Genomic DNA, 243,754 nt, shown 5'->3' on the forward strand with positions numbered 1-243,754 from the left:
TAATGTAGAGCAAATTGCAGTTTTAATCTTTCATGCTATTACCAGCATGCGCCAAGTATCAGGACACTCTAGGAATTATGATGAAGTGTACCAGCTTTGGAAGCTGCCATAAGGATTAAGAATTTTAGTGTATGCTCTCATTTAATTTTCTGCTTTATTCAAGACACTTGCTGTGTAGCAGGCATTTTTTATGTGTATAAAAGTTGGGGCAATGTATAATAAGGTGAGGCTGCTGTGATGCACATAATTTCGTTTTGTACCATGGAAGTATTTAGAAATCCTAGTGACATTTTCTGAATTGTATCATCTGCACCGTTTGCTAAATGTAAACAACTTTATCAAACTGTATATAGTGCCTTTTTGTTCCACTATTTTTAATCTGTTTTCATATTTCTATTCTTTCGCATGCAGTTGACTGCCTACTACTTGCACAGCATTTTTTTTTTTTTTTTTTTTCCTTAAGGAATCAACTGTGCAGAAACCACAGGCACTAGCACCACTTACTGTCATGATTACCTTGGCCTGTTCCTGCAGTTGTGGCCTTTTGAGAAATTGTTGAGATATGAAAAAGAAAAAAACCTAAATACATCCAATATGCTTTGAGTCTGGGTCAAACCTTATCAAGACCATCTTTAGGCTGCACTTGTCCCACTGTTTTTGGTATTTTTAAACCTGTTTTTAAGTCAGTGTCACTGCAAAGTTGAAACTGATGGCCTGATTTTTATTACCTCATACACTGGTATCAGTCAACAATGAGCTATATTGATGTAAGTGAAATTGAGGTGTGTAAAAGCAGTATGAAAGGAGAATTTCATCCAGTCTGTCTTATACCACTGTTGTCTAAAGGTGGCTTGCACTGGCATTTCCACCTGATCCATTTGTGGGTGGCTATATAGAGTCAGAGCAAAGACTCAGCTGGCTCATATACTGGTTTTGGACTGTCTAATGTTGGAAACGTCAGGAAAGGGGTTAAGAAACAGGGCAGTTATGGAGTGATCTTTTCCTTCATATACCTTCCCAGCTACTGATGGTTGGTCAGGCTTTCTGAGCTAGCAATTTTCCTCCTAAGAGAAAGAGTATAGCTGCTCGGGCAGCTGTAGTAGCCAAATGCGCCTTGTTATGTCTGACCTCTGACATATTACCTGTGACAGCTTTTCCTAGCCGTGTTAATTTTCCAGGGCCGCCTTGGCGGCCGGCACGGGTGCTCCGGCAGGCATCGGTGCCTTTTGGGGTGCAGAGCGTGGAGATCCCCAGCAGAGGGCTCACCCGCCGCGGCAGTGAGCAATATCCAGTGCTGCATCCTGTGTGCAGGCGGGGAGGCAACGGCTCGGGTCGAATAGCTGATTTCGGGGTTTATAAAGCACCCCTGACTGCTATGGATAAAACTGAGTAAGACCCATTCTGAGGATTTTCCTAGAGTGGGATGGTATTGGGTGTAGCCAGTGTTTTTTCTTCTGCTGCTTGTAACTCTTCTTTAGGAGGGATTTTTACAGCTGTTTGGTCATTAAGCCAAAAATATTTCAGCTTTGGAGAGTGTTTGAACAACAGTCGTGGGATGATCAGAGTTGCAACAGAAAGGAAAGGAGAGAGAGGAAAATTTAGGTATGTTTGCAGATTTTTGCCAGGTGGTTTCAGAAGGGGTGGGTGATTTGCTCATCAGACAAATTTGTGGCTACTTTAGGTAGACCTACTTAGAAGAACAGAAATATAAATTCAAGATGCAGATATAAAGCCAAGTTGTTGCATGTCATCTGAGCCCTCGTAACCATACAGATGTTAGCCTGCCACAAATACACAGTACTTCAGTGAAATAGACTGTTCCTCTATTTGGTTTACCCACATGATAATGAGTTAAGGTCATACAAGGAGTCTTACAAACATCAGGTGAGGCATGACAACCTGTAATTAGTCAATAGTGTTTTTGAGTCCATAGGCTTTTGGAAAACCCTGCTCCTTTTGTATTGATACTGTGTGTTGTACAGTTGTGCCACTATGGAGAAAGGAAGCTATTTACATCTGACCTCCCAGAATGAATTTAAGATCAAATTATAGACAAAATGAATATATAAAAATATTTTCATGCAGGGATTATAATACAAATTTTCACAGAGACTGTTTAGAATGTGATTAACTTATGAAGTCTTGCCACCAAGTTCACTAGCAATTAATTCTTCTTCACAGGGGAAAGTCAGAGTGCTAAATAAGAAGGATGAATCTAAGTAAATGTTTCAGAATTCCATAATCTATTCTCTTTCTCTTAATTTTACTTAATTGATTGAAACACTATGATCTATTAGATTCCATCAGACATCAGTTACCCTCCATTCTATAGCTATCATATGAACTATATGCCAAAGCACTTGACGCAAATTATGATATGTGGTGTTAAGATGACCAGAGTCAAAAGGGTACCAGTTGGATACTTGTAGTGCCTTAAAAACACTTTTTTATTTGCCTGTGTTTCTTGTGTTTTCTTCTTCATGGTAATTGATTATCTACATTTCTTGTTAAACAGGCTGATTTTGCTTTCAATTTGTTTTCAGAGCTCATTTTGTCTTCTTCCCCCAGACTTTCCCCTTCTCATTCATCATCCCATTTGCAGCATTTTTAGTGCAGTCCATCAAGGGTAGGCATTTTCAAAAAGCTTTTTCTTCTTCTAAGCTTTAGTGCCTAAATAAAGAGATGGTTGCTAAGAGATTTTGGAAAGCATCATTAAGAGGATATGATTTGCTATTTTCCTTACCTTCCATGCACAGGTTTCAAATCAGAATTTGAATTCAAATCAGTAAGTGGGATAGCAGCATCCCAAAATATTCCTGTGTTGAGATTGTGACCATGAACAGAATACAAGGAGACCATGCCAGTCCTGTGCCACCAGGACAAGACCCAGGACTAACTGTGTTGGGAAAAGCACATGAGTTCTTTCAGATTTGTGATCTGGAAGGCAAAGGCTTCATCACTTGTTGAGACATGCAGGTAAAACAGAACTGGCTATGTGAAATGCAGAATAAGAGAAGCTCCTAATGCTTTTATTTAGTTGAGACTAGTTAATTTAGAGTTGAAAATTGTAACACCCTCCTGATATGTAGCATTTAATACAATCTCTTTGAAGTTTTACATAATGCTTGCCCTTGTTTCCACAGTCAAAGCAACAAAAAAGTGGAAAATCAAAGTGATCGAAATTTTAAAAAAATGCCCCAGGAACTTAATTCCATTCTCAATGAAAAAGTTGAAACTCCAGTAAATTTATTACTTCGAGATTTGCCACAGCATCATGAATGTGTTCAGTTCACAAAATTCATCCTTCTGTTTTTTTCAGCTAAATTGTGTAAATAAAGTCTTTCACTTTGGTTTCACCTGCTAGACAATGTGCAAACCAGACTCTCAGCTTTATCAAATATATGTATATGTAGGAAATATAGAAGAATGTTATTTTAACATTATTCAGTGTTCACAATAATCTTACAAAGTTGTTCTTAAATTGTCTGAGAGCTAAAATTAGAGTTGCTGAAAATGTTGATAGAAAAGCAACTATATAATAAATCTTTTGAAAATGGGATTGGGTGCTTATTGCAGAAATTATAAGATGATTTGAACCAGTATGTGGCAGAAAACAAGAATATGCTCATGCTTGACATGCAAAGCATAATTTCATTGTGTTAATCCATTTCTACTTCAGTACTTCTGGATAAAATAGAGATGTGGTAGCAAAATAAATTCCATACCTGACAGTGTTCAAGGCCAGGTTGGATGGGGCTTTGAGCAACCTGGTCTAGTGGAAGGTGTCCTTGCCTAGGGGGGGTTGGAACTAGATGATCTTTAAGGTCCCTTCCACCCCAAACCATTCTATGGTTGTATGAAAATGATTATGTTTTATACTGAGCAATTGTACATTAGACATATACTATTAGTTATTCGTTATGCTTGATTAGAATGACTAGAATTAGAATTAAAATCCCTGTATTGCGAACCTGAGTTTGAAATCAGTATAGTTGATTTTCATTGCACTTTTCATGATGTTCACTTCCTATAGCAAAAACATAAATCAACAAAGTAAATCAGCTTTTTCCATAAAAGGTACAAAGTGTTGATCACTTTTGCATCCTGCTGTTTGTTGGTTTAGTGCTACTTAACATTAATGAAGCATTGCTTCAAATCCAATATGTTCACATTATGCTTTTTAATCTTTAGTCATGTGATAGGAGGTATTTCAACAGACAGTGCTGAGTATCTAAAAAGCCAATTAAGTTCAGTGGAACAGATTTTGCATTGTTTTCTGATGTGTCTCTAATATAGTAATTATATTAGAAATTTACTCTTCCCTGATTATACCATGCTGTTTATTTTGAGATTATGTTAACACTGGTTGTTTGGAACTTTTTATTCTATTTCAAAATATCAAATGTGTTCAACCTTCAAACAAACAAGAGGTTTTCTGAAATTGCAAGAAAGCAAATTCTACCAGAGACTTGAAACCACATCTTTGCACTTTGGGCTTTGAGGTTATCAAGAATAATGAGGATGAGTGTTGCAAAATGTTTTAATGATTATAGCAGAATTGGGTTCAGATCTTGCTCTTAGCTATTTGACCTCTTTTTATTTAGCAGAGTAAAAGCTTGGTATTTTCAGATAAGTTAAAATAGAAGTCATGAAAGCATAAAGCACACTGTGTGGCAATGTAGATAATTTGTATTTAAGCTGCAGTAGTATCTTTGGATATATTTTATTTCTTTTTAATTTTTAAGAGACTTATATTGGAAATATCTATGTGTTTTTACAGTAAGGCCAAAATGAACAAATAAACAAAAACACACCTATGAGACCAACGATATCATTTTGTTTTCCTAAAAATAAACCCCAAACAAACAAACTCAAATTCTTGAAGAATAAAAACAAGAGGTTGGGAAAACATTGACTTATTAACAGTGGTAAGCATGGCCACAGTTCACCAAAGTCCTTAAATTATCCACAGGGAATTTAATGGGGCAAAATGTTTGCACATTCTTAAAAATCTCCCATTTTCATATTTTTTCAAGAAAATGTAAAAAATTATGGTGTTTTCTACTGTTAAATTAGTATAATTCAGTTCTGAATTTGAACCCTGAACTAGAGCACTCTGGCTGTAGCTGCAGAAGCATGTATTTATCAGTCAGATTTGCAGCAAGACCCACAAGCAGTTGTACTGGAATAGCAGCTGGGTCTGTGTTTATGACATGGTTAGAAGAGGTCAGCCAGCTCTTAAGAAGCATTCCTTCTCAGGTCCCAGAGATCTGGAAGAAGGAATACAGTTTCTGTTTTAATTAGTGTAGAAAGAGTAATTTGCCTGAAAACACCTCCTCCCTCATCAGTACCTTGTAGCATGTAAGAATTTTAAAAGAGAAGTGATTTTTTAAAAGTTTTTAGATCCAAGAGATTAAAATCTAAAGCTTTGGGAAGATGGGTGTGTTTAAGTGAGAAACTAATAGTAAGTCAGTCAGGTGTATCGCTAATGAAGCAACTTATTTAGACTGAATACAGATCAAGTTCTCTTAGGGTTTTTTTTTTGAAGTAGGTAGCAATGCACAATCCTGCTCAGAAATCCCTTTGGGACTATTCCAGATAGTTCTGTGCTTTAAAAGCTCTGTTGCTTTCCCTTCTCAAGATTACCTTGGAATTCCTTTTACTGCTCCTCCATTCAACTCATATAGGTTTATAATGTATGCCCTAAACCCTTTGTTGCAGCCAGGGAAGTTCTGGTTAATGCACTCTGCCAATTTTTACCTTGGCTATATATGGCTTGGTACATTGAATAGTGGTTCCTATTGTTCTTGGATCGCAGCATAAACTTTCTTTGGTCCTAAATCCATTCCCACAGCAGAACAGATGAACACTTTTGTTCTGATTAACTGTATCAACCTATGTTTGCAATTTTAATATGTTGTATATACCGTAGGCATTCAGGGGAAGTATTAAAATATTAGCTAATAAAGCAGAGGACTTCACCAGTGTGTATTTATATTGCTTCCCAAGCTGAAGAAAGGTTTTACTCTTCCTAGTACTTGTCTCCCAGTGGAAGTTCTTGCTATTGTAGTTGTTTGCCACTCCAGTTTCCATATTTCTGGGAATCTGTCTGTACTGTTAAAAGAATTGTAGTAAAACAACTAGGGCCAGATTTAAAGAAAATGGGGGTGGGAGGGGGTAGGGTGGGATGTTCTTTTATGCCTGTTTTTAGATTCTCAGGAAAAAATAAGTGATTTTGTGGAGCTGGTTTCATGAAGTTTTGCCTTTTTTGGTGTAAGCATGATGAATTTCAGATGTAGGCAGTCATGAACTACATTTAACTTGTTACAGGAGCAGCAGGTTTGCTCCTGTCCAAGGTTTGCCTTGGAACATGCAGCTTTCTTAGCTTTTATTTATTTACTTACATATTTTAAAGCAGCTTGAATTAGGACAGTATACCCTCTTTAATATTCTTGTTGCGAGAGTCTCTTGCTTGACCTCATGACCAGGATGCTGAGACTCCACCTAAAGGTCTACCTCTTCCCTGTGTGGTTAGAATCTGTGTTACAAGGAGATTGTTCTCACTGCTCTGTTGTAAAGGATGCAAAAAGGCAAATAGTGAAGTCATAGAATCATAGAGGCAACTAGGTTAGAAAAGACCTTTAGGATCATCAAACCAAACCATTCGCCCAGGACTGCCAAGTCCACCATTAACCATATCACTAAGGTCCTTATCTATATGGGTTTCAAAACACTTCCAGGGATGGCAATTCCACCACTTCCCCAGGCAGCCTGTTCCAATGCCTGACTACCCTTTCAATGAAGAAATTTTTCCTAATACCCAGTCTAAACCTCCCCTGGTGCAGCTTGAGGCTGTTACCTCTTGTCCTATTGCTTGTTACTGGAGAGAAGAGACCAACCACCTTCTCTCCATCCTCCCATCAGGTAGTTGAAGAGAGTGATAAGGTCTCCTCTGAACCTTTTCTTCTCCAGACTAAACAACCCCAGTTCCCTCAGCTGTTCCTCATAACGCTTGTGCTCCAGACCCTTCACCAGCTTTGTTGCCCTTCTCTCGACCTGCTCCAGCACCTCAATGTCTCTCATGTAGTAAGGGTCTCAGAAGTGAACACAGTTTTTGAGGTGCAGCCTCACCAGTGCCGAGTACAGGGGAATCACTTCCCTATTCCTGCTGGCCATATTATTTCTGATAGCAGGCCAGGATGCTGTTGGCCTTCTTGGCTGCCTGGGCACACTGCTGGCTCATGTTCAGCTGACCATCAGTCAGCACCCCCAGATCCTTTTCCACTTATTAGTTTTCCAGCCACTCTTCCCCAAGCCTGGAGCTTTGCAAAAAAAAATCATTGCACAAAAGCAAATCTTGCTCAGTTGGTGTTGTTTTACTCTGTGGTGTATTTGAATTTGTACTCTGGGAAACAAAAGGACTTATCCTTTTGTATTATGCATGTTCTGCAGTATCTAGTCTTCCTCTCATCCTATAGTACTGGGTTAAGCTGCTGCATGTTTTGTCATCCTAGAGACTGCATTGTGAGTTACCTCTTAGCCTGGAAGAGCTTGAAAAAGTTTTTTGTTACGTTGGATGCTGATGGCAATGGCTCACCCCGAAGGAATTCACCACAGGATTCAGTGAGTTTTGAAAGCATGCCTCCTGTATAGAGCTTTATTCATACTCTATACTCTCCACATCAATAATGTATCATTTTACCTTAATAGTACACTTAACAATGCACACAGTGACCCAGACTATTCCCTAGATATAGTAGATATATGTAGCAGATGAAGAAGTGGTCAAATTATGTGAATAAAAGGCTCTGGGGTCTCTCTCGCATGTGTAAGATGGCAAGCCATGGCACAATTTGAGACGTATAGTGTAACCATCTGAATTAAATCTGTTTTAAGCCATGGAGTAGATCTAGGAACAAATTTTGAAAAATTTCCGGGTAGGGGGATCTTGCATTTTATTTTATATCGCATCATAAGTCCTGAGAGATAATTAGGATTAATGTAAGACAGTGTTGAAAATGTGTTGATACCACTGTTGTTACAACTGTGGGAATGCTTTCTACAACAAATTAATTCTTCAAGTGATGTTACTTTATTTCAAAACAAAACAGGACGAGGCAATTATTATTACTGCATTATGGGAGCTGTTAAGTTCTTTGCAACTGCCTACTTTGCAATAGCACTCTTACTGTCATGTTCTCTGTGTTTGTGAAAGGGTTGTTTTCTCCTCAGCTGTGAGGCTCCAGAAAATATGGCAATGTTAGTTAGTGAGACTGTTAGGTTTTTGTGCAGAATCAATTTTGTACTTAAATTTTATCTCTGCTAACTATAAGCATCAGTTTTAAGCATTTTCTCCAGAAAACTGAGTCTCTTAGATGTGTGAATTGTAACATTAAATTTCTATTTAAATACTATGTATAGGCCCAGCAAACAGGACCTTCATTTTTGTTTGCAAATCATCAATTATTTGAAAAGTTAATTCTTTCATGTCCCACCTCTCCCATGTTAGAGCTAGATCAAGTATCTTAATAAAGAATGTGCTTTAACCTGCAAATTGTCATTATTTAAAAATGAAACAATGTATTACTGCTTTACTTTTCATAAGGAAGTTTTACATATTTCTTAGTTAAATGAAGACTATTTTTAGAAGTTAGTCCCTGCAATACCGAAGTTTTCTGTCAAGGGAAGATGTAAACGGCTGCCATCTCCAGCAGCTCCAGAGCCTGGTGATTCCTCCTGCCCAGCTGCTGGAGCCCAGTCCAGAGACCCAGATGGATGTGGTCACTGCTTTCTTGTTTGCAGGTTCAACAGGTAGTGAAGTTAAACATGTATCCCACATATGCACACACACAGACATGCAAAGGACATGGACACATTAGCCTACACAAACTGCCACACACAACGTACTGCCTTCAACAGTACCTGCCTTTAACACCTGAGTATAGGATTCTCATAAAACATAAGGCTAGACATTGTAAAGCATGCTTCATTTTAACCTGCTACACAGGATTGACATGTATTGGCTAGGGATCCAGACTAGGTAGTCAAGCATTTGGCTAGGTGATGATGTTGGTGTTCCTAGTAGAAACAGAAGCTTACTGGATAAAGGCTGCTTTAGAAAACTAGAGAGTGGAGAAAGCAGAGTAGTGTCTGAATAAAACTTGTACTGCACCAATTAGTATGGGAGAATCCCGTTCATTCCTACACAAGCTTCACCTGTTTGTTAATTTACTTGAACTCTTCAGGCCAGTTGACTTCGGTAATATCTATTCTTGCTTAGCCTCATGTTTAATTGAAACTGAATCAACTCATTTGTTAGTCCATAGTTATTTCTTATAATTAATTTTTCTATAGTGTTCTCAACACTTATGAGAGCAAACACAAGGTAACATCATGGCTAGTGAAAACTTGCTGAGACTGCCATGAAAGTCTCTCAGGACTATAAGTGCCACAGACATAAGCACAGCTACAGATGCAGATGCTTTGAGATGTACCTGATTTGGACTTATCCATGGCCACAGATGCTTCAGGGTGTCCTGCTCCCATGTGGACTCATCCACAGGTCACAGTCCCTTTGACTCAAGTTCATACTGGATTTCCAGTTTGTCCAGTACAGCAGCACAGAAATAGCAGCAGGATGGAGCTCTGTTGAGCTTGGAGGAGGTGATCCTTTAACATTAACCAGCATTCTTGGGCTCCTCTTCTCTCTAGGGCCTTACCCCAAGGGACTTTTCCAAGCAGATACGTGAAGAGGCCAAAGTCTGCTCTCCTGACGTCCAGGGTTATGAGCTTGCTTTTCACTCCCTACCTGCCTGCCAGATTCTGAACTTCGCCATCTCGTGGTCACTGCAGCCAAGGCTTTCATATCGTCAGCAAGACCCTCCTCGTTGGTGGGTATAAAGTCCAGCAGAACACCTCTCCTCAGGAGGAAGTTACCATCAGTACACTCCAAGAACATCTTGGTTTGCTTATGTCCTGTTGCATTGTCCATCCAAAAAATATCAGGGTGGTTGAAGTCCTGCATGAGGACCAGGGCCTGCAAACGTGAGGCTGTTCCTATCAGTCTGTTGAAGACTCATCCGCTTGTTCTTCCTGGTCAGGTGTTCTTCCTATTCCCCTTTGCCTGTCCTCTCTTTAATCCTAACATAGAAGTTTTCTGTCAGCTCCTCTTCTATCCCCACACAGAGCTCCATGCATTCCAGCTGCTTGCGCACATAAAGAACAATTCCTCTTCCTTGTCTTCTTTTCTTGTCCTTCCTAAAGAGCCTGTATCCTTCCATTGCAATGTTCCATTCATCCTACCATATCTCCATGATCCAGTCTTTTTGTTATTAATAGAAATATCCAAAATAGATTGAAGAAACTGCTCTAGACTTAAAATGCATGTGAGTCACATGGAGGGAAATAAGTGTTAATAAAATGAAGCTTTCTATATGAAGTTTATATGGGAATTTGAGGTGTGCCTTTGGTCATGCAGTAAAAGGAATATTAAAATAGAAGGTACATTTTATCAGTACCAGAGCTGTGATTATTTTAGATTCCTCACTTCTACTTAAGCATATCAAGAAATAAGGCCACGACCTTTATAAAGTGCTTGTTGCTGCAATTTATGTCTTTTGTTTATGGAGGACTGTAGTTTTTCAGTATTTTTGTGAATGTTGAGTTGTGTAAGTTATTGAAGGTTAGACATTAAACTGGGGAGAAAGTCAGGCATAGAACTCAGAAATCCTCTTGCCATGCTTCATCCTTTTGTTGTTTCACTATAATCCCTTTTCTTATAAACAGATGTAGGCTTTTCCCTCACAAATTATACTTATTGTAAAATACGATCTTTAGTATTTTGCTCTTAAATGACATTGTTTATTATCAGAAGTTCTGAAAATGCTAATGTGTATGATTCCTAATTCTCAGGCCAGTTTCTTATGGAGCAGATTGCTTTGAATAATGAGATGATGCAGCAGTCGGAAGGTGAAACAGTCTGCCCACAAAGAGACCGTGAGTGATGATGAGGATGAAGAATTCCAGTTCTCAAATCTGATGGATCGACTTGGAGCTAAGAAGGTTTTTGATGAGTGAGTCTTCCCAGCAATAGTAATAGATTGTATGACCTTTTATGATTCAGCTCTGGATTTGATTTTAATAGACTCCAAGGTAAATGATGAGAACAAAGGCTGCTCAGTAACACAGTGATTCCTTAAAAATTAATTTTCTTGGTTGTCAGAAACTATAGAACACCTTTCAACCAAAATTTCCAAGAGCAAAGCTACTGTACTCCATGCATACGAAATGTGTGTTTATGCCATATAAAAGCTACGCTATTAATCCACTGATGTACCATGGGTTTTGAATGTGGATAATTACCAGCATGTAATCCACAGATGTCACTGATTTTCAATCAAACAATGCATGGTGACTGGTTTTTTTTGGCAAAGGCTGTGTTTGAACTGCACCAGTTAGCCATAAGAAAGAATGTTTTCTCACCTTTTTCTGCTTTTTCTCCCCTTGATGCATAATTGCATTTTGTGACTGCTGTGATAACACTACCTCTTCCAGGACCAGGATGACTCACTCTGAAACACAGAACACTAAAAATAGCTCTAAGAGCTTCTTGTGTGTTGGCCCGACATTCACTAGTCAACCACAATGAATGTCTAGAGCAAAAAAGCATGGGACAAAAGTGGGAGAGAATCTGGACAGATAGTAAGAATGTTTAAAAAAATACATCAGTAATCCTTACTGTGAAATAGAAATGCTTACCAGTGCTTCTTTTCACCCAACTGCCTGAAACAGGAAAGAGTTGATTGGCAGTCATCCTGGAAGGTTTTCATTATGACAAGAGTTTTGATGCATTTTTTAGAATAAATGCTATTTACATAATTTCCCACCCACCTCATTTTTTTAAAATCTGTTACTGCAAAGTAGCCCGTGTTTTTAATAAGCTTTGTGTTCTGACTAGTGATGCCCTGAAACCTCCATCCTCCTAGGATGATGTGAACATTCATTGAAGCCTGAGAAATGTTCTCTCTTAATGAATCCTGTATGATCTGTTTCCAGTGAGAATGATGTGAAACAACTTTGGTTGCAGCTGAGAAAAGGTGAACCTTGTTTACTTTCCAGTTTTGAAGAGTTCCTGGTCAGAATTTTTTCTCAGCTCCAAGAAGCTGATAATGAAAAGAAAAAGTTGGAATGCGCTCTAAAAAAGTTAGTACTTCTCTTTGTTGGACTTTTTGTGTAGTTTTGCAACTATCTTACCTGCTATTTGAACCCTTGAAATAAACAAGGTATTATTTGAAGACTATAGAGAACATAGAACTATAGAGAGCTATTTGAGGACAAAGAACTGAGGACTATAATAACAAGAGTTCCTGTAATGTGAAATTTTAGTAGTCATGAAGAGTACCAGTAAAATTGTTCATAAGGCAGAACTGGCTGAAATTACCTTTTCTCTTCCAGTTAACAGATTTTGTTGAGTGAAATAATTTTGCAGATGTCTATTATTGCATTGCAGTTTTTAGACAATGTTAGCAATTCACTTCTGGTTAATAAGTTTGATTTCAGAAGACAGTCAGATTTACCAGCAAATCTGGTAACTTGTCTGTGTGCTTTGCAAACATTGTGTGCAGAAAAGGTATAAATCTGGATTAACTCACCAGAGAAATGAAAGGTTTAAGATGTTAAAGCAGCAACAAAGCACTGATACCAATGAAAATGTAAGCAAATGAATATATATATAACAAACATGAAATATAGTAAACAATATATATTGGTTTTATATATAAAAGCATCTATAATGTGTGTATAAATAAACAAATATATAAAACACATGTAAAAACAAATATATAAGAACTAAAAAGTAATAGATCATTCTTTAATATGTAGCTATTTAGAAAGGAAAAAAATGTGCTACTAAGTCTAAATACAATGCAAAATTATGCTTACAGTTGAAGTTTCCCTGAATTATTATTATAAAGTGTCATTTCTGAATTTCAGGTTCTTACATACTGAGTAATAAAGGCAAATATATTGCAGAACATTTACTTCATTTGTTCAGCACTCTCCTGGCTATTCTGAGATTGTGACAAGGCTTCTGAAGAAAGAAAAAACCTAAAAATGTATGGTCATTAAAGACAATTGGTTTATATTGATATTTTTTTCATCTAAGTCAGCAACTGTGGTTTTAGCCTTCAGACAGCTATTCAGTTGGAAAAGTATGAGGTAGTTGAGCTGTCTGTTTTAGACTAGAGATTATTAACAACCATGTGTGGTGAAGCGTTTGTTTTGTGATTTTGGTTTGTTGGGGTTTTTTGGTCAAACTCTTGTCAGTGTGTTTTGAGAACTGAATGAATGAATGTGTCTGTTTAATAGCTGTGATAAGCACAGAGATGCACCAAGTATACCATCAGCATTACCTGGCTTTTCTGACTGACCAGAAATTGTGACCTTAAAAATGCAGTGAAGTTTTATGCCTTTGTAGTAAAAAAAAGATTTTAGCTAATTTCTTCTTTCTGTTGCTCCTAATAACACTTCTAATCTCAGCACATAGGTCATTGTTGTGTTTGTAATCAATAGCTGGAAGGAGTCGGAACTGTCAGAGACTAATATTGTTTTGGGTAACAGTGGGGATGAATAGCCTTGTTTATTTTCAAGAATGTCCAAATAGCAGTAAAGTTCAAGACAAGACCATAAATAGGGGAAAAAGTTATTTTTTATATTCCCAGGCTTTTTATACCTACTAAGATGCATGTGTCTGCATAGACTGGCCAGGATTTACTGTAAGGTCACAGAAGATGCTGGTTATTGAGGTCTTAACATGTCTCCTAGGTTCTTGCTTGGTTACAACAGTACTTTTTGGAAGCTGAGAATGAATGTGATCTTTCATCTTTCCTTCCTGACTCACCCCTGTGAGTCTATATTGTCTATGTTTAGGCAATAATGCAGTCTACTCTCAGCCTTTTGTCTCCTTTCCTGGATGTAGGCTATGATTTTGTCTTAAGTCATTCCTTTTTTTCTGGATGCCCTGAGAAGCTTCTTGTGCATGTGCACATCTTTATGCCCTGCCAATCTGTGCTGTCAACTTCTGCTATTCTTCTATACCTGTTTTTGGTCTTTTCTTCTGGAGCTTTCACACGTGTATTTTTCATTCATGAACTTGAATCCTGTGGTCTAAGTGACCAGGGGTTTCTTCCTGTCTGGTTCAATAGAAACAGTATGCTGCTGTACCCATTTGTAGGTCCAGCCAACAGTAAGGCTGAACGTATATCCTCAATATATACATGTGCAGATACACCACATATGGGGGACTGTGTAGACTTAATACTCATTAGAAAGCAGTACCTCTACTGACACCCACCTAAACACAAGCAGCATTTGCACAAACACGAAGGACGGCAGCCTGATACTGCTTCTCTCATCCAGTTTATAAGGAGTGAATTTTATTAGTAAAAACATACACACATGCAGCCCTCCCCCACACTTACCTTATTCAGAAACAAACCTGCATTCACAGATCTCTTGAATATTAGTGTGGTCTTTAGTCTACTTGTCCCTGCCTGCCACTTGGGCCCCTCACTCATTCTTTGACTCAGACCTTGGGTCTTTCCAGGTGTGAGTTTCCTGCACACTGGTTGTTTCAGCTGGATTGAAGTTTGTTGCCAGAATGTATTCTTTTGGTAACTCATTAACCATGGGCATGTTTCTCCTTTTAAGTGATGTGTAATTCTGGTTTGGTAGAACAACAGCCCAAATACTGCTGATAAGTTTTTGCATAGAACTTAATACACTTTAAGGAAAACAAAGCAAACAGCCACATTCTTACCTCAGAATTGGTGTTTTTCTCACTGGTGTTTATCATCATAAAAGAATTGATGATGAGCTGTTGTGTATATTTGTAGATTTTAAGGCAAGATGAAAATATGGGGTTTAAACCTTTTCCTTTTAGAAATACTAATTTCCTTCTAGTTTTCTTTTCATTTAAACAAAAGTGAGAGACTTTTACTACAGTAATGTATCAAGCCAAATACTGTACATATATGTGGTGGTGTGCTGGAATCAGGAATAGCTAAGCTGTGCACTGAAAGTGTGGAATACTAGCTCCATGCATTCATCCATCTTGCTTTTGTCATCTACACAGTGGATATAATTTTTGTTTGCCATTAGCTCTGTCTGCTTCTGTGCTTTGCATTTGAAAGACAATACCTAGTAAAAAGATGGACTGTGTTTCAAACAACAGAGTTCTAATTAGAGAAGACAAAAGTAAGGGTAAACAGGATAGGAAGGATGAACTGGCTTCTCATTGGGTTTAGCATGAGGCCGTGTCAGACTCCACTTTTGGTAGAAGAGTAGAATCAGCATCTCAGAAGATTAGTGTGCAAAGTGTGCAAATCAGTGTATTTTTTCAAAGGGAAAGAAGAACCATTACAACAAACTGCGTGAACAGCAGTTGTAAAACCCAAACAGTTCACGTTGCAGCTACATGTTTGGGCAGAAATTAAACCCTTGTGATAGTGTTGATTCTGAACTCATAATGTGAACTTAGTGTGCTCACGTTGCATTCTGTTTTGGTTAATGTGCTCAACAACAGCACCATCTCCCTTTTGTCTCCATCTCTGTTTATTCCACAGCCTTACTGGAAAGGGAAAGATCACATTATCAAATATCGACTAAATCATATAATTATGTAAGTAAAACTGTATGGTATGATCCTGATGAATAGAGATTTTAATCAAAGCATTTGCATTTTTTCACATAACAATTATATGCCCTTATAGCTTTAACTATTTTCTCTGAGTGCCTGTGGGGAATATTTGCCAGCTAATGTACTGGATTATTTTTTGTGATGCTTCTTAGTTAGGTTACTTATAATTGTGTTACACTTTTGGTTATAACAGGATATTATTTTATATTTCTGTTTAATTTGAACAGAATTAAGAATGTAAACCATTAATGAAATGCTAGAGGAGTATCCAGCCTGCAGAAATGACATGTGCTTATGTGCCAGACCAACTGAGAATATTCCTACATCCAGAGGTACCTCATAGAATCATAGAATAGCTAGGGTTGGAAAGGACCTTAAGATCATCTAGTTCCGAGGGCAGGGACACCTTCCGCTAGACCAAGTTGCTCAAAGCCCTGTGCAACCTGGCCTTGAACACTGCCAGGGATGGAGCATTTACCACTTCCTTGGGCAATCCATTCCAATGCCTCACCACCCTCACAGTAAAGAACTTCTTCCTTATATCTAACCTGAACTTCCCCTATTTAAGTTTGAACTCACTACGTCTTGTTCTATCACTACAGTCCCTCATGAAGAGTCCCTCTCTGGCATTCTTGTAGGGCCCTTTCAGATATTGGAAGGCTGCTATGAGGTCTGCACGCAGCCTTCTGCAGGCTGAACAGCCCCAACTTCCTCAGCTTGTCTTTGTTCAGGAGGTGCTCCAGCCCTCTGATCATCCTTGTGGCCGTCCTCTAGACTTGCTGCAACAGCTCCGTGACCTTCTTATATTGAGGACACCAGAATTGTACACAATACTCCAAGTGGGGTCTCACAAGAGCAGAGTAGAGGGGCAGGATAGCCTCCTTCGACTGCTGGTCATGCTGCTTTTGATGCAGCCCAGTATATGGTTGTCTTTCTGGGCTGCGAATGCACACTGCCAGCTCATGTTCAGTTTCCCATTGACCAACACCTCCAAGTCCTTCTCTGCAGGGCTGCTCTGAATCACTTCTCTGCCCAGCCCCTGAGGGACACCACTCATTACTGGTCTCCAACTGGACATTGAGCCGTTGATCACAACTCTTTGCGTACAGCCATCCAGCCGATTTTTTATCCAGCAAGTGGTCCATCCACCAAATTGATATCTCTCCAGTTTAGGCACAAGGATGTCGGGCGGGACAGCATCAAACGCTTTGCACAAGTCCAGGTAGATGATGTCAACTGCTCTGCCCCTGTCCATCAGTTCTGTAGCCCCATCATAGAAGGCCACCAAATTGGTCAGGCAGGATTTCCCCTTAGTGAAGCCATGTTGGCTGTCACCAACCACCTCATTGTTTTTCATGTGCCTTAGCATGCTTTCCAGGAGAATGTGCTCCAAGATTTTGCCAGACACAGAGGTGAGACTGACTGGTCTATAGTTCCCTGGGTCTTCCATTTTCCCCTTCTTGAAAATGGGGGTTATATTCTTATTTTTCCAGTTGTCAGGAACTTCACCTGACTGCCATGATTTTTCAAATGTGATGGACAGTGGCTTAGCAACTTCATTTGCCAGCTCCTTCAGGACCTGCAGATGGACTTCACCAGGTCCCATGGACTTCACCAGGTCCCATGGACTTCACCAGGTCCCATGGACTTGTGCACATTCAGATTCTCAAGATGGTCTCGAACCTGATCATCTCTTACAGTGGGCCTAAGGTCTTCATTCTCACAGTCCCTGAATCTGCCTTCCAAGTCTTGGGCAGTATGGTCAGAGCACTTGCCAGTGAAGACTGAGGCAAAGAAGTCATTCTGAACCTCAGCCTTCTCCAAATCCAGGGTAGCCAGTTCTCATAATAGCTTCTGGAGAGGGCCCACATTATCTCTAGTCTGTCTTTTGTTTGCAACATACCTATAGAAGCCTTTCATGTTATCTTTTACATCCCTGGCCGGACTTAATTCTAACTGGGCCTCCTGAATATAGTCTTGATGGTGCTGTCATTTTTTGCTTCCAAACACACAAGAGGAAAGAAATATCTATATCAGCATTTTAATAATATGGGATTAATATTATTCTCCGTCATGTGGAAGCAAAGATAATCTTTATGATTTCCATGGAAACACTGACTACAGTGTGTGTTCTGCCCATGCAAAGTTACAGAGTTTTTCAGTACATGGTCAATCTAGCCCTGATCAAAAGAGCATGACATTGATACATATGACATCTCTGCCATACCTTCCTACATAAATGTTAATTCTTTCTGAATTTGCGTAATTTTATTCCATTGACTAGTGCTAATTTCTTTTGAATCATTTTCTTAGTTTTAAGAAAATAAAATTTTAAATTAGAACATGACCTGACTTTACACTAGAAGAGGAATAAGGCAGCAAAAAGGGCTTCTGGATTTTCTGGTGCACTGTATTTGAAGCAGTGCAGCCACGTGAAGATGCCCTTGTCTGGGCTGCTTTTCTCACCTAATCTAAGCCACAGCAATCATTTTCCTCAAATTGGTGTAACTTGATATTTGTTTATTGATGTTGTAAATCCTGAGAAAATGCCCCCTTATTTTTTACCTGTGACTGAAAATGCAAGTTGACAATGTCAAGTGTTCTGATGTTTGAAAGTGGGAGAGAAAGACTTGTTTCTGGTTTTTCTCACTCAGCTTAGGTAAATTTTTCGAAATTTCTTTCAGATTTGCTTGGCTTTAACCGAGAAGAGAATCAGACCTTTAATAAGTGAAAACATAGAATATGTAGAGCAATAGATACAAAAAAAAAAAAAAAAAGAAACAAAGCCCAAAAGTAGATACCCAGATTACAAAGTTAATGGCTTTTTTTTCCCCTAGTGTATATTCCTTGTCTTGCTTTTACTGATGTGAATGCCCTACAAAATTATGTATTTTATTTTTAACAGATGCATTCTGCAGATTGCTCAAGGAATTGCTCTAGCAAGAAGAATGTGGGAGAATATACAGTAGAGTCATATAAAGGCCCTATTAATCTATTAAAAATCTTTCTAGAGTGTTTCCTGAGTTTGATGCAAAGTAATTTTTGATTTTCATTTTCTGGATTAGTGTGAATAGAATAGAACTGAACAGAACAGAACAGAACAGAACAAAACAGTAAAAAGCAGCTCTCTTGTTCCCTCTCAACAGTTAATTTTTTTTCTGCCCAAACCAATGCACCTGCTCAATGCAATCCTTTATGTGGTAAATTGCAGTGTTATTAATTGTAATATTGTATTGTAAAAAGTGAGCTTTGTAGGTCCTTCTTTTTTTCTATAGTCAGATACAGTCATGCACAGTACATTTATTTCTGTTATTCAGTCGGGCTTTTCAAATTTGTTCCATCAAAGCTGTTACAGAGTCAGTAAGGCAGCTTTCCAGATGGACTTTCAAGAACTCTGTTCTAGCTAAACCATCTTAGACATGATAGAAATACCCCATTCAATGCTATTCGATGGTGATGCATGCAGTTCCAGAGTTGCGGTAAAAATCCTCTTAACTGGCAAACTTAGGCTTTGGTATTATTAGTATTGTCACAAGGAAGCTCTGTTCCTTAAACCTAAGACTTAGTAGTCATTAAAACTGCATAATGACCAGCTGCTTTATATGGAAACATCAGGTGTGTAGCTTTATTAGCCTTTGAGTTGTTGAAATTTTTCTTTTATAATTTAAAAATAAATAAATAAGTAAATAGATCTGTGACCTTTCTTGCACAAAAATTCCTGTTTTCTTCACATTATGTGCTGTCTTGTGTAAAGACAGAAAGGTGGGGCTTACCTCACAGGGTGAGCCAGGACTTGAAGTAGTGTTATGAAGACACACTCAGTATACTTTTCTCTCTTATTAGAAAAGTTGCTGCTTATGATGAAGAAATTCAACATCTCTATGAGGAAATGGAGCAGCAAATCAAAAAGGAAAAAGAGGTTCTCTGAAGGTGAGTGTCTCTGTTATTATGGGTATGGATTCTGCTCACACTTCCACTAGTTATACTCATTTGGGTGTGAAATGAAAGTTCACAAAATACGTTTCACAACAGAATAAGAAAAAACAGCATTTACCTCACTGCTACTTTTCTACCTATCCAGGCACTGCATCTTCAAACTAAGCAACTTGTTGGATGAGAGGAGCATCAATGTCCTGTGCTTAGTGGTTGGCATACAGTAGCAGCTGGCATTCTTTTGAAAGTCAATAGAACTACAGCCTTATTGTATTATATTAATGGTGCTATAGGTCCAACTTCTGATCACTATTAGGAAAAATGCTCTTGGAGGTTATTCAGAGCAGCACTAATTCTATTGAGTTTTGCAGTCTCTGCTTTTCACAGAATCATAGAATAGCTTAAGTTGGAAAGGACCTTAAAGATCACCTAGTTCCAACCCCCTGCCATGGGCCTGGATACCTTCTACTAGACCAAGTTGCTCCAAGCCCCATCCAGCCTGGCCTTGAACACTGCCAGGGATGGAGCAGCCACAGCTTCTCTGGGTAACTCGTTCCAGTTCACCATCCTCACAGTAAAGAACTTCTTCTTCATATATAATCTAAATCTACCCTCCTTCTGTTCAAAGACATTCCCCCCTGTCCTATCACTACATGCCCTGCTAAAAAGTCCCTCTCCAGCTTTCATGTAGTCCTCCTTTATTTATTGGAAGGCTTCTATAACCAGAACCTTCTCTTCTGCAGGCTGAACAAGCCCAACTCTCTCAGTATGTCTTCTTAAGAGAGGTGCTCCAGTCCTCTGATCATCTTTGCGGTTCTCCTCTGGACTTGCTCAAGCAGGTCCACATCCCTCTTGTGTTGGAGGCGCCAGAGCTGGATGCAATACTCTAGATGGGGTTTCGTAAGGGCAGAGTAGAGGGGGATAATCCCCTCCCTGGACCTGCTGTTCATGCTGCTTCGGATGCAGACTGGGATATGGTTGGGCAGGATGTGGTCTGGACTGTGAGTGCAAGCTTCTCATCAACCAACACCCCCAAGTCCTTTTCCTCAGGGCTGCTTTCAATCCATTCTCCATCCAGCCTGTAGTTGTGCTTGGGATTGCACCAACCCAGGTGCAGGACCTTTCATTTGGCCTTGTTGAACTTCATGAGATTTGCCTTGGCCCAGCTCTGAAGCCTGTCAAGGTCCCTCTGGATGTCATCCCTTTCCTTCAGTGTGTCGACCACACCACACAGCTTGGTGTTGTTGGCAAAATTGCTGAGGGTGAACTCAATCCCACTGTCCATGTCACTGACGAGGGAAGGGATAAATTCTCATTGAAGAGCAAGAAGAGATAAATCTCACTGTAGAGCAAGAAGAGACAAATCAAGTGATGGTAATTTCTGAAACCATCACAGATATTTGCAAAACAAACATAGGTCAGATTCTTTTGTTATTGCCATGGTGGTTCCAGAACACCTGATAATGAATTCCCTTTTCTTACAAAATCTCCTTTAAATGTCATCTACTGCTTTCACAGGCTCTTCTTTGGATTTTTCTGTCTTGTTTTTTCTCCGAAAAGAACGAAAGTTTTCCTTTTATATGATACAATGAAAAAAAAAAAGAAACCAGCTTCAAGTGTTCTCCCCAGGTAGTAGGTTAATTTTATGAAAATGTAGCAGAATTCCACTGCCTTCAATGTACTAGGAACTGGCTTAATCCCCAGACGGCTTGAGAGCAGCAAACAATGATTTGGGTCTTACAGCGTACACCTTTGCTCAAAGCTGTACCAACTACTCATTTACTTGTTTTGGACAATACAGCACTATGAACTTGAAATACTACTCCCTGAATAATATTCTCCTGATAAATCTCTCTGTGATAACAGTTTTATAGCAGTGCATGGTTCTCTTGCATGGTAACTGCTTGTCAAGTTCCCATATTAAAAAGCCTGATGTGTTTTACTTGTTAAAATGCATGGCCTCTGTGGCGAAGCAGAGTGTTTCTGCATGTGTGAACTCGCCATAAAGTGGCTCCAAGGCCAGTGTATGAAGGACTAATGATAGGGAAAGGGGGTAGCACTGGAATTTAAAGGGCTGAAATGGAATACTGTGAAACCAACTTCCTCTGTAGAATATGAATAAAAATACATGTAATTTCTTTTTTCCTGGCAGCAGTGGTTGGGAGTGCCAGTCCTGGGAAGTAGGAGAGAAGTAAGATAGGAAGGAAAGGAAGAGGAAAAAGAAATTTGTGAACCATTTCCTAGCTCTGTGTAATTTTTAGATCCTCCTCTGAGGAATGAATCCAGGTGCTGATGAAGCTGATGGGAATTCTAGGATTGTACTGGAGGAAGAGACAAATCTCTAGCTTACAAATTTATGCAATTTTAGCTGATGAGAATATAGAACTGAACTAAAAGGCCATTATATAATTGAAAACAACTGTAAGATGTTAGTTCAAAGTTACCTTTGTTCAGTACTGCTGTAAATCAGAATAGATGTGGGTTTATCAGGCTGTTTGCCACATTGCAGCATTATAGTAAAATAATCTATACTTTGAAGATATTTGTGAGGGCACACAAATCAGGTATTTTTAGTCTAACTGCAAAAATATTATAACAATTTTTAATTACTATATTTTAATATTCTCTCTTTTTTCTTTAAAGCTATGTTTAAAACTTATTTATCAACCAGTAGTTCTGTAAAACCCTTTTCCTGTGGTTCTCTAAAATACATGTGTTCTAAATTTGGTATAAAACCCACAGAAGTTATTCAAAGCCTTACACTCAATTTTAAGCCTTGTATAATCAAGTAACACAGGCAGCAGTATCAGGCAGTTTTATCTTATGTTTATTGTCTACTCTTGCTCATCTTGGACAACATAAAATGTGTGTCTTATTTTTATTAGTGTTATTTTTTATATAATTTTATGTTTTCCTTCTCTGTTCATTGCATTATAATTAATATGTTTATATGTAAATATAAATATTACCATGTTTTCTATTTTATTTATGATTTCTGTTATTTCTAATTTCCTCTCTCCCTTAAGAATTTTCCATGAGGTTCAAAAAGGGTGGTTTTGAAGAGCAGCATCTTTGTAGTACCAAAAAAATTAAACTATCCCATTTTATTTTTATGGAAAGGAAGCTTTGTAGGATAAATGGAATTCACTGCTTCTAATGATGTGATGAGTGAGAAAGATAATTTTATTCAGATAATTGATGGCATTTGAAACTTTTGTCATTCAACCAGCTGATTAGCAGCCAGTGTCAATCTTCTTATACACAACATTTGATTTTTGGTTTTGGGTATAGCAACCTAATCTGTTTATTGGAATGCTTAACTCAGTGTAGTTAGAGACAGTGTTTTGTACATACATTTTCCTAATTCCTAATGGTAATCTCTGAGAGTGACTCTCATCTTTCCTCAGATCTGTTTTTATAATAATATAACCCCACTCATTTTCTGGTATTAGTCATCATTCACCTAGATATTAATGCGTGTTAGGTTAGCTTCCACCTGACTAATCTTTGCCTTATCCAGAGCACTGTTGCTTTCACCTCCTCCTCTTGCATGGAAATATACTTCAATAGTTAAATCTATTCTTGCACACAGTAATGGTAGCTTAGTTTAATTACAACTTATGTGCTTGATTATATAAGAGAACTTCTTAGGAATAACAGAAACACTTTTTTCCAAACTTTATAATACATTCTTTCCTTTCACGTCTCTTCCCTTTTCAATGTAATTATTCCTGTGTTGGAAATTACGGCAAAAAATGTGAAAGAGGACTTCCAGGAAAGATGAGTTCGGTGTTGTTTCTGCTGTCCTAGCCAGCAGTCTCACTTACAAGGGTCTTCTGCTTGGCATATCCACAGTACTGATCTGAATCCATGCTGACTGGGCTTCTGTAGACCGAGATTCCTCTGGCTAGGCCTTTTTGCTGGCTACCATGATCTTGAATTGTCATCTTGCTCTAAATGGCTTAGGTAAAGCACAAGTTATTTTCAGTAGTGTTCCTTAAGGGACATGTGATGACATGTCTCAGAAGGAAGCACTGAGGACAGAGGATGTCCAGCATAACATGTAGGGCACAGAATCTTGCATAAGGGAAGGAAAATAGGTATGGACCGGGTAAAATGCAGGAGAGTTACTGGGCTTCTCACATAAAATGATGGGTTCTGTGCTGATGATGAGTTCTGTGCTGATGACAGCCACTGAAGAGCATGATCTTGGGATTCTGAGCAAGAGATCCATGAGAACATGGATCAGAAGCACGCAAAAAAAATGCAAATCAAGTGGTAGGATTGTTCAGAAAGGCAATCTAAAATAAAGATTTACTTAGAAACAAAGAACAAAATAATCTCCAGCCTTATAACACTGTATAAATGTTTCATCTTTCATGCACACCTGAAATAAATATGAAAAGAAAAAAAAATATATAGAAGGGATGCTGAGCTAAGAACAAGGGAATGCATAGAGAGGCTTTATGTATGTCTTTGAGGGACAGCAATAGCTGTTGTCAAGAACAGTTTGCTTGTACTGTATAATCCCAGTTCTTTACTCAGTTTTAAACTTGTGAGTTTTTCTTCCCATTTTTGGAAATTGTTTCTCTCACAAGAGTAAGCACCAGAATTTGTAGCAAGTATTCATAACATCAATACCTATGATTCCGGGAGCTGATGATGGCCATCATCACAGTTACATTTCCAGGCCAGTCTCTGTGTGAGTTTTCAAATGACCATAGTATTCTGTAAGTGAGATTTCTGCCTGTAATTTGTTGCTCTGAAACTTCTTGAAAGTTTATCTTTGTGTGATCACTTTTTCCTTCTCCCAGAATCACTCGTCTGGATAAGGAAGTCTTGTCCTCTAGTACTTGAAGCATCTGGTATTTTACTTGGAATATATAACTTTATTCTGTCAGGGAATGGAAGCAATACGCAGTAACTGAAGTGATCTAGAAGTGTAAACCGACATTGTTCAGCAGTAATTTCATGCCCAGCTAGTCAGTTTTCCATATGAACTGTGAGCTTGCTGAGGCTACAGTTCAGCAAATATGTTAAGCTGCTGTTGAGAGAAGTATTCCCACTCTACTCATTCCTCACATTTCACAATCCCAGCTAGAAAGTATTTTCTGCTTTTGATTTTAACCTGGGCCTTAAGGTTGCTTTTAAAACCAAGGCTAGAACAACAGCACCGTTGTGTAACATGATCAGACTAGCAGAGCTGGGTAAGGGCAGATTTCGGGTTGGGTGAGCTCTAATTGTTGGGATGCGCAAAATGAGAGTTCTGGTAGAATCCTCCATTCTATCTCAGATCTGGAAGACTGAACAGGTATCACTGTAATGCTCCTAGTACATTTTACATCCCTTAAAAGGCATACTGAAAAAACCCCAACCAAACAAAAAAGCTTCCATATCTTCAGGTCAGCAATGCCTTCCCTAATATGAAGTGGACTAATTTTAGCCTACTTAACTTTTGCTCAATTAGCCAAGGAGAATCAAGTGGAATTTCTTTACATACCAGAAACCACTGTCATCTGCTGTTATCTGTTTCACAGGGAAGGTGTATATTTCCTTTGTATGTACTTTGGAAGGTGAATAAAAAAGCTCTAAGTCACGGTTCTTGGCAGATTTAGCGGAGGTAGCAGAAAGGTTACTGCTAGTTGATATTACTGGGGATGGGAAGGTTTAGCAGCTACCAGATTTAGATAAAACAGTTTTTAGGCAGAACTCTGAATTGCTCTGTGTAGGCCTTGTCATTGTGGGCAACTGTTTAAAATAGCAGTTGTGAATATCAACTAAATACTGCTAATCTACTCTGTAAACTTTTTTTGTGTGTGTGTGTGTGGTTTGTCCTGTTGCATTTTTTAACTAAATGAAATTCAGTTGTAGAGTGTAATGGCTTTGGTTTTGTGTAACATAATTATGCCTGTACATAGAGCAGTGGAAGAACGCCATATGTGTTTTATTCACATATTGGCTTTGATAGAAATAGCTTCCCCATTCAACTGACCTCTAAGACTTGAATTGAAAGCCTCAAAATCAAGATGCATCAGTTAGTTATAATACTTTCTTCTCTTTTCAATCCCAGTTAGAGCAGCAATGTACAGAACTTCTCAGTAGCAAAGAAGAAACCAAAGCAGTGAATACCAAGCTGAAGCTGACTAAGCAGGAGCTGCAGAGAGACCTGAAGAGAAAGTCTCATGAACTAAGCCAGGCTCAAAAACAGCTACAGGTGCTTCAGGAGAAGGCATCAAGACTAAATGAGGAGAAGGAAATGTAAGTTTTAGCTGCAGAGGTTCAACTCCCTTTGCTTATCATGCCAACGAGCCTCCTTCTCTGGGTATTAAGTGCTGCGATTTAAGTTTGTGTCATAAGCAGAAACCAATATCAAAGCCAAGTGCAGTTCTAGTAACTTTTCCCCAAGTAATTCAGCACATTTTTTGTAGCGCGTCTGGCTTCTGTAGAATCTTTTGCTACTTCTTCAAAATGTCATTGTTCTCTACCCTCCCCACCATTTGTTGAGGGTGTTTGGAAATAAAAATCAGTTTAATTGTTTAAAAAGTATGTCTTAGTTTTGAAATCCTACTGGGATTCCTTACAGAAATTACAGTTGTGGCACATGATGCTCCATCCTACTCAAAGCTAAGACTATCTGGAACTTGCTCTTCAGAATGTACTCTGGGTATGAGACAGCTTCTTCATCAAATTCATAATTTCTGGCCAAGGAGCCTGGCCAGCAAGATAAAACATAGCTTATGCAGCTAAACACACTTCATTTATAGTGATCCAGAAACATCATTTTGGGGTTTCCATTTCAAATGGTTTGAATTTCAGATTCTGACTCAAAAAATATTTTTCAAGAAGAAATACTTACAATTCGTATTTTGAGGGATAGAAATGGCCTTTAAGTGGCAGATCAACCTACCTGTCTTGCTCCAGTCTTCTGCACAAAGCAAAAGTTGCATTACCCTGAAGCTGTAATTGGCAGAAATGTTCACTGAAGACAATTTAATGGAAGATGATTGATTGTTAAAAACAAAATGCTCAGGGATCTGTAAAACCCTCTTGTTGCCAATGGAGAGCACATGGATGCCAGACTGTGATGCGGATCTTGCCAGACTATACGTTTCAGTAATAAACTACATAACTCAGACTTGTGGCTATTTGACATGTTTCAGGATAAAGCAGAATATTAGGTCAAATATCACATGCTTTTTCTGTTAAGCTTTGTGCCAAACTCTACTTAGTTATTTACTAATTTAATTTTTCTTAATGGCAGGAGCTTTGTTGAGAAATGATTGTAAGAGAACCACGACTATGTTTAGAACACCATTTTTAGGTCTGCATGTTTGATGTGTGATTTGGAAGTAGACAGTAGAATTATTCCTCCTCAAGGTGGTTTGTTTCTTCTTTGAGGCCTCTCTTTTTGGATCCAGAGTGAAGCCTGTGGAATGGTCAGGTTTTAAAGCTACAGAAGAAATCTGCCCAGTGGTCAGATTGCTGAATAATAATACTGAATTTACAAAGCACTTTGGATTCAATAGCAGTTTATGGAATTAGAGCTCAGCCCTACTCTGCATTGTGGCTTTAAACATCTGTATCAGTCTGGTAAGACCTGAGCTGTTGAAGCAGGTGTAATTTTCAGACTGCATAGGAAGAACTTGAGGCTTCACTGAAAGGCAAAAAAACATTTTAAGGGCAGACACCAAGTTGTGTTAAGTCAAAGTAAATGGTGTAAGTCTAGTGTAAAAATCTGAGATGCTGTGTTCAATGTTTAAGGCTGCATAATTGTCAAAGTCAGAAACTGAAAAGAAATTGTAGGGATTGTAAATGTGTGAGCCTGACATATGGTTCCAGCAGCAAGACAAATTCTAATTTTGGATAAAATCTTACATGGTGGCCATGAATGGCGTCTTCTCTGAATGATGCAGGTGCCAGTATCAGCATATATTAAGCTCTCTGCATGAAGAAATTGTAAAGCTTTTTTTTTTTTTTTTTTTATTAGAGAACCTCTATTCCTTCCTTGGCTTTTTTTTTTTTTTTCTTTTTTAAATTAGTAACTATCTGTGCAGGATAAAGGCCACAGGTTTGGAGAAGCTGAAGTCTCAAGTGCGGATACTCCTAGGGGGAAACATTTTAGCAGTATTGTTACCATGGTTAGAACAAAGTTTAAATTTATTTTCGTTACAGGGAGGTACACCCAGTGGCAGAAACTTTACAGAGGCAAAAGTCACGCCTTCCAAAGCAGCTGGATTTTTTAAGGTAACACAGACCTTATTAATTAAGGTAATTCAATAACTTATTGCATCACTCTAAAAAGGTACATTAAAGGATGAAATTATGCTGGGATATGTACCAGGTGTAGGTGTCCAGGTGTTGGCAGCGGAGTGCTGCAGGGACAGCCTCTGTGTGAAGGAGGAGTGGCAGAGGCTGCCCCAGGCCAGACACACAGCCAGTTCCAGCTGGCTCCAATGGACCCAGTGCAGGGCACAGCTGAGCCCTGCAGCAGCAGTGGTGGTGCATCTGGGAAAGTGTGTTTAAGAAAGGGTAGAAAACACTGTGCAGCAGTTGAGAAAGAATTAAAAATATGTGAGAAACAGTGCTGCAGACACCCGGGTCAATGAAGAATGAAGGGGAGGAGGTGATCCAAGCACTGGAGCAGATATCTCCCTGCAGCATGTGCAGAGCCTGCACAGAGCCCAAGCAGAGGCAGGCTCCTGGCAGGAGCTATTGCCCATGGAGAGAAGTCTGTGCAGGAGCAGGTTTTCTGGCAGGAACTGCAGCCCATGGTGGACCCACACTGGAGCAATCTCTTTCTGAATGCATGTGGCTCACAGGATCCATGCTGGAGCAAGTTGTGAAGGACTGTAATCTGTGAGAGGGAACCCACAATAGAGCAAGGGAAAAGTCTAGGGAGGAAAGAGCAGCAGAGAGGAGCTGCTATGGAATGATAACAACCCCCCACCATTTCCCATCCACCTGAGCTGCGTGGGATTGGGAATCACAGAAGGAGGTAAAAGAGTTGAGAGTGCATGAGTGAAGTTGAGGCTGGGAAGGACAAGAGGTGTGGAGAAAGATTTTATCATAGAATATGGAACACTTAGGATTGGAAGGGAGCTTAAAGATCATCTACTTCCAACTCCACTGCTATGGGAAAGAAAACCTTCCAATAGACCAGGGTGCTCAAAGCCTCATCCAACATGGCCTTGAACACTTCCAGAGATAGAATGGGGACAGATTCTCCAGGCAACCTGTCCCACTGCCACACCAACCTCACAGTACAGAACTACTTCTTCATATATAATCTAAATCTACCGTCATTCAGTTTAAAGCCATTACCCCTTCTCCAAACCCTAACCCTAACCCTAACCATAAACCCTAACCCTGATCCTAACCCCAACACTAAACTTAACCCAAAGCCTAACCCTAATTCACCACAAACCTAACACCAACTCTAAACATAAGCCTAACCATAACCCAAACCCCAACCCTAACGCAGCCTAACCCTAACACTAAACCTAAGCTTAACCATAACAATCACTCTAACCAAAAAAACTAAAACTTACTCTAAACCCTAACCCGAACCCTAACACTAGCCATAACAGTAACTCTAACAATAACTCTAAACACAACCCCAAACACTCACCATAATCATAACCCTAAACCTTAAACCTAGGCCCTAAAAATAAACCCAACCCAAACCATAAACCAAACCCTCACTATAAACCTAAACCTTAACCCTAAACCTAAACCTAAACCCTAACCCTAACCCTAAAACTAAACCTAAACCTAAACCTAACCCTAAACCCAAACCCTAACACTAGCCCTAGCCCTAAACCTAACCCTAAACCATAACCCCAGGCCTAACCACTAACCCTAAACCAAACCCTAAACCTAACTGTAACCCCTAACCCTAACACTAGCCCTAACTCTAATCCTAACACCTAACCCTAACCCTAAACTTAGCCTTGACCCTAACCAGTCAAATGTAAGGGGGCAAAGAGAACCTCATCTTGAGTATTTTGTGCAGTTCTGGGCCCTAAGATTTAAGAAGTATGTTAAGGTCCCTGAATGCATCCAGAGGAGGACAACAAAACTGGTGGTCCCATGAGGAGCAGCTATGGATTCTAGGTTTGTCTAGTTTGGAGAACAGGAGGCTGAGGGGTGACCTCCTTGACCTCTACAGCTTTCTGAGGAGGGGGAGAGGGAGGTGCTGGTCTCTTCTCCCTAGTATCCAATGACAGGATGCCTGGGAATGGTTCAAAACTGTGCCAGGGAAGGCTAAGACTTGACGTTAGGGAGAATGTCTTTATCTTGTAAAACAGGAAACAGTGTTGAAGGGTAATGCATTAGTCTCAGAATCTAAAGTTACTTAGTTTTCAGTTTTTTAATTAAATCATGACAAATTAAGCCAGGAAGAGATAGATGGAAATATACTGCAGATAAATGCTGAAGGTGCAATAGAAGGAAAACTCAACCTAAATAAGTAGTAACTGCAGACGGTGTGTGCATAGGCTTGTGTCTGAAGAACTGTTGAGGAAAAGTGAAGTTAAGCTGAAGTTAAGCGTTGTAATATATGACACAAGAAGATCCACTGAAAGGTAGCAATTGTTTAAAAAAAAAAAAACACCTCTCTTTTTGAAAAGTTGGTAGAGGTTTGTTTGTCAAAAAGTGACATTTCTCATATTTTGATATTTTTTGAGTCAGCTTTGGTAGCTGTTACACTATCTGAAAAATAACGAGATCAAATATCTCTAAAATTATGTTTGAGAAGAATTTTAATTAGCAAATTGAAACCTCTAGCTCTAACTTTCATGTGCATGCCAACAATGAATTCGCCATGAAGTAATAATCTTTAAAACAACATGCTGGAAGTTGCATTTCTTTGGAATCTAAACTTCTTGCACTGCTATTGCTTCAAAGCTAGCCGTGCTTATTTTCTAATTTTAGTATCATTGTTAAGTATTACTCATTTTTATATTCTTGAAGCACATATTTAAAAAGATTAAAGTATAGGGAGAATAGGTATGCTTGGTCATAATTATATAGTTCTTTTAGAAGAAGCAAGCATATCATAAAAATTATGATAGGATTATGCCATGGTTACATAATAACTTCTAAGTGGTACATTTTAATAAAAAGTTCAGGGCACTGAACAGAGCTTCATCTTTTGAAATGATTTAATACAATGCATACTTTTTGTTTGCTGTATGACTTATTTTGTATCACATTTTCAAAGTATGGCATCATTGGACTTTCAGACAACATAAGCCAGGTAAGTCATCAGGTCCAGCTGGGACTAACCTGTGCTGCCTGCTCTGTTTCGACATTCATGCTCCTTGAAAGCACATTGTCTCAGCTGGGCGGGAACTGAGCATTCCTTCAGATCTTGTTTCTTACAATACTTTTTTTTTTTCCCCAAAACAGTTGAGAGAAAGCAGGGAGGGGGGAGAAGAAATCGTAAAATACCTCCTGCCTGGTTGTTGAAAACATTTTGGTTTAGTTTCTAAAGAAATGTTGTAAGGGTAAAAAAGAAGTTAATTTCCAAAGGTCACTTAGAAATGGGAATTATTTTTTTTTTTCTAGGAAATGTCAGTGCCTTAGCCCAGCCCTTAGTTTGGGTTGGTGGCTTGGTTTTTTTCTTTTTTTGTTTTTTTTTTTTTTTTTGCTTGTTTTGTTTTGTTTAATTTAGTTTAAAGAAAACACAGCAGAATACTCCTTTCTGATAAATCTCTGTCCATGTGGCGCAGAAATATGTGCATAAGTCCTGCATGGTCCTCCCAGCCTGCTGACTAGGCCTGCCAATTCAATTCAATTAGATTCAATGAATTCTATTCAATTCAATTCAATTCAATTCAATTCAATTCATGGCATTACATTGCTTAGGGCAGTCTTTAGGCTGCGTGTCTAGTCACTGCCACTTTGTGTGAATAGTGCTTCATCTCCTTCCATACACCAGCTATAGTCTGATGACTACACCTACAACTTTTTTTTTCCTAAATGATGGCTCTTAGGATCCCCACTTTTTGACCATGAGATTTAAACATCAGAAGTGATCTTGTTCCATGCATTGTTTGCACACTGATTCCCTGTCCTGACAGCATGCCTGGGCTAGGAGGGATGGTATTCAATTAGTGTTTTCAGGGCAGCTCTGCATATAATCCTCAACTGGAGCTGAAGAAAACTTCAAAAAAAGATAACTCCCAGCTTGCTGTATTATAAGCTATGAATTCTGCAGTCTCTGCTTTTCATAGAATCATAGTATAGTTTAGGTCGGAAAAGACCTTAAAGATCATCTAGATCCAACCCCCAGCCACTGTCAGGGACACCTTCCACTAGGCTGGTTCGCTAAGTACCCCATCTCACCTGTCCTTGAACACTTTCAGGGATAGGACATCTACAGCTTCTCTGGGCAACTTGTTCCAATGTCGCATCACCCTCACAGTGAAGAGTTTTTGCCTAATATCTAGTCTAAATCTACCCATCTAATCTACACTACCTGACTTCTGAAAGCGTCTAAGAATTTGCAGTGGTACATGAGACCAGGAACTGCTCTTTTATCTGGAAGTTAATCAGAGAACATTTTTCTGAGAGGCTATGGAGGTGAAGCTGCATAAGCAGAAATGTGACTGGGAAAACTCCTGAAGGAACCATAATGGAAATTAAAGCAAGATTTTCTCTTCAAAACCTCTGCCTGAGATGCAATCTTGCCTCTCGCCTCTGTTTTTCCAATTGAGAATAGGTATTACTATGTTTATACCTGCCATCTTCCACTCTGTGTTAAATTGCACAAAAGCTAGGCATGTTACTTGACCTGGCTTCTGCTTATATGAAGGCCACTCAAAAGACACATCTAGGGAAGACTTTTTCAGGCTTCATTGTAAACTAAAGTAAATTTACATCCCATTGATACTCCATTTTCTGATCAGCACTTTGTTGAAGCAGACTATAAAGTAGCTTATCCCTTAGTATAGTGTTCAGATGCAGTTTTAGAATCAAGTTTGACTATTAAGATTATTTTTATAAGTGGACTTGATACATCTCGATATAAAATTACTGCCTATTATGTTGGGACTTGAGCTGAAGGCCTCTGTTGTCTTCGAGTCTTAGTGCTACTGAGGTGTGTATGACTACCAGAGACAAAGTATTTTAGCTTGCGTAGTCCATATTATTGTTCTCAGAAGCTGTGTGAAATGTTTTCGCTGTGAAAATGGTGCCAAGCTGGTAATTGTATATTTACTTATTTCCCAGAGACTAATAAGCTGGGAATGTTTTTCAGCAGAACTGAAAATGTGCTTTATATAGATGTATGTGTATTACTAGCAGCCTATAGTTGCAGTGGAGTTTTAGATTTTAATAGAAAAGGAGAAGTGAAAAAATCTTTGGCATATTAGTCCTGCTCATGAGAGAGACACGTATTTTTGTTCCCAAAATTTACAGCAGTGAATTTTTTTTCATACTGAGGGAGACATTAGCTCAAGTTTTTATTTACTTTTTCTCCCATCAAGTGCAGCTCTGTACTCTTTCTGCTTCTTTCTGTAAGGCTTCTGTGAGAGACTGATCTGAAATCGGACTCCACTGTCCATTGTCTCAAAGATTGGTGTGAGAAGCTGAGATGGAATTCCACTATGAGAAGCTGAGATGAAATTCCACCAGTCCATTGTCTAGAGATTGGTATGAGAAACTGAGATGGAATTCCACCAATCCATTGTCTCAGAGATTGGTATGAGAAGCTGAGACGGAATTCCACCAATCCATTGTCTCAGAGATGGATGGGAGGAGTTGAGATAAGATGCATCGTATATTTGCTTTTTAACTACACACGCGCGTCCCTGCTGGGTGGTGTCTTGAGGGGTGGTCATCGATAGTCTTGGCCTCTTTTGCACTATCTCTTTTCTAAAACCACCTGGATCCAGAACAGTCTTCGAGACACAGGGTGGTGTGAGGGACTGATCTGAAATCGGACTCCACTGTCCATTGTCTCAAAGATTGATATGAGAAGCTGAGATGGAATTCCACCAATCCATTGTCTCAGACATGGCTTGGAGGAGTTGAGATAAGACTTTTCTGTCCATTATCTCGAGGATTGGTGTGAGGAATTGCTGCCCATTACCTCAAGAATTGCTGCAGACATGTGCAGTTGAAGAGCTGGCTACGAGACCAGGGAAACTGGTCCACCAGGATTGTGACATTAAGAACATAGGTACTCCCTCCAGCTCATTATAAAAGGGGGAAAAAGACATCACCAAGATGGATACCTTCAAGGGGATAACTCCAGAGGGACACCTCTATGAGGACACCCACCTCCGATGGCTGCTACTGACATCTTGGGGGACACTCTGCTCCGATACTGATTACAAACCCTGAAGGACTCCCACCACTTCTGACAATGGATCCCTGTGGACTGCTGGATCTACAGTGGTGATGCTCTCTCTCTCTCTCTGCACCACGAATCCTTGCTTCATTTCCATCCTTTTTCCAATCTGTCCTATTGCTACCCCCTTTATTACGATAATTTCCCTTTTTCATAATAACTGTCTTTTTGTAATAAACCGATTGATTATGGTACTTGACCTCTTTTGCATCTTAATTTCACTCTTGGGATCACGAATGAAACAGTCCAACAGCTTCATAGAATTATAGAATCATAGAATAGTTAGGGTTGGAACGGACCTTAAAATCATCTAGTTCCAAGCCCCCTGCCATGGGCAGGGACACCACACACTAAACCATGTCACCCAAGACTCTGCATTACTCCAGATGTTTAATTTAGCCTGTTTACTGCAAGCTAAATTAAGTGGATGCTGTAGACAATATTTATTCCTCTGTCAATCGAGTAGGTCATTGTTTCCAAGATGTGTGTGTAGATCAGGAGTTGCTTAGGAAAAAATACAGTAGCATCAGTTGGTTTGCAGGGGGTGCCCTAGCTGGCCTCTTCTCCTATTTTGTGCAAAGGTGAAGGAGAGAGATAGCAAGTTTGCTTTTAATGCTGCAGAAGGGGAGCAATATCATGGATGCTTCTGGCATTGGTTTGTTAGAGCAGGGGTTATGGGAAGTGTAGAGGAGGGGAGGGAAAGAAAGGGGAGGAAAGGCAAGGCACGGTGAGGCAAGGTGAGGCCCTCTTGCCAGGAATTTGAGGTACAGAATCCATGAGACTGCTGACTTCAAGAAAATACCAGAACTGAAATCACTGCCTGACAGTCCTTTGAACGAGACATTGAAGTCTATCCTTGCAAATGTTTTCTACACTAGGGACTGTAGCGATAGGACAAGGGGTAACAGGTTCAAACTTAAACAGGGGAAGTTCAGGTTAGATATAGGGAAGAAGTTATTTACTGTGAGGGTGGTGAGGCACTGGAACAGGCTGCCCAAAGAAGTGGTAAATTCTCCGTCCCTGGCAATGTTCAAGGCCAGGTTGGACAGAGCCTTGTGCGACATGGTCTAGTGTGACATGTAGGGGGCAGGGACATGGCAGGGTGGCTGGAACTAGATGATCTTAAGGTCCTTTCCAACCCTAACTATTCAATGATTCTATGAGAAGTGCAAAAAATATAGGAGTTCTCTCTCATTGCATGTCCTCTCTCTCTCCCTTCTTTCTTTTTCCTTTTTTTTTCTCCCTTTCTCTCTATTTTTTACTCCCTTTTTTCCTCTTTTTTTCTCTATTTTCTCTGTGAATGTATTCTTAACAGAGAGATAATTTGGGGACCTTTTCTCCCTCCTACCTTCTGAAAAACCACAGCAGACCATCTGTTACTCCTATGGTGGGAGTAGAAAATATGTTTACTTTTAGTAACTTTCCATCAAGGAGATAAAATGAGTTAACAGTGTGCATCTACCAGAGCACTGGTGATCTATGGGCTGTAATCTAAGCATAAAGGGACTGAAAATAACAGATATTTCTTTATATTCTTGTGTGCCATGCCCATCAATACTTATGTGAATCTCTCTGTACAATGCACATAGTTTGAACACCAGTGCCTCCAAAATATTAATTTATTTAGAAATAAGTCTCCTCAATTTTCCTGAGAAATTAACTGAGTTGGTAGAAATTTGCCTAAATTAAAAAATATGCTGGATTTCACATATGTACTTGTTTCTCCTTTGAAAATAGATTTACAGTTCTGCTTGCTGGTACCCCAAAAAGGGTATTTTGAAAATTTGAAATGCAGCTGGATTGTTCTTGGTTTATAGAAAAGATTGCTGCTAGGCACCTCTATATAACTGTAAGAGTTAGGGCCAGATCTCTTTTTATCTTATTTTGATAATTCATACAGCCTTTTACAAGCATACTTTTGTGTCCATTAATTTGTTTTTATAGGGGAGCAGTATCAGCCTTGAACTTCACCCCTCAAAGGTTCTTCCTTTAGAAAATCTGTTTTAGTTTCTTGCATGCATGGAAAGACATAGTTTGAAGACCCTGGGTGCTAGGAGGGACTCCATCCAGGGTGTAACACTGAAGTCCTCTGTGAAAAAACAAATGACATAAATGGACTGAGTAGGTGTCTCACGTGTCATTTAGCTCTCTTAAAAAATTCTATTAGTAAAACAAAGATGAATCATTCTAATACAGAGAACTCACAGCCCACCAGGCCATTAACTCTAGCATGTCATGCAAGAAAATAATACGTTTTGCATAAGTAAAACAAAGAAAGTTGTCAAATTAAAGATGGTTGTAATCAAATGAATGGATCTGAATGACTCATTTGAATGTTTGAATGTGCTGCCTGAGGTAGCTAAGGGAAGGAATGATTAATGACAATGGATTAGTTGAAAAGCAGCATATATATAATGAAATTATAACAATTTGCTTGCTGAGCTAATAATAACCATGAATATTAATGAATTATTAATTCTTGCTAAATAGCCATGTAATTCCTGTGAAACCATATACCACCATCTCTATTAGTGGATGAAATTTAGTTATTTTGTGAATAACCTCATGAATTACTTACAAATGATCCAAAATACATGGCACTAGATGCTGAACTGATACAAATATATATAGCCATATTTGGTGAAAATGACCCTGAACCTGTTCTCATGCAAAGAACCAGATGAGCTTATTGAGCTTGAAGTCCAACAATTTTTAGAAACTCTCAGAGTCAATTTGGACTTTTTGAAAGCAGGCGTTCTTTATTTTGCAGCACTGGGCACACACGCAAAATCATTTCGCAAAGGTGAGCGCACCTGAAGTCTACAAGCAGCATCCATTATCCAAGAAACTTGCGCATATTTACGACCTTTCCAGGAAATGTTTTACATTAGATTTCATGGAACTACTTGTAATATTTGCATTTTAATTATGCATGTGCTTTTCTTGCCGTGGTCTTGAGGTGTCTCTGACAGTCATCCATAGTCTTCAACCGATTGATCTCTGTGCTTGCACGTGTGAAAAGACTCTTGTGAATTACTTAACAATTGTGTGTGTGTTTTAGGTTAGTTCTGATTTGTTCCTCATCTTGAAGAACTGGCCCCATCTGTCTTGGTCATTCCTTTCTTATCTTCACAGGCTACCCTAGTTTTATATGTACCCCAAGACCCCACCGGCCCATATTTCTCTCAACAAAGCGGTCCCAATTTACAACTCAGCATTTTAGCTTACAACAGGATGGGATCTTTTTTACCTATTTTTTCCTATAGTCAGAGAGGAATGTATACTTCCATGTGGGCATTGCATCCCAGCTGTATTAACTTTTGGTTTGCTTTAGTCCCACATCTTAGAAGTTAGTGTTCTACAAAATCGATCAGAAAGGGCTCCCATTATAATGCATGTGTCACTTCTTTGCAAGGCAGGAAGCACAGTTCATTATTAAAAGGAAGAATAGCAGCCTGAAGGGAGTCCTTTCAATTCCTTGTCATTTGAGAAGACTGGTAGTTGCAGTGTGTGTGTGTGATACTCCAGGAAAGGGGGAATAGAATGATAGGGATCCTGGAAAGCATCATAGTGAAAAACAAGGCTATGATGAAGCTGATCTCTAGTCGAATGAATTAAAGAGCAAACATCATGATAGTAAGAAGAATTTTGTAGTATTGACTTTGCAGGGAGAAAAAACAAACACAAAGCAAAATGTTCACATGCAGTACAAGAATATTGTGAGCATATTGTGAGCATCCAGGAACAGCCAATGTTCTATCATCTGAGTGACAGCTGGCAACTATTTAAATAAAATGGCTTATGATATAGGTGCTGCTCAGGCATGCTCCTGTTTAGCATGATTTCATTTTGGCCCTGCACAGACTTACTGAATGAACTTAAATAAGTTAATAAAGCCTTCTCTCTCTCTGTTCATCAACTACAAAATAAGACAATAATAGAATCATAGAATGGTTAGGGTTGGAAGGGACCTTAAAGATCATCTAGTTCTAACCCCCCTGCCATCAGCAGGGATACCTTCCGCTAGATCAGGTAGCTCAAAGCCCCATCCAACCTGTCCTTGAACACTGCCAGGGATGAGGCATCCACAACTTCTTTGAGCAACCTGCTCCAGTGTCTCAATACCCTCATAGTAAAGAATATTTTCGCAATGTCTAATCTAAATCTAACCTCTTTCATTTTAAAACCATTCCCCCTTGTCCTGTCACTCTGTACCCTTGTAGAAAGTCCCTTTCCAGCTTTCTTGGAAAACAACAGTCTTCCAATACCTGAAGGAGGTCTACAAGAAATGTTTTGTCTGCTTTGAGTTTGCAGACTATGTACACTTAATGGGTTGAGGACCCATTCCTTCTTCAACTTCTTTTGCCATAGCAGCTGCCAGGTCAGGCTTTTGTGTAGGTGATCTCTCACATTTGCATTGATTGTGATAAGGCTTCAGCTGAAGTGCTGAGGATGTGTTCAGGGCTTGATCCATTGTTCTTCATTACAAAGCACCGAGGGGCTACAAAGGTTCTGGCTGACTGAGAAAGAAGGTGCAGAAAAATTTCACAAGTACAAAAAATGAAATAGAATTAATTTGTTGATATGTTTTGCTGAGATTTTTAACTGGTCATTTGCTGGAATACATTGGTCTCAAACTGTAGTTTTGTGTACTCGTATTGTGTGTACACAACCACTGCTGCTGAAACATTCCAAGAATTTTAATTTTTTTTTTTTTAAAAGGTCACTAGAATTATTTTCACCTGCTTTGTCAAACACACTGATATACTAATTGCCTCATCATCACAAGCAAAGTTCACAGGACCTCAGCACCTTACCAGGCATATTTGTGTTTTAGCCTTTGAGAGATAAAGCGAAAGCTACTATATAGAACAAACGTCTGCTAAAGAAGTGCATATAGTTGTTGTTTGGGAGGCAGGCATGGGCTTCTTTTCTTTTGCTGCTCTTCACTGTTAACTCTGGAATTAAATCCTAATTTTTCCTAAGATGATCTATTTCTGTTTCTTTATTTGCATATTTCAGTATATCTGTGTTCCTTTTTTAAATCTGGAGTGGGATATTGTGCAAAATTGATTGAAGTGACCTTTCTGTTTGATTCTAGGATTACAATTTAATTTTCTACAAATGTAGTGCATATTCTGGGTGCAATACCAAGAAGTCTGTGCTTCACTTAGCTAGGTGAGAAGAAAACACAGTCCATGAATCTTATATGTGCCTGGCATGTCACTGGTGACAGAGTGAACTGTTTATTAAAGTAGTTTGATAGGAAATTATGGTAATAAAATATTTGTTCCTTTTAAACTGGTCTGTAACCTGACCCTGTTGCTTCAATTGAGCAGTTGTTCAGGTTCATAAAAAGGCCCATGTAAACTAGTGAAGCCCTGGATAGACCCAGAAACACCCAACCTGCTGCTACGAAAACTGAGGGCCTGGAATGTTGCGATAGTTCTTGAATGAAGTTCTTGGAGATTTGCAGAAACGGTCTTGGAAATAGACGCTGCTGAGCCCTTGCAGCAGAACATTGGATGTTCTTCCCCTGCTCGTTACAGCTCAAATTCTGCTGTCTGCCTCGGGGCAAGGAGAGAGTGAGATGTAGATTTTTTTAAGTTATATAAAGGCTAAGAGTAAAAGTACAGGTAAATCTGTCCCCTCTGTACTACTTACAGAGATGAAAACACTGGTAATTAGCTGGCAAATATTTTTTCTGAAGTTAGTGATACTTTGTGAATGTGTCAGGTGATTGATATACATCTAGGTAGCCAAATGTGTTTTTCTTTTTGCTCCAGCCTCAAAAATAACAAGTAAAAGTCATTGTTTTGAATCTCTGTAATATACAGTAAGTGCTAACAATCAGCACCAGCTATATTTTTCTAACTAAATGAACAAAAGTGTTTTTGTGATGGAGTCATATTAATCGTACTTTTTTGATTGTTCACAAAATTCTGTCATTTTCTGTTGATGTCTGGATAATTTTATAGGCTTTAGGGAAAATGGATTTTGCTTTGATCTGTTATGGGTATTATTGACTTTTTTTCTCAAAAGTATTGTTTCTTTCCCCTAGGATTTTAAAGAAACATGAAGATAAAGTGAAAGAGAAAACCATTGAACTTCAAGCTGATATGAATAAAAAGTCTTGCTGTATCAGGCCATAAAATGCTGGGGCGTGTTTAGACAAGTCAGACATTTATATCACACTACATGGCACCATCAGATTTGCTTTATCTGCCAAATATTTCTTCTGCTGTGTTGTAAGTGTAGGTGTAAGTGAAACTTAGAATCCTTGTATGCTCTAATCTTCACTTTTACAAATATTGTCTTTAGTTAATTGACAATGTACTTGGGACAGTAAGTCTTTGATTCTGTTTGGTGCCTAACACCACTGAATCCTGATATGTGATCAGGCTTGTAGAAGCTGTCACATTATCAATAATAAGAAATAATTTTATAGGAAGAAAACTACTTGGAATGTGAAGGAAATTCTTGGTGGTGTGGATGACCTATCTTCTGAATACTTCTGTTTATTTCAGTGCTCTTCAGATCCTGATTTTGTGCTCACCTTTGTTACAGTTTTTTAAAAATTCACATATTAGCTGCTTGGTTGTTCAAAAGCAACACACCAGCAATTTCAAAGTGTAAGGTGATATTTTCAACCTTAGTGTGAAATATACATGAACAAAGGATTGAAGAACTAAGAAGATTTTCATAAATAACATTAATTCATTTATACTACACATTGTTGCATATAGGTCCTTGATAAGAAAACCTTTCCTCCCACTTAGGTGTGATGAATTAAGTATGTTTAGATAGGTCACTGAGATATCATAAAGGCTTGCCTGAGTTGTTGTCGAATAAGCTGGCATGTTTTGATTGTGAGGTGATGCTATGCAAATATCTCCCTTAGTTTCCAGAAATAGTAAAATTTCTCCTTGCTTCCAGGGGTTGCTTAGGAATCCCTAAAACCCAAAAGGAGCAAAATGAGTGTCCACTAATGAAAATCAGTAGGCTTTCTGTTCATTTCCTAGGGTTGCTTCTTGAAGTCCATTACTAGTTGTAGAGGAATGAGTCACCTTATTGACTGTTACATGCTATCCACCATGGTAATATTCTCAGAATTTAATTGTCTTTGTTCAATCCTGGCTAGAGTTGGACTAATGCAAACCCCTAATTTAAACCTCAAAGAAAACAACTGTTTGTCCCAATTTCAATGAGGGAAGAAGTTTTATCAGTTTAAATATTGGCTTTGCTAATTGATTTTGAATGATGTGTTCCACTGTCATAGGGTGTTTCCTACCTCATCAATATCAGAACTTGCAATATTTCTTCCGACCTCTGACAGCCTCAGGAATTCAGTTTGAAGGCTTGATTTCAGCTTTACTGACTCTAGCCCCACAAAACTCCTAATTCAGATCCTTAATTTTTTGTTCCCTCAAGCTTATCTTGATTTTGGAAGAAAGTGACACATAAGGTGGATCTTCTTTGTGTGACTTCTATGGGATCATTTTTATTTGGACATCTACTACCGTACACCGAGACCCTCCTAGCAGGGTACACAATGCTAAGGAGCTGCTGAACCCTGGGATGGAGATTTCTTTTTCTTTATCTACTACAGCCAAATCTGGTGTGGTCTAAGACCCAGGAGGTATCTCCCATCTCAGACTGATAGCTGTGGCTGCTGCTGTTCTTTTTTACAAGTCCAGCCAAAACCCAAGCTGAGTACGCACTGCAAAGATGCAGATAAACAACATTAATGTCATCAGCCGCACAAACAACACAGAGAGAAGTCTCCTCACTGCTTGTCACCCATATACACACAAAGAGCATTCCCATAAATATGAATACAGATGGTCCAATCGTTCTTTTCCTTTCCAACTGGCCATGATTGAAGCTTACTGATGAAAACATACACATACACATACATTCCTCCACACACCACTTCAGTGCTCTTTCTCCACCACTGCCATCCCTCTATCCCCAGGATCCTAGTCATAGTCATCTTTCTGCGCACCTTTACAAACAGCAACTATTTGTTATTCGCTCACAGAAGATAGGCATGACTAATGTGCTACAAGGCTCTACTTCTGGACAAATTCTACTGGCCAGATGGTCATCAAACAGGTGTGGGGATTGTCAGCTTCCAGGGTTCCTTGATGCTAATGGATCCTTTGTGTTGCTGAAAGCTTTTTGGTAAAGAGAAGCAGAGATCATGGTGCAGCTGTGCATCATGAAACTGGACACTGGGTCATAGCTAATCTAGACCACCCTCTTTCAGTTTACAGCCATTCCCCTTTGTCCTTTCGCTATGTACCCTTGTCAAAAGTCCCTCTCCAGCTTTCTTGTAGGCCCTCTTTAGGTACTGTAAGTCTATAAGGTCTCCCTGGAGCCTTCTCTTCTCCAGGCTGAACAAACTCAAATCTCTCAGCCTGTCTTCATAGGAGAAATGCTCCAGCCCTCTGATATTTTCATGGCCCTCCTCTGGACTCATTCAAACAGGTCCACATCCCTCTTGTGCTGAGATCCCCAGAGCTGAACACAGTACTCCAGGTGAGGTCTCACGAGAGCAGAGTAGAGAGAGAGAACGACCTCCCTCAACCTGTTGGTCACACTCCTTTTGATGCAGCCCACGACACAGTTGGTTTCTGAGCTGCAAGCGCACACTGCCAACTCATATTGGGTTTCTCGTCAACTAACACCCGCAAGTTCTTCTCCTCAGGTCTGCTCACAATCCAGTTTCCACCCAGACTGTAATTGTGCTTGGGATTGCCCTGACCCAGGTGCAGGACCTTACACACCATTGCAAGTCTTTTCTCATTCCCAGAAGAACCCAGGGCTTTCTCACTGGAAGTCGCCAATTTTCGTAGCCTGAACAGGAAGGGAGTAGGAAAGCAAGTGGAATTGAGACATTCAGATAGAATATTATGTCACTCATAATACTTGAGCTGTTGTTTGTGTGTATGTGGGTGATGAGCATTGAAGGCATTGCTCTCCATGTTGTCTGTGTGAGTGATGATGTTAGTGTTATGTGTGTATCTGCATCTTTGCAATATGTGCTCAGCTTGGGTTTTGGTTGGACTTGCAAAAAGAAACAGTAGCAGCCACAGCTATCATCCTTCTATTACATTTTGTATTGTGCCCTGTGTTTCCACAATTTATCTTGTGCCAGCTTTATCTCATGCGTTGTGATATTTGTGTTCTTTTGCTCTGAGCATACATAATAGAAGTATTTTCCAGATCTTCTAACACTGTATTCAGCCTCCTCTTTTTCCTTTTTCTGTCTTGTCAATGACCACATTGCAAAATGAGCATTATCAGCTTTGGAAAACCACAGTCTGCCTATTCACAAGATTCAGTGCTCCTGCAGCACTAAACTTAAATCTTGCCTTTGCAGAGCAATCAAGAATGTGAATATTGCTGTATCTGTATAGCTGTTATAAATGCTCACATGTTATCTTTTTCAGGGAGGAGAGTACAGGGTGGGTTTGTGACTCACTGTCCCTGCCAGTCATTACTCCTCTGTTTTACCTTTTACAAGTCAGTAGAACTCTGCAATAAACCAGTTTATGTTACTGCCTTGTCAAAATCTCAAGAAAAAAGGGAGGAGAAAAAGACGACACTTCTCTACTGCATTAGTGAGCTGAACTAGCCAAGTAAAATCTGATAAAAACTGGAGCTAGTGAGATGGTATGGGTGGAAAAAAACCAGCTGAGATTCAGTTGTGAGAAAAGAAGTCTAGAGGGCTGGGCAGTCCATTTTCAGTGGCAGCAAGGTGTTTAGTTGTCTCATCTGTTTGTAACTTCATCTTTAAATACAGATAAATGGAATTAGATATGAACTAATTTGCTATGCTTTTCAGGTGGCTTTGGAGGCCAGTGGTGAGCTCGGTGTTGCTGCAGCCAAACACCAGTTTGGATACCTCTGCTAGGGGCTGAAAAGCCTCAAGACTACCATTGCTTAGCTCAGAGACATAGCACTCAGCTGCAAAGCTTAGTGTGGTTCCCCTGTGAGCGTGAGCTGTTTCTGCATGGTCTTGCTCCCAGGTGCAAATGACTGAACTATGTTATACTGCACTACAAGACAGATTTGTTCAAGGTCATTTGAATCTAGACTATTAAGGCTTACCAGCTGACATAGCAACCCTGTCTTGTATGGATCTATATTATGAAGCTGTAATAAGACCATTGTTCATCCCTTTGAAACAAGTATTATTCTAACAAACAGCAACTGATTTGCATTAAATGATGTGTCTGTCAGCAGAGAAAGACAAACAATTGATGAGTGAAACCTTTTACATGTATGCTATAGACATTTTTGTCTGTAACCACACTGTAAAGTCACTTTCTACATTGAAATGTATTGGTGTCATTAAAAGCCCCAGGGCAGGTTGTGCAAGGAGTTCCTAAACTGAGATGCCTGAAGCTCTTGCCTTTGTCTTGTCCATGCCCAATGTAGGGTATGCTGTACAAAAGTTGGGTGCTACTCACATCAAGGCAAGTGGAGAACATACACACAAATGATTAAATAGTGGAAATTTTGTTTAATATTTGTTTCTTGTTAACATGATTCTTAGGGTTATGAACAGCAGCTAAAGCATCTTTCTGTCATTGCTATGGAGATGACGTAGCTGTGCAAACATAGACTTCTGAAGGGTGCTCACGGTCAAGAAACTGTAGTCATACAAAATCAGCACTACAGACATCAAATGATTAAAAATTATCTGCTGGCAGGTCTCAAAATATCATGCTAGGTAAGCAAGGCATGGTCTATTGTGAAGGGGAGTGTATTTTATCAGATCTGCTGATAGCTTATAAAATCTCTGTCCTTGGAAGTTTTCAAGACAGGTTTTACACTAAGCCGCAGGGATTTGGCATAGCTTTGGAGAAAGCTCTGCTTGGAGTAGTAAATTGGGCTTGAAAAGTCCAAGGTTTCCTTACAACCTTTCTGCGGTACAAATGGAAAAAACTAAATAATCTTTTAGTCAAGCAAACCTTTCTGCATGTCTGCTTTGTATACCAACATTAAAGCTTAACAGTTTGTCTGAGACTGCTGCAACACCCTGCAACATAGCATCCAAGGGTGCTATGAAAGCACTCTATGGTGCAAGACATTCGCAAGAATGCAGATATCAATCCTGTCTTCCAGAAGAGCAAAAAAGGAGGGTCCAGACAACTGCAAGGTGTGAAACCTTATCACAATTCCTGGGAAAGTGATAGGGCAACTAATCCTGGAAATCATTTCCAGACACATGAAGGACAAGATGGTGATCAGGACTAGTTAGCATTGAATTACAAAGGGGAAATTATGCTTAACTAAACTGGTAGTTTCTACAATGAGATAGCTAGCTTGGTGGATGAGGGGAGAGTCCTCAGTGTTGTTTACCTCAACCTTAGTAAGGCTTTTGACACTGTCTCCCATAACATCCTGTTTGACAAGATCGCAAAATATAGGTTAGATAATTGGACAGAAAAGTGCTTTGAAAACTGGCGGAATGACTGGGCCCAGAGGGTCTAAAGCAGAGAATGCTCAAGAGGGATCTTATCAGTGTGGGTAAATACATGATATGGGTGGAGAACAAAGAGGAGGGATCCAGACTCTTTACAGAAGTGCCCAGTGACAGGACAAGAGGCTACAGGCACAAACTGAAACACATGAAATTCCATCTGAACACAAGAAAATACGTTGTTTGTTTTGTTGGGTTTTTTTAAATGTGGAGGTGGTCAAACACTGGAATGGTTTTCCCAGAGAGGTTGTGGAGTTTCCATCCTTGGAGGTATTCAAAACCCAGCTGTAAATGGTCCTGGGCAATCTGCTCCAGATTGTCCAGCTTCAGCATGGAGGTTGCAATAAGATATTCTCAAGAGATTGGTAGATCACAGTGGTACTTTCTGGGTTCTGAAGTTCTGACTCTATATGTTCAAAGCCCCATGGGACTAGCAGGATCTCCAAGATGACTAGATACATCCTTACCACCACAGGCAATTACGTGAGTGTGGACCATAATAAAAGTAACACGATGCACAGGCAAATAAAAGATAAGGACAGATTAGAAGAAAAGTTTGATTTAGGTTTGGTTTTGATTTATATGCGGATTCTGGGTTTCTGTGTATCACTGAAGTACAAGCTAGAAACAGTTTGAGCTGAAGGAAAAGAAACAGCATATTGTGTCAGTACTGTTTAAAGCACAAGGATGGGAAGAACATAATATAGTGTCAATATTCTAGCAAGCAGAAGTGAATTTTGCATTTTGACTTATGAATATTAGATTGGAAGGGTCTAGGCATTTGCCCAGATTGAGACCAGATGTTCCTCTGCTTAACAGAACTCTGTATCATTTAGCAGTAGAACTCAAATGGAAAGTTCTCCCAGAAAATGTTACGTCTCTGCTACGTTTGTTAGTGGGAGGTGTCAGACCAATTTACCTGGTTGTCTGAATATTTTCTGAATATTTTCAGAAGTTCTTGTCTCAGTTATCTCCATATCTTTATTGGTAAAGGATACCTTCCGTTTCTGAACTCTTCCATTTCCATATCCTCAATTCATAGCTCAAAATTTGATGTCAACATGTGCTTTGTTGTTGTCTGCGTGATCTACAAATGCTATCCATCACATGCTGCTGTTTCAGCTTCACACAACACTTAAGCTGCTTGCCTGCCAACACTCATCCCATGGGAAAACAAGCAAAATATTGAGCTATTTTTTCTGAGATGCTCTGTCAGTGGTAATAATAGCAATTATAGGATAATCAGACAATTATGGAAGTAAATAGTTGTTGCTTTAATCAGGTCTCATTAGCTAACAACATTGATTTGTCATGCCAATAAATGTAAAAAACATGCCACTATCATGATAAAGTACTTCTGCTAACTGCTCAGCATTACAAGTTACTGTTAATGAGTTATGTATGTCTTTTTGGACTGCCATTTCATATTTCTGCATCAAAATGGTAGGATATGTATTATTTCTGGTTAAATTCTGTTGTGATCTTAACACAGGGGTCCATTTGTAGTTCTAGGGCTGTGTTGTGCTGGAAATGCTGATGGTTCATTTGAGTAAACGGAAATGGCTAGCCATGAAAACAGAGAACTGTACTGCAAAAGAGAATGTTCTATTTTCCGCTTGAGGATTCAGGTGTCAGATCAGGCTTGATTTCGGTGACTGATGTGGTTCTGAAAGACCATGTTTGATGATTCAGAGGAATGGCTTAGAGTGTAGCCCAACCCTTTATGTTTTGTGAAGAAGTAAGACTGACTTTTAGTTGTAGTTGTCATCTCAAAGCTAACATGGTTTATTTCTGTTTCACAATCACACCATAGCTCTCTCCAAGCTTTCTTAAAAAATGTTCTCTTCGTTTGCATTATTCACTGAAAAATGAGAAAAATATCAAACATAGTAAGAAAATGGAAAGGGAAGGGAGTCAAGGAAATGGTATCAGTACCTGCAGAGACTGGAAAAATGGGCAAAGAGAACAGCAGATTGTGAAAATTTTGAGATAATAAAACCTCTTTTCTTTTCCCTTCAGCAGTATCTGGGCCCTGGAAAAATTGTTTTTGCCTAAAGGACAGGTACTCTACTGTAGTGGTCTGCCTCTTCCTCTGTCCCAACTCTGTATAGCATGTCTTTTTTAGCCTTTTAGTGGAACAGCTGCCCAAGAGAGGCCGGCGAATCTGTTCTCCAAAATGTTCAGGACTTGCCTGGACAATGCCCCGAGCAACATGAGTTAGCTCTGAAGTTAGCCCTACTCTGAGCAGGTGATTATAACTTTCCATTACAAATGTGCAAAAAGATTCTATGAGATTCTATAGCAAACCAACTCCAGCTACTCTGTTTTGCTCTCCCCTTTGCATTCTGACTACCTTCTTTTTTAACCCTCACCTTTCTTCTCCACATAACTGAAGGAGTCATTGCCTGTAGCTAAAGTAATCTACTCTTATTCAGCTGAGATAGGAGTTCTGAAGCCCTGACTCCACCTGAACAAGGGAACAGACAGACTGATAAGATTTAGGTCACCCTGGTGCCTTCCTGCGCTACCTCCCTCTCCCACTACTCCTGCCTGCACAGAAAAGCATGCTTAACAATGAAAGTCACTTCTAAAAGCAAATTTCCAATTTTTATAACACTCACGGGGTTTTGTAGTTTGAAAGTCATTATAATACTGTGTTGTTTTGTCTATTATACTAGTGACGTTGGGACATGGTTTTGCTACTAAATCTTTCTTAAGTGTTATTTACACTAAAAAAAAAAAGGTTTGCAGTACATTCTGATCACAGAGAATACGTTACATCTACCAGTATGCACAGTACTTGAAGTTACTGATTATAGAACACAGACAGATTGTCCTCTAATTAGGCTGAGTTCAATCCATACGAATTGGCCAACTTACAATGTTATTGACAATATGTTGAAATGACAGCATATATATATTTTTTTTATGTAAGTAGTATGTGTGGAATACTTTACAGGCAAAGGAGAGTGACTGATGAATTATTTTCTTAAGGCTGGTATTTATTCCTCATTATGAACATAGAATCATAGAATCACAGACTGGTTTGGGTCGGAAAGGACCTTAAGATCATCTAGTTCCAACCCCCTGCCATGGGCAGCGATGCCTCACACTAGACCATTTGCCGAAGGCTCTGCCCAGCCTGGTCTTGAACACTGCCAGGGATGGAGCATTCACCACTTCTGTGGGCAACCCGTTCCAGTGCCTCACCAGCCTCACAGTAAAGTGAAGAAAGTTTCTCTTGATTATTTACAATAAAATCTGCATGTGGCAAATTAGTTTATGAATTAATATTAAATTTAAAATAAATTCTGTAAGAAATTGTTTTGGACAAGGTTCTTCAAACTAGCTCTTGGGTAGACATGCTGTCTTGGGTAGTATTCTTGTCTACATATTGGAACATTTCGACCCCTATTAAAAGTCTAAGATGGTTTAAAAAGGCTCTAAACCTCCTAATTCTGTCCATTGGAAGGCCCTCAAAACAAGCCCTGCAAAACCCAACCTTAACCAAAATCGTGAAACTTTAACAATATCTGAAAAGGGATAGTTAGTACTGGGAACAAGAAATACATGTGAGAATAGAGTCATACTGCTCTGTAGAGGACCTTGGGAACACAAAGTGGCTCTCTTAAGACTACATCCCTAATTCTACAAGCACTGCAAGTGTGAAATGCACACTATGCCTTTTAGAGGCATGTTCAGTATTTAGGTTTTTTTGGATGCTCCTTTGTGTTTCAAGTGACAGGAGAATCCCTGAGAAGGCTTTTAATACTTTTGCCTTAAGATTAGAATCAAGGCAGAAGTGACCTGCTTTCTCTTTCTGCAGTGCTTTATTTGTTGCTCATCCAAGATAGTCTTTTGTTTAAATACTGCATTTCAGTTTCTTTCTCATGCTCCGTCCTCAGCTCATGATCATCTTTCTTTTCCTGTCAGTGGGAAGGAAAAGCTTTAAGCATACATCTGTTTCAGATGTCAACCATCGTTTTGTCATTACTATTTTAATGCAAAGCTTTGAAGATCAGTGGCTTGTGTTCAGCCCTGGAGACCATGATAGACATTCTTATTCCAGCCTTGAGAAGTTTAGGCTCAGACTCTGTGGTAGTTACCCAGACTTGCTGGATTGCTGAGGAAAACCAATTGCACCTGGCCTGCAAGTTCTTTGCATATCTTTTTCACTAGTGCTGACCTAATAGACCTTATACATGATGAACATATTGGTGCTTTCAAAACCTTAGAGGTAGGAAACACCTTTGAAGCCTAAATTTTCTTTTTGATCAGTGTGATTTGAAGATGCTCAGCAGTGCAGTAGTCACTCTCAGTTCTTCATGTGATGGAGAAATACGCAATATGCTTTTGATGTAAAGAAAAGCACAAGACAGTTTCCTGGGGCTAAATCTGACTGAAGTCCGGTCACCACTCCAGAACTGTGCCATTAACAGTAATAGCAAGGACTTAATTTTGCAACACTGAAGTGAATGGGCACTTGTAGTAAGAAGGCAAGGTGGCCACTGTTGAAGTGAGACTTACATTTCACTGTCATTAGGTGAAAGATGAGGCAAAAAGGGCAGTACTTTCAGTACAGCAGTGCTTAAAATACCTTTCAAACTCATTAATGAGCTGTTCTCATCAAGTTTTCTTCGCTGCTTTTTGTCTAATGCTTTCTATGAGGCAAAAAATGACACATTCTCAGTAAAGGCAGGCAAACCCTTGTGAATTCTTTTGTGTTTGTGTGATTTGTCTTTTTTTAAACAAGGTGTTTAGTTTTTTCCCCTTTATTATTATTTTAATATTAAAGTTATTAAAGACTCATGCAGTGAGCAGAGAAGTGGATGGTTTGAGGTGCTGTCAAAGTGTGAGACAAACAAAGCAATAGTCTTTCCTCTTTCTGTTAGAGTCAGGTCAGTGATTATAGTCAGCAAAGGAGAAGATGAAAACATAATTCGACTATATCTTCATATAAATGTAGGGGACTGAGGAAAAATTCTGGTAGAATTCCTCACCTTAAAGTCCTAGAATCACAGAAGTGTTAGTAGAAACAGACTTCTAGAGGTTTTTCTAGTCCAAGCATTAATGAATGAGTAGATGATCTAGCTATGAACTGATCCCTTGAAAATTACAGCAATATTTGACAGATAAAATTCTAGTTGTTTGTTTTGTGAGGAAAGAAGTTGTTCATCCTCATTCCAAGAAAATGAAAGTGCTTTAAAACAACAGTGATGAACTACACTGCAAGCAATATATTTACTGCTGAATTACAGTTTAATTTTCTACATAGATACCGTATGATACAATCCCTAGACCATTATAAGAAAATGAAAGCACTGTACAGTTTTTGTGAAGTGAAAAACAATAGAAATAGGTGCCTAAAACTTAAAAGTTGACAAATACTCGCAAAATACATCTTCAAGTATGCTTTATTTGCAGGTGATTAAAAAGATTTTTAGGAAAAAAACTAGTCAATCTCATCCAATACATGATGGAACATGATTTGATGCCTAATGTCAGACTGGAAAATGGGTAGATAGGACCGATGATGCAGTTTTTCTCGAAATACATGTGATTAAATGGTCAACATTCTTATAGTAAAAAGACTTGATGTGTATGAAGAATTATAATCAGTTAATATCTTAACAATAAGCAGGAGATATTGTAAGAAGAACAAGTGGTGTAAGGGGATGGGGAAGCTACAGACATCTTAGTAATATCAGAAGCCATTGACTTTTTTCTTTTATAGACATTAGCTTGTTCCTGCAATTCACTGCACTCTTGAGAACAGTTTTTGCAATTTAAAACATACCTAAAACATCACCAAAAGGAAACACTAATTCCTATTTTTTTTTTTAATTATTTTGTATTAAGAGTCTTGCAAAGAACTTAAGTATGGCATGGCCAAGAAACATGTATTAGCCACCATTTCAGAGACTCTGCATTCATCACATTTAAATACTAGGTGTCTGATTTCAGAATATCTCATGCAAAATCCACCTATAAAAACTCACCACGGAATATTTTCAAGGATAAAAAGCTAATTTTTTTAAAGCTCTGATAGACATCCATTTGTGAAGATGAATTTTAAAACTAATGGTCCACATTTTCCAGAGGACATTCAAAAAGATAGCTTTTGAACTTTCTGTAAATGCCCAGCTCTTATGTACACTTTGCATGGAATATTTACCAAAGCTATAACTTTGGACAGTTAATGGACTGTATCACTGCCTAGAGTAGTGCCAGAGGCAACAGCATTACCTTTCCATAACTGCATAATGAAAATTAAATAATCACAAAACAAATCCCTATTATGAAATATCTTTTTCTCATATACAATATATATATTCATTTATATTGAATATAAGTCCAGTAATAGTATCACAGTAATGTGCTGTAGTGGTCTTCCATAGTGAGAAAACTGCCCTAATCACCTTTAACATGCAAAGCTTGGAAGAACCAGAAATTCACAGTAAGTAGTACAATTTGTATACGCATCTTCTGCCATCCTAAAGTTAACCAGAACAGTCAAGACTGTTGCTTATTTTCCTACGTGTTTGACAAAAGCTACAGTTCTGTATACTGTACATTCACAGTGGGATCCCAGCCCCCTGTACTTTCTGCAAGAAGAATCAGGTTACCACTTTCCGTCTAGGTAAACATTCTAGTATTTAGTACAACAATCTTGTAAAAAGTTGTTCCTAGCTTGAAGTTCAGCAGTTCAGGACTTGATAAAATTCTCCTTTTCATCTCTGAAAGGTTTCTTGCTAGCGCATTTTGTAGTCATTAGATACTGACATTTCACATAGCTGTCCTTTAAAATCCAAGTCTACTGTGAAATCCAGGTCACGCTGCAAAAAGATTTAAATGTAACACGAAGTAAGACCATAAGTTTAGTATATGAATTCAGTTATCATTGCTTGAGTTGAAAAGACCTTCAGATTCAAGAGATATCTACTGTGGTTTCCAACTTCTTTTGTTTTTAAATGTTTCTAACACTGAAAAAGCAGGATATAGGATGTGTAATGGCGTTCACCATACAATCATGTATAGAGCATATTTGCATATTTTTCTTAAGGCTGATTTAGTGTCCTGGTTACAACTAGGAAGCTTCTGAAATGCTGTGCTATCAATCATATGTATTCTACAACAATTTTTAAAGGGTATCCCCCATTGAGATGCTCTTAATCTAGGGTAAAGGGCTTTCACACTAGGAATTATTCCAGAATAGATCTAGTAAACTTCCCATTATAGAGAAGCCCTCATTCATTCTTTACTTACAATGACATATTTTTTGGAAAGAGGCACTACATAGCCCTACAAAACAAAGCTGTCTCTCTACAAGCTTTTGAAAGGCTTGTGTTTCAGAAGAACAAAGCACTAACAAATCCTTTTGAACCAAGGTGGTCCCTCTGTCTTATGATAACAATCAAGAACACATTAATTTCAGCACCTAGATCTGCATTCAGGTGCTTACTGCTGTGCAAACAAATTTAAAATATTCTTTTAATTTTTCCCTCAAAAGAAAATTGATACATTCAACCTGAAAGAAAATGTTCCAGTCCCCCAAGAACAACGTAAAGGTGGGAAACAGACTATTTTCCTCTACTTTCACAACAAGCAGTAGCTTCAGGAGTAAATGTGTTTGGTTTAATGCCAGGTTTATTTTGTTACTTATTTATTTCTTCCCCTGTATCAACACTACTATGAAAGCCATATCCAGTCTGTATTTGGTACAAAAAAGTTAAATCAATGCAAAAAAGGAAGGCAATGAAATGTTAAGATTTGATGCAGTCAATCAATGCAATATTTAAACAATTACAACAACTGCATGGACAGATTTTAACCAGGTTATTTTAATGGCTGTATGTTGTAATAGAAAATTAAGAGATTCTGCTCAAGGCAGAATCTCTTAATTTTTGGCAGAAAATGGGGCCATTGCTTCTTGAAGAAGTCATATTTCTCATGTCTTGCTCTTCTATATAGGCATGGGTTGTCCATCAGATCATGTCTCATAGTTCCCTTACAAGTTAAAAGCACTGAATAACTGTCATGGTGAGAGATTCAGTTCAGCCCATGGCAGAGAAATTTAGGAAGTTATGACCGGTCATGATAGTGTGACATCCATCTCACTTCAGCTTTAGTCTTAAAACATATGTATTTTCTGTGGAAAGCCACAATTTTGAAATTACCATGTCACTTGATTAGTGAGTTCAAGTACATTTGATCGGTGAGTTCATAGAGATGTTCAGCTGAAATCTGCTACTTAATTTCCTAAAGGAGTGTTCTTGGGCATCAAGTGGGAAATATGGCTATAGATGTGTAACTGAAGTACTAACTCTTGATCATCCTGTGTCGGCAGAAGGGATCTTACCATTGATTTTAATGGCAGTATTGAAGGGACCTTTGCCTACTTGTGTCATAAAATGTGAGTCATACTGATTGCAGAGGGCAGTCGACTTGGTGATGTTCTTCCTTCCCATGCTAGCTTGTTTGCAGGCTGAGTTCTGTTAACATTAGCACTGCATTATCATTGCTGTCACCAGCTTTGGTGAAGCTGTGACTAGAGCTCCTACTAATAATATGAATTTAGAGCCTTCAGAATGCTTATTGTTTTAGTGCTATGCATTTCATTTACTGCTGATAGTAGCTTGTGATCAGCAGAGTTGGAATTAGAATCAGTGATGCTTACTCACCACATTTTTTGCATTTGGTTTCATGGATATAGTCCCATAGATTTCTTCTCCTCGTCTCACAGTTAAATAGTCCTCTAAGTAGAAGACAGTTTGCTTCCAGTGAGTATAGGGAGCATCAGGTGCTGGAAAACATATATGGTTATTATTTACAGAAGTTTCATGTGTCTTACAAATTAAATTAAGATGTGAGAAAATTTTTTAAAAAGCCTTTCTTCTTATAGAATGCTTTAACTTCTATACTATATTAGGAAACATGCTTTACAACACCACAGTTCTATTGACTACCAGTGGGTTATCTTCCGATTTTTATTGAAATATGTCAGATATAAATCACACCCAGAAAGGATTCCACAAAGGGGGCTACTGGGCATGATATACACTTTTTTGATGCTTTCCTTTAAACCCACACAGATTCAAATTGGGGAAATCTCTACCACTAAGTGTTTTGAAAGGCAGAAGTCTAAATCAGTTCAGAAAACAACTACACAAAACCATGAAAGAAAGGTTCACCAAAAATTATTAATCACAATGACACAGATGAAAGCGTTGACTCAGGATCCCTAAACAGCAGACTTTATAGTTTCCAGGACAACAGAGCTAGGAAAAGGACACTTGCACTTCGACCTATTTTTGGACTTTTTAAAGGCATATGCTATGGACAGCTTGCCAGAGATAGATACTGATCTCAATTAATTTCTAGTCTTGCTTAGCAAAACCACTTTGATGATATTCTGCTTGTTCAGGTTTTCATTTTACTTGTTTGTTTTTATTTCTGACTTAAATTCAAAAGTTTGAGCTGTGCCTAATAAACTTGTATTGGTTACTTCTTTTTCCTAGCATTCTTGCAGTTAAGAGCATCTAGGAACCTAAGAACTGTACAAATTCAGAGACTTCCTGACCTGGCAAAAAAGAGTCTGATAAATTCCATTTTCTTCCATTTGTTTCTTCAATTGCTTTTTTGATGTAGACATGGACCCCCCCTTACTGAATCATGCTAATAATGTTTTAACACTGTTTAATAAAACAGTGATCTCATTTAATGTTAACATCAGTGTTTAAAAAATATATTTGGCCTTAGAAATTGTATGTGACTGGGGAAATCATGAAACTTTTTTTTTTTAAACTGTCAGGACAGGAATTTTTTACAGTGCTTTTTTTTCCAAAATTCTAGAATCTGAAGACTGATATAAAACTGTTGCAAGAAACTGTTGGCAAACTGGTCTTTTCCAAAGGAAAAGTATTTACCAGTTAATTTCTAGCTGTGTCTAGACAGTTTTAAGTTTTTATGTTTTTTTAATTGCTGAATGGAGAGATCTTCTTTCAGGACTTCAGATCCAGAATCTGTTTCCCATTTGCACATGCCTCTGTAAAATTTCTAAAACTTGTTAAATCAAAATTAAATTGAATTTATATTTTAAATTGTAACTGCTGTCTTGTGTACACACATGCACATGTGCACATGGCCTTATGCAGAGCTATCTTCCTTAGAAAAGCCTGACATATCTGGAAATTTGTGCTCCATAAACAGTGTGAGTGCACTGCAGGCACTCCAAATCACACATTTATTTTCTTCATAATTAAAAAATGACCTATCAGTGAAGTGGCACTTCCTCATGTCCTACAAACTTAGATATTTTACTGAATTCAGTAAAGCTTTGCCAACAGCTCAGAATCCAGACCAGTCTTCTAGACAGTGGTGTCTATTCCTTCAGGTACAGAAGGCCAAATGTCCTTTTTATGGAGAAACTTGTTCTGCACCTACCTTATGATGTGCTGAATAGAGGCCTCCTGTCTACACTCATGCTAACACAAGTCAGGATGACTGGCCAGATTTGCTGCAAAGGCATACTTCTGACTCATGTTCAGCTTGTTGCTTACAAGAATCCAAGAGTCTTGTCCAACAAAGCTTACTTCTATCCAGTCAGCCCAAGCAGTAGCATGGAATAGTTAGGTTCCATCTGCAGGACTTTGCATTTGGCTTTGCTGAACTTCGTAAGGTTCTCAACAGCCCATGCTGAACCTGCAATGGTCTCTCTAAATAGCACTCTTTCTTTCCAGCCTATGCTTCTCCCAATTTAGGAATATCAACAAATTTGCTGAGAGAGCACTCTATCCCATCATCCAGCTCATTAATAAAGATGTGGAACAACACTGACCTCACTGCTGGTCACCTGTGGGTGCTACTCACAATTGGCCTCTGTTTTGACTTTGCTAGTTGACATTTTGAGCCAATTTTTCACCAATATTATTGTTCACTTATCCAGTCCATATGTCACCAGTAGAACTGTAAGGATGCTATGCAAGGTTGAATAAAAGGCCTTACTAAAGTCAAGGTATTACAACAGCCACTGATCTTTCCTAATCCACACAGCTAGTTGTCCAGAAGGCAATCAGGTTTGTAAGGTATAATTGGCTTTGGTAAATCCATACTAGTTGTTCTCAATCACTTTCTTGTCCTTCATACAGCTGGAAATAGTTGCCAGGTGGATTTGTGTCATAGTCTTCCCAGGGATTGAGGTGAGTTGACTGGCCTGTAGTTCCGCTGATCCTGCTTACTGCACTCTTTAAAGATGAGTGTGATAGCTGCCTTTTTCTAATCATAAAGACCCTGCCCCCATCACCATGACCTTTTAAAGATATTAGAGAGGGTAGCTTTACAATGACATTGACCAGCACCCTCAGCATGCTTGGATTCCTCCTGTCTGGTCCTATGGAGTTGTGCAAGGTTCTGTAGTCCTGATGTTGTTGTGCCTGGAGCACAACTGTCGTGCTTTAAGCCCAACCAGTAACTCAGACCCGTGCAGCCGCTCGCTCAGTCTCCACCAGCTCCCAGAGGGATGGGGAGGAGAATTGAAAGAATGTAAATCCCACGAGTTGAGATAAGAGCAGTCCAGTAACTAAGGTATAATACAAAACCACTACTGCTACCACAAATAATAATAATGATAAGGGAAATAACAAGGGGAGAGAATATAAAACTAAAGGGAGAAAAGGAAAAGAAACCAATAAACACAAGTGATGCACAATACAGTTGCTCACCACCCACCGACTGATACCCAGCCCGACCCGAGCAGCGATCTAGCCCTTCCGGGTAACTCCCCTCAGTTTCTATACTGGGCATGATGTGCTGTGGTATGGAATACCCTTTGGCTAGTTTGGGTCAGGTGTCCTGCCTCTGCTTCCTCCGGCTTCTTGTGCCCCTCCTCCCTGGCAGAGCATGAGACTGAAAAGTCCTTGATCAGAGTAAACATCACTTAGCAACAACCAAAACATCGGTGTGTTATCAGCACTGTTCTCAGGCTAAAGTTGAAAACACAGCACTGCACCAGCTACTAAGGAGAAAAATAACTGTTACAGCTGATCCCAGGACAGTATCCACCCCTTATTCCATACCATTCACATCATGCTCAGATCTCATATTTTTCAATATACCATCGCTTTCTGTCATGTATATATACACACACACACACACACACACAGAGAAAGAAAGATATCATTCCTTAGTCCATGGACCATCCCTATAAAGTTTGCTGAGTTCATTCAGTCCATGATGTCTGGCTCCATCTCTTTTAACAGTCTTTCAGGGCAGGAGAGACGGTGTGTAGCGCTGGATTGTTGCCTGCTGACAACACTGCTGAACTCGTCTGGTCACTGCTGAGCTCGTCTGGTTTCATCAAAGTTCATTCTTTGTTAGGGTGATGATCAGAGGGAAGTCAGGGTCAGCCGATGGTGACCTGAGGACAGTTCTGCTGCTGCTGGCTTTTCCCATGACTTTATTCTCTGCTAATGATCATGACAGCACATACCTATTTTTCAAAGCCCAGAATGGCAGAGATGGGCATCTAGCTGATGGGCTATAGAAGTGTTATCTAGCAGGCAACAGCATATAATTGAGTTCATTGGCTGTTTTCCCCCAAAATTGAATCCCCTTGAGGTACACACCAGATTTCCCCATGTTCCCACATTACCCACCAAGTATATCCAGGTCCCCCACCAAGTATATCCAGGTCCCTGAGCAAAAGCAATCCCATGAGTGGGTTTGCCTTTACCTGAAGCAGGAATAACCCAGACTGTCTTCTCCAGCAAATTCTTTATGTGCACCACAGGAACTTTATCCCGCTCTACAGTATGTAAAAGTTCTGATTGGGCTGGGCCAGCCCTGTTGGCAGATCTCCTAGTGTTGACCGAGCAGGTGGCTTTCGGTAAATGTGCATCCCAGTGTTCGAAAGTCCCACCACCCATTGCTCTCAGTGTAGTTTTTAGCAGTCCGATGTCATATACCCACTCAATGCTGTGCTCTTTGGCCCAAGTGTCTATAAGGTTGTTCCGGAAATGAGTCCCATTTTCTGACCCAATTCTCTCTGGGGTGCCGTGTCACCACAAGACTTGTTTCTCAAGGCCCAGGATAGTGTTCCGGGCAGTGGTGTGGGGCACAGTGTATGTTTCCAGCCATCCGGTGGTTGCTTCCACCATGGTAAGCACATGGCGCTTGCCTTGGCGGGTTGGTGGGAGTGTAATATAGTCAATCTGCCAGGCCTCCCCATACTTGTACTTCAGCTGTCACCCTTCATACCAGAGAGGCTTTAACTGCTTGGCTTGCTTAATTGCAGCAAATGTTTCACGTTCATGAATAACCTGGGCAATAGTGTCCATTGCTAAGTCCACCTCTCGATCACGAGCCCATCTATATGTTGCATCTCTGCCTTGATGGCCTGAGGTGTCACAGGCCCACCAGGCTAAAAATAATTCACCCTTATGTTGCCAATCTAAGTCCATCTGAGCCACTTCAATCTTAGCAGCTTCATCCACCTGTTGGTTGTTCTGGTGTTCCTCAGTGGCCTGACTCTTGGGTATATGAGCATGTACATGGCGTACCTTCACCACCAGGTTCTGCACCCGGGCAGCAGTATCTTGCCACAGTGCAGCAGCCCAGATGGGCTTACCTCTGTGCTGGTAGTTGCTCTGCTTCCATTGCTGCAACCACCCCCACAGGGCATTTGCCACCATCCACGAGTCAGTATAGAGATAAAGTACTGGCCATTTTTCTCGTTCAGCAATGTCTAAGGCCAGCTGGATGGCTTTCACCTCTGCAAACTGACTCGATTCACCCTCTCCCTCAGCAGTTTCTGCAATTGGTCATAGGGGACTCCATACAGCTGCCTTCCATCTCCGATGCTTTCCGACAATACGGCAGGACCCATCAGTAAACAAGGCATATTGCTTTTCACTTTCTGACCGTTCATTCAGCACGTGGGGTGGGGCATCTTCAGCACGTGTTGTCTCCTCCTCTGGTGACATTCCAAAATCTTTGCTCCCTGGCCAGTCCACGATGACTTCTAGAATTCCTGGATGACTGGGGTTTCCTATTCGAGCTCGTTGTGTAATTACTGTGGCCTACTTACTCCGTGTAGCATCGGTTGCATGACGTGTAGAGGAGACCCTGCCTTTGAACATCCAGCCCAACACGGGCAACCAGAGTGCCAGGAGGAGCTGCGCTTCAGTTCCAATCACTTCTGAAGCAGCTCGAACCCCTTCACAGGCTGCCAGTATCTCTTTTCCGTTGGAGTGTAGCTGGCCTCGGATCCTCTGTATCCCTGACTCCAAAAGCCGAGGGGTCGACCTCGAGTCTCCCCTGGAGCTTCTGCCAGAGGCTCCAGGTAGGACCGTTCTCCCTAGCTGCGGTGTAAAGCAAAATTTTCACATCTTGCCTGGTCCGGACTGGTCCAAGAGCTACAGCATGAACTGTCTCTTGTTTAATTTGTTCAAAGGCTTGTCATTGCTCAGGGCCCCATTCAAAATCATTCTTCTTCCAGGTAATGTGATAGAGAGGGCTTACAATCAGACTGTAATTTGGGATGTGTATAATCCAGAACCCCACAACACATAAGAAACCTTGTGTTTCTTTATTATTAGTTGGTGGAGACATTGCTGTTATCTTGTTGATCACATCTGTGGGCATCTGGCGCTATCCATCTTGCCATTTTATTCCCAAAAATCGAATCTTCTGTGCAGGTCCCTTGACCTTACTCCGTTTTATGGCAAAACCGGCCTTCAGCAGGATTTGGATTATCTTCCTGCCTTTCTCAAAAAATTCTCCCATTGTATAGCCCCATATGATCATGTCATCAATGTATTGCAGGTGTTCCAGAGCTTGCTCCTGTTCCATTGCAGTCTGGATCAGTCCATGGCAGATGGTAGGGCTGTGTTTCCACCCCTGGGGCAGTCAATTCCAAGTGTACTGGATGCCCCTCCAAGTAAAAGCGAACTGTGGCCTGCACTCTGCTGCCAAAGGAATTGAGAAAAATGCATTGGCAATATCAATTGTGGCATACCACTTGGCTGCCTTTGACTCCAGTTCATATTGAAGTTCTAGCATGTCCGGTATGGCAGCACTCAATGGTGGTGTGACTTCATTTAGGCCACGATAGTCTACTGTTAGTCTCCACTCTCCGTTAGACTTTTGCACTGGACATATGGGGCTATTAAAGGGTGAGCTCTCCAGTCAACGGATCAGCTTGTGGATAGGAATCAGGGAGTCTCGGTTGGTGCAATATTGCCGCCGGTGCACTGTTATGGTTGCAATTGGCACTTGTTGTTCTTTGACCTTCAGAAACCCCACAACAGAAGGATCCTCTGAGAGACCAGGCAAGATGGACAGCTGCTTAATTTCCTCCATCTCCAAGGCAGCTATACCAAAAGCCCATTGGTATCCTTTTGGGTCTTTGAAGTACCCTCTCCTGAGTTAGTCTATGTCAAGGATGCATGGAGCCCCTGGACCAGTCACAAAAGTGTGCTTTTGCCACTCCTTCCCAGTTAGGCTGATTTCAGCCTCCAGTACAGTCAATTCTTGGAATCCTCCTGTCACTCCAGAAATACAAATGAGTTCCATCCCTTGACAGCTTGATGGCATCAGAGTACACTGTGTACCGGTATCTACTAGAGCCTTATACTGCTGTGGGACTGATGTGCCAGGCCATCTGATCCACACAGTCCAGTAAACCTGATTGTCCCTCTCCTCCACCTGGCTGGAGGTAGGGCCCCTCTAACAGTGATCATAAGATTCTCCACTTATGTCTTGTAGAAAGGGATTAGAATTCCTTATCACAGGAGTTGGAGTAAAATCAGCTCTTCCACTCCATATGAGAAGCTGCTCACCAAAGACTGGAGCAGCAACTTTCTTGGGAGGATCACCCTTCACCGTTGTTTTCAATTCACGCACCAGATCCTCCAGAACTGAACTGAGGTAGGTTTTCCACCCCACTTTCTCATGTCTTCTCCATGATCCTGCAGATAAAACCATAGGGTGGCCCGTGGCGCATACCTCCTATATCTTCTCTCTCAGGCAACAGGGCGCTTTCTGTTAATAGCTGAGACGCAGGTTGGTACACATGGGGAGTTGGATAGATCATCTTTCAATTGTTTGACCTCCTGGGACAGTTTTTCCACAGCTGAAATGATGGAAGGGATGAGACTGTCTTCAAACTCTCAGAGTTGATGACTCATTTCATCCACTGTTGGTGCTGCTGCCTCACTCCAGGTCATTGATGCCAATGAGTGGGCATATGATGACGGTGCACTCCGTATAAGTTTCTGTCACATGAGTCATGTACATTTGACTTCATCTGGATCTATGGGTGCATTCCCAGCATCTGGCCTACAATAGATCATCTCTAGAATGGCCGATTCCCTCAGGGACTGGATACCTCTCTCTATTGTGGTCCACTTGGCTGAACAACGCAGGACATCATCCTTATAGGGATACCTTTCCTTCACAGCTGCCAAAAGCCTCCTCCAAAGGCTGAGAGCTTGTTTCTCTTTCACAATTGCTTTGTCAATTCCTCCTTCTCTAGCAAGTGATCCCAGCTGCTTGGCTTCCCTATCTTCTAGTTCATGACCGTTGGCCCCACTGCCCCAGCATTGGAGCAACCAGGTAATGATGTTTTCACCTGGAAGACCGTTGAAATCTTTTCGCATATTCCACAGCTCAGTCGAGGTCCAGGATTGCGAAGTCACCTCTTCTTCCTCTTCCTTTTCTTCTGATTCCTCTATTAATAACTCTTGTTCAGATGCCATCCCCTGTAGTATGCACATTGGGTCCTCATCTTTCTTTACTGCACAAATTGCTCTTTGTGGCTCTCGTTTGCTTTTCCCCTTGCTTACAGAGGCAACTGATATTGGCATGGATTGGTCCTTTGGTTTAGCTGCAGTGTCCATCACTGTGGTTGGAGTGGTTGCAGTGTCTGCCACTAGGGTTGGAGCAGCTGCAGTGTTTTTCACTGGGGTTAGAGTGGCTGCAGTGTCTCTCACTGTGGTTGTAGTGGCTGCAGCGTCTTTCACTGCGGTTGGGGAGGCTGCAGTTGTCAGGGTCAGCCTAACTCCTTTCCCCTCTTTTTTATGACAAGTAGGCATAAAATATCTTGTACATATATTTGCAAGTTTAGGTGGGCCTGCAAAAAACTCCTTGTAAAACAACGCTATGCCAAACTTGGTATCTGTCCTAGGCTCTTACCCAAACGTAGCCTCTTCTCCCTAATACTATTTAACCTCTCTCCTTCCGCAAGTTCTCACTTCTTATGTGCTAAGGGAAGCTAAGTCCACCTACAGTGGTCTTGCAGAACATTTTCTTTCTAAGTGCCTGAGTAAGCCTTCTTTATCCCATACACCCAAGAGACGATAAAAGTCAAGGAAGTCCTTATCCAGCCATCTTTTGCTCTACTGATACTGGAGCAAGTCTATGTCTACTCTGCAGACAAGCAACTCCTTGCAATAATATAACGAATCCTTTCCCTTGCCAATTTTGATGCCTATTTACTGGGATGTCTAAGAGCCAAGCAAAGACTGCCTGGGTTTGAGGATCAGATTTGCTGGTGGGACACATTTGACTGGAAAACATTAATCAAATACCCTAATCTAGTCAAGGACGTTTCTTAAAACATGCATGTTCATAAGCACACGTGGAACAGAAACACTTTCCATTATTCCTTTGCAGATGAAGCCACATTCTCAATGATATAAAAGACCTTTCGTGTAGTTCTGGCAATATAAGCAGACCTCTTTTACTAAGGTAGGTTTCAGTTAACATCACAATACGATAACTACATCCTTTATTCAAAATCATTCTTTACAGAAAAGTGGAGGTTTGTCTATATTACCTTTTAGAAAAGATTAATAAGCTACATTCTCCTGAAAAAAAAAAAATAAAAATCAGCCTTCTGTAGAAAAAACAAATGCCTAAAACTTAAAGTGTTTTCCACCTTAGATAATTTTGTTTCAAACAAACTCAGAAATATTACCACTTCAGGGTACCACTGCAGATCCTCATCAACTTTCATGTCTCCCTAGCTGCACTTTGTTTAGTAGCACATATTGATGCCTATCATGGTGTGGGAAATACTATAGTATAACACTTTTACAGAATGACCAGGGAAACACATTTACTGAAAAACATAAGAATGTGAGAATCCAAATAACATCATCCATATGGTTACACTTCTAGAATCAAATACAAATAAGTATTTTAACCAAGTACTTTGAGATTTGAATCTCGTGTAAAGGGTTAAGAGCTCTTGTAAAAGAGGAGATTCTAATCATATTTATCTTACATCAAGTCCCATTTACACCTGTTTGAGTTGTGCAGTGTTGCTAATTGCAACCAGCACCAATGGTAATTTGTCGTTCTTGTCATTAAAGCATCATAAGGGTTTTACATTTCTTGCAACACTGGCTGGTTTATTTACTCTGGTAAATAACGCCTAATTGGAATGGAGTTATTTATTTAAATATCTGCTCACCAAGGTAAGTTAGAGTTTCACATTTGGGTTGTTAGAGCCAATTTACAGAAGTAGTACGTGTGTGGTTGTATCTTCAAAAAAAAAAAACCAAAATCCCAATGATTTTGTTCTACACTCTGAGACAAGTAAGAGCTTTTGTCGAGTTTTGGATTTGGAGGAAACTGAGATGCAAATCTGCTATCTCTCACTGAGCCAACAATTCCCTATCTAATCTGAAAAACTTGACACAGGATTTAGATATAACTGGTGAGAGGCATAAACTTTCGGGTAAATTCCTGCTGAGCTCTAAGCTTGATAGCCATTGTGAAATCCTGCCTCTTCAGAATTCCTACAAGCAATTATCCTTTCCCCATCCTGCTCACCTCCCCCAAAGTGAGAATAATTTTTACTGCTAAATTCAAACCTGGTGGTATAGTAAACCTTCCTGTATCATCTGGCCAGTAGCACTGAAACACTGATAGCAATAGAAACAAAATTAAAAGAAATAGAGATTACCTGTAGAAAATCCCATCTTCTTGTGGCACTTCGTAAATTCGATATTAAAATAGGTGACCAAGGCATGAATGTAATCATTACGCTGAATTTGTAGGCAGAATGCAGAAGTAAATGCCAATTCTTCAGTCTTCACTGTATAAATATCAACTTCCTGTTTTGAGGAGAAAGAAAAAGACATTTATAGGCAGATGTCTGTGATGCTGAGGTTAAGCCTTACATGATGTACTTAAGCATTTTATTTAATGATCAGCAACAAAGACAACTGGCAGCCCTTTAACACTGTAAGAAATTAATTGTACATTTGAATACATCAAATAATCAGCAAACGATTCATTTATCCAAGTTGACAGAGTGTGATAAGAAAGGTCACTCACAGAAGAGTGTATGTCCTTGGGAATGGCAGGGAGGGGCTACAGGAGCTAAAGGAAATCAAGGTAGAGATGTGCTTTGACAAACACAGGCATGTTGCAAATACTCTAGCAACAAAAGCCAGGGGTCATATCACTGACCTCCCAGCATTACTTCAGACACACTGCAAAAATGGACAGCATAGTCTAGAATGTCCATTAGAAGGCTCTTTTAGGGCATAATAGAGGGCTTTCTTAGCAATTGCATTCTTTAATCTAAGAGAAGTCTGCAAAAACATCAGAAAGATTCAGCCATATTTCAGTTACTGACGTCTTTGCACAGAACACATATCACGTGTTTCTGAAACTTAGAAAACTTATGGTGAGATGATTTAACCAAGCTATAGTTTGGGCCTGTCTGATTAGCAATATTTTTCAAGAATAACTTAATTGTAACAAAAATTATTCTATTACATTGCAATGGCACTATGAGTCACCAGTGTTTCTAAGTGACCCATGATCATAAGTGGTCATTTAAAGCCTTAAAATGTGTTTTTTGTTTTGGTGTTTTGGTTTTGGGTCCCTCTCCCCTCCCTTTTTTTTCTTTGGTGTGTTTTTTTGTTTGTTTGCTTTGTTGTTTTGGAGGTTTTTTGAGTGGTGGTTTTTTTGGTGGGTTTTTTTTGAGGGAGGGGAGGTGGTGTTTTTTTTTAAAGAAAGATAAAAAGAAAAAAGCATACTAGGAATAAGAATTTCAAAAGTCTCCTGGCAGACTTCCATAGCAGCCTGCAAAATTTGCTTTGACAAGCTAGACTGGACTGGTAGGGGACAGCTGCAGATTTCTGTAATTTTTGTGGCTTTTTAGTGGTATCACTGTGGGGAAATTGTGAATTATGTCAGATAATGAGGCACATAAAAGGGATCTAGCTCCCTCTCTCTGAGCTGTATTGGCTTTGCAGGGTAAAGTGGAATCAAAAGCAGTAGGAAATATTTTTATTAGAGAAGTTAATGGAAATGTCTCAGAAATACTGAATAGATGTGCTGGATAAAACGGTCATTTTTTACAGTTATTTTTTTTAAGGACCGAAACACGGTTTTTTTAACTGTGCAAGACATGAGACAAATGTGGGGATTTTTTAATTAGCTAATTAATATAGTTTTGAAACTGGCCTGGTCCTGTTTTGGTGATCTCTTTGAATTGTACTCTGGCTACTATGCATTCTTACATTAAATATCACTGCTTATTGAATGTTAATTACAGCTAACAGCAAAGGGGACTAATGCTGTATCTGCATAATATAAGTGGAAAAGTAATGATTTACCAGATTTCATTCAGATTTCAAAAACAACAAAATGGGCATAGTTAAAAAGGGATCTAATAAAAATTCAGCTCTTAATTATACTAAAAAATTAAAATGTGTTAAGTTGAGCAACATAAAAGTGTCAGAATTATCAGCTAAGTAAGGAGGTCCAGACTGTAGCTGACACTCTAAGAATGACCATGAAACATCCCATACTACATGTCCCTGTTGCAGCGAGACAGATAGAGGTCAAGATTTTACATTCAGTGCATAAAGAATGGTTCTTGAGCTGTCCATGGCACAAATTGCTTTAGGACTGAGCAAATTATGTATAGAAGATCATTTAGAATCACAGGAATGATGACAGTGAGGCTGAGATGTGGTGTTGCCAGCTGCTATGTATTTCTTGTTTGAGTGGTATCACCCTAGCTGACAGAAACACAGCTAATCAGAGAAACAGCTTTGAATTAGGTTTGCTGATGGGAAAAATGCTGACTTGCTGCTGATCTGTTTCCTCATACAAATCATAATTAAGGTTGCTTTTAGAGTGCCAATGTATGTCCTTTTGGATCCCCTTTCCAGCCAGTCATCTTACTCAGCTAGGATTGTGTGAGCACAGAGATAAATCAAAGACTAAAATCTCAGCGAACGTCTGGTTTTGGTGAGGTATTTTTTGTTTTGTTTCTTGGGTCCCTTACCCCCCCCCCCCATTTGTTTTGTTTGTTTGTCTGTCTATTTGTTTGGATTTGGATTTGGGGTTGCGGTTTTCCCCTCCTCCTTTCTCCCACTGCACCAGCTGTCTTGGTTTGGACAAAGGGAAATGGGTCACTCCAACATAGGATGTGACAGTGAAGGCAGTGCAGGTAAAGGTGCTGAACTGATGCAGAAGCTGGAGGACCAGTAGCACTGATACAAACAGGTATTGCCAGCTTCAGGAAAAGGATTGCTCTGAAGGCTGAGAAGTAAAATTAATTGCTAGGGAAAGGAGAAAGGGCTAAACCTTCTTTTGTGACAAACACTGAGAAAATTGCACACATGCATATAGGTATGTGGGGAGCACTGAACGCAGGAGTCACCCCCACAAACCACATTCACTTTTCCAAAAGAAAATGCTTTTGCTTTTTGTTTTATCTTATTTTTCTTTTTTAAAGAGTACGGAGAACTAACAGAATGTGGGCAGAAACAACATTAAATTCTGGGGTTTTCAGGGGAGCAGTGAAAGAAGAATGGAGTATCTGAGATTGACTAGATAGCATATGGTATTTTCCTATTAGATGAAATAATAGGGATGCAAGTGTTATCTATGGCTTCAACATAGAAGATACCTTAGCCTGCTGCCAGGGCCCATTTTCTGCCATCTTTTCCTGTTTGCAGAGAAGGAAATGCCTGAAAACTACTAGGGTGTTGTTTGGTTTGGGTTTTTTGGGGGGGAGAAGAGATAAAGGGGAGGATGCTGTAAGGAAAGACTGAGGAAAACTGTTGGAAAGGAAAAAGTGATAGGAAAAGTCATTTAGAAAAGAGAAGTGAGATTTTCATGTAGAGAAAAAAATAGAGAGCAAAAATGAGAAAAGAGTGAAGAGAGATGGAAAATAAGTGGCATAAGTGCCTCTTGATTCACTTTAGGAGAAGCTGGGAGAAAGGAATGTGATTAAGGAGTTCACTGAAGTCACTGTGGAGCAAGAGAAGAGTCTCATGAGGAGACTCATGGGTGAAGATTACTATGGGAGAAGAACATGGGACTCATGAGAGCTCACAGTCAAGCACCTCGCATGTGTGGCTGGATCTCTCTGAGCAACAGTACCATTTTGCAGAAAACACTGCAGATCTTCCGAAATAAGGCTTCATACAAGTGAATCACAATATTTCCAAAACAGTGGAAATTTCTCAAAGAACTGGGTATTAGAGCATACATTTCCCCCCCCCACTCCTCCCCCCGGGTTTTTTTTGTCCAGGAAGGGCAGTTTGTGGCTTAACTAGCATTAAACTGTGTAATCTTAAAGTGGTGTGTGACCTGTAGGAGCTTTAAACTCTTCCTGGAAAGTGTGGGAGTATAAGCATAAAAGTAGGTTTCTTTCTTTCCTTTTTGTTTTTGTTTGCTGTTTTTTCTCTGTAGCTAGATAGGGGAGAATATTCAGGGAAGTCCAACAATATTTATTATTATAAACTGGATGTGGCATGTTCTTCATTCTTGTTTGGTTTTGTAATTCTTGGCAACTCTCTCATCGCAGGTGTTTCTACAGGTATGTGAACAATATGTTGTTCACATTGTAGCCTCTGGTGCTGACACCAAATCAAATTAACATGGGGAAAACGTCTCCGGTCACCTCAAACCTATTTGTATTTCTCTGGTATGCAAGGGGATCAGAGAAGAAAACATAGGTATTTTACTGAGTTTGAAGCAAACTTTTCCAGTTTCTCAAATGTTAGTGAATGCAGTAGGCCCTCAGGGTGATTGTATAATTTTCCTGAGATCAGTTATTGACTCTGGCGGTTTGAAGGTCAATACCCTCCCTGGCAATTGGAATTTAAACAGATGACTTCTACTTGCCAGAAAAATTCCTATGCCTCCAGGATATATTTAAGAGATCATTCAAAGAGGAGTTGCTTCCACAACAAGAAGATGCTGTACTCCCTGCAGTCACCAATCCCCAGCGCACCTGTGGCTTAGTGGCTAGAGTTTCTTGAAGGGTTAAAGAGTTGGGTTACATCCAATTCCTGAAGAGTACAAATGAGGATATTTTACTCAGGTCTCCAGCATTCTAGGTAAGTGTCATGGTTACGTAGCATGCAGGGGTTGATGTTTTAGTTTACTGATTTTGTGGAATAATTCTGAGCACCTAATCTGGGAATTTAAATCAATGCAGAAGCACAAGGCTCTGGTCTATTAGAAATGCGTCTAGTGACTAGTTTATCACTGACAGGGAACTCAGTGCAGGGAACTCAGACGCACCTGGTTTTGGGTTGAATACCCACCTAAAAAGTCCTTTTGTGAATCTAATATGAATAAGCTGTGCTGTCTTGAAATGCTGTAATAAAACATTTGAATAATTAAACATGATTGCTTTGTTTATTCTCAAATGTTCTTTTACATTAATATTACTCTCCGAATTCACAAATATTTTCAGGATCAAAGAAATGTACTTCATATGAATAAAACCATGTGCAAAAGTAAATTATATTAAAAAAAAGAATTGCAACCTCAGTTTTTCTTGCTTCCATATTGCCAGCTTGAACAAAAGCCTTCCTCCTTCCTGCCTTTCCTTGACAATTTTATTTTTTTTACTGATCAGTTTATGAGAATGGGGAGTGGTTTCTGCTTGTGTAGTTATTACCTGCTTTACTCCTATAGTGCCATTACATAGTAAAGCACCATTCAGTGTACGGATAAAAGATGTCAGGCCATGTAGAATTAAATATAAAAGCTGAATAGAAACAGTTTGAAAAAGCTTGTCTGTCTTCTTAAACCAAATTACTTTTAAAGACCTTCTAAAGAAAATATTAGATTTGCACTGCATTTAAGGGTATGCAGCTTTTATAACTTTTTATTCTGAAGAAACCAATCCATTTTGCCACCTGATATCTCACTCTCCAGACATATTTTGTGAAGTCTAAATAGCTGTTTATTTTGTGTGTGTTGCAATTTCAAATTGCTCTGGCTCAGGCTGTTTTCGGACACAACCATCCTGTGTTCCCCTCAGTGCAGATGGACTGTGTGTGCATACATACTCACATAGAGTTTTTACTTCTGTTCCTTTTTGCTGCTTTCAGTAAAGTTTCTGTAGATTAATGGTATGTCTTTCCTTTTGGCATATGGGAATACTTAATGCTGTATTTGTTACTGGCAAAAAGCGAAAGGGAAAAGTTAGAACTGAGTCTTTGGAATAAACGAGCACACTCTTGGATTCATAGACCTGATTGCTGTGAGATTATTCATGAGAGCAGTCCTCACACATGAGGCGCATTCCTGCACATGGAAGGAATTCTAGAGCTTTCATTGTGTTCCTGCAGGCTGTGGATTCTCTCGTGAAGAGCTATGGATTCTTAATGTGGTCTTGTGAGCAGGAGTAGCGACCATTCTGTTTTATACGTAGAACAGGGTACAAAGTAACCTTTGGCTGCAGATGTTGGGGCTGGGAGAACGCAGTAAAATTCTGGATAGGGCCAAGAATTAGGAAGTTATACAAGTAAGTTAGGTTTCAATTCTGATCTCATGCTCTGGAGTAAATTAGAGTTGTTTCTCAGAGCTGTCCGATTCAGAAACTGATGCTTCAATCTTTCTTACTGCAAACAGAATTAATATAGCCCTTCTCCTCAGCAACATTCCATCAGTAATTTCCGACCTCTATTTACAAGAAGGTAGGGCAATTAAAGTTCATATCTAAATCCACCATATCTCTATTATCCAGTATTTGCACACGTATAATTCGTGTAAGAGTCTTAAATTACAGTTAGCAGCAGCCAGATGAGTACAGAGTCACAAGGAGCATCTTGCTTTTGTGTATTCCGTAAGTGATCAAGGTAATGTTCATGCTTAGTTCAGGTGACAGTATTGGGCATGTGCAATATACTAATACTAATTTAAAACTGCACTATTTTCCTTCTTCGTGTGATATCATTCTATCATGATGGCTTCTGCAGCTAGTTAGAAGCATACAAAGATAGCAGTAAAACACAAGCAGCAGATCTCCAACGAATCCTACAGTTAGATGTAAACATTCATAATTAGGTATATTTGGAATTACCAAACCTTTATTAAACAGGCATTGGTCACCACTTGCTTTGGATCTACTATGTCCACCAAAGGCTCCTTCATGGCAACATCCCTAATACAGGTCATGTCAAAGCCGTACACATTCTCCCACCCTGTCAATGCAAATGAATGTGTCAAAGATTAGCAGTAATAATAAAAATATTTGTTTCTCAACGCATCTTTCATTTGAAAGAATTTCTACCATTCCCTTACTCTCAGCTCTCCTCTTTTGCCCTTTGCTTCCTGCCTCAGTTGTCTATGTCATCATTGCTATTTTACAGATAATGCACTTACGACAAAATAACCCCTCAATATACATCTTAATATACATCTTGAAAAAGTGGGCCTTTTTTTTGGTGTCTCCAAAACTGTGTTATATGAGATTTGTCGATGATTTTCTGTCTTTAGACATTTGAGAGTGTTGCCCAAAATCATATAATATGTCATATTGAGACTGGAGAATAGCTGCTAAGGTTATTCTATCCTTTCCTATCCATTTTTGTTAATATTTCTTTTTTTTTATAGATTGCTATTCAATCGGCAGATTGCATGCTCTTTTAATTATTTAAGTAGTCTTAGTTTCAACAAGTGCATTACTAACAGGAGTAGAATTACAGGTGTTTTTCAATATTTGGGGCATCCAAGTTTTAATATGCATGTACATCATGACAAAAAAGCAAAATGTCCACTTTCTAAAAGATACAAAAGCAATGATGATCTTATTTGAATTGTTCTTCTCATTGTTTCAATAAATGCTTCTTATCTTGGTTTCATTTTATGTGTATTTTTTCTTGAACAAAATGAAAATGTTGAAAAGTACACTGGCTTTGCTTTTAAGATTGCTTAACAAAATGAAAACAAAAACCTCCAAAAAAGTGAAATCTTGGTCTTATGGACCATATGATTCAGTGCTCCATCTGCAAGTCTAAACTGAATACTGTGAACTTTTTAAAAAACTTTCGGAACCCAAGCAAGGTAAACTGATAAACAGCAATAGTGAGCATGTTTGAAATGTCTTATTTTTTAAGAGCATAGCATTTGAGCTACTGCCATTCCCAGAGGACTGTAATTAAAAATGTAGTATGAGCAAAATATCTGCATACTTATAAACTGGAACAAATCTGGACATGGATATGTTGATATGTTCTCTCTTTATTGGGCTGTGAGTTTCTCAATATTTCAGGGGAGCTGATGATCGAAACTTACATTTCAAGCATCATGAGCATGTGGGAACTTCAATTTATATTTATAGAAGCTGTATGTTTTTATGTGGTTACTCAGAAAAGATCAACTAGGAAACCCCAAAGGAACAATTTACTAAACAAGAGTTGTTGGGGCCTCCATCACTTGATGTACTTCAGCTTACACAGGATGCTTTTGAAATGTATGCCACAATCTGTATTAGACAGACACCTGTCACAGGAGTTAAAATTCTGTTTTACGTTTTTCAGGCAATCAGACTAGACTATAGTAGTACTCTGCGGCATTAATAAAGTTTGAGAAATCAGAAGTCAGACTTTTTTAGAAACCTCACACTGAATTCTTTCTCAATCGATACGATAGTTCTTGAGCGCCCTTTAAAATGCTTATCCCTGAATCTCATATGAAGACAAGACTCTATCCAACTTAAGAGAGAAAAAAGAAAGATGAAAAATTGAAATGTAAGGAGACAGTGTCAAGGATTTACAAGCTGAAAAGAGAGACAAGATGGTGATGCACATAGCTAGTGAGATGGAAATAACTGAAAAAGACACAGAGCTACTAAAAGGGAGGGAGGAAGAGAAATCAGAGATGAAATCAGAAAAGAAAGTGCCTTAAATGAAAACAACACTTCAGAAAATAAAAAGAATCTGAAACTTTTCCTTTTCTTTAATGATGAAAAAGTAAGTTGAAAGCAGGTGTATTGTCCGTGAGAAAAGGAAAAGGTTCAAGGCCTAGAAAGAAAAGGGTTCAAAGGCAAAGTAAATAAGGCATAAGGGAATTTTTTGGGCCAAACCAGCTTTGATTCCTTTAGAGAATGGATGTCTCACACATACTTTTGAATTTGTAAATTCAAAAGAAGAAGGAGAAAAATCTAGGCTGTGCTTGAGGAGTAGATATAATTGCCTCTGACATCTACACGGACTTCTTGTCACTCTCCCACTGCACTGGGCTTGTTTTTGACTCAAAATGGCAGTTCTGACCCGTTGGCAGTTCTGTGTATTGGCACTGAATTTGACTACAGAAACACCAAACCTTCTTTTCTGAGAGGAGCTGAAACGGAAGGAATAAGGAGTTAGGCATTTTCATTTAAAGGTTGACTGAACCCACCAATTATACCCAAGCTTTTGCATGTATCCTTAATTTATAAAACTGCTTAGGAATTTTGTGATTTTTTTTCTTCCCCTGATTGAAAATGCCTTTAAGTGAAATTGGCCAGCTTTAAAAAATAAATGAAAGCAAAAAAAGAATAAAATAAAAAAGAGAGTGAAATAATGTAGAACTTATTTCATCAAAACTATTTTGATCAAATAAATTCAAATTTAGGTGACTTGGGGGACAACCAGTTGAATGTGAATCATGAGTATGACCTTGAGGTGATGAAAGTGAACCACATGCTAAGGCATGAGAAGTGTCCAAGAAAACTGGGTTTGCTTAGCCTGGGACAGCAAACACTAAATTAAATGGTGGGATTTAATTGCTATCTGCTGGTACAGCAACAAAGATAAAGTCAGATTCTCTTCAGGTGACAAGAGACAAGGAAGGCAAGTTTCAGCAAGGAAAATTCTGACTGGATATTCAGAAACATGTTTACTCCTGAGGGTGCTTCAGCATGTGAACAAAGGAATAGCCATCTCCTGACTGCAGGCCAGGGCACTGAGTGCCCTGCTTAACTGTGAAATCTGGCCTGCTTTGAGCAAGAGGCTGGACTAGGTGACCTGCAGAGGTCACTAACAGCACCAGTTATTGAATGAAACTTCAAAGAAAAAAAAAAAATTAAATGTAAAGTCAATTTTATGCATCTATGAAGTAAACGAAAAAAGTTTAGAACTTTTTTCTTCTTGACAAGCTAATTTTCCTAGGCTTATTTCTTAACATTTACAATTCATTTGCATATTATTAATTCTTCTGTTCTTGTTTTCTAAAAACAAAAACTAGCACCTGGATATTACCAAATTTAATGGCAGTTATGCGGGATGATGTATTGATCAAAACAACAAAACTAAATCTACTAAAATACACATTGTAAAATAGAGGTAGAAGTATCAATATAACTCTAAGCAAGGTCTACATCAGTTTATTCACGTATCTTTCCTTTGTGCACTTTACATCATACAAGTTTCCCCAATTTCTCACCAAACTAGAGTTTTCTCAGTATTTATATTGGAATTCTGGCCTGGTCAGGATGATTTCTTGGCTTTTTTAAAACTTTACCAGCAAAGAGATTACAGCAGGCCAGAGTAAATCAAATATTTTAGGGAAATAAACATAGAAGAGTGTTACTGTTAGGCATTTACTCACAGTGAATTTTGAAGTCCTTGTACTGTCTGTCTTCAATTGCTACCACGTACAAAGCAGCTCGGTCTGGAAACATTAGCCCTCCAGGTTTCTGTTGATGAATTGTGGGGAAATGGATCTCGTAATCTATTCACCTGACAAAGACATTACATTTTGAACTGCACATACAAAAACCAGACAAGCACCCCTTGCATGCCTTTATTGTTTTCCTGCAGATTGTCACATCAGCTTTAACCTCAGCAACTCTTGCAGCCTGTAGCAATGTCATTAGATAGTGCCTATACAAATTTCACCAGCAGTTTATCAAAAGCAAAGCTCTTTCACTGAGATTCCCTTGTTAATTTTTTCATTAAAACCTAAGAAATGGCACTTGGAGATGTAACTGTGTCTTCTTGTGGTGACAGTAGGAGAGGGAAGTCTTGCAGTCAGAAAATTAATTAATGACTGCTCCAGCAAGGAGTATGACATGCAGACCACCTACCAGCCACTTGTCTCGTGCGAAGATGACTGTGTTTAACATTGACTCATAGAACAGACAGTAACCCATCCACTCGCTGATGATGATGTCTACTTTGTCCACAGGTAATTCAACTTCTTCCACTTTACCTTTAAATATTGTGATTACTGAAAAAAGAATCCAAACAAATATGTTTCACATAATAAAACACCTGATTAAGTTCCTTACTGGTGAATGTCAGGCTGACCTTTTCAATATGATTCTGTTCTTCAATGCCTGTAGATAAGGGGTAACTCCATGTGACTCAATGGATCTTACACTATTTTAAAACTACTTGCGTTTTAGTATCAGTATAAAAGAAAAAAACCTCAAACCAAACCAAACCAAAAAAACCCAACAAAAATTAAAAAAAAACCAAATAAAACCAAATAAAAAAACCCCAACCAACCAAAAAAACCCCAATGCAAACAAAACCAAAACTCAAACAAAATAACAGCCATATATAAAAAACAACAGAAAAACAGGCCTTACCTGGATACCTGCCTGATCTCATTTTACATACCCTTTGGAATTTGGAAGATGTCTATATCATTGACAAAGTAATGCAAAGAATCCACCTAGAATCCTTTAAACATCCCTGTAGGGTAACACATACATGATCTCATCACTGCGATATTAGACATTTATGGATGTAGGATCTAATTCTCACCTGCTTTTCAAACATATTATGCTAGCTTCGCAATGAAGAAACTAAGGCCTATTTCTTCCATGAATTCTGGGGAGCTGACCTAACTGAGTAAGGTAGATCTAGCCTGACAATACACAAACAAGAAAGTGTGTACAAACACATTTCTGTCATGAAAAGTCATTTTTCATTCCCTTCTGCTTCATTATAGAATCTTCTATAACATACTGCCATTCTCACTCTGAGTCTTCTACCTAGTTTAGACTTGCATGACTTTCCACAGTTATCTAAAGTGACTGCTGGAAAATATTGCTGTCAGATATTTTGTCACCAAATTAGTTTCAAGGAAATTAAAAAGCTTGCTAGAATTTTGATGTAGTAAACCACCAGATCCTCAGAGACACTATAACACAGTGCACTGAATTACTGGCAATACTGTATACCACTTATGGCAGACTGGGTATGCACTGCAAAAGCAAATCAACAAGCAGTAATACAACTGCTTGATACTAAAATGGGTATTTTGCTTAGAGAAAAAAAATTAAATGCTGGTCCATATTTAGTTCAGTGGTAACAAATATTTTTGTTTTAGGATCCCTATGCAATTCACTAATCATTCTTGCATTTTAAACAAATTCTTCCTACTTACAAACGTATTATAAATTATTTGAACAAATAATTTGCAGCTTGTTTTGTCTGCTATTTATATTGTTTGTTGCAGTGGGTAAAGTCTCATGGTTCTGTATTCTTCCTTAACAAGGTAATGGATGCACTTGAAATTCAGGAACAAAATGAGCAGGGAATATTTTACATTTCATTACTAACTAATAAGATTTAGATTATTACATAACTTTTAATAAATGACAATTTTTAATTATGGCAATTTTTACTGATGAAAATTCTCAACATTCAGTTTGAGGAAGATGAAGGTACTTTCATTTAGCTAGAACTGGGTTAGCTATTTAAGAGTGTAAGTGTGGGCTGAGTGATTTTTAGAACTCAACCCAGGGAAAATGAGGTTTCAACTTTCCAACATTCATGCAGTACTAGTATTATTCTAACCAGTTGTGGTCACTTTATCTGCATAGCAAACTTTTAACCCAAATTAGCCCTCTAAGAAGTTTGGAACATGCCAATTCAAACTGGCAACACAAAGTATTAAGAGCAACCTGATTGGAAAAGAGCAGATTTCTCTTACCCTTCCCACTCTTTAAAGTCCTTCCTTTCACACTTAGTAGCTCAATAGTTCATCTGCTGTTATACTAAAGACTCTTCATGTCTATAAGATCCATCCATGAGATCTCTTTTCTCCAGAGAACTTTCACTGCCACTATTTATTTTTTTTTAACTGATTTTTAGCACTGTTGACAGCTGCCAGAGTGACACACCTGCAGACTTTGAAGCCCTCTGTTTCTACCTAGAACAGTCACAGTGTAAGCAGCAGCAGCACAGGTTTCTTGCACCTCCCTTCATTTTGATGAAATATCTTCATCAGGCATCATGTGGGAACAGATAGTGCTGTCCCAGCTGTACTGTATCTGTTCTGAAAATAGTGGCTTTTCTCTCGGTATAGCCCCTTTTGCTGACTCTGCATTTCTCTAAACAATTAGGGGGAAAGAAAAGAAAAAATTTCCATAAGCAACAAGATCGTTTGGCTCAGCACCTGGTTGCATTAAAATAAAAGTGAATGTAGATCAGTGTAAATGTTCGCTCAGTTGTGTAATTCGTCTATATTGGAGACCAAACTGCAGTTAGATAGGCTGCTGAACCTGTCTGGGCAAGTTCTTTTTTTGCCAAAGGGAAGAAGTCTCTGCTTCTTCCTCCACAGTTTTTCCAAGGACTTGCTCCTTGGAGAAACAGGAGGAAGAAGCAGAAGTAAACACCCTCTGCAACCTCTGGAGCATACTGAATTATTCTTATTTTTCTGACAATGGTCCCTTCACACACAATTCCTGTTGCTGGAAATACAAACATGAATTCATTTACGGTGTGCTGTTTGTGTAGCTATTTCATGAAAGGCCACTCTGGGCTCTGCACCAAAGGTACAGGACAACCAAGTTGAGGTCAACACCTCATTGTTTTAGTGCCCTATCCCTCCTGCGGAGGAGAGTATTCTCTGGCCCTTTGCTTCCTTTTTTTTCTGAACCAAAAGTTGCACACACCGTCTGGCCTCTTGCATCCCACGTCACTGCTGTTTCTTTCACACTGCACACTTTAATGCACATTCTCTACAATCAATTCTCCTCCCAAACATCTCTGTGTTAGTCAGAAGCTGCAAGTGACAGCAATAAAAATTAGAACAGATCTAAATCAGAACAGAAATTTATCCCTGTGGATGCGCTAGCACAGCACTAGCACAGACACAGGTAAAAGTGGGGGCAAATTATACAGTCTAGCCAGCTATGACCAGCACTGCTCTGCAGCAAAGGCAAGCCCTTCACAGAAACACTTTTAAACAAGAACTGTCTCACAGCTTCAGTTAAAAAAACCCTGATTTTTTAGATTGTTACAAACATATCTTGTGTACAGTGATTTGGAAGAGGACTGAAGATATGAAATGGAGCTTGTTGGAGATTATTTTTTTTAAGAGTTTTCAGTAGGTTTGGAGTATTTCTAGTATTTTTTTTTTTTTTTAATTGAAGTGTTTCCACATCCCCAGAAATGTCAACAGTTTTCAAGAAAAAAATAGAAGTTTTCTCTGATACTATTATTCTGAGAATTGAACATTTTAATTTGTATGAGTGTGTTTATTTCAATATGCTTTTTCAAAAAGTATTTTTTTAAAGTTTGAAGTCAGAAGAAATTCTTAGTGAAAAATGTGTATAGAAACAAAATACTTTTTGCTTTGAACCTTATTTCAATTTGAATGTGTGTGTGTCAATTCTATTTAAGAAATAAGGTGGAATTTAAATGGCAGAATTAATTCGAAAAGTTCAGCTCTAATATGGGGCCACCTGCCTGCTTTGCTGAATCAAACTGCCCACTGACAAATCCTATTTGATTTTATAGTCTGTGAGCCTAGAAGTAAATGTAGAAGTAACTTCTCCCCTGAGGAACTGTTGTAGTGCCTAGAATGAGGTGTTTAGTTTTGCATTTACATGAGTAAATTATGCAAAATTACCATTTACATATAAACAACACAACATAAATTAATCAGAAAAAGCGAAACAGTTATCTTCTCTTTCTCCTGAAGAAAATATTTTTATATATGCCTTACTGTGGTCCAAGTGGTTCGACTTGATAATTTTTTCTGAATAGTCAGATATACTTGAGCATTCAATCTAGGAAAAAAAGAAAAAAAGAAAAGCGAGAGGAAGAGTAATTATGTGTTAGCAATCTCAGCTATATGAATAAAAACAAAACCTACTGAAGGCAGCAAAGACTCTACAAAGCATGTATCACCACTGATAAAAGAGTTAAACCTGTGTGGGCAGGATCATGACCAATGATATCTTAATATTTAAACTGCAGTCTGTGTTTGAGTTAAACTGGCTCATATAGGAAAGATTGTTTTTAAAACTGTTGAAATGTGGAAAACAGTGGTCCCAGCTACAAAATTACATAATTTATTCATAATATTATTTAATTTATTCCTGCTACTTCAGAATATTGTCTTCTTCCCCCCCAAAAAACCCAAAAAAACCCCCAAAAAATCCCAACCTCCCCAGCCACCCCCCCCAAACAAACCAACCAAAGAAACAAAACAAAAAAACCCGACCGCTGAATGGAAATTAGCATGGTGCTACATTTCCTCACATATTTTAAAACAAAATGCATTCAAACATTGCTAATATTGTTAAAATTCAAACTATGCCAATACTAGTCTGTGTCAAGAAGCAATTCTCTCTGTGAAAAATTTATCAACTTTGGCAATACAGGCTATAAAAAAAAAAAAACCCAGACATTTTATACATAACAAATGACTGAAATTGTTGTATTTACAAAAACATCCAGATCGGCATGTTTTTCCTATGAACAGTTCTGTGCTTTTACTAGGAAAGGAATTAAGAAGTATGTTCTTGTTATAGATTTGCCCTTAAATTTGTTAAAATCTGACTCTTATCATAAGAGCTCATGTTTACAATGACCTTTGATATCTTTTTGAGAAATACTGTAATCCATGAAGCTCTCTGAGGTCTGTGCCCTTGTAAAATCAAGAGGGCCAAATTAGTAGTTGCCAAATAATTTCCTAATTTACCTCTTTCAAATTTGGCATTAAACTTCCAATAATACTTTGTATAATCCTTGTCTCTCTAATTCCCCTATGACAATGTCAAATAGAATTATATTATCTCTAGTGAAGTGTTTTATATGTCTAGTGAACTCCATTTAATCTCTAAAAACCAAACTGTGCTTGACCCCTGTGACGGCAATCACAGATGGCAGGACATACAAATCCTTTATTCTTTTTATATAGCCCATGAAACAGCTAGACATAATAGCAGTCATAATAGCAATCCCTGTCCCCATGGGAACATGAGCATTAATTCTATTTAGCTTGCCGTTGGATGCAAACCACTCCGTAAGATGTCTGACTCAATGGCCTGAACATAAATCAAAAATGGCATGTAGAAAGGAACACCAGAGTGCTAGTCCAAAGAGTCCAAAGGACAAATCCCTTGGAGAGAACTTTGTTCTTTTTCTCCATTCAGCTTCTTCTTCCGTTACTGTAAACTCTATAGACTATATGCCTCATTTATACTTACAGCCATTATAACATACTCAATTTTCCTGTCTGCATTCATATCTGTCTGGCATTTTCATTGCCCATTCTTTTTGTTTGTTTTGGATTGTTTATTTTTAATTAGCATGGGTTTGTAGGTTTTTGGAGGTGGCTTTCCAACCTTTCTAAAGAAAAAGATGCAAAGAAATGAAAAGTCATATTTCATGAATGACTATGAGTTTCCAAAAATCAGCTTTATTCTCAAAGAAACAAAATTGTAAAAAAAACTCCACTCAAATGTTACAGGAAGGAACATGTATTTCAGAAAATAAACTTGCTTTAGGGTGGCTAAAGCTGTTCGTCTCTACTTTGACTTGGACTCTATTGTGGCACAAATTTATTTTGAAAAGCAACTCATTTCAGAAAAAAAGAAAATACTGAATTCTGTAGGTGAAGAAATAAGGGAAAAAAAAGAGTGTTTTCAGGCTTTCCCCCAATTCTCTTTCAAGTCAGTGATCTGCTCAAATCTGTCCAATTTTACAAAGCATTTGGATTTTACAAAAACTGTGTTCCAACAACACATGTCAGTACCTCAGTTTACAATCACAGAATGGTTTGGGTTGGAAGCGACCTTAAAGATCACCTAGTTCCAACCCCCCAGCCATGGCCAGGAGAATCTTTCACTAGGTTGCTTAAGGCCCCATCCATCCTGGCCTTGAACAGCTCCAGGGACGGGGCATCTACAACTCTGGGCAACCTGTTCCAGTGTCTCATCACTCTCATCGTAAAAAAACATCTTCCTTATACCCAATCTAAATCCACCTTCTGCCAGTTTAAAACCATTGCCCCTTGTCCTATTACTATAGGCCCTTGTAAAAAGTCTTTCTCCATTCTTCTTATAAGCCCCCTTTATACACTGAAAGGCCACATTTATTGTCTCCCAAAAGCCTTCTCTTCTCCAGGCTGAACAAGCCCAACTCTAGTCTTTCTTCACAGGAGAGGCGTTTCAGCTCCTTGATAATTCTTGTGGCCCTTCTCTAGACTCACTATAACAGGTCCATTTCTTTCCCGTACTTGTGACCCCAGAGCTGAATACAGTACTCCAGGCAGAGTCTCACCAGAGCAGAGTCTCACCTTTCTCAACTGCTGGCCATGCTGCTTTTATGCAGCTCAGGATACAATCCGCTTTCTAACCTGTAAGCATGCACTTCTGATTCATACCCAATTTTCCATTCACCAGTATCCCCAAGTCCTTCTCTGCAGTACTGCTCTCAACCAATTCATCATCCAGTCTGTACTGACATTGGGGATTGTCCTGATTTAAGCGAAGGACCTTGCACTTTGCCTTCTTGAACTTCATGAAGTTCACACTGGTCCACTTCTCAAGCCTATCAAGGTCTGTCTGGATGGCATCCCTTCCCTCAAGTATATCAACTGCACCACTCAGCTTTGTGTCATGTGCACACTTGCTGAGGGTGAACTCAATCCCACTATCTATGTCATTAATAAGATATTAAATAGTTGTAGTGCCAGTATGGACCCTTGAGGGACCCTTGAGTTTCTGCAGCTCTATCTAGTTCTGTGTGTGCATGTTCATCTCTACAGTCTAATGCTGCCAATGCCTCTTCTTCTACTGGAGTCTTCTTCTGAAAGAGTCACCACATTCCCACAGTTCTTTTCCCCTGGGCTGTGTCCTCATCACCACCTGTTTATACAAATCAGATAACATCTAACATATCCCTTCATTGTATGTGTCTGTTTAGCTCCTTCTTACCTACACTGTCTTGCTTATCTGCAAACACTATAGAATTCAGACAGTTCTACTTCAGTGATTGTCCTGAATTTTGTATGACTACATTAAGCAGGTGAGCCAAGGTTTCAAGGGATAATTGAATGTATTTTTCTGTCCCTGAGTCACCCCTCCTAAGCACCAATAGCCACATGCCAATCTTATCTCTACATGTCTTACAACAGCTCCCCAGTTAGACAAACAACACTGCACAGTCTACTGTCATCCTCCCACAATGGACAGGGGTCAGAGCATGCGAAGAAAGAAGAAAAACTGAGGGGGCTGGTTCTGTTCAGCTTGTAAAAGAGATTCTCCCAATCCAATAGTTAACTTCAACTATCTAAAAAGGGCTTGCAGGGAAACTAAGTCAAACTCTTCTCTGAAGTGCACAGTGACAGGAGAAGTCTGTGCTCATGAGCTGCAGCAAGGGAAATACCTGCTGACCGTAGCACTAGAATAGGTGCTGAGAAAGGATTTAGAGTCTCCATATCCTTGGAGATCTTCCAAATTGGACAGGACAAGGCCTTGAGCAACCTGATACAGTTTTAAATTTAAATCTGCTTTGAGTAGGAGGCTGGATTAGATACTTCCAGAGGTCTTCTACACTAAATCTTTCTATGAGTCAGTGATTCTATGATTTACACCTCTTGAAGACCCAGAGATGATTCTAGCAGTTGGCTGAGGTAGTAACAAGAAATAAGTTCCAACAGTGAGAAAAAAGGGATAAGAAAAACCAGACAGGGTAGTGGATGAATTTGAACCCGAAGAAGGGTACAAATTCTCAAATTTCAAGAGTGAGAAAGAGGAGTGATTTCAGTGGCACTGTAGTCACAAAACCAACACTCTGCATTTGTCAACAGTTTCCACATCATGCTGTTTGAAAAAGCACATCTAACTGTACAGAAGTAACTGGAACATCTCGGCTCTATGGCAAATGTCTGCTTTTTAAAAGGAACACTCACAGTTTCCATTGGCAGTCCTTGTGAATAGGACCATAAAGTCTGAATTTGACAGTAAGATTGCCACTGCCAGATTTCTGAAATATCTGCTTTTCCAACACAAACACAACTCCGTAGCTTGCTGGGACTCATGCTGAGGTAGCTCATGTGGCAAGAAGGTTGAAACTCTTAGGCTGTAGCAGAGGAGTTTCACACCTAGGTGAGATCCTTTGAGAGCTAAGTTTCCTGGATAGCACACCCCCCAGCTTCAGTGCTGAACAGTCCATGGATGAGCTGACACTGGTGTGCTACTGAGCTTTATAAATGCCCGAGATACAGCCTGAACTGTAAAGTAGCCCAAAGCGGGAAAAAAAAACCCAAAAATCACAGACCCGTGGAAAACTATTTACTTTTCTTTCACCGGGTTAATTTGCTGCCAGTGGGCTGGCTCACTGTAGAATCAGATAAGCACCAGTGCCAGCACAAGGGAGGGAGGAAGACCATATGGCCAGGGATCTGAGAGACAGCATCATCATTTTGTATATGCTTATACTTTTACAGCACTGCAACATCCTTGCATGAGACCTGCATTCCTGCATCAGAGAAGGCTACAGGTTTATTCTTCACAAGGCTCTGCGATAATAAATTGTGCATTTGGTTTACAAGAAATACATTCTAGCTGCCAATTCTGTATATTAAGTCTTATGTTTCAACTCCAAAAACTTTGCCAGCACCTTCTGATTTCAGCTACCTATACTTCCATGCTCTAATCTAATACTCAGATGATATGCAGATAAGGCACTCAGAATTAACATTGGATTTTGAAAATATAAGCCTGAGAATTCAACAGGAGTCCTGGTAGCTCATGTATCATTACCAGTAATAAAGATGCACAGTTTTGACACTTAGTTATGTCAGTGCCTTCAAATACACACATGTAGCCAATTGAGTTTTAGTAAACAATTTTATTGAAGAAGTACACAGAGAAATAGAATCTACTTGCCTTTTTCTACATCGTGTTGTGTCTGCAGGACACAAACAGAAGTCCAAAGCAAAAAAAAACTGTCTTTGTAACTTTAGAGTCAGTACAAATTATTCTGAATATACTTAAGAAGCAAATCTATGCTCTCTTTAATGACTTCTCTGCAGAGAACTGCATGTTTGTGCTTCTGAAGTTCAATGTATTTAAGGTAGTCATTCCCTTCTGCCTCTGAAAAGCATTATTGTTGGCACAGAAAACATGCACATGCTTTCTTGCATGATTTGCTGAGTTGTAATGTACAAGGAAAAGTGTATTAAAGAAATTTGGTTCCAAGACTACAAAGTTGCAGAACTTAAGAATTTTAAAAAAGCAAGATATTTCCTTTGACTCCTCTGAGTATGAGTGAGTCCCTTTAATATTGTTTTTTGCAGCCAAGAAGAAATATGGATATGTAGCAGATCACCAAAAATTCACACTCAGAAAAGACATTGTATCTGAATTCGGAAAAGGCACACTACTGCACGTCATAGAAAGCAAGACAACTCCACTAAAGTAACTGTAAATCAAGCCATACAAGAGCTTAGAGAGAAGACTTTCAAACCAAGACAAACAGGACAAGGTAAACCACCAAGACATTCTCACGCAAAATGAGCAAAAACAAACTTAAAATATGAGAGGAAGTCTTCTTACCCCATATACCTTCTTGGCTCCTGCCTTTGCAGCAAACATGGAGAGGATTCCTGTGCCACTTCCAACATCAAGGACAATCTTATCTTTAAAAACATGCTTATTGTGATACATTGAGTTTCTATAGGTTAATGTGCGCACCTCATCCTTTAACATTTCCTGTGATGAAAAAAACCCATTGTGTTATTATTTCAAGAGCTTATATGCATCCAACACTGCTGCTGAATGCGTTCCCTTCTTATAATTCAAGCATTATTAATACACAACCTGAAGAGTGGTGTGCACACATCAAAGCAACTGTAAAATGCTAGCTACTTAGAACTGAATTATTAAGAAGAAGCATGATATCCTTCGTACAATTTTATTTCTCTAAATATTACTTCACTGTTACAATTGACAACCAGAATGTAATCTAACCACAGCACTGCTTTTGGCATAGGCAGAAGCCATGTAGAAATCCAAGTTTTTCCCTTTCTCTTAAATCACGTACAACCTAGACCCTCAGAGAAGGGACTTTCTGAGGCTCCTCTTTGAATACAAACAAAACTGTCCCATAAAACATTATAAGACAGCAGTCTTGACAGCCTTGCCCAAAGCGATGCAGGAAGTCCATAGCAGAGCTTGGAGATACTGTGCTATATGGTACTCCCTTACTGCTCTTCTGTTCACTCATTTATATGACCAATTTCCAGAAGATATTAATGTATAACCTAGACTACCTTCTCGCTATTTTAAGTTGTCTTTGTCAGGTGTTGAATTTTCCTTTATTGATAGCAGGAATACATGCATTTCATTCCATCGAAACCTTGCTCTCAGTCAAACTATACCAATAAAGAGCACACAGGTCAAGATCCAAGTGCCATTCTAAAAGGTAAGTGTAGGCCACTGAATACACACTTTAATTTTCTCAAAATGCTTCTGTTAGGTTTAGAAGGCTGAAGTTTTGCTTATATTACTGCCATCATTTCATAGTTTAAGCAAGTAGGCAAATGAGTTTTTGAATTTCAGGATAAAAAGAATCAGTTCATTGCCCAGCAATCTGAAGCACTAGTGCATTGGATTGCTATATGTATCAGTTGCTCACTTACCTCTCTTGGCAGAAGACTATATGTACTGAATACTGTAGATGAATAAAAGGCTATTTTTATCATCATAAAGCATGGTTTGGTATCAAGCAAAGACAGAGGCAGAAGAACAGTCCAACAACACTGATGAAGCACACTCTCATGGAAACTCTTTCCAAACATACTAAGGACAAGAAGGTGATGGGAGTGTTCAGTGATGGGGTGTATTTGGAGAAGACTGACCTTCTGATAGCTTTTTATGGTGAAATAACAGGCTTTGTGGATGAGAGGAGTGGATGCTTGTTTATCTTGATTTTAGCAGGCCTTTCAACACCGTTTCCCAACATCCTCATTTAAAAACTGATGAAATGTGGACTACATAAATGGACTATAGACTGAAAACTGACTGAACTGCTGCTCTCAAGATGTTCTGATCAGCAGCACAAAGTTCATCTGGAGGCCAGTCACTAGTGGCACTACTGGTGCCAATACCAGATACCTTCAACAATAACCTGGATGATGGGACAGAGTGCAGTTTCAGCAAGTTTGCAGTTGACAGAAAACTGGGATGAGTGGTTGATTCACCAGATGATTGTGCTGCAAATCAGAACCTCAACAAGCTGAAGTAAAAACTGACAGGAACCTCAAGAAAGTCAACAAGGAGAAATGCAAAGTCCTGCACATGAGGAGAAAAAGCCTCATGCACCTAGTATAGGCTGAGGACTGGCTGTCCGGAAAGCAGTGTTTGCCGAAAATGATCTTGGGAACCTGGTAGACAGCAGTTTGAACATGAGGCTAGCAACTGCCCTTGCAGCATTTTGGGCTGCAATAAAAAAAAAAAGCATCACCAGCAGGTCATGGGAGGTGGTTTAACACTTGTGAGACCATATCTGGGGTTCTGTGTCCAGCTCTGGGTTCCCCAGGACAAGAGATGTTGACATAGATCCGGTCATACCTCATGATGATGATTAAGGGATTGGAGCACCTGACATGTGAGGAGAGATTGAGAGAGGTAGGATTGTTCAGCCTGGAGAAGAGTTCGCTGATGGGGATCTTATCAATGTATATCAATGTGTATAAATAAATCTCCCATGAGATTTTTCCAAGCAGACCCCTGAAAAGGATGAAGGCTGCTCTCCTGAAACCCAGGGTTGTCAACAAGACAAACAGCATGGACCCTGAGAGAGCATCCATACTCTCAGGATCCTGAACTTCTTCATCTCATGGTCACTGCAGCCAAGACTGTTCTGACAATCACATCTCCAGATGGTTCATTCTTTTTAGTAAGTATCAGTACCAGCAGAGCACACACCTCTCCCCCATTGATTCAGGTAATTTGTGCCAGGAATTTATCACCATTTATCACCATGAGCTAACCCATAACCTCATCATCTGCCCCATGCATTCAGTTGTTCTGTCTGCCTTCTCACCTTCTCAGTCTGTCTCTCCTAAGGAGCCTGTATCCAGCCATTCTGGCATTCCAGTCATGTGATCATATTGATCCCTGTGAGACTGTAGCCATGCAACTGCACACGGACCTTTAATTCCTTCTGTTCAATTCTTAGGCTGCATGTATTAGTGTACAGGCACTTCAGAGAAGCTCTCTGTCATGTTGATTCTCCAGAAAAGGTATGAGACTTTCCCCCGTAATGCTGCCTCTTGGTACTTCCTTTTTCTGTGCTTACACTTGGAGTGGGCCCCTTCTGCTCTGTTTTATTGAGTGACTACGAAGTCTCGTCCACCACTGTGCACCTTTTGCTTGCAAACTCGGTTTGCAACTTCCCCATGTGACTGTGGGTGATCATCCTCTATCATTCTCAGCTTAAGGTCTCAGCAGCAGCTTAGCCAAACTGTTGGCAAAGATGGTTTTGGCCTGTCTGTTTTGTCAGGTGGATTCCACATCTTCCTAGCAGACCCCCACCCTCAAAGAGGATTGCATAGACATAAAACCTGAAAACTTGTCGTTGACATGAGCTGCACAACCACTTGTGGACCTGCAGGAGCACTTCTCCTCAAGTCCTTATTCTCACTGGTATAACTAAGGCAAAAAAGCATCTGGCACACCTTGCTGTTGACCATCATTCCAAAAGTTGTGTAGTCACACTTTATATGCTCCAGGTCTCATTGGTGTTCATGTAGAAGAGCAGCAGTAGCAATCCAAGGCTGGTCTAAGGGCTGGACAAATGTCGGCAGCCTCTCCACAATGTCCCAGATCCAAATGCTGAGACAGCAGGTCAGGTGAGCTGATGGGGGCCTCTGTCCCTTGCAGGAGAGAGACTTCCACTACTTGTTGCTTTCTCCCAGTACTTCTGCATGGCTCAGGGCCAACTATATCTAATGTTTCATTGGACAGAACTTCCCGTCCCTCATCTACAATGAAGGCACTGAACCTATTTTGTAGCTAGAGATGTGCAGGTGGATCAGGAGCCTTCCTCCTGTTGGCATAAGTTACAAGTTTCCAACCTTCACCGTCAGAGGAGTCTCCACGTCCCAACCTGGTAAGTACAGACTCTGACTACTCCTCCTTTCAGTATAGTTGGGGATTTAGGCTCTTGTACTTTCAGAGTACAAGATCCAGTCAGCTAACCTCACCTAGCAGCTCCGTTACCTGTTAACACAGATTCTTTACCAGTCAGTGTACACCTTCTGCGGGCAAGGAGGCAACCTCTCACTTCCCAGCCTCAGCAAAAGGTCTCAGGTACTTCTTGCACTCCCTCAGACCTACAGAGCTCCTTCCACCAGGAGCTCAATCTGATTTGAGGTCTCTGATGTATCTTCAGTATTTCCTTAGGTCTCCTTCCCACCCAGTTGTTCCTCTATCTTCTTCCATTCTTGGATGGAATTTCTGAATGCTACTCTGGCAACATACAACTGGTAGATAGAAATCTTCTGTCCCTGTATATGTCCCACAAAAATTATTAGAGTAATGGAAATAGGTAGTGGTTTTTATGTGGTTTGTGAAAAGTGCCACCGATTTCACATTGTTGGCCTTTTTGCATCCTAGTCTTTAAGATCCCATCCTCTTGGGTAATGTAAAGATAAGATATTAATGTCTTCTTTAGAACTGGTCTACAGTCAGCTTTCTGATGGTAAATATTCTGATGGTAAATATATAAACACTGTGTATTTTGAGTTCTTTCCAGGAGAGTATTTACTGGACGCTATTGGGCTCTATGTTCACACTAATGCAGCCCATTCATTCAAGTAACATCTCAGGAGTCATGAAATTATTTGGCTTCTCATATCAGTTGAGCAGCTGTTCTGCTAGGATCTGTGCTCCAATATGAAAGAGAACAAAAGACCTAATTTAGCAATAAGGTAGTTTCCATGTGGGTTTATGTTAGTTTGCAGCCCTCATAAATGCACTAAACTGATTTACTGATGAAGATTACCACTGTACAGATAGCTAATATAAACTGTATTGAGAACGCATACATAAGGATGTAAGTGGGACATAGGTTTTGAGTACAGGTCTCTAGAGAAGTGGGTGATATCTTTGGCACTGAACCAGGCTATACAATCTTCTGAGGAAAGGCATAGGAATATAATCATGAGCAAGGGAAAGGGGATAAATAACAAATAAATCAAAGAAAACATTATTATGATTAATATTGTTATTTATTATTATTATGAAATAAATATAAGATTACCTCATGAATTCCAAAATGAGCATAGGAATCAAAGTAATAATCCCTGGATGTCATCTCTTCTGGATTGATGAGTTTTGCCATCTTGCCCCGGCCTGGGCAGCTTGGTTGCAATGGGACATGTATGACAGATTGAACTGGCTTTGGAACAACAGTAGGCTGAGGAGGCTGGGATGGGATGGGGCAAACCTAGAAGAATATGGAATATTGTTAAGAGGCATCACTAAAAGAAATAATTTCTATGTCTAGCACAGTGATATTATTGTAACTAGCTAGGAGATAGTAAGACCAAAGACATCTGGGGTATCATAAGCTGCCTTCTGTTCCTGGCTCTTTAACTTACTTGCTTTGTCTTGGTAAATTTCTTTAATGGCTTTTTCCTTGATGTTCTTCTGGAGATACCCACATCAGTGCAGAGTAATGGCAAATTATTGCTGTTGTCTGAAGTGGGTGACTCCAAACATTGACACAAGGCCGTTAAGAGCTAGGTTTTCTCCTTTAGTGTCTTTTTATATCAAACTGCCACAGCTTTGTGAGAGGTGAGTTGCAATAAATAAATAGTTTCCCTGCAAAGAAAAGCTCATAATCAAAGGATTTTGAACACAGTGTTGCCAACAAGAAGGACAGGATTCACAACCGATCTTTAATTGTTAGGTAATGTATTGATGAGGTAAGTCTGAGAACGCTCACAATATCTGAAAGTACTTGATACTATCTGAAAGTCTCTCAGCATGTGCAGAAAGCACTGTAGGGAGCTGTGTGGTGTATGCGATCCATTAATTTAGTTTCCTGGGAGATGCAGGAGTCATTTATTACCGAAACTCCCTCACCCACTCCACTTCATTTTTCCTTGTGTATTGCATCTCCAACACCTAAATTTCAATAGAGCTAGAACGTACTCTCTTGACTCATATTTGACACCTGTATCATCTAAGACAGAAAGCAGAAGGTTTAACAAACATGAGACACAGACCATGTAAGAAAATTCGGAGAGAGAACTGACTCTTAAAACTGCTCGCTTTGAAGCTACTCCTTTTTTAGCCACTTCAAACTCAAGCACTGCTCTGAAGTTTCTACATGGAGTGACTGAAATGCCAGATCAACCTGTCATAGACAAACTTGTCTGATATCATAATGGGAATTTAAATTAAAAACTGAGGTCAGCTGTGAGAGCTAAGAATGTTATCACCAGCCATGTGTTACATAATTGGTATTCTATCAAAATTTCAAGTGCACCTAATACCTAAAATAGCCATTAAAGGCCAGGGAGCACTCAACTGACTGATCACCATGGAATGCTTTTCCTGCTCTTTCATTCAATTTTCCAGAAAAAATCAGCAGGTACAAACTCTGTTGTATGTTTTCCTGCAATAGATTTTCCTTCTGAGATTTCTGGTTTTCAGGAGTTTTGACAGATCTCTTTGCAGCAATACATCCAAAACTCTCTAGATCAAAAGCAATCAAGATACATACTTACAAGAAGGGAAAACAGCCCGTTATTCTGACAGGGCTATTAGAGGTTTAGCTTTTGTGGTAGTTCAGAGGGAAGTTTTGAGGTACGTCTATTGCCTGTCTATTGTTGAAAGTGACGAATAGAGGAAAAGATGATAACAGAATTTTTCATCTGAATTAGGCTATAGCCTCTGGGAAATAAAGAGCTTTTCCAAGTTTAGCATCATTTTATTTCCAAATTGCCTTTCAGGGAGTTGCACATGGGGATGAACTGTCTCTGCATCAATAAAATGCTTCAGGTCTTCCATCTGATTTTAAAATATTGATCACAAATTCAAGGAATCTAAAAATAAACCATACCAGTTTCATTCCTGGGCATTCATTGCAGAGTTACCTCTATATTTGGTACTGACAACCAAATAATTATGGTTAATTAACATTAAATGCTTACTTCTTGCACTGATACTGAAATTATAATGTCCCACCTGGTCTGATCGGGCAAGCAATTCTATACCAACAAGTAATACTCAGCTACAGTGTGCTGTCCAGGGGCTAAACTCCCACTTCCAACTCCCATTCAGGTTTGGCATGGCAGAGTGAGAAGGTTGTGAAGGTGTCATATTCCTGTTAACAGCCCTGGTTAAACTACAGTTGTTAGTCTTGCCCTTCTCCTTGTATTCTGGAATACAGTCAAATAGCACCAGTCCTGGCTCATTTTTTGAGACGGAATGTACTTGCAATCAAATAGGATGAAGAAATCGGTCCATGCTGTGTTTTCCTGGGAGTAGCTCAAAGCATATATTGTTATTAAGCAAGCCACAAATCAGTTCCTTCTCCTCCTGTAATGTGTGGCTCAGTAAATAACAAAGCAGTTTTCCAGGACTGCCTTTGCACAAATGTGTTGAACTAGCTGGGAAGAAGATCTAGCTAGGTTTCTCACTGCTCTGCCCTTATTGGCCTATTCCCTTTTATGTACGTCAGAGCAGACTCATCAGTGCCACCTTCATACTTCTTTTCTACAATATACCTCATAGTGGAGAATAAAAAGACTGCCCTTTCACTTCTCTGCAAAGCCTGACATTCAGTGTGCAAGGCTCTATAAAAGAAGCCTCCATATTGTGTGGTGGGTCACCCAAGTAAGCTGATCAAACTCTACATAAATTCTGAATTACATACTATTCATCACCATGACTATGAAGCCAGGAATGGTACATAAGGATCTTTAGGGATCTCTAGTCAGAACACTAGGTAATTAGTTGTATTTTAAGGATTATTAGGCAATTCAGCTCTTTTTTTTTTCTTTTTTTTTTTTTGGGGGGGGTGGGATGTGAAGTTAAAAAAAAGATATTTAAGGACGAAGTTTTCTGAGGCATGAAACCCCAGCTTTGTTAGGGGTTTGTTAGCAGTTGTTTTCACTTTGTGGTCAACTGTAAGCCATGGTAGACATGCTACTGTTACCTGGAAGCAGTGAGCAGAAATGTAAATATGATTGATGGTTTTTCTTCAACTCCAAGTGAAGAGAGATATTCATGTGCCAGATTACTTTAAAACGCCTCACATCACAAGGCACAGCTTGTTTTAGAAATAGCAACAGAAGTTATAGGAGCCTGTACTGAAAATATCAAAGTTGAAGGCAGTGAAGAGGAAGAGTTTGTTGCAGATCATTGCACAAAGAGTTACAAAGCTACGAAGCCAGAGAAGTGCGAACTTTTCCATTGTGATTTTCTTCCTGCATGCTACTACCATTGCTGCTGCCTAAGTGCCTGCCTTGCTAAACAGAATCATGGTTCCAGTGATGTACAAATAATGAATGATATACCTCTTTATGAGAAACTCCTCAAGATAGACACAAAATGGAAAGGAAACAAAAAATAGCTTGGTACTTTAAACCTATATTACATAACCCTGGCAACTGCACGAAAAGGGACACACACACACTAGTATATAGGCCCCACTATCAATGTTCATGATGTGTTTCATGTAGGGGAAGTAGTTGTACCATTGGACAGCCTCTTCTCCACCCCACCATCATCTTGACTGACTCTCTAGTGACAGGGAACAAGAACCAGAAAGTGCTAATCAACTATAAACCCAGTTATTTTCAGGCCCTTTCTCAGTATTCGACAGTAAGCTGAAATTTACATGAAAAAGTAGAGCTTTGCTATTTTTAGAGGCTAATTATTAACAAAATAACCAGAGTATTCTATCTGTACAAGTTACTTTCTTAAATTAGCAAAAAATTTAATTGAAACCCTCCTCTGCTTATCAAATGTCTAATGCACTGATCCCTGAAAGTCACTTTGTACTAATACCCCAGTCTTTCTCTTCCCCTCTCACTGAACTTCAGGTGTTCCACAACAGTTCTAAGAAGACATTGTATTTTGTAGGCTTTGCTGAGCTTTAGGATGGGGGAGGGGAAAAAAATTCTAATTGATCACCTACTCCATGTCCTATCCAAGCTTTTGATCTACACTTCAGCGTAGTTCCAGACATAGTCCAGCTCTAGAGGAGGTCTCTGCCTAAGAAGTATCCATGTTTGTCCATTATTACTTTTTAACTTCTGCAGGATAAATATGGACAGAAAGGAGAACAAGACTGAGGAATGGCAGTTCCTCAGCTGAAGTGCCAGAGAAAATCAACACACTGATTTACACAGTTCAGTGCCACTTCAGAACTACCATCAAACAGACACCAACACTGAATAGAAGCCCCACATTTGGCACTTTCATATCTCAATTAGCAAAAAATAGACAGTTTCCCTGCATAGAGCAAAGACACCATACCACTTCCTTTGGAGCTGTAGCTCACTGGACCTTAATATGTTATAGCACAGATTTTCTCTTGATCACCTATGATAATCAGGCTGGCAGGGTTTTTTTTTATTTTTACTTGTGTTCAATTTAACTCCGTCTCACTGTGTGACTTTGAAGGAGCCAGGCATCTCCTAGTGTGGGTTATCAGAGTTTTGCATCCTCTCCTGACCAACTAAAACCCTAAATGTGGAATGTGATTCCCTGAATCAACCCTTAAAATGGAAGAAGGCTCACTGGAGATGGACAGGGGCATGTGCCCATGAAACACCCCTGTTGCAAAGAAGCTGACTTTATCTGAACATAAAAGGGACTAGATAGTGGCCTTTGTTTCAGATAAGCAGCTATCCATAGATCAACTGGTGATTTGGATGTTTCTCCTAGCTCAATAAAAGAGCAGACTGTCTCCCCGAGTTATAGAGACTTGAGTTAGACTTGAATGGGGGAAGTGATTGGATGGCTCAGCCCAAAATGAAGTATAAAAGTTGAAGAACTAACAGAGTAATTTCAATGACAGCAATGGGCTTGAGCTGCCCTCAACTCATGTATTACTGCCCACTGACTGGGGACACAGTGTCATGACAGTGAACATATTACAAAAAACAGTAATGGGAATCATATTGGTATTATGATTAAACTGCAACTGCAATTCCTATATTTTGCTAAGAGTAACTTACATTTGTATTGTGTTTTCAGTGTATTTTGTATCACTCTACTAAATCAGAAATCCCATGTAACAACTGTCTTCAAATAAGACATTTGATATTTAACGTTAAACCCTCAATTTACAGAATATTTAAAAAGAACTAGTCAAGGGAGCACTGGACTCTGACACTTACCTGCAACTTGTATTTTCATTTGTAATCATTAGAATAAAACTCTTGTAAGGAGATTCAAAGCGTTTTTATCAGATGTAAAGGGCCCAACTAAGCAAATCACAGACACGAAAGCTAGCAGAAAGCCTTTAACTTATGCTCAGGAGGCCCAACTGTTAAAACAAAAATACCTTTTTTGCCTCACAAGCTTGGTTAAGTGTATGGTGGGAGGAAAGTTCTGACTCTGTTCTCTCTTGGGCACGTGGAAGTTCAGGAAGACACTTCCCCATGAGACTTACAATGAACAATGCATCTTCTCTTCCTTTTCCAGGATAATAAGTTGGAGTGTATGAATGTACGAATTTTGCACTGAATAGTTTCAGGTTAATTAAAATATCTCAGTCTACCTTGACCCACCACTATTGCTATTCATTAAGGGGTTGTCTCCATCCTGGCTTTTACTGTTACTGTTTGCCTTCTCTTTCTTGCTTTAAGATTTTCATAAGGGGTTGCTTTGTCTCAGCACTTCCATTGATGCTGATTCATAAGGCAGCATATGTTATTGTGTGCTGAGAGCAGATGCATGTTTGACTGTGACTGAATAGAAATCCCTGCCTGATTTATGGACACAATGTAGAATGCTTTGTCCAAAAAATCCAACCTGTGACTGTCCCGACAGTTGTCAGTGCCTCTTTCCAACAAGCAACTGCTTCATGCACCACACACAGCATCAGCTGAAGCTGAATGCTTCCTGCAGGTCTTAGGCATGCAAGGTCTGCATTTTGCTACCCCATTTCTATAGCTGCCACACACCCTTTCATGCTTTGCTGTGGACATCCTGCGTAGATGATGATTCTTCTTTCTTGTGATAAGCTTTGGCTCTGCCTATGCATTCACAAGAGCACATGAACAGCAAGACTCGCATGCATGTGCATGAGTTGTTCACCTTTTTCTTTACTTAAGCAGTAATACAGAAGTTAACTCGAATGATTGCTGTAGAATCACTACAGACTGAAGAAGTGCTTTCACTTAGAACTGTAGAGCAAAATGGAAATTACTAGAGACAACATGAGCAGAAAATGTAACTGACAGTAGTCAGATCTGTGTAACTGCACTCCTCTTAAAATGTCTTGCATCAATACTGTGTAAATAGGTTGATTAGCGCAAAGACTTATGTTTTCTTGATTAAAGTGCTTTTGATCTGTGACTTTCACTGTTTCATGTGACTTGTCTTAACCTAAAAAGCTTAGAGTGAATCTCAGCTTTAGAAAGGTTATTACTATTCACAGTTGTGAAGAAACCTTGAAAATACTGAGTGAAAGTTTACAGATACTGAAAGGCCTGTAAAAGGAATGCATTGACGCAAATTCAGTGTCTTTTTTTATCCACTCTTATCACTTTTCCATATACAAGGTTGGCATCATTGTTGGCATAGGCACAGCGTGATGTACAGCAATGCAAAATTTTCTACTGCACCAACCACATCTGTATTTTGATGGTGGAAATGGGCCTTCAGTTTCTCTTGCCTTTTGAGGTGCTGGTGGATGGTGAAAGAAAATAATTTGTGCATTGTCTAAGATAACTGTGAGTCAAAGGATAGGAGAGAAAGTTTCACTTGCTAGTCTTCTGAACATTAACATGATCTAAGAAACGGAGAAAAAAATGACAATCAACAAACAAAACAAAACAAACAACAAAACAGAAGAGTGAAAAACAGAAGCAAAAATAGTGCTTCTCTATAGCCTTCTGCTGGCCATGTCACTGAATTCACATCTGCCAAAGTTGATTTATTTTCTTCATGAATCTCAGGACCACAAGAACAGCATCTGGCTCAGTCCATTACTACCTATACCTCATTCCTAAGAAAGAAAGCGTTTTCCGAGTTTGTCTAGTGGTGATTGTTGGAAGCTACAATAAATCAAGATGGAGAGTGAGAGAAGATTCAAGGTGATTCAAAGGTTTTATTGACATGGAAGAGTGATTTTTTTTTTTTCCCCCCCTTTCTGGAACATATCAAGCTTCTTGGGATCCTGTTTCTTTAAATATTTCTCCTGTTAATGGAATGACTGGCAGCTGAGTGGGATAGAAGAGAAGCAGCATCAGCTCACTTCTGAACTGGCTGTACCTTCAGAATTAATGAGGAAGGAGAGCTTTCCGACAGGAAGATTCTGAAAATGTGAAAAAAACAGAAAAATATGGGACTTTCCATAGGACTATGAATCAGGGGAATATGTTTTCGGAACTATCATACAAATGAAAAAACACTGAGTTTGGTCTCTTAATATTATTGATGATTGGCAACTGAGTCATCCTAGGTTCTGTTTCAGATCAACAGAAAGAAAAATGCTTCTTTACAGTATGATTTTGGTTTGAAATAGGCGGAGTTGCCATTCAGAGATGTTTGTCTCTGTTGATTAGACAGGACAAGAAGGCCACCAGACTCCTTGTAAAGCATTTGAATTTATATGAGCAGAATCTAAATCTTAGTTCACTCATTTAAAGTAAAATAATAACAATAGCAAATAATAAATCTTTGTTGATCCAATGATAGAAAATATCAGGACCCTAACTAATGAGTTGTGCATATTTGTTAAAATAGCATGGAAAACAAATTACTGTCATGAAGATCCCAAAAGAGTGACTTGAATAACTCTTGACTTTCCAGGAAATTAAGCATTGCAAAGGCTTAATGGATTGCATCAAAAAATGGGTTTTGTTGAGACACTAAATCACTGGAGGTAAAACCGTTCTGCACCAAATGAAAAAACAGTGCTTATTTTTCTCTTTTTACTGACAACATAGTAATTCAGCAGAATTCTGAAGCATGATGCAAGTCAGAGAAATCCACTGCCTTGTCACCAGAAGCATGACTGACACAAATTGTGTATCACAAGCAATAAGGTTGCTTTCTTCACCACGGAGAAAGATCTAAATGATTAAAAGACAAAGGAAGAACAAAAGAAACTGACAACCTCCTCAAAAAGGTCCAGATAAATAATACGAGGACTTGGGAGTACTGGTGGATGGTAAGCTGACTGTGAGCTGGCAGTGTCCCCTTTGTGGCCAAGAAGGCAAATAGTATCCTGCGGTGTATCAGGAGTGTGGCTAGCAGGTCAAGCGAGGTGATCCTCCCCCTTTACTCAACCCTGGTGAGGCCACATGTGGAGTACTGTGTCCAGTGCTGGGCTCCTGAGTACAAGAAAGACAAAGAACTACTGGAGAGGCTCCAGCAGAGGCCACAAGGATGATCTAGGGTCTGGTGCACCTCTCTTACGAGGAGAGATTGCAGGAGCTGGGCCTGTTTAGTCTAGAGAAGAGCAGACTGCGAGGGGACCTCATTAGTGCGTATAAATATTTCAAAGGCAGGCACCAAGAAGATGGTGCCAGACTCTTTTCAGTGGTGGCCAGCGACAGGACGAGGAGCAATGGCCATAAACTAAATCACGAGAAGTTTCACCTCAACATGAGGAAGAACTCCTTTACATTGAGGGTGGCAGAGCACTGGAACAGGCTGCTGAGGGTGGCTGTGGAGTCTCCCTCTCTGGAGACATTCAAAACCTGCCTGGATGCATTTCTTGCAACCTGTTCTAGGCCTTGCCTTGGTGGGAGGTTGGACTAGATGATCTCCAGAAGTCCCTACCAACCCTAACGATTCTGTGATTCACCCTAGGATTTCTTATGAAAAACCGATTATTAAGTAGGATTTTGATCTTAAATTAGCATCAGATAGTGAAGAAGTTAAAAGACTTACACTAATGCAAAGTTAGAAAACCTAAATACAGAATTGTTGGCAAGTATATTAAGTAATGGTCTTTATTTCCCTTGTTCTAGATTATGCAGACTGTACAATCCAGCAACTGTAATAAATCACTGGACCTTTTCATTTTATTGAAACCTCAGTTTGTCAGGTGTAAATAGAGATGTGAACATACTCAGTATTTCACAGGACTGAATGTTTGAGGAAACCCAGGGACTGTGGTCCTCTGTTACAGATTCCTAAATTTACCATCATGCAATGCAAAATATATATTATATATTATATATTATAGATTATATATATCATATATTATGTATTACATATTATATATGTTATATATTATGCATATTATATATTATGCATATTATATATATTACATATAAAGATCTTAGATTTCCAATTTTATTTTTATCTTGAGTTTGATTCATGGAATCACAGAATCACAGAGCAGCTGAGGTTGGAAGGGATCTCTAGAGGTCATCTGTTCCAACCCCTCCCTGCTCAAGCAGGGCCATTTCAGGCCAGTTGCCCAGGACCATGTCCAGATGGCTTTTAGCTATCTCCAATGAGGGAGACTCCAAAACCTCTCTGGGCAACCTGTGCCACTGCTCAGTCATCCTCACAGTAAAAAAGTATTTCCTCATGCTCAGATGGAACCTTCTGTGTTTTAGTTTGCGCCCATTGCCTCCAGTCCTATCTCTGGGCACCAGAGAAAAGAGTGTAGCTCCATCCTCTTTGCAACCTCCCTTCAGGTATTCATATACATTAATAACATTCTCCCAAACCTTCGCTTCTCTGGGCTAAAAATTCATAGCTCTCTCAGCATTTCCTCATATGAGAGATGTTCCAGTCCCTTAACCATTTTTGTGGCCCTTTGTTAAGACTGAATCCATGTCTCTCTTGTACTGAGAAGCCCAGAACTGGACACAGAACTCCAGGTGTAACCTTACTAGTGTTGTATAAATGAGAAGGATCACTTTACTCAACTTGCTGCCAATACTGTAATGCAGCCAAGAATACCATTAGCCGTCTTTGCTGCAAGGGCACATTGCTAGGTGCTGTTCAATCTGGTATCCACCAGGATACCCAGGTCCTTTTCTGCCAAGCTGCTTTCCAGCTGGGTGGCCCCCAGCATATATATTGGTGCATGGGGTTGTTCCTCCCCAGGTGCAGAACTTTGAACTTCCCCTTGTTTAACTTCATGAAGTTCCTTTTCTCCAGCTTTGATTTGTTTATTCAAACTTATCTGGATGTAAAATTCGTGTTTGAGCTATATTCTAGTTTTATTTTTCCTCATGATTTGAGACCACTAAACAAGGAAAAGTATAGAAACAGCAATCACATACCAGATTGCCTTTTCCTGGCAAAAATATTAATTCTCTGTTTTTATTTCACTCTTCCTATACACTTATAACTCACAGTCCTCTTAGTGGAGCTGTAAGTGGTAGTGGCTTTTAAGAGAAACTTTGACACCCAGTGGTCTCAGTGTTTTTAATAGGGATTAGACTTGGAGACCTCTGAAAAGTCTGTAAGTAATGAAAAATGTCAGACGCAGTCAAGAGGCCCTAAATATATAACACAGAAAATAAAAATGGTGGTTTATAGAATATGCTTAATATTGATGTTCATTATCATGACATCTTGAAGGAAAAATGTATTGCTAATGACTTAGGAGAAAATAGCTGCTAGGGAACTGTTCTCATCTTTATATAAAAAGTACTCTGTGCACACAGTACAATTCAAAATTGCTAAATCCTGTGGCAAATTGTCACCATAACTAGGTAGTTGTAGCATTTATTTCTTTCCTTGTAAGATAATACTGGTCATGGATTTATGCAGGGATCTAACTCTGGCTGCCACGAAAGATAGGTCTTGGTCATACATAGTGAAGAGCATAACAGTGACTTCATGATTACAATTACACTAAGATCCTAGATGGAGCAAAACAGGCATCTTATTTTTTAAGACTTTAATGACTTTTACATTATCCATATTTGGCACAGTTAATCTAGAAGCTACAACTAATTTTTCCATTCCTTCTCTTCGTGGATCTGTAGTTACCCGCAGTATTTCAGGATAGCTTAGAGTCTTGAGCTATTTAACATAAAGTTATGATATTTGTCTGTGATTAGACAGAAACAATGTATGTTTCAGAAATGTCAGATTATCTGCTCAGAGATAATTGTGCTTATATGTACTAAATCCAGGGTATTTATGAGTTATCATAATTACTGTACAATATGCACAATTAAGTCCCAGACTTGGTTTAAATAAACTACAGACTTGGTTTAAATTCTACTACAAGTTTAAATCATACTATAAGTCCCAGACTTGGCTTAGAGTATACAAATATGTGTGGTGTGCAGAACAATCATCATTCAAAAATATAGGATTCACCTGGCCATTCCAATTGCAGTATAATCCCTGGTAAACCTTTCAAAATGCTTACAAATTGTTTGTGCAGAACTAGAATAAATGTCTAAGCAGCTACAGGCATACCTATAGCTAAGATGAGGGCTGGATTTCAAAGGTAAGTGGAAGAGTATGTGGAAGGAGAGTGTCGCTCCTTCACGGGTATCAGGTCAAGAAATTTTTCCAGTGCAACAGGGACAATAAGAAAAGGAGGAAGTCATGAACAAGTACATAACGGGGACACAAATCCAAAAGACATGACAAGGGAGGCAGTGACAAGAACCAAGCCTGGTCAGTCACATCAATTGATAAGGGCACATGAGAGTGTGAGAAAGTTTACTTCATTGAGGCTATCTGACTTGGGACTTGTCAGTTGGGAAACTAAGGGGAAAAGGGGGAAACCAGAAACAAAATACGCTGAGGCACAGACCTGACAAAACAAACATGGAGACAATGGCAAGAAACAAACCTCACCAGCCACACTAACTGATGGGCTATCAAGAAACCACAGGCGCCACTCCCAGGAAGATCAGCATGGACTTTGCAAGTGATGGCATTACATACCAGAGAACTCTGGACTGTGAGGGGTGACTGACAGACATGTACAGACCCATGGGGTGGGGGTTGTGTAGGGGAAGAGGGACAGGGGGGAACAAAGAAGGGTAAACAGAAAGGGGTGTAATAGGGGCCAGCCAGCTGCAAAACAGGGCTTGTCTGGCCGAGTCCTGTGCCTGTTCACTGCAGTCTGTCCTAGCTTGTTGTATCTTCTTATTAAATCTTTTCTTCAGCATCTGTGCGTATGCTTGCTCTCTGTCCCCTGTGAACACGTGCTGCAAGGACTCAGTGCATCACTGGTGAGACCTATGTGTGTGAGGTGAATTTGGTGCCAGCTCCTAGGATCAGACCAGGGGTGGGCACCCCTGGCCTCTGCTGCTAGTGATGGAGTGAGTGGGGTCTCCCTGTCAGCTACTGGAGCCAGTGGGGCTCTTGAACCTGCAGCCACTTGGGTGGGAATGATATTTGTTCCCAAAAACAGCTGTCGGAGGGGTAACAGCAAGCAAGGAGCTCAGCACCACTGGAGCAGAAACATGGGCCAATGTCCACGTGCCTCGTGCCAGTTGCAGGGGGAGAGTCTTGTCTTCCCCAATTCTGGTGTGCCTGGGGTGCGCATGTATATTCAGCAGCAAACTTCAAGCTGGAGTAGCCAGTGACTAGGGGGGCCTAGGGCCCAGGCGAGGGTCTCTCAGGCATGGGATCCATGCTAGTATGCCTGTGGAGTGCATGAGGGACGAGTGTGCCAATACTGTATGTTTGCAGCGAGCACCAAGCTGGACCAGCTGTCAAGGAACCTGTGGGGTCCATATGGGGACCCAGGATCCAGGCAGTGGTACTGGGCAGGCAGAGGGGCTACACTGGTCATCAAGGGATTGCAAACATGCGTGTGTGCTTGTGAATCTGGAGAGCAGGCAGTGGTTATCTGCCTGCACTTGTGACCTTCTGCCTCTGCCCACTGAAGAGGAGGTCTGTGGGTTGCCTTGTATATGAGTCCTATATGTAGGTGCTGGGGGGGGGAGGGTGAGGGTGGAGGGGAGCGGTGTGCAGCCTCATCACAGTTTGAACCTGCAAACACGAAAGCATCAGCCAGGGAAGGTCATGGAGTAGATGGTCCTAAGTGAGATCACAAAGCATGTGCGAGAAAACGAAGGGATCAGGCCCAGTCAGCACGGGTTCATGAAGGGCAGGTCCTACTTGACCAACCTGATCTCCTTCTATGATAAGGTGACCGACCTGGCTGACGAGGGAAAGGCTGTGGATATGGTGTATTTGGACATAAGTAAAGCATCTGACAGTGTCTTCCTGGATAAACTGGCTACTCATGGCCTGGATAAGTGGATTCTTTGCTGGGTTGGAAACTGGATGGATGGCCAGAATGGCGGTAGATGCCATCACATCTAGTTGGTGACGAGTCACTAGTGGTGTTCCTCAGGGCTTGGTGTTAGAGCTACTGTTTTTTAATATCTTCACTGATGATCTGCATGAGGGGTCGAGTGCACCCTCAGTGAACTTGTGGATGACACCAAGTTGGGCAGGAGTGTTGATCAGCTGAATCGATGTTGATCGATGGGCTGAGGCCAATGATATGAGGTTCAATAAGGCAAAGTGCCGGATCCTGCATTTGGGCCCCATACAATGCTCCACGCTTGGGGAAGAGTGGCTGGAAAGCTGCAGAGCAGAAAAGGACTCGAGGGTGCTGACTGATGGCTGCTGAACGTGAGCCAGCTTGCACCCAGGCAGCCAAGAAGGCCAACGGCATCCTGGCCTGTATCAGCAATAGTGTGACCAGCAGGACCAGGGCAGTGATCATCTCCCTGTACTGGGTGGGCACTGGTGAGGCCACACCTCGAACAGTGTGTTCAGTTCTGGGCCCCTCACTACAGGAGAGACATTGAGGTGCTGGAGTGGGTTCAGAGAAGGGCAAAAGAGCTGGAGCACAAGCGTGATGAGGAACAGCTGAAGGAACTGGGGTTGTTTAGTCTGGAGAAGAGAAGGCTCAGGGAGCACCTTATGACTCTCTACAACTACCTAAAGGAGGTTGTAGTGAGGTGAGGATCAGTCTCTTTTCCCAAGTAACAAGTGACAGGACAAAAGGAAATGGCCCCAAGCTGCATCAGGGGAGGTTTAGACTGGATATTACGAAAAATTTCTTCATGGAGACGGTAATCAGGTATTGGAACAGGCTGCCCAGGGAAGTGGTAGAATCTTGGAAGCGTTCACGAACAGTGTAGATGAGGCCCCTCAGTGACATGGTTTAGTGGTGGTCTTGGCAGTGCTGGGGTAATGGTTGGACTCAGTGACCTCATAGGTCTTTTCCAACCTAGCTGATTCTGTGATTCTATGTCCCTCACCCTGGGCAGAGGCTCTGGGTCCCTGGGGCACCAGGCTGGCTCCAGTGGCCAGGCAGGAGAGGTCGTGGATGGGAGTGGCTAGAGGAGGCAGGGCCTGAGCTTCTTACATCACTTATCAGTATGCAGGCAGACAAGTATTCAGAAATTCATACCTGCGGTTTTCAGAAGCACCCATTCCGCTCAGTGTCTTCCTGGTTGCTGCAGACCACCCTCTCCAGCCTCCAACCCCTCCTCCTAAGGGTTCAGCTGTATGATTCAAGGCCTAGCACTGATCAATTGCCCAGATGTATAACCCTGGCTCAGACCCCTGAGAAAAATCCTAAATTTTAAGAGAAAGCATTGATAAAGCCTGTAGCATAAAGCCATAAATGATAGATTAAGGTGAAATATGAATTTAAAGTCTCAGGATTCAGGAAGAAAAACAATAATGTGAAGAGCTGTAACATTCTAAGGGAGTCTAAAGATGGGAACGGCAACACAAAGCATGAAACAAGAACGTTCCCAGCAGCAGCAGAATCTGACCCTTCATCCCCTGCTTCACAACTACCTAGCCAGCAAAGACTCTTGTTTATCTTATATTGGGAATGATAAGCATATTAGTGCTTTGCCTAATAACTTGTTAATCCTAACTGCCTTTGATATGTTAGACAATAAATACTTGCTTTGTACTATTGAGTTAAATATATTCTGCCTACAAGAGATTCTCTGGGCATGGTGAAAAGTGTTTGAACAGACTGACTCAGAGGGAATGGTAACACAGTGCCTAAATTTCTGAAGAGGTTTTGAAGAAAAAGTATTTTTGAGAAGCAGGCTTTTACATTTTTCTCAATGTATTCTTATTGGCAAAAAATTTCGCATCAGTGACCTCTGTTAGAATAACTAAACCGCACTTCATGTGTTTTAATTGAGTTGGTCTGACTTGCAAGTGTGCTGCCTTATTCTCTGATCTGTGAGGTGTGTAGGTGTTACAGAATTTAAGAAAACAAGACCAGTTATATTTAATTGCTGAATCAAAGGTGTGAATGCTTGGAAGTGATCTAAACTGAAACATACAAATATTTTTAAATGTTCCCTTTATGAATTGGGAGTCTGTATTCCTAACAGCTCACCAAGTTGATAGAACTAAAGCTTATTTTAAAGCTTTGATAGCTTTGTATCTGAAATGTGAGATTGTTATTTCAAGTTTAAATGGAAGGCTATATCTTCCTGTAACTCTCCACAACTAAACCAAATTTTGTCAGAACACCCATACAGAGGGAAACAGTGAATATAAAGGATGTTGCTAAATTAAAAGCTAGGACTTTTCTGTGAAACTGCTGTTTTAAACATAGAGTTTCTCTGTCAACAGTTAAATATAATTGTAAAAACCAATTTCATGTAGTGTAAGACTTCACCCAGGATTTTATCATTTTACACTATAGGAGTCCACACTTGGCATAGTAGTGTCTTCTCTGACATAGTTTTAATAACACTGACAACCTGGGTGCACAAAGAAATGAAAGTCACCACATGACAGGCAGCTTGAATTTATGTAAATATAAAATATTGTATGTATATATATAAAGACACATACATATGATAAGCAATTTTGTAGGTAAGCATGCCAATGTGTGTTTAAGGAACTGTATACTTTTCTGTGTGGCTGAGATGACAAATGATCACAATGTTAAACCAGTTATTAAATTATTAAATAGCACAGTCTTGCTCATTCAAAGCTAGTGTTGTGTATTCCATTTGCATTTTAGTTCTAAGATAGGGAGTAATTTTCTTGATTTGAAATAGTGTAAGAATAGAAACTGTTGTGTCAGTGTGACTGGCTATCTTGTTGGTGATACATTAGTTATCAGACTCTGGAACTACACTGGATATTAATGGGGTTTTTTAATGGTGATATTTCATAACAGCATTCAAGGAGCTAATTAAAATTAAAACTCAGTTTCTAAAAACCATGGTAAAGGAAAGCTTCTTGTAATCTGCTTAGTAAGGGACAAAGAAATAAGACTTTCTTCAGAATGTAAAGGCAACCATGTGTACTTCTGAGACTGACTAGTCCTCATTTATAGCAGGGATGACATATATGTCCTTAAGCACTCTGAAATTTAGCCTAATGAAGCACACTTGCTCATATGTGGCCATTAAACATTTGGGTTTGGTTTATTTAGTCTGAGAATTTTCATTGGAAGAGGCTGAGATTAATAACCCATCAACTCCAGGCTTGGGTAGCATATTTGTTCTCAAGAGGTCTGCAAATACCACAGTTTACTTCAATGTGCTTCCAGCAGTTATTTAAGAAACTTGGATATGTATCTAAATTCCAAACATAGGAAATCCCATTAGTTCCAGTGGTATTACTTCTGCTCTGGATGAGGAAAACAAGGTGGATGAGGAGTGTTTTTAAATATCCTGCCAGTATGCAACTTGATTCTACAATAAATAAACATGCTGAGTGCTACTGACACACATGAGCAAACCAGTGTGCTCAGCATTACTTGCACTATTAATAGAACATTGTCACGGTTTAAACCCAGCCAGTAACTCAGAATCACGCAGCCGCTCGCTCACTCCATCCCCCTTTCTCCCACCCCCTGCTCCCGGAGGCATGGGGAGGGAAATCAAAAGAATGTAAATCCCACAGGTTGAGATAAGAACAGTCCAGTATCTAAGGTATAATACAAAACCACTACTGCTACCACCAATAATAATAATGGTAAGGGAAATAACAAGGGGAGAGAATATAAAACTAAAAGGGGAAAAGGAAAACAATAAACAGCAGTGACGCACGATACAAATTGCTCACCACCTGCTGACCAATACACAGCCTGACCCGAGCAGCAATCTGGGCCTTCCAGGTAACTCCCCCCAGTTTATATACTGGCATGATGTGCTGTGGTATGGAATACCCCTTTGGCCAGTTTGGGTCAGGTGTCCTGTCCCTGCTTCCTCCCGGCTTCCCATGCCCCTCCTCACCGGCAGAGCATGAGACTCAAAAGTCCTTAATCAGCGTAAGCATTACTTAGCAACAACTAGAAACATGGGTGTGTTATCAGCATTGTTCTCAGACTAAAGTCAAAAACACAGCACTGCACCAGCTACTAAGAAGGAGAAAAAGAACTGTTACAGCTGAACCCAGGACAAACATTTACTGAAGTGTTCAAAGATCAGCAGTTTTGTGTCAACTCCGATAGGTTCTGAACTACACCTGCCACACAGGTACATAGTGTAATACAAAAGCAGTTGTTGATAGTCACGTTGACCAATAACAGGGTTGTATAGCTTTGTATTAACATGAGAATAAGCTTTTGCTATTTCAGACTCATCTTTTAAACACAGTTAAGAAAAGGACACAAGAAAGTATACTCCTGACATTTTTATACCATCATGAAACAGAATGATGAAAACTCTGTTCTTGAGCAAAACCAATGGTATTTCATCCTTCTTAATACAATATTATATAGAGATGTGAGCTGGGTTTGGTCCTCTATATAAATCACAAATAATTCTGCTGAAACTGGTGCATTTATATGAGGGTAAACCTGTCCTGAGATCAGAATGCCTTTGTTTCCAGTAGGCATGGTTAGAATACTCAGTTTTACTTGGTGGTAAAACTTGCAATCATAAATACTTTTGCCTTCCACTTTACAAAGTGACAAAGACATATCTTATAAGCACTAAGGAGCATTATTGGCTTTCTGTTGAGAAAGGAACAAACCTATCAGATAGAAAGATGGCACAGAGACTTTTTTCTTCATTAAATAATTGTATTGAGACTACATGTAAGCATGCCTTCTAAAAAAACAATCCTAGAACAGTTTCACATTTTCATGAAAATCTCACAGTAACAAGTGAGAGCACCTTCTTTGCTTCAAAACCTTATCTATCTTAGCCTCCCACTGAGCTTGTCTGCTTAAACAAAAATTCTCTTAGAAAAGCAGGACAAAAATTGAATGTCAAATACAGAGAAAGCAAAAACATAAACCCAATTTTGAAATGGCCTAGTTTTACAAGTTCTAGGCTAACTTTCATTAAAACTGTATGTACACTGTCACAGTACTATTATTATAGTTCATTAAAGTATGTTCGAAAAATCTAAGAAGCGTGAGATGAAGTTTATCACTGGAGGCTTGAATTAACCTCTTGGTACTGAATGAGAAATGATAGGCAGCAGGACACATGCTTCAAATGGCCTTGAAGATGACAACCAGCTTTTTGATTTAACAGAACATGAAGAATCAGCAGATCAGATATTAATAGAAGGGTAATGTCATTAAAACAGCAAGCTAGGAAAATTATATTCTCAGTAATATGCCAAGTTCAGCAATGACAATGTGATTGCAATCAAACATGAGATGAGGTGAGAACCAGTGTGAACGCCTGAGGTGGAGCTGTGGTGAGTTGGGGCTGAGCTGCTGCTCAAGATTCCGACACAGAGACTAGTGAGGAGTATCGCGTTTATTCCTGGCTCTACTCATCAGAGTAGTGACTGGGGTGGGTTTCAGAAAACAGTATGTGTGTGTGCAAGGGTCTGAAAATGGGCGGAAAGTTTTCACTGACAAAGTCTTTCTCACAGTATGGTAAGTCAGTCACTTGTGAGATTAACCATTTGTGAGACAATGCTGTTAAAAGCAAATTTCAGTGGAAAATTTAAAGGAAGCTTTAATACACACACTTCAATAACTACTTGTGTTTTTCTGTTACGTTCGTGGTTGACTCACAGGGCTAGAACTGTATATTATCTTTTCTTCTTCCATGACTGACTAATTTAGTCAAAACCCAGTCAACATTGTTTTTATTCTGACAGAGAAATCAAGGTTTGCATTAAACCTTACCAGCTGTTGCAAACCCCCCAATTATTTCCTTATTTACAGGCTGGGAAAGGGTGAATTGATGTTCTCCAAGTACGTAGGCCCTTCCTTTCTTCCTTTCTTCCCTCCTGCCTGCCTGCATTCCCTCCCACCCCCTCTGAACACCCTCTGCTACCTGTATATTCAGCTTCTCCCAATTAAGTTTAAAACACCATGACTTCTAAGGAGGCAACTGTATTAAGATGTAGCTAACACTACGTAACTGAGATTATAGTAAAAAACCCAAGTATGTATCCTGTACTTCAGACAGGGCAATGTCTAATATAAGGCACAATCATGAGGTATATGGTCCTCAAATATTAGTAGTTCAGAAGGAGTTAAGGGAAGGGTTAATTACTTCCCTGTTTGTGGCTGTGGAAAAGAAAATCAGCTGGTCTTTATCCCAAGCTAGGGTCAAGCTTCATGGATTGATGAATATTACAAGGATGCAACTAGAAACTGAAACAGAAACTGAAATTGAAACTCCTTTGTAAGTGAGAAATAAAGCTCCACAACAGAAATAAGTTTGGACTGGTGGAATGTTGCTGGAAGGCCCTGGCTTGGTCAGACATTATTGTAGGCTCTGAGACTGGGTTTGAACTTTCTGGTGCTATTTCAAGCAATGAAACATAAGCTATATGGCCAGAAAAGGATGAAAAAGACAGCTACTAGGTCACATGTAATCCCACGTGTATATTGTGGGCACTGAAGGAACATTTCGACACTAATCCTTGGAGATCACTACGTATCACTGCTTCCTAACCAGCGTATGTTCACTTTCATTGTACTGTTACAAGAGAGGGAAATAATACTTTTTCTTTCAAAAAGGGAAGGAGGAACTGTGACAGAATCGTTCAGATATACCTGGGTCCTTGGGTAGGACAATAAGAGCACTAGGAACTGAAGTGTATGGTCCAGACCAAACAGGATGTGGAATGTGAAGCTTGCCAACTGCACTATGATTAGTCTGCTGCTAGGAAAAGCTGAGGAGGACAGTGGTATAAAAAAAAGCCTCAGAACATACGTACTTCCATGCCTCCATCTTCCAAAGTTGGGGTTTTTTTCTCCATCCTTTCTCAGAAAAGCTTATGGAACTGCTTTTCTGTGAACAGCTACAAAAGGTGGTAATGACCATTTTTAAACAGTAATTCAGACTGGGAGGAAAAGACGTAAGTACAGCGCAGTCCTCAATACATGCAAGCTTCCAGGAGCATGACTTAACTACGGGACAGGATATTTTAAGTGAGGGAGAAAATAATTCTTCTCACCTTCTTTATTGTATTTCTGTCTAAAATTTCAGCTAAAGTTTTTATTCCCAGTAGAATTTCCCTGCGTTTTGTTACTGAAATGTTCTCTTCATTTTTAAAAGTGACATTGAGATTTTATTTATCATCTCCTAACATTCACACTCAAAATACAAACCAAAATTATCTTTAAGTTCTTCACTTAACAAAGTTTTCAGAAATGCAAACTTGACAGTGAGTGCTTCTTCAAGTGAGTCTGCTTTATTTCCAATTCTGGTCTCTAAATCTCCAAAGTGTTGATGCAATAAAATGAAGAAAAATAGATTAGCTATTCCAGATTTTCCAAGAGAGGTTTCTTGGGGTTTTTTTTGTTGTTGTTTTTTTTTGGTTTTTTTTTTTTTTTTTAATATCGTGCAAAGTATTTGACACTGTCCTGCACAACATACTCGTCTCTGGACTGTAGAAGCAGCATGGTTGGATTGGCTGGATGGTCACACTCTGAGAGTAGCAGTCAACAGCTCGGTGTCCAAGTAGAAACCAGTGAGAGTAGTGTCCCTTGGGAGTCAGTATAGGGACTGGCACTGTTCACTATCTTTGTCGACAAGACAGACAGTGGGATTGAGTGGACCCTCAGCAAGTTTGTCAATGACACCAAGCTGTGCGGTGCAGTCGACACACTGGAGGAAAGGTAAACCATCCACAAGGACCTTGACACGCTTGACAGGTGGGCCCATGCAAACCTCATGAAGTTCAACAAGGCCAAGTGCAAGGTCCCACGCCTGGGTCAGGGCAATCCCAAGCACAACTACAGGTTGGGCAGAAACTGGATTGAGAGCAGCCCTGAGGAGAAGGACCTGGGGTGAGTAACTTGCTGAGGTGAGTAACTCCAGAGAAGACACCTTCAACACCAGAGCATGGGGAAACACAGTGTCCAAAAGCCTCCGTTCTGAGTGGTGAGAGCCACCGAGGGAGACTTAAGCCCCCGAGAGGCTCCTTGCCCAGGAGCCGCAGCTCTGCTCACACGAGCAGTGACTCACAGGGAGCGGCGCCAGAAGGGACAGCACCATCCCCGGGTGGATAAAACACACCCCAGGGAGCGTGAGCGACCAGGAGCACAGTGTGGCAGTTCGAGAAGGCCAGCGAGATGGTGAGCACCCACCTCAGGACCAAGGCCAGGGCCCGCTCTGGGAGCTCTGCTCTGGCTGCCCCGGCGGTGGCGGCACCGGACAGAGCCGATGAGAGGGGAGGCTGCGGCGCAGAGCTCAGGGTGCAGAAAGTGCCTCCGCTGGTCTCTCGGGGCGAGGGTGCACAATGGACAGGGCTGCGCTCGGTGCACCCTGGTGGAGGTCCTCCTACAGCGGGGGCTGAGCTGCGGGACACTGTCAGTACCTAAAAGATGTCAGGGAAGCTGAGAGGAAGCTGGACTGCTTGCACCAGGCCCTAACCGTGCAGGGGCCACAAGCGTCCACCATAGCGCATACAGAAAAGGAGGAGGGTGTTAACCCAGGAAGCTGGGAGCTAGTAATAAAATTAAAAAAAAATTAAAAAAAAAAAAAACCACAACAAAAAAAGGAGGAGGAGGACAATTAAAAGGGTCTTCCTCCAAAATTCAACATGCCCACCTACAACCGCTTTGCAGTTCTGCAGGGGGCTAAGGAGGAAACACCCACCACATCAAAAAACCAACCAGCTGACACAACAGTAAAGAGGATCACTACTGGTGCCTCCAGGAAAAAGCAGCGGATCACAGCAGTAGGTGACTCTACTTTGGAAGGCATAGAGGCACTCATCTGTTGGTCTGACCCAATCTCAAGGGAGGTGTGTTGCCTACCAAGGGATGTTGCTGAGAGACTGCTTGGTCTAGTGAGTCCCACTGACTATTACCCACTTCTAGTGGTCCATGTGGGTGCCAGTGATACTGACAGCAGCAGCCTGGGAAGCACTAAGAAGGACTACAGAGCCCTGGGAGAGGCGGTTAGGGGCTCTGGGGCTCAGATAGTTTCTTCGTCAATCCTCCAGGTTAAAGGGGAGGACCTTGAAAAGACTAGGCCGATTTGGCAGATTAATAAACTGTTAGAACGGTGGTGCCATAGTCAGGGGTTTGGTTATTTAGAACATGGGACTCGATTTGGGAGGCCAGCTCTACTGCAGGCTGGTGGAGCTGGTCTGACAAAGAAGGGGAAGAGCTGCTTTGGTAGGAGGCTTGCCAGGCTGGTCAAGGCGGGTTTAAACTAGATGTATGGGAGAGGGGGGCATCGATCCATCCCAACACTCCCGGTCAGTTGCCAGCACCTGTAATAAATGCTTGAAGCAATGCAGAGCTATTTCAGCCACTCCAGCTAATGAGCTGGCTTTATTTGGAGCTCGGCTCAGATGCCTCTATACAAATACCCGCAGTATGGGGAATAAACAAGAGGAATTACAGATGTGTACATGGCAACGGAGATATGACATTGCTGGGACCACAGAAACATAGTGGTATGGCTCCAATGACCGGAGTGTTGCAATGGAAGGTTATAGGCTTTTTAGGAAAGACAGGCCAGGCAGACAGGGACGGGGGAGTGGCTATTTATACCAGTGATAGGCTGGAGAGTATGAAACTTTGTCTGGGGACGGGTGATAAGTCAACGGAGAGCTTGTGGGTAAGGGTCAAAGGAAGAACAGCAATGGGGGACATTACTGTGGGGATCTGTTACAGGCCGCCCCACCAGAAGGACTCTGTGGATGAAGCTCTCTATAGACAGATAGGAGCAGCCTCACACTCGCAGGCCCTTGTCCTCATGGGGGACTTCAACCATCCTGGTATCTACTGGAGGGACAGTACAATTTAATCGTGTGGAAGACAACTTCCTCTTGCAAGTAATAGAGGAGCTGACAAGGAGAGGTACCATGCTTGACCTTGTATTCACCAACAGGGAGGGCTGGTTGGGAATGTGACACTGCAAGGCAGCCTTGGCTGCAGCGATCCTGAGATGGTTGAGTTCAAGATCCTCAGGACAGTGAGAAGGGCACACAGCAAGCTCACTGCCCTGGACTTCAAGGGAGCAGACTTTGGCCTCTTCAGGAACCTGCTTAGTAAGGTTCCATGTGATAAAGCCCTAGAGGGCAGGGGGGCCCAAGACTGCTGGTTGATATTCAAGGATCACCTGCTACAAGCTCAGAAGTGTTGTGTCCCAACTAGAAGGAAATGCAGCAGGAGGGTCAGGAGACCTCCATGGATGGATAAGGAGCTGCTGAGAAAACTCAGAAGGAAAAAAGCAGCTTATAAAAGGTGGAAGCAAGGACAGGCAGCCTGGGAAGAATACAGGAATGTTGTCCAGGAAGCTAGGGACCAGGTCAGGAAAGCTAAGGCCCAGCTAAAACTGAGTCTGGCAAGGGATGTGAAAGATAAAAGGAAGGGCTTCTATAGGCATGTAGCGAACAAAAGACAGACTAGGGACAATGTAGGCCCTCTCCAGAAGCTACCAGGAGAACTGGCTACCCTGGATTTGGAGAAGACTGAGGTTCAGAATGACTTCTTTGCCTCAGTCTTCACTGGCAAGTGCTCTGACCACACTTCCCAAGTCTTGGAAGGCAGATGCAGGGACTGTGAGAATGAAGACCTTAGGCCCACTGTAGGAGAGGATCAGGTTCAAGATCATCTTAAGAATCTGAACATGCACAAGTCCATGGGACCTGATGAAATCCATCCACGGGTCCTGAAGGAGCTGGCAAATGAAGTTGCTAAACCACTGTCCATCATATTCGAAAAATCCTGGCAGTCAGGTGAAGTTCCCGATGACTGGAAGAAGGGCAATATAACCCCCATTTTCAAGAAGGGGAAAATGGAAGACCCAGGGAACTACAGACCAGTCAGCCTCACCCCTGTGCCTGGCAACATCTTGGAACAGTTTCTCCTGGAAAGCATGCTAAGGCACATGAAAAACAACGAGGTGGTTGGTGACAGCCAACATGGCTTCACTAAGGGGAAATCCTGCCTGACCAATTTGGTGGCCTTCTATGATGGATGGGCAAAACAGTTGACATCATCTACCTGGACTTGTGCAAAGCGTTCGACACTGTCCCGCATGACATCCTTGTCTCTAAACTGGAAAGACATCAATTTGATAGACGGATCACTTGCTGGATAAAGAATTGGCTGGATGGCTGCACGCAGAGAGTTGCAGTCAATAGCTCAATGTCCAATTGGAGACCAGTAACGAGTGGTGACCCTCAGGGATCTGTGTTGGGACAGATCCCGTTCAACATCTTTGTGGGCGACATGGGCAGTGGGATTGAGTGTGCCCTCAGCAAGTTTGCTGACAACACCAAGCTGTGTGGTTCCGTTGATATGCTGGAGGGAAGGGATGGGATTCAGAGGGACCTTGACATGCTTCAGAGGTGGGCCAATACCAACCTCATGGAGTTCAACGAATCCAAGTGCAAGGTCCTACACCTGGGTCAGGGCAATCCCAGGCACAGCTACAGGTTGGGCGGAGAAGAGATTCAGAGCAGCCCTGTGGAGAAGGACTTGGAGGTGTTGATTGATTAGAAACTGAACATGACCCGGCTTCGGTGTGCGCCCGCAGCCCAGAAAGACAACTGTGTGCTGGGCTGCATCAAAAGAAGTGTGACCAGCAGGTCAAAGGAGGCGATCCTGCCCCTCTACTCTGCTCTCATGAGACCTCACTTGGAGTACTATGTGCAGTTCTGGTGTCCTAGAATCATAGAATCATAGAATCGTAAGGGTTGGAAAGGACCTTAAGATCCTCAACATAAAAAGGACATGGAGCTGTTGGAGCAAGTCCAGAGGAGGGCCACGAGGATGATAAGGGGACTGGAGCACCTCCCACATGAAGACAGGTTGGGAAAGTTGGTGCTGTTCAGCCTGGAGTAGTGAAGGCTGCGTGGAGACCTCATAGCAGCCTTCCAGTATCTGAAGGGGGCCTATAAGGATGCTGGAGAGAGACTCTTCCTTAGGGACTGTAGTGATACGACAAGGGGTGATGGGTTCAAACTTAAACAGGGGAAGTTCAGGTTAGATATAAGGAAGAAGTTCTTTACTGTGAGGGTGGTGATGCATGGGAACTGATTGCCCAAAGAAGTGCTAAATGTTTCCATCCCTGGCAGTGTTCAAGGCCAGGCTGGACAGAGTCTTGGGTGACATGATCTAGTGTGAGGCGTCCCTGCCCATGGCAGGGGGGTTGGAACTAGATGATCTTAAGGTCCTTTCCAACCCTAACTGTTCTATGATTCTGTGTCTTTATCAATGAGAAGCTCTGGCAGTATGCACTTGCAGCACAGAAAGCCAACCGTATGTTAGGCTGCAACACCAGCAGGTCAAGGGAGGCGATTCTCCCCCTCTACTCCACTCTTGTGAGACCCCACCTGGAGTACTGCATTCAGCTCTTGGGCCCCCAACACAAGAAGGATTTGGACCTGCTTGAGCGAGTCCAGAAGAGGACCACAAAAATGATCAGAGGGCTGGAGCACCTTTGCTATGGAGACAGGCTGAGAGGGTTGGGGCTGTTCAGCCTGGGGAAGAGAAAGCTCTGGGAAGACTGTATAGCAGCCTTCCAGTACCTAAAGGGAGCCTACAAGAAATCTGGAGAGGGACTTTCACCATGAGCATGTAGTGACAGGATAAGGGGAATGGCTTTAAACTGAAAGAGGGTAGATTTAGATTAGATATTAGGAATAAATTCTTTACTGTGAAGGTGGTTAAGGCACTAGAGCAGGTCGCCCAGATGTCCCATATCTGGAAGTGTTCAAGGCCAGGTTGAACAGGGCTTTGAGCAACCTGGTCTAGTGGAGGGTGTCCCTGCCTTTTGGAAGGGGGCTGGAACTAGATGATCATTAAGTTCCCTTCCTACCCTAGCCATTCTATAATTTTATGAAATATGCTGAAAAGAAAAAATTTTACATACCTTTTAAAATTTTGAGTTTTGAGATAGATTTTTCACAACTGGGACCTGAAAAACATAGCTTTTAAGAAATAAATAAAGCAATCATCCTTCATCTTTCTACACCTCTTAAATCTCAGATTAAAACTGAAATACTAGGAACAAAAATGTCCATCCTCATACCGTCACTATGAAGTGAAGAAGTTGTCTCGGCTCCCATGCAACAGCTTGAAAGGAATAGCATGCTAAGAGACTCCGTGGAGCCAGCCAGCATCAGTTCAAGAACACAGGAAAAAGCCAGGTAGGCTGTGATTAGTGAGCAATTGCTCCATTCTGCCACGGTCAAGACACCATTGTGGCCCTTAGTTCAGCCACTTAGTAGGCAATCTCCTCTTTGCTTTGTTGAGATGAGTGCTTCTTGTTTCTGTTCTTTAGAGGTTATTCCCAAAGATTAACCTCTATAACAAAGAAGAAAGAAACATGGCAACAATAATCCATTTTATCTGAAATTCTAGATCAAAATAAAGCTGGCATTAAAGCTAAGGAACAGGATAGCAGGCAGCAAGATTCTCTGTGGAACCAGAGGTTGGATTGACCAGTTTCACCATTCACCCCTTTAGCTGTTGGACTGAACTTTGTTGCAAAATCAGAAAAATCTTATTAAAAGATTAGGCTCAATGCTTTTTTACCTTTATTTACTTCTCTGCTCTGCCTGTACCAGCAAGGGAACAAGCCTTCATCTTTCACAATCAGGCTGCGATTAAAGCTCTGGAAGGCATGTGAGTCAGTTCTGCTAAACTCACTTTAGACATGCAGGTACAACAAAGGTGGTCATCTACAGAATTTCTTACACTCTCTGAAGAATTTTGGTGCTTTTCAGACACTGAGGTGGGGAAAAAAAGAGTCACTACAGCAACTTCTGTTCAAAGTGCTCACTAGCAGGGAACCTCTCTTTTAGCACTGCTACAATGACACAATATGACCTGGACCCTGATGTCACGAAGATGACCCATACCCTTTCTGATAAATACCAGCCTTCGTGACACTAAAATGCTATTCACTAGAACTATCTTATATTGGCAGAGGATTATCCACGCTGAGACATCTTTACCTTAAAACTCTGCTTTGAGTGATTGCTGCTACTCTTTATTTAAACATAAACATTTTTTAATCCTACTTATATTATTAATGCAAACCAAAAGTTATTTCTTCAATGTGGCCACAATATTACAGTCAATGTCTTGAATTTTTATTATTAAATTAGAGAAAGGAATGGAATGCCTTTAACTACACTAGATATTCAGCTGAGCTAATTAATGTTCTGCACAGTTGAAGTTGGTAGGACAAGATGGCTCAGAGCCATATTTCTGCTCCCCCACTCCTCAATTGGCTGGGGAAAAACCAAACAAAACAAAAAAAAACCAAACCACCACCAAAAAAAAAAAAAAAAAAAACCCACCAAAAAAACAACCAAAACAACAACAACAAAAAAGCCCCCATGACTATACTACAACTGCCTTGTTACCAGCCTGAGTAGCTAGTAGGAGCATTGTATAGGATCATATGTGGTGAAGTAGAATACTCCCTGCTTTAACTCAGAGCTGCCTCTATTGCCCTCAGGGTTTGACTACACCCACAATGAAAGGTTCTTCACGGACATCCTGGGTCAGCTTTCTGACTGCCTTGTCAGCAATGAAAAACAGGTAGAGCATGGACCACGGGTCTGTTTTCTTACAGCTCACCTATACTGCTTGCACACACCAGCTATCACAACTTTTCCTGTTCAAAGTTATGTGATGTATGCCACACACCAGTTAGAAAGACCGAAAGGTATGTCATAAGCTGCTGCTTCAGTGAGCTATCTGACACAATGCTGGATCTGTTGTGACTTCTGTTAGCCTAAGAAGTACACCACATAGTACTGCTGTTCTTCTCTTGGGTAAGCATCAATCACTCATTAATGTTCATTCATATATGGTGTTCTAAGCAATTTAGTACCATCAAATAATAATCTTCTACAGCACCTTTCACCAGTAAAACACAGAATTCAACAGTATGAATGGGAAAGCTCAGAGGGATTAAATTTTATCTCCAAGATCATCCAGTGTAATAGCCGGGAACAAAATTTATGTTTACTGAATAAATTCAGTCCCCTGCCCTCTGTTAGGCACACTCTTGCTCTGCTTCTGTTCATTTGTATTTTGATAACTTATTAAGGAGAAACCTCTCTTCCTATTCATGAATCACAAACAGAAGCTTACAATTTCAACAGTTTTTATACTCTCTTCTCCGCACAGTAGTGGTATGGCTGGAATTCATGCACATAGGACATTGTAATCTCCCCACTTCTGATAAGAGAGCAATTACTTGCACGGATCTGGATCTCATGATACTGCACCACTTATATACATCTGTATGGGGAATCACTTCTTATTATGCCTTTTATCCCAAATCTTCAAAATATTTTTTCTTTTTTCTAACCAAACCCCAAGCTTTGTATAATAGGACATTCAGGGAGGGCTCTATTTTGCTACCATTAATAAATCACCTAATCTCTCTAGTCTTAGCAATGAAACAGGCACCTACAGACACTCAAGTCTTCAGCATAAGAACTGCCTTTGATGAAGTGAAATTTTTCACGATGAGTGTGGTGGAACAGGTTGCCCAGAGAGGTGGCAGATGTCTCATTCCTGGAAACATTCAAGGTCAGGCTGGATGGGGCTCTGAGCAACCTGATCTAGTTGAAGATGTCCCTGTTCATTGCATACGGGTTGAACTAGATGACTTTTAAAGGTCATCTAAACCCATTAAACCAAAACTATTCCACGATTCTATGATTCTGTTCTCTTCATCTAGCATGAGTTCACAAGCTACATTCAGGCACAATTCTGAAATCTCACTTTCAATTTGTTTCCCATCACTGATATCAGGCCTACTATTAATAAGGCTTCCATTTAATAAATTTAAAATAAAAAGACACGGAAACCAAAATCTACAGCAGGTCAGCACCAGGAATTTTGCAGACTCTTCATGCATATCTTCTACAAAGAACAATTTCTCCTTCACTTTGTTATCTGTGTGCCTTTAATTATTTGCAGAGAACTCAGCCCTGGTTCTGCTATTTAGGCAAACAGTCCTTTTTTATTTAGACAAGTCTTTTTTCATGACTAGAGGTTATATAGATACAGATGTTAATTTTGTTCCAATGGAACTTCTCTTAAAGTTCATGGGATGGCCAAGGGGAATAAAGATTTTCTTGATCTTTTTTAATCTGTGCACTCTAAACGAGAATCCAAAACCTTTCTAGCAAGTTTCCTATTAGAGAGACCCCTATGGCCTTCAGTGAGGCTCTACATAGGAAAGACTTACAGTTTTATTTCACTTATTTTTATACTAATCACTATGTACTCTCAGGCTGCTACAAATACATACAAAAAACCACTGGTTCCACTTCAACTCTGGCAGACAGACTAATATCAGGCTGTTATCAGTACAATAAAATTACAAAACTGTTCTGAGCCTGATACAAGATCCAGTAACACTTGTGTGCAACACTTCCACTCACTTAAGTATGTTTTATATCAAGATGTAAGTCTATGGGGATACTGGTAATGTAAATGTCTGTATAATACAGTACTATTAGAGCACACTTGTGTAAACATGAGGTGTCTTCCTTGACTGCAAAGTAATGCTAGTGAGCTATTGCTTTTCTACTCTTTTCTTGTTTGTGTATTCTTGTTTGAGGAAACAGTGAGTATGGTCTTTCTGTAGTTTTGGTTTTCCCTTGTCTGTATTTGTTGTCATAATTTCTTTAAGCTCCTTCAGATAATAAGCTATCACTGTGGTCATCAGAGGGCAGTTAAAGAAATAAAAAATTTCTCATACAGTGTCCATGGTTCTTTGTCTTAATGTGTTTTTTTTAACTCCCCTACTACTGAAACTGTATACTTGCCATATTTGACCAAAAGTTTGATTAATCTGAGAAAGAACCAGAAGGTTTTTGGAATTATTTAGAAGTGGGGCATTTAGACCAATTGTTAAATGTTTTAACTCTTCATCTCTCATTATAGTTGACATTTTTTACATCATGCCTATCACCATGGCATCAAAGTACTTCAGGAATTTAGTGTTGAATCATGTTTATTACTGGTACCCTATTGGTTTCAAATGAAGCAAATTTATACCAATTCCTAATATTACACCAACATTGTGATAAGTCCAAAAGTGAGATGCTTTGTCCTGTATTCCATCATGCTTAACAAGTGAAAGAGTTTCAAAGGTCTTGGCATATTTTGCTTGGTGCACTTCTATGTCTGCATATATGCAGACTAATTCTCTCAGTACATAACAGATCTTAACATCACAAATATGAGAATTAATAAAAAATATCTTGGCAGGTGTTATGAACGTATCCCTCCTGCTTTTTTTAAGAAAATTGCCTAATCTGCAACATTTTCCCTTTCATTTCACAAATCTGACACTGATGGATACTCCGAGAAGAGGAAGCACAGCATTTTAACATTCTCCGAACCTGTATGCAGCATTGGAATTAAACTCTCATTGTTAAGAAAGCTTCCTCCATAAAACAACATTGCAGTGTATGCAGCATTGAACTAGCCGAAAGAGAAAGGCAGATAAACAACAAAAACGTACAGCGAATTGAAATAGAAGAGGAATATTTAAAGAGCTCCTCTCCCCCATTTTCCCTGTCTAAATATAGCTTCTATTTAAAAATGGCTTTGAAAGGAACTGGCTGCGCTTGGACATTTCTCCTTGCAATACTGCCCAGGATCCTGGGATCTTTAATGCAATATGTTCTGTCAGTACTACAAAAAATTACACATGTGCAGCCAGACTTCTTGATATTTATAGATGCCTCTTCTGCGAGCAGTACTCTATGGGGCTGTAAAGCAGTAGCAGGAATGTTTTTTGATTTGTGCTTATATTGCATTCATTTACAAAAATTCTGCTCTTCACCTGGCATGGCAAAGGAGGCATGTTTATGAAAGTCAAACAGAGAAAGCACTATTAGTTGGAGAAATGTGGAATTCATGAAGGATCAGGACACCTACTGGGAGGACTACCTGAAAGCAGCAGACATTTGGCAGAGACATTGAAAGAATAGCGATGTGCTCACTTACACTGAAGTCATGCTTTTGTTCTCCAGGGCAACTGGGGAGGAGGGTCAGAGACGTCCATGCATGCAAGGGCAAAGCTGTTGTTGGCTAGGGTGCAATGTCCTTGGGATCTGTACATGGCTCTGCTGCATATCGCTTAACCATGTGTTAAGTGTTCAGTCAGTGTGCTAGCCACAGCCTATTAATAGAAACGGGGAGTTTGGCACACACTTTCGCCTGTCTCCTCACATGCTCCCAGAAAACCTGGTACTGCATCCTGCATCCCCCTGCTTTTCCAGATCCGAGACTTCGCACACTGCTGAAGTGTCTGTGAGGTCAAGACAGCACTAGACAAGTAAACTAGGGCTGCTCAACCCCAATGTTGAGAAAACCGAAGGTAACGAGGACAGGGAGGGAGGCGGGTAGAGGGAGGGAAGCGGGGCGGTTTTCTTGCAGAAAACCTGAGAGCTCGCAGGCACGAAGGCAATGCAAAGCTATTCTAAGCACTGCACAGGCCAGCAGGGCTCAAGCGGGAATGCTCCTCCTGCCCTCCGCCCCTGCCTCGGGCAGCTCTGCTTGGTGATATCCAGGATGCTACAGATACAGGGGTACTCCTGAAGTCCCCCTAACAACCCTAGCAGAGGCTCCACGGCTTTCTTCCAGGCGAAAAGCTGTCAGAGCTGGCGAAAGTGCTGTCGCAGGAGACCTTCTGTGACCCTTTCAGCCTCCTCAAACACACCACAGCCGTCCCCCTTTCTGACCGCCGCAAACGCCCTCCTCCCCTCCCAGTCCCCCCCGTACCCCGCACGGAGCCTCGCCTCCACCCGGCCCACCCAACTTCTCCAGGGAACCAGCCGTAAAGCGGCGGCTTCCGGGAAGCATCCCGAGGGATAACAGAGTTCAGCGGGGTGCAAAGTTCTCCGCCAAGGGAGAACGGGGAGGGGGACAAGGAGGGGGGGGGACACGACATACAGGAAATCGTAGCAGCAAGGGAGGCAGGGGCTAGCCGAAGGAGCCAGGAAAGTTTTTCTGCACTTACTGTTGCTCCTGCTAAGGAATCTGTGCTTGGGGCTGGGGGAGCTCAGGCGCCGGGCTTTGCCTCGCATCCTTACCTCGGTGCTGTCGGCAGCGTTCTCCGCCATTTTCCTCCTCAGGAGCAGGCAGCGGGAGGAGTGTTTCATTCCCATAAGAGCTAGCCAAGGGGTTGGGGCTTCGGGGCTGGTGTTTTGATTTGTGTTTTCAGAGATCTCCAAACACTGGTGTGCGCCAAAGGAGAGGGAGGACACTCACAAAAAAAAAACCAAAAAAAAAAAAAAAAAAGCAAACCCCAAAACCACCACCAAAAAAAAAAAAAAAAAAACCCCCAAACCAAACCCAAACCAAAAAAAAAAAAAAAAAGAAACGGCAATAAATCAGTCCTTTCTGCGTCGTCCACGGGAATGTTTGCTTCCTCTTAGCATCAGGAGCTCCTTGGCCACTTTCAAGTCTTCCTTTTTCTCCCCTCTCCACCTCCAGCGAGCTCTTGGGATGGGCAGAGAGAGGCGGCACACACTCTTAAGGTTAAACTAAAAGGCTGTCGGGCTGTGAGTCCTCCCCTTCAGAGAAAGCAGTCAGGCTAAACAGGAGAGAAACACCAGCTAAACTGAACTTGGGCGTGCAACGACCAGCTGGGCATCTTTGTGTCCTGTGGCTACTCTTCCAGAAGCAGAGGGAGCCAGAGACAAAGCAACAGGACAAGGAAATCATAGCCTTTTATTTTCCTTCTTTGGGCTTCTTTCTCTCTTGCTAGGTCCCAGGAAACTTCCTTTAAAGGTGGTCACCGAATTTGCCACCCTCTTTCTATGAATGTCTTCTGAAATAGTAATCCCTCCTCCTTCTCCTCCCCCTCTTTTTTTCTTTTTTTTTTTTTTTTTTTGTTATTCCTTCTTCTCCTCCTTCCTTCCTCCATTCCCGCTCCCTACCCCTTCTCCTCTTGGGCTGAGCTTGGTGCCCTTCTCTGGGAATTGCATTCACGTGTCTTTCATAGAAAAAAACCATGATATCAAGCTCCCCGTTCCTGTCGCCCTGCACACAAGCACACATTCAACATGTACACACACACGTTGTCTCCCTCTCACACAGACATGCATAATTGTGGTTTTTTTCTTCCCCTTTCCTCCTGTTATTTTGAATCAGCAACACCTTTCTTTGCAAGGACTCTCAGCAAGGCTCTCAAAGAGCAACTGCTCCAGCTTCTTTCCTCTGAGCTAAGTTGCAAACCTGCTTTCTTAATATATCTTCTCGTGTGTGTGCTCCTAGCTTCTGTTTTACTTGAAGTAAAATCCACACTCCATCAGATCGCCGTGAACTGTAGAAATATAGTTCTGGTCCAGCTGCAGCTCCCACTGAAAAGGTGGGGGAGGAGGGGGAAGGGGCAGATGGAGAGGTCTTGCCGAGGCTGAAGGTGTTTTGAACTTCTTTTTAACCTTTTCCTAATGACATCATTCCTCTGTGGGAAGGCATTGCCACCTTCCCCACACGTTTATCTTGCTTTCACTCCTCCGTGCACTTTCTAGTTCTGAGTTGTCAGCTGGGAGGATTAGGTTTACCTCACTCACATCTCTGTGGGTAAGGGCGGGAGAGGGGGTGTATTACATAATTAATCCTTCCAGCAGGATTAATCTGCAGCTCCATCTCCAGCCCACTGTTCTCACGTTTCTGTTTTGGTTTTTATATAGAGAAAGTGAGAAAATAATGCTAGTGTGGGGGTGTGTGTTGCTTGAAGGATTTCAAGGACCATAACAGGATTGCTGCTTTCTGAACAATTTGAAATAATTTCCTTTGGGGCTGCCAATGGAGACCTGAAGAAGAGATTTGAAAGATTACTTTTGATGTATATTTTAAGCACATAGATCCTACATCAGTAACAGATCATGATAGATCTGGCATTTTTAATTTTTGTCCCCTGCAGCCTATTTTAATGTCTTTAATTAGAGTTTCTTCTGAGATGACCTCTGGAATACTGACATACAGTGAAGTACTGCTGAAACAAGAGGAGGTTCCATGGCACGCAGGAGGCTGAAATATTCCTGGCGGTGGGGGAATGAAGTTAGGGAATATGAATTAAAGAGCAGAGAGCAAAATTTTTCTCCTACCCAACAGGGATGAGGAGGTGGCGCCAAGAAAATGAAATAAGAAATTTTCTCCCTTTTGCTTTAATGACCCTCACAAATTCCCACTCAGGCACTAATCAGTAGGTATGCAATGGATTTGTAATAAATCACATAGAAGTAAGCAACTCAGGGAAGCAGAAGGTGTGTAGTATGCTGAAATGTCAAGTGACGATGGGAGTATGCAATGTTGGGCACAATGGTACCATATAAAAACACTTCTGAGTGTGAGAAACTGTTATAGACACACATGCCATGCAGCTTGATACTGGACGTCTGAGATACTTTGCAGAGCTATTCAGTCACTCAGTTTTTCATGAGCCTCTGATTTCCAGCTACTCCTTTCAGCTCACATTTATTCTAACACCTCAAGTTCTTTCATTAGCTCCACACGACTGATTTTTTTCAATAGTCAGCCACACCTCCTTTGTTTATAAAGTAGAATTTTATTTCATGCCTTCTAGGTATGAGGCTCAAATAATGACAGAAGTGGAGGCAGGTCTTCTTTTCTTTGGCACATTCTTAGAGCTGTTGAAGGTCTTAAAACTCTTCAAACATGAAAACCCTCATAGCCACTGCTGGTAGAAGCTATTTTACAGTATTCTGAAGCTACCTTCACAGTCTTTGGCTATGGAACTCTTAAGTACGTTGATTTCTAGGTGGAAGGATAAGGAAAAAAAAAAAAAATCTGCAAATAAAAATTTCTTGTCTCTGCAATCTTTGTCACAATGTTTTTCTCTGCTATGTCGTGAGTGTCTGATGGTTAGTGGGTGCATGAAGTTTTAGTCAGCATGCATTCAGGCTAACCTACATAGTTTTAGTGTGTCTTCTCTATTTTCAAGCGATACACATGGCTAAACTTAGCCTAATTAAATCTTTTAAAATAAACCAGTCTTCTATATAGAGAAAAATAATTATATTTTTCAAAACTACTCCAGGACATATTTTCCAGTTTTCTCTGGCAGCTGGGTCTGTATTTCTGGTACAGCTCAATCACTCTTTACTCAGCTAAATGAGGCATCAGATTATCAAAAGCACTCAGCAACTGGCAAAAATGGCAGGCAGAGATTTAGTATATCCTTCCTTCTTCTGCTTCAGATGCTGCATGGCTTGCCCTGGCACCTATTCTTGTCCTCCTTCACCTCTTTGTCAACACAGATGATACCTGACTGCTCATCCTTGAACATGGTGCTGATGCTTTATAGATACCAGGAAAACCTTCCAGTCTCTTGGTTTCCAGCAGAAGGATGAATGTTTTGGTCCTGAACTCCTTTGAAATCTGCCAGATGGTTGGTGTCCTCACTATTGCTTTCCTGTTCTGTATGTGACTGAGGAAACTGTTTTGAAAACACTCACCATTTGCTCTACTCTGTTTTATTCCAAAGGGAAAATTTATGGTTTTTTTCATTGGTCAGGGTAGAAGTTACTCCTTGCAAGAATCAATTAGCAATACCAGTTAAGAGGCTGAAAGCAGTGTGTTTACACATACAGATGTCTGTGTGCACATACAGATACTTGGCTAGTTCCTCAGTTTGAATATACGCCTCAGTGTAAGTTCCTGTTGATACCGAAATTCACAGGAACACCAAACTTGAGGAATATGAGCTTTCATACCATTTAGGTGACAAATTCTGCCCTCAGACATGTGAATACAAATCCTGCTGACATCTCTGGTTACCTAAGGGTGATAGTTGGCCATTGGAACTGAGCTTGGGAACATATTTCTGATGCCCTGTTTTGTAGGATCTCAAGAAAAAGAGTACTGTCAGGAAGAAGATGTCATGGTAGTAAAAGTGCATTTGTAACAGAGCCAAGAGATTTCAAAAGTATCTTCTGCATTTAAATATATCATGTATAAGTACATGTGAAGGTCACAAAGTATTAGAAATGGAGTGGGGAGGTGCTGAAGAGAAAATGGAAACATATATCACTTCAGATTTCCAATAATAGCTGCTGTGGTTGATGCTGCTTTGCTATTTGCTGAGTGGCAATAATACTGTGCTAGCCCTGAGAAGATTTAGACTTACTGCCAGCTTTGTCATTAGCTTGGATGAAATCCAAATGTCTGCATTTGAGGTGGGATAATCCTGTGCATCAATACAGACTGAGAAATTGCGTAGCAGTCCTGATGGAGAGCATCTGGGGGTTATGGGGTGGGGGTGGAGCTAGGTTGAATATGACTCATCATGCTTTCTCACTGCATAAAAGGCAAACTGTATAATTATCTACATTAAATGGAAAGTGGCCAAAAGCGCTGGCTAGGGAAGTGTGATTCTCTCTGTATTTGGCACTGGTGCAACTGAATCTTTGATTCCGTGTCCGGTGCTGGCTCCCCTGATTCAAGAGGGAGGTAGATACACTGGAGATAGTTCAGCAAAAGACTGCTACTCTTAGGGCACTAACCTACAGGGAAATTTGGGCTTGTTGAGTTTAGTGAAAAAGAGATCAAGGGGCATTTAGTAGTGGCTTATGACTAGCTTTAAGGATTATCACGTAAGATGAGTCAAACTCCTCTTGGTACCGTTGGATGATAAGAAAAAGGGCAACAGCTGCAGGCTGTGGCTTGGGAAGTTCAAGATTCAGTATTAGCAAAAGAACTGCCCCTCCATGTAGAAAGGCCTTACCTTCCTTTGTGCTTTATACATTAAGGAAAGCCTTGTTCTTTTTTTTCTTTTTCAGTTGCACATCAGTGCCTGAGCATAATGTCAGTGAAATATGGGATCTGCTAAAGATAAAGCTAAGGACATACATAAACAGAAGAGCATCTTTTTCCTCAGATAAGTACTTTATTTTCAAAATAATTTTTGGGGAAGAAGATGAAATGAAGTTGCTGCTGTGATGATTCCAACTGAAGTAGGTAAAATTCCTTCAAACATTGACAGTTTGGCATCATTTCAAGTAGGAGGCAATAGCAGTGTTCCAGTCAAACAACAGACAAGAAACAGAAGGATGAATAAGGAGAATAAGAGAAAATCCAATAAGGAAGGAGGTCAGGTGGAGGACTGGCAGAAGAGGACTGGCAGAGAAGGCGAAAAAATGTGTAGCAAAGTTCTGCATAGGGAAGCACAGGGTAGATATGGTAGGGTAAGAAAAGCAGCGATGAAATGCTGAAGGCAGGAAAAGGTAAAATAGACTAGCGCTTTGAGTCACAGATAGTATTCATGTGGCCTGGGTCGAAATTAAACTGTTACATTCACTACAGTGGAATGTTCTGTCATATAAAACAGAGTGCTTCCATTGGGTCTCCCAATCCCTCCTGACACCCTCATTTCTACAGCTTTGGCTATGTCTTTGCCAGTCACTTATTCACAGATCGTAAGGAAGATTAAACCAGGAAATTTTATGTTTCTTAATACCCTTCATCTAGATGAAAGGAAGAAGACAGGGCATAATTAGCCCTCTTGTTTGACCTCAGACTTCAGCAGAAATACTGGGTATCAGGTGCCTTTCTTCCTTATTGTTTGTTTAAAAAAGTGGGGAAGGGCTTTACACAAAGACTGGGAACAATCACTGGGCTATAAATCCCCTTCCTATTTGGAGGAGAAAACACTGTAGCTGAAATCTATTCCTGCTCCAAAATCCCCACCAAATTTTATTTGTTACCTGATCAAAGGAAGACATGGGGCAGGATCCTTTTGTATTGTTCTTTAAGTCAACAGGACTATATGAATTGATAACAGCTATGATTTTTGCTCCTGAAGTGAAAAAAGCTGTCTTAACTGATGAGCCAAGGCTAACTAGTTCTCATTTTTACCTTTTTTTCTTTTCTTCTGCAATCTTGAGAAACTTACTTGTTTTGAGTGATGTTAATTCTTCACCTGAAGGTAAGATTATTGGTCAGAAAGTCACAGTGATTTCCTTTGCCTCAAAACATACATTATGTTTGGCAATGTCTTGAATCTCTTCATGTGTCTTCTATCCCTCTGTGTCTCTCAAAAATGCCAGTAGGTCAAATATTTCTCTTATTTCCTGCAAGTTGCCCATGTTAATTCTGAAGATTCTGAAGTGAATTCTGATTGACACTGTGAATTTCTATAATTTATGCTGTTCCTTTCTGGTCCTTTAGCTTTCCTCATTAATTTTTTCTTTTCTTTTTCATTTTCCATGTATCATCTTATCCTTCTTCATGAACACATTCCAGGGCATTATTGCAGTTCTCAATCATTGGTGCTGGGTTTGAGTGAGAAAGGGTCTATCAAGAAGCTAAATCGATCTGAGATATTCACTGCCACAAGCACAAGAATATATGTTCAGGGCTTAGATAATTCAATGTTAAATTGTAGAAACCTTCTCATGAACTGAACCCTTAGCTATACTTACAGATAATGAAACACCAGAGAACTATCTTGTCCCTTGCAGATTCATCACCAGAATTTTTATATTTTTCTAAGGTTATAGACTTCATTTTATTTAACAACAGAAACTATTTGCAGTAAAAAACCTGAATACTTTATCTAAATACAACCAAAACGTTCCTTACTTTTTTTAATTTACTTTTTTCTTTCCCCTTGTCGTGAGTGTTAAACTCTGAAAAAGTTCTAACTGGGTCAGCTGGAAGAAAGTCCTGTTCTGACAACTTCTATAATTCCACCAAACTGGGTCTTCAGTCCTCTATGGGTTAGAGGAGCTAAACAGGCTATTGAGAATTGATATTACGTCAATGGCAGAGATAAATGGGCATAATATGATGTTAGATATGATAATATGATGTTAAATGCTGACCTGCATAAGTGATAACACAATTCCCACCTAACTTTTTGAATGATTACAAGTCGCATGCACTCAGAACAGACAACAAAATACCGCTCAAGTTTGATAGCAAAGTCATCTTCAAATTATGAGAAGCCTAAGAAATATTATGCAAAATATTTTCCATATAACATAAGAAACACGTAGATATACTGGAGTGAGTCCACTAAAGTGCCACAAAAATTATTAAGTAACTGGAGGGCTGTCTCATATGAAAATAGACTGAGAGTTCCTGATGAGGGAGGGGATAAAGGAGGTGGAGCCAGACTCTTCTCACTGGTACCCTGCAAAAGGACAAGAGGAAATGGACACAAATTGAAATAAAGGACAAAAACATAAGAAAAAAATTTTTACTGTAAAGTTGCCCAAAGACATTTTGGAGTCTTCTTCCTTAGAGATATTCAAAACATGACTATAAATGGCCTCAAGCAAATTGCTCTGTTTGGCAATCCTCTGAGTGTGTGGGTAGACTAAATGATTTCCAGAGGTCTTTTCCAACCTCAATGATTCCCATGTGAGTGGGACAGTGCAAACCTCATGAAGGTTCGCATGGGCCTCAACATGGCCAAGTACGGGATCCTGCACCTGGGTCAGGGCAATCCCAAGCACAGATAGAGCCTGAGCAGACAATGGATTGAGAGCAGCCCTGAGGAGAAGGACTTGGGGCTGTTGGTTGATGGGAGGCTCAACATGACCTGGCAGTATGCGCTTACAGCCCAGAAAGCCAATCGTATGCTGGAGAGGGACTTTTTTTGTAAGGGCATGTAGGGATAGGACAGGGGGAGTGGCTTTAAACTGAAAGAGGATAAATTTAGATTTTGTATTAGGAGTCATTTCCTCACTATGATGGTGGAGCAACACTGCTTGCCCAGAGAAGTTGTGGCTGCCCCACCCCTGGAAGTCTTCAAGGCCAGGCTGGATAAGGCTTTGAGCAACCTGGTCTAGTGGAAAGTGTCCCTGTGTGTGGCAGGGGTGTTGGATGATTGTCCCGGTTCAGGAGGACCCGAGCTGGGGAGATTTGTTGTTATACCCAGAGTGAGATCAAGACATAAATGAGGTCAAATGCCACTAATCAAAGACATTGCTTACTTATCTAAACAAAGTAGTTACTTATTGTGATAAGAAAATAGTGATAGGAAAGGGAGAGAAAATAGAAAAGAAGGAAATCTAGCAAGCAGTCAGGATAGAGTTGCAGCCAGGGATCCAGCGGTGTCCCATTGGTCCATAATCTCCGTGTCTCTGTGTACTTCGGTGGTGGGGGTCCCACTCGCTGTTTGAGCACAGAGTCTTTTCTAGGGTCTTACTGTACTCCTGTGCATGCTGTCAGTCCCGGCACGCTGGTCCCGAGGCAGGCACGCAGGGCGCACACGACCACTGCGTGATCATTGGCCGTGGAGTGCAGCACGGTTCAGCAGGTTGCCCATACCCAGGCACATCCTCCGCAGCAATGTGACTGCCATGACCTTGGTTGAGACTGGTTTCAGGTTGGGCTGCTTGTTTCTTATCTGTTCACAGCAGCTGAGCTTGGCTAAATTGTAAAAGTGTTGTGCCAGGACTGCAAACGAGCTTTGAGACAGTCAGCTTAAAATATGGTCTCCCAAAATGGTCTAGATGATCTTTAAGTTCCCTTCCAACCCAAACCATTCTATGTTTCTATGATTATGTGTGATACTAGAATAGCTATGAAAATCACTTTAATGGCTCTGTCAGGTCTGGCAATTAGCTGCCTTCTTTCTTTCCCTTCTCTATTACCCCCGAAGCCTTGAAAAGAGAAGATAATATATGTATACTCTTGTACCAAGGGGATTCAATAAGTGCAGCCAATACTTTCACAGAAAATAATATGCTGAGAGACGTGACTGTTGTTTGCATTCCATTCTTGAATGCTCAGAGGATAGAAGGCATGTAATTTTGTTTGAAGAGCTGTACCTCGTTATAATGCCATTCCCTGTAAGCTATCGATTGGTCAAGAATATTGCATCTGGGCACACAGCTTATCAGACAGAAACTGAAATAATACATAATCATGAACCCATCTTTACTGAAATGAAATACAAAACACCAGCTTCCATTCGATCTTGTAACTTTCTGCTCTTATGTGATAGCTTTTAAGACACCTTAATTTCTGAGAAAAACTCTACCTTCTGCCTTATATTGTTTGATGGGATCTAAGATGGAGTTTCTATTTTTAAATAAAAGACCCATTTCTGTTTCATATGCCCTGCTTTTCTCTCCTGCTGGATTGTATAGCATGCTTAGCAAGGCTGAGGTGAAAACAGGGTAAGTTAAAATGTCCCCATTCATTCGAACAAGATGTTTTATTGCTTTGTAAGAACCAAGTCTTAATTGTTTTGTTTTTCTTCTTAGGCTACAGTCTGTGCTTAAACTTTTAAATAGTTGTGTGGTTTAATCCCAGCAGGCAACTCAGCACCACACAGCTTCTTGCTCACTCCTGCATGGTAGGATGGGGGAGGGAATCAGAAGACTAAAAGTGAGAAAACTCGTGGGTTGAGATAATGACAGTTTAATAGGTAAAGCAAAGGCCATGCATTCAAGTGAAGCGAAACAAGGAATCAGTTCACCACTTCCCATCGGCAGGCAGGTGTTCAGCCTCCTGGAAAGCAGGGTTTCATTATGTGTAACATCACGCGTAACATCATGTGTAACAGTTACTCGGGAAGACAAAACGCCATCACTCTGAACCTTACCTCCCTTACTACTTCTTCACCCAGCTTTGTATGCTGAGCATGACATCATATGGTATGGAATATCCCTTGGGTTGGCTGGGGTCAGCTGTCCCAACTGTGTCCCCTCCCAACTTCTTGCGTGCCCCTAGCCTGCACGCTGGTGGGGAGGTGTGAGATGCGGAAAAGTCCTCAACACTGTGAAAGCACTGCTCAGCAATAACTAAAACATCCCTGTTTTATCAACACTGTTTCCAGCACAAATCCAAAACATAGCCCCATACTAGCTGCTGTGGAAAATTAACTCTACCCCAGCCAGAACCAGCATACAGAGTTAAAGGAATTTAACTAGACCACAGATGAAGTCGCAACAATTGAGGTTACTCCTCTCTTCTTTCTTTGCCCCATGGCAGGCACTGTGTTGTCTTGACTTTTTCTGTTTTGGTGTTTGGTTTTTTTTCCCGTCTCGCTCTGTTGAGGGATAGACTGTTGATTTCTTGCTAGTTTGGAAGATGCTAGAGGTAATTACTTGCCTTCTTCAATGATATGCATAAGGCATTGGGAGAACTCTTGTAAAGCATTTTAACTGCAAGATATATGAAAATCACTTTGATCACTCTGTCAGGTCTGGCAAATAGCCATATGTCTTCTTGCTTTATTTTCCATAACTGTCTTATACAGTAAGTCATGCTGCTCTGTCTCTCTTTTTCCTGCTGTGAACAATTTTCTTCAAACACATGCACATGTGTTCAGCTATCACTGTTGACAAGCAGCTAACTGTAACTATGATAGTGGGTTAGTATTTTTTTTCTTCCCAGTTTGGTATTTTCCTTCCTTTTCCATCAAGGAAAATTGCCGAAATGCTGCTGCCTCCCTCTAAAACATGAAAAATAAAAAAGTCTGATCAGTACTGCATGTATTTCATGAGCTGAGAGCAACCTAGCTTATTTTCCAGAACCAGTCTAGAACTTAGAAAAAGTGAGGTCATACTTTACAATGTTGCCTGATGATGGTCCTCAGTAAATTAAATACAATCAGACTTTGGCCAGGTTATAGAGTAGAGTCTATAGAGTCTATTCTGAGGTACTTAAGATGATTATTTTTCTGGCTTCCAACAGAAGTCAACCTCCTGGGTTATTGATGTGGTTGTGGACTTAGGCAGGATCTAGACGTTCTGTTAGTTCCTATGTGGTCCCTGCCAGAGAGAAGATTGACTTACTTATATTAAACTCTGCATAATCGTATGATCTAGGTGTTAATGGTGCCAATCTTCTCTCTTTCTTTAAACTAAATAAAACAGAAGATGGTAGAAGCAAAGAGCCAAAATTGAGAAGTACATGAAATTTATACATGGTATACTTGTATTTTCTTTCAGGAAAAACACATTACATGAGCAGCGCATAATGGTTTTACTTGTAGTGTTCAGAAACTGGCTTGATATAATAAAAACCTCTGGAAATACAGTGTATTGGTATGATTTGTTGAAGTAAGATGAGTACAGCAGAATTATGCACAGTTTGGATCAGACAGTGAAAGCTTGCTTCTGAGATGGGAAAGGGAAAGGGAGCAAGAACATAGCTAGTATTACTAAAGGCAAGGCAAAGTTTTCTTACAGAAAGAGCTTCCAGTACTAGCTATTTTTTGTTACAGACAAGGCCTAGAGGAGCCATGTCAAGCTCAGAGCCCCATTGTTCTAGGCACTGCCTTTCAAATGCTGCTTTGATATTTTGCCGCTAAGTAGATAAGAGCAAAGCATTATTTTTCTATTATATATATATATTTATAATATTTCTGATTCTTGCTTTGCACTTGTGCCACAGAGCTCAAGTGAATTGCATGCAACATACGACAAATTCCAAGAGGAATAAACCAGAACCAGTTTTCAGGTCTATTTCAGTATTTGACAGGATCTTCCTGTCCATAAATCTAGGAACTGGCATGCTGGAAAAAACTTGAAACAAAATTCAAGCTACTACATCAAAACAGTGCATAATTAAAAATGAAAGATTTGCATAAAAAGTGATGCAGAATTACAACTCTCCTAGCAACTAAGCTAATTTGTGTGATCCATTCCTTTTCATTAGGAACACTAGCTACTACAGTGTGCATACAAGAAGAATAGAATGGGTGGGTTTAACAAGAAGGGTAAACCACTCTAACTCCAAATGGAAATGTTCTTCTCTTTACTGCAATCTTGGGACCTGCAAATTATGGTGAAACAGAAGCGTAAACCTTGAACAATTTAATGGAAAAGCTTATTGAAGCTTTTCTAGCACCTATGGGTGAAATAGGCACATGCTTAGAAGCATTAGATTTTCATGTTGATTCTGCCCCAATTTAGTAGATGATATTATCTATCTTCCAGTTTTGCAATCTGTAATATTAATATCTAACTATTCTATGATTCTGTGATTCTACATGAGAGGCAGCGAAGTGGCTTTAAGAGTCCTGACTCAAGTGTTGGGAAGTTGGAAAAAATCTGTGGGATATTTCTCCAAGAAGTTGGATTATGGCCTGCGTGATTGAGAGCTGTTGCTGCAGCAGTAATTTTGATTGGAGATGCCAGGAAACTGACTTTGGGACAACCTATAACTGTGTTCACACCTGTCCTGGGTTCAGCTATAACAGTTATTTTTCTCCTTCTTAGTAGCTGGTGCAGTGCTGTGTTTTTGACTTTAGCCTGAGAACAGTGCTGATAACACACCGATGTTTTTAGTTGTTGCTAAGTAATGTTTACTCTGATCAAGGACTTTTCAGTCTCATGCTCTGCCAGTGAGAAGGGGCATGGGAAGCCAGGAGGAAGCAGAGACAGGACACCTGACCCAAGCTGGCCAAAGGGGTATTCCATAGCACAGCACGTCATGCCCAGTATATGAGCTGGGGGAGTTACCGGGAAGGCCCAGATTGTTGCTCAGGTCGGGCTGAGTATTGGCTGGTGTGTGGTGAGCAATTGAATTGTGCATCCCTTGTGTTTATTGTTTTCCTTTTCCCCTTTTAGTTTTATATTCTCTCCCCTTGTTATTTCCCTTACCATTATTATTATTGGTGGTAGCAGTAGTGGTTTTGTATTATACCTTAGTTACTGGACTGTTCTTATCTCAACCCGTGGGATTCACATTCTTTTGATTCTCCTCCCCATCCCTCCGGGAACAGGGGGGAAGAAAGGGGGAGGGAGGGAGCGAGTGGCTGCATGGTTCTCAGTTTTCCAAGTTTCTTAAATAACTGCTGGAAGCACATTGAAGTAAACTGTGGTATTTGCAGACCTCTTGAGAACAAATATGCTACCCAAGCCTGGAGCTGATGGGTTATTAATCTCAGCCTCTTCCAATGAAAATTCTCAGACTAAATAAACCAAACCCAAATGTTTAATGGCCATATATGAGCAAGTGTGCTTCATTAGGCTAAATTTCAGAGTGCTTAAGGACATATATGTCATCCCTGCTATAAATGAGGACTAGTCAGTCTCAGAAGTACACATGGTTGCCTTTACATTCTGAAGAAAGTCTTATTTCTTTGTCCCTTACTAAGCAGATTACAAGAAACTTTCCTTTACCATGGTTTTTAGAAACTGAGTTTTAATTTTAATTAGCTCCTTGAATGCTGTTATGAAATATCACCATTAAAAAACCCCATTAATATCCAGTGTAGTTCCAGAGTCTGATAACTAATGTATCACCAACAAGATAGCCAGTCACACTGACACAACAGTTTCTATTCTTACACTATTTCAAATCAAGAAAATTACTCCCTATCTTAGAACTAAAATGCAAATGGAATACACAACACTAGCTTTGAATGAGCAAGACTGTGCTATTTAATAATTTAATAACTGGTTTAACATTGTGATCATTTGTCATCTCAGCCACACAGAAAAGTATACAGTTCCTTAAACACACATTGGCACGCTTACCTACAAAATTGCTTATCATATGTATGTGTCTTTATATATATACATACAATATTTTATATTTACATAAATTCAAGCTGCCTGTCATGTGGTGACTTTCATTTCTTTGTGCACCCAGGTTGTCAGTGTTATTAAAACTATGTCAGAGAAGACACTACTGTGCCAAGTGTGGACTCCTATACTGTAAAATGATAAAATCCTGGGTGAAGTCTTACACTACATAAAATTGGTTTTTACAATTATATTTAACTGTTGACAGAGAAACTCTATGTTTAAAACAGCAGTTTCACAGAAAAGTCCTAGCTTTTAATTTAGCAACATCCTTTATATTCACTGTTTCCCTCTGCATGGGTGTTCTGACAAAATTTGGTTTAGTTGTGGAGAATTACAGGAAGATATAGCCTTCCATTTAAACTTGAAATAACAATCTCACATTTCAGATACAAAGCTATCAAAGCTATAAAATAAGTTTAAGTTCTATCAACTTGGTGAGCTGTTAGGAATACAGACTCCCAATTCATAAAGGGAACATTTAAAAATATTTGTATGTTTCAATTTAGATCATTTCCAAGCATGTTTTAGTTGTTGCTAATTAATGCTTACTCTGATCAAGGACTTTTCAGTCTCATGCTCTGCCAGTGAGGAGGGGCACGGGAAGCCGGGAGGAAGCAGAGGCAGGACACCTGGCCCAAGCTGGTCAAAGGGTTATTCCATACCACAGCACGTCATGCCCAGTATAGAAACTGGGGGGAGTCACCTGGAAGGCCCAGATTGCTACTCGGGTCGGGCTGGGTATCAGTCAGCAGGTGGTGAGCAATCATGTTATGCATCACTGCTGTTTATTGGTTTGGGGTTTTTTTTCTCTTTTTAGTTTAATTTTCTCTCCCCTTGTTATTTCCCTTATCATTATTATTATTAGTGGTAGCAGTAGTAGTTTTGTATTAGTCTTAGTTATTGGACTGGTCTTCTCTCAACCCGTGGGATTTACGTTCTTTGAATTCTCCTCCCCATCCCTCCAGGAACAGGGGGGAAGAAGAGGAGAAGTGAGCAAGTGGCTGCGTGGTTCTTAGTTACCAGCTGGGCTCAAACCACAACAGTCCTTTCTGATATCCAACATGGGGCACAAGGGGTTGAGATAACAACAGATCTGACCAGAGTATGCCTAATCATATTTGTGATAAGCATTCGTTGTTTCAGATTACTAGGCACTTGTCACAATGTTGATTTATTTGCCCTCGGAGTTGTTGTGCTTGGTCTCAGAGTTTCAGCATGTTTTATACCTTACTTACAGCCAGTATTTGCTGTTTTAGTGTTTATCGGCTTTGGAGCCTGGGCTAAGGTTCTCATTTAGTTGTACTTTATGATAATGGCTTGTAATACAATAGAATTATTGATCATAAAACTGAACTGGTATGTGGTCTCGGCATGGCCATGACCTCTCTACTTTGGGAGGCATGTAATGGGAATTTTTAACAATTATACCTCTTTTTTCCCCGCCTTGGACGGCCAACCTGTGAAGGAGACATACTCTCACACTTTCTGCTCCCCCACCAGGCTATTTACAGTAGATTTTGGGATTTTTAAAGATTTTGAATATCCTTTGAATACCCTTGAAACCAGCCTGCTCCTTTTGCTGGGAATCTCCATGTTGCTGCATATACTGCGTATGTTTTACCTATGGCCATACCATCCCGAGAACGTCCAATCTCGTCTGATCTTGGAAGCTAAGCAGGGTCGGGCTTGGGTCTTCTCTAAGGTTAAACAACTATCTAAGAATACCACCAAGAGATCTTCCCCGAGGCTGGACAGTTATGAGTGGCAGGATGTGTAGAATAGCATGGGCAAGCTCCTAGGCCAGTGGGCCCCTCCAGTGCTTTGGAACTTCACCCGTTTGAAAAGTGCGAAATCCAGAAAAATTAGCAGAAGACTTTGACGAGGTGTGGTGTTGTTCTGGCAATACCAGAGAGGGACAAACCACCACAATGTGCTGGGGTTTGGCCTATGCCTACAGAGTCCTGCTCTGTAAGGAGTAGGAAAAAGATATCTCTGGATCTGATGGCAAAGCAACAGACAATGTGGCTGCTCCATCCCCAGCAAGAAGCACCTCTACCATTCCAACCCCAGCCACAGGCACTGCAGCTGAACCAAAGGACGAATTGGTGCCAATATCAGTTACCCCATAAGCAAGAGGAAAATCAAACAAAAAGCATGAAAAGCAACTCACATAGTGAAGGAAGATGAAAACTCAATGCACGAATTAGAGGGGGTGACATCAGAACAAGAGGAATGAAAGAAATTAGGACAAGAATCAGAGGAAGAGAAAGAGGCAACTTCTCGATCTGTCCTTGAATGAGCTGCAGAATATGTGAAAAGATTTCAGCCGTCTTCCAGGGGAGCACATCATCACCTGGTTGCTCCGATGCTGGGACAATGGGGCCAACAGTCATGAAGTAGAAGGTAGGGAAGCCAAGCAGCTGGGATCACTTGCTAGGGAAGGGGGGATTGACAAAGCGCTTGAGAAAGAGAAATGAGTCCTCAGCCTCTGGAGGTGGCTCTTGGCAGCTGTGAAGGAAAGTTATCCCTACAAGGACGATGTTACATGTCACTCAGCCAAGTGGACCATAATAGAGAAAGGCCTCCAACACCTGAGGGAATTAGCGGTTCTAGAGATGATCTATTGTAAGCTGGACGCTGGGAATGCACCCTTAGATCCGGGTGAAGTTGAATGTACGTGACCCATGTGGCGGAAATTTACACAGAGTGTGCCATCATCATATGCCAACTCATTGGCATCAGTGAGCTGGAGGGATGCAGCGTCACCAACGGTGGATAAAGTGAGTCATCAACTCCAGGAGTTTGAAGACAGTCTCACCCCTTCCATCATTTCAACTGTGGAAAAACTCCTGTCCCAGGAGGTCAAGCAATTGAGAGACGATCTGTCCAACTCCCCATGTGTACAGACCCGCATCTTAGCTATTAACAGAAGGTGCCCTATTGTTTGAGAGGGAAGATGCAGGAGGTACATGACATGGGGCACCCTGTGGTTTTACCTGCAGGATCATGGAGAAGACATGAAAAAGTGGGATGGAAATCTACCTCAGTTCTGGAGGAACAGGTATGTGAATTGAAAAGGAAAACAATGGTCAATGGTGACCGTTACAGCCATGCTGTAATCTCCCTACTAGAAAACAAGAGACATCATTGGGTTTCTCCTAGCAGACTGGCTAAATACCAGGCCGTTTTGCAGGAGCAGGGTGATGTCACTCTTCCAATATCTGTCACCTTAAATTCTGCAACTTTGCTGCCAATCTCAGAACAAAATTAATTACAGCATGACTGTTTGACAATGCTTGAACAAGTTTCCAGTTGGATGGATTTACAAGATTCTCCTCTTTCTGATTTTGATTTGGAATTATATACAGATGGAAGTAGTTTTATATCTGAAGGAAAGCAGCATGCTCAATATGCAATAGTAACAGGGGATCATGTTCTAGAAACTAAACCTTTACCTCATAATACTTCAGCCCAGAAAGCTAAATTGATTGCTCTAATTTGGGCCTTAGAAATGAATGCTGAGAAAAAGGTAATAGGGGGAAATGTGAAACAAGGAATAACACCTGGAGAATACTGGCAAATAGATATTTCTGGGTTACCTGGATGTAACCAATATAAATATTTATTGGTTCTACTAGATACCTTTTCTGGTTGGCCTGAAGCTTTCCCCTCGCACCAATAGGGCAGGAGAAGTAATTAAGAAATTATTCCTAGATTTGGTATTCCAGAAGGAATATCTTCTGACAATGGATCTCATTTCAGAGCAGAGATAGTACATGGAGTAAAGAATTTTTTTTAATATAATGGGATTTCCTTAGCTCATGGAGACCTCAGTCCAGTGGTAAAGTAAAAGGAATGAATCAGGCTCTTACAAAGAAAATTTCAAAATTATGTCAAGAGGCCCATCTGAGACAGATAGAGGTCCTTCCTTTACCTCTACTGAGAGTCAGGATAACCCTGAGGAGTAGGGAAAAAGTAAGCCCTTTTGAGATAATGAATGGAAAACCATACCCCACAATTATGCTCACAGGAAGAGAAGACCAAACACATATTAGAGGATAGGAAGGGGTCAAAGAATATTTTATTTCTCTGTTGCAAACTCTATCTTATTTTCATAGGTATTTAAATCAGTTACGGTTGGATATACATGTTCGCCCTTTCCAGCCAGAAGACTTTGTTTGTGTACAGGCTTGGAAAGACAAACCATTGACAAAAAAGTGGAAAGGATCATTAACTGTGTTGTTAAAAGCTTATGCTGTAGTAAAAGTAGATGGAGTGAATTCTTAGATTCATTATACGAGAGTCAAAAGATACCTGCCCCCAGACCAGAAACAATAGCAAATCTAAAGAAACAGATCCTTTAAAATTAATATTTTCCCATTCTTATTTTCATGCTGATTAAAGTTGTAAAGGCTTTTTGATCATTATAATCATTGTGTGTATCATATTCAGATGTTTAAAAAGTCTCATTACCATGGAAATACCTCAATCTCATGTATTGATTATTCAAAATAGAGATGAGACTTGCCGAAGATTAAAACTTCAGTAAGTTTCAAAGGAGGAAATTGATGTCAGAACTTAAAGGTTAACAATAACTTAATTGTCTGGTGGACTTGTTTGAATTTTAACAATGGATAGCAATTTACATCTGTCTCAGATGGTGACCATAGAAGTGAATAATGGTTTGTTAGGGCAACAGTCCACAAAGTACTATTTGGAGTGGCCAAAAGCAGACGAAACTCGGGAAAAGGTAATTCCAGCAGGGGGAGATTGCAACCACCAACTCATAGACCACCTACCCCAGGTATAGCATCTCCTCAAAAGGTTAAGGAAGCGAAAATCTTACAAATTGTGGTGAGCATGTCTATTAATCTACATCTTAGGTAAATAAGTTTTAGCCAATCACATAAGTAAATAACAATACATATGTATTAGAAGATTGAATATGTTAATGTTTGGTGTATAAATAATTGTGATTTGAGAAGCATTAGTGTGCTAGCTTTGTGGAATTGACACCTAGCACCCATTTCTGAGGGCATGAAATAAATACCTCAACCCTGTGTGTTTATTGTCTTCTTGCACGCTGCGTGAAAGAACCCAGGTTTGGTAGAATAGTACCGCAAACAAATAGAATCATAGAATAGTTAGGGTTGGAAAGGGCCTTAAGATCATCTAGTTCCAACCCCCCTGCCATGGGCAGGGACACCTCACATTAGACCGTGTTGCCCAAGGCTCTGTCCAGCCTGGCCTTGGACACTGCCAGGGATGGAGCATTCACCACTTCTTTGGGCAACCTGTGCCAGTGCCTCACCAACCTCACAGTGAAGAACTTCTTCCTTATATCTAACCTGAACTTCCCTGTTTAAGTCTGAACCCATCACCCCTTGTCGCTACAGTCCCTAATGAAGAGTTCCTCCCCAGCATCCTTGTAGGCCCCCTTCAGATACTGGAAGGCTGCTATGAGGTCTCCACGCAGCCTTCTCTTCTCCAGGCTGAACAGCCCTAACTTTCCCAGCCTGTCTTCATACGAGAGGTGCTCCAGCCCCCTTATCGTCCTCATGGCCCTCCTCTGGACCTGCTCCAACAGGTCCATGTCTTTCTTATGTTGAGGACACCAGAACTGCCTCTCCAACTTGTGATCTGACTCCAGTTGCAGCTCTCAGCCCCCCATTAGACACCTATGCTACCTTCCCCCCAGAAAAGGAGTCCCTTACTCAGGAAAAAAGTTAGAAAGGAACTTAATAAGAAGGTAGGAGAGGCTGCACTTAACAGGCACAGGGCATGGCAAAACAAGTGTCCCAGACAGCAAACTATTTGTAACAACCAGCCCTTTTTATCCTTTTACCCATCTATTTTCACATGCTTGCTCCTCCAAAAATCACATAAATTAATCCCTTTTCTCATGTTTTGTGCAGTTCTAAAGTTCTTTCCCCTGCATCATCTATTGTATACCATACCCTCAGGCAATAAACCTTCCCTCAGTTTGAAAAAGTTATCAGAGAGTTGCTCCTGATGATGCATCTGGATGGGGTTCACACCTGAACAGTGGGGCATGCCTTGGAGGTCCCCCTGCCTGATCAAGGACACTGGGTGGCTTCAAAGGTCCAGATACCGGGGACAGGAAAGCATCAAGGGTTGTGGGCCTCTTCTAGGATCTGGGGTGCCCTTGACACAGGTGTTCTCTCCAGCAGATCCCAAGGTGTCTAGCAGATCCCAAGGCAGCCTTGATGGGAATGGGGCACCATGCCAGTCTGCAAGGCTCCAGAGGCAGGTTGTACAAGAGGGGAGCTGGCATTTGCACCAGGGCACAGGGGCCAGGCAGGCTCAAAGGATGTTGGCCTGTTCTTCCATCCCTGTCCAGTAAATGCTGGTGAGGATACATTTGGAATGCTGTATTTATTTTTTCTCTCCCCCTCCAGCCCAAGAAAGATGTGGAGAAGCTGCATTGGTCAATTGGAGGGTTAACACAATGGCTAGGGCTGTTAAAGACCATTTTATAGTTGGAGTTGAGTTTGTTTATAAGTACATGAAGGATGACGGAGAAAACTGTTCTCAGTTAGGGTAGATGATATAATAAAGACAACGGCCTAAAAATTGCTTAGGAGTTTCCCAAAACTTGGGAAATGCTGGTTTGATCTTAGAGAAAACAAAACCATTCATCTGATGATTGTACTCAAAGAGTTCCAGTCAATAGCTCGATGTCCATGTGAAGATCAGTGAAGAGTGGTGTCCCTCAGGGGTTGGTATTGGGACCGATGCTATTCAATATCTTTGTCAGTGACAGGGACAGCGACACTTGCTGAGTGCACTCTCAGCAAGTTTGCTGATGACACTAAGCTTTGTGGTGCAGTCGACACACTGGAGGAAAGGGATGCCATCCAGAGGCACCTTGACAGGCCCGAGAGGTGGGTCCGTGCAAACCTTATGAAGTTCAACAAGGCCAAATGCAAGGTCCTGCAGCTGGGTCAGGGCAATCCCAAGCACAGTTACAGGCTGGGCAGAAACTGGATTGAGAGCAGACCTGAGGAGAAGGACTTGGGGGCATTGGTTGATGAGAAGCTCAACATGACCCAGCAATGTGTGCTTTCAGCCCAGATAGCCAACCCTGTGCTGGGCTGCATCAAAAGGAGCATGGCCAGCAAGTCAAGGAAGGTGATTCTCCCTCTTTATTCCACTCATGAGACCCCACCTGAAGTACTGCATTCAATTCTGGGGACCCTGACATAAGAAGGACTTGGAACTGCTTAAGCAAGTCCAGAAGAGGGCCATGAAGATGCTCAGAAGGCTGGAGCACCTCTGCTATGGAGGCAGGCTGAGAGAGTTGGCCTTGTTCAGCCTGGAGAAGAGAAAGCTCCGGGAAGACCTCATAGCAGCCTTCCAGTACCTAAAGGAAGCCTACAAGAAATCTGGAGAGGGACTTTTGACAAGGGCGTGTAGTGATAGGACAAGAGGGAATGGCTTTAAGCTGAAAGAAGGTAGATTTAGATTGGGTATTAGGAATAAAGTCTTCCCTGTGAGGGAGGTAAGACACTGGCACAGGTTACCCAGAGAAGCTGTGGCTGCCCCATCCCTGGCAGTGTTCAAGGCCAGGTTGGACACAGGGGCTTGGAGCAACCTGGTCTAGTGGAAGGTGTCCCTGCCCATGGCAGGGGGTTGGAACTAGATGATCATTAAGGTCCCTTCCAACCCAAACCATTCTGTGATTCTATGATTCTATGAGTAGGACAGCACTGGAAGATGTTACCCAGAGAGGTTAGGTAATTTCTTGAATTTTCAAGATTCAGGTATGCAAAACCAGTCAACTGATACAGTGTTGGCAACAGTCCCACTCCAATAATGAAATTGCGGTGGAGACCTCTGCAGTTCATTCCAGTCACTGCTTCAATGGTTCTATGATTCTTGCATCATTAGCTGTTAAATGCTTCTTTATTTCACTGAATCTTCTTTTTATAAAAAAAAATATTAGTAGTGGCTTAGAGCTTAAAATTTTCTTACTTGTATCATGAATACATGACAGACGAAGAGTAGTCCACTGAGCTTAGTGTGGCGTAAAAAGTCATATTTGGTGGACAGTAATATAGACAAATGGTGTTTGTGAAACAGAAATAAACAGAAAAATAAATAAAAATAGTTAATTTTTAACTGTGTATGTGAATCAATTTCTAAATACCTTTTAGTATTAGGAATTTCTGGTATCAAAAAAACCTAATTAAGTACACACTTCAGCATCAGGCATTGGGCCCATTTAATTTATGTGCCTAAGCATTCTTCCTGGCCAGGTTCCTCCGAACTGAGGCTTAAAAAAACAGTTTAAGGATATGGGCTTTAGCTTCTCCTAACCCATCCTGACATAAGAGTGATGTAACAGGTTTGTTAGTGAGACACTAGTGAGCATCAGATCCACTGACCACAAGGCCAGTTAAATAAATCACCTTTGTCTTATAGTCCACATACAATGAACTGCAGAATGTAGGTAAAATAAAAGTATGGAAAATGGAATGAAACACATGTTTCAAACAGTTCTGGTCATCTAACAAATTGCTATAGAATACCACAGAGAGTTGAAATACGGCTAATAAAGAGAAAGACTCCAGTATGACTCTTAACTATGTTTTATCTTCTTTGGTTTCTTGACACAAAATCTTTAAAATTTGGCTTTTTGTTGTAAAAGCTTTCACTTTCAAAGGTTTCCAGGTGAGGAGTAATCACCTCCTATGGCAGAATAAAAAATCTGCCAATCTCACTAATTTAGGTTTAGGAGTTTTCTTTGCCAGGTTATAGTTGATATTCCATATTGACCTCTCAAAACTCAGGATTTGCATTTTTCACAACTAGGCACACTCTGTTGACAATATATGTTAAGTAATGCTAATGTATATTTACCCCAGGGTATAATACCAGACCACTATATCTGATTTCAATCAGAGAAGTGATGACAAGTCAGTTTGCACCTTAACAAGAGAACATCACACTCCCAAAAGCAATGAAAAACTAACACTGCTCATCATGCCACATGCACTGCAAAGTAGATCTGTATCATGCCAAATTGTATTATTCCTGTTAATTGTATTACTATGATGTTTTTCTTGATTAAATCTAAGACAGTAGAATATGGTTTTAATTGCTGAATATTGATGCAACTCAATTTTCACCCTCTTCAGCCCTGCCCCTTCTCTTTAAGACCTGCTTGGTATTTTTCTGCTTGTTGTTGGCATCTGCTCCCTTCCTTTTTCCAAGCTCCCCTTGTTCCACGCAAAACCTCTATCACCTGCTACAATTTCTGGTCCAAATGTGGATGACTGTGGGTAGACTTACCATAAACAGAAAATAAATTAACTACTTGTCGTGGTTTAGACCCAGCCAATAACTCACCGCTATGCAGCTGTTCACTCACCCACCCCCTTCCCCGCCTCCAGGTGGGATGGGGAGGAAAATTGAAAGAAAGTAAACCCCACGGGTTGAGATAAGAACAGTTTAATAACTAAAATAAAGTTATTAAAAAAATAGTGATAATAGAAATAATAATAATAATAATCATAGGAAACAACAAGAGAATAAATGAAAGCTCAGAAAACACAAATGATGCAATAAAATTGCTCACCCCCCACCAACTGACCCGACCCGAGCAGCAATCAGCCCTTCCCCTGAGATTTTATATACTGGGCATGACATGCTGTGGTATGGAATACCCCTTTGGCTAGTTTGGGTCCATCTCTGCTTCCTCCCAGCTTCTCGTGCCCCTCTTCACTGGCAGAGCATGAGAGACTGAAAAGTCCTTGACCAGGACTCAGCAACAACTAAAACATCTGTGTGTTATCAGCTTCTCTCAGACTAAAGCCAAAACACAGCACTGCACCAGCTACCAGAAAGAAGAAAAGTAACTGTTACAGCCGAAACAAGGACACTACTTCAGTCAAAAATAAATACTGATTTTAACAGTCAATTGTAAATTAAAAAAAAAAAAAGACAAATGCAGCAACCCTAATTAAACATGAAGGGCCTGATTCTCAGATCTAAATGTACAAAGCACGGGTCAGACAGCACCAGAGTGTTTCATATAGACTAGTCCTTAGGAATTGCTATCCTTGAGGTTAGTAAGAGATAGGGCTGCAAAAGCCTTCCACTAGAGGATGGCGAGAATGCTTACTCTGTTTCAGGATTACACATCTTAATGCAGTATCTTAGGCAGTGAATATTGGTTACGTAAGGACTCTTGCTTCATAGGGGAGATGAAGAAATCTCTATCTTAAAATGATAGATGAATGCTTTTTTCTTATCTTGACTTTTTTTTGACCTATACAATTTAGAAAACCAAGAAATCTGTCGAATCTGTCTATAAAGTGTCAGAGTAAAATCTGTGCTAGAGAATGCAGACTGGCTGATGTTGCTATTAGAGATAGAAGATCTCTGCTGATATGAAAGGGCTTATTTCTGAGTGGAGTTTTTTTTCTAGGGAATTTGAATAGGAATATGTGCTTGAGTGAAAAAACTAATAAATTTAAGACTTGCTTACTTTTTGTAAAACTGTAGATACTTCTGTCCCTCCTCCCTTTTAATGGTTCCTTTACCAAGCAAGGCATATTTATAGCTAGCTCAATGTATTCTTTCCCTATAAATTAATTCCTCCAAACAGACCTATCAGAATTTTTTCTTTGTCTCCCTTTAAGCTCTTTTTTATGGGATTATCTGTCTTGAAGAACATGTCTAGAACTGCCTACAGGACAATTCTGTCAGCTCCAGGGAGAGAAACTATTGCTGTGTGTTATCAAAGTTCAGTACCACAGGCTTTCCTTTTGCTGGCATATTCTTTTAAAAATTTGTCTGATTTTTAATTCTTCATTTTAATATTCCTGATTTTAATACTGTTGAACTTCTTCCTGAACTTCTTTCTGATTTCTTAATAATCACATATCTGCCTCCAGTTATGTTTTCTGAAACCTATTCCTTAGCATACCTTTAGCCCCCTTCAATAACTTCTGGTTTTATCAATATTTTGCAACACCTCATGAAGACTTACTTTTGAATTTGATCAAATCCATTAACCCCTTTCATACAAACATGATCAAAGATAATGAAGAACATAACCATGGTAATGAAAACTAAGCAACTCTGAGACTCCTTAGTGATTCTTAATTTTGTCATGTTTCATTTCAGAGCCTCTTACGTTTCCTTCCCACACCATTACATTACTTCCTTTCTATATCTTAATCTCCATTTGAACAGAGATTTGCTTCTTAAATAAGAACAGTGCAGAAAAATCTGCCTCAAAAGGAAAATACAGAACGACAGAGAGGAATTCTAGACTCTCAGGATTCTGCATTCTACTGCTAATGGTAAAATTTTGGCAATTTTGATTCGAATCCAATGAGCTGGGAAGCTATAAATGAAATTTCTCTCAGTGTCTATGCTTTCATGGAAGTAAGATGACACATCGATGGTTGCTTTACTCAGTTCTTTGAACCTTATTGTCCTGACTTTATGATTTCAACAGAGGAAGTTTAGCCAATATTATCACTCACTGTTAGGTGCTAAGGAGAGCTTTTTCTATCCATAGTTTGAATACCTGCTTTGCAGTTCACTTAGAAGGGCTGTCTCACTTTAAGTGCACATGGAATGCTCTAGGTCATAACAAAACCCACTCCCCTACCTTTTTTCATGGAAAAAAGAAGACTCCAATTAGCATAATTATAATTTACAGAGACATTCAATTCCACCTCTCCGGCCTGTACTGGCCAGAGGTCCAGAGCCTGTTGGGTTGCTTGTTTAGCTGTTTCAAATGCTTGCTGCTGCTCATTTCTCCACTCAAATTCATATTTCTTTCACATTACTTTATATAATGGAGCAAGTATTTGCCCCAAATGAGGGATGTGTTATCGACAAAAGCCAAACAAAACAATAAATTGCTGAGCTTTCATCTTACTTTGTGGGGTAACAAAATCTAAAATCTTCTGCTTAGCTCTGGGCAATATTGCCCGATGACCACAGTGCCACTGAATTCCTAAAAATTTCAGTTTGGGCAGGGTCTCGAATTTTGTCTGATGAATTTCCCATCCTTTATTTTTCATATGCTGCAATACTAATTCTAATTGTTCTTGTACTTCTTGCCCAGCTGCTCCCTGAATCATTATGTCATCAGTATAATGTGTCATTTGTATCTCCTTTGGCAAGGACAACTCATCCAAGTGTTCTGCCACAATTCAGTGGCAGAGGGTGGGACTATGGAGCCACCCCTGAACTAAGTGGGTAAACATATACTTTCTACCTTACCAAGTAAAAGCGAACGGATCCCAATGTTCCTCAGCAATGTGTATTGTAAAGAAAGCATTAGTTATACCAGTCACTGCATACCAAGTTGCAGGGTACCATTGTATGTTTTCAATTAAAATAACTGTGTCTGGTACAGCAGCTGTTGGTGGGGTGTGCTTGTTAAGCTCTCTATAGTCCACTGTCATTCACCGTGTCCTGCCACTCTTCTTAACAGGCCATATAGGATCATTAAAGGCAGTAGCTGTTGGTGTTAACACTCCCATATCTAATAAATCTTTAACAGTCTGTGAAATTTCTTCATGTCCTGGTATATGATGTTGTTTCATTGTGATTACCTTGGTGGCAGATGGGATTTGTAGTGGAGGCATTTTAACTTTCCCAAGTAAAACTGGCCAAGCTGATATATATGTCCTGGTTCCAAATTGATACTTACCATCAGGTAAGCATAAAGTCAATCCTTTTAAAATATCAATTCCAATTATATATTCAGGGATGGGAATAATCATAACTGAATAAGTTCATTTTGGCAGAATGCCAATTTTCATCTCAAATTTTTGTCTATACTGCTTCAATTTGTTTGCCACCTAGTCCTGTAATCAAAATCTTTTGGCCTTCAAATTTTTTAGGATTACCATAAATTAAAGAGGCCTCCGCTCCAGTGTCAATGAGGGCCTTAATGTTTGAGAAAATCTGTTTTTCCAATGAATTTGAAGCTGTACGTGAGGACGACGGTTTGTCCTCGCCCATCCTTGTGCTAGAGCTTGTCCCTCATCTCAGTCTGTTTTTAATTCTCTCAATTGTTTTAACATTTTAACATCTGGCCACAGACAAAGATTGGTGTACTGATCCCATCCTTTTTCATCCCCTGGAACTGTCAACTCACCAATGGGGGCCCCTCCATTGGTAAGTGTACCATCCTGTTGAGTCTCGAAGCGGGGAGCAGAAGGTCAAATGGCTTCATCCGTCATGTCATCAACTTTGTCTGAGCTTGAATTCTTTACTTTTTTCACAGATTTATGTAACTCGCATTGCTTGTACAATCTCCACATTTCATTGGTGGGAATCCCATCAATCTTACCTCGGGCCATCCCATCTTCCAGCGAGGCAGCAAACATATCTTTCCGAGAGTTGATTCTCTTTCACCTCACCCCTCCTGTTATTGCCTTTTGTGTTTTGTTTGGGGCCCCATTCCCCCAAATCTCCTAACTGCTGGATTTTTTCTATGATTTGTCCTATGGGGTTTCCAGTTTCCTTTATCAATAAAGTCATCATAATATCTTTATACACATGTGGTGCAGCCCTAATAATCCTGTTCCAAATTGAAACTGATAGTGGAGCCTTCAGCATAGCATCTGCACCTCCGACAAAAACAGCAGTCTTCATTCCCTCCTCCTTACCACATTGAACACAATCCTGTAAAGTATACCAAGGTCAAGCTGCACTGGGCCATTCCCCCTCAGTGGGGTATTTTCTGTTACAGCCTTCACTACCACTGCTAATGAATTTGTCTCAGCCTTGGTGCCTCGGAAAGCATCCTGAACAAATGAGTCAGAGCTGAACATTATAAATTTCTTAGCATCATAGATCAAATTTAACTCCTGAAGCCCCTAAATCACACAACCTGACAGCCCAAGAAAGCAAAGATTCTCCAGGCCTTTGTTTGAACCTGTCCATAATGTCATTAATTTTGTGCTGAGTGAAATCTTCTACCACGACCCACCTAACCGGACAACCTAGAGGGTCGTGTTCCAATTTTCTTCATAATATTGGCTTTGCTTCAATGAACACATCACCCTCTATCTATTGAACTGGTATCCAAAGGGGTTGAATCCCACACATTTCCATCCCATTTCTCAGGGTCCCAATTCCTTCCTGCCTCTGCCATCACTGCATGCACTTTTTTCTGGTTTGCTCAACCCCTTCGCTTTCGGTATTGATATTGGGCAACCTGAACAGCTGCTTTTTCTGCTACTGTTTGATAAGTGACCAATTTATCAGTTAATAATCGATTCTGGCATTACAACATAACTAATTTTCCCTGAAATTCACAAACTTGTTTCTCCAAATCAATCTTCTACTTCTGCATTTGCTCTCTCTGCTGACGCTGCTTTTGGTATGCAGCCAGCAGAATCCACCCCCATCTTCCCAGAGCAATTAATTCCTCCCCTTTTTCTACTGAAACTTTTTGTAAGCATTTAACTTACAGGAGGCTCTGCCTCATTCAAACAGGAGTCCCAAATCTCACATAAACCATAACACAACCATTCAGCAGGTATGTTACGATAGGTAATTGTTCCCGGACAGCTCCACAATCTTAGGAACCTTTATCTTTATCTTAAAAAATGCCATTTTGTTTCATATCCTGCCAACTATGCCAAATTGTTCTGCTAACAGGCAGGGTATGCCACAAAATGACCGTACACTAGCTGTATAATACACAGAGTTTATTACAGAAGCACACTAAAATGAATAAGCACACCAAAGCAGACAAGCACACTAACGCGAATCAGGTATATATCTCTCTCTAGATATAGTAAATAAGTACAATAAAGCAAATCAGAGATATAAGTAAAGTACAGAGGAAAATCAGCAATGCATCAAATCATTAATCAATAGAAAGAACAGAGATTAAGAAGAAATAAATCACCAAATACCACTGAATCATCATTCAGGCCCACACTTCCAGCTGGGAAGTCCCATTGCAGCTGATGCCAGAAGTCTCAGGTAATTGAGAAAATTCCTGCGTGGTGTGTCCGCCCATAGGTAAGGCTCCGGATTTGGCCATAAGAAGGTCCTGCTTTTATACCTTTAGAAAAAAAACCGGCTTTATGCCAGATCTCTAATCGTTTATTTGTGGGGCTGTGCAGTTTTTCATGATCTCACTGTTGTGAGATCCATGCCCAGAGAGTTGGCCAGGCACCCCGGTGCAGCCAAGTATGAAGGTCACAGAACAGCTGCACACTTGCATTTTCCTTTTTCTTTCTGACAGTCAAGATGAACATAAACATATATACTTCACGGAATACACTGTGACAAAAACATCTACTTTGTTATGTCTCTCAGTCATGAGAGGGAATCAGCTCTCAGCTAGGTTCCCATCCATTACACCGTCAATCTAAGTAAATATGCTAAAGAATATATGAGCCAAAGCATTTTATTTTTCTGTTATGAGAATCACACTTTTGGAGTCTGTGTGAGGATTGTGAATACAAACATGGTTTGTGCATCACCGTCAATGGGAAGACTTCTACAGCCCGTGATTGAACACAACGTTGCTTTTGCAGATGCAGCTTATAGCAGTCTTTTTAAAAAGTACAAGTTTTCATCAGATCATTCTGTAAGAGAAAGCCCATGATCCCAAAGGAACAGCAATTTATTAACACAGCAAATGAGGTAATCGAATTAGATGCACCCTACCTTGTCATACATAAGCAAATCTCAGAAAAAATTCAAAGCATTCTGCTGGTTCCTCCTCCAAGTTTATAATTTGACTTCAAACCCACTGATCACAACTTTCTTTGAGTTCTATTCAAAGAACAGAAGTGCAATCTACAGTGTTAACCACCCAGAAAATAATAAAATTAGTCAGCTCAGGAGAAGAAGTTAAACCATACTGCAGAATCTCACAATGCAAAGTGACATCCAGTGACAATTTAGTTGAGAACTTGGGTCTTCATAAGCAAACTCTGGTCTTTCCTTTCTAAAATAGTATATAGCATTACCCATCTGCCTTCTGTCTTTGCTGCTAGAAAATTTTCGTTCAACCACTAATTAAAAGAAGATAACGCGTGTCCATTTCTCTCCAGTTCACAGCATGGTATTATAGACCAAACCACTATTATTGGCAGAGTATGCTAAGCTACAAGATTTTCTACTGAAGTGGTTAATATGAAGGCTCATGATCCCTTTCATCACCCCTGCTCCCAGGACAGATGCTAGCAGCGTAGTGGCCAAGAGGGAGAGTTACAAACAGGAATCTCTTGAACTGACGAAGCAATAGTCAGTAGTTTTGTCTGTCAGAGGCCTCAGACTCCACAAAAACTAGTTTCCAGAGTTTTTCATCTCATACAATGCAAAGTTCAGTACATCTTTAAAAAATGCATCCTTTTCATATGCATGAACTCCTTTGCTTTTAAAAGGTTAATCCTAGGATAAACTGTCAGTCATAAATCTAAGTGCTTTGTTACCCAGAGAACTACTGTTGTTAGTAACTGTGACTTCAAATGTGCAGGCTTTAACTAATGTTAATCGGAGAAACTTTTTTTCTTTGAGAAAACAAGTTAATCAATAAAAAATACTTTTCGACAAGGGGAAATATGTTCGGTTGGGCTCTCTTTTTGATAAAAGGAACTTTTGCTATTGACTATGTGTGCATCTCTGAAAATATAACTCTTTCAACTGTAAAAACCTAAACCATAAAAGCCGTGAGTTAAATATTAGGATTCTGCCAGGAAAAAAAAGAGATTGAGATTGTATAATTCAAATAATGTTTGGCTTTCAATGCCATTGGAAAACATATTTTCTCTTCAGGTGTAACGAGGCAAATTAATCTTTGATCATAATTTTTCCAGATTTTCTCTGATAATTTTTCCCTAAAAATAAACCCTGAAATTACATAATTCTTCACAAGTATTACGTTCTGCTTATGAATGTTTTAAAATGAGATATAGCTTCTCACAAACTCATAAACATCCACCAAAGCCAGTGATGATCAGGTTTTGTGTAGAATACATCAACTGACAATGCACTATTCATTTGTCTCATTGTCATTTTGTTCAGGTTTCTCCTGTTCCCATCAATCCATCAGTTGCCTTTGGCAACTAATTCTGTATCCTCTAGATACAGAAAGAACAGTCACTTCATTTGAGTTGGTTCATCTAGGGCCGCTTAATATTTGATTTAACCAAAATGGAAAAATTGACAGATTTAAAAAAACCCACAAAACCAAAACCCAACCAACCAAACAACCCCCCAAAAAACAACCAAACAAACAAGACAAAAACCAAAACCCCACAAGCCAACAAAAACTAATTTTTCTTTTCCATTAGATCAGCCATGGTGATTGAAATCAAAGCACATTTACAGAGACAATGTGTCTTCTTGGCTGGTAAAAGAAAGGACTGTATATGAAATCCATCCACGGGTCCTGAAGGAGCTGGCGAATGAAGTTGCTAAGCCACTGTCCATCATATTCGAAAAATCCTGGCAGTCAGGTGAAGTTCCCGATGACTGGAAGAAGGGTGATATAACCCCCATTTTCAAGAAGGGGAAGGTGGAAGACCCAGGGAACTACAGACCAGTCAGCCTCACCTCTGTGCCTGGCAAAATCTTGGAACAGTTTCTCCTGGAAAACATGCTAAGGCACATGAAAAACAACGAGGTGGTTGGTGACAGCCAACATGGCTTCACTAAGGGGAAATCCTGCCTGACCAATTTGGTGGCCTTCTATGATGGAGCCACGGAACTGATGGACAGCGGCAGAGCAGTTGATGTCATCTACCTGGACTTGTGCAAAGCATTCGACACTGTCCCACATGACATCCTTGTCTCTAAATTGGAGAGACATCAATTTGATAGATGGACCACTCGGTGGATAAAAAACTGGCTCGATGGCCGCACGCAAAGAGTTGTGGTAAATGGCTCGATGTCCAGTTGGAAACCTGTAACGAGTGGTGTCCCTCAGGGATCGGTGTTGGGACTGGTCCTGTTCAACATCTTTTTCGGTGACATGGACAGTGGGATTGAGTGCACCCTCAGCAAGTTTGCCGATGACACCAAGCTGTGTGGTTCGGTTGATACGCTGGAGGGAAGGGATGCCATCCAGAGGGACCTTGACACGCTTGTGAGGTGGGCCGATGCCAACCTTATGAAGTTTAACCAAGCCAAGTGCAAGGTCCTACACCTGGGTCGGGGCAACCCCAGGCACTGCTACAGGCTGGGCAGAGAAGAGATTCAGAGCAGCCCTGCAGAAAAGGACTTGGGGGTGTTGGTTGACGAGAAGCTTAACATGAGCCGGCAGCGTGTGCTTGCAGCCCAGAAAGCCAACCGTATCCTGGGCTGCATCAAAAGAAGCGTGACCAGCAGGTCGAAGGAGGTGATCCTGCCCCTCTACTCTGCTCTTGTGAGACCCCACTTGGAGTACTGCGTACAGTTCTGGTGTCCTCAACATAAAAAGGACATGGAGCTGTTGGAGCGAGTCCAGAGGAGGGCCACGAGGATGATAAGAGGGCTGGAGCACCTCCCATATGAAGACAGGCTGAGAAAGTTGGGGCTGTTCAGCCTGGAGAAGAGAAGGCTGCGTGGTGACCTCATAGCAGCCTTCCAGTATCTGAAGGGGGTCTACAAGGATGCTGGGGAGGGACTCTTCCTTAGGGACTGTAGTGGTAGGACAAGGGGTAATGGGTTCAAACTTAAACAGAGGAAGTTTAGATTAGATATAAGGAAGAAGTTCTTTACAGTGAGGGTGATGAGGCACTGGAATGGGTTGCCCAGGGAGGTTGTGGATGCTCCATCCCTGGCGGTGTTCAAGGCCAGGTTGGACAGAGCCTTGAGCCACATGGTTTAGGGCAAGGTGTCCCTGCCCATGGCAGGGGGGTTGGAACTAGATGATCTTAAGGTCCTTTCCAACCCTTACGATTCTATGATTCTATGATTCTATTATACAAACCTAGGAATAAACCAGCCTTATAAAAGAAAGTAGCTAAACAGTACAAAAATGAACAATAAGGTCTTGTGAATCATGGTTTCCTTCTTCCAGATATTTTAGACATACTCAAAATGAGTTGTTTCATTTATCTGGTTTTAATTTATTCTACTCTGCAAAACAGGATGAAACAATCTTCTCTTAGAGATCTCACTAAAATGTTTCCAAAAGAGGTTTATGTGAGCCTATTTATGCTGATATTGCAATCCTTACATGAAGTAGATTTGACCATTTGTAACTGTGGATTATTGCTAGACTTTCTGTCTAGCAATGCTAGACAGAAAAACTGTGCTGCAACTGGTTGAACCTGTTTAAAATTAAGAATTGCTTTAAGCTTTCTTTGGGAAGCTGGAAAAAGACCAATAAACTTCCATGTGCAGGTCCCTGATAAGTCTGTGGGGACACAAATTCTGAGCTGGAATCCAGGGTTTTCACAGGAACACAGACTACAGTTAAATATAAGACATGATTCTTACCTACGTAAAAGTAGATAAAAATCCATTTGTGTGTTTTCAGAAATTGTATATTGCTTTATATACGAGAACACAATCTATTACCTCAGCAGCAAACATAGCACTCCCTACTCCCTACTTAAGTTATGTGTTTAAGTATAGCATGACTCCATGTGGTGACAGGACTAAACCTTGAGTAGTCATCAGAAAGTCCTTGGATGAAACAGGCTCAGAGGGTAAATGGAAGGATCTTGAGAGAGCTCTGATAGAACAGAAACAAGACACTTTTGCAGGAGGGAGGTAGGAAAGTCTGCACAGCTGTTTCTTTCTTTACTTTTTAATGATTTCAGTCTCCAGAGCTGTCAGGCTGGTACATGATACAAGTCCTAAAATCCACTTCAAAACAGCCAGCTGATTTCAATACAAGCATCCTTTTGCTTGACTTGCCAAGAGTTTTGAGGGAGTCTCATAATTAAGAGGCATAATTAATTTGATATACAAAGCCTCCTATGCTTTTTTGACACCTTTTGTAAAGTGTCTCTCACTAGGGAAAATCCAGCAGAAGCATTTTGTTAATTGTGACTTCCATTTTAACAGTTATTCAGTATTGCCTTGTAATACATGTAGTCTTTAACTCTTCTCCATTCTTCCCACTAACGATAGATGTGTTGGGAAAATCATTGTCTTTGTATGGCAGTCCTTTTTATACACCGAACTACACATATTAGCTTTTATCTTAGGTTTTATCTTAGGTTTTATCTTAGCATTCAGCATTCCTACACAGTTTGTTTCAGTTCTTTTTCTTTTATAAATGCATCAAGTGTCAGAGTTCCTGTCATATGCATATTTGACATGAGCAGAAGACAAGAAAAAAAAATGAGGCTGCAGACCCCATTTTTTCTTTTGATAATTCCTCCAGTTTTGTTAGGAATTTGAAAATATGATCAAGAAGTGAGCAACTGTTCAACCGAAGAATGCTCTCTAGTTTGAGAAGCCTCTGATGTTATCTTCATTAGTTGAGTCTCTTGCACTTTATTTTTTTTGTTTGTTTTGTTTCTTTTTACAGTTTCAATTTTGATGCATTTAGGAATTCTGAAGCTGTTATATATTAAAATTTCTTTTTCCGATACACCAAAATTTCTTCCCCAAGGGAGGAGAGATAAATAAATTTTGGTTTTATAAATCCAAATTTATTATTGGGAGATAAATAACATTTTGGATTAGGCGTCAAGAATCTTCTGCTTTAAGGACGCTTTTTGATATCTAGGAACAAGAAGTGCTAGAACCTATTGATATCCAGAAATAAAACCATCTAATAAACCTGCTCTGCCAATGATCCCAATTAGAAAATATACACAATCTAAATCTTTCATTAAGCACTTCTGTTTGAAAATTCTTAGGCATTTGGTCTTATACACTCATTAATTAGCACAAACTTCTGTAATCATGCATAACTAATCAGCATTAAAAGTTGCACAATGACATATCTAACTTGCCTTTTGTAATGTACCAAAATGTTCGTGTTTATTTGAAGGGACAGACAATACCACTGGTTATTTAGGTCTCAGTGCATTTGAATGAAGCTGTTTTGTGAGCTGCCTTGAAAGTTTCTGGAAAGTGTCTGAGCATGTGCAATCCTTGCTGAAGTCAATTCATCAAAACCCAAAGTCTTCCATCTTCATGCAATTCCATAAAGCTCTACTAAGTCAGTATTTTTTAAAAAGAACTTCCTCCAAACATGTCTTTTTTTTTTTTTTTTCCCTTCAGGAACCTCTTCCTTTTTTTTCTTCAAAATTTTACTCAGATATTGAGATGGTTATTCACATTTGACTTGCCATAAATCATGCTTCCGATAAGCAAAAAGTAGTATCAAACCAATATAACTTCTATCGTTTTATATTACTCACTGGCTTTTGCCTTTTTCTTTTTTCTAATAGGAATCATGATTTATTTATTGAAAATATAAAAGCAAGACAAATTAGAGGAAGTAAGGTTCACAGTTTTTTGTGACACTGCATTCTGTCTTTTCAGAGTACCTTGAGCTGAACAGCTCGTTTGAGATCTACCTGATGGGAAACGATGAGTGCTCTGTTTCTCCTGAAGTAAAATCACAGGTTTGGCAGTAATTGGTTTCAAGGAAGATGTGACAATCCTCCAAAGGTCTGGAGGCAAAACTCGCTTGTTACTGACATAATTTAGACTGGATCAATTCAGACCACAGCCAGGTTTCACAAAGAGAGCAGTGCAATGTTTATTTTTTGGACTGACAATATGAGAGAAGTGTGAGAGGCAGAACTTCAAACTCTAGCTCTTGAGAGACAGAACACATAATTATGTGTAAGATTTCAAATAAATATCATACAAAAGATCTATAAAATATTTCTATGGTGTATGATTGGCAATTGTATTAAATATATCTTAACCTTTTAGATTCACCCTCTGAAGGTTTTTAGAAAAAACTAAAATAGGACTGCTGATGTTATTTGATATGGACCATGGTGGTAAACACTACAGTGAGAAAGTGATCTTACAAAGATGAAGTAAATGAATGTTCAGAGGATTCCCAAAATTCTAAGACAATAATTATATAGGATATTTCTGCAAATCCCCACTCCCCTTGGAACTGATTGAGGGTACTTCCAGTCACCCTGTGTATCTCCTAGATTTTTGTTGTGCTTATAAAAATACCTGAAATATGCTAGGCTAAAATAAATGTTGGTCATTACTCTTTTCTAGTGACACAAAAGACATAACAAAACACAGGTCCAAGAGGAAAAGGATGACATATCACTGGGAGATGCTGAAAAACTATAGAAAAGCTGTCAATGCCTTTTGAAAACCTTCAAACTTCATGATTTTTAGGAGTGGGTTTTTGGTTTTTTTTATGATATATGATTAGCAAGACAGGTGTTCTGCACCTGTGGGGTCGTGAAGTGAGAGAGAGAAGGTTCTTTCTGTAGCTCAGTAAGAAAAGCCAAACAACAAATGGCTTACTAAAATGGCTGTTTTCATAAGACAGAATATAAAGAGGAATATAGATAGCAACTATGTCTTGCATCCTTCCAGATGCTGGACATTCTGCATTCATACATACAGCATCAAAAAAACCCTGGATGGATTTCTTTCCCATGGCATGCTACTCAAACTCCATCCATCAAGAGTGATTATTCCTTTTTGGTCTATCACGTTATTACATATTTTCTTATAAGAAAACAACTATATTCCTGAAGGATGTTCACATGAGAACTTCTTGCTGTTATCTAAATGTTAGATTGCTAAATTGTTATTTGTTATTGTTTGGCAGCATATTAGCCAGTACCAAGTGGAAGCTGCCTGGAGGCTCCTCTGTTACAGTGTGCAGTTAGTCTGACCTGCATCCAAGCAATGTGTGCAGAACAACACAAGCCTGAAGGCCACACTGTACGTGCAGCACAGCACAAACCTGGATTACTCAGGTAACTATGTGGATCACTAATGCCTCAATGTGTAGCAGTGTCCCAGTCAGAATCATTACAGCAGGTAAATACGTTATTTCCTGAGATAGTAATAAGGGTAGGTAATTAAAGATATGTTTACCTGAGGTTATTTGCTACATAAATTTATGTCTCTGCAATTAAAAATACATTTTAGATAGCCAAATGAATATAATCACATTTTACTTGCATTTTCCTTGTAGTCTTATTGTAACACTTCAATGAATATGTGTCTTTTCATTCTTAAAGTTACCTCTGTTCTATCATCTACTTAGCCAAAGTCAATATCACCAGTCATTACACAATTGGTTATACTTCAAAAAGATAAATTCGTTCTTTCTTCAAAGAGTAAAATTGTCTGACTTGGGTGTACACTAAGTTCTCTTTACAAAGCTTTGATTGTGAAAGAGTCTTTAAAACAGTACATATAAGAGACTGTTGGGGGTTTTTACACTGTACAAAAAGCAAAATGCATGAGAATCAGAAGATGGTGTTTACTCATCACAGGCCTGATGAGTAAGAAAAACATTGAAAAGAAGGAGGAAAAAAGGGGGGTACATTTTCTTCACATGTAGTTCATATGGTGCTATACTTCAGATTTGTGACCAAACACAGTATCAATAATATACTACTGTTTTCCTTATTACTGAACTGTGCTGAAACAGCATCAAGTCCTTTTCTGTTTCTCACATGGCACTGCCAGCAAGTAGGCTGGGGTGTGCATGAAGTTGAGAAAGGACACAGCCAAGACAGCTGATTCCATCTGAACAAAAGAATGTTACATGCCATAGGATGTCACATTCAGCAATAAAGCCGGGGAAAGGAGGAAGGGGGGAGGTTCGGAGTTATGCCATTTGTCTTCCCAAGTGACTGTTATGCATGATGGAGCTCTGCTTTCCTAAAAATGTTAAAACATCTGCCTATTGATGGGTAATAATGAATTAGTTCCTTATTTTTGCTTTGCTTGTGCATGCAGCTTTTGCTTTACCTATTAAACTGTCTTTATCTCAACCCATGAGTTTTCACACTTTTACCCTTCCGATAATCTCCCCTATCCCACTGCAGGGGAGTGAGCAAATTGCTGTGTGGTGCTTAGCTGCCTACGAAGGTTAAACCACAACAGTATATTTTTAGTTATTTCCTCCCCTTCAACACCAGTATTTCTTTCATAACTGTTCCCAATCCTGCATTATGCTTTTGTACCAAATATTCTTGGTATACCACATATGCTTGGATAAGAAGACTTGCAAATACTAGGTAATTAAATCAGTTAGCTGCTATACTGAAATTTTACAATGAAAACAAGAATTCTCCTTCTATGCTTATTGTATTTAACATTGTAGCTTTCAAGACTCCTATGACTTCCTTTTCTAAGTCAAGTGGGTCTAGCAAGTTAACTGCTTCTTACATAGAAAGATTTGGCCTATGCTTCTCAACTCCCCCGAATTTTTACTTCATGCCTCTAGAAACATCCCACATATATACTATCTTGAGTGACCAGAGCATTCCTGAGAAACATATGCCAGCATACTACAAAGAAAACATACTGCTGACTATAATGTGATCTTACAGATGATCCCTGATTTTATGAGAAGTAGAAATGTGACCTGAAACACAGGGTGATTCTACATCTTCCATCCAATCAATCCCAAACACTTTCATCACATATCCTTGCACCTCCAAACCAGAAATTCAATCCTATGTTTCTGTCATTGCCACTCATCTCACCCAAAACAGGAATTAACCTTATTCACCCGATCTTGCATTGCTATGTTTCTTCAGTTCTTCATCCTATGCTTCCTTCCTTCCATGTCTGCAATATCCCTCTCTGCTTCAACATCACCAGTCTGCCCTCATCTGGATGTATAGCACCATCTGAGTTCCTGCAAGCAGCTTTATAGAATCTAGACATATCAACTCACATCAGGAAACATTATCAACAAGCAGAGATACCATATCTCTAAGCAAGGCAGTTCCTACACTTCAATGATTTATGTAAGACAAGGTGGTGGGGTGTGTGTGAAAGGGGTGTGTGTTGGTAGCTTTTGTCAGGAAAACTACACTAGAAAAAACCCAGAATTTGCTGTACAGTAAACCACTGTGTGGGGATTGCAATATTCTGCCATTTTTCCCTTCCTTTCCACTGGCACTGTTATCCTGCACATGGGAGATATTGGCTAAAAACAAATTCTCTGTATCTCTTTGAAATATCACACCAAAAATCAAACCAAACTCCATGGGAGAATTTTCTGGAAAACAAATGCTGAGGAAAATTTTAACATTTTTGCTAACTGGAAACCACTGACTAAATTTCTGAGATTTAAAAAAAAAAAAATCCTGATATGGTATGTGGTATAAGAAAGATTTGGGCTGTTTATAGTGAAGGTAGGAGGTGTTAAAATTCATTTCTGTGCTAAAACCCACTGACTACAGAACAAAGGATATTTCAATTCCTTGTAAAAGTTGCACTTTCAGAAAAATTTAAAGAAAATTTGTCCATGTATTATTGCATGTATTGGAAAATTTAGGAGTAAGGAACTAATTAATAAAATTTCTTTGGGTCCAAGTATGAGCCTGAGAGCAGACTAGAAGTTGCAGACAGGTGTTATGTTGAATTTTGTGAAGGGCAAGCTACAACTCCATTAACAGTTTACGCACATTAGACCATGTAAAATCTGTTCACACTGCAGTTAATAGAAATCAGGTGAAGTCAAGCAAGTGTAGAGAAATGAGTCAGACAAGTGGATTCGGAAGTGGAATATAGTATTCTATTGAAAGCTGTATACTTGAACAAAATAAATGCCCAAAGGTAGACTGTTGCTACCTGTCAAAAGTAGTGGGAAAGAAGAACAACCTACATGCAAGGGTATACTCAGATTTTTAACTTTTGATCTAAGGCACATGAAGGCAAGTGCAAAGAGTACTTTAAGAACACAGTGCTTTCAATCTCAGTGACGGTTTGTTCTTCTGCATAGCATGAGTTATGCATTGTTTGAAAGACAACATGCATTTCTAGTGGGCAAACAAAAACCAGACAGCAACCCAAATAAGGTGATGAGCAAAACCAAGCGATATACACTTTACATTAGAATGAGGAGTCTTGAGCAACGCTTAAGAAGAGATGACAGTGCTGAAGTAGTGAAACCCTCAAAAGGTGACAATAAAATTTAAACTGCTTCTGTGAGAACAAAGAGAGACCAGGAGAGAACTCAGGCTTAAACTGAAAGGTCAAGTGAGAAAGGTAAATTTTACAGAAAACATCCAAAATGGACAACTCAGGTACTTAAAGTCAGATTGTACTCACTTATTTAACTAGAAACTGGATAACTGCATGGAATATTGGAAATTCTATTCCAAAAGTGATTACATAAAAATTGCGCCTTCCTACTCAACAGATGTGATTGCTGCGTTTATTCAGAGTCAGATCTATTTACCTCAAAGACAAAAATATGCCTTTACAACTTTTTATTCTTGCCCTGCCCCTTTGCAGCCAGGGATCTAGATGTTATTCTTGTGCTAAATTACTTTGCAAGTTTCAACCAACTATATTTGTAAGAGCAACCAGAACCCAGATTCAGTGCACGTATTATGGAATTAAATTTTACAGTCTGCATTGAGTAGGCCAGAAACTCATTTTATGGGGTTTTACCATATTTCAGTCAAATCTAAACATATACAGATATAAACTAGTTCTCAATCTTTCTGCCATTTGGTGGCTTGAATGCAATTGACCTTTAGCAAACAAAATTCTTTGGTTGGTGGTGTAACTGTTAAAGAGACTTTCTGCAGATTCTCAAACATCCTTTCACTGTCAGTAGTATTATACAAAGGTATATATTTACATAAGAGATCTAGAATGGCTATCTCAGATTATATTCTCATATTTTAAGTAAAACCAAGATGTAAATTCTCCAATTACCTATGTAATGTAAAATATAGGGATTCAGCCCTTGATTCTCTCCATTATTCTCCATTCAGTCTTTTAGCTTTTGCAAATGTAAAGTTTTTCATTTCAGTGTGAATGTATTAAATTTTAGAAAAGATGGTTTGGGATTGATTAGCCTCATTAAAATTCTCTATTGTTGTAACGGATGGGAACCTAGCTGAGAGTTGATTCCCTCTCATGACTGAGAGCCATAACAAAGTATGTTTTTGTCACAGGGTATTCGGCAGAGTCTATATGTTTATGTTCATTGTGACTGTTTGTCGGAAAGAGACAGGAAAACAGAGGTGTGCAGCTGTTCTACGACCTTCATACTTGGCCACACTGGGGCGCCTGGCCAATACTCTCAGCGTGGACAACAGTGAGATCATGAGAAACCGCACGGTCCCACAAGTAACCAGTTAGAAATCTGGCATAAAGCCGGTTGTTTTGATAAGGGTATAAAAGCGGGACCCTCTTGTGGCCATGAGAGAAGCCTCACCTATGGGTGGACACACCACGCAGGAATTTTCCCAGTTACCTGAGATTCCTGGCATTGGCTGCAATGAGGCTTCCCAGATGGAAGTGTGGGCCTGGATGATGATTCAGTGGTAATTGGTGATGTATTTCTTCTTAATCTCTGTTTTTTCTATGCAGTAATGATTTAATGCATTGCTAACTTTCATCAGTACTTGACTTATATACCTATATCTCTGATTTGCCTTATTGTACTTATTCACTGTATATATGGAGATATTTACCTAATTCACATTAGTGTGCTTGCTTTAGTGTGCTTATTGACTTTAGGTGCTTGTTTAATAAACTCTGCATATTGTACAGCTAGCGTGTGGTCATTTTGTGGTATACCCTGCCTGTCAGCAGAACAATTGTGATCCCAAACTACCCCTCCTGATAAAACGCACCAAAAGTCCCACCCCAAATCCCACCACCACTTCCTCTTTCTGAGGAAGAAAAAATGCACAATATAATTTCTGACAGAATTGATTATTTCTCAGTTCAAAAAAAAAAAAAGGGCAATATGAGTAAAGTTCTCCCATCTTCCAGCTGAAGAGTCTCATGAGACGAAAACCTGCTCAGAACACTGCATAATCCTAGAGAAAGCATGTGTACCACTTAACCTCAAAAAAAGTCTAACATAATGTATGGGTCAGAGCCAAATTTCACTGCACAATCTGGCATACAGATACACTGACACTTGGATCATTACCAGCAGCCAGGCCCAAAGCATTCAGGGTGTAAACGCCCCAGTGGCTGAGCCCTGCTGTAAGCCAAATAACTGCACATTTATTTGGGCCCTTTCTACAGTACTGGCCTCCTGCTTAAAATCCTGCTCTCTGCACTCAAGAAGACTGCAAGCTGGCATCCTAGAATAGAAACACACCTTTCTATTGCAATATAGACGCAACTCAAGGCAGGATAGAGAAGGATCTAGGTATGAACACAAGCAGTGGGAACTATATGATTTGAAGAAGGAGGAAGTGGGCAGAATGGGAAGGATTGGAGAGACGTGATCAAAACAGTTATACTATCTGAAGCTGTGATGTTAGTAAGGGAGAAAAAGAACAGCAGAAAGAAAAAGGCAAAGGAATTTGGCACATGAAAGAGGGCGTTCTAGGAAATGTACTGCCGTGGTGGTGCTATGGAGGGAGATGTGGCAGGGAGTGGCTACAACTAGATGAAAGCAGTATCTGAAAGGCATACAAGCCTAATTTAAAAGTCAAAAGGTGTAGACTGCAAGTGGAAGTGGTCCATGGCAGATAAAATAGCAAGAGAAAAATATCCAACTTACACAAAGTTCTGGAAGCAGGATGTATGCTAACATTAAAGGTGAACAAATTTTTGATCTTTCAGACAAAAACACCTGCATAAGAAGTCAGAACTGAGGTCAAATAGAACAAATAAACAATGTCTGAAAATACTGCTCCTGAAAGCTAAAAAAAAAAAAAAAATGCAGATTTTGTGTTCAGAGTGATGGGTTGGAGGCAAAAAGACAGAGAGCTGGGAATATGAATGCCGTTAACATAAGGAACTCTGCGTACTTGACTAAGTGGCACTTGAGACATAAGCCTTTAATAAAGGTAATTTCCTAACTGCTGCTAACATACAGGATATGGACCAAACTTCTGTTATGTACAAAAAACTAGAGAGAAGCTTCATACGCTGAGAGAAATAGAATCATAGAATCAACTAGGTTGGAAAAGACCTTTAAGATCATCAGGTCCAACCTTTACCCCAGGACTGACAATTCTACCACTAAACCATGTCATTAAGGGCCTCATCTAATCATTTTTTGAACGCTTCCAGGGATGGTGATTCCACCACTTCCCTGGGAAGCCTGTTCCAATACCTGATCACCCTCACAGTGAAATCTTTCCTAGCGTCCAATGTAAACCTTCCCTAGCACAGCTTGCGGCCATTACCTCTTGTCCTATCACTTGTTACTTGGGAAAACAGACCAGCCACTTCCTCTCTCAATCCTCCCTTCAGGTAGTTGTGGAGAGCGATAAGGTACCCCCCCCCACCCCCCAAGCCTTCTCTTCTTCAGACTAAACAACCTCAGTTCCCTCAGCTGCTCCTCATAAGATGTGTGCCCTAGAGGTCCTTCACCAGCTTCGTTGCCCTTCTCTGGACCCACTCCAGGCACTCAATATCTCTCTTGCAGTGAGGGGCCCAGAACTGAACACAGGATTCAAGGTGCAGCCTCACCAGTGCTGAGTACAGGGAGATTATTACTTCCCTGCTCCTGCTGCTCACACTATTTCTGATGCCATTGGCCTTCTTGGCTGCCTGGGCACAAGCTGCTCATGTTCAGCTCTGTCAATCAGCACACCCAGGTCCTTTTCCACCAAGCAGCTTTCCAGCCACTCTTCCCCAAACCTGTAGCATTGCATGGGGTTATTGTGACCAAACTGCAGGACCCGGCACTTTGCCTTGTACAACCTCATACCATTGGCCTCAGACCATCCATCCAGCCTGGCCAGATCTCTCTGCAGAGCCTTCCTATCCTCCTGCAGGTCAACACTTCCACCCAACTTGGTGTTGTCTGCAAATTTACTGAGCATACGCTCAATCCCTTCATCCAGATCATCAATGAACATATTAAACAACAATGGCCTACTGAGCTCTGAAGGACACCATCAGTGACAGGTCACCAACTAGATGTGACACCATTTACCACCACTCTTCGGGCTCTGCCTTCCAGCCAGATTTTAATCCAGAGAGGAATACATCTATCCAGGTCTTGAGCAGCCAGTTTCTCCAGGAAAATGCTATGGGAGACAGTGTCAAATGCTTTACTAGAGTCCAAATAGGTTAGGTTAAGGGTTTAGGGTAAGGTTTAGGTTTAAAGTTGGGGTTAGGGTTATGGCTAGGGATTAGGGTTAGAGTTAATATTAGGGTTAGGGTTAGGATTAGCGTTAGGTTTTGATTTAGGGTTTAGTGTTAGGGATAGGGTTAGGGTTAATGGTTAGGTTAAGATTAGGGTTAAGGGATAGGTTAAGTTTAAGGCTAGGGGCTAGGGTTAATGTAAGGGTCAGGAATAGGGTTAGGGGTTAGGATTAGGGCCTTGTTAGCAGTTAGGGTTATGGTTAGGTGTAGTGTAGGTTGTGGGTTTAGTATTGTAGTTAGGTTTTAGGCTAAATTTAGGTTTAGGTTTCAGGTTTAGGATTAGGGTAATGGTTAGGGTTAGGGTTTGGGGTAGGTCTTAGTGTTATGTTTAGGTTTAGGCTTAGCGTAGGTTTAGTGTTAGGGATTAGGGCAACATTTAGCATTAGGGTTAAGGTTTAGGTTAGGTTTATGATTTTTGTTAGGTTTAGGGTAAGGTTTATGTTTAAAGTTGGGTTATGGTTAGGGATTAGGGTTAGGGTTAGTGTTAGGGTTAAGGTGTAGGATTAGGGTTAGGTTTACATTTAGGGTTTAATATTAGGGATAGGGTTGTGGTTAGGGTTAGGATTAGGGTTATGGTTAGGGGTTGGGGTTAGGGTTAGGGTTAATTTTAGTGCTCGTTATAGGATTAGGGTTTAGGATTAGGATCAGGGTTAGGGTTTTGAGTTATGGTCAGTGTTAGGCTAGGGTTTGGGTTTAATGTTGCTGTTAGATTTTATGTTAAGATTATGTTTAGAGTTTAGATTTAGGATTAGAGTAATAGTTCCATTTCACGATTCGGGTTTATCGGTTAGTGTTATGGTTAGGGTTCGTCTTAGGCTAGGCTTGGTGTTAGTCTTTAGGGCAAGATTTAATTTTAGGGTTATGGTTAAGCGTTACGGTTAGGTTTAGGGTTAGAGGTAGGTGTTAGTGTCAGGGTTAGGTTTACTTTTAATGGTAAGGATCAGGTTTAGGGTCAAGGGTTAGGTTAGGGTTATGATTAGGGTTAGAGTTAGGGTTAGGGTTTAGTGTTATAGTTTGGGTTTGGGTTAGTGTTTGAGTTAGGGTTACATTAAGATTTTAGGGTAAGGTTTAGTTTTAATATTGGGGTTAGGGTTATGGTTAGGGATTAGGGTTAAGGTTAATATTAGGTTAGGTTTAGGATTAGGTTTAGGATTAGGGTTAGATTTAGATTTAGGGTTTAGTGTTAGAGACAGTGTTAGGGTTAGTTTTTAGACTTGAGGTTAGCTTTTAGTGTTAGGGTTAATGCTGGGTTAGTTTTAGGGGTTATGCTTATGGTTGGGGTTACAGTTAGGTTTATTTTTTATGGCCACCGTTAGGATTAGGGTTAGGATAAGGGTCATGTTTAGGGGCTAGTGTTAGTTTTAGGGTTAGAGTTAGGGTTTAGTTTTAGGATTAGTGTTTAGCATTAGGGGCACAGTTTATGGTTAGGGTCAGGGTTCAAGGTAAGGGTTAGGGTTATGGTTAGATTTAGGATTAGGGTCAGGGGTTACGGTTTGGGGTAATGATTAGGGTTTGGGGTTAGGGTTAGACTTAGATATATGTTTTGGATTTAATGTTAGGGTTAGAAGTTACAGTTAGACTGAAGATTAGCGTTACGGTTAAGGTTAGGTTAGGGTTAGGTTTTCATTTAGGTTTGCATTTAGGATTAGTGTAAGGGTTAGGTTTATTGCAAGGTTTAGGGTTAGGATCATGTTTACTGTTACTGTCATGTTAGGGTTACTGTCAGTGTTATGGTTAGTGTTTAGGGTTAGGAGTTAGGGGTTAGAGTTATGGTTTGGGTTAGGGTTAGGATTTAGCATTAGGGTTAAGGTTTAGGGTTGGGTTAGGTTAGTGTTCGGTTAGGTGTTAGGTGTTACGGTTTGGGAATAGGGTTAGGTGTTAGTGTTATGGTTAGGGAGAGGAGAGCTGGGAGAGGAGAGGATGGTGCTTTGCTTTGGCCCTGCTCCTTGGCCAGCTGTGTCTGGCTCTGCAGGGCAGATGTGCCAACTCTAAAGATGGCAGAAGATGCAGGGCACTGGGCCCGAGCCTTTGCTCTCGGAAGGGTTGCTGGCAGGCGGCAGGAGAGCGTTCCTCACGTTTTTTCTCTGAGCAACCTGTGAGTATGACCGTGTGGTAAGTGCTAGTGGAATAACTTTAAGTATTTCTTACTCTTTTTGGGCTGCAGCACTGCTGGGAGGTGGCTCCTCTGCTCCCCTCCCTGCAGAAGCCGCCAGTTCCAATGAGCGCGGTTTTCTGGTGAAAAGCAGCGGCTTGGTCTCTCCTCCGAATGAAACGGCCTCGAACGGGCGAGCTGGCTCCTGGGCTGCCTGACCAGCCTTCGCTCGGGGAACGCGGAGCCCCGCTGCTCCTCTCCCTGCGCCAGCAGTAGCGGCGCATCGCGGCCGTGCGGGCCTTGCCCTGCCGCACACCCCTCGCTGCTGCTCTGCAAACTAAACGCAGCCGGGGCCGGGCAGCCCGGCAGGACAGAGCGGGGGCTCCTGCGGGCCGCGCGTAGCGAGCGGGCGGCGACGGGAGACGCCTGGGCCGGGCGCGGCTCTACTGGAGGCGGGGCCTGGGCGCTGAGGTGAGGTGGGGGGGGAAGAGGCGGGAAGGGCAGAGCGGTTTTCCCAGGGTCCCTGTGAGCGCCCGGCCTGCGCCGGGGCTGGCCGCTGGGCAGGGCCGTGCGGAGCGGGAGCTGTTGTGCGAGGCACGGGGCTTCCTCCGGCCGCGCCGGGGTGTGTCAGGAGCTGCGGGGCGGGGAGGAGCCGGGAGCCCTGCAGCAGCCTCAGCTCGAGTCCCGGCCGATGGGCACTGGGAATAGTTGCCAACGAGACAAAGCAGGTGGTTGCCGGTTTCCTTGTCGTGCTTGGGGTGACGGCTTGTTCAGGGGGTTGCTGCTGCGAGCTGTCAGTAAAAGGCCGTGCTCCTAGTTGGTATTTGAAAGTGAAGTAGTTTGGAGCACAGTAGTCTCCCGTGTTTCCCTCAGCTTTCGTCTTCCTCCTAGCACGTCTTGTGAGAAGGGACCGGGTTAAAGGCAAAGGTACGTCTGTGTAAGGGGAAGCCAAATGAAATCTGCCCATTGAAAGGCAGCTGGACTGGGGAAATGAGAGATGGAACTTGAGCTGTATGTGTAGAACCACATGCTGCTCCTCCTCAGAGGGCTGGTGGTCATGAGAGGAGACAGCTGTGGTCATGGGGCCGTCTCTCTGAGACGCCCGCCGTGTGTATTCAAGGGGAAGAGTACAGTGTTTAGGTTGGCCATTCTTTGTCCTGTTTGCCTTCAAAGTTTCTCAACTCTTTCTGTTTTAATCCAGTATTTTTTCACACTAACCTGTTTTGTAGGGCTTAAGGTCGCTGTATTTTGTGTCTGAGGGAATTGGATGGTTGAAATGATTTGAAAGGATTTGCTGAGGGATTTTCCAGCCCGCACAGAGAGCAGGATGAGTGCAGGTCATTGTATCTTTCTGGGTGGCTTAACCTTTTTCAGTTGTAAATAATGATTTAGAAGTACAATCAGCTCCATGATATCCTGACAAGCAACTCTTGGTCTTTGTGCCTCTGTGCCTGCAGTGACAGGATTCCCCTAGTTCCAGCAGTGTCTGAGCACCTTATGACTAACCACATGTGAAAGAATACAGTGTCTGGAGAAAAGTTGCTCAGTTACTGTGTGGCTGGCTTCTCCTGAGTTTTTGTTTTGTGTTATAAGACCATTTGAAGCTGTTTGGGAAGTCCATAAGACTCCCAGAAAGCAAGGAACTTTAACATAGTGGTTGGAATTGATGATCTTAATGGTCTTTTCCAACCTAAACAATTCCATGATTCCCGTCTCTTGTGGTAATTTTGATTAAATTATTTTGCTTAAATGAACATCTTAGTTTTGGCAGATTTCTGGTTGGTGAACCTAACTTCTGCCTCATGTGCTTTGTGCTGTGTGCTGGAGCAGATGGCCGTAGGCTGGTTCGCTTAGTGCCAAGTAGGCTCGTGTTGGTCTGCCTGTATCCGTGCCAAGCACAACACTTTGCACTACTGCTTTCTTTAATGTCAGACACAAGTTAGGATTGACCCTGTGTGTCGCAAAGCCTCTTCTCGCTTTGGATTTATCAGTTTTTCCAGTAGGGAAAGAGAGGCATAAGCATTTGCTGGGATGCTGAGCACAGAAAAGGGGTTTTGCTTGCAGGCTGGGCTTAAACCTGTCACTAGGGTCTCCTCAGCCAAGGGGCTGCTGCCGAGGGGGGTGCCGGTGAGAGGGCTCTCCCTGCATCATGCTGGGTTTGGTGCAGGAGGTGTGGGGGTTTGCTGTTGGGAAAGAGGAGGACCAGCCGCGCTTCCTCTCCAAGCTGTCTTGGCTTGTGGCTCCCCCGTACTCCATAGTTTGAACTCTCAGATAACTACTACCATAATCAGGTGAAACGATTTCTGGGCCACTTGTTTAATTTGTATAGCTTGTGTTACAGTCTCTTTCGTGACTGAGGTACTTGTATTGAAGTATTTAGACCTATATAGTGAGCAGAGCATTCAGAGGTCAGCGAAGAGCCGAAGCAGCAGCCAATTGGCTGCTGCTGACTTACAGCTGTGCTGACTTACAGCCAGCTAGCACCCTAGCTCACAAAAAGCTTGTATCCATACTCATTTTGGGTGCCAATGGGTCACAGTCACCTGTCTGTGGAGTGGCATCTCCTCTGCCTCCAGAGCAGCTGAAAACTGCACCATTCTTCGTGCAAGGCTGTACGTTAAAGAGGTACTGAGCACGTGCAACCGTACAGGGCCCATATCTGCTGAGCAACCCTAGAGACGGAGCCCAGAAATCTGTGGCCTCCACTCTGCCCTAAATTCTGGCCTTGGGTAAGGTCAGCTAGAGCGGGACAAGGACCCCAGCAGCTCCAGCACCCCATCAGCAACCAGCATGGTGCCCAATAGAGACCCCCAAGTGCACCATAGGAGCCCCCATGTACCCCATAGGGCTCCCATTACCGCCCCACACCCATAAGTACCCCACCACCAACTGGTATTTTACTCTCGTTCCTTTTTATTAATAGTTTTCCACTTTTATTCGAGTTTTATTTAGGCTTATTCACTTTTATTAATTTTCATTAGATTTTTATTAATTCATGATAACTTTATTCACTCGTATTTGCTTTTTATTGATTTTACTCTTTTTTTAGTCAGTTTTATTTGCTTTTTATTCGTTTTTTAGTCACTTTTGGTTACTTTTTATTCACTTTTATTCAGGTTTTATTCAGGTCGATTCACTTTTTTTATTCATTTTTAACCACTCTATGATGAGTCTGGGCTGGTGGCAGGGCTGGAGGGGTTGGGGTGAGCCCAAGGCGTGCCCAGGGATGTAGTTGTTAGAGGAGAGCTAATAAATGGTGTGTTCTCATCTAGGGGCGGGCCTAATGGAGGGCTGGGGGTGAGGTTAATAAGGGGGGGGGGGGTGACGGGGAGCGTGGCTTGAGCGGGGGCAGGGTCTCGGCTGTGCGCAGGGGCAGGGTTGGGGGGGGTGTTTTAGGGAGGGACTGTGACGAGCTAGCGGGGGGGGGGCTTGTCTGGGGGCGGGGTTACTGAAGGACCGGGGGATTCAGGACATCCCTCCCATTCCCCCATCACGCTGCCAGACCCAGTGTTTTTCTGCATCTCCATCCTCCTTCCGGTCCTTATTTTTTGGTTTTCTGTCCTGCCCCTACTGCCTCTTTCTGCTGCCTCTCTCTGCTGCTCCTTTCTCCACCTCTGTCGGGTGCCCTGTCCCCGTCTTTGTCTCACCACCCTCTTACCGGAGCTGGCGACCAACTGTCCGTTCCCTGCCGGAGCGACCAGAGCGGCTTGGCGAACGACTGCTGTCCCGGGGACAGACCCGGCGTTCCAGAGCACGCTCGGTCGTGCAACTCGTTACGTGCCGTGACTAAATAAATACTACTCGTTGTTGTTCTTCTTCTGCGTCTACTTCTGTTGCCGCTTTTACCATTGCTTCTGCTTGTTCCTGTAGTTTTAGTGATTCTTCTGATTCTGCTGTTTCATTTCTGTTTCTGCTTCTGATCAGCTCTTATGTCGCCGCCTGCTCAGAGCAGAAGGAGATCGCGATCTTGGTGAGACTTACTGCTTTGCGTGTGAGGCTCCCGTTGTCTCTCACGGCTCACACCTGCTGTAGAGGTTACCCAAGCTCCTCTCCCTCCCTCCGGACACCTTCAATTCCCTGCGGCAGACACTAGAGGTCAGTGCAGACTTGGCTATGGACACGCTGTTCCCGGGAAGGAGAAGTGGAAGGAGAGCAGGGAAAGTCCTCGCTGATTTACAGTCTGTAGGCTTGTAAATCCATTCCACAAAACTGGAGAGCGCTGCTCAGAGAGCCATTACTCCGACGGAGTTTTAGCTAGGTAAGCAAGGGTGGATAGCCACAACCGAGATAAAAACTGAGGAAAGATCAAAGCAGTTTTCGTGGGGTTTATGGGTTTATGCTTCTTGGTTTCACTTCCCAGCATCTCCCGAAGCCTTTCTTCTCTCCCTGCTTACTGCCCTTTCATCTGCCTCCCTGTTTCTGCCCGGCAGGCGAGTGCTCGCTGACCTACCAGCCTCGAGCATGACTTGGGAGGTCAACCAGCTTTTCTTTCATCCCCAAAAAACCCTGTTGCATTATTTCAGCTGTGAGACAACTTTCGATATCGATTCTCTTAGCTGGTGAGATTTAGATCCTTTGCAGAAGCTGGGCTCGAGTTTCTCCTTCTCTGTTAAAAGCATCTCTGGGTAGCTGTGTTGGCTCAGCAAGGCTCTGGTGTCCAAAGTGCTGATTCAGGGGTGCTGGGTCCAAGAGAAACAGTTGAGAAGGGGCTTTCCTTGGGGTGGGAGGGCTCATCTCCCCAAAAACATTCATATTGCAGAGATGTGGTTCCTTCTCGGTGGAGACCTGGATTTCCCCTCCTGACCATGTGCACTTGTACTCACTGCTAGAGAACACTTGCTCTTGGCTAGCTTTTTTTTAAGATATAACTATTCCTACAGTGGCTTGTGGGTGAAATAAAGAGCATTTTCCTTCAGCAGCCATGGCTGGATGTGACCAAGATGTCTGGGGAGGTGGGATGACCCCACTCACCATGTGTAATCCCAACCCCACAACCATTTCCCACGTATCTCATCCCTCTCCTTCCCTGCCTCCCACCCTTGCAGACCCATGATACCCTCAAGAACAGCCCCTCAGCGGTGTTTAACCCTGGCAGGATGGCAAGCATTCATCTCTGCCTGTCTGTGGCTGGGACCTTCACTCCCTCCCCTGCCCCAACACACGGCTCTTCCAAAAGTAGCACATTTTGGTGCTCCAGGCTGCACTCACATGTACATTGCCTTGCTGCCAGAGGGCCTAGGACTTGGTGTGGCATTGGTAGATGTGGCAGGCAGAAATGCTGGCCACACAGGGCTAGCAAAGCTCTTCCTCCTTGACCATGTCACTTAAACAGAACCAGCTCTTTTGAGCGGATGTTGGTGCAGGCAGCTGTGCATTGCAAGGACTACTGCTCTGGTGGCTTCTCTGCATCTCTTCAGAGTGGGACTGTGGCTCATCTTGTGGTCCATCTGGCTGGGCATCCTACCTTGCTGGCTTCCTGTCCTAAGGATGGGATAGCTCATCCCAGACTGTGAACGCGCCAGGCTGTGGTCTCTGTGTGCAATTCCCACTTGGAGAAGAGGGTCCTGTGGGCAGTGGGGATTTGCAAACCCTTCATCTAATGTGTATCACCTTCAGGTTACTTAATCAGACTGGACCTCATCAGGTGAGACCCGTTGAGGTGGGGAGCTGGAGGTCATGTGTGGTTGGTGAGCTTTGCAAGCAGTGTGGATAAACTTAATGTTACTCGGTCAGATGGGAAATGTCAAGCTGCTGCAAGCATAGATCTGTTAATATCGACCGCTTTGAAGAGGTGGAAGACAGCAGAAACAAATGTCATATATACTGTGGCAATCAAACCCAGATAGCCTGGAAAGAGAGGACATTTATTGGGAAATGAGTCACTAAGATACATGGGAGATACATAAGCAAAGGGGTGACCTGAGACATAGAGAAGGTTGATTGTTGTGGTTGAGGAAGCTTGTGTCAAGCTAGAAATAAAGAGGTGGTTCTTTTCTAAAGATGAGCTACTGTCTTCTGACTTAGCCAGTAGAAAATGGGTCAAGACTGTATTTAGCTCTACCAGAAGCAATAGTTACGGGTTATTCTGCAAGGCAAATAATGTGGAGACAGCTCAGTTACTGACTCAACTAAAATGGAAAAACAAGAAATAAAAAATAACAATTTAACCAAGCCTGCCAGCTTCTAGCTGCATATATTGAGATGCCAAACTCTGAAAAGAAAGGGAGAAGACCTTGCAGTAATGCTTCTTAGGAGATTGGTGGTAGGACTCTTGCTAAGTATTTGCTGAAATAAGTTACCCAAATACAATGTAATTCAGCTCAAGCACATTAAAAATGTGCCTTCAGGAGGCTGCTTCCTCAGGCACGGAGGGGAAATGTGCTTGCATACCAGTGTCTTTGTTGTATTTCTGGCCTTTGTGGCGTTTCTGGTACCTCTTTCCTCCTTGTTGTGTGCAGAAAGGTCCAACTGTGAAAGCTTGCGTGACTCCTTCCATATCTTTGCAGTCCCCTGGGTCTAATTCCTTTTTCCAGTCTCCAGCAAGTGCTGCAATTGCTGACATAGGTGCAGAGACAGCTACAACCTTGATCTCAATTCCCAGCCTCCCACTGGCACCGTGGGCTCGGCTGGATCATGGGTGCTGTGGGACAAGTAGGCAATGTAATCCTGCCACTCTGGTTTAGCTTCTTCTCTTCAGCATCCATTGTGTAAGTCTCCTGAAGTGCTGGAGTATCCTTTTTCTATTCCAGAGAAACATGCTGGCAGTTGGTAGAAGCTTTCCATCTTGTAAAGCGCAGGCTAGCTCAAGCTGGGGGAGTTTCCATGAGCCTGTTTTGGTCCAGTCATTGCAATTAGACCTGGGCCACTTCTTCACTAGCCTGAGAATGAAGTGCTAAAAGGAAGAGTCCTTCCTCCAAGCCAGCAGCAATGTGGACATCGGGTTGAGGTTGCACCAACTGCACAACTAGAGCAGCAAGGCCATGTCCCGCTGGCACTCCTTGCTTACAATGAACCAGCTTGTGATTTATTGGCTCCCTCCCTGCCACAGCCTGACTTTGTTTCAATTAATCGTTGGCTTGCTCCCATGCTGGGGTGGGTTGAGCCATTGCACGAAGCCCCTATGCAAATCACTAACAGTGCTCATTTGGTGGCACCTGTAGCGTCTAGACCAGTTCCTGCGCCTGCATGCAAACATGTGGAGAGGGAGCTGGGGCCCATGGCCGGGTCACTGACACTGATGCCACTCTCTGGTGGAGCCCTTGGGTTTCGTTCCTGCTTCACATCTTCCATGCCGAGTGGGGTGGCTCTTCCTGCTTTTCCAACGTGCCTTTGAGGAATAATGCTGCTTCTCTGCTTCAAGTTAGGTTTATTTCTTGCAGTGCCTAAAGGGGCCGACAAGAAATCTGGACAGGGACTTTTTACAGGGACATGTAGTGACAGGACAAGGGGTAATGGCTTTAAACTGACAAAGGGGAAATTTAGATTAGACATTAGGAAGAAATTATTTACTATGAGGGTGGTGAGGCGCTGTCACAGGGTGCCCAGAGAAGCTGTGGCTTCCCCGTCCCTGGCGGTGTTCAAGGCCAGGTTAGATGGGGCTTGGAACCTTGGAAGGTGTCCCTGCCCATGGCAGGGGGTTGGAACTGGATGAGCTTTAAGGTCTCTTCCAACCCAAACCAGTCTGTGATTCTGCGATTTCAGATTAGCTCATATTCAAAACAAATCAAGAGCTTCAGGAGAAGTGTGAGGGTGCTGGGTGTTCCTCCAGTGTGTTTTTCTAGCAGCAAGTGCAAATGAGCACAGCAGGCTGGGGATTTTCTCCTGCACTTGCTTGGGGCCATTTGCATCCCTGGGGTGGACAGGATGTCCCAGACACTGTCCCTGTTCTGGGGCTGGGTGGCATGTTCTGACACGCTGCTGAACATGTACTATTGCTTTTGCTTCGGCAGAAAGCACCTGCTTGCTGCTCCGTAGAGGTCCTATGGCTCAGCATTGACCAGGGAGTCAGGAATACTGAATTCATATTTCTTAAGTTTCCCTGAATTTCTCTCACCCTGATTGATCTTTCGTTCTTGCTCTGAGCTCTTCTCCTTCCTCCTTATCCATTCTCTTTCAAAGCTCCCTCTTACTGTATTCCCTTTCTCTAGCCCTCAGGCAAACCAGATACTCGAGCCTTGCTTTTAAAGATGTCCGCAGTAGGTTTTTCATCTGCTTGCAGGTAGGTAGAGCAGAAGTGTCATCACAGTACTCTGGTATCTCCAAAAATGAGCCAAAAATTAGATTGTGTCCCTGTGCCATGTCACCAGCAAGTCTGTGACCTTCACTCAGGGACAGTGAGCTCCACGCCTTCGCTCAGCAAGTGACAGTGAGCTCAATAGGTGATTTGAAAAACTTAATTTTGGACTGATTCGTTAGGCTTTGGCTAATTCTCGTTCTCTCATGTTGAAATTTCACTTCTATACCTGGTATGTGCTGCAGTAAGCACCATCTGTTCTGCATCTGAGCACAAATAAAACTCCACCAAGCTCCACCATCCAAGCTGGCAACCACCAGCACAGAGCCTTGGAGACCCACATGTCCTGGTCAGTCCTTCCCTCCCACTGGGCTGTACCCGTGCGTCTGTGTTATTTTCGGCAGATTTGGGCTAGTAATTTTTTGGGAGAAAGCAAGGCCAGTTGTATAAAGGGAATGATTCTTCCTAAAATGCAACCAGGAGAAGGCACATTAAGGTTAAAAATGGCTAAAGAAGCTCTTTTCATGTGTGAGTAAATGAACACAGGCTGTTTTGGGAATGTGTTTTCGAGGTGTAGGAGGCACAAGGGGACGGAGAACATCCCAATAGGGCTGGAAGGAGCCCTGGGCTGGAAATTGGGCACTGCGTGAAGCGTCTGAGTCACATTTTTGTATGATAAGACAGAAACCATCGCTGTGCTTGGGTCCTGGGAGCCTCTGCCTGGGTTATTGCGTGCTGCTGGAATAGGTGTGGGTTTTGGGTGTCTCAGGTTTCAGCAGGAAACATCTTTATCTTTGAAGCAGATGATGGGCCACAAACCACAGCAGTGTCAATTCACTGCAGCTGGGGCTTTTTTGGGGGTAATTTAGAAACAAACCAAGCCCCAGTTTTCATATCACTTGCCAGGAGCACTGGGTGAGCTGTGAAACAGGAGGGGTGTGCTGAAAGTTCACTTCGTTCAGAGCAAACCCGGTGGTTTCAGCGTGGCTGAGAGGTTTGTCCATCCTGCTCAAACATGGAAAAGGTACTTTTGTTACTTGTTTTGCTTCTCCTCCACTCAGCTCAGGTCATTTCCTACTCACCTCTGAACATGGTCTGTAACTGCTTTGCTGTTACAGGCCAAGTTCTCCCTCATCCCTGGCTCATATGTTTGGAGATGCTGTGGCAGGTTTTCCTGTCATCTTTGAGAGGGGGCTCAGGTGTGTACAACCTCTGGTTTCCCTCTGCCAAAAAACATGAGCTCTTCTCTTCTTTCCACTCACGGCTCACCTACATCCCCTCTCATTTCCCATCACCTATTTTTCAGTGTCTTGAAGGAAGTCTTTGACCTCTCTGAACTAACCTGAGGCTTTCTATGGCTTGATGCCACTAAATTACATGGGTTTGAGTGGTTTAATGGCTGCAGAAGCACAGCAAAGCCATGCAGCAGAGCAATTCTTCCCTACCACGGTCATAGAAACACAGAATTCCAGGCTGGTTTGGGCCAGAACGAACCTTAAAGCTCATCCAGTTCCACCCCTCTGCCGTGGGCAGGGGCACCTTCCACTAGAGCAGGTTGCTCCAAGCCCCTGTGTCCAACCTGGCCTTGAACACTGCCAGGGATGGGGCAGCCACAGCTTCTCTGGGCACCCTGTGCCAGCGCCTCAGCACCCTCACAGGGAAGAACTTCTGCCTAAGGTCTAATCTAAATCTATCCTGTGTCAGCTTGAAGCCATTCGCTTTAAAGTCATTGCCTTTGGGAGGTATTTGCACTGCATTTATATAGGGCTCTGATTTAGGTACCAAGGGAAGGGTGTCTGGAGGATCTAGTGAGTGTAAAAAAAAAAAAAAAAAACACCATGAAAAATCTAATAAAAATCACAGAATTAAAAAAGGACTCACATCAAACGCTTGCCTGCAAAGGTATTTCCTGCTGCAGGAAATACAGAAACTGTTAGGATAGTTGTAACATGTTTCTGTTGGCCTGGATAAGTCCACAGATGAATACATGAAGTCTGAATTACTGGCATCCGGGAAGTGGTTAGTTTATAAAGAGTCACAGGCTAGATCCTTCTCCCTTCTCAGAATGACCACTCAGCATGCACAAGTATTAACTGCCCGCAAGAACTGCAAGCTTTTCCTTTCTGAGAAGACACCGCAATGTCCATCCATGTACTCAGTAGTCATACATCGAAACCACTGTGACTACTATCAAGACGGTTCAGAAACCCTGGGATTACAGTATCTCTGACAGGTTCTCCTTTCTCTCCACATTTATTTCACTGTTCTTCCCCAAAGCAGAAACTTGTAGCAGCTTGAGGACTAGCTAATATATGTCTTGTGGGGCAATGTGTTGGGGATTCACCAAACTACCGGGGCGATGGGGGAAACCCAAATGCATCACTTCGGAGATGGAGCCAGGGCTGGGCTTCGCTATGAAAATCTGTGTCTAGGTATGAATCAAGGGAGTACATCTGAAAAGGCACCACTGATTATGCTTGCTTCATCTTCACAGCCACGTAGGCAATGACTTCATGCCACTCCACTACCCGAAATCACAGAGCTGAGCCTGTGCTTTGGGTTGTCTTTCTAGCAGCATCCATGGGGCAGGCCAAGAGGCACCATTGGGCAGCACTGCTGTTGCAGCATGGCTATTGCTTCCCTGCATCCCCAGGGCTGACTTCTCCTACTTGGAGGGGAGCTGCTGCCAAGGCCACCTCTGCAGAGGGGACAACTTTCTCGGTGCTGTGAGGAAGAGGAGGCACTGCTGTCCTTCCCCCCCCCGGGACGTGAGGGTTTCATCCTGTGTGCAAAGTGAGTTGATGAGCACCATGATGGGGCTTGGAGCAACCTGCTCTAGTGGAAGGTGTCCCTGCCTGTGGCAGGGGGTTGGAACTAGATGAGCTTTAAGGTCCTTTCCAACTCTAACCATTCTGTGATTCCATGACTGTCATGGAAGAAGCATTGCAAGGTTGGGCATAAAGCAACATGTCAGCACAAAACTGCACATCCGTAAAGGAGGCATCTGGGGTCTTGTATAGGTCTGGGGACCAACACATTCCCCAGGTTGAAACTGAGGTCGCTGTGGCTGAACTGCTTGTCCAGGACCCCTCTAAAGCCACCTCTCTAAATCTATCTAGCCAAAACATGGTTCTGTAGCTCCCACTTCTCTCATGGGTAGACAGGAGATGGACACCTGCCCTGTAGCCACAAATCCGGGTGTCATCTCACGCACGAGTTATCTTAGTCTGTCCATTGCATGTCTCCCAGGGGTAGATTCTTCCTGTACTGGTTTCCTTAAGTGCTGCCAGCAGTGGTGTTAGTTTCCCTTGGTCATGGAAGAGCCACACTTGGAGCATGCCCCAGCTCTGTCCTCTGCGCCTTGCAGCTCTGGGGAAAGTTGCTTTCACTTCTCTTGGTTTTCCCCAGCTACAGAAGCAGGAGCGTTTTGAAGTCATGAATTTCAGAAAGATGCTGAAACTTCTTTGGTGCCTCTATAGCACCGTATGTGACCTGTTATCTCTCCTGGTAAATCCCTGCCTTCCCCACTGTTTTGCAGACTTTCCTTTGAAGAGATCCATGACCCAGCAAAACCATTTAAACCAGTCCTGGGTTGGGCTGCTTCTAACAGCTCTCTGCAGGGAGATTGAGAACTTTGAGAGTATTGAACGAAATACAGTTTTAAAGCCATCTCCTTTTCCACTGCCGTAGCAGCAAGGCTCTCATTCCCTCCATAGGATTTTGGCAGTAGCTCATTCAAATTGTCCCTGGCCTCTCTGCAACCCCGATGTACAGGGAATTAAATTCTTCCCTCATCCGTTTTTGACCATTCTCTCTTGAACAAGGTCTTTATAAAGACTTTTGGACCTATCTCAGAGGGAAAACAAGTTTCAAAGAGGAAGAGGAGAGCTTATGGTTTGAATGGAAGGCTTTTTTTTGCCCTTCACCATTTTGCTACTCTATAAAATGCTGATGTGATTTGAAAACTCCAAATTACAATGTAATCACACAATTACATCATTTTTCTTCTGCCCTCTTCCTTCCTCCTTGCCTCGCTATTGTGGCTGCGTGTCCCCACTTCCCCTTTTGCTTCCTGGCTGGTGACTTTGCTTTATTCAGGGCAGCCCCCATCCCACTAAAACCCATGTGAGACCCAAAGATGTCTCTCAGTACTAACCCCCTGTGTGCCAAAATGCTTTACTTCAGTTCTTCAATGGCTCATTTTGAGAGAAACCCAAAAAATGCTATGAAATGTGTGGAGGAGCAAGTGCCAACCGACGGTCCGCCGAAATGGGCAAGTTTATTCCCTTGTGTGTAAAGCTTGGAGGACAGTGCCAGAATAAAGCCTTAAAGCCTTGTGGACACGTGGCTCTACAGCACTGTAAGGGTGTGCACAGTCTGACCTCTTCCTTTCCACATGCTCCTACAGCTTCTCACTGCCACGTACACATCTACTTTAGTGTCGTCAATTTTCCCACTACCGTTTGATTATCCCTGCCGTGAATGATAGAATCCCAGACTGGTTTGGGTTGGAAGGGGCCTTTAAAGCTCATCCAGTTCCAACCCCCTGCCATGGGCAGGGACACCTTCCACTAGAGCAGGTTGCTCCAAGCCCCTGTGTCCAACCTGGCCTTGAACACTGCCAGGGATGGGGCAGCCACAGCTTCTCTGGGCAACCTGTGCCAGCACCTCACCACCCTCACAGGGAAGAACTTCTTCCTTATATCTAACCTGAACTTGCCCTGTTTAAGTTTGAACCCATTGCCCCTTGTCGTATCACTACAGTCCTTAAGGAAGAGTCTCTCTCCAGCATCCTTGTAGGCCCCCTTCAGATACTGGAAGGCTGCTCTGAGGTCTCCACGCAGCTTCTCTTCTCCAGGCTGAACAGCCCCAACTTTCTCAGCCTGTCTTCATATGCGAGGTGCTCCAGCCCCTTACCATCCTCAGAGCCCTCCTATGGACTTGCTCCAACAATTCCATGCCCTTCTGATGCTGGGGACAGCAGAATGATGTTGAACTGGCTCACTGACTGCATAGCACATTGTGCCCCATAGCTGGTAACATCATAAAAAGCTGATCTTCCTCGAAACAGCAGTCAGGACACTTCTAACTAAACCCTGACTATTTTAGGTCCGAAGTGCTGTAATGGGATCCTAAATAGAGCAAAACAAGAAGATTCCTTCTCCCTCCAGTCCCATTACTGCTCAGGTCTTGCCCTCACTAGACCCCGAGTCCATCCCAGCCCTGTTCCTTTCCCTGCTGCCATTCTCCAGCATCCATCAGTGTTTCACTCCCAGGCTGCTGGTACCAGGAAACTGTTGCTGATCAATGTGCACATCAGCACTTAGCCATACATATGCAGAGATGCAGGAATAACTGGCTTTTTGCTACTGTACCAGTCATCTCTTGACTTTCCTGGGTGTTTAGTATGTCACTGTACAAGCAAGATTTGAAGGGTCAGAGTGGAAATGTATAGCAGAGATCTTTATTTTTCCATGGTTCGGTGCTAGGCAATTTTGCTGATGTAAGAGGTAGCAAAAATAGCGTGGGGGAATTAGAGCCCTAAGAAAGAAATATGTAAATATCTGAGTGCAGTGAAAAAACCCGGCTTGCCCCAGGTTTGTGCTTTGGTTTCATTCAGGGGTCTTTGTGTGGTTGAGGGGTGAATGCTAAGGGAGCGAAAGGTGACGCTTGGACAGACCCAGCTGATCAGAAGCAGGGTGCAGGGAAGGTGACGTGGGGACTCCAAACATGCGCTTTGTCCCGATGTCTGGTTTTCATCGGCGATGGGGTAAATTCAGTTTCCGACCCGGCTGTGGGAGGCATCTGAGAAATTACATCACCTTTCTTCACGGTCCACTGATCAGATGTGACTGATGAAGCTTGAATCTTGCTGCTTGTGTCAGAGCACAACCCTCCTGAATAAATAGGGGTGTTCTTCACCCGGTTCCTCAGACCTTCTCTGGGGCTGAGCCTGCCACGAGGATGCGAACGCCAGCTGGGATGGGGATGGGAGCCCCAGTGCTCCTGTGGCTGCTGGTGCTGCTGGTGATGTCCCGCTCAGCCCATGCAGGTGAGCTTCTGGTGTCTCTGCAGAGATACCCACGGTGGTCAGCTCCCAGCCTGCCGTGGTCCTCAGGATGGATGGGCATCATCTGCATCCTGCACCAAAAGGGACCCGGGGAAACAGAGGCTCATGCTGTTTAACCCAGGGTTTTTCTCATAGCTGAGGAAAGAGCACGACCATCCTCCTTGGCTAGGTTCAGCTTTCGGGAGCTGTGTGAGAGCGGGGTGCTGAGGTAGAGGCACAGATAACAGTTTCTTACCGTGGTTCCTAAAGCATTGTCAGGGAAAGCATGGGAACTGATAATTTCTTTGTCTCTAATTGATTTGGAGTTGTGGCACCTCTAAATAACTCTGTCTTTGTAACTCTAAATAACTCTGTACCTTCTCTCTTTCCCAGCCATCCTGGAGGTGAATGGAAACCTGAACTGTAGGTGTGTAAAGGCAACCTCAGACTACATTAGTCCGAAGAGATATGAAAGCATTGAGATAAGACCCGTGGGGAGCACCTGCAGGCGTACAGAGATCATGTAAGTGCCAATGGTGGCTCATGGGGTAGAAAGCTGTCTCCTTCGGCTCCCATGGAGCAGCAAGGCCAGCACTGCACCTTTTCTGCTGCATCCACCCTGCTCTCTGCTCCCTTTCTGCAAGCCAAGGCTTTTGAAGCTCGCTCGTGCTTTGGGGCTGAGAAACATCAGGTCATTTCTGGTGGAGGAAATGCACCCGAGTGACATGCCAGAGGTCCTCAGGACCTGAATGGAGCTTCCCAGCAAGGTAGAGTGTGATTTCCTCATGCTGGTGGGGGCTGTTTGCAGTTTGGAGGAAGCGCATCCTCAGACACTAAGGCAGGATGAGCCGTAACCCATTTTTTCACTACCAGTATGAGAGCAGGGAGTAAACTGCGTCTTGGGTCAAGCCCATATCTCTTTACTCCTGTCCAGACTGAAGTAGTGCGTTACACAGATGCCTAAGGTTGTTTTAACTGCTCAGCATTGATATATTTGTAAACCTACAGAGAAAATAGTCTTTGGACAGGCACCTTAGGGCTTGAAGCATGTGTTCCACACAGGAACATGTTGCATCTTGCTTTTTCTTGAGCATCCCATGGCTTCCCTCTGTCTCTGGCAGCTTCCTGTGGCCTGCTGGCACTGTAAATGAAAGCTGAGCGTTGCAGATCAGCACTGGCTGCTCAGATCCCTGCCTTTGGAGCGGACGGCAATGCTCATAAACACTCCTTGCATTTCAGAATTAAGCTAAAAACCTCAGGGAAGGTGTGTGTGAATCCTGATGCCCCTTGGGTAAAGAAGCTGCTGAAGCGTATCGCTAGCACGTAAGTTGCACCGATGAAAACCCTTTTGGCTCAGGTGGCTGTGGACAGCATCCCATCCTATCCTTGGTTCTGGGGAGTACTCGCAGTGCAAAAAAAGGAAAATATGTTGGGGAGGGAATGACGAGATTGGGATTTGCTTATTGTGAGTGCAATAGCGTGTTGCTACTTGGCTGGGAAAGCCATTGTCCTTTGCCATGCCTGGGTTTTTGGCACAGTGTGGGGCAGCTGAGAGACATCCCCATGAGTGATTGCAGAATGCTACAATGGTTTGTATTGGAAGGGACCTTAAAGCTGATCCAGTTCCAACCCCCTGCCACGGGCAGGGACACCTTCCACTAGAGCAGGTTGCTCCAAGCCCCTGTGTCCAACCTGGTCTTGAACCCTGCCAGGGATGGGGCAGCCACAGCTTCTCTGGGCACCCTGTGCCAGCGCCTCAGCACCCTCACAGGGAAGAGCTTCTGCCTAACGTCTAATCTAAATCCCCCCTTTGGTGATGCCTGTCCCAGGAACATGGTGGTGACTTGTCATAGAACCATCGAATGGTCAGGGTTGGAAGGGACCTTAGAGATTACTTCCTTCGGTTGGGGCAGGAGCTTCCTCCCCCAGGACCTGCTTTTCTGTGCGTTCACGTTTCTCCTCCTTCTGCTTTTCACAGGAAGAAAAAATAAGTTTCCTGTGAAGGAAGTTGATGCTCAGAGCCCCGAGGTGGGCTGGCAGATGATGCACAGGAACCTGGTTGCTCCCCACTTTGCCCTCGCTTCCCTCCCTCGTCCCGAAAGTCCCGTGTCCAGCCCCAGCGGCGGCCGCTGCAGGGAGGGCAGCTCACTGATGACCCAGCCCCATGGCAGGTTCTGGAGGTGTTTCCCCCCTGCATTCAGTCCCTGGATGAACGTGAATGTGAACCCTTCATTTCTTTATTCAATCATAGGCTGTAAAGGGGCCGCTCCTGCCTCTGTAGGAACAACTTTGTGACTCTTTCTGTGCAGAGCGCTCATTGACACGGTGTGTCTGTTGTTTTTATTACACAGCGTGGCATGTCCTGGCCTGAGGGCTCAAGTCAAATAAAATTCAGGGTGTTTTCCATTTGTTGTAGTTTCCCTGGATCTCCCAGCCTTGATAAACCCCACCGCTGTAGCCTTCCTGGAGCTCAAATTCCATCTTTTGCATCTGGTGCTCTTGTGTTGATGCTCTTTCATAGATATGCCATAGGCATTAAAATGTGCATTGGAGTATATATCAGGTGAGGTATCTGTGTGAGGTAGGGGAGTGAGGGCAGCACCCAGGTGCATGTCAGGCACAATGACAGCCCCTTTTACACTGAGAAATGAGACAGGAGCAGGGAAAGGTTTGTCCAAGGCAGCAACAGGAGCTGGGACGGGTGTTCCAGCCCTGAACCACCAGCGCTGGTGATGGGGCTGGGGTGTGCAAGCAGTTGAAAGCCTTTTGAAGGCAGTAAGGGCCAATAAGAATCATAGATCACAGACTGGTGACTCTGAATCACAGCTTCTCTGGGCAACCTGTGCCAGGGCCTCACCACCCTCGCAGGGAACAATTGTTTCCTAATGTCTAATCTCAATCTCCCCTCTGTCAGGTTAAAGCAATTCCCCCTTGTCCTGTCCCTACATGTCCTTGTAAAAAGTCCCTCTCCAGCTTTCTTGTCGGCCCCTTTGGGTATTGGAAGACTGTTGTAAGGAAATATAGGGGGTGGGTGCGGGGTCACTTGGCAGAGTTTTGGGATAACCAGTCACAGATGGGAAAGAGCAAAAGCAGACGCCACCAAAGCTCAGGCTGGGGGAAAATCTGGTTGTAGAAGAAATGAGTAATATGCAGATGATAAAAGCACCCTAAAAAACCTCGGGGCTTGTGCAGCTGCGCGGGCTTAAGGACACGCACTGGGACAAAGGACCGATATCTTTACAAGACCTGGCTTCATAGGAAGGGGAAAATGGAACCGGTTTCAGGAAGCCTGGGCCCCCGACGGGCAAAACCCCCAACCCCCCCCGACCCTGGGGCCTCCCGCCGGCGCCGCCTCACTTCTCCTATTTCCCAGCTCAAATAGGGGGATGCTGGTGGTGCCGGGGATGGGGCCGGCATGGCTGTGCGGGCTGCCCTGCTGCTGGGCGTGCTGCTGCTGACCCACCACACTGGGGATGCAGGTGAGGCTCCCCGTGCGTGGGGCTGGAGGATGCTGGGGAGGGTGGGGAGGTTTTCAGAGGTGACATCCCCCTATCCCGACATCCTGATGCCCCTCCGGGGCTCTGTTGCAAGGGGATGTGGTGATCGTGGTGGGACATGGGGGGAGATGCGCTGCCCAACAGCGAGTTTTGGGGGGGGTGGTGGTGGGTTCCGGGGGATGTGCAAGCTGTGTGCCCATCCAGCCCTCCTGGAAGCCAATGGCAACCTGAGCTGCCGCTGTGCCAAGACCACCAGGGCCTTCATCCCACCGTGGAAATACAGCAGCATCGAGGTCCGGCCAGTGGGGAGCAGCTGCCGGCGCCTCGAGGTGGTGTAAGTGCTTCCTGGGGGGAACAAGCGCCCTGCTCCCCCCATTCTCTCTGAATTATTTCAGTTCCACCCTTGATGAGAAGCACAGGGGGGCTCGGCTGCTCCAGCTCCTCTATGTTTTCTAGGATTAAGCTAAAAAGCCTGGAGAGGGTCTGTGTAAATCCTGACACCCCTTGGGTGAAGAAGCTCCTGCAGGACCTCCCTAACCTGTAAGCCTTCTTCAGTCCCAGGTGATAGGGTTTCCCAGCAGGACCAGAGTCATCCTGTGCGCACTGGTCTTCACTTGTTTCTCCCCCCTTCTGCTTTTGGCAGGAGGAAGAAAGAGGCTCCCCACTGAGGAAGCTGCCACCAGTGGGACAGCCAGATGTGCTGGGCCTGAAACTGGTCCTCACCTCCCACGCTGCTGGCTCCTTGTGCAGAGGGGACGATGCTGCTGTGTGATGCCTTGAGCCCCTTTTTCCTTGGCATTTTGTGCATTTAAGCCCTTGAAAATGCCAGTACCCCCTTCCCCACCCTTCCACCATGTGCTGGGTGTCCCCTTCAGGCACAACCTAACACGTCCAATAAAGGTGCAGCTCTCGGTCAGCGTCGCTTGCATCCCTTCTTGCGGCATGCCAGGAGCTTGAGGATGCTCAGGAGAGCAGAGGGGGGCTTACCGCTCTTTCTCCACCAAGAAACATGGGGCAAGCAGGAGGTGTTAGGAGGTGGCCACAGTGGTTTCTGCCTTTGTTGATTGGGGAGGTGGCATGGGCCACCACGTGCGATGGGGAAGCGGCGGCAGGGAAGTCGAAGCATGGGGCAGCTCCTTCCTCCCCCCCGGCATTTCCCAGGCTCTGAAATCCCCGCCTGGGCTGACTATAAAGCAGCCCCACGGCAGCTCGGGGCAGGGGGGTGAGGATGCGGCTGCTGCCGGCGGCGCTGGCCATGGCCCTGCTCATGGGCAACTTGGTGCCGGGTGGTGGTGAGTGACCTTGGGGTGTCCCTCTGTCCCCCTCCAAATCCCTCGGCCGAGGCACTGCGTGGGGCTGAGTGTGGGCTCCTCTAAGCTTTCAGATTTGTTTCTTGCCTATATTTGAGCTTATCAGTTAACCTCAGCGGTTAAACTGGAGGGGATGCTGGGGACTGGGGGGGATTTGCCTGATGGGTTTAAGCCGCTTTTCCTCAAGACCTCTGTGAAATTTGAGTGTGTGGCGGGTGGGCAATGGGTTTAATTCCTAAAATACTGGTTAAGTTTCAAACCTTGAAGCTAAACTCTTTCTGTACGCATGACAAGAAAGCTTTGAGCCCGTGCTGGGAGGGATTAGCTTTGCGTCACCTCTTGCTGCTGCAAACCCCATTAACACAAACCAATGTCCCCACGGGCACCAGGGGCGGGATGGGATCGTGACATGAGGGTGGTGGGGGGCTGAGACCTGGGGATGTTTGGGCTGCTCTTGGGCGCAGGTCTGTCGCTGGAGAGCCTGCTGACCAACATGAGGTGCAAGTGTATCAAATGGACTGCCCAGGTCATCAACCTGGGGCTGATCCTCGCCATCGATGTCACCCCACCGGGTATTCACTGCAGGAGGAAGGAGATCATGTAAGTGGAAAGCTTTGCAAAGCAATCCCTGCTAATTGCATCCTGCCAAGTTGGACGGGGCTTGGAGCAACCACCTCTAGTGGAAGGTGTCCCTGCCTGCGGCAGGAGGCTGAAACCGGATGAGCTTTAAGGTGCCTTCCAACCCAAACTGTTCTATGATTCTATTCTATGATTCTATGACCCAAGGTCGAGGCCTAAAAAATCTCGTCTATCTCCCAGCAAGGGCCACAGGGTGTGCTCATAATCCTGTAGGGAGCGAGAGGGGCTTTCTCTGCAGACAGCAGCCTGGTGAGGAACACTTTGGGGCAGAGGCATGCGTGGGGCTGAGCGGGTCTCATCACCTTGCAGTCTTACCCTGAAGAAAAACAAGAAGGTTTGCGTGGCCCCCGAGGCGCCCTGGATCCAGCTGCTCATCTTCAAGCTGACACAGAGGTACGTGATGCCCAGCGACCGGACAACAAGCATCAAAACACGTTGGCAGGAAGCTCCCTTTTGTCCTGGTGGCTTTGGTTTCATTTCTTTCCTCCCCCCAAAACCTGCAGGAACGTCACCAAGAAAGCAGGAGCGGTGCGGCCGCGGCGGGAAGCGGAGCGGTGGTGCAGAGTCCCTGCCCCATCCCTCCCTGTGTCTGAATACAGTGACCAGTAACCAGCTGGGGTTCGTGGCACAACTCCAGCACTTCTGCTCCTGGGGTTTTGGTGGGGGGCAGGAGCCTTCCCCTGCTCCCTCCTCCAGAAGAAAGGCTTTCCACTTGGGTGCCCACTGTCACCCTCCATTTCGGGTGCTTGCGCTTTTCCTGTGCACGATGGCATGCCATCAATAAATGGATGAACGTGCTTCCCCTGCGGCTGTGGCAGCTCTTTCTGCATGGATCTGTGTCAAAATTGGGATTTTTGCGGTGGAGGAGTTAGACTGGACCATGGCACCATGAAGGCCTCAGCTGCTTTGCCTCAGGGCGCTTCCTAATGCATTGTCTTTCCTCTGCCCCAAGTTTTCCTGCCTTTTCCTGATACCTCCTTGGAGGAGCGGGTTGTGCTATGGGGTGCTGGAGTTGGATGGGGTCTGACCTCTGCAGTTTTGCAAGCACAGGAGAAATACCAGGAGATTTCCCAGTGACCAGCTGAGGATCTCTCTGTGGACCTCCATTTTCCTGGGATGGATGCAGGCATCCTGTGGGGACCCCAGGATGTCCCTTGGCCACATGGACCAAGGCGATGCAGGTGTGATGTGCAGCCCTGTGCAAAATTTACCTAACCATCTCAAAATGTGCCTTGGCCATGCTGGTGGTGGGTGTCTGGGGCCTGAAGGGTGGCTACCCTTCTGAAGATTCCTACCTCTTCAGAAGGGTAGGAATCCAATTTGTGTCACCTCCCCACCACCCTGGGTACCAGAAGTGCATCCCAGAAACTTGAAACACCCATCTGATCACCATGCCCCCCTCCTTCCCATTCTCAAGAATCACAGCAGGGGACAAGAGTGGTTGCAAAAGGGCTGTTTATTGCCAACAGAAGGAAATATAAGTACACAGGTGAGAAGAAACAAGCAGAGATTTAGCCCTCTCCATCCCATGTGAGCAGTACCCTGGCTCCACAGCGTGGGTGTGTGTGTTTCAATTCAAATAAATCAGAATTCTTTTCAAAAAGGAAGCAAAAATGAACAGTTCAGGGTTTTGAGGACCTCCCTTTGCCAAGCTGCCCAAAGGTTAAGGAAAAGCAGGGCTGCCTTGCTCAGTTGTTGTTGTTGTTATTTGGTCCAGGCTGGGTCTGTGCAGGGGAGCAGGTCTTCCCCCCGCCTGGCTCCCCGCTGTCCCCACTCAGCGAGAATTGGCTTTGTCAGTGAGTTTTTCATTGCAAAGTTTAATATGGGGGGAATTGCACCGTGGCGTGGCACTTTCTCCAAAAGGTGAGTATTTTTGGAGCGAAAGAAAACTGCATCCTTTTGTAAAAGCAAAGGAGAGAAGGTTTCTTTCCATTTATTCTTGTGGGAAACATGGAATGAGCAAGTTTTTTGCTCAGGGCTCAGTTGAAGGCTGCTCTTGCAGACATGCTGACTGGGGCCAGTGCCAGGCTTTGCAGAGGTTTTTGCCTGGGAGACCGACCCCATCCCCATGTCAGGGCTGGTGGGGAAGGCCCAGAGCAGGCCAGGCAAAAACCCGGCCACCGCAAGCGACAGTTTCCTCATCCAAGCACCCAACGGGCTCCTAATCTAAAGCTGTTTCCATAAATCAAGACATAACCCCCCTAAAATGTTAGCAGCTTCCTCCCTTCTCCACATGCACTTCCATCTTTTGAGGGACCAGACTTTGCAGTTGCAAAGACAACACATAAGCAAGAAATCCAACTAACAATCACCCTGACCTCCCAAAACAACCACTGTGAAACGGGGTGGGAAGGGGAGCCTGGGTTCCCATCACAACTGTGCTGGTCCAGCCCGTGAGTTTATGAATTAAGGGCATATTTAGCTACCATGGTGCACACAAACACTTTTAATTGCTTGGAAAGCGAACTCATAGTGCAATAATTAAAAACGGGAAACAAAGCCATGTAACATGTCACTTGGAAAGAAAGCCACCGTGAGGGTTGTGGGTTTTTTGGCTGGCTTGGTTTTTTGCTTCGGAACAAAGGTCAATACAGAGAAATGCAAACTCAGTAGATGCCAAGATGGTAGGAGCTGTTTAACAATGAGGACAAGACCAACTACCAGGATCCCTCTAACCTTCACCACTCAAAGGGTGAGGGATTGTGCAAGCTAAACACAGGCAGGGAGGGGGGAAAGAAAAGGTCCTATCGCTTGGTGTGCTTTGCCATCAGTGCTGTCTAAAACACATACCTGAGGTATCAAAGCACCTGAGTGTTTCTCTATCTTCATGCTTATTTTCAGCTATACTCCAAGAAACTGTACTCCTGAAGTCCATCACCCTCCCTCGTAGCCAAACCAGCAAACTTTATCGTCTCTTAATTATAGAGTCATTTTTCTTATGACGAAGGAGTTCTTTAAAGGTGTTAATTTTGTCCCTTTTCTCATCGTGCAGTGCCTGTACCTGCATTATCTGCTCTGATTTTTGGTTTTTGCTTAAAAAGCAAACCTGCAGTCAGTGTCAGTGCGAAGAGTGGTCACAGGAGAAGATACTCTGTCACTTAGAGCTGTGACTGGATCTAAAGCCTCATGATCTCCTAAAATTGTTTTTTAAGTGAGTTCTTGGCTGATGCTTGGCATAGAGACTTAACACGAGTGGTTTCCTCTTGGGGTTTGTGTCGCCTTTGACCACTGAAGGGTGAGAAAGGGAGGATACGTGATTATACTACTGTAACCTTACAAAAAGCTGGTGAGTTGTGTATCATAAGGTGCTTTCTCCTCACTGGTAGATGGAGAGACTCAGCTAATAACAGTGTCTATCATAAAACCCCAAACCTCTCAGTGCTCAGGGCTCATTTCTTTTGCAGTCTCTAACAAATCGGGCCCTCTGCCCCCAGCCCCGGGTAAGGCTTTAGTCTCCTTTTGGAATGTGCAAAATCAGGCAGGTGAGGTTTTCCAACGCACGTATTTGGTGCTGAAACCATACTCCTCCTGAAGCCAAGGTGAACTTGAGTGAGTCTTGAGCGCTGCTTCGCTTCCTACCAGGCAGTTTGGGTTGTGAAGACCACCCAGAAGAACATCCCAGCTCTGTGGTGACCAAGCAGGGCAACGACCTGCTGCTCTTCTATGTTGACAGCCTGATTTTAGCTGAACCACCTTCTGCTGCTGCCTGGTGTATTAGGTAAGGATGTGCTTAGATCAGTTACCCCCCCATACAACAGGGAGAGGGTCCTTCTTAAGGTTTAAATCAGGCCTTAGATCTTCATTAACATTGCAAGGAAAGTATCTGTGCGAAGCCAAGAACAGAGGAACTGAATTATAATGACGTCCAAAGCTGAGGTTGCTGGGGAGAGGACAACTGCTATTTGCCATAAAACTTCCTTTTAAACCAGTATGGGAGCATGGATCACATTTGTGTGGTATTTCTAATGCAGGCAATTGGTTTGGATAGGACTAAAAGACCTTTCACTCCACCTCACTATGCCCAACTTCGTGCCCAAGGAAGGTTTTGATGCTAAAAGCTAAAACTGCATTGTGGAAATGAAGCAACGTCTGGTTCCTGCTCCCTACCAAGAAGGTATGGATACTGCAGTCCTGGTTGAGGAATCCATAAAGTGTTTCTTTCTCCAGCTCATGTTCTAAATTAACAAGAGAGACTCTCAATTTTAACAAGCCTTTTTGGCTTCCCCCTCACCACCTGACCAAGACCACAGGAAGAAGTGACATAAACCTTTGAGGTCCCAAATTCCCACTTGCCATTTGGACGCGATAGACAAGCTGGGTGTGGAAAGCTGGTCTCCAAAAGCCCAACATTTGGGATTAAGTGGCAGCTGCAGATGCTCAGCACCTTTGGAAAGTGGGCCTCGGGAGCGTGACCGTGGATTTAGGAGTCTCCATAGCAAAGCTAGCAGGGTGGGAGGCCATCAGCCATCCACAGTGTCACCCAAATGCTGATGGCGTGGTTTTGAGAGCTGCATTAGGTCAGTGGCAAGTGCTTCTGAAAAGGTCGAGAGTCAAAGATTTCAGCTTTCTAGTCTATAAAACACAGAACAGTGAGGATTTGGGATTAACAGACCTTTTCTGAATGTTTCTGCAGCCTAACCAGGAGTGGCTTCCAACAGACAAAGCAAGCTTACTCATAAACTGAAACATTATGCTGGAACGAGTGCTAGAAAGAGATGACAAAAGCTTTTGACGAGGCAAATGGGAAGTAAAGCTGGTTTCAGACCCCATTGTGCCCTCCCTGACTTCAGTGTGTAGCACACGAATGTTCACACTCCTTACAGAGAAATAAGGAAACAGAAATATTCAGCTACATTGTACAAAATTCTCTTTTTTTATATATATATATGTATATATGTACACACACAAAACCCCATACCGAACAGGTTTACCATACTGAATTTTAAAAAGTTGCTCGTGGAAGGGTGTTGGATTTTTTTTTCTCTGCTTGCTTTAGGCAGTGCTGTTGCTTAGAAGTTGACACCAGGCACCATATTTCTGAAAGCAAACCAAGACAGCCAGGAGCAGTAAAGGGCTTAGAGCTTTTTTACCCAGGCATTGACTGTGATGTGCTGGCAACTGAGGGTCAGTGATGGAGAGAACTGATGTTCTCCCACCCATCTCTGCTTAGAGTTAGGGATATTTGACTTTGTATTGCTTTCTCTTCCCTAGAAAACACTCTACTGTCAGCTTCCATCTGGGCCAGAAGAAAATTAGCCTTTATTGAAAGGGATTTCAGCCCATGCACGAGGCTGGCGGCTGCCTGGTTTTTTCCTAGAGCAGAGTATCACTATGGCTGGGAAAAAAAGGACAATCCCCTTACTGCTCCTGCTGGGAAGGGAAAATCCAGATGGAAAACAAGGTGGGAGCCAGACACATGAAAGGCAAGTAAACGTGTCTCCGGTTATGCGCATCGGCTGAAACATAAACAAGACTCATTTTGTTTTAAATCCAGAGGTTTTGTGCAACATCTGTTAAAATAACTCTTTTGTTTTTTTAAAGAAATCACACAGCATAACAGACGTTTGGAAGTGCATTTTGAAGCAGAGAAAATCCAATTAAACACCTTCCTGCAACAGAACACTTCAATCGGTGAGAAACCAAAGGGAAGTCAAACCTAACCAGTTTACAACATTTGCCAGGATTTGGGTTGGTTTTTGGTTTTCATCCCCATCCTCTCCCACCCCGGTATTACAAAACATTGCTGTTGGTTTTATTAATAAACGGGCTCCTCTGCAGTTCATATACAATCATAGGTGGATTTTAAATTCCATTTTATACAAACATCTCAAAAAATACTGGGAGTGAAGTATGGTAGGAAATACTGCTTGCATTGCTACTTAACATGTGGGTGGGAAGAGGAGGAGAAGGGTTGGTTAGTGCACACCTCTGGAGCAGAGTACCCTCACCTCCAAAAACGATACAGCAGCTGATTACAGAAAGGTAATGTCCACAAAATTTAAGTTTTTCATGCTATTCTACTTTCCAGTACTATACTCTCCAATCGCTTCCGCAATTTAATGGCTGGGTGGTGGATGCTGAGGTATATTGCAAACGAGATACCTGCACCTAGAGGAAAATGCATCTTTAGAAAGGGCTTTTTTTCTGCGTGTGGTGCTGCACAAAGCAATTGCCGTGCAGGAATTTCACCCAGCTTCCAATTTGGAGTAGACAAAAGGTGACGCCTCCGGTTTTTTTAGGCACTTCTTTTCTTACAAGGGAGTTGTTTGGTTGAACCGATTTGTTTATGTTCTGTCCCACACCACCCCTTCCCCAGCCCCCAACAAGAGTCAGGGCATAGTTTCTACTCTAAGTCCAATTGATATTTATTTCCCCCCTATGGGTAACTTCCTATGTATAAAACGACAAAGGAAATAATTAAAGAGTAGAGGAAGAGCCTGACTCTGCAGTTTCGCAAGACTGAAGATGGCTCCTTAGTATTTAAAACTAATTTCACAATTTAAATTTGACTTTTTCTTTTTTCCGGTATACGAATGAGACATAAATATAGGCTCTCAATCTGCTTAAAAATTTCATTCACGTAATGGAAAATTTCTTTTCATTTATTAAAAATATCACATTTTGAGACTAGAAACAGTAAAATGCATGAAAAGTTTAAAATAGAAATTCAAGAAAATCTTATAGCAGCAAAAAAGCAGAATAAAGAAAAACTTAAAAACACAGACACAACCTTTTCCTATCACTGTGCCATTGATTGTTGGGGTTTTTTTTTAACATTAAGCAGCCAAACAATTTTATTTTTCAGAAAATTGCATTACGTTCAATGCCTCTTGAGGCACAAGGGTTTGAACTGGCCACCTAGAGCAGAAAAAGGGAGAAAAAAAGGGATTTCCAACACATCCAAAGAGCATCAACATTTGGGAATGAACCAGCAGCTTTCTAATTCAACCCTGACTGACAACAAAAGAGAAAGGTTATTAAAAAAAGTGGGATGGATATTTGGCAACTAGGGTCAGGAAAAACAATCCAAGGAATGACTATGGCTCCCACTCGCTCCCCCGAGAAAAAAACCATGCCAATGGCTACTCCATGTGCCCTTTGGAGACGGAAGGTTGTTTCCAGCAGTTTTTTCCTGTACCCTATGCTTAAACAGTTAATCCCATGTTTCCCTTCCGGGAAAAGGGAATTTAGGATAGATTTGCAACTTCTTTATTCACCCGGAACCCCAACAGCTGGCTTCAAGTGCAATTTCTTAACCTTTCTGAAGTCCTGCTCCCAAACTGCGCTGCTGAAGAGCGTGTTGCCCTGGCTTGCCAAGAGGCAGCTCTGTTTCCCTCTGGATCCCTGGGTATCCCTCCCAGGAAGGACCCAGTTCTGCAGAGCTCTGGAAGAGACTCCCCATGAGATCTGCCCAGCATTCAACGCTCACCTACGAGACATAGGTTTGCTGGGAATTTTGTTGGAAATGAAATGACATCAGGAGAATTTAGACCTCAAATTTTATCACTGATATTCAGATATCTTTGGTTTTCTAATATTAGTTAGATGAGGGGCAGTGCCACACTGCTCATCATTTATACTCAGGTTATTAAGTGCTTTGCTAATGTGCAAAATTTATTTTGGATGCAGAGTTCAGTCCTCATTTTGGGTTCAAACAAACAGCATTTCTAGTATTCTTCCTACAAAACAAGCATTTCTATTCTTTTCTTTCTTTCTCCTAAAAGGTTGGCTCATTTTGCCACGTTCTGGAAAAAAAGCACTATCTTGAAATACATTAATATGCAAGTTTTTAATCTCATTTGTCCATTTCTAAGTGCAGCTTCCTACTGAAAAGGAAAAGCTTGCCAGTTTAAAAAAAAAAAAAGAAAAATTAAATTAAGAATTTGGAAAGGGAATAATACTTTGGTTCCAGCCCTAGTGCCAAATGATACCAATATGCACCAAAATGTGCAAAATCTCATATCAAACACATAAGGAAAGGAGCTTGAAGAAGCAGCTTAAGGTTGGCCATACTTTACTCCTATATACTTTGATTTACAACTGTACAGGTCCATAACAACAGGTCCTTGCCCTCAAAGGGGCAGGGCTCCACTACCTCCTGTTAGGCAAGTGCACACCGTTGACAAGAGGCAGGAGCGGAGGATGGAGTTCGAGTTGTGTTAACAGTGAGAAGTGGTCTGAAGGGATGTGAGGGTGTGGACACCCAGTGATGTTGTTGTCAACCAGCCACTGAGGGTCCAAAGGCCCCAGGACACCAAGCACGTTCATGTGAGTGTTGGAATAGAAAATGTAGTCAATCACACCCTAGGGAGAAAGAGAAACACGACAGTGAGAACAGACCTCGCTTCTGGCAACCTGAACTCGACTGGCTTCTGGCTGCTATCCTTGGGAAGAGGCACAGCGCTGGAATTAAGGTAAGAAACGCGCGCAGCATTTCCCATTCCAAGCGCTGCATCCGTTCTCATTAGGTCACTGGCCAGAGCCAGGTCAGAAGTTTAAAAATGCCAGCAAATCAAGGATTTGTGTGCGGTAGGAAAAGTGTCCAGCAAGTAGAGGAATCAAGTGATGAAGCACTTACAGGAACAGAGGGAAAGACAGCCAATGGTCAGAAAATTAAGACAGCATTTTGGAGAGACCAGGTCAATGCCTGCCATTTCAGAAAAATCGCTGCTTACTTTGAAATCAAAAGTGTAATTGGTGTAAGGCATCAAGTTGTTTTCATAGGCGCTCTTGAGTTGGAAGCCATGCGTGATTCTTCCTTCAGAAGCCCCGTTTTTTCCATTGCCACTGAAGTTCATGAGACACTCGTTATAACGCAACTCCTTGAAGTCCTTGTGGTTGTCAGCTACTATGCCATTGCTTAAGTATTCCACTACACCTGTTTGCAAAGGAAAGGATTCAGGGAGTTCCTTTAAAATACAACAGTCGGGGAACGTTGGCCTCGGAGTTAAAACCAAAACACCAGTAAGACACACCATGAGATTAGAGAAGAGCATTCAGCTAAAGGGAAACCTACACAGCAGCTGTATTGTCCATATCCAACTTTCTGACACGCAGACAGGGAACTGAGGCTCTCCAGTGGCTTTGACACTATTTTTTGAGGATTACAATAAACCCTTAGTACATGTATTGTAGTGTGCATGTGGCAGGGTGCTAAAGAGGCAGATTTTCTACTTATACCTGACACTACAGTATTGAATGTCATAATTATTAAAGCAAACCTATCCCCTTAGAAAATTTTCATGTTCCATCATGAACTCCCAACTTTCCTACTTATTTCTGCTGCTCAAGGCATGGATATTTATTTAATGATCTAATTAAGATCTATCTGTGCTCTTCTACCTCCTTATAGGCACAACCAATTTTTCTGGAGCGTACAGCTGATTGTGACAAGCAGCCTACTCAACCGTAAGACTAGAATTCTCTTCAGCCAGCTTTCAAGACAGCCGTTGCTACAAAAGCTTTCATCCCAGGCAGTGCAAACCACACTACTGCCCTCAGAGGAAAAGAGGATTCAACCGTTCTAAGAAGGTAAGTTAAAAATTAAGCCAAAACCAGTCTTACCTGAATCAGGCAACGAGTTGAGATCCGCACACAGCACCAGAGGGATAGAGTTAGGATCTGCTGTTGGGCTACTGGGCCTGCTTGAGGCTTTCTCGAGGATATTTTTCAGTTCTGAGACAAACATCATCGTCTGAATGAGTTTCACATCTGAGTATTCAGGGTCCCAGTGCATGTGGGCATTGGCCACAATAAGCAGCTGTTTGTCCACATGAAGTGATTTCATACCTGAATAAACAAAGACATTTTTATCAGGGAAAGGCTGATCGTGGGAATATAGCAGATTCCTCCCTGTGAACATTCAGGGTCTACCTACTAAGGACTCCAAGTCAGACACACCAACAGATGGATGTATTTTTATTGCTGGAAAAAGAGGCATTACCTGAATAACTACTCTTTTCTAAATCATCAGCATTTACATAGTATTACATGACTAAATCTGTCCAATATAGGAAAGAAACAGCCAGCATAATCTGAAACTCTTACGATTGCATTCCTTATTTACTCCTCAAGTGGCCATCACTTGAGCTTGCACCACTATTCAATATTAAAGGCACAAGGGAGTTTCCTAACTCTTAACTGCCACAGTGCGGCAAATTGTTCCCTTGGAAAAAACCTCAAACCTGCTTAAATGTTAATGCTTAAATGTTAATGCTTAAATACAGTACAAACCTGGCTGCTGCTTAACACTGTAGCTGCTTTTACTATTTATCTGAGAAACAGTGCTCTGAAAGATGGGGCATAAAGCCACAGGCAGTTCCTTCCACTCCTGCAATTTAGACATTCTGCTCCTTTGAAGGCTACACTGGCAACAAGCCATCAAAAAAAACCAGACATGCAGACAGAGCAGGGTGGCAATTTTAAGTATGTTGAAATTGTCTACTGCATCTGATCAAACTTAAATGAAAATGTGACAGCCAGTCAATCAAGTGGCGTGAAAAGATACCTGATAATCTCATTCTTCTGCACCAGTACATTAGCACTGTCTTATAATCACTGGGGGAGGATGCGAGGATTCAATCAAGGGGAAAAAAAGTTGAAAATAGAAGTTGAATGTTATTGACAATGACTGGTAAGAGCTTGTGCATGTAAACACACTGACCTTGGAAGGGCTTAATTCTTCAAGTAGAAATCAACAGAGTAAGTAAGCAGCGACAAAAGCTTGAAAGGAGAAAGCTAAATGCTGGGCATCTGGCTGTGGACCAGGAAATCATGTCATGTGCGTCCTGTCTTACCTACTGATGGGCTATCATATCTCAAATTAGCACAGTGAACAGCATTTGCTCATCCGCAAGTATGTGGTTACCACCAGCAATGGCAATAATATTCTAGAGAGCCCTATTGTTTCGGAATAACTCATGCCCTTATGTGGTTTGAGTTATCAATGAGAGAACCACGGTCATACTCACTTGCTCCAAATAATTCTTTGTGCACCTCTAACACCACGGCAACTCCGATGTTGTCCTTCGTCATCACTCTGTTCAACATAGCTTCTGAACCTTCAGAGTTAGCCATTGCCACTTGGTTGAACTCCACTGTATGCTTCTGCACTAGCGTAAACCTGATTAAACAAAGAGAATCACATGTGAACATGTGTCTGATGTACAGCTACATGAAAAGATGTGGTTTCTATCTGCACTCCAGTCTACCATGTCTAAGGAGAGAGCCTACAGGCATCAGGTGAGGCACATTTATTTTGTCTGCTTGTTTTAGGAAAGTGAAAACAGTTCTAAGGAGTATTCCCCCAGTCAGGATAGAGCTGTTGGTCTGGCAAGCAAGATGCTCTCACGGGAGATGAGATACCTGGGGTTTAGGAAGTGTTTACTTGTTTCAGCATAGCACTCCAAGAGGACTGTTCGGAGCAATCTCAGAGGTTATTGCACCTCTTGTGGAGTGTTCTGGGCAAAAAAAATTAAGATGAGATGGTAATTAAAGGCTTGTTTTTTACTACAGGCAAATGCATTGTGGAAAAACAGCTTCTTTGAAACCACCAGCTACCAGCATTAGTTTTGTGAAATTGGTTTTTTTATTCCCTTCCAGCCTTAGGCTGCCCCAAAGCGCCTTGCTTTAGGACAAACTGAAGGCTACCTATTGAATGTTGGGGGTTTTTTTGTTTGTGCTCTCAGAAAACGAGTGTTATTAGTCTTCTGTTCTCACCTGTGAGAGCCAAAGCATAATAATCAGTTCTCTATATACCCTTGTTAGTTTCAAGGTTTGAAAAACATCAGCTGTTTGTTTTCACAGACTTCCTCTAGTCAAACCCAGTCAAATTGTTTTTATACATGATCTGAAAGGTTTATTTTTGTTTCTGGAAGCAGTGAAAACTCTGAAAGAGAGCTAAGCCTTTGCAAAACTTCCATTCTAATTACTGAAAACTGTTGAGGGAGTATTCAGAAGGATACTCAGTGTGGTACAACCTGTGAGCAGTTTATGTTGAGATGAGAAGTGTGAATGCCAGCACCTCTCCTCTCTTCCCAATAGTTTGATGCTTTTAGTGTAGCAGAACCCTTTGGATCAGGTATTCAACAATGTCTTGATTCATAAAGCAGAGAATATTCTGCGATCCTTGGGCAGCAATACATCTTTTAATACCTGATGATTAAGCCAGCACAGCTTCTAGATCTTTACTCTTAGAGGGATGAAACTGCTGTCAAGCAAGGTAGAAGTTTGTGGAGAAGGTATTTATTAGATCTGCCAAAAAATGTGCACACAAGCATGCAAGTTTTTACTCGTACCACCTCTCCTGCAACTTCCCTGGTTTCTGAAGAAGTATTTTTGTTCATCTCGGAAATGAATGGAAGGGCTGTGTTGCAAACAGAGCAGCAAAAGGAAGGGAGGCTCAATTCTTTGTCGTGAACTTTCTCTTTTGTTTTATAGTACTTTAGCTACCATGTGCCCTGAGGAAAGCTTTCAGACCTAAATCAAGCTGGTTTTAATGTATTTTTAAAAAGCTGCTTCTGCCCCTTACTTTTCAGTTTTGAAGAATATTGCACAGCCATCCACATGCTTTTTCTCCTGCTCAGACATGATTTTGGCACGTGACTTTGGAGAAAAAAATCCATCGTATCCTCGTTCTTTCAAGGCTGGCAGAAAAAGGGTGAAGTATTGCTCTGTTTCCACTTCCTGGAATTGAACACAAATACTTTAGGCTAACACAGTCAAGCAAACCATTCCTATTTCTGTATGGCAACTGGTGCCTGCCTTGGCTTGCAGTCAGCAGCTCTCACCAAAGCAAAAACCTCCTGTTTACACAAATCATGTCAATTCCTAGATTAATGGCCTGCCAGAAACAGATTTGCGTTCCTGCATATCCTGGAATCCCCCCAAAAGGGAAAGTGACAGGTGTATTTTGAGTAACAATAGATTACACCTGGTATTTTTGACATCTGAACATGGATACCATCCTAGGTTAAAACTTCTGAGAGGTCAACAGGTATCCAGCAGCAATTAATATTTAATCTCTTTCACATAAGGGTCTCTTGCTGCTCTGTAACAATACATTTTCTTTGTAGTAACATTTGGTCTCCAAGAGGATTTCAGAGGTTAATCTCTTGATGTTTTCATACCAAGATAACTACTCTCTTCTTGAGCAAGATTTTTGCCTACCACAATTTGCTTAAAAAATGAAAGAACAGTTTAAAGGCAGAAGCATTCAACTGTTCTAAACATTGGCAATACATTTCTAATGATACAACAGGATACATGTACCAATGACACTTGATATTTAACTGTGACCATGAGAGTCCTTTTGTTTGCCAATGAGAGTATTTTTGAGATTTTAACTTCTATGCCAAGCAGGAATAGAACAGCATTTGGCAATATGGCATTTTTCATTCTCCCCTTCTGCAGTAAGCCCTATATACCCAGAGGCAGAACACTTAGGATGCTTATCTGAGCAGCAAAAGACACAGATCTTCCAATACAGATTACCTACTAATCTAGCTAATTTTATCTCACTTACTTTGCGTCATTTCATAAAGCACAAGCCAATGCAAAACAAGGATCTCTGAACACACCTTGTACTGGTAAGCCCCAGATTTGTTAGCAAGCAAGTGAATATGATGTTCTCAAGAAAGCATTTCATTCTAAGGGCAGAAGTTAACGTTTTCTGTTTCTGATGAAAAACACAGTTATTTTCCAATTACCTGAAGACTAATAATATCTGCATCACAGTTGACGATTTCTTCCATGATTCCCTTTTTTCTGTACTCCCAGTTGAGTGCCCAAGATGGGCAGTAGCCATAGAGCTGCCGGGTGGCGTATTTATCACACAACACATTGTAACACATAACTGTGAATGAAGCTGGAAGGAAAGAAAGAAAGGGAAAGGATATCAACCTCTGAAGATTACAAATGCTGAACTTATTCAAGCCAAAATACTGGATCTTACATGGTCTATTCTGGAGCGCCTGCTGAACACAAGTCAGTGGGCTTATTCTACTGAGCATTTTATGAGCCAGCAGTTACCAAACAAGGCTAAACTCTCCCTGAAAAAAAAATCAGCATTACTACCAAAAGGAGAGGAGCATAACAAAGTAATGCAATCCCATTTTGCTGTGGATTCTTGGTTACCTTTGGGGATGGGGGAGATCTAGATATAGGCAACAATTAGGAACAGCCTCTCGCTTTGGTAAGAAATCAAGACAGAAATGCTGCTTTAGAACACTTCAGTTTTAGGCAGTCTGATTTCAAAACATTTGTACTACATTCCTGTAAAACATTTCTAAGTTGTGTCTATCAAGTCTAAGAGGGAGAGAAATGTCTGGGTGAAGGCAGGGAAGAGAAAAAATGAATTCATTGATTAGCAAGCACCTAATAGATTATTTGGTCGCATTTAAAAAAAGAAAAGAGAGTAGTCAGCGTACAGCTCATCAGATCATTCAGCTTCAGACATGCTTCTTTCACACACAAACTTCTGAACTCCCTTAGGTTTTACACCAAGAATAAAAAAGATGGGTAAATGCAACATCCTAGCACCATGCCACTGGAAAAGATTGTTCAAATCTGCAGGGAAAGAAGTGAGGTTTTACTATGAGGCTACCCCACAGCAGTACTTTTTTATGCTCATAGTCACAGAAGATTTCTGCTGTTTGGTTTAATTGTATAACAACAAGCAACGTGATTGCTACAGTTTTTACCATGACATATTCCACAGCTCAGTTGCCTAATGCTATGTTTCCTAATGACCTCTGAATTCTATTTGTGCTCAGGAAGTTTGATTATAAAAAGAAAGTGTGTAAAACTCATCTGAGATATTAGGGGGGAATCTGAACAATAAATGCAGAACTTAATGTGGTGGTGGCTTACAGGACTTCTGTTATTTTCCATTTCTTCCTATTTTTTTTCTGGTTGGTTATATTCAGGATGTGCAGGGGAGGAAAAGCCGCTGGATTTGGACCGCCTGAAGAAATGCTGCCTCTTGCACTTTACCAAAAGCAACAATAGAGGGCACTAAACTAACTTCAATCCCAGGCACTCCGTGTGTTTACTTGCAGATAGGCACTTCCCAAAGTCTCACTTGGGTCAGCCTGAGCGTGGACACAGCATTTGTACACAGTTATTTTACAGTTAGCACTTCTGAGAAATGAATTTCTTTTAAAAAAGCTCTTTTGCTTGGGCATCAGTGGCTGGAACGGGTGTGAAAAAGCCTAAAATGGAAAAGAAATGACCGGCATCCCATTCAAATTACAAAACTGGTATGTACAGCACAGCCATATGTTAATCATTTTAGTACAAATCAACACAAATTGCTGTTTTCAATCTGCTCCATGTAAGGCAGAAGACTTCTCTGAAAATAAATCCAAAGAAAAGTTTTGCAGTGCATCACTGTGTGAACATAGGGAAAAGAACCACAGATTTACCTGAGGGCAGAATTTGGTCTCGTTCTTTTAAAGTAATCCATGGCCTTGGAGGCAGCTGCTCTGGATGAACTGAAAAAAAAAGAAAGAAACCAGTGATTAATTCAGGGTTTATATTTGTAAGTTACAATTTCTAAGTCAAAATGATGAGTGAACAATAATGTTCCATACTGTGTGCTTTGCAACCCCATCTCCCTGAGTCTTTTTACACTCCGGGGGGGGCAAAAATAACTTAAATGGCAAATGGCTAGCTATAGTAAAGGCAAATTTGTCAGTTGTAAGATTCATGACTGTTTTTGTCACTTGCTTTCCAATCTGGAAGCACCACCAATGTACTCCTGCATCTTGAATATACTGCTGAAGAAGGAAGGGTAAATCCTGTAGTGGTTCAGACATCCTATACTCCCCTTCTGCAAGAACCTCACCCTATATCCATCATTCCTTCAGTGTTTTAACCGATTAGACATCAAGGGGCAAAACAGAAAACTCAGTTACAGAACCACAACACAGGATTCAAGTCAGGTACTGGATATTCTTTATCACTTTGGTATTTCGAGATCTAAATTTCACATTCTGCCTGCATTTGGATTATAATTTCTAGTGGAAAGTATCAAAATGGCTTCAGCAAGGAAGACCTTGCAGTTTTGTTGGTAACTGAAGGGTTTCAAACAGAACAGTGGGAACAACTGGTAACATGGGAAAAGCTTGGACAATGTATGTCAACCTCTTCCATAGTGTGTGTTTGTGTCTATGACTGGAACCACTTGACAAATGCAAAAGTGGTTAGAAAATACTCTGCCTTCAGTGGTTCAGATTCTTGTTTTAGCAGGAAATGCTGTCAGAAATGCATGCTTTTAAACCGCTTCTGCCAATCAGAGTTGTAGGGCTGTCACCTGCTAGATTGTCAAGCATGTAGTTCAGTAGCTTTCGAGTTCCGTCTGGGTCCTGGTAGAGGCTGAGAATATCTTGTGATAAAGGATTGCCTGCCAACAGCATAAAACAACAACTGGGTGATTAGCTGCCTGACTTTCTCAAGGCTTTCCAACCAAAGAAAATCTCCCATAATGAGAACAGACAAATTGACTCAGAAGATATTCAGGTTGCTTAACTTGTAACTGTAGAGTACCACAGTAACAGATGCTACAGAAATATCTGGCACACACAGACTTTCTTCTTTTGACTCGCTTAATAATACAGTAGGTTAAAGGGTTTATTTACCTATCTACAGATTTGAAATAGGCTCATAAGGAAGTTTGATAGCATTAAAAAAGCATTGTTTTCCAAACTGGCTTTTGCTACAAGCTTAGTATCTCAAATAAACTCTAAGAAAACGCTGAGGTAATACACCAAGATTTTGAGCCCATCCCCCTCAGTAATTCAAGAGTACTCCTAGGAATATTTAATTGCAAAGAACTCACTCACCTTTCAAACCTAGGGTTTGTAGCTGGAAGAGCCGTCCAAGTTCATAAGGCAAAACCCGTAACAGATTGTTATTTAAAAACAATTCCCTGCAGCAAATGCAAAAAACACTTTTGATGAGTATCACTTCAGAAGTGCATCTTCAAAGATGACACTTTGCACCCTGAATTTTTTTTGTGTTATGGAAAAACATGCCAATCTTTCCATTTCAAAGCATGACCAAAAAAAAAAAACCACCATAAAAGCCACAAAAACCCCAAAATTAAATCAGGGAGAATTTAAACAGCAAGCAAATACCAAGTCTCAATGAATGTTTCAGAGCAGAAACTACATAGCTTACAGACATGTACCTGTAGAGATCAGGAAAGAAGGGTAGTGAACCCTAAAGTAATTATTAGAACTGAAGCTTTGCACCAATCCTGAATTATTTTAAATACAAGAATGGAAAGCAAGATAAAATTTTTGGTCCCAATCCCAGAACACAGATTTTTGAAAAGTTAACCAGAATAATCTCTCTCACCTGAGAGATACCATGTTTCCTAGTTCTGCTGGTAAACTTCTGAGTTTGTTGGATGACAGATTCAGGTAAACCAGATTATGAAGCTTGGCAATATCAGGCGGAATGCGAGTAAGATTATTGTCATTGAGGTGCAGAGCAGTCAAGTGCGTCAGCGACCAAAGTGATGTACTTAAACTCCGCACTCTACCTAAAAAAGAAAAGTAAACAATCAGCTCTTCAGTCAGGTTTGTGCTCTTAAAGCATCAGATACAAACTATGGGGGATGTCAGAATACAGGATTTCCAGAGTGGAAACTCCACCACTTTGCGAGAACGCTGAGTGATGCTTGCAGGAGATACCTTTGTGTATCTTCTCTATGAGCAGACTTTAAATAATTATCTAACCCTCCTACTTCAAAGGACAGAGACAGAGGTACAGTTCTAGGGAAGCAGATCTGCTACCCAAAAACACATGTCCAATCTGAGCTGCTGTTTTAAATGAACTGGGCTGAATATAAGCCAGCCAAGCTCGAAGGCAACCGTTGAGTTACTCCTCCTCCCGCAGCTCAGTAAAACTCTTTTCCCAATAGGATCCCCTATCTGAAAGCGCCTGGTGCAATTCTGGGGCACCAACAACCCCGCTGAACCACAATTCAAAACCAACTCAACTCACCCGAGATCTCTAATTCAGCCCAGTGTGACTTCTTCCCGTTGGCTACCTCTTCTGCTGACATGATGGTGTAAATTCTGCGAGGATCTGGAGGATCATATTTTTCCTTTGGCATCCCTGTTAGTCTGAAAGACCATCACAACCATTATCATCTGCCACTCCACAACGTTCCTTCATTTCTAGCCCCCCCAGGAGGTTACCTTCCCCTGTAATTGGAGAATGTCCTGGAAATTGTCCCTGGACATGCCCTGGAGTTTCTGTACAATAAATATTACACTGACACCACCCCAACTGCTCCTAGCTCATGGAGTTAAGCAGGTGCTCGGACCTTTGCAGAATACAGGCTCATAATGGAAAAGGGCATTTCTTCCTACAAAGTTTGGGTTTCTGCAGTCACCTGCAGTGTTATCTTGTAGTGCCCCAGTGCAGACTTTCTGGATTACCCAGTTTCTCCCCCAGACTGAAGCATAACCTACGTCATTGCTGAGTAATTTGCTGTGTGCAGAACCTGCAGACAAGATGACAGCATTTCACTGCTCATGGCAAAAGCACATGGGTTGCTCGCTCCTGGAGTTTTCACAGGGAACCAGCAATTGAAGGGAAGGCTCTTCCCTTTGCTTTTACAGTAATTATTTTCAACATACAAAGTCCCATTTATACAAGACTTGAAATTGCAGTCTGGAGGGGAATTACCTCAATTTTCCCATTAACTGTCTATCTTCTCTGCTTTGTGCTTTTTCATGCTCAGTATCAGTCAAGACCTTGTTACTCCTAATGGCCTAGGAGACCTAAAAGGACCTCAGGTAAAATTCTCATTAGCTGTTCTTGTACATACCGGGCTTCAGCCCAGACCCAAACTTTACTATCAGATGCATGGATATATTTTACTATCAGATGCATGGATTCTTGTCAGAAGAGAGCTCCAATGTCCCATTCAAAAAACATGCACTTTCCAGATGGCATGGGGAGACGTTTCCTTCCATACCTCCCCCAGAGAAGGACCCAGGGAGAGGGGTTGTTTGGTTTAAAAACATAAGGTTAGCTGAACTTGCTGTTCACAGGTTTTTTCCTTCCCAGGCACACGAAATACCCAAACCTCAATTTGATATAAATGCAAAGAAGCTGGTTTACAGGACGTGTGTTTTCCCCTCTTACATATGTCTCTACTACAACTGGCTGCAATAGCTGTGAATAATGAGTGTAACTCCTTTGGTTTGCTGAACTGACAAGACAGAAAACTATGAAGAATTTGAGGAAACTAGTTCGGGGAGGTGTGTGTGTGTGTTCAGCCTGTCCAACTGAACAAAGATCACACATCCCCTTTATGAGATTAAAGTACTGAGTTTTTTCCAACTGATACAGCTCACCAAAACAGCGTTCAGGCATTGCAGAGCAGCAGGAATTGTCAGGGCTGTCCCCTTAGACAGGTCTCAGTTACAGATCTGGTGTTTCCCTCCCTGACAAATGCCCAAGGAAATTCCATTCACACTGAATTAAGGCTCCCTGTTGCAAGCACAGGGCAGATGCAAGTCCCACACCTAATTATAGACAACTTCTATTTACAGGTGAAGTCATACGGCGAGGAAAGCCACAGGGTAAGAGGATTCTGCCCTCACACTGCTCGGCTGCAGCAATTCAGTTCAGGGTGATGAATGAAACTTAAGATCACTTAAGGACACAGGATTATACCTGAGATCTTTCGATCCTTGTTTCAGAACCCCAAAATCAGAAGTGGTACTTCCCAACACAGAGTTACATGCTTTGGGAACACTAATCTCCAGTGCTTGGGTTTTGCTGGATTTATCTTCACTGTTAAATATGTGCAGAAGCAGCAGCAGCCCTGGCCCCATGAACAGATTCCTCACAGCCCCTGCTGAGAGCCACCAGAGCCCTATTTCACCTTTTCTCCTGGGCATTCTTGCCCCTAGACACATATGAAACTAACCCACATTCCACCGTGCCTCGACACAGCCCTTCCTGGATTTTGCTAGACCCCTGGAACCAACCAGAGCCATCCAGCAGAGCCATGAATCGCTACAGAGAGCATGGTCCCAGCCCCAAGGCCTGCGAGGAAACACACTGCAACACTACCCCACTTTGTAGAAAAGCCTAATTGCCTCAAGTAGCACCAAGTGTGTTATCTATCGTACTACTTGATACAAATTTTATGTGATATATATGCTGTCACATCACTGTCACAGGGCTACTACCTGCAATGATCCTTTAACAGAAAATGAGATTTTGTTACATGGCAATATTTATTTCATCTTTAAGGCATACTGCAGATTAGAAGGGGAAACCTAAAAGCTCAGTGGTGAAAATCAAGCAGAATACCAACAAAGGATTAAGGGTTTATGGCAGAAGGGAGTTTTTTGATCTTTAAGACTTTGAACTGGCACAGGATGGGTCTTCACTTTGCTTTTTAATCTCTCACATCTTAAAACAATCCGTACTTTTACCACATCTGGACCCAGGACATCGCAAACTTTGCTGTCCAATACCCAGCAGCAGCATTTGGGTGAGCGCTTTGAGAAACATGCTGTGCTTACCAAGTCCTTTGCATTCTTGTTTTCCACAGCATGATATTATGTTAATATCAGACCCAGGGAGCTTTAAATTTCAGTTTCTGTATACTGAAGCTCCTCCTTGCCCTGCATACTGCTGACAAAAGCTTTGGCTGTGGTTGCTTCCTATGGGCTTCTCAAGGTGCATTTCCAGCTCAAAAGCAAGCAGGAGATGGTTAGTGCTTCTGCTCGCTGTTTCATCGCAAGCCAGGCTCAGATGACTAACAGCTCAGGAAGGTTCAGCCCAGCCAGGGGTCCTTGCTGTCGCACACACATCAATTCAAAGCCTTGAAGCAGCCGCGGCCAAATCCAGCTGCCGAGCAGCCTCGCTGGAAACCAGAGCATTCCCATTGCCAGATCTTCAGCCCTCGCACTGGGGCAGAAGTTGGACAGACATCCCAGGGCCTGGTGTGGAAGTCTTTAAGAAACTGTGGTGGTTGGACCATCTGAGTCACCCCACACTCATCCATACCTGCCCACAGGCCAAGAGATGACCACCGACCAGGTGACACCATCAAAAAGCTTCGGGATTACAGTTTCCTCCTTGGCAGGGAACCCAATTGAATTATGCTGAAATATTGCTTGTTATGAGAAGTGCTCTGCCAATTTAAAGCAATTTGTGGCAATCAGAGGCCTTCCAATGAAACGAGCCCTGAACTGCGAGTCAAACGACATGCAGATTTTTCAGGTATTAGTCACTTTAATATTATTTTGAAATAGTATTGACTCAAACGAGCATCAGTGTCATTTCCACAGTGACAGAAAAGGGAAAACAAACCTAAATCAAATATACTTTTTTGTTGGTTTTTTTTTTTTTTTACTGCATAACAGCAACTTGAGCAAGACTTGAAAGACTCCACATGTATTTTTTTTTTGAAGCAAAAATGAATTCTGCCTGGGTTCCCAACTCCTATCATTCCCATCTACTCCTCTGCTTGTCCTGGAACTAAATCCAAAAATCCCAACCTATTTTTGCTCAGTCTTCAGGGACCTACACCGAGTTCTCTGAATCAGTTAACCCCTGCTAAAACTTGCTCTCCACTGCAGACCTAACCATGTAAACTTAAATAGCATGACCCTGATATTGTGGAAATTAAAGAAAACCTGAATATGAGAACATCAGTGCATTATTAAGAAGAATAAGTTCTGCACAAACTTGGAGATCTGGGGGCACAATGGCATGCTTATGGACCAACTCTTTGGCTCCAAGTCCATCCTGGCATCACAGGGTTGCTCAGCTGAAACCCTAAGTATGGTCCCAGGTGAACTTAAGCAGCTCTAGCTCAGCTGTATATAAAAAGGGTTAGGGAGAGAGTATTTGGTTTGGAAGTGTTGCAAGTAGGAGGTTTGTGGCTGGTTTTTTTATAAGTTTGTTTTTATATGCTTTTGTATTTGCTGGCTTTTGTGTATTGGGCACACTGATAATTAAAGCCAAAAAAAAAAAGGAATAATGTAGCTACTGAAGAGGTAAAGAGTGTTAAAGAAGAAAGTTTTGAGGTATCAGGCTGTACCACAGGCTTCTACTCTGAAGACTCATTTTTTGGGGCAATAAACAACAGAAGCTTCTGCATACTTAGGAGTTCCAGACAATCAGGTAATAATAGAAAAGAGCACTGCTCTTCTCTGCTTATCTAGCTAAGAAGTTCTCAAGTTATACAGGTATGGAGAATGTGAGATAGGGAGGATGCAGTTAGCAGTATGAAGTATAAACTGTGACTTTTCTTAGGGAGAAGCTGAAAGCAGCCCTACAAATTGCATCCACACGACAAGAGAAGAAAGAACACCATGCTAAGGATTAGGAAATTTCTTAACTCATAGTGTATTTTTTCTTGTATGGGTGGGGGAAATCAACAGCAGCTGTGAACATAAAAAAATCTCTTCCACTACACAGCACACCCAAACACACCAAAGTAACTATCTCAGGGTTGTTGTGAGAGATTAAATGCATCACTATCATTATTAATAAAGTCAGATCTCTTCTTCCAAAGGCAAATATCCCCCATCAAGCAGAAGGATTAACGTATGTTCAATGGGAAGAGAAAGCCTGCCCAAAGCTGTCCAGATTATTTGGCATCTGTGTTGCAGGAGGGCTTCAAAGCTGGATAGGTCAAAGCTGCTGCAAAATAATGACCAGTCCCTTCCCTAGAGAGGTTAGAAGACACATTTCTTAAATTACAGTGACTGTAATGTGTTGTTCCACTTAAGTTCTTCCACACCTCAATGCATAAATGAATTGTCTGTTTCTAACAAGGAAGCAAACAGAAAAGAGCTGCAACTTCATCCTGCTTCAGTTCATGGATGTGTTGGCACAACTCGAAATCCTCGCCTCCAGCAGAGTGACATTCTTTGTGATTATTTTTTTTCCCAGCCTCTGTATATAGATGAGTCAAACTGCCAAAGCCTTTTGAAAACCATCCAGCAGACTGCCCTGAATCATTCCTCCCTCCCCTGTGCAGTAACAGCTTACTGTCCATCCGCTTCCATATGGTGATCCCTCCCAGGAATTAAAAATCCTGCTGGCTGACGAGGCCAGAGCGTGTGCGTGCGCGTGTATACACACAGGCACATGTTACTTAACGTTGGAAAGTTGGACCAGGAGCTGGAAAACAGAGCCTTTTTTCTCTATGCATTTTGTAAACAGGACTAAGTGGTTGCAAAGGGAGGAGAGGAAGGCTGCTGCTCTATAATAAGCGTGCTCTCTTTTTATGAGTGCATGACAGAAGTCTGTCCGTTTTGGCTTCCCAAAGGAGAAAGGAAAGTACAGCCAATACCCACAAATACAAAAACTGACTTAGAGTACTTTGGGGTGATGAAGTTCAAGAAAATAAAGTTGATTCTTAAGGGGATTTAAAACTAATGCTAGGATATGTATATATGTGTTAGCTTAAGGTAAACTACTTGGTATATGATAGAGTATTTAGTGTACATATACAAGCAAGAAAATATGCATGGGGAATTCTGACAGTCTCTTGCTTGGATCTGAGTTTTCTTCATTGTGCTTTCCTGCAGGAACATGTTCAACCACCTCTGCATACGTTGTCTCTACCAAGAGTTTAACACGCACTGCGAGTCTGCCAACAAAGGTACTGTCTCCTTTCAATTTCTTATTCCAAGTAACCAGATGGGGAATAGGGATTATCAGGGAAACAACTAAAAATGCTTTATCATGGTTTTTCTTTTATTAAGAAGAGAAAATAAGTGGTTTTTTACTGTCATTTCCCAATATTGAGATTTCAAACAATCTTTGAGAAAAGTATAATCCAAGTGGGTAAATAGAGACTACTTGGATACAAGCATCCTACCAAGAGAGAACACTTAAACAGTAAGTGGAAATAAATCACAAGGCAAAGGATAAAATTTGAAGTGAATATTAAATCTAAGGAGTAACAACTAAAATTTCAAGCTTGGCACCTTGGAGCTAGCAACAAATGAAGTCCACAAGTACAACTTACTTGTGGACTTACTCCTGTAATGCTGTTAGAAAAATACTTTGGCTTGCACTCTTCTCATCTGCTAATGCATTTAAAAATACAGCAAGGTAATACGGGGCTTTTCTTAAACCACATCAGTCATGCATCTAAAACCAAACCTGCTTTAGTAAGGTATCTTTGTTACTCTTAGGTTCAGTACTGAAATTCCTTAACTTGAAACTTTTAGGAAATCTTCATGCATATTGCAAGCTTAATGTTTTAATAAAACTGCCATCTCTTCTCCATGACCAAGACAAATACTAGATGTGGAAAACATTTCAACAAAATAAGCTTCAGAAGTAATTTTCACAGTCTGTCCTTGTACCTATCACCAGGCAGATCTCCTTCAAGGACTATAGCTTTGTATTGCAATTCGTGTAAGTAAAATGAGCAGAAGTGAGCAGACCTAAGTAGTGGGATCTCTATAGTGATGGTGGGTAGATGAAAAGCTGTTCCTTGAAGCTGTAACTGGTCAGGAAGCATGTCTGTGCTGAGAAGCAGAAGGGACAGACTCTTACTATGGTGCTGCCCCTACCTGGCAAAATTTTATCTTTGCCATAGTAAGGGAAACTCACAGCCACCCATCAGGTTATGAACAAGGTTGCACAGGCAGGAGGCATCTTCATGGAGTAACTTCAGGGTTGGGAAAAAAGCATTACTCCTTGATAAGCTTGGTTGACAATTTGGGAAGTGTTGCAGTCCTTACCAAAGTGGCAACAACCCTGTGGGAAACTGCACGCAGGATTTCAGACTTGCACTCACCCACTCCAGCTAGTGAACAGAGAAGCGTGGTGAAAAGGACATGTCAACAGCAAGCACAGCAACAATATGATGGAATTTGTCCAAGCTTTGCTCTAGTTTTTATTCCATGTGGTACTTAGATTAGGCTCAGCAAGAGGAGCCTATTTAAGTTTTGCATGTTCAGTTTCACAGAAAATCCTCTCTTTGCTCATTAGCAAGTTCTTCATCAAGAGGTGCAGCAGCTCAGAGAGTTCCACTGGAGGCTGTTGTACAAAGGGAGTCCCCGTACCTTAGCTAAATCCAGCAAGGAAATGCCTATGCATGGCACACCAGTGCTGCTCGTGTGCTGTCAAGCCCCTCTAAGGCAAGCAAACCAAGATGTATAACCAGCTGCAGCGATGCTCAGCCACCACATCCTGTGAGGCTTCATGCCTCCTCTGCCTGTCCTCACGTACGGCACAAGCCCAAGCACGGCGAAATACAAATTGTGGTGGGCATAGTGAAATGCAAGAGGTAACCAAGAACCTGCAGCTGGTTGTGAATTCAATGGCAGTGGGATCGCAGGGGGCTTCACGACATCACTTCTGCAAAGACTGTAGAAGCACAGTGAAGTATGGGAAAGTCACAGAAACAAACCCTGGGGAAACAGCAAAAGCCAAGGGGGAGGAGTGGGAAGGGAGGAACGAGCTGTATTCGATTAATTGTAGAGCAAACTGGCACTAGCTTGATGGAAATGCTAATTGTCCCACTGACATACACCCACCAGTTAGTTCCCCCCTGTTCCCTCATCTCCTCTAAATGAAGTAGAGTCTTTTCCTAAATCACAGGTGACACAAGAATATCCAGGTTTACACCCTTCCTCTTCCTCCATGTCACACCCCCACTTACAAGAACAGCTGAACTATTTACTGCATGAAAATACTATGCAGCAGTGCATAGTTATTTTTAATTTCTGTACTTAGTTAACATTACAGCCCTTGCTCCAAAAGAACCAGAAGACTGTTTGAAAGCCTGTTACTTCTCGTTGCATACGTGACAAATCTTGAGTACCTCCCTCAAGTCATAGAGTAATAACCTGCCTTTGTCTGCAGATGCCTTTTATAACGCCTGCTTTCAAAGGAGCTCTTAGGGGTTAGCCTACATGCAAACACAGGGCAGGTAGCTCCTCAGGAACAAAGCTCTGCTTAACAGAAATGCATACAAGGAGCCTATTATAGGGCAAGAAGATTTTCAACAGTCAGCCTGTAAATAAATCTAATCAGAAGCCCCCAAAGGGATCATGTAAAGAGTAGATTTATTTACACAAGTATTCCCTCCTAGTTTAAAGAACTGACCCATTTCCAATGCTGTCCCATCCCGTGGAGAATGCTGGTCTTTTAATGAGATACAGGACAGAGTGGCTTAAAGGATTAAGAACTGCAGTCACTGGGAGTCTGGTGAAGGAAGCAGCCGGTGCTGGATCAGTAGGAAGTATCGAGACAAAACGCTGTCCTGGACTGTGGGCACAAAAGAAAAGCAGCCGTGTGCAGCTGCAACTTAAAGCAGGAGGTTTTCCTAATACCAGTTTGACACCAATAGGACCTGGGAGATGGAAAACTCAACACCAAGAACTGAGTGAGCATGAAGTGGTGTAGTGTGCAAGCATCCCTCCGAGCCTCAAGGGAAAGAGCCGTTTTATTGACAAGCCTAATCTGACACCTCAGCTCATTCAGTCACTCGCTTAGAAATGATAAAGACCCTGTTCAGGTTGCCTCAAGCCAACACCTTGTCTCTTTCAACTCCTCAGGATCAATACCTGGAGAGAAGTCAGCTATCGACCTATTTTCCAAGCAAAGCTACACCAAAATTATTAATCCACACACACCACTGCAGCAACTTGGAAGCTGTCTTCTCAAGGAACACTTCTTTCTTTCCTTAAGATACAGTTCGAATCATCAATAACCTTTCATCCTTCAAAGTCTGTGCTAGGAGAAAAGAACAAATGAGATTATTTCCACAGCTACAGCGTTATCTCACCCTTTCAGCAGTAGGCAGCCAACACTTGAACAAAATAAGCAAAGCCTAGCAGCACTTCAGCTGCTCTCCCTATCTGATAGAAAGGTAATGGCCAGCTTATCACTGACAATCTGGGTTTTTTGCAGCAATAATTAATAACAGGGAAATCTGCCACCATAAAACTTATTTCAGATAGCTTTAAATTTACAAGGCCTGCCCTATTCAACTACAGGTAGGTTTGGATGCGTCAAAGCTCAAGATTATGAAAGGAGGAGTTAAAAAATAAAGGCCAGAGGAAAAAGTACACACCAATAGTGGAAACTGTTTTGCAATTGCTGGCACAAAAAATTAGCATTTTCATATTACAGCCCAGTTTCAACAGGCCACAAGATGCTGCATTAGTGCTCAAAGTAGCTGGGCTCAGAAGTATGCTCAGAAGAGGAGGAGAAAGAAAAGAGATCTCTTTAAATAAAGCAGTTTATAGGCATAAACCCCCTTCTCAGTAGGGTATATTTAAATGTACTTTACTTCTTTAATCAAAGAAGTAAAAAAGCATGCCTGATAGCCTGAAAAAAGCATATTATTTGGATACTGAAAGACAGTTAGTTCAGCTGCTTCTGTATCTGATTATCCAAATCTCTCCTGTGGGCAATTACAGATACTTCAACTTCCAAATACTAGATCTAGTTTTAAAATCCATGCTGATGACTAATAAAGACTCTTCTAGCTACATTCCAGCAAGGTGGAAAATGAGAAACTACAACAACAGCCCAAGACAATCTCTGTGGCGACCAGGAAATATACCTCCAGCAGAAGAGCAAGACATGGATATCTGGAAGCTAAACTATGGACAGCTGTGAAATCTTGCTCGCAACAAGGCACACAAAAGCTGCGATTCCAGAGGGTCAAGCTGCTGCCCAGAGCAGCAACACTCTCAACCAACATTAGCAGCATGTTAATTCTGTTGCCCAGAAGAATTGATGTAATATTTAGTTTACTAGAGGCAAGCAAGCCATACAAGAACAAACCCTGAGGTGTATGTTAGCTGTCAGGGGGTATGGCCGAGAGCTGGTATGAATGGTGCTTGTTCCTCTGCCAGAAAGAAGGTTGAACTTAGGTGGATTCCTCTGTTCACCCACTTGAAGGGATTTCATCTAAAGCGTGTGTATTACCTAATCAGAGAATACCTTTGACAATTTTTCCTGAAGTTCTTTAAACAGGTCAGTTTTCTGTTATTTCTAAAGATGCTAGCAGGTGAGAAGTTAATTCAGGAGTACCCTAATGCTGGTGTTTGCAAAGGCTTCCTTGTGGTCCTCCCTTCCTCCATGTCATGCAGAGTTTTGATCACGGTCCTTCATTGTGGATACAGAGTTATGCAAACCATAGGGCACCACTGGAAGAGCTGCAGACCTGACGCTTGCTTTCAAGGCACTGAGGTCCAAGTACTCTCAACACTAAGTACTGTATAAACCTGCAAACTAGATAATGATCTCTAAAAGGAAGTCAAATAAGAGAACTATGGTGCAAAGCCCTGGTCCTGGCAAGCATCACTCACCACCAGGTAGCATGCACACCGCTCCTTTACAGAAACAGTGTCTGAGGCAAGAGCACAGACACAGTGGCTATGTGGAAGAGGAAGGTATGGATTCAGGAATGCTGCAGCACTGTTGACAGCTGGAGGTTTTGAAACACATAATTTTCCAAGTAGAAAATTCTTCTGAGTTATACTCATCTCCCTGCATACATATCCAGGGTTGTTTTGTCCATACTTGCAGCTGCCATGAAATAAGTGGCCATCTATTTAAAATGGAACGGTTCCATCTTTATGGGCACAGGACCTTGCAGTTCATCACAGGACTAGTCACTGTGCAGTCCTGAAGTCAAACCATACACCAAAAAACACATCAAAGAAGGAAATGGGCATCCTAAGGTCATAGCCTCACTCAAGACTTTGCTAAATAAGTCTCCAAAAAGGCTACATAACCTTGTCATCTGAGACATTTCAAAGAGATCTTAGTACTGTAAAAAAAACCCCAAACCTCCTATTCTATCCACAGGTCTCAAATACTTCATACATCTGCTCCTCTTATCCACTCAAAATATTCTTAATTTATCCACTCCTTTGCAATCTTTTGCTCCAGACTCAGGAGGAGAAGCAAGAGGATCATTGCACAGGTACAATACAAGGTAAAGGTAGAAATACAAGCCAAGGGCCATCTGACAAGCAGAACCTGACTCTTCCTGGCGCTTGTTGACTGTATTCTGGTATGTGAGAAGTTGTCTGGCCCCGTTTTCCCTTTGCTTTCTTAACTTTCCAAAACAAAAAGGGATTAGAGGAAAGGCGTTCACAAGTGGAAATTTCTGCTGGGTGGATAATTCATCCTGTGCTAGCTCTCTCCCACTTCCAGGGCCAGTTTTAAATTCATGTAACAGAATAAATATAAATTGAATTATAAGCGTTAGAGGAAGCAGTAACCAGTTTTCTGGAACTACTGCTCCAATTGTCCTTTTCCTGCCCGGAGCTGCAAGTTCCATGAGTGTAAGAAAATGCAAAAAAGAGTGTTTTCTTTTACCTGGAGAGCACAGTTTCTGACAACTGTTCTGCTTTTAAATCCCTTGCAAATCAGTTTGTAGTCTCCTATCTGTATCAGCAGGAAGTTCTGTTTTGCAGCAGCCCATGTCATTTGTGCATACCGATACATGCTCTGACAAGAAGCAAGTGAACCAACCCTTTCCAAAAGGCTGGGAAACGCTGGCAGAGCCTCAGTGCTGGTACTGGTTCCTATCCATGTTTCTCCCCATGGATGACTGGGTGACAACTCTCATGCTTTTCTTTGAAGCAACAAGCAAAACAAAGGATATTCTCCAGATGTTAAGGCTTAAGATAAAAGACATGTATTTGAGGGAGATATACCACCTTTGTGCCATTGGGAAGCTTATTGACCTCGCACAAGTATGTATGGCAAGCAAGTGTGGGGTGTGTGTTCTCCTCCACCCCTAAGAGCAAACTCCCTGGCTGCCATTGAAGAGACAAATTTATCTGGAGTGCTTGAACAGCACCTTTCCTTTGAAGCTCTCAAATAACTTTTTAGGGCACGAAATCTTAGTGTTAAGCACCAGGAGAAGGAAAGGCTGCAGGTGACATAGCTGAAAACATAAAAACCTGCAGGACCTCTCCACTCTGCTGTTTACAAAACACAGGATGATAATATCCAGCAAAGCACACAAAGTATGTTTTCTGCTTCCCCATTTTCTCAGTTTTCCTGTATCACATGGAAAAGTAACACCTAAAAATGTGCAAAAGGAAGTCCTCAATGTGCTTCTCTCTTTGCATACTTAAAGTCAAACCAGAGTGTTCTGAGAGAAGTTCCAGATTGATTTCTTAGGAAGAAAAAAAACCCAAAACTTATTTGTGATTAGAAGGCACAAACATGTTCAGTCAGAGGGAAGCATTCCTTAAAAGCAATGGGAAAACTAGCCAATCAATTCATTCAGCTGCCCTAAAGGATAAACAGCACGCTTGAGCACAATGTACAAATTCTGATTGTTATTAACAGCTTGACCAAAAGCGGATGTTTTCTCTAGCAATCTTTGTACTTGTGAATCTGATAAACTAGAAAAAAAAATGTTCAATGAACCCTGACACCCGAAGCAAAGAGGGGAAAAAGGAAGAGGGAGTCACTTTACACTATTGCTCCCAATGTGAGGTTCAGGTCCCTCACTCAGAGAAGAAACTCGCTAAAAAAAGGTTGGTTTAGCTGGTGTCAAGAGTGGGCACTCCAGGAAATAAAGAAGTTTTCTGGGTCTCAGATTCACCTAAAAAGCATACAGCTCAGCATTTACAAAACTTTGCTTAGCAGCCCATAAAAAACACCTTTTCAAAGCTATCTGTCACTAAGGCAGGTTTCTGGAGTTGTCAAAATGTCTTAAGCAGCAAAGCCAAGCCATTTTTTAAGTAGGGAAACTACTTTTCAATACCAGGACCCCATAAGGTGAAGGCTATGCATCCTTTCTCTCTGTAGCTATGAGCTGTGGCATGTGTATTGCTAAAGCAGAAGGCGATCCCTTTTCCCCCTTGCTTTTCCTGAGGAGACCACCTCCTCCCTGCCTGCGGACAACAAAACCCCCCTCCATAGCCACGCAAGGCTGAACATTCCCCTCTCTTCTGCAATTTGCAGAGCTGCTTCAACCCATGAATATTTTTTGCCTTTAAAAGCATTTAAGATAGTTTAATTGGGTTTTTTGTTTCACATGGTTGTAAATAGGAGACTGGGGAGCTGTTGACTTGCAGTAGTAGTCATAGAAGGATTTGTGGCCAGGATAAACGACCCTTAGGCAGGAGATCTGGTTTACATTTCCCTTTCCAGTGCAGGCCTCTGGAGACCACAGGTACGTGCATAACTTGGGACGGGCAAAGGCCCACAGGCTCTTCAAGGAGAGGTGCCTCCAGTAGTTTCCCAGCCATAAAAATTCCTACTGCTCCTAGCTGAGGGCACAATAGGTTTTCTTTAGGGTGAGGAATAATCCTGATTCACAACAGCAGGGATGACGGCAGGGCGCTCTGAAGGATTTAGTCCGTTGGTGTCTGTAAACAGTCAAAGGTTTACTAGTCCTTAAGCTGCAAATGGGGGAGGGAAACCCAAAACGAAAACCCTTCTGAAGATCCATCACTGGGCTGTCACCTATATTCCTAGACTTTTCCCCCAAGTGGATCTGCTTGAATTGGAGCCAGGTGGCCCTGCTGCTGTTCTGAGCCTGAGATCACTATTTTTGACACCGCCATTTTTAACCATCGCTGTCACAAGCAAGCCTGAATTTGCTTTGGGCAGCGAGGCAATGAGGGAAAACCCTTCCTCTTCCTCTTTCCTCCGGCCCAACTCTCACTGTTGTGCTCAAAGTGGAAGTTTCACTTTCCCCAACCTTTTTAGTTTTGACAAAGAGGGGAAAAGTATTTAATTTCTCTGCTGACAAACACCTTTGGTAACAGGACCATGTTGCAAATCTGCCTGCAGGCAACATCCATGTGGTGTTAACTTCATTTAAAATACACACCTATACCAGACTTCATACCCAATGAAATCTGCTGAGAGAGTCCTACCGCCCTTTTAATCTCATTTTATATACCTTTCTCAGAGAAAACATAAAGCTCCTTTACAGGCAAGCGGAATGTGAATGACAATAAACCATTTAGCTAAATGCCAAGCAGAAACAGCTACAATGCCATGCAAGCATAAAGCACCATTAATCATTTACATCAGGAAATGCCCAAGTGAGGGTGAACACACAGAGCCTTATCTGCGCCTTGTGTACACATGGAGGTTACAAGCACTAGTTAAGTTACTTGTGTGCATGACACGCAACGGCTAAATGGGGTTCTGTTCCTTAGCCACGGGTGCCGACTTCCTACAGCTTCAAAAATCTCTGTGTTCACTCACTACAAGTGAGCTGTAGCTAAAAATGTTGAGAGCTGCTTTTTCTTCATCTTGGAGCATCTTTACCAGCACTGGTTTAATATCTTCCCTTGAAAGGGATAAAATTTGTTGCTTGTAGAATATCATGCGTTCTATTTCTGCCTCGTACCAGGCATTTCTGCCTACCTTGAATCATATTTCCAGTGACCACCTCTCAAACCCTGGAGGGAAAGCTTTCTGATAGTGTCTAAACACTGTTAAGTTACTCGATCCTGTGCAGGGAGACGTGCAAGCAACTGTACACATTGTTTTTCTAAACAGGATTCCAGAGCAACTTTTCTGGAGGGATTTTCTTCCAGTGTTCAAAGTACTATCAGTCCAGGTTGTGGTTTTTTGGGAGGTTGTGGGGGTTGGTTTGTTTGGGGGTTTTGTGGATTTGTTTTCTTGTTTTCAACTCTAAGAGAGAAGTTTTCTCCCAAATAACAGAAACCCACTCCCATTCAGTACCTTGCCATTACAGGTAGGTATCACACAGCCCTGTTACGAATTTACCAAGCTTCAAACAAAGCCAGGGAGCGTGTTCAGCTAAAGACCTTTCATGGAGTCTCTCTGCAACTTGCTCTGAGATTTATTCCAAGACACACCTGAAAGAGGCACAAATGGATCCAGTAAATCCTGTGCATATAAAATCTTTTGGCCATCTCCTGAGGGGTATACTTCAGGGTTTACTTTGACCTCTATGAACTGTTTGATCTTTTTTTGGGTGGTCTTAAGGTGGGAGGTACACGTGTGAAGTCTGCTGACGCGGACCTGAGATGCACAAGTCTTTTAAGATGGGGAAGGAGAGCAAGAGAGTTTCAGGAACAATGCCACCGAGTAAAGATAAAGAAACATCCCGAGACAGTCTCTTTTTTTTTTTTATCATTCAGTACAGGTGAGATGGAGAAGCTGTACAGACATACCACTGAAACGCAAAGAACTAATCAAAAGGTGAAGTTACACTGCTGATGTAAGAACCAACACGTGGATGCCCTGCAGCCTCCATCTCCTGCTCTGTTTATTTATTTACTGTCAGGTTAGTGAGCAAAAGTGGCTCAGCACGGGGTCCTGCGCGTGCCAGGGCTGGGAGCAAAGCAGCACTTCCCCTTCCGGCACCGGCAAAGTTCAGTTGGCTGAGCTGGGGTAGCTGCACCGTTGAGACAGTGTGCTGTATGTTTTGACGCACACGTTAACTGATAACCTGATAAAAGGAGGAGAAAGCACAGCTCATGGATTTAGTCCGAGTTTCTACACAGCTTTCCAGAGCAATGGAAGACCTGACAGCTGTCCTGAACAAGGTAAGTACAGCATTAAAGGCACCCCACTCCCCCAGCCTGAGCTGGGGGACACAGACACAGGGACACAGACGAATGTGGAGGAGGAGAGCTATCTGTATCTTTTTGGTGATAGCAAATCTGTTTGAGACAGGAGAAATGCTCTGATAAACTGCAGAAAGCAAGCAACAAGCACCCAACCTTTGATTACAGCCTGTCTTCAAGAAAAGCACCGAATTTGGGGGAAAAAAAAAAATTACAAGAGGTTTAGTATTTAATGCTCTAAAGTAGTAAATCCACAGCAAATCCTCCTGAGTTCAAACATGGCTAAGACATAGTTTAACTTATTTTTTTAATTTTTTCCCAAATGCCATCTTATGTTCCTAAACAAATAAGCTCCACTGTTACACTTGCTTTCTCAGTATTCTGCAAATGAGGTTGCATCCAGTGCCTCGAGTGGCCTTTTGGCATCCCAAAAGCTCTTTCCAATAAATAGTAAGCAAGCCATTTATTTGTATTTATCTCCCCTTTTAAACTCAAATAACCCAAAAGTGTCCAGCAGATTAAAGCTGATTTAAGCAGTATCTTTTCAATGGGTGGTTAAAAAAAGTTTGCTCTAAAATTATGCATGTTACTGAGGCATAATTTCACCACTTAAAAACAGAATGGCCCCGGAAAGGTTTTAATAATAAGAAAAAAGAAATACACCTCCCCATCTGTGCACATTGAACAAAAAAGGAGAGTAGCTACTGTGATTTACCTAAATGTCAGTTTTTCTTCCTGGTGTTTTAGATTTAAATTAAGTAAAGACTTACCCAGTGTGGAAATAAATTATTTTTTCTCCATTGGTGCCTTTTTATTTTACTACCAGAGTCTGCACACACCTTTGGGTCATTTTCTGGCCTGTCTCTTGTAAAACTGGTGTGAAGGCTAAATATTACTACACTTGGAAAACTTGGTCAAAAGCCTGCCTCCCTTTTTGCAAAACCAAGATTGTTAATGAAAAACAACTACAGTCCCCATGGGGGAAAAAAAATAAATAAAATCCCAGCTTATCACATGAAATGGAAGTTTTATAAACACCTTTTGAGGGAAAGAAAACAAGTAGCAGCCATAATATCACTTACTTCCAGGAGAGAATTCTCACTGCAACTGTGAAATCTTACAGACAGTGGATGGGAAGAGGAGAGCCACACACAGAAAATAAACCTGACCAGTCGTCCCTTCCAAGCCAGGCAAATAAATGTCTGATTACACCACATCCCGGGAGCGCGGTGCTTTACCGGCAGCAGCGCTGCCACCAGGATAGGGAAAAACAGCCTTTAGAAACGAAAACAAGCTGTATCAGTAAAAGTGCACTTTTGCAGATAACTGCTTCTACAGCTGGGACTTCTGCTGGCACAGCTATGTCAGTCACGGGTCACACTTCGTCACAGCGCTCGCAGACAGAGCTGTGCCAGCACAAGTTTGCCATATAGACCTGGTGGGAAACTCAACGGCAACTAAAATGAATGTGCAAAGTTCTGTGGTTTCCATGCCGCTGCCAAACTCTGTTTTTCTAACTGTCTGGTGATGGGTTGTGTTACTTCAGTGCTGGTGGCACGTTAGGACCTCGGCTTTCCAAAGACAGAAGAAACCTGAAGTTAGCTCAGGAATGTGGCAATACCTATCAGCCATTTACATTGCACTTTATCCTTCAATTAAACATACAAACTGAACTGGAAAGAGCGCCTGTAGGAAGAAAAGATGAAATGGAATAAATTAAATTCTGCTGTGCTTCAGCACTCAGACAGCCCTTGCTTTTCGTACTAACAGAACAAAACTGAAAGTGTTTAATGGGATTTGTTTAGCAGACAGCAGAGCACTGCAAAATTCCCACTGTACTGAACAGTCAATCTGTAACGGGGCTTTTGTCACCTTCAATCACCTTTGAAGACAGGGAGCAAGGAGATTTAACGCCCGAGTTGATGCTCTGACATAAGTTCTGTTTGGATGAAGCGGGCTCTGTTTCGGAAGAGCAGTGTTTGGCAGTACAAATTTCACTGTCACTTCCTATTTTGATAGCGAAATAAAATCACTGGCAGTGCTGTATTTGTGAATGCCATGCTACACCCTCATCAGAGCTTTTTGGCCCTCCAAACTGGCATACAGCTTCTAGGAATTCCTTGGGTTGTATCACAGGGAAGACTCTGGTGTTAAAAATAATGTATTTCTTGGGGGGGGGTAACATCTCAAAGGAATGGCATGGGCTAAAAATAAACACATTATCATCACTTTCATTATCAACCACGTCTACACGCACAGGAAGTATAACCATGAGCGACTTCAGGATGAGGTGTTTTCCCCTCCAGGTTAGTTTTTGGATGCATGACAGCACGTTTGTGCTTGATGTCACGGGGAGGGGATGGCACAGGTATGAAATGAACCCTCCCGCTTAGGCAAGGCCATCTAAGCTTCCTATCAGCAGGCCAGCTCAGGCGAAGTTGTAACTCCCCAAAGCAAACGCTTAGCAGCCTATTCAAAGTTTCAAAAACAGCCTGATAAAACACTAGTCGCCAAAAGATTTCAGAAGGTCAGATAAAACTTGGCGTGGCCGTGAAACGGCAGGAAGCAACCAAGCCCTCCGCCATGTTTACCAAGAGTACTTAAGTTTAAAAAGCAAGCCCCAAACTGTTACAAAAACTCAGTGTTTAGGTGCGTTGTTTTACCTACAAGCACCACTGCCTGAGCTCGAAGCCCAGCTTTTATTGCAGGTGACATTCCTGCCTGTCTTCCTCGTACGGGACTACTGTGGAGCACCAGGAAAAAGCATCCAGACCTCTGCCTTCCCAGAAACACCCCCACAAGCCTCTCTGTGGGGTCACCAGGCGAATGTCCCACCATGGGATCCTGGCCAACCCAGAGGGGATTGGGGCCAAGTGCTTGTCCCATGGCCGGCGTTCACCCCACTGCCCCCAGCCTGGGCTATGGGGTGACCTGGCATCCCAAAAGCAACGCGGGGGGGCGTCTGCCGGCGCCGCCGCGGCCCAACCTCCAGGGACCCCCGCTTCCTCCTCACCCCCCGGCCCCTCACGGGGGCCCCGCTGTCCTCCGGGCCGCCCCTCGCCGGGAATAAACCCGCAGCCCCCCCCCGCCCCGGGTACACACGGATCCGCGTCCGTGAGGGCTCAGAGCGGCGGCTACCAGGCGGCCCAGGCCGCGGCGGCAACCCCGGGTGCTGGCCCCGGTGCTGGCGGGGCCCGACATGGCGGCGCGGGCCCGCTCCCGCCCCCCCGCGCCCCGCCAGGCCCCGTCGGGCCGCGGCACTCACCTGCATCCGGCGCGGCGGGGCGGCGGGGCCGGCGGCGGCGGCAGGGCGGCGGCAGGGCGGCGGCGGGCAGCAACGACATGCAGGCGGCGGCCCGCCGGGGAGCGGGACCGGGCCGGGGACGGAGCCGCGGGGCCGGGGCTCGGGCGGCGCGGAGGGCGGAGGAGACGGAGGAGGGGGCGGGCGCGGGAAGGCGGGAGGCGGGCGGCGGCGGGGCCGGCGGGCGGGCGGGCGGAGGACCGCGGGTACGCGGTGGGCACTGTCACCGCTCACGGCCGGTGTCAACACCTGCCCGCGGCGGGGAACGGCGGCCCGGGGGGACACCGGCAGGTCGTCGGAGCGGCCGAGGTTGGGAAGACACCCCGTTTTTACCTCATGAGTTTGGTAGCGGCAGCCAGGAGCCCTCTCCGGAGTGGGTGCCGAGGAGGTGGTGGTCCGCAGGTGGGAGCCCCTTTTCTGGGAGATGCCTTTCAGTGCCCAAATTTCAGTTGTACAGACCCGTGTGAGACAAGGGATGCTCTTCCAGGCAGCTGAAGCAAGGAAGCACAGGTAAATATCAAAAGCCCATCTTCCTCCAGACACACCAAAATCCTTGTGGTGACCGTTTCCATGTTCAGTGAGGAGGAACGTGGGCCTACTGAGGGGGAAAAGTGGATTGAAAGCTAAAATAAAAGCATCAGCGAGGGGTGGAGAGGGATGCAGATCTTTGCCTGCTGGCCTGTGGGACAGCCCAGGTAGGAAAGTCCAGCTCTTGGGACTTTAGGTGCTGGGGATATGAATAAAGCACCAGTGAAGTGGAGGGAGGCAGCTGGGGGCACGCAGTGGTCAGCTCCAAGAGCTTTTACTATTCAAACTTGCTTTCTACTGCAGCTGCCTGGGCTCGTGCTGGCCCAAGGAAGGTCCTTTGTGCTGAGAGAGCGGGAAGTGCAGAAGGAGCAAGAGGCTTTGATAGGAAATGGGCTTCAGAGCAAGTGAGTAATCACGAATGGGAGCCCGTTTTTCCCTCCCAGGGCCAAAATCCATGAGCCACAGCAGGACTTTGTGTCTAGCAAGTGGGAGGCTCACAATGGGATTGAGGAGTTGTGGAGGAAGGCCATGGAGGATGCAGGTTGTTACCTGATCACAGGTGCGTATTGAACAGCCACACAGTGAGTCTTGCATTACATCTGCCATCACTACAGGAAACACATCCCTAACACCTAGTGGAAGAGAACCCCTTCCCCAAAACCGGTTCTGCCTCCGTGTTTTAAATTCACGCTTTTTCACTCCTCACCGAGACTTTCTAACCGAGGAGTTGGGTTCTTTTTGCTCCTGTCACCCTCACACCTCCCTGTTCCGATCCGTTCCCAGGGAATGGAGCGTATAGTTACATTGGATGAACATATCAGTTTCGTTACAACTTGTTTTCATATGCTTATACTTCTGATTGACAATTAACTGTTCTAGTCCAAGAGGCTCCCTGCCATATCAGGGAATGAGACATAAACATCCGACAGCTACTGGCTCTTTGCAGTACACGGGGTCCCTGTGGAGACAATGTGAACCATCTCTGACCACAAGAAAAACACGTAGCATCATTGCTAGTCAGAGTTTTTAAAAATATATTTCCAAACAAACCAATGGATAAGACGAGCCTGAGCTCAGAGTTGGGATCAGGAATTATTTGATTGAATTTAGAGAATATTCTTGGACACAGATTTATCAGGTAGGGGAATGAAACCGCCGGAGGCGGGATGTTTCTAGTCCAAGGCACGTCAGTGCAGCATCAAAAGATCTCCTTTAGTGAGCGTGCATGTAGCAAGAGGTGGTATTATAGTTTACAGCACCTATCTGAACATTTTAGGACCCAGTTACACCGGGTCCTTCACGCATAGGTGTGTGGATCAGGCAGGTCGTTTCCCATTTGGAAGGGAACAAGAGTGACGGCAGGCAGAAAACCGCTTTCTTTAGGTTCTTGGGACTCACAGCAAAAAAAGTTTAGAGGGAAACGGCCAAGGTGAACCGACAGGGATGTTTATTTCGGACAGAAACATGCCGGTTTCTGAGGGAACCGTCTCTGCCTGTCCGCAGCCCTCAGGAGACGCCACCATGTTGGGTCTCTCTGGTGCAGGCCCTGCCCACTGAGCACCGTCATGGCACAGGCATCTGCTCCGTTCAGCCCCGATTTGGTGCTGAGGCCGCCTTTCGGGCCGGTTAACAACCGTGCTGGAGACTTTTAATCAGGCCCCGGCCGTGCCCCCCTCATCTGGCACCGGGCACAAGCCGGGAACGGGGATCCGCGGAACGGCGGGCCCCGGCAGTGGCGGGCGGGGGAGACGGCGGTGGTGGGGACGCCGTAGGGCACTTCCGGTTACCACTGGAAGCAGTGGAGGCCGCCGGCGGGGGACGGTGTCCGCGTTGCACCGCGGTGGCTGTGCAAGATGGCGGCGCCCGCTGGCCGCTGCCTGTGGCGAGGTGAGGGGGCCCCGCGGCTTCTCTGTCCGCGGGAAGGCGCGGTGGCCGCCCGCTCTTTTCCTGCCGTAGCCGGCGGGTCTTCCCTTGGTCGCGGCGTAGGGGCGGCCCTGAGGGACGGTGGGGTGAGGGAGCCCTGCCTGAGGTGATGTTTGCTGTTCCCTCGCAGTGCTGGCCCCGCGTCGCGGGTGGATCATCCCCGGGCTTGACCGGCGCCTCGCTGCCCCGGGGAGCGCCGCGCCGCCCGCCCGGCTCTACGCTGCGGCCGCGAAGTGAGTGCCTTTCCTTCCATCCAAAGCGGCTGTTGTAGCCCCCGGGGGTCTCTGGGGGGTGGTTTCGGTGTCAGTAACAGCCGAGCTGGCCTTGGTGGCATCCTGCAAGATGCCGGCTCTTGAAGAGGCAGCCTGGAGAGAGGCGTTCTGAGCTGGACTTGCAAGGGAGCGTTTTCTGTTACTCTTGTAACGGCTTTACTTGATATTTTTGCTGTGTGCTTTTGGAGGGTGCAGCTGGATTGCGGCTCAAGGAATACTGCCAGCACGAAAGCTTGTGATCTTATGGAGTTGGCTTCAAACAGTTCCTCTTCTTGTTTTAGGTTGCTTTTTATTGTTTAATTTGTTGTCTCTTTAACATTACAGCATAAATGGGAAAAATAAAAATTATCCCTGTGTACAGGAGAGTGAAGTGTGCTGTATCCCAAGTGTTCTGAAGTGTCGCAGGCTCGTTCACCATAGCTACTAGAGGAATGGAGAACCTGACTATAACTACTTTTTTAACTTGATTTGAGAGCCTTAGAAAATAGGGAGGAGACTAAGGATTTGGGCTGGTGTTTGTTCATACTAAATGATATAGGAAAGGCAGGAGAAACCTTTTTAGAAAGGTCAGGCTGTTATAATCCACTATAATAGGGAAAATCCTGCAGATGTGGCTCCTTCTCTGTACGAGGAAGGTGGGTGGGAGTTGCTCAGTTCAGAAGCAGCTCAGGCACAGTGCTTGCTACCAGCTCCTGTGAAGGCAAGACCTGTGGAAGCTGGTGTGTTAATCTTCAACTGGTTTTGCTCTCCTACAGCAAGACGTCCTTAATTTGGTTTGGTAGTGCACAAATGTGGCTGTGTTGTCTGAGAAGCTTAATTGCCTTCAGAGCTTTTGATTTCTGAGGGTTTGATTTCTGGCTTGGCCATCTGAGACAAGTAACTGGGATGAACTTAGGGATCCTTTTCATCTTTGTGTTGGACCTCATTAACTAATTGTTACTTAATAAGTGACATGTAGCAGTATCTACTTTTTTCTCTGGGAATATGTGCCAAACCCCTCAGTTGATGATCTAACAATATTTATTGTGTCAGACCTGCAAAAAGAGGTTCACAGAAGACCAAGCAGGAAGAGACAAAAAAGAAGCAAGTACCCAGGAGGCGGCCACTGTTGACCAAGCCCGTGGATGATGTCTACCTGACATGGCATTATCAGCGCCCATCCTATGAAGTGGAAAAGGCTGTGGGGATGCTAAAGAAATTTCAGGAACTGGACTTCACTTACCCCAAACAGTTTGTCTATATTAACGTGTTCCTAGATATGGCACTACAGAAGAAGGTACATTGGAAGCGTTAACAAATGTTGATACTTTTATTTTATTAACATGGGAAGGCTGAGTTTTAAGTGCAGAGCGGACGCTGCTGTTGTCCTTCTTGGCTGCCTCCTGCAGCTTCTCAGATTGTCAGAATAATGTGGGCTTTTACAGGTGGCTTTGTGCCTTTATCCATGTATGACTATCAAATGTTCCTCACGCTTCTGAGGTGAAGATAGCACCACTGGAGATTTTGAAAACAGGCTGTTATGTGACCAAAATCCATTTACGGACAGAACTGATCAAACTAAGATTTATATCTCTTCAGGCTTTCCACTTAAAGATGTGTTTGTATGTGTTTTGTTCTGGGATGATTGTTACTAGGAGAATTGTAGAGACAAGCTTCTTCCTGCTTCTGTCCTTCACCTTGTTTTGGTTTTTTTACAATAATGTTCCTTGAAAATATGCTATCACTATGTTTGCCTATGACCTTTTTGATTTTAAAGTTGTCAAGCGCTCTTCAGTCTTCTGCTTCCCTCATAAGTAGAAAACAGGCCACTCAAGTTGGTTTCTTCACATGTGTAACTAAATATCCCTTTGTTATACCAGGCGTCCCTTTGAGCTAGAAAATAAGCTCATGCTCAATAAAATGCAGAGCTCTTGCTCCTGCTTTTAGGGGTTATGTGATGTTCTTAAGGCTCGACGACAGACACATGAGGTTTGTATTGGCTGTTGCATCAGAATCAGCATTTAATAAGATGCAACTGCAGCACCTCAATGTTTGTTATTGACTGCACTCAAGCCTGGTAGCAGTCCTGCCCTGGAGTCACTGACCCCAGCAAGCTCCAGCATAATTAATTCATTGTCACTTATGTTTAGACTTAAGTATATACTGGACATAAAAAAGCAGTCAAAACTTGCACCTTGGGCTTCTTTGATATGACCTCTGTGCAAGGAGATTGTGGGCAAGTTTGCTATTTAGGGGAGCGACTCCCTGCAATTGTGTAACTTCCCTTAAGTCATGATTTATTTTTTAAATTTGTTTTAATATTTTTCTTTCTTATTAGAAAAAAGTGGAACCATTTACAAGCACTGTCCTTCTTCCATATCGCTTTTCAGATCAAACGAATAAGGTCTTGGTTTTCACAGAGGTGGGTAAGACTGAATTACTTGCTTTATATTCTTTCTGCATATAGCATACTGTTGCAGCACAACTAGGACTACGCAGCACAACAAGTACTATGCCTTTTGTCGAGAAGACTCTCTGAATGCTTTACACAACTCTTAAGTCTGTCTAGGATTCGTCTTCAACAGCGTCTTAACGTATTAATAAGCACCTTAAAGGATTTCCTTCATCTTGATAGGTTTAAGTATACATAGATGACTAGCAATGCACTTAGGGAGTAAACATCTGCATAGATGTGACTAAGGAAGAGATGATTAAAGATCATTTATAGAGTAAAACCTTTGTGACCTTTTTGTTACACAGGCAGATGGTTTAGCATAGCAGCCATGTCCAACCCTCCTGTTTTAAGCCTTAGTAGGCAGTGCGGATTAGAAGTGGGTGTTATTCAGGCACATACACTGTAACAGGATATGTCTGGGGGAGAAAGGAAAAGTAACTCCTCCTCAAAAACCCTAAACAATTTAACATCCCTTTGCCCTGAACCCTTTCTCTGCTCTCCTAGGAGTTCGCTAATGTGAAATGGTGTGGAGAGCAATTGTAGCATCTGCATGAGACCAGTTTCAGCCTTTGCTGCTGTCGTTTGCCAGTTAATCATTCTAGCAGAATAGACCTACATGCATCTGTATGAGATTTTCCTAGAGAACTGGCTGTGTCATAACCTTCTCTCTTCACTCAAATTCATGTGGGGTAAGAGATCCCATGCTTTGTGAAAGTGTATGTGTGGAAAAACATTGAGCAACTGAAACAGTGCTTTGGGATGGAAGTGTGGAGCTTTTCAGTTTATTCCTGTAAGGAAAAGTTGATTCTGGCTTTGCATCATGTATATCTGCTTGTATCAAAAGCTTGAGCCAAAGTTTTTACAAAACTGATGCCTTTTTCCACATTTCAGACTATTAAAAGCAAAACCTTGCAGAGGACAGATGAGGTTAACTTCTAAATGCTCTTTGAAGCCCAAGTGCAATAGCACTTTTAGCACTTTTAGAAGTTGAATAGCCTTCTATTCGAAGTGGGTTTTAGTAGCGTGTTCTGAGCTTTTCTTTAATTTTAGAGTAAGATGTTGGGTGCATCCAGTGGATGGTTCATTGTAATTTCCAAGGGATGGAGGTGGGAGAGAAAGGGCTTTTGATAGAGCACCTCAGGAAATGGGATGGGCTTTTCTCCTTCTTCTGCAGTACAAGTTGAATAAAGACTTGACTTCTTCGCTTCTTACTGGGATGTGGAGTTGTTGCTGTTATATTAAATCACCAGCATTAGATATTTTTGGTCGCTGATTGCCTCAAACCATCCTTCTTAGCCTGCAGATAGCCTGGTTTTATACCCAGTTGTCCAAGATAAATCACCTAACCAGTGCTGTTGATGTAGACTAATTGGTAGTACAGATGTTACTGATGTTTTTTTCTCTCAACAGAATGAGCAAGAAGCTGAAATAGCTCGAGAGAACGGAGCTGCTGTTGTGGGAGGAGTTGAATTAATCAAATGGGTATTTTTTATTTCTTTGTTTTTGTTTTAAGATTTATATAAATATTCTAACTTAAACAGTGGTTGAGGAGGGGAGGGAGTAAGAAACATTGTGTCCAGTAAACTCTGGCTTGACGTTAGCAGCCAATATGAAGGGTGAGGGATGGGTTTCTGTGCTTGGATATGCTTGTAGGTCAGCTTGTGTACTGAGGTAATTTTCTGTGTTCCTAAATGTATTTAATTGTTTTTATTGTAGATTTTGGAAGATGAAATCCAAGCAGATGCTTATTTAGCTGTTCCTGAAATAATGCCTAAGCTAATACCGTTAAGGAACAAACTTAAACGGAAATACCCAAATACAAAAAGAAGTAAGAAGCACTTTGTTCTTATAAATCTCAAATACTGAACAAGATACAACTCTAGAGGTGACACCAAAACTTTTTTGCTGAGGCTGTGTAATTACATTGAGTGTTAGACTGTATGCGACTGAAATGCTTGTTTTAGATAAGAGCAGTTTTAGGAATCTAGAACTGTGCTTTTCTCCCACAGCAGGCAAATGTGGGTTTAGAATCAAGATAAGTTTGCCTGTGAGTTGCCTCTATACTTATTAGTCCTGATGAACCCTAATAGTATTGTAAAATTACCCAGGAAAGCAGAAACAGCTTGCAAAACAGTGCTCACTGAGGTAGTTGTGGTGTTGAACTGTTGTGCAACTGTTTGGATCCCAATTTCATGACTGCTGCTGCTCCTTCTGCCTGTTCGTTGCTACTCAGCAATGGAGTTATTTAAGCTTTAGTATTTTCAAATATGGAGAAAATTAAAAGGGTCTGTCCGTCAAACATAGAGCTGTGTGAAGCACTGAGTCTTTAACCCTACTCCATCTGTCTTCATGTTTTACAAACTGCAGGCAGCATTTTTAGGCTCCTAAACATTTGAGACAAACCTATTAACCTGTCCAAAACATTGCAACAGAGAATACTCCAGAGATTTCTTGGAACAAATGAAAGTTATATTATGCCATTATGAATTTACTTGGATTGTAGTTTATCCAGGGCCAATTTGACTTGGAGCCATCAAAAGAGGTGTGGGAGAGGTAATGCTTGTATTAGAAGCAACGGAGTGATGGTGTAAATCTGTCACGAGTCCTTGCAGCTGTGATAAGAAACAGCTCTCTTGACTTGTGGGAATAGCTGGATTGGGTCAGTGTGTTCCATGTGGTGTCTAACCTTGCCGTTTTATAGTTGTGGACTTCGTTTTCAAGGAAGACTTGGAGCTTGTACTAAACGTAACTGTAGGTTTTAGTCTTTCGAGCCGTTTTAATTGTGTTGGGTAATAAAGCTTTGTTTTATATATACACAAACAGGTTCTTTATTTTAAGTGAAACCTTTATGTTTCCTGCTGTATTAGCTCTTCATGTCTGCTCATGAATGAGGAAGTAGGGAAGATAGAAATGATTTACATGATGGGTGTGAGGGCACCATTGTTCATAAAAGTATGTTTTTAGTGAGTTTAACTGCCTTAATGAAAAGATTGTATTCTCTTTTGACCAGTATCACACTCAGACACGCTAATAAGCATTTCACAGACAACTTTTTTGCCCTTTTATTTTCGTAATTAGATTCCCTGGGCCATGATATTCTCAAAATGCTGCAACTCTACAGAGACGGTCTTGAGTACGCGGTACAAGACGAGTGTGTAATCAAGACAAGAATAGCAAGAGTAAGTTGTATATAGAGTGCTTAAGTTTCTTCTACCAAGCAGAGCTGAAGTTAGCATTAAAAGAGGGGGAAAACCATGGTTTTAATCTTTGTGTTCCTAAGATTTCTAACTGTTCTTTAACTGACCTGTGAAGTAAATGGAACTCTTGGGCTTCGTGTTATGGCTTCAGCTGATGTCAGCCCTGTCTGTTGTTGTCGTGTGGTCATAGGAGATGGCTCAGCTAATACTGAGAGCAAAGCATACCTGATGCTAAGAAGTTAAGGATGCCAAGAATGGGATCTGTATTTGCCACTATATTGGCAAGGAATTGTAATAATGAACAAAATAGAATTAAAAAGGTACTATTCCTAGTAATCTCCTTGTGAGTTGACATCTTAACACAGGCTTCCCTTTCCTCTTTCCCTCCTTAGCACCCTTCTGTGAGCAAAATAAAGCTTATTTGATACTCTTTTAAGTAAATAGACTATGGGTTGTAAGTACTTGGTCAATATGTACAGGTGGATCAAAAAGTGTTTGCTTTAACTTAATAATTAAAGACTCATTTATTTTTGATAACTTTAACTCTGGACTGGAGCAAAAAGCAAGAACTGTTTGCATTACACCTGGGACATAAAATTAATTTGTGCTTTGCTGTCATGGAAGAAATTGAGTTATATGAGAATATATTTTCTGTCTTTTTAAATTTCTTTTCCCTGCTCCAAACTGTGTGTTTTGTGTTCATTCTGTTTTGTCTATTTGAAATCCTGCCTGATTTTTAGTTTTCCTTTAACTGATACTGGTACAGAAAGGAAGCGTACAAGATAAGTAACCAATGAAGCTTTGTCTGGTGGAGTTAGAGATAAGCAAGTTTATTAATTCTGGCTAGCTGCTCCAAGTTGTACATGTGAATTTCACGCGCTTTCTTGTCTATATGATAGTAAAATCTGAGGGTTATGGGACTACTCTGCTACAGTGTGTTACATATTTCACTTTGATACAGGCAGGGATGTCTCTAACTGTTTAGTATGTAAGTTTAACTGACAGTGTGAAATGCCTCGAATCCATAGATCAGTTGTGGTTTCTAGTATTGTGACTGTATTCTTCAGTTTTTCCTCTGGACTGCTTAATCACTTTATACTGCTGGTCAACCTGAAAATACCCCTGCAAATTAAACTTATTGTAAAGTTTCTTCTTGTATAGTAAAGAATAAAAACCAGGTTTTGGACAAAGGTGGATGAAGAGCGCTGATGTACTGACAGTGTTCAGTGCAGTTGCAGTTGGTTCTGCTTTGTGTGGTGTCTTGCAGCTGTGGCTTGAGTTTCTGAAGTTCAGACCGTGTCCTGTTAGCAAAATAAGATCTTGGTGTTACATATTACCTTAGGTTCTGTGTCTGGGCAGCACAGCCCTGCAGTTCCATGGCACTGCAGAAGGTTTGGTGCAGCCAGAGATATCGCTGTGCAAGTAAACAAGATGTCCTCATGAATGACCCCTTCATCTTGGATCAGAATTAGTGTGGTGAGGGGTTTGCTTACAGAGTTCTTAGGTGCTACTCTCATGTCACCTACGTGACAGAGGTGACTCCAGCACTGCACACACAGTGTGACATGCTCTGTCACACTTTTGTGTGTTGTGTGCATGGGCATTACTCAGTGGTTGTGGCTTGCGTAAGAAGTCTCCACGCTCTCTAGCTACTATCCTTAACTGACCTAGTTTTCCTACTGTTTGCACAGCAGCGCTGGAAGGAAATGGAGTACAGACAAGGCTCTGGGAGGCTGAGAGAGCCTTGAGTGTTATGCATATCAGCTCACCACTAAATCAAGAGCCTCTAAAATTCAAGTCTCATCAGTGAGGAAAATAATAATTTATGAATTACACAGAAGTGTGAAGATCTATTGCCGTATTCCAAACAGTAGTGTAGATGTTTCTGGGAGTCTGCCAAACTGGCGTTACTCAAAGAGATGGTTTCCCTGTAGTGCTCCTGTCTCATGTTGCCTGTTAGTTCAGTTTTGGCCAGTAGCTCAATGTAATGCTGCACTCCCACAGCAGTCAGCAGCCTCAGTGGTGTTGTCTTTGTAGTAATTGCGATGTCTTTGAAAAGCTCAGTTAAGTTTAATTAGTAAATCTGAAGTTGAGAAACTGAGAATGTAAAAATCTTACTTAAAGATGTGGAGCTTAATGCAGAAGGGAGACAAATGAGAACACTTGGGATATCTCCTTCAGATTGAAGCTATCTGGAGAGGGCATTTTTTGAGGGTTTTGACATAAGTCTTGGGTCTAGACAGGGTGCTGTTGTTCGTTACAAAATTTTCCTTGGAAACTTGGAGTTGTCTTGAGAAAAATCGGAGTCCAAATGTGACATCAGGAAGGAATTCTAGCATGTCTTCCTATGTGCAGAGAGTTGCCTGTGAAGTGGTTCTTCTATGGAACAGAGTAAGATGGTTTCAGGAGGTGAGACCGTAAGGTTTGTTGGTAAAGATGCCTTTTCTGGAAAGGGACATGTATGCAGGAGCACTGTTCTTATTCACAGGGTTAAAAGCATGAAGAGTCATGTACTGAATCAGAGAGATCTCAAACTTGGTACACAGAATGTGCAGCTGGATGAAAGTAAGAGTTAAGGCAGGAAACAGAAAGATCAATTTGCACTGGAAGTAGCATCTACCTCCTTTGGCTGTTCATGGGATTGGAGGCTCCAAGTGCCAGTGTCTCTTCAAAGAGAAAAGACTTAGGGATCCTTAGCTCTGAACTCCTTAAAGGAGCGAGGGAAAACAATCCCACAGTTGAGGAAGAGCTGTTAAGTCTTGCCATTTCAGATGCTCAGGAACTGAAATATACGTATTGGGAGATGAAGGGAATAACACAAAAAGCATAGTTGTCTTTTGGTACATATTTGAGCTGTTCTATATGTGAGACACCACATGGAAAAGTTTGCCTGTCAGCAGTACTATTTCTAGACAATTCCAACAGTTGACAAGTCCAGGGTGAGAGAGAGATTCAGCCATAAATTATGTATCTTGGAGCTGAAGGTGTTTGTTGTGGTGTAGAAGATGAATTAGCCTCATCCTTTATAGCCTTTGCATCTGCAGGACTCGCTCTTTTTGGAGGGAGGTTGTTTGTGCTCTTGAACTTTAATTGCTGCAATGCTGGGTTCCTTTCTCTGTTGCATGTGATGTGCACACTTGTGCTGCTTCTGCCATGTAGAACAGCTCTGCTGTGTCTGCTTGTGGGTGTTCTTACTGGCTAATTCCTAGCCTTATTTTCCTGCCCTCTGATTCTTGAAGCATGGAGTTAAACAGCTGACAATAATCCTGTTTGGCAGAGCATTGATCATTTTGTGTTCATAATTTCTCATATTCTATCAAGTGTTTCTTCCCTGCCATGACTGCCATTCCCTATGTGTGTGTTATATATGAACTGCCTGGTGGTTAAATCTGCAGTACAGTTTGAGTGCTCTGAATGATCTCTCGATGCAGTTCCCTAAATACAGTTCAGAAAAGCATTTCTGTGGTTAAAGGTAGTGTTTGAATAGCAGGACATTTTTTTATTTGCATATTTAGCCAGCAAATAGCTGAGTGGTTCTTCTGTGTATTCACTTGCAGTCTTCTAAAGATGCCCTAGAAGATTAGAAGTGTTGAGACTTGATGAATCAAGTATTAAAAACAGTCTGTTTTGGGGAAACTTGTGCAATGCTCAGTATGAAGAGGCAATTTCCCAGTAGGCAGCAGAGTTAGCGGGAGGCCCCTCTAAACACAAACATTATGTGTTCCTTTTTAAAATAAAAAAGGAGCAAAGAGCTTTGCACCTTTTTGCAGCACCTTATGCTGCTCTAGAGGGAAGCGTTCTAGACTTGAAACAGTAAGATAGGTAACGATTTCTGTGTTCTGATGGTAGTATATGCTGTCATTTTCTAAGGCACTTTGTGAATAGGTTGTGTTTATACAAAGTGGACTAGAAACTAATTGATAGTTGCTCCCTCTGCAGGCATGGTCATTCTTCAGGGAGGCTCAGGACTCAAAGATCTTATTTATTTATTTTAGATATTTGCTTGTATTTGTTGCTACAGTCGATCTGAACAGAGTAGCTTGCACAGCCCTGAAGGTCCAGTCCAGAGTACTTGTGTCAGGTTGCCGAAGGCTTGAATTCAAGTAAATATCTAAGTGCTGATACGCAGTGACTGTGTATACACAAGGATTTGCTGTGGAATATTTACATGGACGTTGAAATATTTACTTGGATGTTGAAGCTATTTTGAAATGCTGGGAAACCTCTGAGCATTACCTGTCTTCATTATGGAGCTGTCGGCATCTCAAGTAAATGATGGGTTGTGGTCTCTTGATGTGCCATGTTTTCTGGCTGAATGCAGGTCACTCTGTCCTATTTTCCTGTCTGAACAAACAGAGAATATTAATTAATGTTTTAATATTTTGAAATGGGTCTTGTCTTGTAATGTGTAGTATTTCTAAATCTTTATAAGAAGTTGTAACTTCAGAGCAACTTGCAAATTCCGTCTCTTCTGAATGCTTCTAGACTTGTTATGGATGAGGAATGTCAACTATCTCACCAAAATTGTACAACCGAAGTGTAAGGTTGGAAGGAAACACTATTCAAACCTTAATTTCAACTACAGTTTCTAATTAGTTTTTGCCAATTACTTGTTTTGTTTAAATGGCTTCTTTATTTTTAATTCAGTACAGCATGGTGACTCTGTCACACAGCGAAATGCTCAGCATTAACATGTCTGTTTAATTTATGGGTGATTAAGCACTTTGCAATCAGTGTAACAATGATAAAGACAAATGTCTTCTGGCGTGTGTAGCAGAGGAACTGCATTTGGGTTATAAGTCTGCTGGCAGAGCATAAAGAGATATTAATGGACCGGATCTGTAGGAGAGTAGTCAAATATCACAATGTTTCTATTGCAATGTAATGTGCACGTTTACAGATAAGTGAGATATTAATAAAATCTGCTTCTGTTACATGGGGAGGTGGCAGAGAGGAAGAGAGAACACCAGCAATACCTGTATGCTCCCCTGAAATGGAGTTAACTCTGTGAGAAAAATGCTATTTTTAATTCCATAGCTGGAACCTGTGGAAAAAGAACTCAATTTTTCATCCAGATAAAGAAATGTGGATAATACGGGTGAGACCAGGCAGCAAATTAAATCAAGCATAGCAGAGCGTTATGGCAGCAGAACATTAAGTCTGAGAAATGCACGTTAAGCTCTCCAGCAGCTGAGAGACAGGTCAGGCCTGGCTTTGATCTGGGGGGTTCAGGTTGGCATCAGTCTTGATCTTGAGGAGAGTTGTATGTTCTTGGGGAGAGTCCAGATGAGATGAACAGCAGTCATTGTTTAAGGGGATTGGTATTTGAGGGAAGATGGAGGTATTAATTTTTTGGCAACTGTGTTGGTGCACTTTGTAATTTTTAAATGATTCATTTGGCTCTGTTCTTAATGCCTTCAATTTTAGATGCCTTTTTTTTTTTGTTCAGTTGATCTGTTTTGTGGTCTTTGACAGCTGCTTCTTAAAGCTTCTTTCCTCGAATTCTTTCCTAAGATTCTTGCAAAACCACTTGTGTATATACGTATTTTTTTAAGACTTTTCACCTCTTTAAGGCTACATATTGTTACAGAGCTGTGGGGATTTAATGTCATGAGTAGAAATACGGAAAGTCATGATGAGCGTATAACCATGTATAAAATACTTTTCTCTGTGAGTCATTTGGATAAGGCTGTTAATGGGATTTCTAACTCCTTAATGGCACACTTATTCAATAAAGGTTGAATAAATATACACCCAGTGTGTTCAGTTTTATTAATCTGGGGTATAAGTATCACCATGGCTAACTTTACATTACCCTTTTTCAGCTGGATATGCCTACTGAGCAGATAATTGCGAATCTAAAAACAGTTATCAATGATATCTGCACATTCAAGCCATTGACTTATGGTAAGTAGCTGTTCTTCTAATGACATAGTTGAAGTTAGAGCAAATAAAATGAAGAAATTACTGCTCTTTACTGGGTTATCATTAAATGACCGTGCTTCTTTGTCTGCCTTGGGGCAGGAAGAACTGAATTGTGAACTGTAATCACACCGCAGCTCTCTGTAAGTGTCTTTGTAAGGCGAGAAGTGAGATGATGTAAAAAACTAAGTTTGCAGGCTTGGTGCTTAAATAGATCAAAGCCGCACAAGGAAATCCTCCTGAGACATGGAGGTCTTCAGCATCTGTGTGCATTGGTTGACCCCACTGATGTGACCCTGTTGTGGCTTAACACAAAGAATCCGAACTCAAGATCCACCTGCAGATGCCGTAGTTAAAACTTGTGCATCAGTTAACATCTGGCTGCCTTGTTTGAAGGTATACCACCCTTTTTTAATTTATTACAAAGATATTTTTTAAATTTCTGTTGGGAAAGCTGTTAATTTTTATTTTTTTAGTTGCTTAGCAAAGGGATGAGGTTACAAAGGAATAAAGGTGTGAATTCTGCGTGTTCTTCCTGTGGGCTCTGCTCACTGTTCTGAGCAAAGAATGTGAACAATTAATACACTATCTGCCCTTTGTCGTAATGAAGTAAACTTTAATCAAACGTTATCTGCTTAGCTGGAGTGGAAATGGTGATTTATGACCATAATTTTGTGGAAGAATAGCCTTCTTTAGGCTAAGAAAGCAACTTTTTATCTTAATATTGAACTAATGTCTGCAAAAAGAATCATCTTGCATCTCCTCCAGTGATGCTGTTAATAGTAACTACTGTGCACAGAGAGAACAGACCGCAAAAAGCCAAGTACATGTGCCTTCAGAAGCGTTTCAACCCAAATATAAAAAATAAGGGGTTGGTTGGCATGAAATACAAGAAAACAGAAGCAGAAAGTGGTGGTATTTTTGTCCTTATGGAGTTTATATGTGAGCTACATCATCCTAGCTAAGTAAGGATAAGCTCTTCTGGTTTTAGTAGCATTTCTACTGATTTTGCAGTATGAAGCTTGATTCTTGTGGTGGGGCTCTTACTGGCTTGATTAAAAATACTTGCTGTTTATAGGAAGCAAACGTGCTGATTAACACATCTTTGCAGCAATGGAGTCTAGATGTGCTTGCTAACTATCTATTGCTTAGACCAGCTAGTTTTAGATATCTGTTCTTCAGTTCCTTTCAGACTTTCCATATGTGATATGTAGTTATCACTAATGTGGCATTCCCCTGCGAGTCACTTGATCTAATGGAAGACTGAAAATACCACCAGGCAAATGTTCTCAGAATATAATGTAGATTTATTTAATCCTCCATCAGGAAATCTGACTACTTCCATAGTTGTTCTTGTCTGAAGGTTTTCCTCAGCATTTCATGGAAGGATCCCGAATTAGGAATGGTTTCTTTTGTGCTCTTAGTCATGGAGGAATATTTGGGTGATCAACAAACTTCCTCCTGTATCTTGCCAGTCAGTACCACTCCTCAAAGTTGAGTTTGTAAGCTTAAATTTTAAACTAACAGTAGTGTGTGTGCCTTTAACATAGCAGAATAGACCAAACTGTTCTAACTTGCTAACACCTAGAGAGAAAGGAATGTTCAGCTGATGGGTGAAGGAACATCATGGGACTGATAACAACTAAGGAGACAGCAAATAAGACCAAGAATGCTAGCCTTCAAGATAGCAGAGTGGTGCCCAGCATGGAGCGAGACTGGAACAGAACAGAAGCAAGGACACACCAACTGCTAACTCAGCACTAGGACCTTGCGAGCATGCACAAGCACTGAGGTCAATCAGCAAACACAGTGAGGAAGACTATTGGGGACCACCAGACCCCCACTCAGCAAGAAAACTCATGAGTAATTAGAATGCAGATATTATAATTAGTTCCCGGAAATCTCATGAATTTGTAAATAATTTCCTGGAAAAGCTGTAAATATGCATGAGTATGCTAAATATATAGCTGCTGCAGCAAGTAACGGGCACGCTCACCTTTGTGAAACGATTCGTGTGTGCACCCAGTGCTGCAATTAAGAATGTCTGCTTTCTGAAACCCCAGATTGAGTCTTAGAGAGTTTCTCCAACCAACGTTTACAGTAACAAGTTCACTTGTATTTCATGTGTTGGAGGAGTGTGTGTGTGAAGCTTTAATTGTATTTTTCTAAGGCTTAGAGGCACTTAAGTCAATCGCTGGTGAGGTACTGAAGGAATCATCAAATTACACCTTTTAAAGCACCAGAGTGTAAATTGCATTTTGATCCCAGTCTGCTGGGGTGGATGTTAAACTCGGTGCTGAAGGGATGCGTGTACTTGCATAGTTCTGGTTCTGCTCCTGTGCTTGACACAGTGTGGATTCTAAGATAAATCAGCCTTGAGGCATGTAAAGTGGTAGTGTGACTGAGTTGGTGGTCTTTGTTTTCTAGGCCCTTTTGTGCAGAGGTTGGTGATTAGATCTTCCACCAGTGAAGGTTTGCTATTGAACCTTGATGGACTTCTACCTCAGGAGGAGAAAGTAGAAGAAAAAGAAGAAGAAAAAGATGCAGAAGATAATGAAGAAGAACATGTCTCGGAATCTGCTAGTACCTGACGTCTTTCCTTGTAGATCTGATGATCAAGCTTGGAAAGCAAAGGGTGTAATTGAAATCATACTTTATGAAAAGAAAAAAATAAATCTAACTTGTGAATTCCACTTGTAAATTCTGTGTAACAAGAAGCATTGTCACAAACAGGAGTCTGTTGTCAAGACTGAAGACATTTAAATTCTTTTTGTTGGTAGCTGAGAGCTCTCAGGCTTGTGTGTTGGTTTTTTTTTCTTTGCATATAACAGTTTTTACTTTAATAAAAGTATTTCTGTAACTACTGAAGTATTGCCGCCAATTTCCACAGTTGCAGCCAAAATGTACCATGCTTTTGTCTTGACACGGTCCCCCACAGAGCAACTGCAGTTACTGGTGGTAAGCTGCTGTCTAACTCACCAGTGAAGGAAACTAGGTTTTATTTGCCATTCCATTTTTCTGCCAAGTCAAACATGGTGTTTCTTTTGAGTTTCTTTGGTGGGAGTAGTGTCTGCATGATGCTTGTGATAGCTCACTTTGTTTTCTTTTGATCTGCATATGTAGATACTGGAAGGGTATACAGAGGATTGCTGCTCTGCTGCTTTGAGCCACCGAGTGCAGGTTAGTCTTTGCGACAGCTTGTAATAGGGGAGGTTTTCCTAAGGAAAAATTAAATGTGTTCTGTGGGAGGAGTGATCATGCACCTGGTCCTGTGCTACGTTAGTCATCTCTGAGGTGCACTAGGTTCTAGGTCACCTTTGGTTAGCAACTTGCTTGAATTTGTTCCTTTGACTCATAGTAGCTATGCATAGCACTATGATTTGGCAGCAAATCTTGAAAATGAAGACTCTTGGTTGAAATGGAGGTCTTTCAGCAATAGCACAGTTTGATGTAAGTAGAAGATTCCCAGTAAATGAGTTTAATACTTGCTGGGGTTTGAGCTTTTAAACACATCAGAAAGATCAGCTTGGTTTCATTTTTGCCCAGTTAGTGTTTTGTTCCTTGGGGCTGGTTGCTTTGGCACAAACATGAAAACCAAACCACCAACCCTTTTTTGCAACAACCAGTCTTGAGGGTGCTTGAAATGTAATCTTACTGTTCTGCCTGATGTGATTCAGTCTGTGGCCGTTGCTGTGCCTTCTTATTTTGCTTACCTTGTTTTCCTCCAGCATAGTTCTTAAACAGAAACTGGAGAGCAGCATAAATAACTATGATACTTTCAACTGGCTGTTTAAAAATACGTGACTTTTGCTTTGCGCAATTTCTTTCCCTGTTTTTTCCCGTTGTTTCCAGCAGGTGGCATTCCTGTTCCCTTCTGAGGAGGTGTTAGGAAAAGAGATTCTCAACTGGCTTGGTTTTTGGGGGGACTTTGTTGCTAAACATGTTAGTAGAGCTGCACCCTAAAATGTAAGATGCTTCCAGAAGGATTGGCTACTTCCAAAAGGGCTGAGCTTATCCAGTTTTGGAAGGGTCGCTTGTGTTCACAGCTTTTTATCATTCCTGTTATCAGAGGTGAGGCTCATTTTTCGAAGAGGTTGCTCATGGCTGCTTAAAAATTCTTGTACCTATCATTTGAAGCATGTGGTTAGGGTGCTTGGCAGATTGCTGTTATGCCACGCTGCTGTATTTTTGATTATGGGGGCTGCTTTGCTCAGAGTTTAATCAGAAAACTCTTAGTGGTAAAGGAAGGCTTCACACTGACCTCAGTTGACTTACTAGGTAGTATGTGGGAAGGGTAATGCGAGGACACTTCAATAGCCATCCAAACCCTAATTTTTTTACTATGGGCTGTACTCACATGCCCGGTGGAAAGAAGGAAACTAAATCTGTTGCTTTACAAAGTGAAGAGTTGATGTGGCTAGAAAAAGAACAGTGTCAAATGTGTTCAGCAATGTTAAGTGTCCTCAACATCCCACTCGGTCCAAAGCTTCTCATATCAGGAATTGGTGACAAGGAGGCAGGTGATAAGGAGACATGGATAATGTCTCTTTTCCCCCTCCTCCTTCCTCTGTTCTGCAGGAGTTAGTTGTAGAACAAAGCTTTTTTAGCTCCCTAATACTGATGTCTATTAATTTCTGGTCTGGAGCACCAGGCAAGTTTCAAGAAGATAGGTCAGGGCGGGTAATCAAGAGGCAACAGTTTTGTTGTGGTTTTTTTCTTTTCTCCCCTGTGCCTTAAATAGTTGATTGCACTGATTACAGCTGGTTGTGTACAAGGCAAGTGTAGTCTATGCCGACAACGAATGGGGTAGCGACTTTATCACTCCGCAGCAAAAGGCTTGATTACTTCTGACAAGTTTTACCTAGATGGTTTTTTTTTTCCTAATGAAAAAAAAGATAATCATGCTGTATAAGCTCCTCATCTGCACTGTGTCTAGCTTCATTAGCTCAAGTGCAGCATCCTCTGCAAGTACATCACGTGTGCTGTAACCTTTTTCCACTTGGAGTTTGTGCTGAGCAGAAATGCTTGCATGAAGGGAAAAGATTGAGCCGTGGGGCGTGCTTTGTTTTGAGGACTTGGCTCTTAGGTGCATGTCAGATGGATCATGAGTGGTCAATGAATGCTGAATGTTAGATAAAGGTAGGATATTGTTTTACAGGAACATCGTTTCACCCTGCATATCATGATTTCCGCCTGTGCGCAAGCAAAGAGTGTTTTTATTACTAATGAATTGCATATACAAGAATATTATGAGATATTGTATTAGTTATGTGCTGTTCATAACCTGAAAGGAATGATGTGAAGGTAAGTTATGTGATGGTGGAGAAAAGCAAGGCCTGTGATGTCATTTGCATACATTTCTAGGTCTCTTCTCTATGTTTTTATGGCTTATTTCAAAGACACTACTATTTATTATGGAAAAAGGTATCTGCCCTTTTGGAGATGGGTGGCTTTTCAAAAGCGACGCTGATTGATAATAATGTCCCTCATCTGCGTAATCCTGAAATAGCGTTATAGAAGCTGTTGAGTATACTGTGATTTGTATCCTGAAATGCTCGA

The 243,754-nt window shown here is 41.9% G+C and overlaps 7 protein-coding genes and 1 long non-coding RNA gene across 21 annotated transcripts; 6 read left to right on the forward strand and 2 right to left on the reverse strand.

Moving 5' to 3' along the window:
* Nucleotides 1-2,835: 2,835 nt before the first annotated feature.
* Nucleotides 2,836-40,135, forward strand: CRACR2A (calcium release activated channel regulator 2A). The gene is given in 13 exon segments (XM_030479595.1): nucleotides 2,836-2,976; nucleotides 7,515-7,562; nucleotides 7,564-7,591; nucleotides 7,594-7,623; nucleotides 10,912-10,984; nucleotides 10,986-11,072; nucleotides 12,055-12,201; nucleotides 19,538-19,613; nucleotides 25,698-25,885; nucleotides 27,800-27,871; nucleotides 27,969-28,140; nucleotides 39,085-39,161; nucleotides 40,045-40,135. Coding segments are annotated over 13 exon segments (1,230 nt in total).
* A 10,738-nt stretch (nucleotides 40,136-50,873) lies between these two features.
* Nucleotides 50,874-122,351, reverse strand: PRMT8 (protein arginine methyltransferase 8). Of its 6 annotated transcripts, XR_003990483.1 has the most exons (11): nucleotides 121,598-122,351; nucleotides 89,253-89,438; nucleotides 84,542-84,697; nucleotides 74,819-78,760; nucleotides 74,341-74,428; nucleotides 70,837-70,952; nucleotides 69,820-69,927; nucleotides 69,063-69,115; nucleotides 64,445-64,595; nucleotides 54,159-54,280; nucleotides 50,874-52,313 (listed from the first exon to the last, which is right to left on the reverse strand). XR_003990483.1 is itself a non-coding variant. In XM_030478816.1 (10 exons), exons 1-10 carry the CDS (start codon nucleotides 121,670-121,672, stop codon nucleotides 52,230-52,232), a joined length of 1,185 nt encoding a protein of 394 aa, XP_030334676.1. In that variant the 5' UTR covers nucleotides 121,673-122,345; the 3' UTR covers nucleotides 50,874-52,229. The 6 variants fall into 6 exon arrangements, 3 of the variants coding, with proteins under 3 accessions (XP_030334676.1, XP_030334679.1, XP_030334677.1); XM_030478816.1 differs by lacking the exons at nucleotides 69,063-69,115; nucleotides 69,820-69,927 and having other exon boundaries at nucleotides 74,819-74,961; nucleotides 78,697-78,760; nucleotides 121,598-122,345; XM_030478819.1 differs by lacking the exons at nucleotides 69,063-69,115; nucleotides 69,820-69,927 and having other exon boundaries at nucleotides 74,819-74,961; nucleotides 78,697-78,760; nucleotides 121,525-121,634.
* A 45,179-nt stretch (nucleotides 122,352-167,530) lies between these two features.
* Nucleotides 167,531-184,113, forward strand: LOC115604673 (interleukin-8-like). 3 transcript variants are annotated; one of them, XR_003990369.1, is made up of 4 exons: nucleotides 167,531-167,816; nucleotides 182,021-182,150; nucleotides 182,867-182,950; nucleotides 183,606-184,113. XR_003990369.1 is itself a non-coding variant. In XM_030477970.1 (4 exons), the coding sequence occupies exons 1-4, from the start codon at nucleotides 168,037-168,039 to the stop codon at nucleotides 183,616-183,618; spliced, it is 264 nt and encodes an 87-aa protein (XP_030333830.1). In that variant the 5' UTR covers nucleotides 167,870-168,036; the 3' UTR covers nucleotides 183,619-184,113. The 3 variants fall into 3 exon arrangements, 2 of the variants coding, with proteins under 2 accessions (XP_030333830.1, XP_030333829.1); XM_030477970.1 differs by lacking the exon at nucleotides 167,531-167,816 and adding an exon at nucleotides 167,870-168,073; XM_030477969.1 differs by lacking the exon at nucleotides 167,531-167,816 and adding an exon at nucleotides 181,420-181,630.
* A 467-nt stretch (nucleotides 184,114-184,580) lies between these two features.
* LOC115604674 (alveolar macrophage chemotactic factor-like) lies at nucleotides 184,581-186,040 on the forward strand. Its single transcript, XM_030477971.1, has 4 exons — nucleotides 184,581-185,106; nucleotides 185,329-185,458; nucleotides 185,581-185,664; nucleotides 185,768-186,040. The coding sequence occupies exons 1-4, from the start codon at nucleotides 185,043-185,045 to the stop codon at nucleotides 185,790-185,792; spliced, it is 303 nt and encodes a 100-aa protein (XP_030333831.1). The 5' UTR covers nucleotides 184,581-185,042; the 3' UTR covers nucleotides 185,793-186,040.
* A 233-nt stretch (nucleotides 186,041-186,273) lies between these two features.
* Nucleotides 186,274-187,872, forward strand: LOC115604672 (C-X-C motif chemokine 2-like). Its single transcript, XM_030477968.1, has 4 exons — nucleotides 186,274-186,416; nucleotides 186,899-187,034; nucleotides 187,383-187,466; nucleotides 187,577-187,872. The coding sequence occupies exons 1-4, from the start codon at nucleotides 186,353-186,355 to the stop codon at nucleotides 187,680-187,682; spliced, it is 390 nt and encodes a 129-aa protein (XP_030333828.1). The 5' UTR covers nucleotides 186,274-186,352; the 3' UTR covers nucleotides 187,683-187,872.
* Nucleotides 187,873-188,511: 639 nt separating this feature from the next.
* On the reverse strand, nucleotides 188,512-224,051 carry CNOT6L (CCR4-NOT transcription complex subunit 6 like). Of its 3 annotated transcripts, none has more exons than XM_030477960.1 (12): nucleotides 223,884-224,051; nucleotides 205,083-205,204; nucleotides 204,432-204,618; nucleotides 203,915-204,000; nucleotides 203,386-203,475; nucleotides 202,496-202,564; nucleotides 200,780-200,937; nucleotides 199,603-199,757; nucleotides 198,044-198,195; nucleotides 196,638-196,862; nucleotides 195,749-195,951; nucleotides 188,512-195,377 (listed from the first exon to the last, which is right to left on the reverse strand). In XM_030477960.1, exons 2-12 carry the CDS (start codon nucleotides 205,192-205,194, stop codon nucleotides 195,165-195,167), a joined length of 1,650 nt encoding a protein of 549 aa, XP_030333820.1. In that variant the 5' UTR covers nucleotides 205,195-205,204; nucleotides 223,884-224,051; the 3' UTR covers nucleotides 188,512-195,164. The 3 variants fall into 3 exon arrangements, with proteins under 3 accessions (XP_030333820.1, XP_030333819.1, XP_030333821.1); XM_030477959.1 differs by lacking the exon at nucleotides 223,884-224,051 and adding an exon at nucleotides 221,701-223,624; XM_030477961.1 differs by lacking the exon at nucleotides 223,884-224,051 and adding an exon at nucleotides 221,701-223,625 and having other exon boundaries at nucleotides 195,289-195,951.
* MRPL1 (mitochondrial ribosomal protein L1) lies at nucleotides 223,837-241,063 on the forward strand. 5 transcript variants are annotated; one of them, XM_030477963.1, is made up of 10 exons: nucleotides 223,837-224,429; nucleotides 224,751-224,851; nucleotides 226,501-226,603; nucleotides 227,675-227,918; nucleotides 228,960-229,043; nucleotides 230,487-230,558; nucleotides 230,793-230,904; nucleotides 232,155-232,255; nucleotides 238,099-238,180; nucleotides 240,623-241,063. In XM_030477963.1, the coding sequence occupies exons 2-10, from the start codon at nucleotides 224,836-224,838 to the stop codon at nucleotides 240,784-240,786; spliced, it is 978 nt and encodes a 325-aa protein (XP_030333823.1). In that variant the 5' UTR covers nucleotides 223,837-224,429; nucleotides 224,751-224,835; the 3' UTR covers nucleotides 240,787-241,063. The 5 variants fall into 5 exon arrangements, with proteins under 5 accessions (XP_030333823.1, XP_030333827.1, XP_030333825.1 ...); XM_030477965.1 differs by lacking the exon at nucleotides 223,837-224,429 and adding an exon at nucleotides 224,464-224,614; XM_030477964.1 differs by lacking the exon at nucleotides 223,837-224,429 and having other exon boundaries at nucleotides 224,676-224,851.
* LOC115604675 lies at nucleotides 232,262-238,026 on the forward strand. Its single transcript, XR_003990370.1, has 2 exons — nucleotides 232,262-236,196; nucleotides 236,234-238,026. It is a non-coding gene; the product is annotated as an uncharacterized LOC115604675 (long non-coding RNA).
* Nucleotides 241,064-243,754: the final 2,691 nt, after the last annotated feature.

The sequence above is a fragment of the Strigops habroptila genome, chromosome 3 (assembly GCF_004027225.2).
Source record: "Strigops habroptila isolate Jane chromosome 3, bStrHab1.2.pri, whole genome shotgun sequence".
NCBI classification, from domain to species: domain Eukaryota; kingdom Metazoa; phylum Chordata; class Aves; order Psittaciformes; family Psittacidae; genus Strigops; species Strigops habroptila.

What these genes read in the sequence shown, in the direction of transcription:
- MRPL1 (XM_030477962.1), top strand. Translation starts at nt 226,301, where the DNA reads ATGGCGGCGCCCGCTGGCCGCTGCCTGTGGCGAG. An exon ending in CTCTACGCTGCGGCCGCGAA is followed by an intron (nt 226,604 to 227,674) that starts GTGAGTGCCTTT and finishes TTATTGTGTCAG; the next exon opens with ACCTGCAAAAAGAGGTTCAC. An exon ending in ATATGGCACTACAGAAGAAG is followed by an intron (nt 227,919 to 228,959) that starts GTACATTGGAAG and finishes CTTTCTTATTAG; the next exon opens with AAAAAAGTGGAACCATTTAC.
- LOC115604673 (XM_030477969.1), top strand. Translation starts at nt 181,543, where the DNA reads ATGCGAACGCCAGCTGGGATGGGGATGGGAGCCCCAGTGCTCCTGTGG. An exon ending in GTCCCGCTCAGCCCATGCAG is followed by an intron (nt 181,631 to 182,020) that starts GTGAGCTTCTGG and finishes TCTCTTTCCCAG; the next exon opens with CCATCCTGGAGGTGAATGGA. An exon ending in TGCAGGCGTACAGAGATCAT is followed by an intron (nt 182,151 to 182,866) that starts GTAAGTGCCAAT and finishes CTTGCATTTCAG; the next exon opens with AATTAAGCTAAAAACCTCAG.
- PRMT8 (XM_030478816.1), bottom strand. Translation starts at nt 121,672, where the DNA reads ATGGGAATGAAACACTCCTCCCGCTGCCTGCTCCTGAGGAGGAAAATG. An exon ending in ACGCTGCCGACAGCACCGAG is followed by an intron (nt 89,439 to 121,597) that starts GTAAGGATGCGA and finishes ATATTCTTCTAG; the next exon opens with GTTTGCCCCATCCCATCCCA. An exon ending in CAAGGACTTCAAAATTCACT is followed by an intron (nt 70,953 to 74,340) that starts GTGAGTAAATGC and finishes TTGCATTGACAG; the next exon opens with GGTGGGAGAATGTGTACGGC.
- LOC115604672 (XM_030477968.1), top strand. Translation starts at nt 186,353, where the DNA reads ATGCGGCTGCTGCCGGCGGCGCTGGCCATGGCCCTGCTCATGGGCAAC. An exon ending in TGCAGGAGGAAGGAGATCAT is followed by an intron (nt 187,035 to 187,382) that starts GTAAGTGGAAAG and finishes ATCACCTTGCAG; the next exon opens with TCTTACCCTGAAGAAAAACA. An exon ending in ATCTTCAAGCTGACACAGAG is followed by an intron (nt 187,467 to 187,576) that starts GTACGTGATGCC and finishes CAAAACCTGCAG; the next exon opens with GAACGTCACCAAGAAAGCAG.
- CNOT6L (XM_030477960.1), bottom strand. Translation starts at nt 205,194, where the DNA reads ATGCCAAAGGAAAAATATGATCCTCCAGATCCTCGCAGAATTTACACC. An exon ending in GGCTGAATTAGAGATCTCGG is followed by an intron (nt 204,619 to 205,082) that starts GTGAGTTGAGTT and finishes TTTCTTTTTTAG; the next exon opens with GTAGAGTGCGGAGTTTAAGT. An exon ending in GGAAACATGGTATCTCTCAG is followed by an intron (nt 204,001 to 204,431) that starts GTGAGAGAGATT and finishes CATTTGCTGCAG; the next exon opens with GGAATTGTTTTTAAATAACA.
- LOC115604674 (XM_030477971.1), top strand. Translation starts at nt 185,043, where the DNA reads ATGGCTGTGCGGGCTGCCCTGCTGCTGGGCGTGCTGCTGCTGACCCAC. An exon ending in CCACCACACTGGGGATGCAG is followed by an intron (nt 185,107 to 185,328) that starts GTGAGGCTCCCC and finishes GTGCCCATCCAG; the next exon opens with CCCTCCTGGAAGCCAATGGC. An exon ending in CTGCAGGACCTCCCTAACCT is followed by an intron (nt 185,665 to 185,767) that starts GTAAGCCTTCTT and finishes TGCTTTTGGCAG; the next exon opens with GAGGAAGAAAGAGGCTCCCC.